General features: G+C 33.8%; 18 protein-coding genes and 4 long non-coding RNA genes across 31 annotated transcripts in view; 14 read left to right on the top strand and 8 right to left on the bottom strand.

Annotated features, from left to right (window-relative positions):
• The window catches only part of LOC145323972 (uncharacterized), an 18,157-nt gene extending 3,779 nt beyond the window's left edge, over positions 1–14,378 (top strand). The window contains exons 4-15 of the mRNA XM_080166599.1: positions 12–60; positions 2,439–2,563; positions 4,197–4,447; positions 4,773–5,002; positions 5,338–5,728; positions 5,859–5,923; positions 7,742–7,956; positions 10,649–10,765; positions 11,235–11,491; positions 11,764–11,945; positions 12,266–12,316; positions 13,769–14,378. Coding sequence (XP_080022725.1) covers positions 12–60; positions 2,439–2,563; positions 4,197–4,447; positions 4,773–5,002; positions 5,338–5,728; positions 5,859–5,923; positions 7,742–7,956; positions 10,649–10,765; positions 11,235–11,491; positions 11,764–11,945; positions 12,266–12,316; positions 13,769–14,217 — 2,382 coding nt within the window. The 3' untranslated portion in view covers positions 14,218–14,378. The remainder of the gene's footprint in view (positions 1–11; positions 61–2,438; positions 2,564–4,196; positions 4,448–4,772; positions 5,003–5,337; positions 5,729–5,858; positions 5,924–7,741; positions 7,957–10,648; positions 10,766–11,234; positions 11,492–11,763; positions 11,946–12,265; positions 12,317–13,768) is intronic.
• Positions 14,379–17,165: 2,787 nt separating this feature from the next.
• LOC145324617 (axin-like) lies at positions 17,166–58,827 on the bottom strand. Its single transcript, XM_080167199.1, has 27 exons — positions 58,741–58,827; positions 57,427–57,511; positions 56,856–56,938; positions 56,387–56,452; positions 38,620–38,987; positions 34,853–34,954; positions 34,239–34,296; positions 33,715–33,812; positions 33,253–33,365; positions 32,510–32,616; positions 31,469–31,532; positions 30,672–30,924; positions 30,173–30,257; positions 29,405–29,518; positions 28,950–29,036; positions 27,591–27,679; positions 26,954–27,058; positions 25,166–25,247; positions 24,844–24,915; positions 23,767–23,905; positions 23,116–23,438; positions 22,741–22,857; positions 22,249–22,326; positions 21,462–21,638; positions 20,039–20,165; positions 19,776–19,887; positions 17,166–19,511 (listed from the first exon to the last, which is right to left on the bottom strand). Exons 1-27 carry the CDS (start codon positions 58,825–58,827, stop codon positions 19,394–19,396), a joined length of 3,309 nt encoding a protein of 1,102 aa, XP_080023325.1. The 3' UTR covers positions 17,166–19,393.
• A 174-nt stretch (positions 58,828–59,001) lies between these two features.
• Positions 59,002–61,256, bottom strand: LOC145324377 (uncharacterized). The gene is made up of 3 exons (XR_013881263.1): positions 61,130–61,256; positions 59,763–59,878; positions 59,002–59,066 (listed from the first exon to the last, which is right to left on the bottom strand). It is a non-coding gene; the product is annotated as an uncharacterized LOC145324377 (long non-coding RNA).
• Positions 61,257–62,137: 881 nt separating this feature from the next.
• On the bottom strand, positions 62,138–66,068 carry LOC145324618 (uncharacterized). Its single transcript, XM_080167200.1, has 6 exons — positions 66,018–66,068; positions 65,338–65,437; positions 64,066–64,121; positions 63,131–63,429; positions 62,492–62,641; positions 62,138–62,206 (listed from the first exon to the last, which is right to left on the bottom strand). Exons 4-6 carry the CDS (start codon positions 63,386–63,388, stop codon positions 62,138–62,140), a joined length of 477 nt encoding a protein of 158 aa, XP_080023326.1. The 5' UTR covers positions 63,389–63,429; positions 64,066–64,121; positions 65,338–65,437; positions 66,018–66,068.
• A 6,608-nt stretch (positions 66,069–72,676) lies between these two features.
• Positions 72,677–89,236, bottom strand: Cbl (E3 ubiquitin-protein ligase CBL). Of its 2 annotated transcripts, none has more exons than XM_080166600.1 (13): positions 88,967–89,236; positions 88,115–88,262; positions 87,078–87,194; positions 86,101–86,193; positions 85,507–85,618; positions 84,160–84,262; positions 83,705–83,824; positions 83,367–83,429; positions 82,713–82,781; positions 81,912–82,049; positions 81,441–81,519; positions 80,945–81,085; positions 72,677–74,432 (listed from the first exon to the last, which is right to left on the bottom strand). In XM_080166600.1, the coding sequence occupies exons 2-13, from the start codon at positions 88,247–88,249 to the stop codon at positions 72,924–72,926; spliced, it is 2,679 nt and encodes an 892-aa protein (XP_080022726.1). In that variant the 5' UTR covers positions 88,250–88,262; positions 88,967–89,236; the 3' UTR covers positions 72,677–72,923. The 2 variants fall into 2 exon arrangements, with proteins under 2 accessions (XP_080022726.1, XP_080022727.1); XM_080166601.1 differs by lacking the exon at positions 81,441–81,519 and adding an exon at positions 81,277–81,355 and having other exon boundaries at positions 72,683–74,432.
• Positions 89,237–90,554: 1,318 nt separating this feature from the next.
• Positions 90,555–90,944, top strand: LOC145323979 (uncharacterized). Its single transcript, XR_013881156.1, has 2 exons — positions 90,555–90,768; positions 90,915–90,944. It is a non-coding gene; the product is annotated as an uncharacterized LOC145323979 (long non-coding RNA).
• A 4,716-nt stretch (positions 90,945–95,660) lies between these two features.
• LOC145323980 (uncharacterized) lies at positions 95,661–99,964 on the top strand. Its single transcript, XM_080166607.1, has 2 exons — positions 95,661–99,786; positions 99,933–99,964. The coding sequence occupies exon 1, from the start codon at positions 95,860–95,862 to the stop codon at positions 98,833–98,835; it is 2,976 nt and encodes a 991-aa protein (XP_080022733.1). The 5' UTR covers positions 95,661–95,859; the 3' UTR covers positions 98,836–99,786; positions 99,933–99,964.
• Positions 99,965–101,094: 1,130 nt separating this feature from the next.
• Positions 101,095–102,959, top strand: LOC145323974 (uncharacterized). Its single transcript, XR_013881154.1, has 4 exons — positions 101,095–101,250; positions 101,934–102,008; positions 102,404–102,461; positions 102,873–102,959. It is a non-coding gene; the product is annotated as an uncharacterized LOC145323974 (long non-coding RNA).
• A 281-nt stretch (positions 102,960–103,240) lies between these two features.
• LOC145323975 (uncharacterized) lies at positions 103,241–104,664 on the top strand. The gene is made up of 2 exons (XR_013881155.1): positions 103,241–103,341; positions 103,542–104,664. It is a non-coding gene; the product is annotated as an uncharacterized LOC145323975 (long non-coding RNA).
• A 2,239-nt stretch (positions 104,665–106,903) lies between these two features.
• Positions 106,904–115,960, top strand: LOC145323976 (transmembrane protein 65). Its single transcript, XM_080166602.1, has 8 exons — positions 106,904–106,945; positions 107,307–107,351; positions 107,760–107,847; positions 109,263–109,328; positions 109,947–110,015; positions 110,622–110,690; positions 113,549–113,693; positions 114,268–115,960. The coding sequence occupies exons 1-7, from the start codon at positions 106,907–106,909 to the stop codon at positions 113,677–113,679; spliced, it is 507 nt and encodes a 168-aa protein (XP_080022728.1). The 5' UTR covers positions 106,904–106,906; the 3' UTR covers positions 113,680–113,693; positions 114,268–115,960.
• Positions 115,961–117,674: 1,714 nt separating this feature from the next.
• Positions 117,675–121,064, bottom strand: LOC145323981 (uncharacterized). Of its 3 annotated transcripts, none has more exons than XR_013881157.1 (3): positions 120,604–121,064; positions 119,309–120,179; positions 117,675–119,132 (listed from the first exon to the last, which is right to left on the bottom strand). XR_013881157.1 is itself a non-coding variant. In XM_080166608.1 (2 exons), exons 1-2 carry the CDS (start codon positions 121,017–121,019, stop codon positions 119,813–119,815), a joined length of 783 nt encoding a protein of 260 aa, XP_080022734.1. In that variant the 5' UTR covers positions 121,020–121,064; the 3' UTR covers positions 117,675–119,812. The 3 variants fall into 3 exon arrangements, 1 of the variants encoding a protein (XP_080022734.1); XR_013881158.1 differs by having other exon boundaries at positions 117,675–118,823; positions 119,001–120,179; XM_080166608.1 differs by having other exon boundaries at positions 117,675–120,179.
• Positions 121,065–122,926: 1,862 nt separating this feature from the next.
• LOC145323982 (uncharacterized) lies at positions 122,927–137,668 on the top strand. 2 transcript variants are annotated; one of them, XM_080166610.1, is made up of 12 exons: positions 122,927–123,030; positions 123,334–123,468; positions 123,868–123,941; positions 124,704–124,819; positions 126,882–126,939; positions 127,233–127,328; positions 127,668–127,770; positions 128,060–128,138; positions 128,726–128,874; positions 136,724–136,780; positions 137,056–137,175; positions 137,552–137,668. In XM_080166610.1, the coding sequence occupies exons 1-11, from the start codon at positions 122,992–122,994 to the stop codon at positions 137,143–137,145; spliced, it is 996 nt and encodes a 331-aa protein (XP_080022736.1). In that variant the 5' UTR covers positions 122,927–122,991; the 3' UTR covers positions 137,146–137,175; positions 137,552–137,668. The 2 variants fall into 2 exon arrangements, with proteins under 2 accessions (XP_080022736.1, XP_080022735.1); XM_080166609.1 differs by having other exon boundaries at positions 137,056–137,668.
• A 48-nt stretch (positions 137,669–137,716) lies between these two features.
• Positions 137,717–146,549, top strand: Sirt6 (sirtuin 6). Its single transcript, XM_080167201.1, has 11 exons — positions 137,717–137,856; positions 138,335–138,588; positions 139,054–139,174; positions 139,556–139,645; positions 140,169–140,284; positions 142,089–142,149; positions 143,802–143,930; positions 144,140–144,201; positions 144,721–144,823; positions 145,472–145,808; positions 146,356–146,549. Exons 1-11 carry the CDS (start codon positions 137,812–137,814, stop codon positions 146,547–146,549), a joined length of 1,512 nt encoding a protein of 503 aa, XP_080023327.1. The 5' UTR covers positions 137,717–137,811.
• A 2,111-nt stretch (positions 146,550–148,660) lies between these two features.
• Positions 148,661–196,413, top strand: LOC145323983 (uncharacterized). 4 transcript variants are annotated; one of them, XM_080166613.1, is made up of 36 exons: positions 148,661–148,756; positions 148,954–149,019; positions 150,866–150,939; positions 151,510–151,567; positions 151,960–152,030; positions 152,466–152,507; positions 152,875–152,983; positions 162,323–162,425; positions 164,864–164,967; positions 165,314–165,466; positions 165,674–165,764; positions 166,481–166,647; positions 167,180–167,317; positions 168,867–168,936; positions 169,612–169,692; positions 170,106–170,141; positions 170,454–170,545; positions 171,196–171,285; positions 172,473–172,538; positions 174,592–174,678; positions 177,377–177,433; positions 178,150–178,225; positions 178,694–178,765; positions 179,361–179,472; positions 183,900–183,992; positions 185,028–185,155; positions 185,623–185,774; positions 186,548–186,645; positions 187,544–187,604; positions 191,126–191,220; positions 191,748–191,814; positions 192,184–192,238; positions 192,639–192,703; positions 193,226–195,579; positions 195,686–195,738; positions 196,029–196,413. In XM_080166613.1, exons 1-34 carry the CDS (start codon positions 148,688–148,690, stop codon positions 193,331–193,333), a joined length of 3,006 nt encoding a protein of 1,001 aa, XP_080022739.1. In that variant the 5' UTR covers positions 148,661–148,687; the 3' UTR covers positions 193,334–195,579; positions 195,686–195,738; positions 196,029–196,413. The 4 variants fall into 4 exon arrangements, with proteins under 4 accessions (XP_080022739.1, XP_080022738.1, XP_080022740.1 ...); XM_080166612.1 differs by having other exon boundaries at positions 193,226–195,738; XM_080166614.1 differs by lacking the exons at positions 195,686–195,738; positions 196,029–196,413 and having other exon boundaries at positions 193,226–193,421; positions 193,787–193,874.
• On the bottom strand, positions 154,588–161,859 carry LOC145323977 (uncharacterized). Of its 2 annotated transcripts, XM_080166604.1 has the most exons (4): positions 160,947–161,859; positions 159,395–160,454; positions 158,761–158,825; positions 154,588–154,697 (listed from the first exon to the last, which is right to left on the bottom strand). In XM_080166604.1, exons 1-2 carry the CDS (start codon positions 161,139–161,141, stop codon positions 159,573–159,575), a joined length of 1,077 nt encoding a protein of 358 aa, XP_080022730.1. In that variant the 5' UTR covers positions 161,142–161,859; the 3' UTR covers positions 154,588–154,697; positions 158,761–158,825; positions 159,395–159,572. The 2 variants fall into 2 exon arrangements, with proteins under 2 accessions (XP_080022730.1, XP_080022729.1); XM_080166603.1 differs by having other exon boundaries at positions 159,395–161,859.
• Positions 196,414–198,607: 2,194 nt separating the features above from the next.
• On the bottom strand, positions 198,608–204,349 carry LOC145323978 (uncharacterized). The gene is made up of 11 exons (XM_080166606.1): positions 204,249–204,349; positions 203,062–203,250; positions 202,406–202,909; positions 201,994–202,182; positions 201,291–201,887; positions 200,942–201,130; positions 200,328–200,789; positions 199,909–200,097; positions 199,352–199,765; positions 199,038–199,247; positions 198,608–198,952 (listed from the first exon to the last, which is right to left on the bottom strand). Exons 5-11 carry the CDS (start codon positions 201,576–201,578, stop codon positions 198,608–198,610), a joined length of 2,097 nt encoding a protein of 698 aa, XP_080022732.1. The 5' UTR covers positions 201,579–201,887; positions 201,994–202,182; positions 202,406–202,909; positions 203,062–203,250; positions 204,249–204,349.
• A 3,442-nt stretch (positions 204,350–207,791) lies between these two features.
• On the top strand, positions 207,792–215,316 carry LOC145324621 (folliculin-interacting protein 2-like). The gene is made up of 6 exons (XM_080167202.1): positions 207,792–207,899; positions 208,565–208,604; positions 208,854–208,967; positions 209,804–209,880; positions 214,794–214,866; positions 215,249–215,316. The coding sequence occupies exons 1-6, from the start codon at positions 207,828–207,830 to the stop codon at positions 215,314–215,316; spliced, it is 444 nt and encodes a 147-aa protein (XP_080023328.1). The 5' UTR covers positions 207,792–207,827.
• Positions 215,317–215,479: 163 nt separating this feature from the next.
• On the top strand, positions 215,480–227,293 carry LOC145324622 (uncharacterized). Its single transcript, XM_080167203.1, has 11 exons — positions 215,480–215,486; positions 215,647–215,724; positions 216,129–216,188; positions 216,632–216,704; positions 216,971–217,030; positions 218,023–218,090; positions 218,845–218,892; positions 221,466–221,554; positions 222,042–222,118; positions 226,341–226,421; positions 227,167–227,293. The coding sequence occupies exons 1-11, from the start codon at positions 215,480–215,482 to the stop codon at positions 227,240–227,242; spliced, it is 717 nt and encodes a 238-aa protein (XP_080023329.1). The 3' UTR covers positions 227,243–227,293.
• A 1,895-nt stretch (positions 227,294–229,188) lies between these two features.
• Positions 229,189–245,464, top strand: LOC145324623 (folliculin-interacting protein 1-like). Its single transcript, XM_080167205.1, has 5 exons — positions 229,189–229,217; positions 233,872–233,923; positions 234,326–234,415; positions 244,202–244,257; positions 245,372–245,464. Exons 2-5 carry the CDS (start codon positions 233,902–233,904, stop codon positions 245,462–245,464), a joined length of 261 nt encoding a protein of 86 aa, XP_080023331.1. The 5' UTR covers positions 229,189–229,217; positions 233,872–233,901.
• Positions 245,465–248,977: 3,513 nt separating this feature from the next.
• LOC145324624 (folliculin-interacting protein 2-like) lies at positions 248,978–259,242 on the top strand. Its single transcript, XM_080167206.1, has 7 exons — positions 248,978–249,082; positions 253,669–253,713; positions 254,247–254,360; positions 256,727–256,864; positions 257,548–257,591; positions 258,063–258,132; positions 258,828–259,242. The coding sequence occupies exons 1-7, from the start codon at positions 248,978–248,980 to the stop codon at positions 258,885–258,887; spliced, it is 576 nt and encodes a 191-aa protein (XP_080023332.1). The 3' UTR covers positions 258,888–259,242.
• A 3,878-nt stretch (positions 259,243–263,120) lies between these two features.
• Positions 263,121–272,300, top strand: LOC145324625 (uncharacterized). Its single transcript, XM_080167207.1, has 6 exons — positions 263,121–263,172; positions 264,254–264,337; positions 264,805–264,915; positions 268,384–268,500; positions 269,277–269,306; positions 272,233–272,300. Exons 1-6 carry the CDS (start codon positions 263,133–263,135, stop codon positions 272,298–272,300), a joined length of 450 nt encoding a protein of 149 aa, XP_080023333.1. The 5' UTR covers positions 263,121–263,132.
• A 14,548-nt stretch (positions 272,301–286,848) lies between these two features.
• M6 (neuronal membrane glycoprotein M6) overlaps positions 286,849–288,358 on the bottom strand; it is a 12,765-nt gene continuing 11,255 nt past the window's right edge. For both annotated transcript variants that reach the window (XM_080166617.1, XM_080166616.1), the window contains one exon: positions 286,849–288,292. In XM_080166617.1, the coding sequence (XP_080022743.1) occupies positions 288,221–288,292 (72 nt within the window). In that variant the 3' untranslated portion in view covers positions 286,849–288,220. The remainder of the gene's footprint in view (positions 288,293–288,358) is intronic.

Raw genomic sequence — 288,358 nt, forward strand, 5'->3', positions numbered from 1 at the left:
GATTTATTCAGGATTTGAAAGAGAGAGCAAAACAGTTTTTAGGAGGCAAAAGAAAATCTAAGGAAAGTTTACCATAAATATGTTTTAAAACAATTCATTTACAATAATTGATATCTTAATATACATATTGTCAATTATGTTCACAAGGATGAAAGCAAGTGAGAGAGCGGTATTTAAAAAAACAAAGAAAACATTAAAGGAAGCCTGCAAGAAATACACTAATTTAACTGTTGAAAGACTGCCACACATAGACCCAATAACCCAAATTTGAAGCATCCAGTTTCAATAACAAAAAAATATTTCAAATGACATTTTAGTTACATGAAAATTTTAAAACACAGAAAATTTCAAAATAAAACTACATTGCCTAGAAATAAAATTATAAGCTTAAAGTTAGGTTGCCTGTAACTGATTAGATTATTACAATCAAAACACCCATATTCATAGCCAATATAATCAAAAAAAATTCAGTTTAAGTTCCGTTGTACCAGGAGTTCTGTAGTATTTCCATCCAATCAGAAGGCCAAATCAGCTCAACAACCAATCACAGTCGAGCTTGTATAAGTTTCATTTGTTTCCGCTATAATTTTAAACGCAAATTAAACCAAATTTTTGCAGAGATTTTGACTATAAATTGTGATGTTTTTATTGTAATAATGTAATCAGTTACTGGCAACCAAAGTTTCTGACAATGATAATTTTGAGACTAGGCGACGTTATTTGATATTGAAATTTCTATCATGAGCAATGAAAAACTTTCAAATTTTCATATACCTAAAATGTCATTTTGAAATGCAAATAATTTTTTTGTTATTGAAGTTGGAGGCTCCAAATTTTGGGTATTGGGTATACTTGTGACAGTCTTTTTGTAGTTAAAGCATTTTATTTCTTGCAAGCTTCCTTTAAGGCAGAATGTTAATTCGTCCTCAGTAACATTGGTAATAAATATAAAACAAATTACTGAAACAATTATTCTAAAGTAAGAAGTTAAACTTAAAGTTATCTTGTGTGTAAATTAATATATTCATATTAAACTTTTGATATTTACCCTGTGAATATACAGTGATCCCCCCCCCCCCTTCAGGTGGACATTTCTGATTACAGAGTTGCTTCATGTAAAAGAATATTTAGTAGTTTTTAAAAAGCATGGACAGCTAAAGTTAGTTTTAGGGTGCTTTCCCATAAAGTGCATATCAAGCACTGAAAACACACTCCCTATTTTAGAAATAAAATGTAAATGAAAAGGGATAAGTTTTCATATATGCAGAACCCTTGCAGAGGTCCATAACCCAGCTGGATTTACACATGCTCTGCACTAACTCAGGATGAGTTATTAGATGTAGAACATATAGAATTTCCAAGAAATTTTAAAGATTAACAATGATGCACAAATAGCTATAATAATCAGCCAAAATTTACAAAAATGTCTTGGATTTATGACTTAATATGAGGGAAAAAGGGAAATATTTTTTTATCATTTTACTGTCTTTTTCTAGGAATTTTTTACTCTCATTTAAAGTAAAAACGAATTCTTTACTGTTTTTTTATCAAATTGCCCATTCATGTATCATAACATTGTAATTTAGATAATATCTAATTAAAATTATTATTTAGAAAAAAAATATGACTTTATCAAGGCAACATTATTTAACTCTATATTTCTATCATTTATCTTGTGGCACAAATGGGGTATTGATTCTACTTGTGGCAGTCTTTCAGCAGTAAGATTGGTGTATTTCTTGCAGGCAACCATTATCAGCACAATTAAATAATCCGCACAGCAATATTTTTTTTGTAAATGATGAGATATTATGAATGAGATGATTTAGGGTTTGATGATCAGATGTCCCTTTAAAACTCCAAATAAAATTTTTTTGGTCAACTGCAATTCAAGGTAAAATATTTCTGGTAACGATTATCTCCATAAATCTATGAATTATAAAGGTGCTAGCTGCCAACTGGCTGAACATACATATCATGCCTGCACACCGTTTAAGCAGCTTAGAAAGGACTACAAATAATCTGGAATAGCCAAAATTAAATTATGCGCAGGGAAAGCTTCATTGAAGAAAAAATGCACAAATAAGTCTTTTTTGCACATTCCTATGCACTGTCAGATAATTGTGCATTATTGATTAATGACTATTCTAGATTATATGTAGGCCATCTTTAGTCAGTTTAAATCTTGTGCGAGCATAATATATATGTTTCTTTTGGCCATTAGAAGCCTTTAGCACACCCTTTATAAATAGCTTACTTATATATTCATACATAATAAGGGTTTTTTGGTAATGTACTTAATTTCCCCCTTTAAAAATAAGATAGAAAATAAAATCATCTGCCAATTTATAATTATTATTGATTTTATCTGTTTATTCACATTTAGACAATTTAAAAAATGCTTATCAATCTTTTTATTAATATTTGGTGAACTTGACAGGAACTGCTGTCTGAACAAGAAAGGGATGAATTGCTCAATATAATCGGACAAACTTGGGAAGAGCTTGATTCAAGTGCCAAAAGTGAATTCAATGAAATCAAGAAAGAAATTAAAGACTTGCAGGTATTTCTTTTGTACAAAATGAACTGATAGAGGCCCTTACCCTGACCCAACACAAAGATATCAAATATTTCATTTAAACCAAGGTAAAACACTAAGAAACAAAAAATACCCTTCCCCCTTACTTATTGGAGGGAAGCTACTCTGTAATTCACTTTGTCCATCTGTTTGTCCGTCCGTCTGTCCATAACACTATGGAATGAATGTGATTTTCTCAGCTCATATTCAAGATAGACAGCTGAAATTTTAAGTGAAGATTCTTATGTAATATGCCCATCTAATCTATACATTGTTTTGTTCATCTGTCTGTTATTAAGAATGCTAAATTGATTCCAAGATTTTGAAGTTTTTGTGATTTTCTCAACTCCTTTTCAAGATAGAGGGCTGAAATTTTCAGGGATTAATTTATTTTACATTATACATATTTTCACTGAGGTTTATTAAGATTTGTCTAAAAATTGGATTTTAGGTTTTTGTGATTATTTGGATTGACGGCTTAAATTAACACGGATTGAATATGCACATATTTTACATATTTCCATCTAGTTTCATTAAGATTTGTATATTAATTACGGCGCTAGATCGATTCCTAGATTTTTAGTTCTTGTGATTTTAAATGTTTCACAACTTTCCCATTTTATCAAGTTTAATGTTTGTTATATTTAAATTAAATGGAGGGTTTGTTATTTTGACTCAGGTAACCAAATAAAGTATTGGACTGTATCAACCTTTCACTATAAAGGAGCCTTGCTCCGACAACACAAAATAACAAAAAGGAATATTTACGAAGTGTATATTATTCAAAGGTTTAAACAGAACTAACTACATATTATTAATTGGTAAAAATTAACAGGATAAATGGATAGCAACACAATAATTTAGTTATCATCCATAAACAAGTACATTTCCAGGCAATTAGAACTCCTATCCCTTCCCCCCTGTCCCAGAGAATGGGTTGGGACTGAAAACCCAGGTGAATAATATAATACATCAACTTTTATACAGAATTAATTTTCACCTGCCATTTAAATTTGGACACATGATTAAAATAAAATAAGGAGCATAGCTATTCCAAAACTTACGGGTTGGGCTTTTTCCTTGCTACACAAAACATTTGGTGACATTGGAAATAAGTTTAATAATGCTATTGTCAATTAAATACAATTATTTAGGTTTTTAGTATTTTAGGCAACATATAAGATGACTGAGTTTGACAAACTGTAATAATGATTGTTTATAGGGCGGTGCTACGAATTGTGATATCCATACCCTTTATGTAGCTTTAAATTGAAAGAAATTAATATTCTAAAATTTATTTCATCTACAACCCCCTCCCCCTTGACGCCTTTAGGGTAAATAACTGTTTTAACATTTTTTCACAATTTTCTTTTAAAAATTTATGCTTACATATTGCTATTTAAATAAAATATAATTAGAATATCACAATTTACAATCTCTATGATTTTTCTCATTTTTTTTTTTACTTTTCTGGAACACATTGTCATGGCAATAAAATAAATTCAATATAATTTTTATACAACTATTTATGTGCTTTTAAGTGTGTCTTAATATCTCTTATAGTTTTAGAAATAAGAGACGAGAGTTTCTGAAAAAACCTCTTAATATTTTTTTTCAGGGGAGTGTTAAACTTCTGTTAGATATGGTTGCAAATATGAATTATCTCAGAGGATGTGAATATATTCATCAACAATTTGATCTAATGTCAAACATGGATTTGGTGGAATGGGTCAATGAATTTTATCAGAATAAAAACAGATTTAGTTTATATCTAGCTGATTTCAAAGAAGAAAAAGTGAAGTCCTATCTGAGCTATGTCTATAAGAATAAATGCTCTGAAAACATGCAGCCTATGTTTCAAGCTTTTGGGTAAGATTTTGGATACATGTTACCATACTGATTTTCTAGTTTAGTATCAAAGTAACTAATCATTAAAAAAAAGTCTGACCTTTCTTTGTCTGTTTGGTAGAAACAGTTGGGGGGGAAACATTGTCTGTCATTCAATCTAAATAGAACACTACATATTTTATGCAAAAAACGTTTTTACATTATTGTTTTCATTTATTTGTTATAACAATGTAACAATGAATATCTGCTCTATCTCCAAGTCTTTGATGTTCCTTCGGGTATTGTGATTCTTGTTTAAAATTAAATCTAATTCAAAATTCATTGAAATTCTTCATACTAATTTCAGGTTCCTTGTGAATTCTAGAGAGTTATACAAGCTTATCCTTACTACTTACTATACAAATATCACTGACCATATATTTGATAAAACACCTAATTTAAATCCACTAGAAAATGTTTCAAAAGAGTTAAAAAAATGTGAAAAAGATCTTGAAGAAATGGAAAAGGCGGCAGACAGTGTTGTTGGTGTTACAGAAGGTGGTTTCATTGCAATGATGAAATCTAAAGAAAACCTGGGTAAGATAATTTTTATGACAAATTTTAAACGGGTTTTTTTGGTATGATAAAGTGATAAGAATTAACTTATGTGTATTACAACTAATCTAGGCACCCACCAATCTATAAATCTGATAGATTTAAATTTCTATGTAATAAAGCAACCTTAGATGTTTTGTTTAATAAATAAAGAAAACACATTGTTAATTGAGATTTTATCAAAACTTAACTATTAATATCTTCTTACTTTATTAGAAATGTATTGGAAAGAAAGTACTATATTATAAAGTGATTAAATTTTCATAAATGATCAAATATTATTCTCTATTTGAGCCTTTTATTTTCTTTAACTTTAGGTTTTGTTCCAAGATTTCAAGACATATCTGATGATAACTATGTTGGAGACTTCAGTCAAAATTATTTAGTTATGATGCCAATGGATGAAAATGAGAAATACAAATTATTTTCCAATGAAGGCAAGGAAGCTTTGCAATCACCAAGGCCATTATTCATAAAATGCAAATCTACAAATGATGATTATGAGACCATTGTTGCTATGAAGGATGGAGTTGTTCACCGAGCTACAGGATTCAGGACAAAGTTCAAAAATGGCTCTGAATGTTTAGGGAAAGTAACATCAACAAATGTTCTAATTCTGTACATCAAGGCAGTCAGTAAGGAAATGGAGATTTATTCAAATGGCAATGTAAGTCAATGGAAGAAAGAATTAGTTTGGAAAGATTCAAAGTGAGTATTTTAATAGATCTTGATTGATAATTGACTTTAATGTATTTATGTGATATTTTTTTTTATTTTTTAGGCTAATATTCTTGTTTAAAGTCTAAAATCGAAATCATACTGAAAAGTTTTTTTTAAGGGAGAAAAAGAGGTTCACTGAATATTTTGGACAAACTCCTGAATATTATATAATACATCCTAAAGGTAAAGTAAAAATTTAAATTACTGTTTTAAACAAAAGGGGAAGTTTCATGAAATGCATTTGAACTTAATTTAGTGAACCACATATTTTGTGCTAGTTACTGGGTTAAACTATATTTATATGGCATATATTTGAAAGAATTTCAATTTTCTACCACGTAGTTTTGAAAATATAAAGACTTGAAAATCTCTTGTTGTGATATACGACGCAATTTAAAAAGACAATTTTCAAGTCTTGATATTTTAAAATCTACGTGGTAGAAAATTGTAATTCTTTCAAACATATGCTATATAAATGTAGTTTAACCAATTCACCATGAAAAAATATGCGGTTCACTAAACTAAGTTCATGTGCCTTTTGTGAAACTACCCCTTTAATTAATCCCAATTTATAAAAGAAATTGGGCGCTTTCCCTTTTAAGCCTGGAAGTAAATCAAAAATAATATCAGTCAATAATGCTATGGGGAAAATGGGAATTACTCAGCTCCTATAAAAGATGAAACTTTTTGACAACATTCCCATCACATAGGAGAACAACTAACTCTAAAACATTAATGGCGGTCGGACTGCTCTTTAGCAGGCTTTGGGCTAGTTTTACATTTTTCACATTTTTATATCTTTGGTGTTTATAGTTTGAATTTAAAATTGTTTTAGTAATATTAAAATTTAAATTTCCATTGTTTACAGAAAACATCCATGGCAGTTGGACTGCTTTTTAGCAGGTTTTTGGCTATTTTTTATTTCTTGCTTTTCTCCTAAATCTGGTGTAATAGTCAGATTTTCAACAGTTTTCAGTTAAGAATATCAAAATGAAATTTACTGCCTCCTCAACCGCTGGCAGGCCCAGGTCAAGATGTACCTGTCCAAGCTGGTGAAGTTCTCCTTGATAGTGGCAATAAGGAAGGTCTTTGTGATATGGGCACATCTATTGGTGCATGCTTCAAAGTAGCCCCAGGCCCAAAAGTCCATTGAATTAAGATCAGGCTGCTGGGAGGCCACTTTTCCTTAGGAACGTGAGTAAGTGAGAAGTGTTAAGCTAAAATGATTTTTTCTACTATTTGGGAAATTCCATGACAATTCAGCTAGGGTTGTCAGTACAATCCATAGTCTATAATGAGTTGAAAGTTCCCTGTATATGGGTCCCTGAAATAAAGAACAGAGAAATTTTTTTGATTTTTGACATTGTTGACATCTTTAAATCTGCTTTGCTGGAGTACTACGGCCAAGCCATTTCAGATAGAGAGCTCTAATCTTTTCTAGTGGTTTACTTATCTATCTAACAGTATCTCCAGTGTTCCCTTGTCGAGAATCAAGATTAAACCACCAGCGCATTTCGAATCTGCCTTGTTGAACCTATGCGGATCAGCTCGTGGTACACATCCTCCATCGTCCAAAGATTTATATAGGCAAAAAGTTCTTATCTAAGCTTTTTATAGTGAGTTTAAACATTCTGATCAGTCAAGTAGTTTTGGGGCTATGGATGTTTAATCTAGAGCATCATCCATTGTAATGGGATTAAGTACTCTAACACCCAAGGATATTAGGTTAAGTAACATCCATCAGACAAACAACCCTTTGATAGCACAACCTTTGTCTGAGAAGTCCAAACTGTGCATGGTAGTGAGTTGCGCCAAGGTTTTTGGGCAAAGGCATTCCCCCATCCCTTACAATTTATGTTGCACACCCGACACAGCAGCAGTAGGAAACATTTTTAACATCTTTAGTTATGATACGTTGTCACCCGTGATTTGAACCTATCACCCTGGCGACGAGCAGATGCAATCGAGGGTATATTATAATTTTAAATATAATTCTTTCAGTTGCCAAGCGGATAAAAGATAAGCCTGGAGTGGATAATAAGGACAAGAAAATAAAGCTATGGTTGACAGGGCACAGACCTTTGTTGGCTCAGAGACTGGAAGAGAGTGGTTGTATGCTCCAGTTCCTGGATAACACTTCTGGACCAAGCCCACTTTCAGTTATTAGCCAATGCTATAAGCAATTAGGTTTAATATTGTTGAAAGAGAAAGTTGAGGTAAGAAGATGTAAATTATAAACATCTATAATACAAAGTAGCTTGATGTCTGTCCGTCCATCCATCTGTCCTTTAAGATCTTGGTAACCACTGAACCGATTGGATTCTACTCTTCAGGGAATATATCTAATGGTCCAGTGGTGTTTTTTTAAGCTTCACCCCTATCCCCCACAAAAGATTTTTTTTGGGCAGGTAATTAAAACTTTGGTGGTCGCACTAACATAGGTACCTAATTTGTTTTCCAGCACACTGTGTTCCAGAAATCCCGAAAAATGACAAAAAATCATAGAGAGTGTATATTTGAACATTTTAATAAAATTTTATTTAAAAAGCAATAAGTATACATATATCTTTTAAAATAATAGTGAAAAATACTTATAATAGGGGTTTTACACAAAGGGCGTCAAGGGGGGTGTAAAGATAGTCTAATAAGCACATTTCAGAAGCTGTAACTTCCTTTGTTTTTGAGCTACATTGACGGGAATTATATCAAAAGATATTGCACAACCCAATAATCAATGTTAGGTAACCCTTAACAGTCGGGGGGGGGGGGCGACCCCCCCCCCCTTACAGGTATTTTCTATCTCATTTTCTGTGTGTGAAAGATATAGAGCTTTAACTGAGTGACTTGTTTAAAATGGGCACGACACATACCTGAAAGTTGAATATCTCCATCCTGGCGGGCACAGGATGCCAGGATACCTGGCAGGTTCATACAGGTAAAGAGCAAAAATATTTTTTCATGACTTAAACTTAGCATTTCATCTTACCAAATACTAAAATATCCTATAATACTACATCCCAATATGAAATCTAGTTGTTCAAGTAAATTTCCGGTTCCAGGTATTATCCTGGAGGTCCTGCAGGTCTCAAGAAATCTTTAATTAGCTCCTGTTACCTCAATTTTTGACTTAGAGACTTCAAATTTTAAACTTAAGCTAATCTAACAACATTACACGACCAACTAAAATTTAATGAAAATCTGCAGCCGTTTTACCACAGACTGCTGCCCCTGAAATTTATATTTTGAGATTTCTAATACAAAGTTTACATACAGATCAGTCAATTTCTTACTCATTTTCTGTGTGTTTTTTTTAGCAGGGAGGGATGGAACAATGGGCTGTTTATTTTTCTAGTCCACAATGTTTTATAATAGTGTTTTCTCATTTGTAGGCATAACAACTTTTAGACTTTATTAATTTGATTGGTTGGTTTATTAGTTGAGTGTCCAAACATTTCAACAACTAATTGTAATTTATAGAAGGGGCAATTTTGTGTATTAGCATTGGGGATATACATTAATTTATCGGCAATTGTCTTATCCCTTTAGATCATAGATATGTAAGACTTTAATTTTTATTTACATTTTACTTTAAAGGAAACAGTTTCTATCTTAATCAACATAAATTCTACTCTTCTTTGTTAATAAGTATGAAAGAACCTTTTGTGAAAGGTTGCTCAATAAAAGGGAAAAGGGAGTATATAATGTTAAAAATATAAAATCAGAATATTTTTTCTTGATCAAGCAAAACATAAACAAAATTTTTAGACTTCTAGCTTTAATGGGATCCAAGATTAATATATATCAAGCAACCCCCCCCCCTCCCCCCCCCCTAATAAAAAGGTATAGTTCAGATAAGAGCTTAAACATTATTGGATAATCATTTATTTGATTTTAAAACTTTTCTTTACTTTAAGTTTAATTGAATAGGTGTTTTAAGTAATAAGAAATATATATATCACTTTTATGACTTTAAAATTGTTATTTTTTGGTTAACCCTAGTTACTTAAGAGCTTAAAAAAGCAAACTTCGCTAGATTTCGGGAGATTAGGCTAAGGTTCTATGATATTATACATAGTTCTAATTTACTCATACGAGAGGATTTTATTGCCATCCTTTGCCATTTTTAGTTCTGGACCCAAACGTAAAATTTTCATTTCAAGAAAATTGTTTATCTTACAAGAAACGGGTATGTCTAGAAAAGTACCTACAATTACAACAAAAAATGGAGATTTGACTTCTTTTAAAGGCTAAACGTATGAATTATTATATACTGATTCCAAAAATATATAATACTCAAAAATAGCTTTAAAAATAAAGGGTTCACACTGATTTGAAATGTAGTTTAGTTGACCGAAAAAATAGTTGTTTACTTTGATGAAAAGGAACTTAATTCCAAACCTCTGGTGTAATTACACATCAAATTCTTATTTTTCATAGTAAAGAGCTAATTCTTTCGGCTTTATTTCCAAAAACTTGTGTATATTACTAAACAATTGTTTAAAAGTGTATTTTCCAAAATGTAAAAATCGATTTTTTGTCACTGTCAGGAACATAGTGCAGCAGGTAATTCTAACTTTGATGGTCGCACCACCACAGCAACTTATTTTTTTTTACCTCTTTGGGCAAAGCCCTTGGAGGCTAGGGGCGAAGCTGCTTTTATACACCGTGATAATAATTCTTTTATATGTTACATGTCAACTTGGTATATAAAATAATTCATGTTTTTTTCTTCAAATAATTAATGATGTAAGAGGAAATAAAGTGTGATTTTTTATGTGAGGAAAAAAAAAGGGGAGGGTGAAGTATTTTTAATTGCTTTTAAATGGTTCTTTCTCAATTTATAAGTGTTTAAGAATGATGTCATGTATTATGAACTATTTTTGTAACTAAGTAAGTATATTCTTTTAGGGTTCAGACAAGAAAAAAAAGGATTTCTTAGAGATAATGCAAGAGGATAGAGATTCTTTTACTACAGATGCAGCTGTTGACTTCAATGAGCTGAAGACAAAATATGTAAAAACAAAGGTATAGGCAACAAATATTTATTCCTAACTAATCACTGCATAAATGGTAGTGTGATTGATTGAAGTCAGGGGGGTGGTGGCTTTGAATCTGGTCTATAGTGCATCATACTAGAGACTTTAAAAATGGTACCTGTTGCTACTATGTTTGGTGTTTGACTCTAATAGTGAGAGATAAGGAGAATGCCTTTGTCATATAACAGGGGCAACTCACAGGATAACCAGACTTAGGGTTGATGTTTGATTGTTTGAATGTTATTTAACCTTGTTATTCTACATCATTTGAGTATCACATATTGTGCAATGTTTTGAATATCTTCCTTGGAATTTACCCAGCAATTAAGACTTTGACTACTATACTAACTTGATCATGCTAGAGGCAGATGAAAATGCTCTTGAATATTTTGTGAGTTTTAATTACAAAATATTTTCTAGAAATAATATACACATTAATAAGAATTGTTCTATTATAGTTTGAACTTCAAACAACTCTGGAAATGTTACATGAACTATGGCCTTCTTCTAACTTCAAGTGGATCCTAGATAAAGTGGATGGAATGCTCTCACAATCTGATGTGTTACCTTTATGGGCTTCAATGTTTCACAGAGGTATCGGTGATTTTCAAGACAAAAAAAATTATTTTGATGAATATAAGATTGGAGAGTTTCTGAAAAAAATATTCCACAAGAAATGTGAGCAATCTTTAGAACCACTGTATAGCGCTCATAGGTAAGAATAGCTTAAATTATAAAGATGTGGAATGTGTAATGTGTGATGTCATAAAAACCCATCTCTTGTTTATGGGTTTTCTTTCCCACTTCTCCTCTCGCCCTTCCGTTTAGTCCTATTTTTTTATGACGTCACACATGACATTTCTGCATCGTCTTAAATTACTGATTTATTAGATTACTAATGAAATGATTACTTATGAAATTAATTTAGGCATCTTAAAAATAAATAAGAATGATCAAAAAAAAATGCAAGTTTTATCTTCATTTCAGGTTCCTAATCTATTCAAAATCATTGTACTCTCTCCTTCACCTTACCTATTTGGCATTTGTTCCTGAGAAATTCCTGGAGGAGCTACCTGGCCTTAATCCTTTTGAAGAGGCCATTGAAGAAATAGAAGCCACAGAGTTGTGTGTGAGGAAAATAACTGATGTTTGTAATTCAGTGCTTTCAGGTAGGAATCATCTTAGGATTATTAATCCTTTTTAGATCATGTGTAAGGCTTTAAAAATGAGTTAATGATTAGAATATCAATTAGTGCTAAAAAGTACTTGTTCTTGGCAGATTTTTTTTGGTTTCTCTTGAAAAAATTTCTTCTATTTTGCAATTTACTGTTTCAGACTGTATAGGACTATTTTGATGTGTATTGCTTGAAACTCATTAAATTAAAAAAATTATCTCTTTAAATTAAGGTTTAATTTTAATTTTAAGCTGCATTCGCTTCAGGCTTTCTTTAGAGGTATTTAACTAAAAGAAATAAATTCCATGTTATAGGATTTTTTGAAGCTGCTTTGACTGCCAAGCCTGAATGGAAACCTCATCTATGTAAGTATCATTAGACATCCTATTTTATAAAGTAGTAAGCGTTTTTTGTCTGTCCCAAAGGATCTTGCTAACCGCTGAACCTGTAAGGTTCTCCTTTACAGTGAAGCTTCCTATAGGTCCTGGGAAGGTTTTAAACTATTTTTGGGGAGGGTGTCTTCATCCCTCTCCTCCCCCCCCAAAAAAAAAAATATTTTTTACTCTTTTGAAACTCAAGTTTAAAATGGGATTAATTTCCCCCTCTTACCTTAAGTGCCCCTATAGGCTTTTAGGGGACGTAGCCGTTAGTTTGTATGTAAAGAAATTTATTTTCTAATCACCTTTAGAGATATACAGATTGACCAAAAATGTCCTGTTATCAAAAACATCACAGTTATGTGGCTTAATTTTGCAGCTTTTTGAGAGAAAAAAATTAAAACTAGATATCAGCATATTTTTGTCTATATCTGTTATGAACTAAGTTCAGCAAGATCTCATAAACAGCTGGACCATAACATTGGAATTATTTAATTATTCATCTGCTGAAGACATAAATTACCACACCTCTAAGAAAATTCACTAAATGACCAGAAAAATAAATTATGCCTTCAGTGTTTCTTGAATACTTACAAATAAAATAACAAACAAGGATAACAACATCCATAGATACGCAGCTCAACAAATCAGACAGACAAATAAAAACTGACTGATTCTTAGAAAACCTAGAATTATTTTAAAAATCAGCGTAAATATGTCTAAAAAAATCTGGTTACAAGCATTAATTCAACTTTTAGGAGGGTCAAAGGTGCCCCCCCCCAAAAAAAAAAAAAAAATTCCCCCAAGAGGTAAAATTTACATTGAGAAGGGGGAGGGGAGGCAGAGTAAAACCCCATATTACAGGTTTTAAAATGTAAGAAAAAGTGCATATTGACTAGAAAATATCATTTAAAACAAGGATGACAACATCCATAAAAGTGAAGCTCTAAAATGAAGTGAAGGACAAAGGGACATTAACACTTGTAGAGTGTCAGAACTGAAAATAATCATATTGTAAATGAATAAGAGTCAAAGCAAAATTGTGAGTAAATTTGTCCCAGGAATCAATATACCAAAAATCAGAACAATCGGATAATAAGATCACATAAAAATTTGTTGTTAAAAAAGTAAAAAATCAACATGTTTAAAATAAATGTACGGACATTCTGGTAGTGGTTATAGAGTTGCTACGCTTTCTAAATCTTACCTATTTACTACAGGAATCACCATGCAAAGTTTGAAATTGATAAGACAATTCTAACATGCCTAAATTAACAAAAAAAGGTATCTGTCTCAGACGTACAGACCGACCCTAATTATAGAAAAGCTTCGCATTTAAAAACTCTTATCAATATAAATTTTAGACATTATACTTACTGCAGTGTCCGACTGATATACATAAATGAATCATATAAAAGCTAATAAACAAAATTGATCTAGGTTATGTCCCTGATTTTGCTGACATACCAAGAACTGATGAGAACTTTGTTAAAGATGAATCCTTTGCAGTATTGCAATATGGTGGGTCATATAGCAATAAGAAGGATAAGAAGGTGTATCAAACACAGGAAATACCAGGGTTCACAAGATTATATGAAACAGATGCAAAGACAGAGAGTATTTATAGATATGAAGATAACAAACTACAAGATGGAGGTTACAGAGCTATATTTAATGATGGAAATAGTTGCTTTGGGCAACGTAAATTTGCTAAAAGTGAAGATGATGGGGAGGAGAATAGGCAATATCGTTTATTCAAATTTGCTGCTAGTGGGAATATTGAGTATCAGGAAAAGATTTGGGCACATGGTAAGGATAAAGGATGGAGATTACTCACTAAATATAAATTTAATCCTGACAAACTTGAGTGGAACAAAGTTGATTTGTAAATTGATTATTATTTGATTTATTGATTCATTGATTGACGTTCATAATAGGTAGCTATGATCGTTAATTTAGGTATGTTAGAATAGCTCTTCTGATTTTAAACTTAGCAAAAATGATTCCTATATTGGTTATTAGCGGCTTCGCCCCTAGAGGCCTCTTGTTGGCACTTAAATATTTTCTTTCAAAATATCTTATTTGAGAAATAATTATTTATTGCATCGTATTATTGACAGTTTTCCGCGAATATCTAAATTATAAAATTAAAACCAGTTTTATAACTTCGGCCCCTCAGGGCTAACAAAACTGTACATTATATTTCAGTATGGCTGAGAACCGGTCTAATCCAGCGGATATTAATCGGTTTTAAAGTGCCCCATTCTGGAATAATACTTATTTTATCTTTGGAACAAATTAATGCTTTCAAATGAATTAATAATTATCAAATAATAGATTTACAAAAACATATTTTCCATTTAAGATAAGATTTAGAAAATAATATAATACAAAATTAATTTTGTTTTATATTATTTTCTAAAAGTTTTGTATTAAATGTATATTTAGAAGTAGTCCATTCTTTAACCAAAACCTACCCACCCAAATCCCCCCCTCCCCCTTCTAAAAAACAGATTTTTAATTTTTTTTATTTTCATTTTAAATACTCATATATCATATTCTTTTTATGTTTAATTTCTATTTCAAAATTGTAAATTAATTTGGAGACCTCATTCCCCTTATAGTGTATTTATTTTAATTTGTAATTTCATAATGATTATTTTAATTTCTAATGATTTTTATTCGATCATATGATATTGTAATTGCTTTTAATGTAATTTTAATATATTATATACAAAAAGCTCTGATTTTTATTTTTCTGTAACATACAATTACAGCCACTCTATAGCTTATTTTGTCCTAAAAATCAAACATTTTTCTTTATCTAATTTTAGAGTTTTTTTGTTTAAGTATGGCTTATAAAATATATAACAAGGATGAAATCATCCATAATCATGGATAAGAATACGGACAAGTAGTTTCAAATAGTAGGTCTTTAAAATCGCCATAAATGTTTTACAGTTAATTTTGCTTCATAATGATGAGAATGTTGACAAGAAATTTGAGCCTTCTATCTTAGTTAGGAGCCGAGAAAATCATGTTTCCCCCTTTTCGTGTCTTATGGACGGCGTGTGGACATTTACAAGTATAGAGTAGGTGCGCTATCATTAGAGCCAATCTTTCAATTACTCTATTTTTGTACGAACGTTCAAACTACGAATGGTAATTTTTAGGACAAGGCGTTGCCTTCCTTTTATCTTACTATCAGTTGTTTCACAGCCGACGGATTGTTGGGGTCTAAATGGATAAGACAATGGCTAAAGTGATGTACATCTCCAATGATGATACACAAAATGCCCTCTTCGGTAGATTACAATTACTGGTTGAAGCGTTTGAATATTCAACTTAATGAATCAAAATTCTTAAAAAAAAAGTCCCCAAAGTTGTTGAGCCAACGAATAAGAAAACGTTATTAAAAACTTTAGGGACTAGTGTAATAATCAGCCCACCGTCCCCTTTCTTCCTGGGCGATTTGTCATTATAAAAGGTTTATATCTGAAAAAAAACATACAATAACATAAACAGGGATGAAATCATCCATAATAGTTATTTCTCGCATCGTATTATAAACAGCTTTCCGCGGATATAGAATGTACAATTATAAGATTAAAACCAGTTTTTTTAGCCCCGAGGTGCCAAAGGCACGGGCAAAAAAATGGTTTTAATCTTATGATTTTACAATTTTATATTTGTAGAAAGCTGGATATAATACGATGCTAGACATAGTTTTTTAGTATGGGTGAGAACCGGTTCCCATCCACCGGATTCGAATGAATACGAGAAAATTAATTCTTAAGGTTTTTCCAAAAAAAAAGTCTTTTTGAACAAATGAACATATAAAAAAAAAGGTTTAAATTGATAGAACAATTCTGTCAAGTTATTTTAAGAAGATTCCATATGGACTTGGACATACTTACATTTCCATTTTGGTTTACAAGATGCTATTCTTGAAAAATGCATAATATGATGATTCTTCTAGCCCCTGCTAGAGTTCCTAACCATACGGAATTTTCAATATGTTCCTCGTTCAATCAACCATCATAAGACACGTTTTTTAAAGTTAGTTTGAGGTCCATATGCAATATTTGAGAAACTGCCAAAATTTCTTATAGAAATCATCACATACAAGAGCTGGATCGTTGCCGTGGCCATAGTCGCAGCCGTCGCCACTGCCAGTGCAGCCAATAAAACATGGATTTTAAATGTTTGAAGTTTTAACGTATCACATTATTATTTTTTTTCATATTTTTACTGAAAATTCAAAAAGTGGCTATGATTTAAAGATCGCAATTTGATTTTAAGATCGGTATTAGGTTAGTGGCTGTACCTCTGGCCACGGCCACGGCCACGGCTACAAATTTAAAGATCCAGCTAAGATTTTAAAATATAAATAAATACGGACAGACTAACGTAGTACGAAAGCTTCGCTTTAAATAATCTTAAGACATATACAATCAAACATTAGGTGTAAAACATACCAGTGGATCTTAAGGGATAAGACAATAAACAATAAATTGATGTAAGCCTACAATCTCAAATAAAAGTAATAGTGGAAAAGTTTGGGGTAAAGTCCCTTTCATGACAACGCCTCTTAAGGGGCGTTTTATTGTATTTTCACAGCAGCTATTCTTCTATTTCTAGCCCTTTGGGACCCATTGCGGGGCAATCACCTAACATGACTTAACCTAAAATAATTTATCAAAAGCTACTCTAAAAAATACGACAAAACGCTCAAGAGGTTTTGTCGTAAACCTGTAATACCAACAAATTCCATCTAAAAGAGACGAACAAATTGAATTATAGAGTGGCTTCGCTACTTAAAACTATAAAGTAAAAATCTTCTTCAATATTTTATTTTATTTAGCACAACTTTAACATTGGAAGACAATTGTGATCAAATCTTAAGGACGAAGGAAGCTTTTTTTCTCGTATTCATTCAAACCCAATTAATATCCAGTGGATTAGAACCAGTTCTGATCCCTACGAAAAAGCTATGTCTAGCATCGTATTATATTCAGTTTTCCACGAATATAAAAATGTATCATAAGATTAACACCACTTCTTTTAACCCATGCCTTCGGCATCTCTTTGGGTAAAACAAACTGGTTTTAATCTTATAATTGAACATTTTATATCCGCGGAAAGCTGTTTATATTACGTTGCGAGAAATAACTATTTGCTAACGGCGAAAAGCCAACATAATAACGGCATAAAATAAGATAGAAACAGTTCAGGGATCTAAAGGGATAAGACAATGGCCGATAAATTGATGTTCATTCCCAATAATTCAAAAATATCCCTTCTGTACATTCAAATTAGTTGTAATTAAATAACCAATCAAAATTCACTTAAGTCCCCAAAGATGTTAAGCCAACGAATAAGAAATTGTTTTTGATATAAAACTTTGGGGACTATTGTATTAAACAATTCCCTTCTTGTCAAATAAAGCTTTACTGTGTCAATGAAAAAAAAACTTCCTTCGACTTAAAGACTTAAACCTACAATTTTATAATAACTGTTATAAGAATAGCAATTTTCATTGAAAAATTGTACAAAAATGATTATAAAAATTATGTATATAATATATAATAAGGCAACTTATTATTACAGAAAGAATTTTCATTTAGATTCATTTCACTTACAAAAAAAAAATGTTCAATAGCTTGAAAAATAATAATAAAGTATAATAAATTCATAGTTTAAACTTCTATATAATCATACACGTCCCCTTAATTATGCTAAGATTTGTGAACGTATTACCTACGAAGCCATGTGTATGATAGCTTTGTTTTAAAAACTTACAAAAAATCAAATTTTTAAAAATGTTACCTAGGTACCTATATATTGTATAAAGAAAATAATGTCATATAAATGTCCCTTGAAATGCCTTGTTGAACAAAGAAACCCCCTCTCCCTTATAAATTAAACAATTCTAAAATAAGGAGGAAATATAGTTATTATTTTTTTATTTCTATATATCAGGGTTAGGGCACCGCATGTAAAGGCCCCACAGGGAATAGGCAATAGGGGAAAAATTTAGCGTTCCTTATTTTTATTTATTTTCAGAATCTGGGGCTAAGGGGATGGGGGTTTAATGGTCGACAGGCTTTTTAAGGGAAAGCAATTATTTTTTATAAATTGATTAAAATCCCTGCTTTTGAAAAATGGTTTTAATTTAACAAATATTACAATAACATCCCCCAAAAATGCCCGAAAAACATACCCATTATTTTCACAACTAGTTTAATAATAAATGTACGTATAGGTATATTATATATATAAATATCACAATTTAATTAATGTAATTAACAAAAATTAACCACATGATGTAAGCAAAATTAATTATAAATTAATTAATAAACATGAAATTAACATAGAATTAACAATTTTAAATATTTCATATTTTTATCTCTCATGAAAGCCTTATTTTTCAGGAAAAAGTGGGTTAGGACAATGGGAAAAAATAATCTTTTCCCCAAAAAGACAGTGTAAAATTCTTCCTTTTGGTAAGTGGTAACTATTGGGGCGAAAAAATGGTTGTAGATTAATGATCTACCCTTTTTCCCTGATTGATATAATAGTTTATTTAATTAAAAACTCAAAAAGTATTTCTTTTTAAAAGAAATAATTAGAGTTTAATATAAATAATATATAGATAAATTAACCTAATAAGCTTTGAGCAATTAATATAGTGGATTTTTCATGAATTTGATGTTAAGAGTTGGGTATTATTATTTTAGCCAGCTGCAAGTTTCACTTTATTAGAGAACATAAAAATCAGGTGTAACATCGAAGTTGTAATAAATCCATTATTGTTCAAATGACATTATAGTTAATTTTATCAAATTAAAAGTCTTGAAATGTAAACATAATTAACTAAGTAGCGTAACTCTTATCATTTCATTCATGAAAAGATCCCTTTTTAAACTATTTACTATAATTATGGTATTTTGGTCAAAAATTAACAATAAAAACATTTTTTTGAAACAAAAATTTTACAATTTTGCTATATGTACTGTTTGAGCTGGTATTACTGTGCACGACACTAAGGGGAACGGGCAGGTTTTATTCCATATTTCTGCACTGGACAATAACCTTTCCCTCCCAGAGGGGGACAGAGTTCGAGTCCTCCGTTTCTTCCTCCAGACAAGCTTCTCCGTCCACCTCAGTCTTGAAGTAAAACCTAGATAGATAGATAGATGTTCAAAATATGACAGATAGTAGGATCGTATTACAGACAATTTTCCATAAATATTAAAATAAAAATCATCAATTTAATACCATTTTTTTAACCCCTAAAGCTTTGAACACCTCATTTTAACCCCTTAAGATTTATAAAAAAAAATACATTAAATTACCCCCCTCTCAAACCTTTGAGACCTCTTATTTACCCCCCCCCCAAAAAAAAAAAAATAAAAGCTTGGACGTCCCTGCAAAAAAAACGTACCTGAAGCTTCCTTTCTTGGGCAGAAGATCCTTGACATTCCTGAGGGTGACGTTCTTGGTGTAGATCTTGGTCCTGTATGGCATTGGGTCCTTCTCTTGGCTGAAGGTGTACACTAGATAGATAGATAGATATAAAGACTTTTGGGACTAGTGTAAAAAACAGTCCAATGTCCCCTCCATCCCTAAAATTTTTCCTATATTGATCAAAATTTAAAGCCTATTTTAAAATCGGTCATTAACCAAGAAGTTCAATTAATATTTTACCTGCCACGGTGAACTCAGATCCCGGGACGGGTTTACCAGCTGCGGCCGCAGCTGTTCTTCTCAGGGTTGAGTTGTTACTGTGAGAGCCCTGTGGGGGTAGCATACTACTAGCCCCGAGAGAACCTCCCTAAAATTTAAATATTTTAAAATAGGTAAATACCTAGCTAAATCTTATAATAAATTCTGGATTCTTTAAGTAATAAAAATAACTACTTTCTTATCTCTTTTTATATAAAGCTAGTGACTTGCCCCTAGTTTATTAGAGTTTTGTATTCAAAATTAGGAGAGAATGATAGACTAGGACGACCCCAAGAAAATAATTCAAAAATAGCCCAAAACTTTCCCGGGAGATGAGTAAAGCTTCCTTAAATTGGAGAACTCTAACGGTTGTTATTATCGAAAAACAAAAAAAAATTAAACTTTATGAAGCTACCAGTGGATACGCCCCTAGCATCTAAAGGAGGAAAAAAGGGACCAGAAAAAAATAGCCCAAAACCACTCCAAGCCATTTTTGAAGCTTCCCTGAAAAGTGCAACCCAATCAGAATAGCATTTTCCAAGATATTTAGCTTCAGACAAAATAACCTTACTACTTTAGGATATCAAGCAATTTATTCATTAATCAATCTATCAATTGATTATCCCAATTAAATAATGATGCACAAAATTACCCCGTTTATAAACTACAATTAGTGGTTGAAACTTATATGAACACCCAACAGAATGAACAAACCAAGGGGGGGGGAAGTTCTGACACATTTGCGTAAACGGTGATTATTGGCTTTATCTTCGGACTGAGAGGATAGGTTATTAGGGATAAAATCATTCTTATATGACGAATTTCCCCCAGATTTAAGATTTTTTGGATAGGCCTCCAGGTTCCGGAGCTCCAGGCCTCCAGGTGGTCTCTGTACAGGTAAAATTGAAAAAAAAAATTTTTTTTTTAAAGTTACAGGTCAACTTATAAAACAAAATATGCATCTTTTTTAATATTATTCACATATTTGAAGAAAAAATATGCATATTTTGTTTTATAAGTTGATTTTTAAATTTAAAAAAAAAAAATTTTTTTCAATTTTACCTGTACAGAGACCACCTGGAGGCCTGGAGCTCCGGAACCTGGAGGCCTATCCAAAAAATCTTAAATCTGGGGGAAATTCATCATATAAGAATGATTTTATCCCTAATAACCTATCCTCTCAGTCCAAAGATAAAGCCAATAATCACCGTTTACGCAAATGTGTCAGAACTTCCCCCCCCCTTAAAATTCAATAAGTCCATAAAGTCGTGAAGCCGACGAATAAAAAAACGTCATTATAAAACTTTGGGGACTGGTATAATAAACAGCCCAATGTCCCTCTGAATCTTTTCACTATCTACCAACTAATATATTATCTAACCATCTATCCAATAACAAATATAACCTGAGATGAAGCGGACATATTCAAGGAGTGGGCGCTGTAGCCCCCCTGTCCGGGATGAGGCCCCCCGCTGTAGCCCACCTGTCCAGGATGACCGGCTGGCCCGCCCATGGAGGAGTTGAGAGCGGCCAGCGAGGCGAGACGGCGGTTAGCCTCCTCTAGCTGCATCTGGGTGCCCTTCTAAAATAGATTGATAGATATCATTGATTATCCTTAAAACAAAGTAAAAGGATCTCTTTCTGTGTGTACCGAAAGATTTCGCTAACCACTTATCCGATATGATTCTCATGTACAGGATAGCTTCTCATAGGTCCTGGTCAGTGTTGCGGATCCGGAAGGATCCGCATTATTTTTAGTCCAAGGATCCGGATCCGCAAAAAAATGCGGATCCGGATCCTGGGGTATAAATTTATGGAAAAATCTACCTAAATTTATATAAAATAGTCACTTACAAATTTAGAAATATCTGGTAACCTTGTTAAGATCAGCTGATTAACTCCCACACTCTTTAGTATCAGACTTGAAAATCAAAAGTATTTTTGACTTCGAGATTAAAGAATAAATATTTTTTGAAAAATTTGGTGATTTTATTTTTATTGTCAAGGATCCGGAACCGGATCCGGTAGGATCCGGATCCGCACTGACCAAATTTGGAGGATCCGGATCCGCATACAATCAATGCGGATCCGCAACACTGGTCCTGGTAAAGTTTATAACTATTTTGGGGGAGGTTTTCACCACACTCCCCAAATCTATCCATCTGTCTATCGATCTATCTATCTATATATACCTGCATATGACCGCTAGACCAGCTGCTGGACATAAGTCTATCCGTAGACTGAGCTCTATGATGACTACTGCTTGATACCTACAAATACAAGTTAGGTTAAGTTAGGTCATCTTGAGAATATTTAGTTATTGGGGGGGGAAAATTTGTATATCAATTATTTTTTGCCTATTTCATAAAATACTAAGCTTTCTGTGCGAAGCTTAAGATTTCTATAACTATTAAACTAATTGAGTTCTCATTTTTAGGGAAGCTTCATTTAGGTCCCTGGTTTTAGGCTATTTTATACAGAGCCCTTAGAGGCAAGGGATGCATCCGCTAATTCTATATATAGGAATAGCTTTTAGTATCCTTCTTACTTAATTTTCGTCTATCGGTCTGTCTGAATATCCGTCTATCGATCTGTGTGTTTGTTTGTCTGTCTATCTTTCTGTAATTATCTATCTGTGTTTATGAGTGTGTGTGTGTGTGTGTGTATGTGTATGTATTGTATACCTTATGTCTGGCAGAGCGCGGTGATGTTTTAGAAGGTTGTTGGTGCCTGCTGGAGGACTGGGACCTCTGGTCGTACTGATGGTGGCTGCCAGGTCCACCACTCTGTCGCTCTACATCCTAGAATATAACAGTTATCCGCAGATAATAAAATGTGACCGCTGGTCATACTGGTAGTGTAATCATAAATTCGCGGATAGTAAAATAAAATAAAGCCTAATAAAGTATACCGGAAAAAGACATTTTAGAATAGTTAATTGCGAATTGTTAGTTTGTTATCTTCCCAAAAAATCAATATTGAATCCTTTAAAATATTCTTGAACAAAATAACAAAATTAGTTCATAATTCCCACAAAAATGAGAAAAAAATAATCTTACCTCCACCCATTCTCTAACAAAATTATTCTTATTATCCTGAGGCGGGGCTGGTGGGGGCTCCATCCTACCCCCCATTGCGCCAACACCACCCCCACCAAATCTCGGGCCCATCGGGGGTGCGCCTCGGTCAAAGTAGGCCAAATCTTGGTGGTACATGGTGCCCCCGCCGCCCCCAGCCATGGGTCCGCCGGGTGGGCCCCTACTGGTGGCCCCCCGGCCCGGAAGGGTCCGGTGGTGCAGCATGGGCGGCCCCATGGAGCTTGACATGGTCTGGCTGGAGCTGCGGTAGCCTGGAGGCGTACGCGGACGTCCTGCAGGATCGCCTAAAAGTAAAAAATAAGTTTTCATGGAAATCTGTCGCAACATTTTCAATCCGATTAAAAGTTAGCTATCTCAACATTTTCTTTAACAAAAAACTATATTAATTAAAACAATGTTTGAGAGATAATAAAGTTCTCTTATTCGTTGGCTTAACAACTTTGGGTATTGAATTTTGATTGGTTGAATCATTAAGTTGAATATTCAAACATTTTAACGATTAACTTTAAACTACAAAAGGGGTAATTATTGTGTATCATCATTGTGGATGAACATCATTTTATCGGCCAATGTCTTATCCCTTTAGATCCCTGAACAAGAACAATAACGTACCTGGTGAGCGAAGGACAGGAGTTTTATCGGAGAAATGTGAGACACTGGAGAAATGTTTGTCCAGGATGGACTCTAATGGATCTTCCGGGAAAGACAGCTTGTTGTGCTTCAAATAGTCGGCATAACTTCGGCTAGAGTCCTAGCAAAAAAAATTATTATATATAATCCTTATAACAAAGTAACGGGAGGTTCTTTTTGTTTGTCTGTGTGTCTGTACCGAAGGATCTCGCTAACTGCTGAACCGGGGGTGTCCCATAGTGTAGTGGTTAGCGCACTATGCTGTGGTTGGGAAAAACCGAGTTCAAGTCCTTACATAGACTTTGCACTTGGTTGACAAATGCTGTCGCAATTTGTCAGATTATGATCACGCAACCTTCCCTAAGATGCCCTAGGGTTGTAAGGGGGGAGATTGGTAGGAAGTTAGGATTCTACAAATCAAGCAGCTCTAACTATGCTTTCCCTCATCCATGCTCCTCGTATGAGAGTGCCATTAATTAGGGTGGCTTAATATGGAACACCTGCCAAAACTCTAGGCCAGGGTGATGTAATAATTGAGTAGCTTCCACGAGAATTGCGGGTCAGCTTGTAATGTAACATAGAATTCAATCAGCTGTGCGCGAAGCTTACCAATCTAAGATTGGCCAAAGGATTCTCACTTCCAGTCTCCGTGTGCATCTGAGTCCTAACTTCAGATAACCATGGCTACAACAACAACAACTGCTGAACCGATCGGGTTCTAATAACAGGGTAGCTTCTCATAGGTCCCGGGAAGGTATATAACTATTTTGGGGGAGGGTACAGTACAATCACAAGATTATCACAAAAATCGAGGAAAAAAATTTTAACGTAGAGACTTGAACGCGTTTGTCTGTCTTTATGTATGTCTGTCCGTCTGTCTGTCTATCTGTCTGTCTGTATTAATACCTGTGAAACTAAAGATGGTGTTTCTTCTAATTTAGACTGTAGCCTTTTGTGGATATTTGTTTGTCTGTCTGTCTGTCTGTCTGTCTGTCTGTCTGTCTGTCTGTCTATCTATCTATCTATCTGTCTATCTATATAATTTGTCTGTTTTAATACCTGTGAAACTAAAGATGGCGTCTCTTCTAATTTGGACTGGAGCCTCTCGTGTTTGTCTTGTTCTTCTTTCACCTACAAAGCAGTAAAGTTAAAATCTCTCTCCATACAAGGATCTTAAGGGATAAGACAATGGACGATAAATTGCTAAACATCCACAATGATGACCAACAATAATGTCCCTTCTGTAAATTATAATTATTTGTTGGAAAGTTCAAGCACTTTCATTTTGGTACATACAATCAAAATTCAATCAAAGTACCCAAAATTTTTGAGCCAATATAATCAAAATAGCTTCGTTACTTCTGTAAAGAACAAAAAGTACCTTTTCTAATTTTCTGATTAATTCAGCAGCAAAATCGGACGGACTTTTGGGTTGCGTAGCTTCAGGCGGCACTCGTTGCGTTCTACAAAGAAATATATACACATAAATAAAACAAATAAACCAAGAAAATGAAATAGGGGTAAAGGCGGTGAATTGGGGGGGGGGGGAGGTCTTATTTTAGCCCGCTACAAGTTTAACTTTATTTGATTACATCATAATCAGGTGTAATATCCAAGTAATAATAAATATATTGAAACAAGTTTTAAAAAAAGGTAATATTGATGATTCCTATAACCCTGAATAAGCCTCCAAAATTCCTTTGATCTTGAAATTTCCCCAAAAACCCCCTCCCCACCCTCTCTCAAGTAACAGGGACATATTTTCTAGAAATCTAATGGAATAGATAAGACAATGCTTATCTAAAAGTAACAGGATGTCTTTCTGTAGCTTAAGATCTCGTTAACCAACTACTGGACTGAAATGGTTCACTCTTAGAGGTTCAGAGAAGTTTTATTTTGGGGGAGGATATCTCCACATTCCCAAGAGAAATAGTCCCTGAAAAAAAATAATACCCACCCCCAAAAATTTTCATTTTAAAGCTAAAATTGAAACTATTAAGGTACTAAAATATTCAGGATTCAAAGTGATTTTTAAAGATTTTGTTTCAACATATTGTTTAGCCTTAATCGTTTTTTATGAAAACATGTACTAAAACCCGCGACAATATACGGAATAGAAATCCTTTGAAGTCCCCAGTTTCAACTCACATTTCTATCAGAAGAGAGGTTATCATTATATACTATTAACGGTATGTCCGTCCGTCTGTCTGTCTGTCTATTTGTTTATAGAGTGGTTTTGCTAACTGCTGGACCGATATGGCTCTCATTTACAGTGAATCTTCTAATAGCTTCGGGGATGTTTTTTTTATATTTTAGGAGGGGATAACTCGTGATAAATAATAAATCTTAATAAACCTATATTATTTTGTGGGTCTACCAAATTTTTAAATGGTTAACTAATTCTAAATGTCAAAACAATTTTTCGAATAGTTAAGCTATTATACAGGAGGGAAATTATAAATACACAAAAAAATACTACATAAAAATAACACATTCATTAACTTTAAATATCTAATTTACAGAGTAGCTTCGCAACCACACACAGGCCAAAATGTTGTGTCTGAACGGACGTACCGACCACCTCCTGACCCGTACAGGACATCAGGTAAGGTTTTTTATTAGGGACCCAAAGTTTTTTAACACATTCTCGATTCTTTGACTTAATAACTTTGGATACTGTGTACAAAATTTTCTACCAATATTATTGATACAGACCTGGGGACAAGAGCCTGTACGCCGTGGATGTAGAGTTTTTTTAAGGTACCCAAAGTTTGTTCTTTGATTTTAAAACTTTGGGTACTTTTATAAAATCTTGATAGAAGATAAGAACAAACTATCATCAGTGTACAAACTTTGCCGCCAATATTGCTACAGACCTGGGGACAAGGGCCTGTACGCCGTGAATGTTGTGTTTTTATTAGGTACCCAAGTTTTATTAAAAATTTTGGGTACTTGATAGATCTTGATAGAAGATTTGAAAAAACTAACATCAGTGTACAAACTTTTCCTCTAATATTTTTTTAACTGTGTACAAACTTTTTGATGGATAAGGCACCCAAAGTTTATTCTTTGATTTAAATACTTTGGGTACTTTTATAAGATCTTGATAGAAGATCAGAACAAACTATTATCAGTGTACTAACGTTTCAACCACTATTTTTTTACTGACCTGGGGACAAGGGCCTGTACGCCATGGATGTTGTGACTGTTCTGTAAGGACTGCTCGTGTGCTTTCTTTAGCTGCCTCTTGATGTGCTTCTTAGAGGTGATTTGTCTAGAATAAAACATATTTTAACTAATTTTATGTACGGACTGACCGACAGACACGACAGTCTGACGTTTTCTTTAGCTGCCTCTTGATGTGCTTCTTTGAGGTGATTTGTCTAAAAAACATATTTTAACTAAGTAGGGATCTAAAGGGATAAGACATAGGCAGATAAATTGATGTATATCCTCAATAATAATACACAAAACTACCTCTTCTATAGATTACAATTAGTTTTTGTAACATTTGGACACTTAACTTAATAAACATATCAAAATTCAATTAAAGTCCCAAAAATTTTTAGCAAGAGAATAAGAATACGTTTATTTAACTTTGGGGACAAGTGTAATAACCAGCCCAATGTATTTTATGTTTCTAAAAATTGACTATCTTGTATCAATGTCATGATGTCCGTTTATCTGTAAAGCTATAAGAATGTGAAAAACCCTCAGTAAATTTTGACCAATATCATCTGTAGTTCTAATTGTATGTCTATCTGTCTCTCTGTCTATCATACATGTCTATCTGTCTGTCTGTATACCTGTAAGAATGTGAAGACCCCTCCGTAAAACTTGACATATTATCATCAGTGGTATGCGCATCTGAACTCAAACTTTGTAACTCAGAATCCTAGAAAAACTTTCATTAGAACATAAAAGGGGGGGGGGGGATGTGGTGTGGTACCAGGGTTGGCAGATAAAAAACCCACCCCAAAACCCACCCGGGTTTTTTGCCCTTTAACCCACCTTAAAAAACCCAAGGGGTTTTAGGTTTTTGGGGTTTTATTAAAAAAAGTAAAATTGTTTCAAAAATAAGTTTATTTTTCATTGTTTATATAAAAAAAATATGTTTTTCATTGACCCCTTGCATGTATTTAACAAAGGAATAGACTGCTGTGCTTGATTTTGCCATTGTCCCGGGCTCAGGAAGAGATATATTTACCAGCAAGAAAAGCATGTACAGTTTTAGGATCTTTAGATTTTTGCCTTTTTTTCTGTTTTTCCTGTAAATAGCAGCCAACTTTTCATCTTTCTTATGTCCTAGCCTGTTTCTAAATATTAAAAGAATGGACCTAATTGGTTTCATGGCACAGTGGTTTTCTTTGTATTTTTATAGTAGCTATTAATAGGTTATTTTAGGTTAGGTTAAATAAGGGGTAATGATTGCCCCGCAGGGGTAGAAATAAGAGAAAAGCTACTGTGAAAATACTATGAAACTCGCTGCACCATAGAAAGAATCGTCTATTACATATTATATAATTATATATAATATATTATTCAAGCTTTTACAGTATAAAAACCCAAAATACCCCAAAAAACTCAAGAAACCCCTAAAACCCGGGTAAAACCCCTATTTTCCACGACCCCGGGGTATTTTTAAAAAAAAAACGGGATTTGCACAGCCCTGTGTGGTACTACCTTAGTTTTAGAGATAATTGGGTAAAATCTTTTTGTTGTGACACTAATTTAACCAAGTTTTGGTATCTTACAAAAAAAAGGCGGCCGGACAACCGCTCTCGCCGTTCACAGCCATTTCTCGCCGGATTAGGCAATTTGGAATAATTTGAGACCAAATTTGATTCCAAATTTAAAAAAAAATTGAAGCTTAAAATAAAACATAAATTATACTCAAGAGTAAAAAATTACTACAGACAGACATACATCCTGTTACTTTTATATAATAAAGTATATTCTTACAGGTTTAAAAGCAGAGTTATAAGCATGGTCGGGATTCATTGGCCTTCTAAAAATAAATATCTATATACCTGTCTACTAACAGGATTATAAGCAGTTATAAGCATGGTAGGGATTCCTTGGACGACCAGAAACTATCTATCTAACTATCTATCTATCTATCTGTCTATCTATCTATATAACTATCTTTCTATCTATCTATATACCTGTCTGCTAACAGGATTATAGGCAGAGTTATAAGCATGGTAGGGATTCCTTGGACGACCAGAAACTGAGCCACTGCTAAGGCCGCTCTAAAACAAAACAAGAATAAAAAGGATATGAAAAACGAAGCTCACCAAAGATTATATTATTGTCTGTATGTCTAATTCTACCTTTGTCTTTAGTCCATAAGAATATCTATTTTAGTAGCGAAGCTACTCTATAACTTTGTCTGTCCGTCATTCATTCAGTCCGTAACGCTGTGAGAGAAATTTAATATTCCCGGCTGCTATTTATTACAGACTGCTATTTTTTTTTGTGAAGATTTCCATCAATAAAAACATACAGTATAGCCTGGTACAAATGACATATGTAAAGGTTCTGTTATTTTATAATAGAGGTGTATATTTTTTCCATAACCCCTCCCCTCCGGGGAGCGTCCCCAAAGTGTATTGTCTACCTGTAAATAGTGTCCAGCAAATGCCTCGGGTTTGACAATATGGCGTCGTTTGGCGGTTATCATTAGAGAATGAGAGGTGAGGCCCAGCATACTTTGACTTTTGGCATCTACACGTCCTTGGTTGGTGAAAATCTTCGATTTTGTTTAATATTCTACCAGCGAATACGCCCCTAGAGACATTTTTGGGGGGTCAATTTTTCTTGGAAGGTTGGTGGTACCCTCCCCAAAAATAGCTATAAACCTTCCAAGGATCTATGGGAAGCTATCCTGTAAAGGAGAACCATATCGGTTCAGTGGTTAGAGAGATCTTTTGGTACAGAAACACACACAGACAAACAAACAAACAGACAAACACACATCCTGTTACTTTATTATAAGGATAGCGCAGCTTCTCTTTAATTGGGAACCTTTGGTATATCTCCTTAAGAAACTAACACCTCTTTCATATAAAATAGCCAAAAACCATTCTGAGCCTTTAATCAAACAATAAAACAGTAAAATAAAATATTTGAAGCGATATCATATGTATCTTCCAAAAAATGAAGAAACTGATCGGTTCATTCAATGGTTAAGGTAATTTTAAGAGACAAGATAACAGTCATACAAAAAACTAGATGCTAGGTAAAGGAGGATAGCGTAAAATTAGGGGTAAAAAACGACCCTTTATTTTCTATTTTAGTTTTAAAAGAAAGCTTTTTTAAGTTCGGACACAAAACAAAATTTAGTGTAGCTTCGCTACTAAAACAGTATAAAAAAGAAGATTTTCATTCCTTCAGCTGCTGAAATTGAGGGTCCCATTGACGTGGATAATTTATTATTATTGGACGGATGATTTTCACTCAAATCCAGCTCACTGTTTTCAAACAAACAAAAATCCATTATTTTTACATCCATAGAGTTGGGCCGAATATTATTCAGAGATGTTATGGGTTCGAGCCTCAGCCAGAACCGACTATTGACTAATAAAGACTTAAATATCGTTTCTACTGCTGCTATGTAAGGTACGACTTGAATACAGAAAGAGTTATAGAAATTCCTAATATTTCTGATTAGACTTCCAATCAATGATTTGTTGACTGTAGGTTGTCACTAAGATATGCTTATGCAGGTCTTGAAAATGAAGGTCATCTAGGTTCAAAAAAACCTAAATATGTAACTGAACCCATCCTTCTTAAATTAAATATATTTTATTATTTATAAAGAAAGTGTCATTTATATGGAATTGTCCTATTGTATTAAAACTTCGCGTAACAAATGGATTTTTTGCCTGTTTTCATGTAGGGTGGGCAGAGCGCTGGATGTGAGCGACAAACTTTGAATCAGCTGGGCGCAATCCGACTCATCCAGCGTGCTGGCGGGTATGCCGCTCAGCGAGAGATACGCGGCTGTGTTGTTATGCGGCTGTTCTGCCGCCGCAGTGCTAGTGTTTGCGGTTGTTGTAGTTGCAGCAGCGCTTGAAGTTGTGTTGGTTGTTGAGATTATTGTGTGTTGATGTAGGCTGCCACTCGTTTCTGATATACCTAGATTAAGATCAATATTTTATATAAAAGTAATAGGATGAATGACTGTCTGTGTGTACCCAAAGATCTTGCCTCTAAAAGATTTTCAAGTGAAATCGCCATAAGAAAAAATGACCTCCCCCCCCAAAAAAAAAAAATTGGATCATGGATAGAAAACTAAGTACCTAGCGGGTTTCATCGTATTTCGTAGGAAATTTTTGGGTAAAGTTTGGTAATATTAATGGGTGCCCCGCAGGATTAGAAAATAGGCGCCGCAGGGGATATAAATAGGAGAAAAGCTACTGTGAAAATATGACGAAGTAGGAGAGGGTCAATAGCCCCTCAGCTCCCCCACGAGGAATCTAATAAATAGATAGATATAAATGTAAAGATAGTTTGATAATGAATATGATTTATATGTATTTCTAAAAGTAATGTAGTAGGTACCTATTTAAATAGCAATTTAACTCCTTTCTCAGTTTTCTCATGAGATCCAAAATCCTCCTATACCTAATACCTTTTTCCCACGAAAACTAAAATTTTCTCACGGTCCTAAAGTTTTTACCTGAAGTAGAATCACTTGTTGTTCCTTCGCCTGGTCTTGAACTTATCACCCTCGGCTTTTCAACCTATAAATTATATATGTTTATGTCTATATATCTATTTAACGTATAGGTAACTATTTTGAATGTCCAACTGTTAAGGAAAACTTAATGGATTGAGCAAGAAATACAAAATTGTTTCGAAATTGACTGCTTAGAAAAATATCTCAATCTTTAGGTCTATCTATCTACTTTTCCTTAATAAGTAAAGAAAAGTGTCCAGAATCGTACTGTATCTGATTATTTATCTACCTGTCTCTCCATCTATTTATCTATCTATCTATCTTGCTATCTACCTCTATAGGTACAGAAAAGTGTCCAGAATCATCCTGAACCTGCATGTCTATAATCTATTTTGCTATCTAACTATCTATCTACCTCTATAGGTACAGAAAAGTGTCCAGAATCATCCTGAACCTGCATATCTATAATCTATTTTGCTATCTAACTATCTATCTACCTCTATAGGTACAGAAAAGTGTCCAGAATCATCCTGAACCTGCATATCTATAATCTATTTTGCTATCTAACTATCTATCTACCTCTAAAAGTGTCCAGAATCATCCTGAACCTGCATATCTATAATCTTGTGACAAATTATCATTTGTTATGTTTTAGGTTATTTCCCTATATCAAACCAGTGGAGCATTGAACTATACCAAAATAGAACTATACCAAATAAGTGAGAAGGCGCAGCTATGAAACCATACATCCTTGTTAGACAAATACCAAATGCGTTATAGTGATTTAATAAAATATATTTATCATTTGTTATATTGTTGTTTATTTAATTAAAAGATTTATGACTGTAAGGGGCTTTTTCTATTGCAGAAAGTTAAACTGATTCTGGGCTAAAATATAAGTGTATGTCAAGTTCATTATTGTTTCAGAGAGAGATGCGAATGTGTTCGTTCTTGTTAAAGTGGGACAGCTGTCATATTTGCACTGCAGGCCGTTTTTAGGTAATCTTTCAAATCTATTTTGCTATCTAACTAACTATCTACCTCTATAGGTACAGAAAAGTGTCCAGAATCGTCCTGTATCTGCCTGCCAGAAATGGAGGATGCTGTACTATGGCTGCCAGAGGCTTTGGCGGAGAAATCTGATTCACCTGAATAAGAATAAATTAAGTTTAGGCAGGGATCTAAAGGGATAAGACAATGGCCAACTTCCCCAATGATGATACACAAAATTACCCCTTCTGTATATTATAAACGTTTAGACACCCAACTTAATGAACCAAACAATCAAGATGCAAAAAAGCCCCTAAAGTTATGAAGCCAACGAATAAGAAAACAACACAACTTTCAACTTTGGGGACTAGTATTATAAAGAGCCCATTGTCCCCTCTCTCCCTGGATATTATTGAGATACTTAATTAGGGGCTTTAACATACTATTCATCTTTTTAGAGACAGTTCCAAAGATATAGAAATAAATATAACAAGAATTACAACTTCCATAAGTAGATAATCACAAAAAAAACATGGATGGACAAACAGACAAAGTGAGTTATATAACACACGTTAAGGTGTTATAAATAAAAGAATGAGAGTATCTTTAAAATCACGAAACCTTTCATATACTAGTATTTTAAACTGTCTGTCTGTTTGTCTATCTATCAACTTACCCACTTGCATCTTCTAAACATAGTTGAGATATTCTTCGCTGGCAAGAAAATTTCTATAAACAGTTTCTGTCTGTCTGTCTATCTATCTATTTGTTTATCTACTTATCTATCAACCTACCAACTTGCATCTTTTGAACATAATTAAGATATTCTTCGCTGGCTAGAAAATTTCTGTAAACAGTTTCCGTCATCTTGGCCTCCAGCTCCGCTTGAGCACCGTCGAATATATCCCTACAAAAAAAATCAAAATGATTGAAAATAAATTCTTTTAAGCAGCGAATTTACTCTATTATTAGGTTTGTTTGTCCGTCCGTAATTCCGTCCGTAACGGAATGTGATTGTTGGATCAATATGGTTCTCCTTTACAGTAAAGCTTCTTATAATTCCGGAGTAGATTAATGAATATTTTCGGGGCATTGTTCCTCCACCCTCTTCAAGGAAAAAAGAACTACCCAGGAAACACCCACCCCAAAAAAAAATTTATCTTTTTCATTGTAAAATTAAATTGACCCCCTCCCACACCCACTCAAGTGTTTTATTCCTTCTATATAGTATCATGAAATAAACATCAAATACGTACCTATCAACTTGCTTATTCTTAATTTTGTCTTGGATATCCCGTCTTGTTTGCTCCGTGACTGGAACTTGTTGCTCCCTCATAAATTTCTTGTTTATCACCTGAAAAACAAAAGATAATTATGTCCATAGGTAGCGCAGCAATAACATATTTAATACACATTAGATTACAGAATGTTTTCTATCCAAGAGTCGGAAACTTAAAACATTAATTGTTAGGTATATATTTTTAGAACTTACAATATAATTTCAACATAAGCATAGTATTTTGTTAAAACAAGTTTAATTTGCGATTTTGTTACATTTATCTTCTTTAGGTAGGTACCTATCAAAAATTATGCGGTAAAATAGATATTTTAACTAAACATTAATGACTACCTCTAAACAACCAAAAAATTATTCATACCTTTCATTCATCTAACTCAAGTCTATATATCTATCTGTATCCGTCTATCTAAATGTCTGTCTATCTATCTAAATGTCTGTATGTCTATATATCCATCCATCTATCTTTCTATCTATCTATACCTTGACTAATTTTGTGACATCTGATGTATTATTTTTCCTCAGTCCCTCACATGCAAACCTAAATATTATCAAATTATGAACACACAACTTTTCAGTCAGTCAAAAATAAATGGGTTTTTTTTATAGTAGGGAGGATAGGTTAATTTCGGAAATGACGACGACATAGATAAGTTACATTAGATCAGGGAGGGAGGGTATATTGGGCTGTTAATTACACTGGTTCCCAGTTTTTATAACCACGTTATCTTATTCGATGACTCAAAAACATGGAGTATTTGGCAGTGATTGATTTTGTTTTGTAATGTTCATACGTTTCAATATTAACTTAAATATACAGAAGGGGTAATCATTTTTTTTTTTCCTCTGTTGGGATGTATATCAATTTATCGCCCATTGTCTTATCCACTGCTTTTAATTTAGTTTTCAAAAATTGGGAGTGAAGGTTTAATTGTAAAGCCAATGGGTAATTTCTTTCGGGGGATTGGAGGTTCCCTTCCTAAAAATAGTCAAAACCTTTTCTGGACCTGTAGAAAGCTATATTTTAATGGAGAAACAAATTGGTCCAGTGGTTAGTAAGACAGACACACCGACTACATCCTCTTATTTTAACTTACCAAAATTCTAAAAAATGGTAGACATTCTCTGATTTCAAATACTTTGCAAATAATTCCATTCCGTCTTGATCTGACACCAAGTTACGCAGACTCTCAGACCATCTGAAAAAAAATAGAAATTCATTGTAGGGATCTAAAGGGATAAGACAATGGCTGATAAATTGATGTATATTCCCAGTGATTAATCAAATTACCTCTTCTATAGATTACAATTAGTGGGTGCAACGTTAAGACACTTAATGATCCAACCAATCAAAATTCATTTGAGTCCCCAAAGTTGTTAAACCAACTAATAAGAAAACATTAATATAAAACTTTGGTGACTAGTGTAATAACTATTTAGTATTTATAATGGTTTATTATTACTTGGATCTTACACAAGATTATCATGTACTCTAACTAACAAAGTGTAACTTGTAGCTGGCTAAATAATATCTAACAATCATTTTGAACCAAACATGCAGTACTTTTCAGCTTCTCAGTTGTACTAGGTGGCCCTATCCTCCTTTTTAAGGTGTGGCCCCTGCCTTTATAGGGAGATTTTCGAAAGTAGGACAAAAATTGTGTTTTACCTTGGTTGCGAAAACCCAACTAATACATGTATGTATGGAACTGTGAACGGCTGTTTGTCCGTTCCGTCAGTTTGTCTGTATTACTGATAGATAGATACATCAGTTAGAAAATAGATAGACAATGTTTTTTTTTTAATTCTTGAAACTTCGCGTATAAAAATTTTATCATCCTTGTTTTTTCTCAACTATCCATAATTTAAAGAAAAATCCAAAATTTCTAGAGAAATTCCCATTCCTAACTAATCCCCTCCCCCTTATTCCACCCCCTTTTTTCTATGACCATAATTGAAATTTTCAAAATAACACGTTTACATAGAGAGAAAGAATTTAGTACAGGTTATACAAGGATGACAACATCTTTAAAAAGCGAAGCTCAAAAAAATAGAAAGATAGACAAATATTTTATTATTCATTGTCTTAAGAGGGCGGTCATACAAAAAAAATATAGAGAAGCTACGCTGTTATGACTAAGAAATAAAGTTTAATTATGATTAATGTATGTAGAGGTATAATATACTATGCACGTAAACTCATATTTACACAAGTAATAGAAAGATAAGAGTAGACTAGACTTAATCAAAGGCGACTACGCCCCTAGAGGCACTTAAAGAATATAGGGAAGGAGAGGGGGGGGGGATCGAACCTCCACTATCAATTTTAGTTTTAATTTTTTTTTTTTTTTTTGGAGAGATAATTTTAAGGCAATTTCTTTTGGGATGGTGGAGGTAACACCCCCCCAACCTTCCAGCCTCAAAAAAAATACCTAGACCTGTAAAAACCATATCGGTTCAGTGGTTGACAGGGTTCTTAGGTGGACACACAAAAAAAACATAATGTTTACTTTTAGTTTTACAAAACTTGTTTTTTCAACTTTATAAAACATTTTATAAAATATAAAAATTGCGTTAAGCTATCTTATTTAGCTAGCTGACCACAAATTCTTTGATTTCTCGACATTTATCTCAAAGTTTTAAATAATGAAAAGCGCCCGTTCAAAGGCAAATACATACCCTATTAATCTATATATAACTTAGGAGAAGTTAATATCAAGGGTATAGGATCTAAGTTAACTGAATAAGTGACTCAATAATATAAATATTTATTTTAACAAAGTAGGTTCAATTTATAAGATATAAGAAGATGTAAATTGACTACAAAGTAATCTATATTTTAATATAAATAAATGTAAAGTTATTTAGCGCATCGTATTATAGACAATTTTTCGCGGATAGTAAAGAAAAATATTATAAGATCAATCCCTGTTTAATTGGCCCCGAGTTGCCAGAGGCCCGGAAACTAAATCACCTTTGATTTTATGATATTTCTCTTTATTATTCGTGGAAAATTGTTTACTACGATACATGATTTTTCAGTATTGCTCATGGCCGGTTCTAATCCAGCGGATATTAGTCAGTTTCGAAGCAATACTGAAAAGTCATTTACTTTGTTAAATAACTGTATGTTCCTTTTTTTATATGTAGGTATTTATATGAATAGGTAATGATCAAAGATCTAAAATTCTAAATCACTGAAAAACAATAATTTTTAGTACCTATACATATTCTTAAATCCTTCCAATACCTAGGGAATTATTATAAAAGGACATTTTTATACAAATTCTATTTTATCTTTTACTAAAAAATGTTAACTTTCTACCTTACTTCAAAAACACTGACAAACATTTTGTTGATATCACAAAGAAACTTTTTTCTTCTTGGCCTCAAAATAAATGCTTTTCAAGTTGCCAGTCAAAGCTTTTGATTCTAATTAAGACTTGAAAACAAACAAAATCGCCCCTTTGATAGTGATTACACCAAAATTAATCAAAGAAAGCGTCGCATGGCATCAAAGGAAAAAACAGCGACAAAAAATCCGCCAAGCATTTCAAACAAAATCTTGCAACAAAAAAAATGGGCATTTCAATTGAACTCTTTTTAGTAGCGAAGCTACTCTATAATTCATTGTGTATCTGTCTGTTCGTCGGAAATAATTGGTAGATATTTCTCGCCTGATATTTAAGATAGGAGGCAGATTTTTTGTGGGAAGAAACTATCCAAAATTACTTGGTCCATTGGTTGGTCGGTTATAATTCATTTTTAATATTTATGTTTTTTACTGTCTATTATCTTTTTCTTTTCTACTCTAACTCACTTTGTCCGTTTGTCCATCCTGCTTTTCTATTTACGGATGTGGTCATCCTTGTTGTTTTTTTTTTATCTCCTTCCTTTTTCTACTTTTTTCGGGGGCTAGGAAATATTTGAAGTTAAGTTAAATTCCTTGGCTTTAGCATTTTTCAGTTCAAAGATTAAACTACTTCAAAGCAGAGAGAGGGGGGGGGGACAATGGGATGTTTGTTACACTAGTCCCCAAAGTTTTATAATGACGATTTCTTATTCGTTGGCCTAACAATTTTGGGGATTTTGATTGGTTTATTTACTAAGTTAGGTGTTCAAGAATTTCAACCACTAATTTGAATCTATAAAAAAGGTGATTTTGTGTATCATCATTAGGAATGTACATCAATTTATCGGCTATTGTCTTATCCCTTTAGATACCTGACTTCAAAGTCAAACAATGACAATGCGTAGCAACAACAAAATGTCAACATTGAATAATAATGTATTATACAGTAAAATAAGGTATTAATCATTGTCTAAAAATCTAAAAACTAGTTTAAACTAGCTCTAAATTAACTCTACTAGCTAAAGCAAACAATGTTTGAAATTGACGATAAGAACGTAATAAAAGAATTGACCCTAATAATATATCAGGAAGGGAGGGGACACTGGGCTGTTTAATACACCAGTCCCCAAAGTTTACAATAATGTTTTCTTTTTCGTTGGATTAAGAACATTGGGGAATTTTAATTGGTTGGTTAATAAAGTTGCATGTCTTAACGTTTTAATATCATGATTCATCAGAGATGTATATCAATTTATTGGCCATTGTCTTATCCCTTTAGATCCCTGAATAATATGAGAAGAAATGTAAGATAACTTTGAAATCAAATATAGCTGTAAATAATGGAAAGATACGGCACTTATTACAAGTTTGTTAATAATAAGTCCCGATTATTGGCCAAAAGCAGGTTCTTAGCTATTTTTACATAATCATGTTTGAAAACATAATATACTGACTGTTTAACTAACTAAACAACGAACTTAGAGTAGACACACTTTAATTTTAAATACATACCTAATATACGGTGGAGTAGAATTCGAATTTGACGATTCACTAAACGGCGGCGTTATATCAGCGGAGCCTTCGGGCTCCCGTTCTCTACCGGCGGTGTCGTCTAACATCGCCGTTTTTCTAATAGCCCCTTCGGCCATAGTTGAGACATCAGCCTCGTTAGAGGTCATTTTAATGGCGTTATCACAGGATATATTATTTTTAGTTATAGTAGTAGGTAACTTAAAATCACTTTTAGCGTTAACATTAGCCGCCGCCGTTGAGCTTTTTAGGTCACTGTTGGCCGCCGTTAAAACGGCGGTTTCCGTAAATATTTTGGCCCCCTGTTCCGAGCCGGGGATGGGGGGTCGTGTCTCGGAGTTTTTATAAAACTAAATTATTAAGTAGGGTTCAATTTAACTATTCTAATACCTAGGTACCTACGATAAATCCTATTCCAATTAATAAAAAGTTGATACAGTTTTTTGGGGGTTTGTCCGTTAAAATCTCGCTAACCACTGAACCAATTGAACTATCTCCATTCGCCATAGGTACTACGACGGTTTTAGGCTACTTAATTTATGGAACTTTGAGTCTTGGGAAAGTTTTAGGCTATTTTTCCACCATCTCCTTCCATCTCAAATACAGAATCTCTTGCTAAGTTAATTTAAGTAAACTTCTATCGTTATTTGGGGGCTTTAAATTCAATTGGGGCAGAAAGGAACAAGAACTTAAAACCATCCCAAAACTTAAATCTGAAATCAAATAGCCTTAGACCATCCCGTGACCTATGTGAAACTTGTCCAATCCAAAATACAGAACCCAATCAGTTCAGTAGTTATCGAAATCTTAAGCTATAGTCAAAAAAAAAAAACCTTACTACTTTATACAATAAAAGTGGTTTCGCCCCTAATCTCTAATTTTTGAAATTTTAGATTAAAAAAGAAAAAGGGGGGTGGGGAGTATTTCTTATTTTTTGGGGTGGTTAAGGGTGTCCTACTCCCCAAGAAAATAGCTTAAAACCAAAACATTATTAAAAGATATATTTCCTGGAGGGTGTAGAGCCCAATCGGTTCAGTGGTTACTGAGATCTTAAGCTTCAGACCAGACAGACAACGTTCTACTTTGTATTATAGATATATAGGGATATGTTAATGGTAGAAAATGTAAAATTGAACCCTTTCCTTGGACCCTAACTTGGTACTACAGCTCCTGTCCGTAGTCGTACTCATATTGACGAACGTACGGACGTTGTACGATTCCGTTGGGTCATAATCGTACAGAATAACGTACAAAATTCACATTTTTTCACTATATTTAGATTTTATATGTTATTTTTTTCACTTTATAAGAAAAATGTAACTTTTTACAATTTTGTTAAATGTAATAATTCTTCTATTTCCATTTTTTAAAATTAAATTACTTAATTTCTGAAATATTTTAACTTTTTATCACGATAATTAAATCGCATCACATATGAGCGACAGACTGACGGAACAAAGTAAATTACAAACTGGATTAAAAGAAATCTTCACACATAAAATCAGAATTCTATTATTTAAAAAAAGGTCAAGAAATCACGTTTCTAACAGACGTACGGACATACAAATTGAAATATAGGATAGCTTCGCTGTTAAACACACAACTTTTTTGCTATTTAATAATTCACTTAAAATTCAGCTTTTTTAAAATTTTTATTACAATTTCAATTTTCAAATTTCATCTGTTGTGTTGAGGTAAAATAGTTTTCTTACTCTAAGCGTCAGGGCGGCCAAATTATTTTCATAAAATTTCCCCAAAATATACCAAACTTATTAATTTAAGTGTTTTTATTGTAAAATACACGTTAAAGAATTTTAATAACCGTGGAAAATTGATGAACTGGCTATAAAACATGAAAATTTAAAAGAAAATATCCGAATTTAGGGAAAAATGGAAAGATTTTTTCAAATGGGGATTTTAAATTAAAATATTTGGATGATTAAAAGTTTAGGCACTTTGCAACCCTTCGCACCTCTTCTCTCCTCTTAACGTGTCTCCACCCCTTGAAATCCCCCTTTTTCTAGCGCATAGGTGAGTAGCATCTCTTTATACACTACCCCCTCTATATTTAGAGAAGGGTCAAGCAAGAAGCGCCTAGGTTTGGGGAACCCGGCTTCTCTAGGGGAAAATATTCCCGCATTTTTAAAATTCAAAATATTACTTAAAAATTCGTAGATTTTTTTAAATTTTTTGTTCCCGCATTTTTAAAAATTTAAATAGAAATTCGTTGATTTCTAAAATATTTTTATTAAAATATAACTTGGGAAGAATATTTGTTTCATTAAATGTTGACATAAAAAGGGGGAGGGTTGGAAGGAAGGAATTTGTATATAGAATAGCAACATTTTCCCTTTTTCTCTCCCCCCTCCTTCTTACTACAGGTAAGAAGAATAAAGGGAGAGTGTGATATAATTGTAGTTTAAAATACTACAAATAAAAAGAGCCAAAAAAAAAATAGCAAACGAAAAGTAGTAAGGTTTTTTGTATTGTTTGTCCGCCAAAATCTTGTTCACTAATAAACTGATTGAGTTTTCCATGTAAGGAAAGCTTCACATAGGTCCTGGTAGTATTTTAGTTTGAGTCTTTGAATGGTTCTAAGCTATTTTCCTGCCCTTCCTTTATCCCTATATGTTAAGAGCACAGCAACTAATTTAAAATCATAAGTATTTGGTGTTTTTTTATTCATAAGTTAAATCCTTGTTTAAAATTTTTAAAACAATTTTGCTACTTCTTCAAAAATTGCTCCATTAAATAAACACCGAAGCGTAACAGGTCTTTCCCCCTTTCTGACCGAAACACACCTACACCCCACCCCTTCTTTGATCTACTAACTTAAAAGCAAACTTAAAAGAATTAAAAACAGAGATAAAGGGTTATAAAACGTTTGTTTGATATCCTATCGTAACACAATCCCTTTGAAAATTGCAAAAAATAAGTTTTAGGACAAAAATATAATAAATTTGCAGTTTTAATTAAACATAAAATGATTTCTTTCTGATTTTTATAAAAAAAATATTCTCGCTTTTGCATTGTATTAAAATTGAGTATCATGACAAAAAGTTATCATTTTTTAGGCTACATTTAATAGGGGCCAAAAAAGCTACTTTCGCCATCACAGGGTTAAAGAAAAGGCGCCGCGCTTTTTAAATGGATTTAATAAAATGGTAAAAGAAAATTTAGCATATATTGGACTCCTCAATCGTTACTTTTGTCCGTTCAAAAAAGCAGATTTTTGTTAGTAGCGCAACTCTATTTAGTATGACAATCAAAGACTTTAAAAATTGAAAACATGTTTGCTTTAAATATTTTAAAAAATTAAATATGTTGATCGATTTTTAACTTTTTTAGCAACAAATTTTTATGTGATATAATGATCCGATGGACCTGAATTTTGGAATACTGATTCCTAGGACAACAAATTACAATATTATAAGCGAAGCATCTCATATAATCAAGTACTAAACATGTAAGTATGTCCTTAAACGTTATCCTGTATTTAAGCAGTTTTTCAACAAATTTACTTACAATTTTGTTTCGACTTTTATACATTTATATCTTGATTATTCAGTTAACTCTGGTTTTTGTCTACCGTTTAAGAGTTTCGCCTTTATGGATGTTGTCATCCTTGTTAAAAAAGCAAAGAACTATGGAAATAATACCTATTACTTTTATATGGATTGCTAGATCGTAATTATATATTTAATTTTATCGGAAATTAACATTGATTTAGAAAGATAGAGATAGATAGATAGATAGAGAGAGAGAGAGAGAAAGAGAGAGAGAAAGAGAGAAATATTGATAGCATCTTCCTTATTTTTATCCCCATTTCATTTTCCTTCAAAGTCAAGATTAAAGTCAGTTCAGAACGCCAACCATTTTTGGTCTGACTATTATAAGTGGATATAAAAAAATTTACAAATCCCTCAAATAGCAACTATTAAGACTAAAAGAGTTTCCCCATCCCCTCATGGCCCTCATATCAATCTGCAATCTAAAGCACTAAAAGCATCGTGTCATTCTAAAGATGTTAAAATTGTACCTTTGATGGGTTGGAACAAACTATCAGTGTTCAGCATTTTGGCTAATTTTAAAAACGGGGAACTTTTGTGTATCACAATTGGAAGAATTATACATTTAACAATCTGTCATTGTCTTAACCCTTGAGATCCCTGCAGTGTTGAAAACTTGGTAGATGTCCGCGATATCTCGAGCAACTAAAGCACTAAAAGTATCACAATCATTCTAAACATGTTCAAATTGTACCTTTGATTGGTTGGAACAAACTAGCTGTTCTAACTTTTTGCCTACTTTTAAAAAAGGGGACTTTTGTCTATCATAATTGGAAGCATTATACATTTATTAATCTGCCATTGTCTTATCCCTTGAGATCCCTGCAGTGTTGAAAACTGAGTAGATGTCCGCGCTATCTCTCGAGCCACTAAAGCAAGCACTAAAAGTTCGTTGGTGAACTTGTAATCCGGAATGATTAGATCAAAGGGAAGCCGACGACACAACTAAAGAACGGTGTCCATACGAAACGGGCTCGAATTCCGGCGCTAAAGAAAAGCATACAAAATTATTTGTAGGGATCTAAAGGGATAAGACAATGTCCAATAAATTGATTTATATTCTCAATGATAATGCACAAAATTACCCTTCTGTAGATTACAATTAAGAATAATTCAAGCATCTAAAGGGTTAAGACAATGACCAATAAATTGATTTATATTCACAATGATGATGCACAAAAGTACCCCTTCTTCAGATTATAACTAGTGGTTGAATCTTTCGAACACTTAACTTAATGGATCAACAAATCAAAATTCATTGAAAAGCCCCAAAAATTGTTGAGACCACGAATAGAAAATGCTATTGTAAAACTTTGGGGACTGGCGTAATAAACGAATGTCCAATTCTAACTAGTCTAAATTAACGGAAAGGGCGGACGTACAGACCAACCTAAATTATAAAGAAGCTTTGCTTTTAAAAGGCAACATTGTAGCTGAAATAAATAATTTAGCTGTTTTTATTTTTATGGATGTGATACAACAAAATTTTTGGACGAATTTCAAAACACCAGGGATCTAAATGGATAAGACAATGCAATGGCCTAAAAATTGATATACATCCCCATTGATTCTACACAAAATTACCACTTCTTTATATCACAATAAATGGTTGAAACGTTTCAGACACTCAAATAATTGAATTAACCAATCAAAATTTAATTTAAAGGTTGGTCAGCCAACGGATAAGAAAACGTTATTATAAGACTTTGGGGACTAGTGTAATAAACAGCCCAATGTCCCCTTCCTCCCTGCACACACACACACACATACACACACACACAAACAAACACACACACACTCACACACACATACAAATAATATGCAAAAAAAAACAAGGATGACAACATCCATAATTAGAGAATTAAATTGACTCAATAATAATGTAATTTAAGTAATATTTTAGGTCTGCAACAAATGTAATACAGAAAGCAATACTGATCATGCATTATTCTTTTGTATATTTCCTTCTTATTTTATTCATAAACTAGCTGTCTTTTTAGATATTAAGTATAATAATGGACAACCTCAATTTATTTTTCTAAAAGAAAGCTTTTACCTATTTAATATGTATTATGATGATTTCTCGTTAAATGTATATACTCAACTATCCAATCTTATTTTAGCTGCAAAAGACAAATCACTCAAATTAAGCAAAGACGACTGTATTTCAAATTGGAATAAAAACAACCTGCATGCTCATACAATTCTCCTAACCCAATTTTCCTTTAAACTGTTACAAAATGCTGGGCAAGAAACTAATTTTATCTCTGATTTTCTTGATTTTTTAATAACACAGTGATTACTTTTTTTCTGATTAATTTCTAGCTACTAAGCTATGTTGATGTAAATAAAAGTCTCGTACTATAATATGTAATTCTGTATGTATATGTCTTTTCTTTATGAAATACATATCTTTAAAACAATTATTCCTAGGACAACAAGACACAAAGATATGCGAAGAATTCCTATAAAAATGTAAGTATGTTTATTATTTAACTTCAATTTTTTAAGGTGATTCCATGGACAACACTAATTTCCTCTAAAATGTAAATTATTTTTTAAAATTATTCAACTCTTACTTTTTTCAGACTTGAAAATTACAATATATTTCTTGTAAAAAGCGATATCCCTCTATATTTGTTAATGGTTTTACTTTTTTCATTTTTTCTAACTTCGCTTTTTTGGATGGTGTCATCCTTGTTTTTTTTTTCAGTTACGTCATTTTATTACTTATTTATTTGTTAAAATTGTAAATTTTAGAGATTATAAATATTGAAAAATGTGTTTTAATGTGTTATATTTAATAATTTTATCATATAAAATAAGTATGATGGCTGTCTGTATGTATTGTAAAATAGTTACAAGAAAGTCCTTACGTCTATTTAAATCATGTTGATTTTTAACCTTTTTGACAACATTTTTTCTAATCAAGTTAAAAAAATGATAGTGTGTCCTTCTACTGAATCCTGTATTTATGCCACTTTGCAACAACTTTACAAATTAATTTTCGGACACTAGAATTATTGTTCTTTTGTCCTTTCCTTTCTTCTGATTTTTGATCTTCACTTTAATGGATTTTTGTCATTCTTGTATTGAATAATCATACATCCACCCCAGCTTATACCAACAATGAAATTAATTCGGGAAAAAATCACGAAACCTATACGTGTTTTTCAGCTGTCGTTGGGGGGCAACACATCGTAAAATTGACGACCTCTCCATTTGCCCCCCAAATATTATTATATATCTATTTCGCTTGATGGTTATACCTTATACCTGCATCCACCCCAAGAGATCTAAAGGGATAAGACAATGAACGAAAAAGTGATGTACTACATCCCCAAAAATGATGAACACAATTACCACTTCAGTAGATCAGAGTTATTGGTAGAAAAGTTTGAACTCTAATAGCTTAAAATCAACCAATCACAATTCAATTCAGTATTTTTAAGTTAACGAATGTTAACATTTTCGGGTTCTTTACAGTATAATTATAGTTAAATGTTCCACCCATCTCCCATGAAATATATCAATTTGCAAAATAAATTTGTTAAATTTTTAGATAGCAAATGTTCTTTACAATTGTTATATATTGGTCAGTTTGACTGTAAGTCTGTGTCAAGTATCACAACAATCTATGTCTGCCAGATATTGGCAAGCAAGGGCGTGCATGTGTTTTAGGCAGGAGAGTGAGGGGGATGGGTTGAAGTGACTAAAATTTCACTAGATAGACCCGGAAGGATGGGGGAGGGGATGTTAGTCAAGGACCTAAAGGGATAAGACAATGGCTGATAAATTGATGCACATCAGTGATGATAATACACAAAATTACCCCTTCTGTTGATTACAATTAGTGATTGAAATGTTTGGACACTCAATTAAATGAACCAACCAATCAAAATTCATTGAACTCTCTAAAGTTATTAAACCAAAGAATAAGAAAACGTTATTATAAAACTTTGGGGACTAGTGCCCAATGTTTTACCCAACCCCAAATCCGTGTGCACGTCTATGCATTATCAAACTACAACAAGAATTTTTCAAGCCGCGGTCGGCGCCTTTTATCTTTATTTAAAGTTAACAGTTTTTAGAAATATAAATTCTTTTTAGGCAAAAAAAGTAGCATTAAAGAAATCCTTATAATAAAGTAACAGGATCTATGTCTGTGTGTGTGTACTGAACCACTGAACCTATATGGTTCTCCTTTACAGAGTATCTTCTCATAGGTACTGGAAAGGTTAATAACTAATTTGGGGGTGAAACCATCCTTCTTTTTAAACTACAATTAAAAGTGGAGGTCGCCCCCCCCCCTCATTAAGGGCCCCTAAAGAAGGAGAAAGAGAGGGGGAAAGAGAGATAGAAACATATCTTTTTAATAGCCATTGAGAAGCTTTGATACTAGCAGCGTCCACACATTTCAACCAATTAGGAGTTATCATCATTGGGGATGTTTGTATATCAATTTAGCATCCAATGGCTTATCCCTTAAGATCTCTGGCATAAAAAAGAGATAAATTTAATTTAAAACTTGAGACTCAGGACATAAAGACGGTTACACACTATTACATCAAAGCAGTTTAGTGGATCTATCTATCTATCTGCTTTTCTAGCTATCTTATTTTCTATTTATCTATCTATTTAATTAAATACCAAGCTATCTTCCTATCTATCTATCTTAATGATATGGATGTATAAATCTATCTAATAAAGTGTTTGTTTGTCTCTCTATCTTTCCATCCATCTTCTGTCTGTATATCTATCTATTTATCCATTTATCTATTTATCTATCTTTCTGACTATTTATCTATTTACCCATCTATCTATATTTGTCCACCCATTAATCTATCTACAAATACCTATCTTTTTTTTGTTTTGCATCTACTTATCTATCTGTAAGTCTGCCTGTTTATCTATTTTAACTAAATATCCATCTATATTTATATTTATCTAAATTCTATCTATATGTCTATTTATCCAATAATCTATCTATTTATCTATCAATCAATCTATCAATTTTCCATCTATCTATCTATTTATTCTATATGTATTTTTTCATCCATCTGTCTATTTATCTACCTACATTCTTTCCATCTATCTATTTATCCTTTATCTATCTAGGTATCTAAATAATAACACAGATTTTTCAATATATTTTATAGTAAAACAACGTTTTTTATATCAATTTTAATTTTTTTTATATAATAATAAAAGTACCATAACTTTTTTTAGATCATCTCTACTTCAAGTGTTTGTATGTGTGTGTGTGTGTGTGTGTGTGTTTGTGTGTGTGTATAATTGCACAGAGAGAAACTGTATAGACTTTATTTCAACGTTACTGTGTTAGGAAACAAGCAAATTATAGAGTAGCTGCGCTACTTATCTGACCGTCCGTCAGTCTGTAACACACAATAGGACAACTGTGATTTACTTGGCTGCCATTTAAAATAGATAGCGTTGCTACTTATGGATGTTGTCATGAAGTATGGATTCGAAACCGATTAACATCCGCTGTTTTAGAACCGGTTCTAAGCCGTACTGAAAAACAAACAAATACATAACGTACAATTTTATTTTACACTTACTATGAAATTAACACCAGTTTTCTTGCCCTACTTATATTTATACATTTCATTTTTAATATCCACGGAAAGCTGTTTATAATACATGTGATAAAAAAAAACTATTATCATTTTTTTATTCTTGACCGTTTTTTATGATGTTATTGTTTTCCTTTGAAGCTGCCGAACTTTTTGCGTTGATTTTATTGTTTGTCTTGCGTTTTTTAGTAGCGAAGCTACTCTATAATTCACTTTGTCTGTCCGTCAGTCCATCCGTAACAGTATTACTCAGCTGCTACTAAAGCTAGACCTCTGGTTTTTCCTGTTTTATCTCCTTTTCTATCTTATCATCACTCTTTCCTTCTTTATCTATATTTCTTGCTATCTCTCTCCCTCTCTCTCTCTTCTTTTTCTTTTTCTCTTACTCTTATTATCTTAATTTAATTTTCTACTAGCGACTATGCCCCTAGAAGCCTCTTGAGGCACTTATTTACAATTAGAGTTTTTCAAAAGTAAATAAAATTAAGAGGGGGAATTTTTGTTTGGGTAAATTTCTCTCGGGATGGTGGAGAAACCCTTCCCCAAATTAGTTATAAACCTTCCATGGACCTCTAAGAAGCTGCATCGTAAAAGAGAATCATATAGGTTCAGCGGTTATCGAGATCCTTCGCTACAGACTAAAAAACTATTAGGGTATGTTGATCATAGAAATTTCTTAGCGGTTTCATACTTGGCATGCTGATTCCTGTAAATTTTAGGTAAAATTCAAAAAGCGTAGCATCTCTATTATTATTAGAAAGTCCGAATGTTTATTTTAGGCCTAATAATTTAGCTTTCTCCTTGTGTTTTATATAATACTAGCGGTTGTGTCCCTAGCATCCAAGGGAAGGACAGAAAATAGCCTAAAACCATCCTAAGACTTTTATCCAACAATAAAAGAGCAAAAAAAACATCACGAGACCTATGAGAATCTAAACCGTAAAGGAAAACTATATTGGGTCAGCGTTTAGCGAGATTCTTACGTACAAACAGAGAAACACCCTGTTACTTTTTATAATAGGATTATTCTTGTTATATCTGCGCTATTTTATCCATAGTTGTTCTTGTTTGTCATCGATAAAGTCGTTTTTCTTTTTTTTTCCTTTGATAATTTCTTTTTTATATGCTTTGAAATTCTGCACGGTCGTACTAGCCAGGATGGGAGGGAGGGAACATTGGTCTGTTTATTACACTAGTCCCCAAAGTTTTATCTGTAAGTTTTCTTATTCGTTGGCTCAACAACTTTGGTCGTACTATAGCCAGGGAGGGAGGGGACATTGGCCTGTTTTATACACTAGCCCCCAAAGTTTTATAGTAACGTTTTCTTATTCGTTGGCTTAAGAACTTAGGGCTCTTTTATTGAATTTTGATAGGTTTGCTCATCACACTAGTCCCCCAAAGTTTTATTATAACGTTTTCTTATTCGTTAGCTTAACAACTTTGGTCATACTAAACAGGGAGGGGGTGAGGGGACATTGGGCTGTTTATTACACTAGTCCCCAAAGTTTTATCTGTAAGTTTTCTTATTCGTTGTCTTAACATCACTGGGGACTTCTATTGAATCATGACAGGTTGGTTTTTCACGCTAGTCCCCAAAGTTTTATGATAACGTTTTCTTATTCGTTGGCTCAACAACTTTGGCCGTACTATAGCCAGGGAGGGAGGGGATATTGTCCTGTTTAATACTCTAGTCCCCAAATTTATAATCACGTTTTCTTATTCTTCGGATTAACAAGTTGGGGACTTTAATAAAATTGTGATAGGTCAGTTCATTAAGTTGTGTGTCCAAAAGTTTCAAACATTAATTGTAATCTACGGCAGGGGTAATTTTGTGTATCATCATAGGGGCTGTGCATCAATTTATCGGTTATTGTCTTATCCCTTTAGATCCCTGTGAACTATAGCGGCTTCATACAAAAGTTATCGGTTCGCGCATAAAACTGCGAGAAAAAAATATTCGTTGTTATTAACATATTGTAGCTTTTTGATGATTATTTTCATTATATTTACATTATGTCCAATTCTAAAAATAAATTTTAACATAGTCTTATATACGTATTGAATTAATTATCCTAAACCATCCCAAAACTTAAATTCAAGTATTATATATTAAACTAACCCAAGACCTCTGTGAAGCTTTTTTAAAAGGGAGAACTTAATCGGTGTAGTGGTTATAGAAATCTTAAAAACTTTATATTATTACTAGTTTCTTCACACCAATCTTATAGGATAGGGCGGGGGAAGTCAGGAAAATAGCCTTAAACCACCAAAAGATATCTATGAAGCTCCCCTGTAAATTTCAACCTTCTCAGAACAGTATTTTTTCGACATCTTTAGATTCAGACAAATAAACCTTACTACTTTACATAATACATAGAGTGATCAACACAGTTTGATTAAACATGTTATTTTTATTTGATAAGTCCAATACACAGTGTTTCATGTCAAGAACAATCTTCAGTTAGATAAATAAAAATACATGATGTTTTAATGAGCATAAATTCTATACTGTTTATTAAAAACAAAAGATGATTTTTTTCCTTGCAGTAAATTTTACATGCTAATTTTTAGCGGTTTTTAAAAACACCTATAGGCGGGTAGGAAAAAGTTAAATAGTGAGAGTGTGTGTGAGAGAGAGAAAGAGAGAGGGAGAGAAAGAGAGAGAGAGAGAGAGAGAGAGAGAGAGAGAGAAAAAAAACGTTGGAACTTTAAAAGCGATTGTTAAAAGAGCGGCGCCTTTGATCTTCATTTCTGTTAAATAGAAATATGAGATATACAGAGAGAGAGAGAGAGAGAGAGAGAGAGAGAGAGAGAGGGGGGAAAGAGAGAGAGAGAGAGAGGAGAGAGAGAGAGAGCAAAATAATAAAAAGAGAAAGAAAAATGTATTAATGATATAAATAATATGTAATTGTGAATAAAAAAAACATTTCTAAATCAAGACTAAGAATTTTTTAAAAATGCAAGAAAAAGCAAAAAAATGATAAATAGATAAGAAGAGAGAGAGAGAGAGAGAGAGAGAGAGAGAGAGAAAGAAAGATAAAAATATATTAATGATATAAATAATAGTGAATTTTAAAAAATCATTTAAATCTAAACTAGAAAAATAGAAAATGCAAGAAACTGAAAAAGAAAAAAAATTATAAATATATAAAAGTTGTTTAATTTACTTAAAAGAGTGAGAGAGAGGAAGAGAGAAAAAGAGAGAGAAAGAATGAGAAAGAGAGAGATAGAGATATAGAGAAAGAGAGAGCAAAATAGATGCAAAATGTATAATTTCATTATAAAAAATTGTGAATTAGAAAGCACTTCTAATAAATAAAAAATAATTAGGTAAATGAAAAACTAAGAAAAGAATTTAATTCAAATGAAAGACAAAATAGAGAGAAAACAGAATTGTTTTAAGACAAAAAATATTATAGTGTAATAAAAAGAAATAATACAAAAATTATTAAAACATGATAGAGATTAATGTGAAGAGATAGATTGAGGGTTAGAAAAAGAGAAAGAGGGAGAGAGAGAGAGAGGGAGAGAGAAAGTGCATTAAGCATTTTTAAAGTTTTTTTGAGCCTAATTGAAGCTCAAAATAATGTAGTGACATTTATTGATAGACAGACAGACGGACTAGGATCATTTTGATTTTGAATTGATCTCTCAGGGGATGTCTCACACCCCCTTGCAAATCTTTAAACACCTCTTACACCACCCTTGCAAATCTCAGTACACGCCCCCCCCCCTTCTGATTATGTGCAAAGTTGTTGTGAATTTCATACCAATCTTTTTTAACCAGAATTTTCAAATGATATTTCAAAGTTCTACAATAAGAAGTATTTCTATACCATAGAGGGAGGGGACCTTGGGTTGTTTTATTGACTATTGTGAATAATCATTGGGGATGTACATCAATTTACATCATATTAGCTGTTAAATTTTGTTATTATAATATCTTATTCGTTGGTTGAAAACTTTTATGAATTTTGAATGGTTGGTTTCTAAATTATTAGTGCCCAATATTACAGCCAAAAGCTTCAATCTACAGAAGGGGAAATTTTGTTTATCATCATTTGGGATGTTTATCAATTTATCGTCCATTGTCTTATCCCTTAAGATCCCTAAGTTTTAAATAATTATATTGAAATTATTAAAGAAGCAGCTTATAGTGCCTTATAAAAAATACCAATGATAGACCAGTATATATTTTACCATTATTGGTCAATATCAATGTATACTGGCCTATCATTGGTCATTTGTATAATATGACGTCAACTTTTATAAGGCATTATAATCTGCTTTAAGATTAAACACTTGTGTAAAAGCGTTGAAGATATTTACATAAAGCAGTTCCACGGGTAAAAAATACAGTAATATCACAGTAGCTTTTTAGTCTTTTGTAGCTTGTAACTCTAATGTTATTATTAAAGAATAAATGCCTATAAAAACGGCTGGAAATGTAAAGAAGCCGCCTCAAAGAAACCGCGAGTCAAGTAATGACAGAATAGTGTACAGTAATAATAGGGCGGCAGCCGTCTATCTCGCTATCTGGCTGGATATCTAGCTATCTAGTTTTCTATCTTTCTAGATACCTAGCTATCTATTATTCTATCTTTCTATCTAGTATTCTTTCATGCTTTCTGCTTGATATCTAGCTATCTAAGATTCTATAAATAGGCATCCAGCTTTCTAAAATTATCTATCTAAAATCTATCTAGAGTCTTATCTTCCTAGATTTCTAGCTATCTAATATCTTAGCTTGCTTTTTGCTGGATATCTAGCTATCTAGAATAATAGGTCGGCCAGCTTTCTGTTGGATATTTAGCTATCTATTATTCTATCTTTCTAGATATCTAGATATCTAGTATAATATAATTCTATCAAGCTAGAAAGTATTATATGGAAATCTAGCTATCAATTTTTTTAGCTTGCTTTCTGTCTAGATATCTAGCTATCTAGAGTTATGTTTTACTAGATATCTAGCTATCTTGCTATCTGTTGGATATCTAGCTATTTAGTATTATGTCTTGCTTTCTGCTGGATATCTTCAGGGAATATACCACTGGTATTGTGGTGGTTTAAAGCTATATTTTCTTGTGTGGCTAATTATTTCTTCATGCCACCGATCCCTCTCGAATTCGAGTTGTTTTGTTGCGGCTGCAGCTTTGTCTAAGGGTGGCTGCAGCTAGCTAGCTGAGTCTTTTTGGGCGGCTGAGCCTTACTAGGCAGCTGGATAGAAATTTGTTGGCTGTGGCTTTGTAAGCAACGCGGCTTATGGTGTCCTTAGTTGAGGCTGCAGAGCTAATCACTGCAGGATTCATGCAGGACGTGCTGAACGGACCCTACATGTAGAAAAACTTTGTCTTTAAAAAGTAGGTGGACTAACGGTCAAAGCCAGTTATAATGCAGATTAATATAGTACATATATACATTGAAATTTAAAAATCCCGGAACCTCTTTTCTAAAACATGTATTGGTCTTTTGTAGCAGAACCGATGACGGATTGGCGATTTAGATTGTATAAAGGATGCTCATTGATAAAAATTCAACTGTTTATCTTGAATATTAGCCAAGAAATTCACGTTCCCCCTATTCCATTTCTTATAGACAGAAAGAAGGACAGACAAAGACATATAGACGAACAATTAAAATTATAGAGTAGCTTTGCTACTAATAATAATTCTTAACATTTAAATATCATTTATTTTACATTAATTAATATAATCAAAATTTATATTTGAATGACAAGTTTTAAAATTTGATAACAATGGATATAAGAATACATGGATATTATGACAGGGGAATTTTTTTCAATTTAAGTTGCTAATATAGTCATCAGTTATTGCTCAATACGTTTCTTTATGGTCAGGGGAGGGGATGGGGTAAAGTTATAAGGATGGGGTATTTTAGCCAGCTTGGAGAAATATTTTATCAGGGTTTTTATCCACGTATTATATATCCATTATGATAACTTTTAAATCAATGTTTTTAGTTTATTAGTTGTTTAAAAAGTTATAGCGGAAAAAATCTTCATTTTTATTAAACCCCATTTAAAAATATTTCAACAAATATTTGAACACCCAACCTAATGATTAAACAAATCAAAATTCACTAAAGTCCCCAAAGTTATTAAGCCAACGAATAAGGGAACGTAGAAAACTTTGGGGACATGTGTAATAAACAGCCCATTGTCCCCTCTCACCCACGTATATAAGTACGCCTATGTTTCTTTAAAATAATCATCTTTAAATATAAAAATTAATAAGCTAAAAACATTAATTAATATTCATATTACATACATATAGAGAAGATATAAGCGTATTAGAGAGAAATAATTATTATTTTATCCCCTTATTAGTGTACATAAATTCAACCGTTGTTCTTTAAGCCAACGAATAAGAGAATGTGTGGATTAAATCTTTGGGAACAGCATAATTTAAATTCCAATGTCCCCTCCCCCCCCCCCTACATTTTTAATAAATCAGGTACAAGGTATAATTATAATAATAGTTTAGATAAATAGGATGATTCATATAGAAATTAGGTATACATGTCTAATTAATGGTAGATAGATACAACTAGGTAGAGATAATTAAGTTATCTATAAAATGATTTGAATTTTACAGTGTTATTTTTTTTTACTCAATACCATTTGAAATCAGGGATCTAAAGGGATAAGACTATTGTCGATAAATTTATATATACATCCCCAATGATAACATATAAAATTACTCCTTCTGTAGATTATAATAAGTGGTTGAAATGTTTGAACCCAGAACTTAATGAACCAACCAACCAATAAAAATTAAAGAAAAGTTCCCAAACTTGTTAAACCAACGAATAAGAAAACGTTATCATTAAACTTTGGGGACTAATGAAATAACAGCCCAAAAGATTCCTGTAACAATAAAGTATATAGTTTGATGAGTAGGAATTCTTTAGTCATTATCAGGCAAAAGGTTTTAGGCCATTCTTAACATTTTAAATAACTTTATAAACAAATTTTTGATCTCAAGGAAAGGAAACGAAGCGAAGTTTCGTCGTATTTTCACAGAAGCTTTTGATTATCTTAGGTAGGGTAAATGTTAATGATTGACCCGAAGGGTTAGAATCCCCCACAGGGGCTAGAAATAGGAGAAAAGCTACTGTGAAAATACGACAAACCCGCTACTTCGTTTGTTTCTATGATCCCAAATTTTTACATAATATATGCATAACCAGTAGCGTGAACAATATGTTTGGGTTAAAAGCGAAGCTTTACTATAATTAAAATCAGTCCGTCCGTTTTTAAAGGCTAGTCTTTAATCTAACATGTGAGAATTATTATAATCGTTAACATAAAGGCTGTTTTTAACATTTTGACGACAACTTTTTGTATAAAATAATTATCCTATCATTTTGAGCTAAACATCTGTATAAATAAATCCTAAAAATGACTGTAGTCCTTAAACAGTATCCTGTATTTATGCAATTTTACAACAAATTTATTTTAGACTTCCAAATTAATGTTCTGCTTCTTAAGTTCTGACACTCTACAAAAGTTATTGTTCGTTTGTCCTTAGTTCTGAGTTTTGCTTTTATGGATGTTGTCATCCTTGTTATAAATTGAAACTAAGTATTGGTGGGGGAATGCAATACAATTTTTTAATTTAACTCAATAGTAACTGTTTTCTTTATTTCTTGCTTTGGGAGTCGTTGGAAAGTATTGTTTGTGACGTCAGAAAAATACGTATAAAAAGGAGGGATAAGAGGAGAAGTGGGAAAGGAAATCCCTAAAAAAAAGAGATGGATAAAAGACGTTTCTTTATGACGTCACATATGACACTTTCCAGTTCTTCATACTTTGGTCCTCTGTAGTTGGAGTTTTATCCTCATCATTCTTTGATTTTTTAATCCTGAAATAGTTATTTATCGCATCGTATTATAGACAGCTTTTCGCGGATATTAAGATGAAAAATTATGTGATAAAAACCAGTTCTGTTAGCCCTGAGGGACCAAAGGCCCGGTCTAATAAAACTGGTATTAATTTAATGATTTTTATTTTCATATTCGTGGAAAATTGTCTGTAATATGATGCTATACATGATTATTCAGTATGGCAATGAGAACTGGTTCTATTCCAGCGGTCATTAATCGGTTTCGAAACCATACTGAAAAATTAATTATTAATTTTTTATTATTAGGTTTGGCTTTTTAGGGAAGCTTCGTATATTAAAGTAAAGTAAAGTCAGAAGCAAAGCTACTCATAAACTCTTATATGTCCGTCCGTGCGTCTATAATGGGCTTTACTATGAAAAAGTACCAATATGTCGAACCCAGTAAAAGTGTCGGACTGATTATGACGTAAAAAAATAATTAGCCAATGAGAGGCCACTATAAATTTTACCATTGGGCAATAATGGCCTCTCATTGGCAAAATTTTTTTTTACGTCATAATTAGTCCGACACTATTACTGGGTTCCAATATGTCTTTCTGTGTGTTTGTCTGTTGCAAAGGAACTCGCTAACCGCTAAACCTACATCATCCCTAGAGAAATCGCCCAATGCCACAAAAAATTGTCTTCCTATCTATCTATTTCTATATATCTTTCTAACCTGAAGGATTTCTCTTGCTATCTTGATATCGTTTCTAGCTACCGCAAGAGCTTGCATTGCTTTTGCCTAAAAACAAAATAAACAAAATTATTATCTATGCATTTTGTACGTCAATCGGATTAGCCAGAAAAAATTTACTAATGGTAAATTATGGGGGGGGGGGGGTGGTTAATAAATTTTTTTTTTTTTGGGGGGGGGGGGTGGGGATGGGTTCAATATCACATTTTTATATGTGGGGAGTTTCTAAAATTATTTCGAAAGAATATAGGGGTGCCTATTTCCTTTTATGGGGGGTGGGGGGGATCACCTTCACACCCTACCCCCTATTTGTTAATATTTATTGTTAATAATAAACAATTCTTTTTTCAGGGGGTGGGGCGGATGGGTTTACAACACATTTCGTAGGGGTGTTGACTGTTGGGGTGCACATCATGTGGGGGGGAGGGGTGAATACAAATAATAACCTGACCTTTGTGTAGCCTTCATCACATAATTTCTTGATTGAAAACAGATCTATGTTTTCATAATACTGCTTTGGGTTTGATGGTTTTTCTGAAAAAAAAATAAATTAAATTAATGGCTCCTGGGGGAAATGGGATACTTTTTTCTTTTAGGGGGTGTTGGGGTGTCCTCCCCTCCCCCCCCCCCCAGAAAAGATCATAAAACCACCACAGGACCAGTATGAATATTCCCTGAATAGTAGAGCAGTTATCGAAATCTAAAGGTTTGCAAAATGCGGACATTTTTTAAATTAAATTGCGCGGCTTGTGTTAATAGTAGAAAAAACTTATGTATACTGTTGGAATCGCTACAAGTTCTAGTCTTTGGAAATACTGATAACTATCTGCTCCCCTTTTCCAATGCCTATTTTCGTCTGCTTGCAAATTGTTTTCTGATACTTGGCTGTGTTAATACTCCCGACACTATTGTTTGATTTTCAAAGACACAATTGAGAGTCGTCACAAGGTCCTTGGAATTGGGGTATACAGTTATTTATTCCCTTCCCCCTATAGCGTTTTACTCTAATATCTCTATACAACCTTGATTTAAATAATCCGGGAAAAGCTGATGGCCTGCAGTGACACCTGGCGGCCTATCCACAACTAAATCTTCACAATTCTCATCCTGAAATTATAATAAAGAAATAAGAAAAAAGTAGTAAAGTTAATCTTCAAATTGGTTGGTTGTCTCTTTAATTAGTAGATAATGCAATAAGTATAAAGGCATTAGCATTATCCAGATGAAATATGCCAGGCAAAAAAGAATGAGCTTCATAAATGTTCACTAAGGGAAGATGAGTGAAATGAAACAATGAAAGAGTTTTATTTGCAATTTTTATAAAAATATGGCCACCCTCGAATACCAAAGGGTCATACAGCCAGACAGACAAACCACATATCACATATCATACCACTGTAATTTACAGTCCAAAGGTACAGAGAAAAGATTTGCAATTCTTATAAAAATCTGGCCACCCTAGCATTACAGAAGGTCATACAGATGGACAGACAGACACAGCAACTTAGCTACTAAGACTGTTTACATATCTCAATGATTCTAAACTTTATTTTCACATTGAAAGATTTATTTGCACTTTTAATAAAAATGTGGCCACAGAGGGTCATACAGAAGGACAGACAGACAGACAAAACATTTATAAAGTAGCTTGTGTATTAAAAATTGTTAATTACCTAGGAATAAGAAAATAGATAATCAATTTATATACATCATGATATTAAACAAAATTATCCTTTTTGTGGATTGATCTCATTTCTTGACATGTTTACTTTTGAACCAAACAATCAAAATTTTATAAAAGTACCCAAAGTTTTTATTATTACCTCACTGGTTCTAAACACTGTGTTCACATAGAAGGGATGAGGCGAGACAGGGTCTAATCTGACCTTTCTAGCGTTACAGAAGGTCATACAGATGGACAGAAGGACAGACAGACACAAACTGTTTACATACCTCACTGGTTCTAAACACTGTGTTCACATAGAATGGATGAGGTGACACAGGGTCTGATCTGACTTTTCTAGCATTACAAAAGGTCATACAGATGGACAGAAGGACAGACAGACACAAACTGTTTACATACCTCACTGGTTCTAAATACTGTGTTCACATAGAATGGATGAGGTGAAATATAATGAGGTCATATAGCATTACATAGGGTCATACAGATGAACAGAAGGACAGATAGACACAAACTGTTTACATACCTCACTAGTTCTAAACACTGTGTTCACATAGAAACGATGAGGCGAGACAGGGTCTTTTCTGACCTTCTAGCATTACATAGGGTCATACAGATGGACAGAAGGACAGACAGACACAAACTGTTTACATACCTCACTAGTTCTAAACACTGTGTTCACATAGAATGGATGAGGTGACACAGGGTCTGATCTGACCTTTCTAGCATTACAGAGGGTCATACAGATGGACAGAAGGACAGACAGACACATACTGTTTACATACCTCACTAGTTCTAAACACTGTGTTCACATAGAATGGATGAGGTGACACAGGGTCTGATCTGACCTTTCATAGCATTACATAGGGTCATACAGATGGACAGAAGGACAGACAGAAACAAACTGTTTACATACCTCACTGGTTCTAAACACTGTGTTCACATAGAAAGGATGAGGTGACACAGGGTCTGATCTGAATCCTAAATAAGCATAAATGAGTTTAGATCTTAGCAAGCAAGTTTTCTAGCCAGTTTTTTACGAATTTAAAAATGTACAATTATGAGATTAAAACCAATTTTTTAGCACATGCCTTTGGCATCTTAGGACTAAAATACTGGTTTTAATTTTATAATTGTGCATCTTTATATAAATGAAAGCTGTTTATAGTACAATGCTAGGCATGATTTTTCAGTATGGTTGAGAACCGGTTCTAATCCACCGGATATTAATCGGTATTGAAGCGATATGGGGAAAGATATTGCAAACATTGACAATCTTGAGCATAGATTTATATTAGAAATAAATATTCTAAATCTCTCTTGCTGTTATTTTGTCAACATAACCAATGTAGAGTTTTAATGTCATTGTGAGAAACAGTTTAAGGAAAGAAAATAGTAGTGGGTTTTGTTGTATTTTCACAGTAACTTTTCTCCTATTTCTAGCCCCTGCATGGGGATCTACCCTGCGAGGCAATCATTAACATTTACCTAACCTAAAATAACCGAAAGCTTCTGTGAAAATACAAAATACTTAATTTTTTTCTGTATTTTTTATCAATTCTAATTATTAGTAAAATATCAATTTAGAATTCCAGTACTTTAGCTCAAATAAGAATGTTTTCTATAGGTTATGTATAGTTATTGACTTTTTGATAAAAACATTGTAAAAGATAATACCTAAGGTAGCTGTAAGAGGAGCTGATGGTGAAACTGGATCAGAGAATGAAGGGTAGGGTGACAGAGATCTGGAAGATGAGAACCAGGGCGATCTTGGGGATGCTGGGGTGCAGGATCTAGTTCAGTTAGATAAGGATCAGTATATGGATCATTCAATGGATGATTTGATGGATCATTAGATGTATCAATAGATGTATCATTTGATGGATCATTCGATTGATCATTCAATGGATCATTCAATTGATCATTCAATGGATCATTCAATGGATCATTCAATGGATCATTCAATGGATCATTCAATGGATCATTCAATGGATCATTCAATGGATCATTCGATTGATAATTTAATGGATCTTTCAATGGATCTTTCAATGGATCTTTCAATGGATCATTTGATGGATCATTTAATAGATCATTTAATGGATCATTCAATGGATCATTTGATGGATCATTTGATGGATCATTCAATGGATCATTCGATTGATCATTCAATGGATCATTCAATGGATCATTCAATGGATCATTCAATGGATCATTCAATGGATCATTCGATTGATCATTCAATGGATCATTCAATGGATAATTTAATGGATCTTTCAATGGATCTTTCAATGGATCATTTGATGGATCATTTAATAGATCATTTAATGGATCATTCAATGGATCATTTGATGGATCATTTGATGGATCATTCAATGGATCATTTAATGTATTAATAGATGTATCAATAGATGTATCATTTGATGGATCATTCGATTGATCATTCAATGGATCATTCGATTGATCATTCAATGGATCATTCAATGGATCATTCAATGGATCATTCAATGGATCATTCAATGGATCATTCAATGGATCATTCGATTGATCATTCAATGGATCATTCAATGGATAATTTAATGGATCTTTCAATGGATCTTTCAATGGATCATTTGATGGATCATTTAATAGATCATTTAATGGATCATTCAATGGATCATTTGATGGATCATTTGATGGATCATTCAATGGATCATTTAATGTATTAATAGATGGATCAATAGATGGATCAATAGATGGATCAATAGATGGATCAAATGATGGATCAATTGATGGATCAATTGATGGATCAATAGATGGATCAATAGATGGATCAATTGATGGATCATTAGATGGATCAATTGATGGACCAATTGATGGATCAATTGATAAACTAATTGATGGATCAATTGATGGATTAATTAAAGGATCAATTGATGGATCATTATATGGTGTAATAGGTGGATCAACAGATGGATTGATTGTTAAAGAGATGTTTAAATCAACAAATTAGTAGAAGGTTAGATTATTAAATTAAATGAAAGACAACTCGATTAACAAATCATTACCTTGAATTGCTCTGAGAGTTAGAAGGTGCATCTGGTAGTTGCAAATGTGTAATCTTGATATGAGTGGTGGGGTTCAGACAACTACTTGATTCTCTTGTGGGTGACACTGCTGTTGCAACACATATCTAAGTTTGTTCAGTTAAAGGAGAGATTCTTACAGTAATTATGACAAACAAGTCTTAGTGAAAATTTCCCCACAACCCACTTCTTTCCTCCCTCTTCTTAACCACTTCCCTTTAGTTACAACACAAAACAAGTTTTACACCAAGTGGCGTACCACAAAATAACAAAATTTAAGCAATTTCAAAAGAATTTGCTTAATCACAGTCTCTGAGTCTTATACTTATTTAGTTTATTATTTTGACTGGTTGTTTGATTGGAATCTTGGGCATTTATGCCAATTTGTAGGTCAATTGTGAACATTCAACCATTTATTAGAATAACCTTCTCTATAAGTCTTAAATTGTGCATGGTTTTAAGATAAACCTTTCAGTGTTCCAAAGCAATTTCCTACTTTTTTTGTTTTTTTCTCCATCAAATTATTTTTCTTTTAATAATTTTTCTGTTGCTTCTTTAATTTTGTTACAGTTCTCTTCCCATTTAAAGGTTGCTTTATTGATGTACTAAAAAATAGAAGTAATCCTTTAAAGAAAACATTCCTGTGGTACACTAAAGCAAGATTGGTTAATTGACTGAGTAACAGCTGTTGATAATGAAACTGCAAAGTCTGCAGTAGCAGCAGATGTTGGAGTATTAGCTGTGACAGGGGATGAAGATGGTATTATTGAGATATCAGGCACTGCTAAAGCTGATGGTGGTGTAGGCACTGATATCAATCATTTAGGATTTTTTAAGAAAAACAAATGGCTGTTTTATAATTTAAATATGTTTTGATATCTAAATATTCATTTATAAAATCAAAACTAAGCAATATTGAAACAGATCCAATATTTATAGTATATTTGAACTTTTACAACTGTTATACAATTTCGTATGATAGACATTTTTCTAGACATAAATGATTCCTCTAGATGTTGATAAATTAACATTTGAAGACAATTCATGTTCTGTGGTGTCCTAAATATTAAGTATTTTTCATTTAATCATAGTATAGTTATCGATAAGAAATTTAAGACAGTTTTCATGAAAATATATAAGGGGGTTTGATTATGACTTATAGATTCTCATGCTTTGAAAATATAAAATAGAAAGTGAGAGTATAGTTTTATTTGGTGTAAAAACAGAATAGGATTGAATCTTGACACAAATAACTAAGCTTTTGACCTAAACTATTCTCAAAAAAAGAAATGAAGAATCCCAGAAATTGAAAATATAATATTCAAGTAGTTTCATAATCCATACCTTCAATTGAGAGGATTGAGAAGGCATCAGAATAACTGGCACTGATTGAGTTGTTGAAATATCTAGAGTAGTTGCAGTAGATATTGATGCTTCTCCAGTGGTGTCTTTCACAGAATCATTTATTTGAGCAGGTTTGCTATCTTTGGTTTTCTGCAAAAAAAACTCATAAGACTTCCAAGTATAAAAGTAAGATAAAAAAGATTGGTATTGAACTGTAAGAGAAGCTTAGGGGATAGAATTGAAATCTTTTCCTTTACTTTAAACTAATACATACTGTTTGAATCTAACTTGTCTTGACTATCTAAAATTCTAAATCTTATTCAACCAATACTGGAATAGTTATTTCTCGCATCGTATTATAAACATGCTAGACATAGTTTTATCGTAACGATGAGAACCAATTCTTATCCACCGGATTCGAATAAATACAAGAAATGTGTAGTTAGTATTAACAAAGAAAACCAGAACAACTGGATAGCATATTTAAAGGCTTATTTAATCCTTACATACTCAAATCTTGATGGGATCTTGTTGTTCCTTTATTCAGAGTCTAGTCTTTTAAATTGAATTATATTTGAATTAAATAGAAAATTAGATTTTATAGGAACATGAGCATAAACAATTTACAATAAATCCTACCTTTGGTATTTGTGGAGGCAAGGCCACACTAAGCGTAGAAAAAGCGACTGCTGCCGTTAGCATCTGGTGGGTTCCACAAGGCGAGCTGGATGGCAGGAACATCGATGGCATCTGGGGCATAATTACGGGTCCTTTCACACTCGATGATGATTTGGTTTGTTCGTCTAAAAATGTTACACTTGCTGGGTCCTGTTGGTGATAGTTGATCAGCTGTTCTCCAGGTGTTGTGAATGATGATGATGGCTGCCGAATTATCATTGGATCATTTTCATATAAGGGTTCTTTCGGTTTTTCCTCATCTACAAAATTTTTTGAAAGTATTATACTTTAATTGACTACTTGTGGCTATGCCCCTAAGAAGCCTCTAGGGGCACTCAAGGTGAGGTAGGGGAGTTAACCACCCTCCAATTTTCTATCTATGTTAAAAAAGAAATTTTAAAATAATGGGAGAGGGCCTGAATGTTTTTCTAGGGGTGATTCCAATTATGAAGGTGGAGATACCCTACCCAAAAAATAGTTTTAACCCTACTTGCAACTATAAAAAGATTCAATGAAAACTCCTTAAATACAGAATAATGTTTAAGGAAATACTTACATTTTCTAAGACTTGATTTTAGTGATGCTTCGCTTATAACATTGTACTTTGTTGTCTTAGAAATAAGTGTTTCAAAAATCAGATCAATCGGATAATTATATCACATAAAAAATTGTTGTTAAAAAGTTCAAAATAAACATGTTTAAAATAGATGTATGGACATTCTGGTGACAATTAAAGAGTTGTTACACTTTTCTAAATCGTTCCTAAATACTACAGGAATCTCCATCTAAAGTTTAAAATCAATAAGAAAATTCAAACATGCTTAAATTAACAAAAAAGCTATCTGTTCCGGACCGATTCTAATTATAGAAAAGCTTCGATTTTTAAAACTAATTACCAATTTGTTGACAAGATGAAGCAGATTCTCCAAAAGCTATTGGTCCATTGTCAATCCTGAATAAATTCAATTTTGGACAAATGAATGATTAATTGATCATGGATTTTAAGTGATTGATAAATCTTTCATCAATTGGTATCACAAAAATTAGCCATGTGACGTAATAAAAATGAGGGCTTATCCATCTCTTTTTTAGTGGATTTTTTCCCACTTCTCCTCTCATCTCCCTCATTTTTATGACGTCACATGGCTGTTTTTTGAGACACTTTGTCCATTTACATCAATTGTCCTATCCCTAAACCCATTTCAATAATTAGATTATCTAGAGTACCACGGAAAGAAGGGGACATTGGAGTGTAAATTATAATGGTACCCAAAGTTTTTGTGTTGGCTCAAAAACTTTGGGTACTTTTATCAAGATAGTAGTGTCCAACCAATGGTGAAAACCACAAAAAGGTTAATTGACATTATGGGGATCTACATCAATTTATTATCCATTGTCTTATCCCTTAAGATCCCTGAGAGAGTAACCTTACCTTTGGTTACTGTATGTATCACATGTGGAGGATGAACGTTGTGCCCAGCGAGGGATAAGATATTGGACTGGTACCCAAAGTTTCATAAACCTGCTCTCTTTGTTTGCATAAAAACTTTGGGTACTTTTCTTAAATCGTACTTTTTCCAATCTTGAATTATCCAAAAATTTAAACCAATAATTTTAACTACAAAAGGGTTAACTACATCAATTTATCATCCATTGTCTTATCCCTTAAGATCCCTGAGAGAGTTTACCTTACCTTTGGTTACTAGAAGTATCACATGTGGAGGTTGCCCGTTGTCTGGGAGGTATGGGGGGTGTCTATCATACTGGTACCCAAAGTTTTATAAATCTACTCTCTTTGTTTGCATAAAAACTTTGGGTACTTTCCTTAAATCATACTTTTTCCAATCTTGTAAACAATTTATCATCCATTGTCTTATCCCTTAAGGCCCCTGAGAGTGTACCTTACCTTTGGTTACTGGATGTATGTGGAGGTTGCCCGTTGTACCCAGGGAGGGAGGACTGGTACCCAAAGTTTTATAAACCTGCTCTCTTTGTTTGCATTAAAACTTTGGGTACTTTTCTTAAATCATAATTTTTCCAATCTTGTATTATCCAAACATTTCAACCAATAATTTTAACCACAAAGGGTTATATTACCATCATGGGGATCTACATCAATTTATCATCCATTGTCTTATCCCTTAAGATCCCTGAGAGAGTAACCTTACCTTTGGTTACTGGATGTATCACATGTAGAGGTTGCCCGTTGTCTGGGAGGTATGGGGGGTGGCTTCAGGGCAGATACAAAGGTCGGTGTTAGAGAACGACCTTCAATTTGAATATTTTAAGTAATGAAGCTTATGTATAATTAACTTTATCTGATAGTCCGTAACGCTATAGGAAAATTTAATTTTCTTGGCTGCTATTGAAGATAGACAGCTGAAACATAATATATTCGCAACTTGTCTAAATATAGTTTTGTCCGTCTGTCTGTCGGTCATGAATATGATACAAATACTTATTTTTTAATGTTACTTGATTTTCTATATTTTTCTTTCTTCTCTTTATGCTTTCTTTCTGCTTTATGACTAACATTGTCTGGTCAATAAAATATTTTGGTGCTTTGCTTCTTGTAGATGTTTACATTGTAATTGCACAAAAAAAGAAAAGGTATCAGGACAACCGCAGGAGTGACAAACGTCGGAGTCGACAAACGCAGAAATTTTTTAAATATTGAGTTAATTAATTATTTTTCAATAGGTTAGGTTAGGTTAAGGAATAAATTTACAAATAAGCCCCCCACAGGGGTTAAGCATATAAGATGATTTAAAATAGGTTAGGTTAGGTATCCACTCCGACGTTTGTCATTCCTGCTTTTGGACTGGGGCATTTTCTAATAGATATGAACCTGAATTATTAATCCTAGTGCCAACAGGACTTCCTTTCCTAGTGTTCCATAGCACTGTACAGCAACATGTTGTCAACAAAAATATTCAGGGGTTTCGCCCCCAACACCCTCCCACCCATCTACCCAATACAAAAAAATTTGGGCAACGCCTATTAAGGGGCATTTCGTTGGGTTTTTTTTTACAGAAGCTTTTGATTGGTTATTTTAGGTTATGTTAGGTTAGTTTATTACCCTGCAGGGTTAGAGCCCCTTTGAAAAAGGAGAAAATCTACTTTGAAAATACGAAGAAACGTTCCTTAAGAGGCGTTGTCTTGAAAGGGACTATACCCAAAACTTTTACACAGGAAAGGCATGAAGCGTCTAAAAATATTAACCCCCCTTCCATATAATGAATTTTTAATACATTTCATGAAACTTAGTCTCAGCGATGTAAGCAGTCCTACAGAAACAGCGTAAAGTGCCGCCAAAAAATGACGTCATACAAAACAAGTGACCTATGAGAGGTCAGTACAAATTTTACCATTGGCAAATGACAATTTATGCTGGCCTATTATTGGTACTTTGTATTGAATGACGCAGTTTTTTAGGAGGCACTTTTCGCTGTTTCGTCACACATGTATTGCCTTATTCCTTTAGATCCATGAAAAAAAAAATGTTTGTGGAGTGGGGGGGGGGATAACACCCAAAAACAATTATATGACAGCAAGTCCCTGAGGAGGTGAGCGTCATTGTAGGACTGGGGGAGGACCTCGTCAAACTTGGAGACCTGTACCGAGGGTTTACCTTTACCTAGGATAGATAGATATATAGATAGACAGATGGATGGATAGATAGATAGAAAGATGAACAGATAGATTAATAGATAACAGAAAGATAAACAAATGGATGTATAAACAGAAAGATAGATGGATAGCTGAATGATAAGAATATTGGCAAACTTGAAGACCTATACCTTTTGTTTACCTTCACCTAAATAGATGGATAGATAGATAAACAGAAAGAAAGATAGATAGATTAACAGTAGATAGAAAGATAGACAAATGATAAAGAATCTTATAAACTTGTAGACCTGTGCCTTGGGTTTACCTTTACCTAGGATAGATAGATGCATAGATAGACAGATGGATGGATAGATAGATAGATAGACAGAAGGATACATTGATAGCTAAATGATAGTGGCTATAGTCAAACAGACATCAAAATTATTTTGCAAAAAAATTTAACTTATAATTTAGTCTTTTTGCATCAATAGCTCAAAATATTTGTCTAAAAAATGTTTTTTAATGCATAGTTTATTGAAAATCGTTTGAATGTCTTATAGTACATAAAACCTCCCATAACAATGAAGAATTCGTCAATTTAGCTTGCTAACATGGAACTCGTTTATTGGTTAGTTCGTTCATCCAGTAGAAGGTGATGAGATGTGGTAAAGGGGGCGGGGTGGAAAGGAAATAATTATTTTAGCCCGCTGCAAGTTTCATTTTATTAGAGAACATGAAAATCTGGTTTAAGATCCAAGTATTAATAAATCCATTGTTAAATGATGATGCTTTGGTACAAAATAGAAATAAATGCTATTTCATAAACGATCGAAAGCTACGCTAAAGTCAAATTAACAAAAATATTCTTTTTTTACATTTTCACAAAAACAACATTGTAATAAAAAATTGTAACAAATTATAAAAAAGAAAAAATAACACAAATTAAAGAATTTATTTTAAAACAAATTATAGAAATAAAAATATAATTATATGTAAATTAATAAATCATAATAACAAAGTAATTAAAAACTTAAGGTATACATTAATTTATAAAAAATAAAACATTGATATTTTTAGTAAAAGACGATTTTGTCCAAAAACAGCAAAATTAAAAAAAAAATTAGGGTTGGGCCGGATATCCTACCATTTTTGATATCCGGACGGTTACGGATATTGAAACTATCCGAATTACGAATATCCGGCTAATATTTACTGCCGGATATCCGGTTATCCGGCCGTATATCCGAAAATTTGCCGGATATCGAGCGTTTGCCAGATATCAGGCCGGATACCGGATATTGAATCTATCCGGATACCGGATATCCGGTATCTGGACAAAAAAGTATCCGGCCCAACCCTAAAAAAATAATGAGTTTAGTGTTATATGTTGTGCTTATATTATGCCATAAAAACAAACAAGTATGACAACATCCATAAATAGCAAAGAACATGACCAAAAAATAACCATAAAATTCCCACCAAAAAATTTGTAATAGGTATTGTAAAAATAAAATAAAATAATTGGAAACAACTAAATTCTAAAAAATACAATCAGCATATACATCAACTAATTTACAAATTATAATGGATGTAATATATACGTGGATATTATGATATTTCACTTTATTAGAGAACATGAAAATCTGTGTAACATCCGAGTAAAAATGAATCCATTTCTTGATATTATCAACAAAGAAATAAAAAAAAATAATCATACAAAGAGAACAAAAATAAAAATGAGGCAAAGAGTATAGAATAAACAATCATACAAAGAGTTATAAAAATAGCAATCATACAAAGAATTCTAAAATAAACAATTATACAAAGAGTTATAAAACTAGCAACCATACAAAAAGTTATAAAATAAATAATCATACAAAGAGTTATAAAATAGCAAGCAAACAAAGACTTATAAAATAAATAATCATACAAAGAGTTATGAAAAATAAATAATCATACAGAGTCTAAAGTTCTAAATCATTAAAAATTGGTATAGTAAAAAATATCTGATTTTAAAAACCAGTATTATTCCAAAGGTTATTGTCATAAAAAAAATTTCAAAAATACAATATCACAGCTATAAAAACAGCGAAAAAAGACCAACAGCTTCAAATGAGCATATATAAAATCATAGAAATATATCCTGATATAACAAAGATCGATAAGTAACACTTGAGGGGGGGAGGGGGTTGAGGCTAGAGTCTACTCCAGTTATAAACATTCCCAGGACCTATGAGAAGGAGAACCATATATGTTAAGCGGTTACAGGGATCCTTTGGGACAGACAGATACAAAAATCCTGTTACTATTTTAGATACTTTAGACACTAATATTCTACCTCGTGTGGTTCAGTATCCCCATCTGAACAATCCAGTAGTAGACCTAAAAATTAAATATATTTGTGTGTTATTTAATGAAATAAGGATGACAACATCCATAGGTAATTATGGTGGGACATCCGGAAAAAAATAACTTTAGAGCAGTGTCATAAAATAAAACTTATATAAATTATATCACAAAACCTTTTAAAATTTATAACATTAAAATCTAGGAATCGATCTAGCACCCAAATTAATAAACAAATTTTAATGAAACTTTGTGGAAATATGTAGAATATAAACTTACTCAACCCCTAAAAATTTCAGTCGTCTATCATGAATAGGAATCAAAACAAATCACCAAAACTTAAATTTAAGAATCGATCTGAAACTCGATGGAAGTATGTAGAGTAGAATGTTAATTCATTCAATCCCTTCAGTCTTATATCTAAAAAAGGAGCCGAGAAATTCACGAAAACTTAAAAATCTAGGAATCGATCTAGCACCCCAATTAATAGACAAATCTTAATGAAATTTGGTTAAAATATGTAGAATATGAACTTTTTTTACGTCTGAAAATTTCAGTCGTCTATCTTGAATAAAAGCCTAGAGTATCACGTTACCCCCTAAACTTTTCATATGGACGGATATTTCAATATGTAGAGGAGCTACACTACTAAAACGCTGACAGAAACCAGATTTTGAATTTAAACTCCAAATTTTCAAAAAGCAAAAAACAAACATTGAGATAAACAGACACCCTAATACTTCCATATAAACCTACTGATTAAAAAATATTTTCTATGCCAAAACGATTTGAAAAAGGCAGTCAAACATTCTATCTCAGTGGCGTGCACAGGGTTTTGCCAGGGAAAATTTTGACACTCCTCTTGATCCAAAACCGAGGGAGTGTGCTCTGCTCAGACAAGAGGGTTGTATTTTAAGTACGAGTGGGTGAATTTTTTACTTCGTATTTACACATGGAAAGCTTTATTTTAAGAAATTTAGTTTATTCATTATGTGAACTAAATCTGTACAAAATTTTAACCAATAACATGTCTGGAATGTACCTTCTTTGTACTTCTCTTGGCCGATTTTGAGATTATTAGTTGGTTCCAAACTAGTAGTCCCCAAGCTATACAGCCATTATTTTTAATAATTACAGACAGGTTAATTCTTATTCTTACCCTCATACTAAAGTAACAGGATGTCTGTACCGAAGGATCTCGCTAACCGCTGAACCGATCAGGTTCTCCTTAACAGGGTAGCTTCTCATAGGTCCCGGGAAGGTTTATAACTATTTTCTTGGGGGGTGGGACACCCCCAACCCCCCCAAAAAAATGAAAAATCCCCCCCAAAAAAATGTTTTTTTAAAATTTAAAATTAAAAATTTAAACTAAAATAAAAATGAGTGGGGGGCACCCCCCCCCAAAAAAAATTTTTTTCGCTCCCCCCAAATTTTTTTTAAAAATCTAAAATAAGAAATTGGGTATAAAATTCGACTCTCTCCTTCTTAAGTGCCCCTAGAGGCTTCTAGGGGATGTAGCCGCTAGTATATCATACAGGAATAAGGTATAGCAAACAAGGGAAATAAATCTAAAATATATATGAGGGGGCATATTCTTTTATGTGTTGCCCTCCAATGACCGCTGAAAATTTAGGTGAAATGAAATGAAAGGTAGAGGTTTCGTGATTTTTTTTTACGAATTAATTTCGTTGTTGGTGTAGGCTGTATATCATCAATCATTATCTTATACCCTGAGAATACCGTAGCTTATAAACAAGCGCAAATCTTTATCAAGAAAGGACCAAATTCGTGCAATCAAAGGTTTCGTTGGTAGTATATAAACTTATCAGCTATATTTAATGAGCATACAAAAAAAAACAAGTATAAAACATTCATAAAAGCAAAAAAAAACAACAAAATAAAAAGACAAAATTCCAATGTTAATTTATTTTCTATATAAAAATACAAAATTAAACTAAAACAGAATGTATCTAGAGAAATTATAACATAAAAAAATACATCAAATATTTTTTCCTAAAGTTGGATAAAATGTAACATATATATGATTGGATGCCTAAGAAATTGACAATGATCAATTTTTAAAAACTGATCTTAATATGTCAATTTCTTAGGCATTATTTAATACATAAAATAAAGAACATGCTTTTAAAAAAATTAGGTAAATAAATACAACTATTAGGTATAAAAAATTCATAGAATAATATCAAATGTTAAAAACTAAACATCATTTAAGATTAATATCATAAATAAGATTTGATTAATAAAAAACACAAGAACTTTTTTGAAGACGACGTATAGGCAAACGGACAAAGTTAGTAGTAGAGTAGATATGCTATCAAACAATTTGTTTTTATTATTTACAATAATTCACCAAGGTTTTGTTTAAGCGGGGAGGGACTGAAAACCTTTAAGTGATCACATGATCACATTTCCACTTTCCACGGAAATTAAAATGAAAATTAATAAGATTAAAATCAAAGGCCCTGGCTAAAAAAACTGATTTTTATTTTAATTTTCGTGTTTGTAATACGATGTTATAGATCAATAATCTTATTCATGGTTATCAGAAGCTTTGGCCAATACAATTCCAACTTACCCCCCCGCCCCCCCCCCCCTTTACTGCTAAAAATGTTTAAAGTGCGCAAAACCTCTTAAATGAAAATTAAGGAAGAAAAGTTTTTCTTTAGAAGCCACCTCCCTGCCCTTTTTAAAATGGAAGCACAAAAATAAAACAATAAAAAATAATGTACAAAAAATTAAATAACTTTTTAAAAATAACATTTAAATTCTAATTAAAAAAAACATCTAACATCAAAATTTATGATAGAAAATAAAACATTTATGAAAAAGGATAAATGATAGAATATGTTAAAAAAATCCCAAAAATTCTGTCTTAAAAAGTTAATTTACATTTGAAAAATTAAAAACATAAATAGATAGAATTTGTAGGGATCTATAGGGATAAGACAATGGCTGATAAATTGATGTGCATTAGGGTGGGCCCATTTCACCCTATTTTTAGATTTTACTGTTATCATAAGATGTGGACTTGGCTTCTACGGCTACCGGCGCGCGGGGGGTATAAATAGTACCCACCCCCTTATAAAACCAAAATTTTATATTCCTTCAAACACAGGCATGTTGCATATTAAAATGACCGCATTGAAATGCTGATTACGAATCTGAAAGTCGTTTTGAAAAATATTGCTCCTAGTTCGAATAAGATCTCATTAAGTACCTAAAAACAGCTGATTTGGTCAAAATTGTTCATTTTAGTAGGTTATTTGAAAATCATTTCAGACTGAATCAATATTTTTCAAAACGATTTTCAGATCTGTAATCAGCATTTCAATGCGGTCATTTTGATATGCAACATGCCTGTGTTTGAAGGAATTTAAATTTTTGGTTTTATAAGGGGGCGGGCACATTTTACACCCCCCGCGCGCCCATTATTTTTGGATTAAAAAACCTCTTTCAAGTTTTACAGGGTTTTATATTGGCCCAGTAACCCTTGCCAATGTCAACTAATGTGAAATTCCGAAATCGACCCACCCTAATGTGCATCCCCAATAATGATACACAAAATAACCCCTTCTGTAGATAACAATAAGTGATTTACCTAACATTTAATATCTAAGAAAAAGATTTAATATGAATATGATTAATCTAGTGGGTATCTAAAGAGAATAGAAAAATTAAATTAACACATAAATGATTTTTCTAATTTAATGACATTTTTAAATCTAATTTTTAATTATGAAGATAAAATATGCAAAACAATAAAAAAATAAATTGAAACTCATGCAATATTCAGAGAGTTATGAAACAAATAATTTTCATAATCCCGCGATTGGACGTTTAGTCGTATAGCCGTGGAGTTTTGCCGTTGATCAGCAGTATTTGGCCCTTCATTTGTTGCGGCTGCCGCCGTTTTAGCAGGTGTCCCCCGGCCAGAGCCGCCGTCCAAACTCTGCTGCCGCCTAGATGAGGTTGGCGTGTCACCATGCCGCCGCCCTTCATCAATACTCAATTGTCGCCTCGAGTTTGGCGTTCCAACGTGCACAGCATTACCGCCACCACTATTTTGGCGGGAAACGGAATTTTGGCGCGAATGTTGTGAGTCAGATGTTGACATTTCATGGCGGGAAAACGAATTTTGGCGTGAATCGGAGTCGGAGCCGGTGGAAGTTTGGCGAGAAATAGCTGTTGTAGTAATGCTACTCGCAGCTGTCGTCATTGGCGGAAGCGGGCGCTGTTTTGGCGTGGATGATGAGGTTGTTGTGACTAAGACTGAACTAGTGTTGTTGATGGTGGAAGAACTGGTGACAACTGCTTGATGGTGTGGTGACCCCCCCGAGGCTGACCGACTGCTGTTGCCGCGTGCTGCAACAACATTGCTGTTGTGCTTGAGAAACCTTGAGGGACGCCACGTTTTTGACTCAACCGATGATGATACATCATTTCCAGTTGAGTTACTTGCAGAATGATCAGCTGATATCATCACGGATGACACAGCTGAGGTTATGCAGTCGGCTGGCGCTGACACTTTCTGAACGACAGTTGGTGTGCTCTTGGCATGTCCCATTATGCTGATCATAGTTGTGGATGAGGATGTTATTGTTGTAATTGAGCTTGATGCCATAGGTGATGATGAATTAGATGCAGTTGATGAAAGAAAAGTTGTGGCATTTGACATTGGCCTGTTAATGTTGCAGTTACTGCTATTCACTTCATGATCAGAATCTTCAACAAAATTAACCTCAATAACACTATGATCACCAATAACAGCTACGTTGTTGGTGTTGTTGTTGGGGGTGGCCTGATCAAGATTCCTGCTGATAGATCCTCCATCCTGCAGGGACAATGCTGCCACCCTGTCGTGTTGGGGCAACAGGGGGGGTAGTTGGACCTCCTCATTGAGTCTGCCTGGCGAAAAACTATCATGCAAAGCTATACTGGCAGTAGAGGCAGTAGAAACATTCATGGGATCATTACTACTACTCCCAACAACAACATGCTGTGCGCTATTATTGACAACAACAACATCTCTAGTTGTAGCGCCTGTACTACTAGCAGTAGTGGCATCATTGCCTGCTACTTTGGCAGTTGAACTGCTGCTAGTAGCCACGGCGCTATCATCTCTACCTGAGGCTTTGTTGTTAGCTGCTGCGGCGGCAGCGGCTGTAGCAGCCGCTGCAGCTGTCACAGTTGTGTGCTTGGTCGGATCAAAGGGATCGACGACAATCTGTTCGGTGCCCTTGATTTCTGCCCGACAAAACGGACAGCCACCCCCTCCTCCTTCAGAGTCCTTAAAACAAAAATTAAAATGAAAAACAGCAACAAGGTATCTGTCTGTATATAAATCTCTGAAATGGTTTGTTGGAATAAAAAACTTCTCAAAAACTATTCCCACGTGAATTTTCAATTCAAAATCAATAAACAATAATTTTGAATGTTAAATTAAGTTCTATTTAGTATATTACTTGATGAGAATAAAATAATATAAATCTTATGAAATAAAATAGAGATTAAGGGGGGGGGGGGGAAGTTTTGCCACTTTCGCTTACTCCGTGATTATTGGGCTAGGTATTAAAGTTAGACTATAGGTTATTTGGGATACAAGTTTACTTTTGGGTAGTAGCTCACGTATTTTTAATCATTTTTTGGATAACCCCACCCCCTAGCCCCCCGGGGCTCAAAAACCCCCTAAAAATGAACCTAACCTTAATTTTCTCAGGAACAATTTGACCAATTGAGATGATTTTTTAAACTTAAGCTTTTATGCTTATAAACTAACTTCTAGTTTAGAAGTCAACCCCCTTGCTGCCAACCCCTAGCCCTCCGGGGATCCAAAAAATCCTAAAAATGAACCTAACCTTAATTTTCTCAGGAACCATTTGACCAATAGAGATGATTTTTTAAACTTAAGCTTTTATGCTTATAAACTAACTTCTAGTTTAGAAGTCACCCCCCTGTCGCCAACCCCCAGCCCTCCGGGGCTCCAAAAAACCCTAGAAATGAACCTAACCTTAATTTTCCCAGGAACCATTTCACCAATAGACATGATTTTTTAAACTTAAGCTTTAATGCTTATAAACTAACTTCTAGTTAAGAAGTCACCCCCCTGCCACCAACCCTTAGTCCTCCGGGGCTACAAAAAATCTAAATATGAACCTAACCTTAATTTTCTCAGGAACCATTTGACCAATAGAGATGATTTTTAAAACTTAAGCTTTTATGCTTATAAACTAACTTCTAGTTTAGAAGTCATACCCCTGCCGCCAACCCCTAGCCCTCCAGGGCTCCAAAAAAAAACCTAAAAATGAACCTAACCTCAATTTTCTCAGGAACCACTTAACTAATAGAGATTATTTCTTAAACTTAAGCTTTTATGGTTATAAACTAACTTTAAGTTTAGAAGACGCCCCCTGCCACCAACCTCTAGTCCCCCGGGGCTTAAAAAAACCTAAAAATGAACCTAACCTTAATTAAAATTTCTTATTTGAAGAGTTAGAGGTAAATTTATTAAACCAAATATGCTTATTTTTGGATGTTATTGACATATTTGCTGAAAAAATTAGAATCGGCTTCCAGGTTCAGGTGCTGCAGGCCTCCAGGTCCACTCTGGAGACAGGTAAAATTAATTCTTATTTGAAGAGTTAGAGATACACTTATTAAACCAAATATGCATCTTTTTGGATGTTATTGACATATCTGCTGAAAAAATTAGAATCGGCCTCAAGGTTCAGGTGCTGCAGGCCTCCAGGTCCCCTCTGGAGACAGGTACGTAAAAATTTAAATTTCTTATTTGAAGAGTTAGAGGTACACTTATTTAACCAAATATTCTTCTTTTTGGATGTTATTGACATATCTGCTGAAAAAATTAAAATCGACCTCCAGGTTCGGGTCCTACAGGCCTCCAGGTGGACACTGGATAGGTAAAAATAAATTTTCTTATTTGGAGAGTTAGAGGTTAACTTATAAAACAAACTATGCATTGTTTTTGATGTTAATAACATACTTGAAGATAAAAATTTAAATCGGCCTCCAAGTTCATGTGCTGCAGGCCTCCAGTTCAACTCTAGACACGAAAAAAGGGGGGAGGCGGATATGCCACTTTTTGAAACCAAAACTAAAAGTCAAAGGAACTCAACTAAAAAAAGAGTTACAGGTCTGACATTTTGCATGGCATTTGCTTTATAGGGGTACAATATGGAACTGTGAAGAAACGGCGGCACAACCGACGAAAACCGCCGAGAAAAGGCAAAATAATTTCGGCGAAAAACGGCTGTTTTCGGCGGTTGCGCCGCCGTTTCTTCACAGTTCCATATTGTACCCCTATAAAGCAACTGCCATGCAAAATCTCAGACCTGTAACTCTTTTTTTAGTTGAGTTCCTTTGTTGACTTTTACTTTTGGTTTCAAAAAGTGGCACATCCGCCTCCCCCCTTTAGATTCTTAATTTAACAGTTAGAGGTCAATTCACAAGAAAATAAACATCTTGTTGGATAATATTACAATATTTAAAGAAAAAATAAAATTGGCCTCCAGGTACTGCAGGCTTCCAGATGGCTTTTTGGGGGTATTTTCAGATATTTTCGCTGTTTTTTTCTCAGTTTTTAAAAACATGTTAGGTATCATATTCATTGATGCTTTTTGATATGGACACTTTTACCTGCATCTTGGTGACCGCTGGTTGCAGCTGGCCAGTTGAATATCTGAACTTGGAGCCAAATTAATATTTTTCTCCAGAAATAGTAATAACAGCCAAAAGATCCATATTCTGTTTTATAAGTTGCCCTCTAACTCTTCAAATAAGAAATTTTAATTTTTACTTGTCTCAGGAGTGGACCTGGAGACCTGCAGCACCTGAACTTAGAGGCCGATTTAAATTTTATCTTCAAGTATGTTATTAACATCAAAAACAATGCATAGTTTGTTTTATAAGTTAACCTTTAACTCTCCAAATAAGAAATTTTATTTTTACCTATCCAGTGTCCACCTGGAGGCCTGTAGGACCTGAACCTGGAGGCCGATTTAAAATTTTTTCAGTAGATATGTCAATAACACCAAAAGAAGCATGTTTGGTTAAATAAGTGTACCTCTAACTCTTCAAATAAGAAATTTTAATTTTCACCTGTCGAGAGTGGACCTGGAGGCCTGCAGCACCTGAACCTGAAGGCCGATTCTAATTTTTTCATCAGATATGTCAATAAAATCCAAAAAGTAGCATATTTGTTTTAATAAGTGTACCTCTAACTCTTCAAATAAGAAATTTTAATTTTTACCTGTCTCCAGAGTGGACTTGGAGGCCTGCAGCATCTGAACCTGGAGGCCGATTCTCATTTTTTCAGCAGATATGTCAATAACAACCAAAAAGATGCATATTTGTTTTAATAAGTGTACCTCTAACTCTTCAAATAAGAAATTTTAATTTTACCTGTCTCCAGAGTGGACCTGGAGGCCTGCAGCACCTAAACCTGGAGGCCGATTCTAATTTTTTCAGCAAATATGTCAATAACATCCAAAAATAAATTTGGTTTAATAAATGTACCTCTAACTCTTCAAATAAGAAATTTTAATTAAGGTTAGGTTCATTTTTAGGTTTTTTTTGAGCCCCGGGGGGCTAGAGGTTGATGACGACTTCTAACTTAAAGTTAGTTTATAACCATAAAAGCTTAAGTTTAAGAAATAATCTCTATTAGTCAAGTGGTTCCTGAGAAAATTAAGGTTAGGTTCATTTTTAGGGTTTTTTGGAGCCCCAGAGGGCTAGGGGTTGGCGGCAGGGGGATGACTTCTAAACAAGAAGTTAGTTTATAAGCATAAAAGCTTAAGTTTTAAAAATCATCTCTATTGGTCAAATGGTTCCTGAGAAAATTAAGGTTAGGTTCATATTTAGGGTTTTTTGGAGCCCCGGAGTCCTAGGAGTTGGCGGCAGGGGGGTGACTTCTAAACTAGAAGTTAGTTTATAAGCATAAAAGCTTAAGTTTTAAAAATCATGTCTATTGGTCAAATGGTTTCTGAGAAATTAAGGTTAGGTTCATTTTTAGGGTTTTTTGGAGCCCCGGAGGGCTAGATGTTGGCGGCAGGGGGGTGACTTCTAAACTAGAAGTTAGTTTTTAAGCATAAAAGCTTAAGTTTAAAAAATCATCTCTATTGGTCAAATGGTTCCTGGGAAAATTAAGGTTAGGTTCATTTTTAGGGTTTTTTGTAGTCCCGGAGGGCTAGGGGTTGGCGGCAGGGGGGTGACTTCTAAACTAAAGTTAGTTTATAAGCATAAAAGCTTAAGTTTAAATTTTCATCTCAATTGGTCAAATTGTTCCTGAGAAAATTAAGGTTAGGTTCATTTTTAGGAGGTTTTTGAGCCCCGGGATCTTGCTGAGTCAAGTATCAACTGTTGGGAATATCAAAGGATGACTCCATGCAAAATTTGAGCCGGATCCGGCCAAAACCGGCCGTGAATTTTATGAAAAACCGTTTTTTTCCGGTTTTTAGGGGGTATCTGTAAATCGATTCAGCTGGAGCAAAACCGGTTAGAGGTACAAAAAATTTTACTTCACATGAAATTTAGCCAATGCAATTGCCTACAAAAATGTACTTCATCATCAACTTGATTGGACAACTCTTTCCCCTCCTAAATGTCCATTAAAACCTCGGAAACGGCAAAAATCGCCAAAAATCACGCCTTCGGCGGCAAATAACGGCTAAACGGTCAGCCGGAGGCGAATGAAACATAAATAAAGAAATGTCTGCCTCAAAAAGTTGTTCAACATCAAAGAGATGCTTGAAGTCTCTAAAACGACTCCTTCCCCTCCTTTAAGGGGAAAAACTGAAAAAACGTGATTTTCAAAAGTATGCCCACTTCGTGGGTGTGGGGGGCACTGAACCTGTCACCCCAGGGTCACCAAATATAAAGTCTAGGCGGCCCACAATGCTGAATTTTCACCAAGTGAAAGTCTTGTGTCATTATCTTTTATGAGAAAAAAGTTATTAATTAATTAAAATTTCAAATTGTGATTTTTTGATGGATTTCTTTGATGAAATGACAGGCTGGTCAATTTTTAGGCCATTTTTTGCTGTTTTCGGCCCGCCACGCCCAAACGGTTTGAGTTAATCTCACGGGACCTTTTGCCCGACCTAAGCCTGGTTATTTGTAAGGTCTAAGAAAAAAAAATCCCGGATTGGATGAAGCACGACGTCGCTGCGTGCCGTCAAAAATCGCTGGTCGGCTCATTTTGCCCCCTCAAACCCTCACCTCGTGCCATTTTTCTGTGTAAAGATTATAATTATAATCTTTTGCGTAAGTCTGTTTTTTTCCTAGACCTCATAAATAACCAGACTTAGGTTGGGCAAAAGGTCCCGTGAGATTATCTCAAACCGTTTGGGCGTGACGGCCCAAAAACCGCAAAAAATGGCCTAAAAATTGATGGGCCTGTCATTTCATCAAAGAAATCCATCAAAAAATCACAATTTGAAATTTTAATTAATTAATAACTTTTTTCTCATAAGAGATAATGACACAAGACTTTCACTTGGTGAAAATTCAGCATTGTGGGCCGCCTAGACTTTATATTTGGTGACCCTTGGGTGACAGGTTCAGTGCCCCCCACACCCACGAAGTGGGCATACTTTTGAAAATCACGTTTTTTCAGTTTTTCCCCTTAAAGGAGGGGAAGGAGTCGTTTTAGAGACTTCAAGCATCTCTTTGATGTTGAACAACTTTTTGAGGCAGACATTTCTTTATTTATGTTTCATTCGCCTCCGGCTGACCGTTTAGCCGTTATTTGCCGCCGAAGGCGTGATTTTTGGCGATTTTTGCCGTTTCCGAGGTTTTAATGGACATTTAGGAGGGGAAAGAGTTGTCCAATCAAGTTGATGATGAAGTACATTTTTGTAGGCAATTGCATTGGCTAAATTTCATGTGAAGTAAAATTTTTTGTACCTCTAACCGGTTTTGCTCCAGCTGAATCGATTTACAGATACCCCCTAAAAACCGGAAAAAACCGGTTTTTCATAAAATTCACGGCTGGTTTTGGCCGGATCCGGCTCAAATTTTGCATGGAGTCATCCTTTGATATTCCCAACAGTTGATACTTGACTCAGCAAGATCCCAGAAAAGTGTGGTATATCTACCGGGGGGCTAGGGGGTGGGGTTATCCAAAAAATGATTAAAAGTACGTGAGCTACTACCCAAAAGTAAACTTTTATCCCAAATAACCTATAGTCTAACTTTAATACCTAGCCCAATAATCACGGAGTAAGCGAAAGTGGCAAAACTTCCCCCCCCCCCCTTATTTATTTGATTTTTAGATTTTATAAATATAGCAGATACAATTGAAAAACAATATTTAAAAGAGCAACGATTCACAATGAAAATAAATATGTTCTTAAAAAGTAAGTAAATGCATTACTCTTTGTCTATTCAAAAGATCTTTTAAAACACTAAATAATTGTGTAACTTTATAGGGGAGATTTGTATGGGTCATTAGCAGATTTGTATAAAAGGATAATAAGGGAAGTCAGCATTTTCTTCCCCCCCTCCCCCACTAAAAAAATGTTGTTTTTTTTTCAAGACACAAACAGAAAATACTTTTGCTGTAAAAAAATTGTAGCTGCTTTCACTCATGCTTTCAATAAATGGACCATTGAAATCATTCTATTTAATTTTTTGAAAGAATATGATTCTAGGCTATGCGGGGCGACATCCCTACGAAGTAGTACTATCCCTGCAGAGCTCCTTTAACCCTTACTTAACCCTACCTAACCTAACAAAAGTATAAAATATATTTTTTTCCCAAAAAAAATTTAATTTTATCTTTACCTGCCAAGCGGTTAGGCACGGTGTACAGAGCAGATGCCCGCAGGGTTCAATCCTGATATCCTTGCTGTTCTCTGCACAGATCTTGCACAGCTGGAAGGTGCTCCCCATCTCACAATACAGCTCATACTGCTCTTGAGTTACCTAAAAGTTATTGAGGTATTAAAAATGAAAAATATACGGGATAAATTTCAGTTTTGTTGGCCCAAAGGGATTGAAAGCCCCAGGGACCACCAAATCTGTCTGTCAGTCAGTCAGTCAGTCAGTCAGTCAGTATGTCTATCCATTCATAAATCGATACATCGATCCATCTATCTATATATCTATCTATCTACCTTGACATGGTCCTCAGGGGTGGCCTGTACCGCCCAGGATAAATCTGGATTTATGCTCAGGCCGTCAGGATACAGGTAACTGTCTGTCTATCTAGCTAACGTAAGTATGTATCTATCTATCTGTCTATTTGTCTACTTGTCTATCTGTCTATCCATCAATCTACCTTGACATGGTCCTCAGGAGTGGCCTGTACAGCCCAGGATAAATCTGGATTGATGCTCCGCCCATCAGGATACAGGTAACTGAAGAAAAAAAAAGACATTTATGTACACAAGAAGAGCAGCAATAACAGGATAACTATATGTTAAATAAAAATTAATTACAAAAAATTTTCCCTTTATTTGTAAAATCCGAAAGTCGATCACCAACAATTAACAAAATATTCTGAGCGATCATTTAGAGTCGATTATATCACCAGACGGACAGATTAACAGTCATATATAAGGTATGTAAGCTTTTCATGTGTTTGTATTTTACTTGAAACTAGGTTAGGTTATATTGAGTATAAGGAAGCCTCGCAGGTATAGGCCCCGGAGGGGTTATGGAAGAAACAAAATACTTATTCAAATCTTTTTCATTCATAAGAAGGGGTTGTTCTTTGTCCGATAGGCAGTAAGAAATAATAGGTACTTACAATCCCTCTCTGAACCCGTCCAGCAAGGCTTGGCACAGAGACTTGTTCTGTGGAATTGTCTGCAGGATATTTCCATCCGAGGTCACATAGCCTATGGCCCACTGGCCCAGTCGAGTACAACTCAGCCGAAACACATAACTAAAAAAAGAGGGTTGGTTTTAGTCTATTTTTGTTGCCCGCGTCCCTTTCCTTGAAAACAAAGCCCCTAGATGCCAGGGAAAGCCACTGCAACAGTCTTGTACAACTCAAACTAAACTCATAACTAAAAAAAAACATCTTTATAGGGAAAGCCTTTGGGTGGTTTTTGGCTATATTTAATCAAAGTCACTTCCCATTCGAATACAGAGCCCCTATATGCTATGTGAAACCACTGGACCAATGTAGTACAACTCTAGCAGAAGACTAAACTAAATAAATAAAAGATCCATTTGAGAATATTTATTACTAAGGGAAAGTCTTTGGATGGTTTTAGGCTATGTTTTGCCCACTTCCCTTCCCCTTCGGATATAGAAACTCTGATGCTATGGGAAGCCCAATGTAGTAAAGCTCAAGCGAAACACATAACTAAATAAAAGAATCTTTATTGGAGATAGTTTTGGGGTAATTACCAATTTTAAATTTTAAAGTTTGAAGTAAATAGGACGGTTCTAAATATCCTTAAGTTCAGCCACCACACATTAGATCTTTTTATTTTTAATTATTTTAACTCAGCATTCTTTAAAAAGCACCTAACTTACTATATATCCTTTGATAAAGTATCTATCTTTGGACATCAAATGAAATTATCTATCCTTTGTATACCTGCCAGGTTTCTGTATGTGTCTGTGTAGCCTCGCCTTAACTTCATCATAAGTTAGAAAGGCAACATAACCTTTGTTAATGTTATTTTAAATTCAGATATTCATTCATTATATTTTTTACCAAGGGATCTAAAGGAATAAGACTTAGACAAGGGCTGCTAAACGATGACAAACAAAAATTTCTGTAGATTACAATTAGTGGTTGAAACTTTTGGACAATCAACTTAATGAGCCAACCAAAAAAAAGCAATCAAAGTCCCCATGGTTGTTAGGCCAACGAATAAACAAAAGGTAATTAATGAGAATTTGGAAACTAGTGTAATTATTAAATTAAACATTAAAAATGTCCCCATCCCTCCCTGATAATAACTTCTATACGTAATCGTCCGTGTTTTGATATTTCTGTATGTTGAATGAATTGAATTATAAACAGCTATCCGCAGATATAAAAAAATATACACTATAAGATTAAAACGAGTTTTTTTTAATCCGGCGCCATCGGCATCTCTTGTTTTTTACCTTATGATTGTAAATTTTTATATTCGTAGAAAACTGTATATAATAAGATGCTAGACATCGTTTTTTCGTATGGATGAGAACCGGTTCTATTCAACCGTATATTACTCAGTTACAAATGAATTGAAAGATGAACATTCCTGGATGTGTGACCGCCAGAATTTGCCAGTTTCTCAGGAGATTACACCACGGTTGAAATAACCTAAACAATATCAAATATTATAAAGTAGTAAGGTTTTTTTTGTCTGAAGCTTAATATCTCAATAACAACTGAACCAATAAGGTTCTCTACTTTAGGTAACCTTTACATAGCTATTGTGATGGCTTTAGGCTATTTCATTTTCAGCTTTTCGCGAGAAGGTTGACAACAATTAAGAAACACGAAATAATCGTGGATAGAAATATAGACAAAGTAATCTAAAGGTCAGATGTATACATCTATACTTAAACATTTATTACTTTTGCAACAATAATTACCTTGTAAAAACATCAAACTCAAAATTGGAGATGTAATCATTGCATGTGAGGTCAATGGTTGACTTGAGGGCCATTGCCTCCAGCCCGGAGCTTATACTATGCACCTCGTTCAATGTTAATCTAAACATATAGAATGGTAAATGGAATATTGCAAGATGTAACTATGTTTTGTCATATGCTTCCCATCATATAAAAGAAGTAATGTTTACACAATATTATGCACCCAAGCAAAGCTGTATCTTAAGAAATGCCAATATTTATAGCTCACTTGTTATGCGAACGAAATGAAAAAATAATGGCCCTTTTCTAACAAAATATGTCCACGTTTTAACCAATAATATGAATAAATTGTTCCTTCACTATTTTCATATTGGCAGATTTAGAGATTATTTATCTATTCAATAAAACAAACCAAGCGCTATAAACTCTGCGTGTTTAAAAATATAAAAACTAACCTAAACTGTTTCCAAGGTACGATAGTTTTGTCTGAGAAATTAGTTTTCCAGAAATCTGCCGCATCTCCCTTTGTTATTCTAAACTGGTCACCGGAATAAAAGCCCTGGATATTTTGTTACGTAACCGTGACTGAATTATTTTTTAATTGCAAAGTTACTCTGTAATTCACTTTGTCTGTCAGTCTGTAATGTTATGCATGGATCTAAAGGGATAAGACAATTGCCGATATATCGATGTACATCCCCAGTGTCCCTTTTGTAAATTACATTTATTGGTTGAAACGTTAGGACACTCAACTGAATAAACAAACCAATCAAAATTTTACAAAAGTCCCCAATGTTGTTGAGCCAACGAATAAAAAACGTTATTATAAAACTTTGTCCCAATGTCCCCTCCCTTCCCGTCTATAACAACACTTACAATACTCAGTGATGTTGTCATTCTTGTTAAAGAGATTTTTAGTAGCGAAGCTACTCTAATAGTCATCACAGTAGGTAGGTCAGTCGTTTAAGTTCTATTTATAATTTTTCTTCTCTATTATGGTTGCTCAATATTTTTTTTTAATTCTCTAAATAGCACAGCCACTTTATAACCAGGACAAGGTTTGTTCGTACATCCATACGACTATTTATAAAATTTATTTAGCTTAAGGTTTAAAACACGTTCTTTTAGTTCTTAGAAACTTTTTTAAAAATCATGATTGGTTGGAGATTAGAATAAAACACTAGAGGTCCACATTCCAAGGACCTTGTGCCAACTCTCTATTGGGTCTTTGAAAATCAACCAATAGTGTCGGGAATATTTACATAGCCAAGTAGCAGAAAACAATTTGCTAGCAGACGTAAAAAGGTCATTGGAAAAGGCAGGCAGGTAGTTATCTGTATATACAATACATCTATACTATATATTTGTCATGTTGGTTAAAGAATAATACTTTACAAAGGGGGGGGGGGGCGAAAGTGACACTTTGTGTAACCAAAACTAAAAGTCAACAAAAGAACTCAACTAAAAAAAGAGTTACAGGTCTGAGATTTTGCAAGGCAGTTGCTTTATAGGGGTACAATATGGAACTGTGAAGAAACGGCGGCGCAACCGCCGAAAACCGCCGTTTCCCGCCGAATTTTTTTTTGCCTTTTCTCGGCGGTTGTCGGCGGTTGCGCCGCCGTTTTTTCACAGTTCCATATTGTACCCCTATAAAGCAACTGCCATGCAAAATGTCAGACCTGTAACTCTTTTTTTAGTTGAGTTCCTTTAACTTTTAGTTTTGGTTTCAAAAAGTGTCACTTTCGCCCCCCCCCCCCCTTTAATCGTACTGAGTAAGTAATATTAATAGTCACGGTTACGCTCCTGTGGAAAAATTGCTTTGAGTTCAAATAGCATATGACTAAATACAAGACTTAATTTGGTAAGATTTCTTCGGTAGTGAGAATTTTCATCAAACAACTTATCCTTCCCCTCCTGGCAATAAGTATGAGGGTCAAATATTACAGCTGTTAACATTATCTATCTATCTAGCTAAATATTTTCACTAACAACATTTGTGACTTTAAAATTCATGCTTTCTTTTAAATATATACCTAGTTAATTTTCTGTAAATCTGTCGGTCTATCTTTTTGTTTATCCTTCTATCTATCTATGTACATCTTTGTATACTTTATATCTTATAAGAATATTTACATTTTATCTACATGTCTCTTTGTCCAATCCATCTATCTGATTCTGTAACTTAGTAAGTGTATTATTTAGGTATCTTTGTTTTTGTGTAATTATCTGTCTATCTATCAACCTCCAAAATGTCTCTTTGTCTATCAGTATCAGCCAATCAATAAATATATCTATCTGTTTAAGCATTTATGATGTTTATCAGTCTATCCTTATATATCAGATGCATATCAGTAAATCTATCTATCCATATTTGTGGCTGTAAAATTTGACCCTGCCTTGAAAAGTTTGATTGCTTGTTTACATTTTTTCTGAAGATTTTCCAGGAAAACTTTGAAATATTCATTGTTGTTTAATATCTCCATGCGTTCCTGAAAAGAAAAATTAGTAAAGTGAGGTTGTCCTGTAAAGTCGTTTAATTTATTTTAATTATGGGGGGGGGGGGGGGAAGTTCTGACACTTTTGCGTAAACAGTGATTAAAGGCTTTGTCTTTGGACTGAGAGGATAGGTTATTAGGGATAAAATCATTCTTATGATGAATTTCCCCCAGATTTAAGATTTTTTGGATAGGCCTCCAGGTTCCGGAGCTCCAGGCCTCCAGGTGGTCTCTGTACAGGTATAAATTAAAAATAAGATTTTTTTTGTTGAAGAGTTAGAAGTTAACTTATAAAACAAAATATACTTCTTTTTGATTGTTATTTACATATTTGAAGAAAAAACATACATATTTTGTCTCATAAGCTGACATCTAACTCCTAAATTTTTTTTTTAATTTTTACCTGTAGAGAGACAACCTGGAGGCCTGGAGCTCCGGAACCTGGAGGCCTATCCAAAAAATCTTAAATCTGGGGGAAATTCATCATATAAGAATGATTTTATCCCTAATAACCTATCCTCTCAGTCCAAAGACAAAGCCTATAATCACTGTTTACGCAAAAGTGTCAGAACTTCCCCCCCCCCCCCCTTAGGGGGCGAACCCGCTAGTTTAAGGAAACTAAAACACTTTGTCACATTAAATTTCAGAGATTTTATATTTTCAAGATACTAAACTTTTAATCTACAAATACTTACTTCTTTATTCTTAAAGATGCTTAATGTATAATAGTTTTATAAATACAACCAACACTGGCAAATATATCTATTTCTATATCTAAATATTGAGTACTGAATCCCCAAAGTATAAATGTCGGAGAATTGAAAAACTTTTTATCCTTCCTAGTAGTACCCAAAAAAGATGCTAAAAACATTGAGTACCTGTTCATGTTTAGAATAGATTAATCTAAGATGTTGATATGTGTCTGGTAGGATGTCCAGTATAAATGGTGGAGAATTCTTAAGGTTTAATTTCGGACTCTGGCATAACTTCACAACCTGAACATAAAATAAATAAAACCGGTAGACCGAAAGGTGTTGTACGTACATGGATAATGATCGTAAATTACATACACTCCTAATTTTGAAAAATAAAATTACCTACCTTTTCTAATTTTATAATGGAATTGTTTAGAAACTGCACGTTAGAACGACCCAATCTTGATTTGATAAAAGTCACCCTTAGGTTTAAAGCCAACTAATGATAGAACGTGTTTATGTAAATTGTACATATGTATACAACTTTGGAGACCAGTACAAGGGGGGGGGGGGGGGGGGCGAAAGTGACACTTTTTGAAACCAAAACTAAAAGTCAAAGGAACTCAACTAAAAAAGAGTTACAGGTCTGACATTTTGCATGGCAGTTGCTTTATATCGGTACAATATGGAACAGTGAAGAAACGGCGTCGCAACCGCCGAAAACCGCCAAGAAAAGGCAAAAAAAATTTCGGCGGGAAACTGCGGTTTTCGGCGGTTGCGCCGCCGTTTCTTCACAGTTCCATATTTTACCCCTATAAAGCAACTGCCATGCAAAATCTCAGACCTGTAACTCTTTTTTTAGTTTAGTTCCTTTGTTGACTTTTAGTTTTGGTTTCAAAAAGTGTCACTTTCGCCCCCCCCCCCCCTTTTGTAGTCCAATGTTCCCTTCCTCCATGGTTATTTAAATATTAGAAAGTTCGAGCTAGATAAGTTATTTATTGCATCGTATTATAGATAGCTTTCCGCGGATATCAAAATAAAAAGATAAAAGATTAAAACCAGTTTTGTAAGACCTGAGGGTCTGAAGGCCCGTGCTAACAAAACTGGTATTAATTGCATTATCTTTATATATTCGTGTCTGTAATACGATGCTATACATGAATTTTTTAGTAATCGGTTTCTAAACCATGCTGGAAATTTATATCCTGTATAATTTTTACCTTATCCATTAGTTTCCAAGTTTTCTCGATGGTCCGCCGATTAATCTCCAGCCGTGGGGGCGGTGGCGTTGTGCTGGCGGAGAAAGCGCCATGGAGGCGGGAGAACAAATACGACAACTGCTTCGTCCCCGACATGGGGGCCAATTATCTAGAAAAAGGATTGATATTTTATTAGACAGAAAGATAGATGGATTCATAGATTTATAAGAAAATTTATTTGTTTAGCTTGATGCATGTATGTTGTTAAGTAAGATCTCAAATACAAAGGACGGATAGATCCCAAATAGATTTAAAAAAATATAAATAAGCGACGAAGGCCTCACCCATCCGAAAATTTTGGGGGGGAGGGGGTTATGTCAACTTTTCGTACCTAAGAACCCTGTGATCTCGCTGTATTTATTGAATTTATTTTAAGAATTTTTTTAGAGGGGTTTTTTATAGAACTAAACAATTATCTACTCAATAGTATTAGGATGTATAGGCAAATGTATAATTATATCATAAAAAACTTATCACTAGAAAAAGGCATGTCTCCCCCCCCCAAAAAAAACAAAACAAAATCAATAAAACCATATTCATTAAAAACAACGAGGTCAGGTATCTAGAAAAATAGACGAAAAATTGACATACACCCCCCAATGATGATAAACTCTATGGCCAATAACCCCTTAATTCTTTAGATAAAAATACAGGTTAAAAAGTTTAGACACTACCATTGATTTTAACTAAAATCATAAATTAGTAAACGGACCCTAAGTTTTAAAGTCAACAAATATGATAAAGTGATTTAAAAATTTTGGGTACCAGAATAATTAATTTTCATCGTATGAGATAAAGTTAAAAATATTTTACCTTTTATAACTTTCTGATACTTCAATAATTTTAAAATCACATCCAATCAAGTACTTGGATGGTTTTAGACCATTTTCTTCATTTTTCACATATTATTTCACTATAAAAAGTCTATTTTATTATTATTTTCAACAAACTTTTACATTTTCTTATTATTTTCCTTCCTGTCTGTCTGAAAAATCTTTCCTGATTCCGGCTTGTAGTAAAAATTTACAATTTTGCTTGAGAAAATTTAACAAGGATGACAACATCCATGAAAAAAAGTAATGGATATATAATATAAACGGATATTATGACAGGAGAAAAATTGTGGTCATTTTGGGTTCCTAATTTGAACCTCATTTATTGGTCAGTTCGTTCATCCATTGGATGTATGGACTTTCAGGTAGAGATTATATATATATTGTTTCGCTTTCTAAATCGTACTTAATTATTACAGAAATCGTCACCAAAAGTGTTTGGTCAATAGGACAATTCTAACATGCACAAATTAAAGATAAGAGCTTGCCTTTACAAACGGACGGACAGACATACAGGCCCTAATAATATATAACTTCGCTTTTAATAATTATTTTCTTAATCAATATTTTTATGTTTTACTAAAAGCCGTCCAAATGCTCAAATGCCGCTGAAAAGTTTCAAAACTATTTGGACAAAATCTTAGTAGCAATTATTCCCCAAATAATTATATAATAAAATACAAACAGAACCATAAGGAAAAAGGATAAGAGGATGAATACTCACCCCTTTTTCATGGTAAAATACTACTTCCCCATCCCTAAATTTAGAAGCAGACGAAATTCAAAAACCGCCCAGGGCTTTTTGTAAGTCAATCATAAATAATAATGTGAATAAAAAGAAAAGCGATATTTAGCAAACAGCCGTGGGCGGTCAGAATCAGCTGAATGTTCATTATGAAAAAAATTTCCCTCTTATTAGAAATAGAAGGATTCATCTTTCATGAACAAATTTTTTTAAATAAAAATAAAATTCTATGTAATTTTTAATTAAAACATTAAAACAAAAATATCTAATCTAATATTCTTGCCCTAAATATGGAAATAGTAAAAAGTAAAAAAATATTTTTTTTAATAAGTTTTAATCCTCCCATTTGAAAAGTAGTGGAATAGCAATAAATTTTAGCGCGGCAACAGCGCTGAGTAGGCCTCTAGGCCCACTGCCTATTTTCGTCTTCTCCCAGTAAAATGTTGGTCACATGTCACAATAATTGTGACAATATTATTTGTGACATGTCACTAGTTTTTACAATTTTATGATTTTTTTGTGACATTTCACAAAAAATGATTCCCTCCAAAAATATTATTTGTGACATGTCACTAGCTTTTCCAATTTTAGAATTTTTTTGTGACATTTCACACAAAAAATGATTCGCTCCAAAAATATTATTTGTGACATGTCACTAGTTTTTTCAATTTTAGATTTTTTTGTGACATTTCACAAAAAAAATGATTCCCTCAAAAAAAATTATTTGTGATATGTCACTAGTTTTATAATTTTAGAATTTTTGTGACATTTCACAAAAAAAATATCCATACCAATTCACAAAAAAATGATTCCCTCCAAAAATATTATTTGTGACATTGTCATGTACACTAATGTATGTACACTTTCAGGCCACCAGTCCACTGGAGAAGAACAACGGGTTGCCTGCGGCTCACTGCGGCAGACATTCTAATTTCGCGGTTGCAAACAGCAAATTAAAGATTTTCATTTTTCAGACCGCTTAATTATAATGTCTGCCGGCTCTTTGGAAAACTAAGCTGTCCAGAATTAACATCCAGGTACAGCTTAGTTCTTCAAATTATTAACCTTTCCACCTTTCCCTATTAACAAATAATGTAATTGGGGGGAGGATAGGACAATAGCTTAGGCCGGGTGAAGTTTAGGTTTCCACCAAATTTCCCAAAATATAACTCTATTTGTTTAGGCCTAAACATCAACACTTCCACAAATTACAGACCATCCATAAATGCACCAAGGCCCACCTGGAGACCCCAACAGTCCCCCCCGTCTGGCCCCGCGCATCCTCTGGATACCTCTGGATTCTTGTGGTAATTTGATCCTTCCCTGCATTGCAGTCACAGGTAGAACATTTTGCTAAAGCTGCTCTATAACTACCCTGTCTGTAAGTCTTAAGCCTCAAGGGGGATATAGCATCCTTCCCGCACATTGATGTTTACAGACTGTTAATTCTGTACAGCTGCTGAGGTGCTTTACAACTAAGTGCCACCCACCCATAGGACAACTCCTTGTCCTCTTATTTAACAATAACTGTTAAGTAATCCGAACCTGTTTTTCTCCCTACCCATAGGACAACTCCTTGTCCTCTTATTTAACAATATAGCTGTTAAATAATCCGAACCTGTTTTCCCCCCTACCCCTTTTCATCTCCCTGATAGCTTGCGGTCCCTGCCATACTGCGCCATATTAAAGACAACAAAAATTCGGTGAAGGTTCTCCCCTCATCATTTATTTGTTGTAAAAACACAAAAATATAAAAAACACACCAACAAAAGCTACAGCGTGATCATAATTTTAACAAATAAATTAACAATAGCATTCAGTGGTCAATGAAGGAGATTTTCCTCACTAAACCGCCCGGAGCAATTACACGCTCAAGGCATAACACCCTCTATCATCCATCTAACTCACACCCCACCCCTTCTCACACCAAACGTTCACAATCCGACTCTGCGACTGTTGCGAGTCGTCGGCCTAAAACCGTCAGAGTTTTAGCCAAAAAACATAAACTCAACACCCCGTTTGAATTACGCGCCAAAAAACTCCTTAAAACAAAAAAAGCGCTACTTCAACGGCAAAAACCGGTTGACCGCAACTCTAGGCCCGTCGTTTCCTCACGCAGGCCCAGCGTTAGTCGCACCCCCCCAGGCCAAAACAGCCACCACCGTAGCCCATCCCCGTCACCTATCCGAGGATTCCCTACACCCCCTGCAGCTCCCCAACTACTTGCAGCCCCCCACTTACCCTCCTCACCTGTTGATACACTGGTAACTTTTCCCGTTATACATCCGTATAACGGCCTTTCACCACAAACCCCCACAACCCCTACAGATACTGAAGAGTTTGAGCTAGCCCCACAGCAATTAGATTGGGATAATTATTCCCCCATACCATCCTTCCAAAAATCAGCTTCAATTCTTGAAGAAGCTTTGGAACAACTCTATTCTGAAGATTTACAGAAAGAGGTTCAGGACGAGGTTTTTTATAACCCTGAACAGTTCCCATTACACGACCACCTCCCAGGCTCCGCTTATAACGCTTCCACATCGACACACAATATTAGTGTCGATCTATCTGCGCTTGTTACAGCACAAACCCCAACCATGACTGATGAGGCAACCAAACTCATCATCGAATGCGATGAGTGCATGATGATAGACGAAGACTGTCAGAGCATCATAAATAACCCTGACAGGTTTAGCATTGAAAAGCTAGACAATAGTCTATCATTGTTGGAAGAAAAAGCCTCGTCAATTCGCCACATCATAGCTTTCTTTCGCAACAGCCCAGACCCAAGGGTCACCGAAGCTGACATGAACAAAGCGTTACAGCTACGTATAGCCATGCGCTCAAAAATCGAGTTCATTCATGAACATCGTACATCACGTTTGAAAGCTCAACCGATTACGACGACTGCTGCTCCAGCAGTACCTCTCTCTACTTGCTCTTACGACTCGACTACCACTTCAGCAGTCGGATCCGAGGCAGGTACCTTACCATGTGATGGCCAAGTAATTGTGCCTCCAGCAGTTACGACTCAGGCCACAGCTGTTCCTGCTGCAACTATGCTCCAGCAAACAGCTCCCATCCCCAACCGCATAAACCCTACGACATACGCGGTAAAACAAGCAAGGGTAAAACAAAAAAGGGACCCCATGCTTGTGGAGCTTGATGACCTCTGCGAAAAGTTCGGCGATCTTAAAGCAACCGAAGTTAAGCAGTTAGGTCAATTCAATAAGCTCAATGCTCAATTTAAAGAGCTACTTGATAAGGCACAGCGCACCTTACATAAAGCCAAAACCTTGTGTGAGGACGCAATGCTTACGGACATGGAGCAAGATGCAACAGCACTAGATGCCCAGTCCACCACGCTTGAAACGGAAATATCCAGCGTGGAATCTTACGTTGAACGCTTGAGGGATCGTTTCGGAGTACCTATCTCAGGGCACTCCTTCAATCAGCGCTCTTCCAACATCCCTATCCCTCACTTCTCCGGGGCCAAGACAGATAAACTTGACCTCTTTACATTTCAAAAGAAGTTCCAGATTTATATCGACTCAATGCCGTCTATAGCAGAAGTCGAAGCATTGGAAAACCTGAAAGAAAACTGTCTCCAGGGCAATGCGCAGATGTTGTGCTCAGCCGAAAAATCTATTAAGGCTTGTATGAAGCAGCTGTCGTTCCACTACGGCAGCAAAACCAGCATCATAGCCAAACGTAAGGCTAAAATCATGGAACTGGGACCATGCCCTAAATACAACTGGGAACAGCAGATCACATGGATGGTAAAACTCCGTTCATTACTTGCTGATACCCAAGAATTTGCAAAAGAGAATGATGCAGAGCAAGCCTTGTACCACGGCAAAACGGACATCGCCAACTCTGTACTGAACCTTCTTAAAGGGGACTACTTTAAGGAGATGTCTAAAAAATTCCTGCTTAGCGCAGACGAAAATGGGGAGGAAGATGGCCAGTACTGCTATGAGCAACTTCTCCTCTTCTTGGATTGCGAACTACGTCAGCTCCAATACCAACTTAACCAGCATGAAGGAGCATCCCTCCATACTGGTACCGCATCCTCTGGTGGTAACAATACCAACTTGAGCAGCGGCAACTCCGGCAATAGACAGTCCAACCAGACTGGTAACAACCCTGGTCAGAAAAACTCGAACCGGAGTAAACCAGCCTCTCAAACTTACACGGCCTCCACTTTCTCGGCCTCAGAGGACCCAAAACAACGCCCTAAAGGCAGGGCCTCTGATAAGTCCGCTAAGACACCCATTCCACTTTTAACATACACAGGCGCTGCTTCTAAGCCTGTACCAACTGATTGCGCACTTTGTCAGAACAAACACACATATTTGTTCCAATGCCAGGTGTACATCAATACACCACATAAGGAGAAACGTCAACTCCATGGCAAGACAAAAGCCTGTCACAGGTGCCTCAGAATGGACGCCAGCGTCAATTTCGACAATATTGACGAATGGTGGAACAACCACAAAAATGACTGTCGCACCACCTTTTACTGTCAAGCTGACAATTGCCAGTACGCGCCTGCTCATCGCGTGCAAAAGCATATCCTCGCCTGCTCTATTCATGTCGAGCAGAATAAAAAGAGGTTAGACGATTTCCGCAAGTCATTGCCCAAGGATGTTCCTATAACATCTGGCAACCTTCTGTTCATGGATAATATTACCATGAATCTCCAAACCTCTGACACCACACCTGACGTTTCCGACCCCAACACCTTCCCTGATGTTGCTGCCCCAGGCATCTTCATGTGCCAAAACGTCCCTGATCTTTCCGGCAATCCACTGTTTGTCTTTTACGACAGCGGTTGTGGTACAGCTGCAGTTTCAGCTTCTGCAGCGGCTAGACTAAATGCCACAGAACACCGCCCTGGACCCACCCTCATGAATGTAGCAGGTGGTAAAGTCGTCCATCTTCCCTATGGCAGTGACAAGTTCACACTGCCATTAGTCGACAGTGCCATGTCCGCAACTATAATTGCTGCAAAAATGGACACACTGACGGCCCCATTTCCTCGTTGGGAACTCACAGAGCCTTATGGTGACCTCGCAAATCACTACAAAGGCCACGAGCTTCTCCCTACTGTACCAGATGTCATTGGCGGAGGCCAAGTCGACATAATCTTGGGGATCAAGTACAACTACTTGTTCCCAATGCATATCTGCTCACTGCCCTGTGGCTTATCCTTATACAGAAGCCCACTCAAGGGCATTGATGGCCACACAGGTGTACTCGGTGGTCCCCACAAGGCTTGGGCCAAAGCAGCCGAGACTGTAAACTTTGTTGGTGCTGCTCTCTTTTTCACCAACGAGTTGTCTGCTTACCGCTATACCACTGAAACACTTCTGAACAGTGGTAGGAATTGGTGCGCGGATTCCTTAACCGACACCTTTCCATACCTCCATCCAATCACTGTTGAGGAAAAAACAGAGGAGGACACTTCGCTGGATGTTCATACATACAGCTCCGATATTCAACACGTCAAACGACATGAACGGAAGTATCTTGAGAGTGAAGACATAGGCACTCAAGCACCTTACCGTTGCATAGCATGCCGTGGATGCAATGATTGCAAAAACGGAGACATTCTGGATGCAACTTCTCTCAGAGAAGAGGCCGAACAACTCCTAATAAAAAAGTCCGTCAAATTCCTACCTGACGAACGCCGGATCGTAGCATCTCTTCCCTTCATTGCTGATCCGGTCAAGGAGTTACAACCAAACAAAAATAGGGCCCTCAAAGTTCTGGAATCGCAGCTGCGAAAACTGCAGAAAGATCCAGAGGCCAAACTGCAAGTTATGGCATCACATGACAAGTTGGCACTAAACGGCTATTCATGTGACATTGATGACCTGTCCCCTGAGGAACGAGCCTTAGTAGACAATCTGCCAGTAGAATACTACCTCCCTTGGCGCTTCGTCACTAAAGAAAATTCTCTCTCCACTCCAGTTAGAGTTGTCTTTGATGCGTCTGCAACTACCTCCTCAGGTAAAAGTCTGAACGATGTCCTAGCAAAGGGCACAAACAGGCTCGAAAAAATCTTAGCTCTGGACATCAACTTCAGAGCAGGACCACATGCTTTCGCATGCGACATACGGATGGCGTACAACCAGATCAAGTTGGATCCATCTGATTTCCGCTGGCACAAGTACTTGTGGGTTGATAGCCTTACCCCTGGTGGCACTGTCAGAACGCGCATCATGCGTACCATCATTTATGGGGTCAAACCTTCTGGCAATCAAACTGCAGAAGGCCTTGAACAGGTAGCTCAGTATGTCATGGACAACCACCCTGAACATACCGCAGGTGCCCAGGTTCTCAGAACCAAAACTTATGTTGATGATACTTCTGATTCAACAGACTCCGCAACTGAACTAGACAAACTCATTGCGGGAGTCAAATTTACTCTTGACTTGGCAGGCATGAGCGTCAAAAGCTTTGTCAAATCTTCAGCTGTACCTGAAGACACCGTGTCCAACGACGGCACACATGTTAGCTACCTCGGCTATCGCTGGGCCCCACTAGCTGACACTCTCAGCTTGGATGTCAAACCCCTGTCGTTTGGCAAAACAAAACGAGGGAAAAGACCCCCGCCAGTAGAAGGCAGTCTTGAAGAGGCTCTTCTACTCAGTTTCACGAAAAGAACCATCCTGTCGCAAGTTGCCTCAAACTTCGACCTTCTCGGATTCTGCACCCCCGTGACTGCTAAATTCAAAGCAGACTATCACGATCTCCTCTCTTACGCTACTGGTTGGGACGATGGGCTCCCAACCAAACTGCTTCCAACATGGGTGACCAACATTGAAACGATGCAACAACTCGCGTCAGTTTCCTGTCCACGGTCGGTAATCCCGGCAAACTCCCAACCCAAAGTTGATCTGCTAGTATCCGTTGATGCTAGCCAAAACATGGCAATCGTGTGTGTGCATGTTAGGTCAACATCTCTCTCGGGGGAGGTCACTGTCCGATTGGCCGCTGCCAAGTCAAAGATCGTGACTGGCAGCACTATCCCTCGAGCAGAGCTAAGGGCAGCCGTTGTAGGCACCATTCTTGCAACAACCGTTGCCAAGAATCTCAAAGACAAGGTCGACAAAGTCACCTATTTCACAGACTCTACTGTTGTGATGTCATGGCTTCACCAAGACGCACGTCCTCTTTCTCTGGGCGTACGTAGCTGCGTCATCGAAATTCGACGGTTCTCATCCCCGGATCAATGGCGTCATGTTGAGTCAGAAAACAACATCGCGGATCTCGGCACCCGGTTCCTTGCCACTATTAAGGACATCGACGCCAAATCTGAATGGCAAAATGGCAAACCCTGGATGTATCTTGATTACCAGGACATGCCAGCCCAATCCTTCCAAGATCTTAAACTAACAATGGAAGCGAAACAGGCCGCTGCCCAAGAGGTCAAAATCCTCCATGGTGATACGAAATCACCCCAAGAAAGAACGGCAGAGATAACCAAGTTCTCGAGTTATCTCTACGACCCGTGTAAACGGTCATGGCCAAAATCTCTCCGGGTCATGGCCATCGTTCGAAAATTCTGCTTTTTCGACTTTAAATCATACCGTCTCAACAAGGCATCACTTCCACAACCCACTCCTCGGGTTGTCCAACTCTTGGACGAGGAAGTTCAGAAGGCGGAGAAATACTACTTTAGGCTCGCCACTAAAGAAGTGCTTAAATTCTCCAACTCTATGGCCCACGGCAACAATGTTGTCACTGACGACGGCATTATCAAATACAATGGTCGCATTGTCGAGGGCACCAGCATTGAAGACGTTGACAATATCATGCCTGATTTGTCTCCCCTCCACTTTGTTAGACCGATAGTTGATCGGTATAGCTTGATAGCATACTCCGTTATGCTATACGCCCACCAAGAGCTTGCACTACACAGGAATGTAAATGCAACACTCTTAGAATCTAGGCACATCGCCTATATCCTCCATGGCAGAGATCTCTCCAAAGAGATTAGAGCGGCTTGCCCACATTGTCGTAGGTTCAAGGCCAAGCTTCTAGAAGCTGAAATGGGACCAATCCACCAAAACAGATTGACCATTGCTCCCCCGTTCTACTACTGCCAACTTGACCTGATGGGTCCGTTCTTGGCTCACTGTGAACACAACCACAGGTCCACAGTCAAGGTTTGGGGTCTAGTCTGTAGAGACCCAGCCTCATCCGCAACAGCGTGTTATGTTATGACTAAGTATAACACAGACGCCTTTCTCCAAGCATTCCAACGATTCGTTCATCGTTATTGCTACCCTAAAAAGGTCTTCATCGACCCAGGAGCACAGCTCATAAAAGGCGTAGCAAAATCGGAGTTTTCCATGGCTGACATCACTAAAACGCTCAATGGAAAAAGTTGCAGCATAGAGTACGAGGTCGGTCCCACTGCTGCTCACAACTATCAAGGTTGTGTGGAACGCTCAATCAAAGAAATCAAAACCTTGTTCCATGCAACATTTAACGGTCTCAAACTGGATGTCATGTCATTTGAGACTGCCTTTTCATATATAGCAAATGAGATCAACAACATGCCGATCTGCATGGTATCCAGAACGGAGGATGTAGGTCACGCAGACCTTATCACGCCGAACCGTCTGATACACGGCAGAAATAACAGGCGTGCCCCCACTGGACCAATGAGGGTAGAACAACCCTCCCGCCTTTTGGAACAGATGGAACGCCTCTACCAATCATGGTGGCAGATCTGGCTATATGAACGCCTTCCAGATTACATCCCAAGACCAAAGAAATTTGGCAAAACAGGTCCACAACCAAAGGAGATGGATATCGTCGTTTTCCTCCGGTCCCCAGATGAGTTGATTGGCGATCAACTCTGGCGCCTTGGTCAGGTCCTACACCTCATCACTTCTGATGATGGTATTGTCCGTCAGGTAGTTATCCGTTGGCGGAAACACTGGAAGGAAGAATTTCATGAGACCAGAAGGAGTGTCCGGCACATCGCCATCCTGTTCTCCGAGGACGAGCTCGCACTAGTTGACCAAATCAGGTCCGCAGCCTCCAAGTGTGACGAGTCATACGCTTCAGAGCAAAAAACCTAATAAAACCGTTCCTGAAACGGGTTAACACAATGCGTCGCAAATGAGTTACACCCGTTAAACTTTGGCTGAATTTGCCATAGGCTGAATTTGCCGAAGATAATAATTAACCTCACGGACACGCATTACGATGTTTTGCGTTTCCAATTTCAAATCTGCAACTAATAAAGGCTGTAATTGCCGAAAAAATATAACTTAACCGACAAGCATTACGATGTTATGCATGTCCAAAATTCAACTCTGCTATTAATAAAGGCTGTAAGTGCCGAAGATAAAAAACCCTACCTCATTACACTACATAATCCTGCACATTGATTTTAATAATGTCATTATTAAATATTCAATTACTACAAAAGAAAAATCCTGCTTAAAGGTTCACACTCCCTTTAATAACTTTAATAATCTTATTATTAAATGTTATCTTACAACAAGTAGATGCTGCCTAATGTCTTTAATAATCTTATTATTAAATGATGGATTACCCCAAGAAGTTTACCACACTTATGAGGATTGATTCCAGCCGAAGAAAACCTGGATTAGTATTAATCATATATTGTAAATTTAAAATTGTTTACAAAATAGTTATTTATTTATTTATTTTAACCCATTGTAAACGATACGCCCCATAAAAAAAAAAAAAAAAAAAAAAAAAACACATTAAAGGCTATTGCTGCTGGGCGTATCGTTCTTCCTATCTTCTGTAAACTGCAGTGATCAACCCGCACCCCTATGTTCTTCTTTTTCTTGCCGGGAGTGTCATGTACACTAATGTATGTACACTTTCAGGCCACCAGTCCACTGGAGAAGAACAACGGGTTGCCTGCGGCTCACTGCGGCAGACATTCTAATTTCGCGGTTGCAAACAGCAAATTAAAGATTTTCATTTTTCAGACCGCTTAATTATAATGTCTGCCGGCTCTTTGGAAAACTAAGCTGTCCAGAATTAACATCCAGGTACAGCTTAGTTCTTCAAATTATTAACCTTTCCACCTTTCCCTATTAACAAATAATGTAATTGGGGGGAGGATAGGACAATAGCTTAGGCCGGGTGAAGTTTAGGTTTCCACCAAATTTCCCAAAATATAACTCTATTTGTTTAGGCCTAAACATCAACACTTCCACAAATTACAGACCATCCATAAATGCACCAAGGCCCACCTGGAGACCCCAACAGTCCCCCCCGTCTGGCCCCGCGCATCCTCTGGATACCTCTGGATTCTTGTGGTAATTTGATCCTTCCCTGCATTGCAGTCACAGGTAGAACATTTTGCTAAAGCTGCTCTATAACTACCCTGTCTGTAAGTCTTAAGCCTCAAGGGGGATATAGCATCCTTCCCGCACAGACATGTCACTAGTTTTTACAATTTTATAATTTTTGTGGCATTTCACAAAAAAATTATTCGCTTCAAAAATATTATTTGTGACATGTCACTAGTTTTACAATTTTAGAATTTTTTGTGACATTTCACAAAAAATGATTCCCTCCAAAAAAAATATTTGTGACATGTCATTAGTTTAATAAATTTAGAATTTTTGTGACATTTCACAAAAAAATTATCCATAGCAATTCACAAAAAAATAATTTCCTCCAAAAATATTATTTGTGACATTTCACAAAAAATGATTCCCTCATAAAAAGTTATGTGTGTCATGTCACTAGTTTTATAATTTTAGAATTTTTGTAACATTTCACAAAAAAAGTTATCCATACCAAATATTTCTAATATAAAAAAATATTATGCGGTAACCCTGAATTGATAATAAAATTGAGTGATTTTTAAATATTTATTTAATTTTTATCATCAAAGCTTTTTTTATGAATCAAAGCTTTGTATTAGAATTCATATAATCAGAAAAAAATAAACTTTGCGTCGAATTTAGTGGTTAACAATAAAGTTTTATTTAAATGAGGTGATTTAAATAATTGAAAATGCGGGAACTCTGTTGTAACATGTTCCGCGGCATTCTCTTGCGCACCCGGATTCAAATTTAAATGAAATTGCGAAATTAATTTGTGTAAAATTTTAAATCATGTTAATTTAACAATAAAAGTTATAAGTTTGTGGTATTTTTTAGTTATTTTTACATCTTTTACATAATAAATTTTATAAATATTGTTTTTTTCGTTAAAGTAAAGCAAAACAAGCTGCTTTTCTTTTAAAGTAAATATTTTTCTAAATTTAAGACTTTATAAATGAATAATTATTATCTTTTTAATAATTCAACCTATAATTAATTAATTGATCTGTAAATTTCAGAATCAAGAATGCAGGAGTTATATCAGAGTTTGAAGCTTATATATAAAATTGGGTTGTATGGCAGTTTTACAAAAGCTTTTTCAGTTTGATGACAGCAGTAGTCACTCCAGAGTTGAAGCGTTGAAACTGTGAATAAACAATCATTTGTATAAATAAATAGGCAAGTTATTTTTCTTAAAATTTTGTCAATAAATTACTTATCATGACATTTTGAATAAAAAGATTAAAGTAACTCCGTGGTCATTTAAAAGAAAAAAATTATGTTTTTGAAATTTATAGATCTTTCTTATGATTAAGGATGAGACTTTAGGTATCTTTCTCTTTTTAAATAAATAAAGTAATAATATAAAAATCTTCATAGTATAAAATTATAAATCTATAAAAAAATATGACTTCAACTTGCTTATGTATAAAAAAGTAACATTGTTTATATGTACTCTTTAAGTAAATATCTCACAGAGGAGAGGGATACATACTATCTGTACCCAAAGTTTTATAATAATGTTCGTTGGATCAAATACTTTGGGTTGGTACTAATATTGAATTTTATTGTTTGGTTTAAAACTAGTAGGTAGTATTTTGAAGTTTTTAAAAAATAATTATATTTTGTTCATGATTATTGGGGATGTAAAACAATTTATCTCCATTGTGTTATCCCTGTTAATAGTACAGTCCACCCACTGACAAAAGTCGTAAATTGTTTTTTTTCCAAAGTCTTATCCCCTAAAATCCCTGAAAATTTTTTGCTATTGAACTAACAGTTGTTTCATTCGCAGTACGATAGAGTAACTTAAAACCTAAAGATACGCACATACCAAAGTCAAATTCTTGTTTTATGTTAAGGTGGGCAACGAGAGTAAAAGTGAAATCGAAATTAACTGCTGTGGACTTTAGTGCTAGCTCAAGGAATGAAATAAGGTTTATGCTTAATTGATTTGACAACCTATTTAAAACCTAAATTATACATGTATTAAATGTATATCTAATAACTGATAGGTAGACGTTCCTATAAAAATAATTTAGAAAAACATCCTAGAAACTTTAAAAAGCATGATTTGCCTAGTCTCCTGAAAATAGTCGTAATCAGGGAGGGAGGGGACATTTGACTGTACATTGCACTAACTACCAAAGTTTTACAAACGCTTTCTAGTTTCTGATATTCGTTGGCTATAAAAAGTAGATACACTAATAGTGTCAAAATGTTCTTTAATTTTATTTATCAGGAGATGTATATCTATACATTTATCGTTTTTGTTGGCTTGTAACTTAAGATGCCAGATATTATGTAAACCTTATTTCTCTGTTGATTTTAGTTAAACAGATTTGGTGCTTAGTTTCACCATTGTCTTGCCTGTCCGTTCGCTCCTTAAGGTAAGATTCACATTCCCACATGAACAATCATTACACCCCAGAAAAAAGTCCTTGTGTAAAAGTTACAGGATGTCTGTCTGTGTGTCACACAATTGAGAATGGAGTATAGCCTATATAGATCTAATTTAGGATCATTGATAATCAATAATTTTTAAAAACAAAGCTTTTCTAGTATTAGGGCAGGTCCGTCCGTACTTCCGTCCTTCTGAAACTGTTTGCTCTTTTCTTGTAAATAAATTTCTTTTTAATACTGATGTTTATACAATTAGATAAAATTGATAATAGATACCTAATTTAGATAATCTACAAGTGGATTTCTTCTTCATAATACTTCTACGAGACGAACAGACAGATCCTTTTTATACAGTAGTTTCGTTTTAATAGTAAAGTTAATAATATACTTTCATTAAGGATGTCGTAACTGCTGGGGCAAACTTCCAGCATCTGAAGCTGGATGGTAACAGTCATTTATCAGCGCACAGGCTGCTTTGTATGCTAAGGAAAGAATTCATATCAAATTATTGTTTTTTAGTCTCAAAAGCAATTAAAATATAGAAAGGCAAATATAAAAAAAACCTATGATAGAAGACATATCCTATTGAAGTCTTCATCCCCCCCCCCGCCTTGTTTGAGTCTTGACTTATTCTAACTTAACTAAAAAAAGTTTCCTATGTTTTCTATGTTAGATACATGACAATATGTAATGTTGAATTAATACCTAGCATGTCGAACAAAGGAAATAACCTAAGAATGTTTATTTAATGAATTCATAAAAAAATAATAGGGATTTGAAACCTGTATAAAAGAATTAGATCCGATATTCCACATAATTTCAAAGAAAACTGAATCACCAAGGACTTTTTTCAATGCAAAAGAACAGGTATTCTATATATAAGATGTTTTAAAAAAATATGTACAAGGTTTACGACATACTGGCATTCAAATTATAGAGTAATTTTGCTTTAAAATTGACTAATATCATGTTTAATAATCATAAGAATAAACATAAATTCGTGTATTATGGTCATAATAATACTTGAATGTTAAGAGTAATCTTAATAATAAAGTTTTCTTTTTCAGGGACACTGTAGAAGAAAGTATGCCATTGATTTCGAAGCCTTATTGTAACTGACCTCCATCGTTAATTAATATATATCCTGCATTCCTTTTTTTTGGGAGAGTAATTTTTAGCATTAGAACTTTTTGTTTTGCAAGAGTTGAACTTATTAACATAAATAAATTGCAGTGGTTTTCACTATAATGCTTGGCGACAAACCAACCACAAATTAAAACAACAAAAGTATTGAGGGGGGGGGGGGGGGGGCTTTAATCCTTAATTAACTTAACATAAATTCACTTAAAATAAGTATCAAAATAGTTTGTTTGGTCGGCAAGCATTAGACGGGAATAGTTATTTCTCGTATCGTATTATAAACGGCTTTCCGCGGATATAGAATGTACAATTATAAGATTAAAACTAGTACAACTATGATTGTACATTTCTATATTGTAGAAAGCTGGATATAATACGATGCTAGACAAAGTTTTTTCGTATGGATGAGAACCGGTTCCTATCCACCGGATTCGAATAAATACGAGAAAACTTCTTTCTATAGTATCAAACTTTAAATATGTTTTCTCGTATTCATTTGAATCCGGTGGATAGGAACCGGTTCTCATGAATATGAAAAAACTATGTCTAGCATCGTATTATATCCAGTTTTCTACGAATATAGAAATGTACAATCATAAGATTAAAACTAGTTTTTTTAGCCCCGTGGTGCCGAAGGCACCGGCTGAAAAACTAGTTTTAATCTTATAATTGTACATTCTATATCCGCGGAAAGCCGTTTATAATACGATACGAGAAATAACTATTCTCGTATTCATTCGAATCCGGTGGATAGGAACCGGTTCTCATCCATACCAAAAACTATGTCTAGCATCGAATTATATCCAGCTTTCTACGAATATAAAAATGTACAATCATGAGATTAAAACAGTTTTTTTAGCCTGTGCCTTCGGTACCTCGGGGCTAAAAAAACTGGTTTTAATCTTATAATTGTATATTCTATATGCGCGGAAAGCTGTTTATAATATGATGCGAGAAAAAACTATTATCAAATACTGTGATTATTAAGTTTTGTCAAATGGTGTGATTATTAACAAGTTAATATTTATAAATAAACCTATTTTTTTATTACCTTTTTATTTCTGTAGTACCATTGTGACATGTCACTTGTGACGTGTCACTTATAATTCATGTTAATAAAAAATTGTGACAAGTCACACACATACTTGGTGACAAGTCACACAATACTTTGTGACAAGTCACATATTCGGAGACATTCATACATTCAATGTGACAAGTCACAAACATTCTTTGTGACAAGTCACACAATACTTTGTGACAAGTCACACAATTCTTTGTACATTCATACATTCAATGTGACAAGTCACACACATTCTTTGTGACAAGTCACACAATTCTTTGTGACATTTCACTCAAAAATCTTGTGACATGTCACATTTTTGATGACAAACTCACTATATAAAGTGTGTGACCGGTCACAAGTTTAGGCGTGTGACATTGTGACATGTCACAAACGTTAACATCGGAAAAAGTTGTGACATTTTTCAAAAACATGTTACTGGGCTAGTTGCTTCGATTCCTCTCTTTTATTTTTTTCTCTATGAACAGAACGTAAAAAAACAATTAATTTGAAACAAAACCAGTTCAAAATTACAATTTAAAGGAATATAGTTAGTAATTATAACCATTATTTTTTTAAATAGAAAAATTATACTAAATAATTTATAAAGGAAAAAATATTTAGAGAAATAACATCTAAAAGTCCGTCTGCTATTTTTATTGTTTTCATTTGACCTTCTCTATTATTTACTTTTTCTCTCTCTCTTAAACTCTCTTTTTTCTCTCTCTTGGAGTCTCGTGCCTCTGATTCTTTCTCCCTCTCTCTCTCTCTCTCTCCCTCTTTCTAAGCCCAAATATGACTTAGTTCTGTTAAAAACACTGCACTTGAGAACACTTTTTCACAAAAAAAACCACTTAAATGTAAATGAAAAATTCACAGTTTCATTAAAAAACCCAAAACTGTTAATTAATTAAGCACCCAAAAAAAGAAATGTTTAGTAAAAATAAACACTCTTACTAAGCTTTGTGATAAAAAGCACAAAAAAACACTTGAAACACACAAATTTAATAATTTATTTATTTTTACAAATAACTTAACTATAATAAATAACATGTGCTCAATATTACCAATTTCTTTGCTTCCAAAATGTGTTCCGCTAAATCCTGTTTTGATACCCAAATGTGTAAAAGCTCATTCAAATGGAAACTTTATATCTCTTACAAGGTTTGATTTTGTTATTTTATAAAGCGCAGCTACTTTGTAATATGACCTGTTTGCTATTAAATTTCCTGTTAATATGGACGGACATACCTTAACCTAATCCCCCACTTTCTATTTTAGTTTGTAAATAAAAAATTTCTGTGGAGTAAATTTTTAGGGTCGTTTTTTCCCAGGATGGTTGAGATACTTTCCTTCAAAATAGTTAATAACTTTTCCCTTGACCTAGAGAAGCTTGTCTGTAAAGGAGAATTACATTAGTCAAGCGATTTTACTAAGTACGTAAATCTTAGGCTATAGAGAGTAAGCTAAGCATCCTGTTACTTTTATATTAGGATTATAGTTGCTTCACCCCTATCATTTGGAGGAGGGGGTGTTAGGTTAGGAAAAGCCTAAAACCACCTCAAGACAGTATACAAAGCTACAGACAATTTCCGAGATCTCTAGCTTCAAACACAATAAACTTCGTTCTTCATTGTATTATAGATGATGTTTTCCTTTGGTCCTAATTTATAAGCTTCACTTTTATTGAGTGTTAAAATAATTATCATTCTTTTTAGGAGAATAAACTACAAAGTGCCGACTTCAGAATCAGGGAAGACCCCCCTGGGTCCAGCAGTTAAACTGGACAAAGTACAAGCATCGCATCTTGTTAACAGGGATATAATGTGTTACAACATCTTTCACATTTTAAACAAGAATAATTTTTCCATAAATAGCCATGGAGGGGCGGGGGGGGGGGATGTAACATTAGGCTGTTTATTACACTGGTCCCTTAACTTTTCTTATTCGTTGATTTTTAAACTTTAAGACTTTTATTCTATTTTGATCGGTTGGTTCATTAAGTTGATTGTCCAATCATTTTACCACTAATAGTAAACTACAGAAGGGTAACTACTCCCCAAATAAAATAGCTCAAAACTTCCGCAATAGTAATATTCCCTGAAGGGTAAAACCCCAATCGGTTGAGTGGGTACCGAGATCTTAAGCTTCAAATAGACATAGTTTTACTTTGTATTATAGATATGTTAATTTAAACCTTAATTTTGTTAACACATTTTATTGATTAACAGTATGAGTCTTGAGGAAAGAACTATGCTGCTTAATGAACTTAGGAAAATTACAATTTTAATAATAATATGAAAGCCTTACCGATATGGTTCATCTTAACAATGTTGCTTCTCGTAGGTCTTTGGAAGGTTTGTAACCATTTGGTGGAGGGTACCACTACACTCCCAAGAGAAATTAATTTTAATTTTAAAAAATGGGAGGGGGTTGTCAGTACTTCCCACTCCCACCTCAAGTGCCTGAAGGGGCTTAACCGTTAGTCCTAGTTTCAAATAAAGCATCAATTTTCATAATCATAAAACAGAGAAGTAGGTTGGGTTTAACTCCACCCATAAATGCGTCTAGTCACTAGAAGGTGACTACGAAACCCACTAATGAATTAGATTGTAATTATCCACCGACGTACAGAAAAGTTGCAACTATTGACTGTGATCCGACAAGACGGCCTTCCAGGAAAAGACACATCTTTAAAAATAATTCAATTTGTGCATTTTTGACCTTATACAAGTGTTTGACAATCATCAAATTATGGTCATAGAACAAACGCAAGAGTGACAAACGTCAGAACATAGTGGACACTTAACTTATCCTATTTTAAACCATCTTATATGTTTTTAAATTGCCTATTCTATGTTTAATTGCTGTTTATTACACTAGTCCACAAAGTTTTAAAATAACGTTTTCTTATTCCTTGCATAAAAAACTTTGGAGACTTATTGAATTTTTATTAATTGGTTCAGTAAGTTGAGTGTCCAAAAATTTCAACCACTAATTATAATCTACAGTAGGGGGATTTGTGTATCATCATTTATTAAATGATTGGTTGGTACAAAATTTAACCATGTGTGTTGATATATGAAGACGAGAACTGTTACAGTTAGCCTATCATCACTCTTTGCCTTTCATTGGTTTTGGATTCCTTGACAACTTTGTTATGATTTTAGCAGGTACCCAAAGTTTTATTATGATATGGGTACCCAAAGTTAGCCTATCATCACTCTTTGCCTTTCATTGGTTTTGGTTTCCTTGACAACTTTGTTATGATTATAGCGGTATCCAAAGTTTTATAATAACATTTTATTCCTAGTTTTCTTTAAAACTTTGGAGGACTTTTATTGAATTTTGATTTTTTTTCTTCACTAAGTTGAGTGGTCACATGTTTCAACCACTATACGTAAAATAGAGAGGGGATAATTTGTATATCATCATTGGGGATCTACATCAATTTGTCAGCAATTTTCTTATCCCTTTCGATCCCTGAGAATAAATATACGATCACAAAAATATCCATAACTGGCAAAAACACAAATGTCAAATATTTATTTAATTATAGAATAGTTATTTCTCGCATCGTATTATAAACAGCTTTCCACAGATATAAAAATATACAGGGTGTTTCAAGAGAAATGCGTTTTTTAAAAACTTAATTAGGCACAGAAAATGAAACAATTATATAAAACACTTTATATATTTGGAAAACCTATTCTGGGACATTTATGTTTCAAATATTTAAAAATGTTTTTTTCGACAAATTATGCCTTAAAAACCGGTTTTTCCAAAGGCCTTATTTTTGAAGATTTACAGAATTAAAGGTTGTGGAAAAAATGCGCCCTTTTTTAAAATTTAAATTGCACGGCTTGTATTAATAGTAGAAAAACGTTATGCATACCATTAGAATCGTCATAAACTCTAGTTTTGGATCTATAAGAACCATTCCTGTGTTACGTATAGTTTAGGAGCTACGTGGTAGAATGTTCCAACTTACTTAAAACTTTTCAACCTTTCTCACATTTTTCAATTAAAAACTACAAATAGCGCAAAAATGGCACTTACATTTCCTAAAACTAGAGTTTATGACGATTCTAACGGTATGCATAACGTTTTTCTACTATTAATACAAGCCGCGCAATTTGAATTTTGAAAATGTGCACATTTTTTCCAAAAGATTAAATTCGTAAATCTTCTAAATAAGGCCTCTGGAAAAACCGGTTTTTAAGGCATAATTTGTCGAAAAAATCATTTTTAAATATTTGAAACATAAATGTCCCAGAATAAGTTTTCCAAATATATAAAGCATTTTATTTAATTGTTTCATTTTCTATGCCTAATTAAGTTTTAAAAAAACGCATTTCTCTTGAAACACCCTGTACAATTATAAGATTAAAACCAGTTATTAGCCATGAGGTGCTGAAGGCATGGGCTAACAAAACTGGTTTTAATTATATGATTGTACATTTTTATTTTCATAGAAAATTAGATTTAATGCGATACGATACATAATTTTTCAGTGTGAGAACCGGTTCTAATCCACCAGATATTAACCGGTTTCGAAGCGATGCTGGAAAATAATATTATTTTTCAGGCGAATATATTGACCTGACCCTTGGAGCTAAACTTGGAATAAGTACAATGGCAGCTGCTGCCTTAGGTATATATCCAAATTAGCCATGTTAGAATCGTCATATCGATTTCAAACTTGGAATGATGATTGCTGTAACAGTTTATTTTAGTAAGCGGAGGTAACTCTATAATCTTAACCAAAAAGTTATTTAAAATATGTCATATGATTTGATTTTCTTATTCATATTTTTTTTTTCAATGATTCCTAGAAGAACAAGGTATAATGTTTAAGCGAAGCATCTCTATAATTTAGTCCCAAAAATGACTTAAAATAAAATCAAGTATTTAAGCAATTTTGCAACAAATTACATAATTTTTTTCATTTCTTGGTATTTCAATTAAAAATAGATTTAAAAACCTTAAAATATACAGATTTTTGTAGACCGAATTCATATTCTGCGTATTCAGTCTTCAAGAGATAACGTTCGTTTGTCCAACAGTCTGATTTATATCTTTGTTTTTGTGGAGGTTTTCATCCTTGTTTCTATTTGTTTATCTCTTTTTACATAGCATTTTTCTAACTATCTTTCTCTTTATAGAAGGCAATTTTTAATTTCTGAGGTATATTTTTTTTTATGTCTCTTTGAAAAAAATGGCATCTAGTTTGCACTTCTTTTAACATAATATATCTTTTTTATTTATCTAGGAAACACAATATCTGATATGATGGGAATAGGATCTGCTTGGTATGTTGAAACTTTAGCTGTCAGACTAGGTAATTATGTTAGAATCATCCTATTATGTTCAAACTTAATAGGATCTGCTTGGTATGTAGAAACTTTAGCTGTAAGACTAGGTAATTATGTTAGAATCATCCTATTATGTTTAAACTTAATAGGATCTGCTTGGTATGTTGAAACTTTAGCTGTCAGACTAGGTAATTATGCTTTCTTCTTTTCAGGAAAGTTTAAGGCCCTGTATAGATGTGTAGGGTAACAAGAAACAGTCTTCAAAAAAAATTATTTTTTTTCCATTCTTATTGTATAACTGTACCCTATTAAAGTCTTTATCGTATTCTTTCGAATCCGGTGGATAGGAACCGGTTCTCATCCATACGAAAAAAACTATGTCTAGCATCGTATTATATCCAGCTTTCTACGAATATAAAAATGTACAATCATATGATTAAAACCAGTTTTTTAGCCCGTGCCTTCGGCACCTCAGGGCTAAAAAAACTGGTTTTAATCTTATAATTGTACATTCTATATCCGCGGAAAGCCGTTTATAATACGATGCGAGAAATAACTATTATCTCATCCATTCTTTTCTTGTTATTGCTGCGCTACTTATGGATATAATTGTCTTACCGTCACAATTTTAGGAGCCGAGTGTCCGCCATTGTCCAAACTACAGATGGATATGTTTGGGAGCAGGATTGCTACAAATTTAGGTATGTAAGCCCTTTCCTTAAATAAGTAACAGGATGTCTGTCTGTGTTTAGTGAAGATTCTCACAAACCGCCGAACTGATATGTTTCTCCTTTTAAAGTGAAACTTGTTATTGGGCAAGTGAAGGTTTACAAAACTTCGGGGGGTAGGGGGATACTTTAGCTCCACCTTCCAAAAAGAAATCACCTTTAGAACCCCCCCCCCCCAAAAAAAAAACTTGTTAATATTATTTTATGAAGTAGCGATGTTTTTTGTTTGTATATTAAAGATCTCGCTAACCAATAAACCGATAGAATTCTTTACATTAGTGATGCTTCAAAAAGGCCCTGAGATGGTATTATGCTATTTATTTTAAATTTAAGGTTAGGTCAACCCTATTCTCTGGAATAGATGAGACTAACAGACACACAATCGATCATTCTATCACTTTTGTATAAATGGATGTAATCATATGTTGTAATAGGGAGGGGACATTGGACTGTTTATTAAATTAGTCCCCAAAGTTTTATAATATTTTTTTTTATTCGTCGGTTACACAACTTTGGAGACTTTTATTGAATTTGGTTTGGTTTGTTTATTAAGTTTAGTGTCTAAACGTTTCAACCAAAAATTTTATAATCTTCAGAAAGGGTAATTCTGTGTATCATGATTGGGGATGGGATGTACATCAATTTATCGGCCATTGTCTTATCCCTTTAGATCCCTATGTTGTAATTATTATCTATCATTATTCATCTATACATGATGTAATTTATTGATCAATAGATACATTACCCTTGACGGGAAATCTTATACAAAAAGAAAAATTAAAATAAATTTCTAACAGTCAAAGCTTCAGAGAGAGAAGGGATATTGGCCTGTTTATTACACTAGTCCCCATAGTTTCATATCAACGTTTTCTTATTTGTTGGCTTAAAAACTTTGGGGACTTTAGTGAATTTTGATTGGTTGGTTAATTAAGCTGAGTGTTCAAACGTTTTAACCACTAATTTTAAGGGGCAATTTTGTGTATCATAATTTGGGATGTAGTTTTATTTTATCGGCTATTGTCTTGTCCCTATAGATCCCTGCAAAGTTTGCATTATTGATATATGATTCTAGCAACATAAACGTTAAAAAAAGGGGGTACGAGCTATATGTAACTCTGCCCACGGGCTGGAGACCCTGTGCTGACATTCAATTGGGTCTTTAAATATCAGCCAATAGCGTCAAAAATATCAACACAGCCAAGTCGCTAACAAAAAAGCAGAAAGCAATTAGCTGATGGACGAAAAAGGTCCTCACCACTTGAGCCAGGTGGTTGTTTGAGTTTTACTTTTATACTTTTTCCTACACTGTGTTTCTGTTGGTTCATTAAAGTAGTTGGTGATCTACGCTTTTTATATTTATTATTTATTGATTAGGTTACCCTTCATTCCCGCGTAAATATAAACAACACAAATTAATACTACCGCAATTAACTTTTTGTTAATTTGATTTCTTGGCTTATCCTATTATATAAAGTAGTAAGGTTTTTTTTGTCTTGAATCTTATGATTTCAATGATTAGTAAACAGATTGGCTTCTCTATTTTAGTTAAGCTCTCTTATTTTCATATTTAAGTCTCATATTTAAGCGTTTAAAGATGATTTTTATTATTGTCTATTTGGAATTATCTTATCATATACATATTTATTCTATTCTAACTTTAGCTAACTTATTATTCTGGTTTTTATGCGTAATCGAATGTACACCTTATAATTATGCTCTTATAGTTAGGTGGTTGAAAATATTTATTTTATTAAATTGCAAAGATTAAGAGTCAGTGCAATCGAAAAAATATTAGTCCCCCCCCCCCCCCAATTCTTGAGGGTCATTTTTTTTTCTTTCGTAGATTGTAAAAATTTAACATAGTGGAAATGTAACTTTGTACAACTAAATCCTGAAATTAGTTTAAAACCTTCTGAGAACCTATGAGAACCATATCGGTTTGGCAGTTAACGAGATCCTACGGTACAAAAAAGACACACACAGATCCTATTACTTTATTATATCGAAATAGTTTGTTCATCCCAACTTTCTTCTTATTGCTATAACTAGATAATTTGTATACATGTAATATGCATAGAAAAGAACCACATCATCAGTGATATGTAAATTGAAGATGAATTAATCTTCTATCAATAAAATCTTATATCGGTTGCTAGGCATGTTTCCCTTACTATTCAACCCCCCCCCTGGGCCCCCACCCCCAAGAAAATAGCCTAAAACCACCGCAGGACTCGTATGTATATTTCCTGAAGAGTAGAACCCAATCGGTCCAGTGATTCTCATGAAAATCAACAAAATATACCCTAAGAATAATCATTAAATCTTATTTTTAGATCGATGTTTGGGCGTTATGTTGGGCTGTTTGCTGGGTATGTCCCCCCCCCCCCCCATGAAAATAACTTAAAAAGTTAAAACCACCACAGGACCCGTAGGTATATTCCCTGAAGAGTAGAACCCAATCGTTTTAGCGGTTCTCATGAAAATCAACAAAATATACCCTAAGAATAATCTTTAAATCTTATTTTCAGGAAGGTGTTTGGGCGTTATGGTGGGGTGTTTGCTGGGTATGTTCCATCCCGCCCCCCCCCCCCCCCAGAAAATAACTTAGAACCACCGCAGGACCAGTATGCATAGTCCCTGAAGAGTAGAACCCATCGGATCCAATTAAAATCCACAAAATGTACAATAACCTAACAATAATCATATTTTTAAGGACACTGTTTGGGTGATATGTCGGGTTGTTTGCTGGATATGTTTCCCCTTCTATTTATCGCACCCCCATTGAAAATGAACAAAATATACCCTAACCTAACAATAATCTTATTTTTAAGGACGATGTTTGGGCGTTATGTTGGGGTGTCTACTGGGCATGTTTCCCCTAATATTTATCAGTACAAATGAAACAGAGGATACCAAGGACAACAAGCTTCCAAAGGCAGAAATTGAGAAAGATGCTGGGTAATAATTTTGGAAAATTTAGGAATGTACTTTTAAAACTAAATGTAGAGATCATGTAATCCAAGTTTCTAGAACACAGGGATCTAAAGGGATCAGACAATGGAAGAGAAATTGATTTACAAACATCCCCAATGATGATACATCCCTTCTGTAGATTACAAAGAGGGGTTGAAGAGCTTGAGAACTCAACTTAATGAACCAACCAATCAAAATTAAATAAAAGTCACTAAAAGTTATTTTCACTAGTGGCTGCGCCCTAGCATTTGGAAAATGTATCTATAGCCACTTAGAGACATTTAAAAGCGTCCCTGAAAACTACAAACCTTTCGAACAAGCAATTTTCCACAATGTGTTATAATACCGTTTTCTTCTTCGTTGGCTTAACAACTTTGGGGACTTATATTGAATATTGATTATTTGGTTCTTTAAGATAAGCATCCAAACGTTTCAACCACTAATTGTAATCTGCAGAAGGAGTATTTTGGAATATTTTGATTGGGGATGTACATCAACTTATCGGCCGTTGTCTTATCCCTGAAAGCTAATAAAGTTGTGCCATAAAAAAACTTAAAATTTTTAAGTGCATAAAAAATTAGGCTGTTTGAAAAGGAAAAGAAGCTCAAATGATAAATAGAATAATAGGACTTGTCATTAACTAAAGGAGGAGAGTTTAGTGTAATTTAAATGAAATTTAAAATTTTGGATATTTATTCAACTAGTTTTAATTTTTTCCCAGTATGGCTTCGAAACCGATTCATATCCGTAGGATTTGAACCAATTCTCAGCCATACTGCAAAATCATGAATAGCATCGTATTACAACAGACAATGTTCCCCGAATATTAAAATATAAATCATAAGATTAATGTTAGTTTTGTTAGCCCGGACCATCGGACTTTCCTTTTAATATCTGTGGAAAGCTGTCAATACGATGCGATAGTATGGCTTTTCAGCCAATAACTTATGATTAAATATACCTAACAAAAATTGCTTTTAAATTGTTAAACTCTTCAACTTATGCTAATAAAAAAAGTTCTGTTTAGAACCTCAATTAGATTTTTTGCAGGGTGGCCCCGTGAAAAAAATATCCTTTTCATAGAGTGTTCCATTAAATATAGAAAACACGTATATGTTAAGTTGTATTTTGTGTTCCTTAGTATCTAAGGAACGGACATATTCTTTGGGGTTCCTTTTTATCTTAAAAATAAAGAATATTTTAATAAGGCTCCCAAATATTTATTTCCACAGCATTAAAGTTGTGAATAAAACATATAAATTTTGTTATTTTAATTTTTTGGGGACACCCTGTATCTTTAAAATAACTATATTTTATTTAGTATAAACTTTTTTGAGGCCATCCTGTTGATTAGATGCTTTCCTAGTAATATTGTTGTGATCCTTGGAGTTGTACCATGCAATCATAGACGTCCAAGGGTGGGGGTAAGGTGGTGTTTTTTTCCTTCTCAAACTTTGAAACCCCTTATTTTACAGCCCCCCCCTCAAAATTTTTAAAATACATTAGATTTCCCCCCTAAAACGTAAAAAAACTAATTTTACCCCCCTCAAAGTTTTAAATACATTCGATTACCCCCCTAAAACCATTGAAACCCGTAATTTACCCCCTGAAAATAAAATAAAAGCTTGGACGTCTGTAATTTTATGGTTCTGTCACACCTTATATTCACTGTGCTTGAATCCAAAAAAGTTAAACATTTGCGCAGGGTTCCTAGGGGATAGGACACTGGATGTGAAGCAAACAAATAATAAACACAGGGAGGGAGGAGACATTGGGCTGTTTATTACGCCAGTCCCTAAAGTTTTATAATAAGGTTTCTTAATCATTGGCTTATCAACTTTGGGGACTTTGATGAATTTTGATTGTTTTTTTCATTAAGTGTCCAAACATCTAAACAACTAATTGTAATCTACACAAGGGTAATTTTGTGTGGGGATGTCATCAATTCATCGGACATTGTCTTATCCTTTTAGATCCATGAATAAACATGAATAGCAACCCAGTATTAAATTAAGCATTTAACTTTTATCTTACTATCAACTTTTTATGTATTCTAACACAGTGTTACTTGTAGGCTCTTATGAGCCCAAAGTCGTAGTAACTATGTAATGTAAGTCTTCATTTTCAATCGCAACCTTAGGATCTAAAGGGATAAGACAATGGCCGATAAATTGTCTTATCCCTTTAGATCCCTAATTAATAAAAAAAATTTGGCGAAGCGATTGAACTACGTTGTAAACTTGTTTTTATTAATGTACAAATGTAAATTATATATTAGGGTGGGTTCATATCGGAATTAGACAAAGCGGGGATATGCAACAGATAAAATTAACCTTAAAAACATTTCTGACCGAAAAAGAATTTAAAAAAATTGAGTTTTAGAACACGACCACTTAAAAATATAATTCATTACTTATTAGTATGCAAAGACGACATTCAAAAAAAATTTTGAATCAGAACTATGGCTTCATGGTGCTCCCTGGAAAGGCCTTGAGGAGCTGAATCAGGAACTTTTGTCTGTTTCAAAATATCTCGTTCCTAACCTTAGAAATCACTAAAAAAACAAAAATTTTTAAGATTTATTGAGAATTGTCCAATTTGTAGAGGTTTTTTAGATTTTCTCAGGCTAGGAACGAGATTTTTTGAAACGGACAAAAGTTCCTGACTCAGCTACTCAAGGCATTTCCAGGGAGCACCATGAAGTCATAGTTCTGATTTAATAAATTTTTGACTCCCATTTACAAATAGCTATACAATTGAATGTCTGGTCGTCAGCAGTTTTAAGACTTAGGATAAATTTTAAATCATCCAGAGGTGTATTATATCTATATAAATTGAGTGCAGATCCCCGCTTTGGCCTCAGAAAAAAAATGTCCAAAATCGACCCACCCTATTATATATTGTATAATTAATATGTATAGAAATGGCCTTATTTTAGTGATTAATATCAGGAATATTTATATAAATTTCGACTTTTAATCAATAGTAAATGTAAATAGTTATTAAGAGGTGGAAAAATCCCTTAATTTTTATTGCATTTTCGAAATGAAATATTTTTAAAATCCTAATTGTAAAATTAGTTTTTGTAGATTTTTAGCATAATGTAAGTAGAGAACTTTTTTGCGGTATGGCTTCAATTCTATGATCCATACCAATCATTTTATGAATTCAAATTTACGGAGTGTACCAAAAATTTCTGTTATGTAATAGTAACGTTGTATTTTTAATTCATCATGGATTTTATTTTTATCGTATTGCTTTTATCTTCAAGAAAATTTGAAAAAAATAGAAAATATTATAACAGCTTTTTATTGTTTTCGTGTTTTTTTTTGTGGCCAAGGTACTTTATAACTCACTTTGTCCATGCGTACATTAATATTAAGATTAACACATTGTGCCTAATCTTCCTTGGAATCCAAATTTAAAATCCAGGTGATAAAATTATCAACATAACATTTAAGAAGTTGGCGTCAGAATAGATTTTAATATGTTTGAAATGGACGTTCTGTTAATAGTTAATGTTGCTTATCTTTATCTTTCTAAATTGTGCCTTATTGTCGTACAAATCATCATGTACAGTTTGAAATAACTAATGATCAGATGAATCCGTTACACAAATCGATATAATATTACTTGGATGTTGCAACAGATTTTCATGTAATCTGATAACGTGATGTTCACAGCTGGCTAAAATAACGATATCCCCCATCAAACCCCTTTACACAATCCCCTCCTACTAAATGAACTAACTGACCAATAATGAGGTACATATTAGCAAGCTAAACTGACAACAAATTTACCACTGTCCAAGATATCGACGTATATCCTATATCCATTGTTACGGACGTCTTGACAGACCAACCATAAATTTAGAAAAGCCTTGCTCTTAAAAAATATAGAAAATAAATCAAAATAACTTATTACTACAAAATTAATTTTTTATTCATATTTTTTTCTCAGCTAATATAATTATAAAAATATAAAAATAAATAGGGTGAGGCGGGGCATTACCGGTAATTTTTTTGGTTTTTTGAAAAAAAAATGGGGTAAATATTAATATTTTTAAATGGGACCAAGACCATTAGAAAGCTTACAGAAACGACTATCAGGTCCTAATAGGACGTTATCCTAGGACTTTTAGAAGTTTGTCATAATTGGACTCAAAGAAATTACCGATAAATGCCCCACGGTGGGGCATTGTGGGTAACGTCTTTTCAACCTAAAAAAAATCGATGAAAAACGGCCAAACGGCCAGTCAAACATAAATAATCATAACTAGTATAGGTTTTAGGGATTATCCACAAAAATTTTCATAAAGATCGGACTATTCCTTTTATGTCAAAAATCATTTTTTTTAAAGACGAGAAATTTTGATTTTTTTTTCACAAAAATTTTCTTAAAAAATAAAATTTATTTTTTTTATATAAAAAAACCTGTTCTATTCACTTTTTGGCCTAATTCTTAAAAAGCCCATATTGAATTTTAGATTTTACCAAAGAAAACCTGAAAATTGATCTTAAAAATCGAATTTTTTTTCGACGTTACCGAAAAATACCCCGCGCGAACTTTGGTCATTTTTGAAAAAAATATTAACTCTACATTTAAGCTCTCAATGGATTTGGAAAGAGCGGGCAATTCTTGGTTCAAAAGGTTTTTCCGGATCAGTTCTAGGTCTTACCAATTTTTGTGTAGGTCGATCTTTATACACCTAGGTGAAAAAATTTTTGAAAAGAAAAAATTTTCGTCCGACTTTGAGAACCAAAAAGTACCCTTAAAATTCATCTCACAAAAATTTCATTTTATACTTTTTTGTAGGCAATTTAATAAGGAACAAATTTGCTTTTATGTTTTTTTCTGTCAGTCGATTAAAACATGGAGAAAAATGTCATTTTCTGAAGGTGGGTCAAAAATTACCGGTAATGCCCCTTACCGGTTAATGCCCCGCTTGACCCTAATATAGCAGGTACTTGGTTACTCTAAAATTGTTGTTTTAAAAATTAATTTAATAATACTTAATGTATAACTAAAATTGTTTACATTTGACAACATATTTTCTTAACGTTATAATAAAAGTTTTTCAATTTGAAATAGTGTATCTGACAATTTTATACGAGGGAGGGACGGGACATTGGACTGTAAATTATCATGGTACCTATCTTTTTCTAAGCAAGTTTTTTCATTCTTTAGCTTTAATACTGAAGATGCTTGATAGGTGGGTTCAAACAAAGTATCCAAACTTCTTAACCTACTGTTTTGATCTACAGAATGAGTAGTTTTGTTTAATATCATTAGAGATGTAAATTAATTTACCATCCATTGTCTCATAATCTTATCTATTGTATTTACATTTGACATAATAACAAAATAACAACAAGGATAATATAAACGTTTCAATATGTATCTGACAATATTAGAAAGACCAGGGAGGGAGGGGACATTGGACTGTAAATTATCATGGTACCCGCATTTTTCTAAGCAGATTTTTTTCATTCGTCAGCTTAATAGAATGCTTAGGGTGCTTGATAGGTTGGGTTATACAAAATATCCAAACTTTTGAATAATGGTTGTTATCTACAGGTAGTTTTGTTCATCATCAATGGGGATGCAACTTAATTTACCGTCCATTGTCTTATCCATTACAATGTATCAATAAAATATCAATGTTATTATGAGGTAGAATATTATCTGACAATATGAGAAAGATAAAGTTAGATATAAATATAACCTTCAATGTACAATTTTATATCATTTTAAAAGATCACATTATTATTTAGGTATTATAAAACAAATAAATTATTGCTTCAATAGTATGAAATAAACATCTTAATGATAAAGACTAAAACTATTTTTTTTCTAGTATCATATGGCTATAAACGATTAATTTCCGGTGAATTAAAAATGCTGAAAAATGATGCATAGCATTGTATTACAGCCAATTTCGACGCATACAGTTAAAAAAATACAATATATTAATACCAGTTGTGTTAGCCCTGAAGGTCGTACCACGAAGTCTCTAATATGATACGATAATTAACTATTATGTATGTTATTCTTGAACAAAAAGGACTGTCTTTATTATTTTAAATACTTTTTTATGTAACATCCTCTTGAATATTTCGAATCTACCAAATTTTGTTTCTAAGTAAAATGACTGCTGATACAGCAATTGCAGCTACAATGCTAGCTCCACTAATAATCACACTACGCCTAACTTCCTCATTTATCTTGGTCTGAGTTTTAAATTCTTGCAATTGATCCATAACATTGCCAGTCTGTCCTGCAACATTCTCCCTGGGAAAGGGTGCATCAGGTACAGGTTTGTCCAGAAATTGACACAGTCTCTGCCAGCCCTCGCCAGTCTTAAAGATTAACAATTGCTGCTCAGGCACCAGGTGCCGGACGGCAGCATTATGCATTTCATACTGATACTTCCAGCATTCAGCACTCCACGGTTGTTTGTCCCAGAATATACCTCTGGACGCTGTAGACCTAATGACAGGATTGTTAAAAAGCCGGGTTTTTTTTTGTGAGTTAATTAGAATTCCTATTATCTAAAGTATTAAGCCTCTAGGGGCGCAGCAGCTAGTGTTAAATAAAGGCCTTTAAAATAAACTATATAATTGTTTTAGACGTACAATTTAATTATGATCAGAACAGAAGAGAATGAATTTATTTGTCTATTTTTAAATGTTTCTTTTTTTAAAACTTCCAATTTCTAATTTCTAGTTATATTATGATATACAAAAATAGATAGAAAATCAAAATATTTAACTGAATAGGTATAAAAACAATTGTAGAATTTTGTTATAATTTACTAAATTTATTTCTAGCATAATATAGAATAAAACCCAAAAATCGCATATTTTTATATTCTACCCAAAACTCACAAAAAAAACCGGGTTAACAACCATGCCTTATAAAGCATTGTTGGCAAAGCTTTGCAAATCTGGCATGAGTCCTGCTAAGATACGGCAGTAAATCTTGATACCACACTCGGTGCTTTTCAATATTATACAGAAACATCTTGGAATATGAATTAAACCAGACATCAGAGGATTCTCTCTCCATCAAAATAACTTTGGCATCTGGAAAGTGTTTGAAGAATGTGAGCCACATAGTACAAGCTGGCTGATCTACACATACATCAACATCTTTGTAGGCGGCCATCAGCTCAGCAGAGTTGGTAACACCATCCATAAAGTCAACAAACTTATCCATGTGAAGATCAATATGCTCCTCTAGGTCATACACTGTGTATCCAAGCTGCCTTAAGGCCTTGGCCATGGATTTTGTCCCAGTTTTGGGGAAACCTGCACATATAATCTTCATTTTTACCCAAGCTATTATTGAACAAATATAGGGTTCTAGAATAAAAATTCTGAAATATTTTAACATTTAAAAATAATGGGTTATTAATATACTTTAGTAACAATCAAACTACAATATAACGATTAGTTTGCTATTTCAGTTTGACTGACAAGGAACCAGAATTACCAAAGATCATTATTGTAAATTTAAATTGGTTTTTGATATAATATTACTATAATTATGTTACATCTTGAAAGCAAGATCAACTAGGTATATAAACTATTATTTTTGGAAAATTTTCATGAAAATTCAAGCTAGAAGAATAATCATTACGAATTACAATTACTTCAATTAATAATTATTAAATTGGGACAAAAAAAAAACGAAGTAGTTAATAAGTTAATTTATATAACATCACAACTATTCAAAGAGATAAACTTTTTTTCATTATTTAAATAATTTGTGTTAAGAATATCCCAACATCTAGTATTACAAAAAATTTCCACGAATATTGAAACAAAAATCATAAAATAAATACCAAATTTGTTAGTTCGGGCCTTCGGTTTTAATTTTATCATTTATTTATTATCCACGAAAGCTGTCTGTATTACGATGCGATAAATAGTTATATTATTATTCATAGCAGAAAATAATTCAAATAAGGAACACAAATGGTTTGTTTACATTCTTTACAAAATTTAGCGCGGCATTGCGCAGCAGTTTTAAAAAATATAATTTTATATTTCCCGCATTTTTCTGAAATTATTAGGTATTGCGGATTTTTTTTTATCGTGAAAATGAAAATTTGAGTTTTCAGCATCTAAATGTGTAAAAATGCGCAAATTTTCAAGAAAAAACAACAAAACTGTCGCTCTCGCTCTCCCCATCTCTTTCTCTTTTACTCTCTCTCGCTATTTATCTCTCTTTCTTTCTTTCTCTCTCTGTCTATGTCTTTCTTTCTCTCTCTCTCTCTCTCTCTCATTCTCTCTCTCTCTCTCTCTCTCTCTCTTTCTCTCTATCTATCTATCTCTCTTTCTCTCCTATATTAAAAAAGAATAAAAAGAGATAATTAAGTTTTAAAAACTGTGCTAATAGTTCCTAAAACGGCCGCTTGGAGTTTTCCTAAATTAAAATAAAGTTGCCAAACCAAAAAATATTTAGAATTAAAAAAAAGAAAAACAACTAAAAATTTTTATTTATGGCTATAAAATGCATTTTATGTTTTTTTAGGAAAAATATATTTTTAATATTTTGAATTTGGCAACCTGGTGTTGGTATTAGCAGCAGGGCTAAATAGGCTCCACCATGTTTATTGTTGCCGTTTCTTTACCTTGCCTAATCTTTCTTTGTTTCGAGTGATTTTGTGTTAAAATCGTTCTATTTTATTAGTTTTAAATGATATTTGTCAATTTTTGTAGTATTTTTATAGGATTAATTCATAATTTATTAAAACAGGGGTGTATATTAACTAATTTTTCTGTGAAAAATACTTTTAGTATTTCGTTCCTAACATCTTAGAGGGCAGTTATATAGCTTTAAACCATTCCATGACTGAATCTAACACGAAATAGCACAAAACCTAATCAATAATTGTGTAGTTTGAGCAAAATTACGCAAAACTTAGCAAGATTTTAACTGACAAACAAAAAAGTCTTTCTACATTATAATATATTAGGTTAAACGCTTTATTTATTTTACAGAAATAGAGTTATAAGAGTTAGAAAATTATATTCAGAATTTGATTTTGACAATACATTGAATTAAACACTATATTGCATGATAATGATTACTGATGTTTTATAAACAAAATTATCCCATCTGTAGAGATTAAAACTATTGGTTGAAAAATATAGACGTAGTGTAATGCTATAATATACCTAAAAGTAACCATATTTTGAAGCTAGCGAATTAGAGTTCGTGTTAGAATCCTTCAAGAATAATTTACATTCGATCCCAGATGACTTTTTTTTATTTCACAGATTGATTAATAAAAATGTATTCACTTCTAGCCAAAAGAGAAAAAGCTCACCAGGTATTGTCACTGTATATAAAAGACTAGCAAATCAGCCTCTAGGAGCACTTGAGGTTGGGAAAGGGGATAAGTCGACTCCCACCCTTTATTTAGTTGTAAAGATAGGTATAAAGTAAAATTTTTTATATAGGGGGTCGTTTTTTTCTTGATGATACCCACGCCTTAAATAGTTATAAACCTTCCCAGGACCTATGAGAAGCTACAATGTAATGATAAACTTTATCGTTTAACTGTTAGCAAGAGCCTTTGGTACAGACATACACACATACAAAGATCGTGTTACTTACTGTTTACTTTATTTAGGACAGTATATGGTCTTGTGATTGGGGATTATTTCGCCAGGAAATACCCGCCAAACCTCAGCCGCAGGCGGAGGGCGGGGAAAATGGTGAAAACGGCGAACAGACAGAAACCCCGCCACCAGAGATCATAACTCAGGTTGGTACAAGTGATTTTTTTCTATATCCAAGGTTTTTCTGTCCATCTGTCTCTATTTTTTTTATCTGTATTTGTCTATCTTTCAATCCCTATTATCTTTGAGCCTTAATTAGCATCTATAGAAAAATTATCCATCCAGATAATTTGATTTTAGAGATAAGATAGAAGTGAATTATTCGTTTATTATGCTAGTCATTATTAACAGATATTAAAAAAAAACCTACTGAAAAGCTATCTTTTGTTCTTTATTTGTCCTGAAAGTTAGATATTTACCTAGGTAGGTTAGCTGGTTAGATATTTCGTCAAAATGACCAAAATTTCCTAGGTTCCTGAGAAATTTTTCTGGGGTTTGTCATTTGAACTGATTTTTCAATACCTACCTAATGGTGTAATTTTCAGGATAAAATAGTTACGGGTGGTTTAGATGATGTTGTCAAAATTTGGGATTTTACAGACGGCGAAGTTATAGAAAGGTAACAAAAGCAGTAACACAAGAATAACAACGTCCATAGGATAAAAATATAGAAATTTTAAGATAGCTAGGAATGAATTTTATTATAGAGATCAATACTCCATGAATCAGATACAATTGAAATTGTCTATACTTTGAACCTCAATTTACGAGATCTTTAGAATAATCACACCTCCCTTTTATTCAAATAAAGGTTGTTTTTACGAATTCTTCTTTTCCATACATTCCATCAAATTTAAGGAGAAAGGGGACATAGGACTTTTTCCCAATTTTTTTTAAAACTCAATTTCACAATAGTTCTCTTGGTACTTTTTAAAAATCTTGATTGGTTCTTTCTAACTAGAAGTGTTCAAACTTTTCAACCAATAATTAAAATCTATGGAATGGGTAATTTGAAATTTTGTTTTTCATCGTTGATGACTCTCATTAACGGCGTTATCCTCTTAGAAATATTTTTTTCAATTTTCAAAATCTTTACCCGAAAGAATTATGACTCTGGCAGAGAACAACTATTTTAGGTTAGGTTTGGTTATAGGCAATAGGCATAGCGTCCGCGGCTAGGCAGGCTAGGGTGCCGAGCGCTGCGGCCAGAGTTCATAGTTCTGTCGGTTTTGGGATAAAAATTTTTAAAATTGAAAAAAAATATTTCTAACTTATATTAACTTATCTTACAATGTCTTTTACCGTAGGAACTCTGATCTAACTACAGATCTATCGTTAAGCTTATAAATCTTTTTTTTTATGTATTATTAACATTTTCCAGACACAAGTTGACTGACCACAGCTTGGGTGTTGTGAGTGTGAGCATCAGTGCGGATGGTTCTAAGCTTGTTTCAAGCTCTCTTGACTCTGCCATCCACATCTGGGATATAAATACAGGTACAGGGATCTATAATTCAAGGGATTTGGGAAAAAATAAAAAGTAGCATAAAACTATAGGTACCTAGGGTAAAGCGGGGCGATCTCGGTTTTGAGGTGAAGTCGGTATTTTTTTGACCACCTTCATTAAATGACATTTTTCTCCAAGTTCTAATCGACTGACAGAAAAAAACATAAAATCAAATTTGTTCCTTATTAAATTGCCTACAAAACAGTATTAAATTTTTGTGAGATGAATTTTTAGGGTACTTATTGGGTCTTAAAGTCGGACGACAAAAAATTTTTTTTTCGATTTTTTTGCTTCGGTCGGAAAAACGGTAAGTTGGACAAAAACTGGTAAGAGCTAGAGCTTAGACGTCTTCAGGGGACTTATTAAGAATCTAATAGGCTATCCATTTCCGTTTAAAACTTTAAAAAAGCTTGTATAGTTTTTTCTTAAATCGACTAAAAGTGAAGCGGGGCGAATTCGGTTTTTTCACTTTTTATACTAACTTTTTCAATTTTATATAAAAAAGTGAAATTTTCGAGAAAAATAGTCAAATTTCTCGTACTTAGAAAATTTTTTTTTTTGTAGAAAAAATTGTCCGATCTTCACAATTTTTTTTGTGAATGCTCTTTATTACATTTAGCAACTTTAACCTTTAGGGCATGCTGTAATTAAATCAATATGTCATAGGTTTTTTGAAGCTGGAAAATCGACCACAGATTTTGCCAAACTTTTCTCTTTTTTTCAACTTGATTTTTTAGGAAATTTTGCTAATAGAACTAATTTTTTTTTTGGCCAAATCTATTCAAAATTGCCTGAATTTTAAGGATCAGGCCTTTAAAGTCATAAAAAGTTATTTTTTCTAGTAGTATTTTTATGTTTTTTATCAAAAAAATTTTCGGAAAAAAAAGTCAAATTTCGCGTACTTCGGAACAATTATTTTTTTTGGTAGAAAAAATTGACCTATCTTAATAATTTTTTTTGTGCATACTCTTTATTACATTTAGCAACTTTTACCTTTTGGGCATGCTGTAATAAAATCAATACGTCATCGATTTTTCGAAGCTTGAAAATGCCCTACCGCGACTTCGCCTCAAGGCGGGGCGAAGTCGGTGCCGTTTTAGAGATCAATTTTGACAAACTTCCCAAAGTCCTAGGTTTACGTCCTTTTAGGACCTGATCGATCTTTCTACTGGTCTTGGTCCCATTTAAAAAAAATAATTTTTACGATTTGCAGGTTCAAAAAACCGAAAAATACACCGAGTTCGCCCCGCTTTACCCTAGACTTTGTTTGAAAAAAAGTAGAATAGCCTGATCTCAGGACCTCTAAGAAGCTTCACTGTAAAGGAGAAAAGTAAAGTAGCCTAAAACCATACCTAGACTTATGTTTAAAAATATTAAAATAGCCAAAACTATCTCAGGACCAATTATAAGCTTTACTGTAAAAGAGATCCATATCTGTTCAGTGGTTAGTGTTCTTCGTTACAGACAAAAAAGCTTCCTATTTTATATGATAGGATAGAATTTAAATAGTATAAAACCATCTCAGAACCTATAAGAATCTTCACTGTAAAGGAGAATCATATCAGTTCAGTGGTTAATGATATCCTTCGCTACAGTCAAATAAAGCCTAATACTTTATATGATAAGATTGTTAGAACTTTCATAAAAAAAATTCACAAAACTACAGGGGTGTATATTCTACATGGGATCCCCTGCTCAGGGGGGGGGGGGGGATAAAAAATAAGTGGTTGGAGGGAAAAAAAATGTAAAAATTTAGAAACTGAAAACATTTTTTCCATTTCCCCCCCCCCCCTCCTTGGTGAAAAAAAATAAAGAAATGTGTGGTAGTAGGGATAAAATAAATAAAATATAGAGTTCTTTAAATATTTTTCCATAGGGGGTACTTGGTGAGAAGAAAAAACTAGGGGGGGAAAAAAAATTTAAAAAATTGTAGCAGGGGAAAAAAAAAATCTTGTACAGAATATACACCCCTGCAAAACTAACAAAATTATTTTTTTTTATGAAATCTTGTTACATAGTATTAAAATATTAATTCTTGTATCAATGTTCTAGGAATGAAACTACAGACAATTGAGAATGGCCCGGTAGACAGTTGGACAGTTGTTTTCAGGTAATTATAGAGCAGATTTTAACCCAGAAATATATGATGGGGGGGGGGGGAGATATCTAAAACACCATCGTCAAATCTAGCTAAAATGCCCATATTGAACTATTTAATCAATAGGGTGCCTTCCCTCAAAGGGCCTGTCGAACACAGAAATCCCCCTACTTAATTTAAAATTGAAAATAAGGGTGTGAGTGTTTTTTTTTCTTTTTACAATACCTAACCCCAGCAGGTCGCTCTATTCTTGAGGTGGGGGGCTACTGAGTACCTAATATAACCTAGCCTAACTATCTATTAAGTCCTGATGGGAAGTATGTAGCCTCTGGCAACCATAATGGCAAGGTTAACCTGTACAGCGTAGAAACTGGAAAACTGGAGCAAACTTTGGACGCCAAGTAAGTCGTTGTTTTTATGGGTAGAAGCGAAGCTTCTCTGCAATTAGGACTTGTTTGTTCGTCAGTGGATTGCAATTTTACTACGCTTTAAAATCCTAGTCTTAAAAAATAAATACCTACCTACTTTTGCTTTAAGGTTTGAAATTGATAGGACAATTCTAAAACTATGAAATTAAGTATAAAAATAGTTTTTTACACCTTACGGACAAACAGTCGAAAAGCTATGCTTTTATTTAGAATATTTTTGTTTCCCTCGAAGAACACAGAATCTCCCACCAATAGGGGGTCAGTGTACGTCAGGCACGTGAAGGAAAAGCACCAATAATTTTATCTGTTTAGAGGAAAGTTTACACTGTCAATTGCATTTTCACCTGATATGAAGTATTTGGTGAGTGGAGCTATGGACGGAATTATTTCTATATTTGATCTGGAATCTAAGAAGGTAAGGGATCTAAGTCTTCGGTGAGGGGGGGGGGGCTTAATAGGTGTTTAAAACTTTGAAACCATTCAATTCCCTCCCTTAAAAAATGGAAAAGGAGGGGAGAAATATGTGAAAAAATGTTTTCAGTTCTCTTAATTTGTATGTACATTCCCCCCCCCCCCACAACCACATATTTTTAATTTTTTTACCCCCCCCCCTTTAGCAGGGACAAATTTGCAGATTATACACCCCTGCATTGGTTTTCGAGCTTCGCTTATGTGCATGTTTTCATCCTTGATTATTTTTAAAGGTGAAGCAAAGTATAGAAGAGCATGCTATGCCCATAAGAACCCTCGCCTTCAGCCAAGACTCACAACAGTTGTTGACAGGTATGTAGTCCCCAAAGTTTTTATAGAAGAGTATTCTATGCCCATAAGAACCCTCGCCTTCAGCCAAGACTCACAACAGTTGTTAACAAGTAGGTAGTCCCCAAAGTTTTATAGTAGTCCCCAAAGTTTTTATAGAAGAGCATACTATGCCCATAAGAACCCTCGCCTTCAGCCAAGACTCACAGCAGTTGTTGACAGGTAGGTAGTTCCTAAAATTTATAATAGTCTCCAAATTTTTATAAAAGTCCCCAAAGTTTTATAGAAGAGCATGCTATGCTCATAAGAACCCTCGCCTTCAGCCAAGACTCACAGCAGTTAGCATTGGCTTTACAACTTTGGAAATTTATATTGAAAATAGATTGTTTAGTTTATTAAGTTGAGTGTCCAAAAGTTTCAACCACTAATTTTAATCTACATAATTAATATTTTTGTGTATTATCATTGGAGATAAACATGAATTAAAGTACCTATTTTTTCCCTGGACCTAAAAAAAGCTCTACTGTTAAGGAGAACCATATCGGTCCAACACAGGCGGAAAGACATTATATTGTTTTAATTTTCTATCTTACTAACTATCTATTTTCTAGGTTCAGATGACGGGCATATAAAGTTATTCAACGTGTCCAATGGAACCTTGTTGTGTACAATGTCTGGCCATACGTCATGGGTTCTATCCCTCGCATTTAGTCCGGATGGGGAACATTTTGCCAGCTCTAGCTCAGATAATACGGTCAAGGTAAGTAGATAGGTAGATAGATAGATAGATAGACAGACAGTAAATAGACATACAGATAGATAGACATACAGACAGATAGACAGACAGACAGACAGACAGACAGACAGACAGACAGACAGACAGACAGACAGACAGACAGACAGACAGACAGACAGACAGTTGCTTATATTAGTCTAAAGGAGGGAGGAAACATTGGACAGTAAGTTTTACTTGTACCCAAAGTTTTATAACCAAGTTATCTTTTTATGTAAAACTATGGGTTTTTATTGAATTTTGATTGGTTGATTCCAGTCTAGCAGTGCCCAAACTTTTCAACGAAAAATTTTTGTTTACAGAATGAATGATTTTGACTATCATCCTTGCGAATTTACATCAATTTAGGTGAATCCTAAAATGGTGGGTCCGGCTCTCTGGCATATCTCAATTTTGGCGAACTTAAAATTTTGCAACGCCTTATTAGAAACAAAATTAATTTATATTTAGAATATATACATTCTGTATTAAAAAGCAATTAAAATTATCAAGAAATTTAATTTTGTATAACAAAAATATCAATTTGATTTTAAAAATTAGCGATGACATCGCAGACAACTTCGTATGAAACTAATGTAAAAATTCGAGTTACTTCTAGGATGTCATGACACTTTTTTTTAGTAGCGAAGCTACTCTATTTCCAAAATGTCCATCTATACTTAACTTTGTCATAAATGGAGTAGGGGAAAGGTGATTTTCTCAGCTACTATTCAAGATAGACACCTGAAACTTATGACACCATTCATATAATCATTTTTGAAAACAATGGCAGTTGTAGGTAGCTTTACCCCTTCCTTTTTTGAGTGGGGAGGAGGGGGACGGGCATTGAACGCTTCCTTTAACCTTTTATATCATCCTCTATTACAGCAAGAAGGTTGTGTGCATATTCCCTGGTTGTTAAAAAATTTCCGACTGTAAGTCGTTACCTTGATAAAACAAACAAATAAACTATTAGGAAACCATTGTTTTAGAGTTCCTCAGGTGTTTTCTATCTAATTTTATGTGTGAGAGTCCACATCTCCATCCTTGGGGTTACAGGATGCAAACAAACAAGGCAGGATCATGCAGGTGAAGAACAAAAATATTTTTTTTACTTAAACAAAGCTTTTTACATTACCAACATATTAAAAGATCCTATAGTAGTCCATATCAATTTAAAATATAGGGTTTAAAGTCATTTTCAGGTTTTGGGTATGACCTGCATAAAACTTTAAATGGCTCCTATGAAAGCACTTTTAGACTAAGATAATTTTATTTTTAAACTCCAAGCTTAAACTAACATGTTAACATGACATATTAAAATGTCATAAAAATATGCCGCTATTTTCCCACCAACCGCTAACTGCAGTGGCAGACAGCTTCCAAGTACACCACTGAAGTTTATATTTTGAGAATTCTAATACAAAATAAACTTTTTTTTGGAAAAATTGCTCTTCTACCCTCAAAAATAAAGAAAACTACAGCAGCTTAAAATTTAAAAAGGGCCTAACAAGGATGACAACATCCATAAGTAGCGTGGCACAAAAATCGTGGATGGGAATACATACAAATAGAATGAAAGAGTAATCTTTAAAATTAAGAAAAGATTCACTGGAAAAAATAAACACAAAACCTTATTTTATTTTCTATAATGATTGACATACCAACGGCCAAAGTAAAGGGGGGGGTTTTTAATGCAACCATCTCGTAATCAATGTATAAATGGCACTTAGAATTCGAATTTTGATCTGAAATTTTGCATGAGGAACCCTTGGTAGGTCTATTTTCCCTAAATTGATTAAAAAGTTGGAAAAGTAACGGCTATCGGCTGCTGGCTCAGACGTATAACTGTTTTGGGGCTTTTTTTAGAGCAAAATTATCGATAAAAACACCAATAAGTTTTTTAAAAATTTCTAGTACTAGCTGTTTAACAGCTAGAATCGACTAAAAAAAAGCTTGTAGAAGCTATATAATACCAAGAGTATCATTTTTAGACGGAATAATTTAAAACTATCATTCAAAAAGTTGATTCCTCCGTAATTAAAGGGCGAATATAGGTTCGATATGATATGAGCTTATATCAAAGGTGCCATTACATACTTTTAGAATATCTATGCCAAATTTAAAAATTCAAAAAAATCCTTAAGTAGATTTTGCAATTTTCTGTTTCAATTGAACATATAATAAATGAGATTGCCGACAAAATCGTTTATTTTAGCCCTTTACAAGACTTTTTTTGACTATTTTGCTTAAGTTTGATTGACTATTACATTGGCACGCACCTTAAAAGATAATTTAAATGTTTATTATTTTAGATTATATACTAGTTTATTTAATTTTTTAAAAAGCATAAAAATAATTTGCGTAGAAAGGCGTCAGGAGCATTGACAGGGTAAATAATACATCTTAAAGTTTATTTTCTGTACAGAGATCTTTGATTAATTCATGATGATATAAACAACCCTTCTGTACGCATTTTCAACACACACACACACGGCCACAAAAAAACAGGGATTTGAAATCATTCTTCCTCCAAGAAAATTTTATCGATTAATTTTTTTTACTTTTTACATTATTTGATGTTTTTTTTTAACTTTTAAATAATTTACTTTATGAAGGTAGAAGGAGGGTATATTTACCCCTGATTAATTGGTTTCCACGTTATTACGACTATCATTTAACGAAAGCTTTTTAATTCAACCTTGCCACGAAGCCTTGTGTGATGCTAGGGTGTTTGAGTTCTTAGGGAACCACACTAATTCCAAATTTTTTTTTCGAGATTGACGGGTTTTAAGCTATAAATAGACTTATACAATTGAATATGTCAATATTTTTAAGTTATTTATAATCTATGGAATTGCACCTTTGATATAAGCTCATATCATATCGAACCTATATTCGCCCTTTAATGATGGATATGCCCTGAAAATAGCCAAAAACCGGCTTAACGGCTGAGCTACCAGCCGTTACTTTTTCTAACTTTTTATTTGATTTAGGGAAAATAGACCTACCAAGGGTTCCTCATGCAAAATTTCAGATTTAAATTCGAATTCTAAGTGCCATTTATACATTGATTACGAGATGGTTGCATTACCCCCCCCCCCCCTTATATGCTGGATTTAATTTAGATATCAATAACTAAAAAAGATTTGAAAATCGGACCATAAACACCAAAGTTATGGTGAAAAATTTGAAAAATACAAATATAGCCTAAAACCTGCTAAAAAGCAGACTGACCGCTATGAATGTGTTAAAGTTAATTATGCTCGTTAGTATTGGGAATGTTGACAAAAAGTTTCAGCCTTCTATCTGTCATAGGAGCCGAGAAAATCACGTTCCCCCCACTTTGTCTCCAACCGAAATACGGACATTTTGAATTATAGAGTAGCTTCGATACTAAAGTAAAGGGGTAGGAAATACAGAAATTCTTTATAAAACAAACACTCTTTTAGACGGACTAAAAGACATTTTAAATTATAGAGTAAATTGCAAACAAATAAAAGATTCATTTTTCAGCTCAATTTGTTCCTGCAAACATTTAAAAAAAAGCCTTTCTATAATTTTGATCGGTCCCCCCGCCCGTACGTCCGTCCATACGAATTAGAAAGTGTAGCAACTCTACCAAGAAAGTCTGTACGTTCATTTAACCCTTAACGGTTTTCTGTGTGTTAAAGATAAAGAGCCCATACTGCTTGACTTTTTAAGTGTGGGTATGACACATAACTGAGAGTTGAAATTTTTTTAATATCTCCATCCTGGCGTGCACAGGATGCCAGCAAACCTGGCAGAGTCATCCAGGTAAAGAACAAAAATATTTTTTTAAATTAAACAAAGCATTTTATCTTACCAAAATACTAAAATATCCTTTAGTAGTACATCCTCATATTAAATACAGGTGTTCAAGTCAATTTCAGGTTCCAGGTATGATCCTGCAGGTCCTGATCCTCCAGGTCTCCAGAAATCTTTAAAAGGCTCCTGTGGCCGCAATTTTTGACTTAGAGACTTCAAACTTTAAACTTAAGCTTTTCTTACATGTCTACATAATGTATTAAAATTTCATAAAGATCCGCCGCCGTTTTCCCGCCGACCGCCGACTGCGGCGGCTGGCAGCTGCCAAATATAGCTGCTGCCGCTGAAATTTATGTTTTGATATTTCAAATATAAAATTTACATAAAAATAAACATTTTCTGCAAAAAAAATTTCTTCTAGCTTCAAAAATAAAAAAATTACATCCGTTTAAAATTTTTAAGTAAAAAAGGACCTAAAAACAAAGGTTGTTAAATAAAAGGGTGAAGGAAGCAAAAATTGACTTTGACTTACTTAAGGTCGGAAATTCATCATAACACAGGGGACTTGCACAAAAAAATTTAGCCCTCTAGCTCTAATAGGATCTGAGATAATAAGGGGGGGCGTTGAACGCCCCCCCCCCCCCCCGACTGATTAAGGTGCGGCAAGGGGCCCGACTGTTAAGGGTTAAAACATGCTGATTTGTAACTTTTTTGACAACATTTTTTGTATGAAATAATAATTTAAATCGACATTTTAGAATTGTCCTATCAATTTCGAATTTTTCATAATGATTCCTATGACAGTTAGGCTTAATTTAGAACAGTTTTGTACGAATAAGAAAGCGTAGCAACTCTATATTATCTATCAGAAAGTCAGTAACTCCATTAAAAGATGCTGTTTATCCTTTTTATCTGGTTTTTGGAATAATGATTCCTAGGAAAATAAGTTAAAGTATTATAAGCAAGGCATCTCTATAATCAAATCCTAAATATGAAAGTATGTCCTTTTACTGATTCCTATATTTATGCAATTTTACAAAAAATGTATGTACAATTTTGTTTAGACTTGGAAATTAATGTTCGTAATTTATTGTTTGACTGTCCTTCCTTCTGATTTTAGAGCTTTGATTTTATGGATGTTGTCATCCTCGTTTTACTTTAAAGTGAACACATTTTATATTCTGCGAATAAATTGACGCCTAAGCTAAAGTCACCCGTTACTGTTGAAATGAAAGATAATCAGAAATAAAATATGATACATGTATAAAAAATCAATATTTTTTATATTTTTATTCTCAAAACTGTTTAATTAATGGTGGTGAATTAACCACTTTTTGGTACGCCCCCCTTGAAACGCCTCTATTATTCTACATTCAAATTGATAATAGTACACAATGTTATTAGGTACATTGTTGTATTGATTTTTTAAAAGAAAAAAGAAATTTAATTTTAAAAGATAATTTAATAACAACCGTTTGAGATTATATTAATCAATAATAATTTTTAGATTTTTTCGTTTAATTAAATTCTTTGAAATTTTGGCGATAGTTCTCAGTGAGTAAACATATAAAATGAATGTTGTTATATCTTTTTGACTTTAAACAAATGCTTTAGTTAAGACAAATTAGTTGTACCAAATAATTTTTTTTAGTAGAAGAACTACTCTATAACTCAAAATTTTAATGTGTTCGTCTGTAAGAATTGGTATTTGAAAAAGCTAAAGATTTTAACTGCTATATAATAAAGATGGCTAAATTTTTATGGAAAAATTATGGTTTCCTCAAAGGGACTAGTTGAGCAAAGAACACCGCAAACACTCTAAATTACAAATAAATTGAAAATAATGAATTCGGAAATTTTTAAAGTGAAGCTTCTCTATAATTATGGTCGATCGGTCAGTCTGTCTGTCCGGCCGTGACGGTTAGCTCTTTTTGTTAATTTAGACATTTTTTCTTATCAATTAAATAATTTTGTATGTTGATTCCTATATAAGTCAAATACGATTTAGGAAGCATAGCATCTGTTAAGTAAATGTTACTAGAATTTCTGTATGTCCATTTCAAACATGTTGATTTAAAATTTTTTTTTGCGATAGTTGGCGATAATTGAAATAATGATTCCTAAGACAACATTGTACAGTGTTTTAGCCGAAGCTTCTCTATAATTAAGTCCTAAAAATGTAAGTATGTCCCTAAACAGTATCCTATATTTAAGCAGTTTTACACTCTACAAATGTTGATGTGCGTTTGACCTACCACTTCAGATCTTTGCATTTATGGATGTTGTTTATGAAGGTTTTCATAAAATCATAATGTTATTATAATTTACTTTATATGCACAAATTTATATCCAATAATATTAACCGTTCCTAACCTCTCTGGAGGGCCTTAACCCTGTCAGGATTATTTAATATTTCCTAAACTAATCTAACTCCACCTAACCTAACCTAACCCCTGGGAAGGGGGATAAATCCTGGAGGGTTTCTGTTATAACTAACATAACTAAACCTAACCTAACCTAATTTTACTGAGCCAAAGTGAATCTAACCCCTGCGGAGGTTTCAAACCCATTAGGCTACTCAATATTATCTGACCTTACCTAACCTTACCTAAACTCTGCAGGGAGCCCTAATCCTGCGAAGCTACTCTATATTATCTATTCCTATCTAAATAAACCTAACTTAACCTAAACTAACCAATGCAGGGGACCCTAACCCTTTTGGGATACTCAATATTAATTAAACTAGCCTAACCTTACCTAATTGAATCTAAAATAGCCTGACTCCTGGAGGCAGCTCTAACCCTGCTGGGTTACCCAAGATTATCTTACTAAACCTACCCTACCTAACCCTATCCTAACCCCTAACATAACGGGTCTACTCAATATTACCTAAATTAATTAATTATCTGACTTAATCTATCATAACCTAACCCCTATGGATGTGCTAACCCTTCAGGGGTACTTAACATTACCTAAACTAACTTAACATAGCCTAACCTAACCCAACCCATGTGGAGGGCCCTATTTCAGCGGGACAACTCAATATAACCTAACCTAATTTAATTTAACCTTGTTTAACCTAATCTAAACCCTGTGGGAGGCCCTGACCCTATGGGGCTACTCAATTTCATCTAAACTAACCTAACTAAACGTAACTCAATCTCTGGAGGAGGCCCTAACCCTGTGGAGCTACTTAATTTTACCTAAACTAATCCCTGTGGAGGAGAGCCCTTACCTTGTTTAACCTAACCTTACCCGTGCAGGGGGCCCTAACTCAGCGGGGCTACTAAACTTTACCTCACCACTGCACTGTGGAGGGCCTCCAGGGCTTTAATCTGATAATTTTTCATTTTTAATATCCGATGAAAGCTGTCTATAATACGATGCGTTAAATAATTATTACTCAGCTTTAAAAGAAATCAGATTTCAAGTCTTTAACTTCCCTCATGTCCAATTGTTGAAATTTTGAAAGTTTTTTAATCTGCCGTTTGAATCATATTGTTTGTTACATCTATATTTAAACCTTTAAAGATTTTACTTTTCTATATACCATTTCAAAATTAATTTATGATATACATTATTTAATATACAACATTTAAATATAATTTTTTTATTTCATAAATAACATTTTCTACTTTTCATCCCTATTGTCCTTAAAGTGTTAACTCAGTATAAACTTTGTACTTTCCCCCCAACTAATTTATCTAACTACGCCTTCCACAATACAAAACTGTATAAAAGTCGTAAGAAATTAAGACGGAAAAATCTCGAGATATTTGTCATGCACGTAATACGTGGACCCACCATTTTAGGGGTCACCTCAATTTATATATCGATCATTGTCTTATCCCTTTAGATCCCTGTATTATACTAAGCTTACAGATTGCTTCACTGTGGATAAGAAAATCAATCCTTCCCCTTATTTAAATGAACATTAAATAATTCTAAACATTTGGACAAACAAAATCATGCTTAACTAAAGACATAGAAAGGAGGGGATGGTTCACTCCAATATTATTTTATTTCTTAAATTTGTTTTTTCTTTTAGATCTGGGAACTATCTACCAAACAATGTATTCACACCTTTGCTGAACATACTGATCAGGTCGGGAATAGATAGATAGTTATATAGATAGATAGAAAGACAGACAGACTGATAGATAGATAAATATACTGAGAAGGGGGGGGGGGGGAGTAGGGAACCTTTACCCTCCAAAGGAAAATATACCATAGAATAAATCCCCCTTTCCCCCAAATTTTTCTTTTCTTTTGAGACTAAAATGTAAAGTGGAAGGTCGAATTATCCATTCCCTCCTTACTCAAGTGCCCCTAGAGGCCTTTAGGGGGCGTAACCACTAGTAACTGTTAACAATATTATAGGTATGGAGTGTAAAGTATAACACTGACGGAACCAGGTTGATCTCAGCTTCAGACGATGCCTGTCTTAATGTTTACTCTATTCCTGTTTAAAATTATTATGTTTTGGTGCTTTCCCTCAAAGTGCCTTCTTGAGCAATGAATCCCTCCACCCCCTATTATATTTGTATTATATTAAGAGAGATGGGACAATGTGCTGTTTATTACACTAGGTAGTCTCCAAAGTTTTATTATATCGTTTTTCATTCTTTCAACTTTGGGGACTTTAGTGAAGTTTGTTTGGTTAGCTAGGTGTTCAAACGTTTCAACAACTAATTTTAATCTACTGAAGGGTTGATTTTGTAAATCATCATTGGAGATGTATATCAATTTATCGGCCATTGTCTTATCCCTTTAGATCCCAGATTTGTAAACAAAAAAAACTATAACCCACTTATTTATAATTTATTTAAAAATAATGGGGGTATGGGGGGTTCTATGCTCGACTAGTCACTTTTAGGGAAACCATTTACATTTTCTTTATATTTTTATACTGCTATATCATCAAAAGTACCTTTACCAACAAAAAACCTTAACCTTTTTTGAATTTCTTTCAGAATAGACAAAAATACAAAAATGTTGAAATTCGCGGATTTACTCAGTTAATAGAGATTAGTCACTAGAGTGTCACAATACAATAACAAGTCTGGGATTCTATGACCTTACTGTGATTATCTGGAATTAGATAATTCTAGAAGCTGGAACGAAGCTGCCCTGAAAATGTCGTGCAATTATGCAGAAGGACTTAGTCCTTATGAAAATAAGGTAAGGAAGTATGGGTGTAAAACCGATTAATATCTGGTGGATTAGAACCGGTTTATAGTCTTACTAAAAAATCATGTATAGCATCTTATTACAGACAATTTTCCACTACTATTAAAACAAAAGTCATAATATTATTTGTTAGCCCTGGGCATAATACAAACTAAAATCTTAGAATGTTTAAAATATCGTTATATGTGTGATTAGAAACAAAGAGAGTGGGGACAATGGGTTGTTTATTACACTAGTCCCCAAAGTCTTATAATAATGTTTTCTTATTCGTTGGCTTAAAAACTTTGCGGACTTAAGTGAATTTTGATTTGTGGGTTGATTAAGTTGAGTGTTTAAACGTTTACTACTGACTTTAATCTACAGAAGGGTTTATTTTGTGCATCATTATTGGAGATGTACAATGTACATCTATTTATTGGCCATAGTCTAATCCCTTTTGATCATTTGATAATAAATATATTTTTTTCAGGGGAAACTTGGAGCCCCGGAGAAATTTGACGGCCAGGACGAGGTGGAGTCCAAGGTTGACCAGCTGGCCAGCTGGATCCAGGAGGCCAAGCATATTGTCCTGCACACGGGGGCGGGCATCAGCACCTCTGCGGGGATACCTGACTTCAGGGGACCTCGTGGTGTTTGGACATTAGAGAAAAAAGGTGAAAAGCCAGAAATTAATGTATCCTGGGATGATGCTAAACCTACACCTACTCACATGGCTATTGCAAAGTAAGAATAGATAGATAGAGAGATAGACAGACAGATAGATAAACAAATGGTCAGATAGACTGACAAACAGACAGAAAAACAGACAGATAGTGAGACAGACAGACATATAGATAGACATACATACAGATAGACAGACTGATAGACAGGCAGACATAAAAAATACAGATAGATAAACAGACAGATATACATTTAGACAGACATCTAAACATACATTTAGACGGACAGACCGACAGAAAAAGTTTTATAATAACGTTTCCTATTTCGTTGGCTTAACAATTTTGAGGACTTTTATTGAATTTTGATTTGTCGGTTCATTAAGGAAAGTGTCTAAACGTTTCAACCATTAATTGTAATCTACAGAAGGAGCATGAATATCAATATATGGGCCATTGTCTTATCCCAGGATAACCCAAGAAAATTGATTGAATTAGTATTGATGAATAAAGTATCTTTTCTTCTATTTAGGTTGGTTGAGATGGACATAGTAAAGTTTGTGATAACCCAGAATATTGATGGTCTGCATCTGAGGTCTGGGGTACCCAGGGAGAAACTTGCTGAACTGCATGGAAACATGTTTGTGGACCAGGCATATTGATACTTTTTCCTGCCAATTATTTCAATTTAAAGATTTAATTTTCTTTTCCATGGAAAACTAAATATTTTATTAAACAATATACCTATGTACTATTGATACATATAACCAGTGATCTAAAGGGATATGACAATGGCCGATAAATTAATGTATATCCCCAATGATGATTTACAAAATTACCCCTTCTTTAGATTACAATCATTGGTTGTAACGTTTGGACATCCAACGTAATGAACCAACCAAATAAAATGCAATAAAAGTCGTCAAAGTAGTAAAGACAACGAATAAGGAAACTTTTAAACTTATTGCAATAAACAGCCCAATGTCTCCTCCCTACCTGTATTGCAGTCATAGAAAAAGTTGAGATATTTTTAGTGTGATAAATGTAAGAAAATGATTGTAAGGGACAGTCCTTCTCCAACTGTGGGACAAAAATATACTGGGACAGACTGTCCTGTTTATAAGGTATGGATAGATAGATAGATGGAGAGTAAGACAGATAGGTAGATAGATAGATAGATAGATAGACAGACAGACAGACAGTCTATATACATTTTTAGATTAATAGGTAGTATGACGGTTAGCTGAAAAAAAATTATAAAAATGCTTAAAATGTAGGTACCTAGCTTTTTTCAGTAGCGTATCTACTCATCAACTAGTATATGTTGAAACATTTTTTCGTCCGAGTTAATTGTGGAAAATGATCTTCCTTGTTATTTACCTACAGATATTCAAATTCTAACACATGTACTACTTTAAATATGAATAGCGGCTTTGCCCCTAGAGGCATGTAGGGGCACTTGAGGGGGAAGGAGGGTTGATTTCGAAAACCCAATTTTTGTATTTTATAATTAAAAAGAAAAAGTTAAAGTTCAGAAGTTATTGAGATCCTAAGACTTAGACAGACAGGCATCGTTCTACTTTGTATTAATGATGATTAGCTACTTTTAAAAAATAGAAATAATGTTAGATATCTTGTTATTTAAAGGACAATGGTAGAAAATGTCGGGGCAAGTTGCGAGATTTTGTTCTTGACTGGGAGGATAATCTACCAGATGATGATCTTACCATCTCAGATTCACATTCTATGATGGCAGATTTAAGGTATCTATCTATCTATATCTGACTATCTATCTATCTTGACTGAAGGATAATCTACCTGATGATGATCTTACCATCTCAGATTCACATTCTATGATGGCAGATTTAAGGTATCTATCTATCTATATCTGACTATCTATCTATCTTGACTGAAGGATAATCTACCTGATGATGATCTTACCATCTCAGATTCACATTCTATGATGGCAGATTTAAGGTATCTATCTATCTATATCTGACTATCTATCTATCTTGACTGAAGGATAATCTACCTGATGATGATCTTACCATCTCAGATTCACATTCTATGATGGCAGATTTAAGGTATCTATCTATCTAACTATCTACCTATCTACCTATCCATCTTGACCGAGAGGATAATCTACCAGATGATGATCTTAATATCTCAGACTCACATTCTATGATGGCTGATTTAAGGTATCTATCTATCTGTCTGTATATCTATCTATCTATCTTGATTGGGAAGATAATCTTCCAGATGATGATCTTACTATCTCTGACTCACATTCTATGATGGCAGATTTGAGGTATCTATCTATCTGTCTTGACTGGGAGGACAATCTACCAGATGATGATCTTACTATCTCAGATTCACATTCTATGATGGCTGATTTGAGGTATCTGTCTATCATTCTATCTGTCTGTCTGTCTGTCTATCTATATCTATCTATCTATCTTGACTGGGAGGATAATCTTCCAGATGATGATCTTACCATATCAGATTCACATTCTATGATGGCAGATTTGAGGTATCTATTTATCTATCTATGTGTCTGTCTGTCTGTCTATCTATATCTATCTATCTATCTTGACTGGGAGGATAATCTTCCAGATGATGATCTTACCATATCAGATTCACATTCTATGATGGCAGATTTGAGGTATCTATTTATCTATCTATGTGTCTGTCTGTCTGTCTATCTATATCTATCTATCTATCTTGACTGGGAGGATAATCTTCCAGATGATGATCTTACCATATCAGATTCACATTCTATGATGGCAGATTTGAGGTATCTATTTATCTATCTATGTGTCTGTCTGTCTGTCTATCTATATCTATCTATCTATCTTGACTGGGAGGACAATCTACCAGATGATGATCTTACCATATCAGATTCACATTCTATGATGGCAGATTTGAGGTATCTATCTGTCTGTATATCTATCCATCTATCTGTCTAATCTATCTATCTATCTATCTATCTTGACTGTCTGTCTGTCTATCTATCTATCTATCTATCTATCTATCTATCTATCTATCTATCTATCTATCTATCTATCTTGACTGGGAGGATAATCTACCAGATGATGATCTTACCATCTCTGACTCACATTCTATGATGACAGATTTGAGGTATATATCATTATCTATCTGTCTGTCTGTCTACCTATTTATCTATCTCTGTCTGTCTGTTTATCTACCTATATATCTACCAACTGTCTGCTATTTCTTGACTTAGATATTTTGCAGGGATTTCAAGGGATAAGACAGTGGATGATAAATAGATGCAAATCCCCAATAATAATAAACAAAATTACTCCTTACATTGATTAAACTTATTGGTTGAAAAGTTTAAATTTAGTTCAAAATTCATTAAAAGTACCCAAAGTTTCTGAGCCAACGTATAAAGATAACTTGGAATTAAAACTTTGGGTACCAGTGTAATTTCCAGTCCATTCCCCCCCTGATATTTTGTCTCTAAAATTATTTTAGTTAGGTACTTAGGTAACTAATTATCGAGGCTTATTTGCGCAGCTTCTCTATAGAAAATTATCTTTTTAGTATTGTTATGGGATCTACGCTGCAGATTATTCCTGCTGGCAACATGCCTCTATACGCTAAGGTATAATATACAACTTTTATAATCCTTCAATTATAAAGTAATACCTACGATGTCTGTTTGTCTGTCCCTACATAAGTAAAGGGGGGGGGGGGGAATGTGGTGACTCGTGCCACGATATACCAGCAATTTTATTTTGGGTGCTACTCCCTTAGTTTTAGAGATAATTGGATGAAATCTTTTGGGCTGGGTCAGTAATTACTTCAACTATTGGTATCTTTCAAAAAAAACGGCGGCGGGACCGCCGCTCCCGCCGCCGTTTTCCGCCGCCACCAAAAATTTTTTTTTTTGCATTTCTCGCCGAATTAGGCATTTTGGAATCAGTACTTCTCCTGTGATTTTGAAGATATTAAAACAAAATCTTTTTAGGTTGGTAAGTAAAAAATATTTGAATTGAGAAAACTGCGGCGGGACCGCCGCTCCCGCCGTCCGCCGCCGTTTTCCGCCGCCAACAAAAAAATTTTTTTTTTGCATTTCTCGCCGAATTAGGCAATTTGGAATCATTTGAGACCATGTTATTTTTTTCAAAAAATTTTCCCCTTACAAGCAACCCTGCGGTGGGACTTCTCCTGTGATTTTGAAGATATTGAAACAAAATATTTTTAGGTAGGTCAGTAACTAATGGCAGAGGTACGGCTGCGGAAAACGGCGGCGGGAAATGCAAAAAAAAAATTGGCGGCGGAAAACGGCGGGAGCGGTGGTACCGCCGCCGTTTTTTATTCAAATATTTATTACTGACCCATCAAAAAAGATTTTGTTCCAATATCTTCAAAAGCACAGGATAAGTACTGAATTTAAGATATACCTTGATATACGAGAATTTGAAAAAAAAGGGCTGCTTGTAGGGGGAAAAATTTTTGAAAAAAATAACATGGTCTCAAATGATTCCAAATTGCCTAATTCGGCGAGAAAAGCAAAAAAAAAATTTTGTTGGCGGCGGAAAACGGCGGCGGGAGCGGCGGTCCCGCCGGTCCAACCGCCGTTTTCTTAATTCAAATATTTTTTACTTACCAGCCTAAAAAGATTTTGTTTCAATATCTTGAAATCACAGGAGAAGTACTGTATTGAAGATATACCTTGATATACGAAAATTTGAAAAAAATGACTAAGTCCCACCGCAGAGTTGCTTGTAAGGGGAAAAATTTTTGAAAAAAATAACATGGTCTCAAATGATTCCAAATTGCCTAATTCGGCGAGAAATGCAAAAAAAAAATTTTTTTTTGTGGCGGCGGAAAACGGCGGCGGGCGGCGGGAGCGGCGGTCCCGCCGCCGTTTTTTTTGAAAGATACCAATAGTTGGGGTAATTACTGACCCAGCCCAAAAGATTTCATCCAATTATCTCTAAAACTAAGGGAGTAGCACCCAAAATAAAATTGCTGGTATGTCGTGGCACGAGTCACCACATTTCCCCCCCCCCCTTTTAATTGTGAGAATTGTCCAAACGTTATGAAATTTTTTACAGGTGTGATTTATCCTGGGAGGGTGGTGGTACCCTCCCCCAAAATAGTTATAAACATTCCCAGGATCTATCAGAAGCTAGCATATAAAGGAGAACCATATCATTTCAGAGATCCTTCGGTACAGACACACAGACAGACACAGATCCTGTTATTTTTATATAAGGATATGTTATCTTATCTTACTTGTTTATTTAGAAATACCACGAGAACGGGAAGCTGGTGATATGTAACCTACAACCCACAAAGCATTACAGCAAAGCGGACCTTAATATACATACCTATGTCGATGATATCATGACAAAACTATTTAACAAGGATTGCTATGTTTATTTATTTTTTAATGACTATACAAAAAACTATCGCTTCTGTAGTGGTTGAAACGTTTAAACCCTCATTATATGAATTAACCAATCAAAATAATCTACAAGTCTCTAAAGTAGAAAACGTTATTATAAAACTTTGGGGACTAGTGTAATAAACAGCCCTTCCTGAAGTAAACTGCTAAAATGAACATGGCATTTAATGAAAATTAGTTGGGATTGAGTATTCCCGAATATTGTGCGGATCAAGATCCTGTCAGGAGGATGGCGGATAACAGGAATATTTATACAATAATTACAGATCAAACCAACTAACTTTTTGTGGGGGAAATTTTGTTGCTAATATTTTGTCGAATCCCATGTATTTTCGTTGGATTGGAACCAGTTCTAAGCCATACTGCAAAGTCATGTATTGTATCGTAAAACATTTTAATAGAATTAATCCCTGTTTTGTTGGCCCTCTCGGGGCCGACATGAACAAAATAAAAATAAATCCCATAATTTTCATATTATTATTCGCCCAAATGCGATAAATTAAATAACTAGGTATAACTTATTAACAAGTTAAAAAGGAATTTTTCTCGACCGTTTTTATTAGATTCTACAATTTCATTTTAAGGTAGTTGATTATTTAACATAAAAAAAATAATGAATCCATGTTTCACATGTCAATATTTGTCATCTTTAATGTCTGGGGGGTTTCATAATTTCATTAAAACTTTACTTATTTCTATTTCTTCCATTAATATTATTTTTCCCTGTATTTTTAAGAAACTTATTGTATAAACAAATGGCAGGGACCTGCCTGAAAGTGGGTACATTGATTACACCCAGTGTCCTAACCTTGCCAGAACATTCAAGAAGCGGGGAGATGACATTCATGAACAGTATTTAAAGGTAAGTTGCATTCCAGGGATCTAAAGGGATAAGACAATGGCCGAAAAATTGATGTACTGTACATTCACAATGATGATACACAAAATTAACCCTTCTGTAGACTAAAATTAGTGATTCTAACGTTTCAACATTCAACTTAATGATTAAACCACTCAAAATTCACTAAAGATCCCCAAAAGTTGTTAAGCCAACGAATAAGAAAACGTTGATATAAAACTTTGGGGACTTCTAATGTAATAAACAGCCCATTGTACCAGGGATCAAAAGGGATAAGACAATGTCCGTAAACTTGATTTGCAACGGCTCAAATGTTGATACATAAAATACCCCTTCAGTAGACTAGAATTAGTGTTTCTAACGTTTGAGCACTTAAATTAATGATCTAACCAATCATAATTTACTAAAGATACCAAAGTTGTTAAGCCAACGAATAAGAAATTAGCAGTGTTTTCTTTTCGCTAAAAGACACAATATCAAACTATTAGGAGATGGGCTGCTAATAAGAGATTAAAGTAAAATATTAAAGGGGGCATGATGGAACTCTCCCATTATGGTAGAGATCCTGTACCGATTTTGAATTAGGTCTTTTTTGTGTGTTTCGCTACTTATAGATGTTGTCAACCTTGTTATTTTGATGTTATTTTTTAGATAAAACGCGAAGAAAAGAAGAGGAAAAGCCTAGAACCAGAAAAATGCACCAAATTAATAAAACTAGAACAAAAAGTCATCACCGAGAAAAAATCCACCAAAAGAATTTTGAAAAAATCCGTGAAAAGTGAGGAGACAATTAAGAGTGAAAGTAAAGAATCTTCTGTCGTACATATCGTAGAAGAGGTTATTGATTTGGATAGTGATGATAATGATAATAGTGATATCAAAGATATACATGATGAGCTTAAAGTTGAAATTAAACAAGACTCTTTAGCTTTAGGGATGTGTATATACTGCTTGGGATCATTGGCTAATCGAGGGGGGATGGGGGGAAGTATCTAAAGGGATAAGACAAAGGCCAATAAATTTATGTAAATCCCCAAAATACAGTAGATTAAAATCAGTGGTTGAAACGCTTGGACACTCAACTTTAATCAAAATCCAATAAAAATCCAGAAAGTTATTAAGCCAACGAATAAGAAAAACTTTGGGGGCTTGTGTAATAAACAGCCTATTTTTCCTCTCTCAGGGGGGGGGGGAATAATTTTTTTGCCGCCTCTTGAGGGGTGTTTCATCGTATTTTCACAGTAGCTTTTTATATGTTAGGTTAGATGATGACCCCGCAGGGTTAGGTAATTTGTACCGTAGGTCTAGAGCCCACCGCAGGGGCTATAAATAGGAAAGAAGCTACTGTGAAAATATGATACAACGAAACGCCCCTTAAGAGGCGATGTCACGAAAGGGACTGTAACTACCCAAGTGAATCTTATGCAGAATATACAACCCGGCTCTTTTAGATATCAAAGAAGATAATAATTCGGACATTGAAATATTAACTGAAGTTAAAAATGACGAAATTAAGAATGAAAATTGTGAAACAGTTATGAACAGCAATAGCATACGTCTTGATAAACTAACCAATGACTTAAACAGAAGACTTAATGAAAGTTTGAGTAAGAATGGTGATTCCGGCGGCGATACTACAGATATTTCTGATACTAATTCAGATTCAGATGCATTGGAAGTGATTGAGGAAATTCCCATTGTTGTTCAGTCGGTTACAGGGTCTTGCTGATGTAGTGCCTTTAAAAGGGGCGTAGCTTATCTATAACTTTGTATCTGTACGTCTTTGAAGATTTTAGCAAAGATTTTCCTTTACATTTAATTTAATATGTAACTTAAACATAAAATCTGTTTTAAAATTCACAGATTTTGAAAATTAAATTTACATAGAAATATACCTAGGTAAAATTCATAAATAAAATAGTTACATTTATTATGTTTATAGGAACCTTTAAGTACAATTTTGTGTTAGCTAAACTTTTTAAAAGAAGAATATTGAAATTTTAGTTAGTATAGGGGGGGGGGGGGGGGATAGTGGATATATTGTTCATTGTTATATATACAGTATGACCCTCGAAAAAGTATTTTTAAGCATCTGCAGCCCTTATTTCTCAATGAATAATTAAAAAATGCATATGTCCTTGTTCTCCATAGTATTCCACGTAAGTAGATATAAAAATATTTTTTTTACCTCCATTAGCACCGGAGATTTTTAGAGCTAAAGTTTTGAAAAAGTGACTGAGAAAAAGAATTTTTTTTGTTTCTCTTATTTTTTGGATGGTTATATTATGTTTTTCTGACAACTGAATAATGAGACACAAAGAAAAACAAGTTAACTAAATATTTCTTTTTTATTCCACCAAAAAATATAAATTTTTAATGGCAAAAAAAACTACTGAATGAATTGATTATTTGCAAATTTTAGGTTATTTATTAACCCTTATTTATAGAAAAGGATTAATTATGACAGTTGCTCCGCCTACTTTTCTGACATCTCAATTATTTAATAGGGGGTAAATTAAGCTTTTTAGACAAAAAAAAATCATTATGTTTTATTTTTATTTTCTTTATAACTTTTTTGTTATTAAAGTTAGGATTGTGAAACAAAAACAATTTTCCTGCTATATTCATAGAGATTTATTCAGGGTTTCGGATCCGGATCCGGATCCGGATCCGGATCCGCAAGGATCCGCATATTTTGAGTCCAAGGATCCGGATCCGGATCCGCAAAAAAAATGCGGATCCGGATCCGGATCCTTAGACTCCAAAAAATGCGGAAAAAATGGAAAAATCTACCTAAATTTATATAAAATCTCAGACATTCTCTTGATGAGAGCCAATCTTTAAGGTTTAGGTTCAGACTTGAAAATTAAAAGTATTTTTGACTTCGAATTGAAGAATAAATTTTTTTGAAAAATTTGGTGACTTTATTTTTATTGTCAAAGATCCGGATCCGGATCCGGATCCGGATCCGGATCCGCACTGACCAAATTTTGAGGATCCGGATCCGGATCCGGATCCGCATAAAATCAATGCGGATCCGAAACCCTGGATTTATTTGGTTTTTTAATCTTAAACAATTTTGCCTAATAAGTAAGTTTTTCAAAATATCATTAAACTAAAAATACTCAAAAAATATGTGTAAAAAAATGCTTTTTACTCAAAAACTAAATTTTTTATTTCATTTTTGTATAAAGTTTCTGCTAGTAACAAAAATAAAATGATTTCTAGCTTAATTTTGCTAAAAAAGTCGTTTCATGTTAAAAGTTACTTTTTCCTCAGTCACTTTTTCAAAACTTTAGCACTAAAAATCTTCGGTGTTAATGGAGGTAAAAAAAATATTTTTATATCTACTTACGTGGAATACTATGGAGAACAAGGACATATGCATTTTTTAATAATTCATTGAGAAATAAGGGCTGCAGATGCTTAAAAATACTTTTTCGAGGGTCATACTGTATAAAAACTAAAAGTAAAAATTACTGATTATATAATACAAAATTTTTGTTTCTACCTCCTAAAAACTGCCAATGTTATACTTTAAATTTCAAGTTAAAAATACTTAAAATGTCTTTTGACTTTATGCATGGTGTAATTTTAACTTGTTTTTTTTTTAATTTTATAATTCAATACCATTACCTACCTTAGTTGTTATTGTTTAAAAATATATCGTATTATAGACAATTTTCCTCGAATATTCAATTTCAAAATCAGAATATTAATACCAGTTTGGTTAGCCCGGGCCTTCATTTTAATATCAACGGAAAGCTGTCTATAATACGATGCGATAGATAACTTTTTTCATACTTTGTTAATAATACGTTGTTCCTTACTTTCAGAAGAAGGAGGCAGCAATATTAAAATTTAAAAATGAATTCTGGGGACGGAGGGGGTCAGGTGACTCTTAGAGATGGGGAGGTTACTTACTCCTTTTCACAGGTATCTATCTATCTATCTATCCATCTATCTAACTATCTATCAATCTATCTATCTATATTATCTATCTATCTAGGAGGAGTATGAAAGACTACGCCAGCAACAAGAAGAGAATGAGACAAAGCCCCAGTGGGTCTATCTATCTATTTATCTATATTATCTATCTATCTATCTATCTATCTAAATATCTATCTGTCTAGGAGGAGTATGAAAGACTACGCCAGCAACAAGAAGAGAATGAGACAAAGCCCCAGTGGGTGACACAGGTTAGACAACAATTTTAGTTTACACAAGAAAAAATATGGATTTATTGGGTGGTGGATGAAAGCCCCATCTCTCTACGCCCCCTAATAACTTTTAAGAACACTTGCAGGGCAAGAAAATGTGTGAAAATGTAATTTCTGTCAACACTAAAGAAAAAAATCTTTCGCCCATAAAAACTTCGTTGAGTAATAACCCTAAATTGCCAAATTATCTTTAGTCTACAAACAGGGGTGTATATTCTACATGAGATCCCCTGCTCAGGGGGGGGGGGGGGGAATAATAAATAAGTGGTTGGAGGGGGAAAAAAATGTAAAAATTAAGAAAACTGAAAACATTTTTTCCATTCCCCCCCCCCCTTCCTTGGTGAAAAAACCAAAAGAAATGGGTGGTAGGAGGGATAAAATAAATAAAATATAGAGTTCTTTAAATATTTTTCCATTCCCCCCCTTCCTGGTGAGAAAAAACTAGGGGGAAAAAAAATAAAAAAAATTGTAGCAGGGGAAAAAAAATAAATCTTGTGCAGAATATACACCCCTGTCTACAAAATTGAAATTTTTAAAGAAAGCTTGAATCCGAAAAAAGTACCTAGGACCTATCCAACTTTTTTTGGTACAATTTCGAATCCAAAAAAAGTTACCTATTCTGACAACTGTTTTTCGTTAGTATTACTTTTTTGGGGCGAGGAATTTTGTAATTTGAAAATATTTTAGTATTGTTTCAATGAATATTTGGAAGAGGGTACTTGAAAGAGGTTTTATAAATTGTTTACGAAACCAACTTTTAATATTGGACCTATCAAGTTTCGATAAATTAGATTTTTCCTTGTTTTGTAATTTCTAATGTTACGAGTGGCGTAGCCTTACTGTAAATAACATTGTTAGTTGTAATTACTTCTAAAAGGAATCGCATAAATGATAAAAAAAAGTATTGAAAAACATTGAAAGTATTGAAAAGATAGATGTGATCCTTTTGGATGTCGTTGGAATCTTAATTCAAGAAGTTTCAGACTTCTATGTTTGATAGCAGCTGAGAAAATTACATTCTTTTTTAGAATTTTAATATCCCCTAAAGAGTCCAATATTGAACTTAGTTCTTGTTTAAAGTTTCGCGGCTAATGAACAATGTCGACATTGTTGCTATTGTCAAATTTGTTTTGATGGTATTTTGATATGAAATTTTTATTAAAAATATTTTTGTACTTTATCTTTGTTTAATAATATTTTCTATTATATCTAATCTGAACTGTAGTCGGAATGGAGGGGGGGGGGGGGGGGGGGGGGAGAGGTAGATTTAATCAAAACAAAATGCATTTTTGTGTAGGTACCTACCTATAGATGAAGGTGCTTTCCCACAAGTGGCTGATTGAGCATAGCATTGATACCCCCCCCTCCCCTCATTTCATTTATATTATATAAATTTCAAATATGGGCGGAGGGCAAGATTCTTTTCCTATGCTTAACCCTTGTTGGGGTTTCTAATCCTGCGGGCCTATACCTGAGGTGACAACAATAATAAACAATCAAACGAAAAATTACCACTCCAAATAAAAATTTATTTCTAAATAGTACTCAAGAGGGTACTTTGTGTGTAGCGCCAAGATTTATTCAGGTTCCAATATATCTATCCATCCATCTTTATAATACAAATATTAGAGGGTCCTGGAGGTGAGTTTGTCCAAGTGCAGGTGGGGAGTGAAGGTCAGGTCCACCCCATACAAATATTGTATCTATATCTATCTATCATTATATTACAGGGTCCTGGAGGCGAGTTTGTCCAAGTCCAGGTGGGGAGTGATGGTCAGGTCCTACCCCCATACGAATATTGTATCTATCTATCTGTATATTACAGGCTCCTGGAGGCGAGTTTGTCCAAGTCCAGGTGGGGAGTGATGGTCAGGTCCACCCCATACAAATTCAGCTTCAAGGAATTCACAGATTTTTAACTTTATTTTAATGTAGCGCAGCTATTATGCTATAACTATGGTATGTACGTCAGTACATCCGTCATACATGTACTAAAGATAACAAGTACCTACTTAAAGGTAGTTTTTATTTTTTTTTAAAGAAAAAGTGAAACGTTTTTGAGAGGCACGGTGGATAACGGTACCCTCTTCCAAAATGGTTATAAACCTTTCCTGCACATGTAAGAATCTTGACTGTAACAGGAGAACCATATCGGTTCAGTGGTTAAGCGAAATCCTTGACAACAAACAGACAAACTCAGTTACACACACACAGACGGACATTCTGTTACTTTTATAGGTAATGAAAGACAGAGAGTGGGGGGTTAATGGTATAAATTTTTATAATAACGTTTCCTTATTCGTTGGTTTAAATACTTTGGAACTTCAGTGAATTTTGATTGGTTGATTCATTAAGATGAGTTTCCAATCGTTTCAATCTCTAATTGTAATCTAGAGGAGGGATACTTTTTTTGTATCGGCTATTGTCTTATCCCTTTATATCCTTGTGTAAAACGGCTGTGAAATGTTCAGGGATACAGCAGCTGCCAGACGGACAGCTTATCTACACAACCATTGAGAACCCGCAGGCATAGTACATTTGAAATGGATGTAGGAAAGAAATTCTGTAAATTACACTAGTACCCAAAGTTTTATAATCATTGTCTGAAAAACTTTGTGTGCTTATATTGATTCGTTCCAATTTTTTCAACCAATAATATTAATCTTGAGAAGGGTTAGTTTTGTTTGACATCATTGGGATCCTTGTGATCCCTTTTGAAACTACTTTCCACTTCAAATACACCAGGGAGGGAGGGGTCATTGGGCTGAATGTTACACTATAAGTCCCCAAAGTTTTATAATAACATTTTCTTATTCGTTAGCTTAACAACTTTGAGGACTTTTATTGAATTTTGATTGGTTGGTTCATTGATTTTAGTGTCCAAACTTTTCAACCACTTAAAATGTACTGTTTGAACAGGATAAGCTGAACCCTGACGACATAGTAGTATCTGCAGCCCCTGAAGACTCCAACATTACACAGACAATCAAACAGGAAAATGGTGTTCATTTATTTTCTCTTATAGTAGATCCCCCTCCCCTTTAAAATGACATAAATCCAGCTAAGAATCATAATTTGCTTGTTTAAAAAGTTAATTTGCAGCATTTTCAAGCACATAACCCTCCACCCTTATATTTTGAATTAAGTTAAAAATAAGGGGAGTGGGGGGATTTTGTGTAATGTTAGGTTATGTTGGGTACAGGATAGCAAAACAGCCCCTAATTTTCAATTTATTTTTGTCATCGTTATGCACTTCACTTTGGAGGAAACTTAAGTCTTTGTTTGCCTATTGATACTACTAAAATGTGAAAGTTCCTATTAATTTGTATTATTAAACGGCTTTAAAAATTGTTAGCTTGAGGTATTTCTGCCCTTTTTATGGATATGATAGTCCTTGTTTGGTTTAAAATGAACGCATTATTATTACAGACTGGTATTCAAGTACTGGATGCTCATCAGTTAAACACGTAAGTATTTTCTAGTAAGGCCTTTTCCCTAAGCTTAGGATTTCAATAACCACTAAACCTATTAAGTTCTCTATTATGGGAAAGCTTCACATCGGTTCCTGAAGACTCAGGCTATATTATTTTTAGATTCAAGTTTCTGTACCTCAGAATACAAAGCCCCTAGAGTTTAGAGGTGTAGCCACCAGTATTTTAGTATCGCAGCTACTCTTTAACCAGAGTCTGTCGTTGTCAGTTTTTTAATTGCCAAACTTCTTATTGATATAAAAGTAATTTTGTGTATCATTCATCTTTCGGGAATGGGATGTTCATTATTTTATCGTCCATTGTCTTATCCCTTTAGCTCCCTGCTATTTACGTATCTATCTAGAATAATTGAGGAGCAAGAGAATTGTGAAGCCGTTGACGAGCCGATGGAACAGAAGCCGCTAGCCGCTCACCACCAACAGCCACAAAAGCCGCCGGATATTTGTTTTAAGGTAGTTTTTTTATGATACTTAACAGTTCTAAATTAATAGCAAAAAATTAGGTATTGTTTTTCTTTTACTTAATAACCAAACAAGTTTCAATATTTTTGCTCCGCTTGAAAACTAGCAGAAATAGGTACAACTGGATGTTTTTTTTGTTAAAATGTATAAACCTCCGACAAAAATACAGTCATACTTAAAATAACTGCCATAAATATTAAATATACCTAGGGTAAGGGGGGGGAAATTTCGGTATTTTTTCGGTTTTTTTTGAAAAAAAAATGGGGTAAATATTAATATTTTCAAATGAAACCAAGACCGGTAGAAAGCTTATGGAAAGGACTATCAGGTCCTAAAAGGACGTTATTCTAGGACTTTTAGAAGTTTGCCGAAATTGACCGCAAAAAAGTTACCGAAAATTCCCCACCAGCGGGGGAATTTTCGGTAATTTTTTTCAACCTAAAAAAAATCGATGATAAACGGCCAAACGGCCAGTCGAACATAAATAATCATAATTAGTATAGGTTATAGGGATTATCCACAAAAAAATTCATAATGATCGGACTATTCCTTCTATGTTAAAAAAGAATTTTTTTGAAAGACGCGAATTTTCGATTTTTTTTTTCGGAATTTTTTTTTTTAAAAACTTAAAATTAATAAAAGAAAAAAACGTATTTTATTACTTTTTAGGCCTGATCCTAAAAAAGCTCACATTGAACTATAGATTTAGACCAAAAAACATGAAAATTGATTAAAAATTGACCTCAATAATCGAATTTGAAGCAAAAGTGTCATCTTTGCAAAAAATCTTGACTACATTTTAACCTTAAAAACATCGATGAAAAAAGGCCAAACGACCAAACAAGCGTAAAAAATCATAATTAGTATAGGTTATTGGGATTAACCACAAAAAAATTCATAAAGATCAGACTATTCCTCCTATGTCAAAAATATTTTTTTTCAAAGGACCAGAAATTTTGATTTTTTCCTCGCAAAAATTTGCTTCAAAAAATAAAATTAATTTTTTTTTTGTTTTTTATCTGTTCTATTCATTTTTAGGCCTAATTCTTAAAAAGTCCATATGGAATAATAGATTTGACAAAAGAAAACATGAAAACATGACCTTAAAAGTTGAATTTTAATTTCTTTTGAAATTACCGAAATTTCCCCCGGCGCCAACTTTGGTCATTTTTGAAAAAAATATTACCCCGATTTTAAAGCACTCAACAGATTTGGAAAGAGCGGGCAATTCTTAGTTCAAAAGGTTTTTACGGATCAGCTCTAGGTCTTACCAATTTTTGTGTACGTCGATCTTTACACACCTACTAAAAAATTTTTGAAAAAAAAAAATTTTTCGTCCGACTTAGAGACCCAATAAGTACCCTTAATATTCATCTCACAAAAAATTCATTCTATACTTTTTTGTAGGCAATTTAATAAGGAACAAATTTGCTTTTATGTTTTTTTCTTTCATTTGAAAGGAACATGGAGAAAAGGGTCATTTAATGAAGGTAGGTCGAAATTACCGAAAATAGCCCCTTATCGAAACTTCCCCCGCCTTACCCTATCTAACATTGGCAGTTTAACAACTAATATTGCCAAATATACTTACCTGTAAAATACCTCTTATGGGCGAGGCTGACAGCCCGAGACCAAAACCAGTCCGAGTCCACCAGCCCAGGAAAACTAAGGGGAGCAGTAGTGTCCCCTTTTCTGTCCATTCACCCTAAATAATTCTAGTTTAGTCTTGTTAATCTTTCTAGGTTTGCCCTTGACGTCACCCTTATATCCCCGCTAGAGCCGCAGCTCTTAGAGGGATTTTTATGGGGCGAGTTAGAGTTTCCCTTTCTCTTTATTCCTGAAATGGTTTAGATTAGTATAGCTGAGTCCAGTCTTCCTAAAACTAGTTTATAAGGTTAGTAGGGAAAGATTTGGTGAAAGTGTAAAAAACGTAGGAGGTAACCATGCGCGCGCTTAAAACTTCTTCAAGGGAAAGTTTTCAGTTGAAGATAAAACATTAAACTGTTTATTAAAAATGTCTTTTAATGCAAACATGGAACTTTGGATTGAGATGAGTGAACGTTTACAAGGTCTACGAGCGGCTCTGATGAATAAAGCTCGGACTGACGAGGAAAATGTCAAGAGAGAGGTTGCAAGAAGTATGTATAAGAATGGATATCTAACAACCCAGTTAGAGTACAGCCGACCTACCCCTGAGCACCCTGCGGATGCCCAAGCTGATGAGTTGGCAGCGCTCCAGCACGAGGTTGATATGCATGAAGCTACGAGTATCGCTATTTAAGGCTTTCAGCCTTAAGTACCTAGTTAAAACTGATCTAATTTTCAAAAAATTTCAGATTAACTACCTAAGTTTTATCATGAAAAATGTTGGAGTCCTATCTATCATTTAAGAAAGTCTAACTCTAATAAATCTGATAAAAAATCTAATGTAATTTGTTATTTATACTGTACCATAACCTGTATAGTAGTTGGGTGTTTGCCTGTCAGTAACTCTTAAATGTCTTAAGTGCTCTGTTTAACAATTATACACTCATACGATTACATTATCTTTAATTTAATTTGGCTAGGTTTTAGCCACCTTAACTTGCAAGGTTTTTGCAAGTGAGAGTCAGCTAGTTTTCCTAGCTTATGTGTAATAATATTGCAAGGTTTTTGCAATTTCTTTTCTCCTGTGTGTTAATGCTTTCCGTAACTATTTAATTTATACCTAAAGATATTTGGCTAGGTTTTAGCCATTCTCGACTTGCAAGATTTTTGCAAGTATAATCATAGCTAGGTTTTCTAGCTTTCGTTACCTAGTATTTTTGCAAGATTTTTGCAAATGCTGGTCGACTAGTTTTTCTAGTCTTATAATATATGGGCTTATTTTCATTCTAAATAATCGAATCTACGCGTTGCTTTAATAAACTTAAGTACGTTATCGAGGTTAAGGGTGGGTAAGTCTATAACTCGCAAGAAAATATGTCCTAGATGTTGTTGTCTTGCATGGCTGAAGGCTGGGCATTCTGTTAGGTAGTGTTCTACCGTTTCCGCATCGTCGAATTCTTCGCACTGTTTACATGTAGGTGCGGCCTCTATTTTCATATTGTTCAGATGGTAGCCAAGTGTTGCATGGCCTGTATAGATTTGTGTGATCATGTTCATCATCCTTCTCGGTTTTGTTATCAGTTTTCTCCACAAACCATTCTTGACACTGGGTAACATCATTTTTGTTTGTCTACATGTTGTGATCCTCTCCCATTCTTTCTGCCAGTTTTTGAAAGTGAAGTCTTTAATTTCAGCTTTTATATTTGCATCTGAAATGGGAATGCATTCCCCAGGTGTGTGTATTTTCATCATTGCCCCTAGCTTCGCTTTTCTATCGGCCACCTCGTTTCCAAGGTGGCCTTCGTGTCCAGGTACCCAGGCCACTAGCACTCTGTTGTCTTCTCCAAGTTTGTTTAGCAGTCTTTTGGTCTCAAAGATAACTTTGCTTCTTATTTGATAATTTTGAATTGCTGTTATAGCAGAGGTGTTATCAAGGTAGAAATTTACCGTCCTGTTTCTTATGTTGTTAGATATGAGTATGAAGGCTGCTTCTGCCAGCGCTAACAATTCAGCTTGATATACCGTTGTATGGCTACCCAGGTGTTGGGCGCCACTGATCTTAAGTCCTCCTCCAGTAATAATGTAGCCAAAACCTGCTCTTCCTGCCATCTTGCTGCCATCTGTGAAGCATGTAATTACTTCCTGGTCTTTTGTTCCTGGCTTCAGGTTACTTTCTCTAGCTTCTTGTCTAGTGCCAATCTTTGTTTTAAAATGTGTAGGTACAAACTGTGTATGTACCATTCTGTCTCTTGGTAAAAAGATTGTTTTAATGTTCTTTGCCAGCTTACGTATAATAACTGCATGTGATTTTTCACTGACTATTTCAGCCTGCTGCACTGTCCAACTGTTGTTCCATATCAGTCTTTTGTAGGTGTTGATACTTTGTGCCTGAAGGTGGAAGACTATGGGTTCTAGTCCCAGCATCACTTCCATCCCCGCTGTGGGGGTGGACTTCATACTGTTAAGTATGGCCAGACAACCTTTCCTTTGTACTCTCTCCAGTCTTTTTCTGTTCTTTCCATTTAGTCTACCTGAGATACCTTCAATCCAGATCATAGCTGCATACGTCAGGACTGGTCTCACTACTGCTGTGTAAAGCCATCTGCATATCCTTGGGTTGAGTCCCCAATTCTTGGATATCATCCGCCTGCAATACATCATGGACATGGTTGCTTTGTCTGTTATGTTCCTTATATGAAGATCCCATTTGAGATCACTTCTGAATGTTACTCCAAGATATTTCATGCTTGACACATACTCCAGCTCAGTTTCATTCATGTAAATTTTTGGTAGTACAGGATTTTTCTTGTTGGTAAACAGCATCAGTTTGGTTTTGCTTGCTGAGAAGCTCAATCTGTGGTCTTTAGCCCATTCCTCCAGTATGTGTATGTCTCTCTGTATATTTTGTGCACAGGATATTTCATCCCAGCCGATTGAGATGTCAAGTATGTCATCCGCAAAAATGTAGAGGTCTGTTGGATTTCTTTCTGGCATTCTATCACTTAGGTTCTGCTGATTATTATTCCATAGGTGAACGCTTGCTACGGATCCTTGTGGTGTGCCTCTAGTTGTTTGTTTGGAAACCATGACGTCATCATGCATGGCTGTCACTTTTCTGTTTTTAAGCATTGCTTCTGTCCACATTACCGTTTGTCTTGATGCTCCCATCCGCTCCAGGTTATGTATCATCATATTTATGGAGGCATTGTTGAAGGCGGCGTCGATGTCTGCGAACAGAACAATCGCACACTCGCCATTCAACTTTGCCTTCTCAATTTTCGCCACTACTGCGTGGAGACAGTCCTCTGTATTGGTGCTTTCCTTGTATGAGAATATTTTCTTGCTTGTTTTAGATCTAAGATGATTTTCACTAACTTCCCAGTAAAGTGTTCTTTCCAAACCCTTTAATAGGAAGCTAGAAAGGCTAATGGGTCTTTTAGATTTAGGATCAAGGCTGTCTTTTTTACCAGGTTTATCAATAAACGCTACCCTGGTGTCTAGCCAGGTTCTAGGGCACTTACTTTCCCTCACACTTCTACGCCACATCTTCACAATGTCCCCCCCAATGATTTCGATACTTTTCTGTAAATGACACGGATAAATGCCGTCCATACCCGGAGATTTAAACGGCTTGAAAGATTTCAATGAATTAGTAACTGTTTCAATATTAATAACTCTTTCAATATCAATAAAATTATTATTATTACTATGGTCATATGGTTCTGTATGTCTGTCATCTTGTTCGTCCGGAAAATGTGTATTTAATAAGACATTTAAGGTATCCTTGATGTTTTTTGTGTACTCCCCATTAGGTTTTCTCACAGTACCCAGCTCTCTGTTGTTGTTCATCTTCATCAGTTTCTGTATCCTGGCTGCTGCATCAAGTCTGTCCATTTCCTGGCACATATTGTACCAGGCCTTTTTCTTAGCTGATTTAACTAATGTATCATGCCTATTTCTAACCGCCCTATATTCTGCTGCTCTTTCTTCGTTATTAAATCTACCTACCCTTCTCCTATGGAGATTAACTAATTTCTTACTAGCCTCAAGGTTCGAGCTCCACCATTGTGGACGATTTTTTGTTCTTTTCTTAACACTAGGACAACTATCATTGTAGGCACCTATGATATCATCCCTGAGCTGGTCTGCAGCTGTATCTAAGTCTACCAAATCAACATTACCTCTTTTATTCCGCTTTTCTTGTAGAATCTCCTTGTATCTCCGCCAGTTAGTTTTCTTTATACATCTAAAATTATCAGAGTTATTTATGTTAATATTTTCAGTTAGTTCGAAGTCTATATACGCATGATCCGAAAAAGATTCAATATCACTGACCCTCCATCCAACGACCCTATTAATCAAAACGTCCGAGACAAAAGTTATGTCTAAAACCTCGCCTCTCAAGATGTTAGAAAAAGTTGGTTTGTTACCTTCATTTAAAACTATAAGGTTTTTCGAAATTATGAATTCAAGTAAGTCTTCTCCCCGTTTTTGGGACTCCGACGAGCCCCAACTCAGATGTCTTGAATTTACATCTCCCCCAATGATAAGTGGTAAGCTATTAACTCTGGCATATTCAACCAGTTCTATTAGTTTTTTGGCGGGCGGCGATTTTCCCTCCGCCTCTGGTTCACCTGGACAATAAATAGAGCAAAAGATTATTTGTTTATTATTAAACCTGAAAAGAACTGCTGTATGATCCCTATCCGTGAATTGGTTAAGTTGGCAACCCCTAACTTCCTTGCTGGTAGCTATACAAGCTCTATTATCATTTTCCTTACTGCAGTATATATTAATATTGTGAAAAAATTTTACCTTATTATTTGAAATATACGGTTCTTGTACCAAGATAATTTTTCGTCCAAATCCTGTCCGTTGGGCATTTGTTGTCGTCATCGTTGTATCAGTCCGGTCATGGCTCCCAGTTAGCCTGGCCCCACATTGAACTGTGGCAGAGACAGCTTTGTGTAGGTTGGCCTGGGAGATTGGAGTATTATTTGTTGTTAGTGCTGGGTTGGGCATTAGTATCTGGCTCTAATATGCTCTCATACTTCTTGTATGCCTTGTCTCTCAAGTCTTCTTTGACGGCGGTGATCATACCGCCGTCAGACAAGAAGACATATGACATACCGAGCTTCAAGCGGCCTTTTAGCCTGATCAGTTCCTTGAACAGCTTCTCATCCACCTGCAGTCCGACGGTGAAGAAGCCATTCTCTGTGTCTGACAGCTTGTTCTTGGTGATCTCTGTTACCTTGAAATGATAGTCCCTGGACTCTCCAGTCTCAGGGTTGACATATTTGTCCTTTATTATCTTATTCCACAGCTTTATCTTGATCTCCATTGTTGTCAGATCCTCACAGAAGAATTTTGTGTGGATCTTGCCCTTCATACTGCGGTATAGTCTCTCCTGTGGCTTGTAGATTATGAATTTTATGCCCATATCCTTTAGCTCCTCTGTGTGAGGGTCCATCCTTTTGATCTCGTTCTGGACAAATTTGGCCGTGTAGTTGTTGTTACAGGCAATCCAGCCTATACGGTTGTTAATTCCACCAAAGATTGAGAGGTCAAAATCTTCGTTACCACTTGTCAGAAATTCACAATACTTATTAACCATGGTGGCATCCACGTGGTCAAAAGCTGCCTGGTCGATAGCAATGCTATCATCATCGTACCTGAATTCATAGATGATGTTGTCAGCTGCCAGAGTTGCATAGCTAGGTCTGCTATGAACTTCATCCATCACTTCTTCTTCAATGAGCTTTGTGATAGATGGTCCACCAGTAGATTCTTCCTTAGCTTTCTTGAGCTTGTTGAATTCAAAGTCTCTCTGTTTTTTAGCAGCACGCTTATCAGCACCAGTTCTCCTTCTCTTCTCCTGAATATCAGATATATCAGATATATTATTTGTATTTACATTTCTCTCTTTCTCTTTATTCTGTACTTCAGTCTTTCTTTTCTTTTCTCTGCTCTTGACCACAATGAAAGGTTCATTGTCATCATCATCATCATCATCCATGTCAAGTATAGCTGGGTCTACGTAAGTAATGTCTTTAGTGTTTCCTTCCAGGTCCAACTTACTGTCATTTGCAGTCCAATTAAGCTCTGTTATCTCTTCAGTTATTTGTAAGTGTCCAACAGTCTTTCTTATTTCCTCTTTTTGATTGTCTTCTAGACTCATGGCGCTGAGCTCAAGACTATCATCCTTGATCGATTGTGCGTCGTTGTTAAAAGAGTCATCATCAATATCAACATAATCATCATTAGTAGCATTGGTTCTCGTGGACGAGTCCCTATGTACATTCTGACTTTTTAAGTTCTCAAAGTTCTTGCCTTGGGTCCTTTCGTTTCCGAAACCCCCTGGCATTACCTGTACAGTAGCCCTTTCATCGCCTTCCGCCTGCACAGGATCACTTCCGGCGTGGGTATCGGTAACCATCGGGGATGTTCCGCCCCTAGAGACCGCGCTGCCGCTACCACCGACGCGGCCCCCATCTCTGCTTGATTTCTTGGCTTGGTTCATTTTTTGAAAGAAGTTCTGCAAGATTAATTTGTTATTAACCATAGACAGTTAATTTTAATTAATCTTGGTGGAGAAAGGAAAAGAAAGTAGAGGGATAGATGGAGGAAATGACAAGAGTCTGAGATCTTAAGCTACACAACATAACATCCTACTTGACTCCAATAGCTTTAAATAAGGGAAGTAAATAAGCTATGGAAAAAGAAAAGAAATGAAGGATTTTGTCCTAACCATAAAATAAAAACTGGAAAAACCCTGACTCACTTTTTAAAAATAGTCGCTACTAATTAAAAAGTTTAACACAATTTACTATTTTTCACCATTGTTTGATAAAATTTGAACTTGAACTTGAAAATTTGCGGTGACGCTTAAACTAAGTGTACACAATGGTGACCCTAGCGACTCCTTACGGCGATACGTGTAACTAATCGAGACAGGGTTGCCGTCAATCATAATCGTTGGTTGTACTTTTCATCTTTAATTTCATTTAAAAACCAAAATAATCTTACTGTTGTTTGGGGGGGGTAAAAGGTAAAATTTTAATTTTAATGTTAACATCTCTTTTTGTGAAATTATTTGCAAGAGTACCATTTTTAGGGGATAAAAGATGTGAAAAATTTTCCTAATTAGACAACCAGTGGTACTCAAATATGGCGACCGTGGTATGACAGTAATTTTCATGAAAATCACGCAACCTCGTTCCTTATAGTTAAATCTCTTAAATATTAAGATGATCCAACTACAAGTTTGGCCCTAGTCCTTTAATAACTCCTAACTTAATTTGACTATTTTACACTTGTAAGATTTGTAAAGTAGTGTCTACACACCTTTTAGTTGGGTCCCCTGGACCGTAAGCCCCCGTGCCTCGACAAGGCTTGGTGTATCTACGACCCTCTCTTAACCCACCTAGACTGATGCTCCCTTTCGAGCGGCTAGGCAAGGGAGGGCACACGGGAGTGCCAAATATACTTCTATTTCTTGCTAAAATGGGGGGAGAGTGGGATTTATATTAACTTGCAGAATTTGGTAACAGCTATTTGATTTTCAGAGATAATAGAGTAAAACCTTTTTGAATGAGTCTAATATTAGTCCAACTAACTATCTTTCATAAAAACGGCAATGGGATCGCTTCGCCAACCTCCGCCTTTTTCCGCTGCCGCCGTAAACAAAATTTTTATTTTTTCGCGCTTTGCTACCTATGAATGATAAAATCCTTGTTTTTTTAGAAATCCGTATTTTTTGATGAGTTGTCTGACTGGTATTCTTCTGGCGAGCACACTGATACAGTTATCAGAGTTAAGGATGGACATAAGAGGGTCCATAGTATAGGTATGGATAGATAGATAGACAGATAGATAGACAGATAGATAGACAGATAGATAGACAGATACAGGGTGCGCCACATAAATCCGGACTTTTTCTTATTTTTAAACAAATAAACATAAAATCGTCAATTTTAAAGATTTTATTGAATTTTAAAAACTGGGATGCAAACTAGGTATATGACTATTAGGTTATTCAATAAAATCGCCGCCAGCCTCAATCACCGCCTCTACCCGCCCCCTGAACCGCCCCCAGACCCTGGTCACCATGTCCCTGTCCAAGCTGGCGAAGTTCTCCTTCATAGTGGCAATGAGGGAGGTCTTTGTGGTATGGGCGCGTCTATTGGTTCATGCTTTAATGGCGCTCCAGGCCCAAAAGTCAATTGGATGAAGATCGGGGCTGCTGGGAGGCCATATCTCCTTAGGGACGTGAGTAACTGCAGGATCCAAATTCACCCATCTTTCAAGCTACTCTTCGGCACGGCGGCTCTCATTTGGGCCACAATTAAGCTAGAACAACGTTCAATACTTTTTTGGAAATGGCATGAAGATTAAGCTAGGGTTATCATTGCAACACATAGTCTAAAACGAGTTTTAAGGTTACAAATGGGCCCATGTAGTCGAGAACCGAGAAATTTTCATGAATTTTCACGATTTTTGACGTTTTTGACATCTTAAAATCTGCCACGTTTCACTTTGATGGAGTACTACGGCCAAGCCATTTCATATAGAGAGCTCTAGTCTTTTCTAGTGTCTTACTTGTGTATCTAACAGTATCCCCAGCAAGTTGCATAACTCTACCTCACCTACAGATGGGCTGAGGTCACATTTAGTGGGCCCTAGTCAAGAATCCAGGGTAAACTATCTGCGCGTTTCGATTCTGCCATGTTAAACATAAGCGCTGCCAGCTCGGAGAACACGTCCTCCATCGTCTAAAAATTTTTATGGGCAAAAAGGTAATTACCCAAGCTTTTTATAGTGTGGTCAAACGTCATGATTGGTCAAGTAGTTTTGGTGCTATGGCCGTTTGAAAAAAGTCCGGATTTATGTGGCGCACCCTGTAGATAGACAGATAGATAGACAGATAGGCAGACAGACAGACAAACAGACAGACAGATAGATAGATGGATGAGCAGACGGATACAGTTATCAGGGTTCATAGTATAGGTGTGGATAGATAGATAGACATACATACAGACAGACAGATAGATAGATAGATAGATAGATAGATAGATAGATAGATAGATAGATAGATAGATAGATAGATAGATAGATAGATAGATAGTTAGATAGATAGATAGATAGATAGACAGACAGACAGACAGACAGACAGACAGACAGACAGACAGACAGACAGACAGACAGACAGACAGACAGACAGACAGACAGACAGATAGACAGACAGATAGATGAGCAGACGGATACAGTTATTAGGGTTAAGGATGGACATAAGAGGGTCCATAGTATAGGTAAGGATAGATAGACAGACAGACAGACAGACAGACAGACAGATAGATAGATAGATAGATGAGCAGATGGATACAGTTATTAGGGTTAAGGATGGACATAAGAGGGTCCATAGTATAGGTAAGGATAGATAGACAGACAGACAGACAGACAGACAGACAGATAGATAGATAGATAGATAGATGAGCAGATGGATACAGTTATCAGGGTCAAGGATGGATATAAGAGGGTCCATAGTATAGGTAAGGATAGATAGACAGATAGTTAGATAGATAGATAGATTAGCATACGGATACAGTTATCAGAGTTAGCGATGGACATCAGAGGGTCCATAGTATAGGTAAGGATAGATAGATAGATGGATAAATAAACAGACAGACAGACAGATAGATTAGCATACGGATACAGTTATCAGAGTTAAGGATGGACATAAGAGGGTCCATAGTATAGGTGTGGATAGATAGATAGACAGACAGACAGACAAATAGATAGATGAACATACGGATACAGTTATTAGGGTCAAGGATGGATAGATAGATAGAATAGGTAATAGATAGATAGATATTCATATTATGATATAGTATAGATAGCTAGATAGTTGTATTATACCTATTTTAATTTATAAATCGATATTTGTACTAGGATAGACAGATAGTTGAATAGATGGACAAATTGACAAAGTTTTTTTTAGAAAAGATATTTAGTGTCAAAGCAATAAAGAGAATATTAGACAAGTAAAAAACAGATAACCCATATAAAAGAAATAAAATATCCCTTTTGTTAAATGACCGACAGACTGACGGACCAAATATTTGTATAGCTACTAGATATTCTTTGGTAAGGAGTATCATTACAAAAAATAGCAGTCTATCTTAATTAGCAACCGAGAAAATCATATTTCCCCTCTAGCTCGTTTCGAACGGACGGGCGGACTGACTGACGAAAAAAGACAAAGAGAATTATGGATTAAATTTTTAGTGCTCGGAGCTGCTAGTGGGTTGTTCAGATTCATGTTTTCTGAGATAGCGGACAAAATTCTGGATTCTGAGTACACCATTTGCTTTCCAGAAATCACCTTGGAGGTAATAAGTGTTCAATTTTTTGTCGGGTACTAAATTATTGCAGAAAGGGAGGGGACAATGGGCTGTTAGTCCCAAAAGTTTTATGATAACGTTTTTTTTATTCGTTTGCTTAATTCTTTGGAGACTTGAGTGTTCAAACGATACAACCAATGTTTATAATCTACAGAAGAGTTAATTTTGGGTATCATCGTCTGGGAATGGGGTGTATTTATTTAATTTATCGACCATAGTCTTAACTTCTTTCTATCTTATTTCTAACTATCTTTATTTAACTATCTATCTATCTTATATCTATCTACATTTCTCTATCTTACCTCTATCTATCTATCTATCTATCTATGTATAGGAACTAGAAGAAAACATGTTGAAGCCAATGTATGGACTAAAACCTGTGGACCCTCCTCCTGCTATCCCAGATGAACAAGGGCAATCAGATGCTAATGAGGCGAGCACAGGGACAACACAATTCCAAGAAATATCTAATAATACTGATGACGCTAGGAAAGGCTAACATTCATATACTATTAATTTCTAATTTAAAAATGCACATGCGCTTTTGATAATTAAAAAAGTTTATCTTAGATAATCTTTTTTGGTTGCAACATAAATCTGATGTTCATATAGGTATTTTTCATAATTTTTTTTAAATCTGGACGTACAGACACACCATCAATTTTAAAAAGCTTATATAAGTATTTATGTTAGCAGAGAGAAAGTTGATGAGAGCATTAACATGCCTTCTTTGTTTGGGCAGGGAGGGGTCAATAGTGATACAAAACCTGCCATAACCAGCAATGGTAAGTTTTTTTTATACTTTTAAAAGAAATTTTGAGCCGATCATCTACGTTTTTTTTAGTTAAAAAAAGTAATTCTTTTCAGGGGAGGGGGGTGGATATTTATATTAGGGGGTGATTTCTCTTCGGAGGGTGAAGTTACATTCCCCTATAGTAAAACTTCATTGAACCTATAAGAAGCTTCACTTTAAAGAAGAACCATATTGGTCTACTCGTATCGATTCCTTAAGATACATACACAATGACAGATAGACATCCTGTTACTTTTATATGTAGAAAGCAGTAGTAAGTATTTTTCAGGGGTAATTTAACTTTGGTGGAATGATTTCCCCCAAAAACTTTTTTAAAAATTCACTTGACTTATTAGAAGTTTTACTTTAAAGGAGAACCATATCGGTCTAGAGGTTGCAAGATATAGACACACTGACAGATAGACTTCCTTTTACTTTTATATATTAACAAAATTATCCCCACAACAGATAGTATAGATGCATCTAGATGTACATATATACAGATATTTACCCCCCTCCCACCCTTTTTTTCAATGACCTTTTTAGTCTGGTAGCAAATAGTTTTCTGCTACTTGGCTGTGTTGATATTCCCGACACTATTGGTTGATTTTCAAAGACCCATTTGAGTGTCGGCACAAGGCCATTGGTATAGGGAAATATAGTTATTTAACCCCTTCCACCTCAAGTGTTTTACTCTAATATTCCCAGGTAATGAGCCTGATACAAGTGTACCTGAAAACCTGCAGCAGGAGCAAGAGGGTGGCCACCAGCAGCAGCCTCCAGCAAGACCTGTCATCCTGCAGCGCCCGCCAGAAACCGTCCACACCCTGCCCTACGGCTTCAAGATTGACTTCAATGAAGGAGGCATTTATGAGGTAGTTATATTGATTTTTTTTATAATAGATATTTAAAATGTTTCTTTTAAATATATAGGTATAAAGATAGCAAGAATGTAAAGTAGAAATTAAGATAGGATCTTATGACGTTAAAAATAATTTTTGTAGTTCTTCAGCCGTCTCAATTTACCTGTCATCTGCCAAAAATACAGTAGCTAAGTCACACCCCCTTGAATATTTTTAAAGCCAAATTAATATTTAATTAAAGCTTTCCCTCTCTGAATTAGTCACAAATCTTAGGTGGTAACGTAGAAACTGCTCACCAAATTAAAATTTTGTCGCAGCCAGACCTTTTTTAGTTAGAAGAATTGTATTTCCGTTGTTTTCAATCATTTAAAAAAACATGTTTTGAGCAACTGGTTGAGGGAAAAGGGGGGGGGGGGTGATTTAACCCTGTTGGTTCCTCTCTACGAAGCATTGGGTACCTAACTCTTGTATAACCAAATAGAATATAAGCATCGAATGTACATTTTTATAAGAAGGTTTGTATACGTGTATATTAAAATTTTAGGGTCTGAAGAAGAGGCAGATAGAGAACTCTAAAGGTGCTCTCAACACAAGTACAGACAATGAACTCATGGACAGCAGAGGAGGGACAATGGAACAGAACGCTTACAACTACCTCATACCCCCGCATAAGATTAAACAGGTTGGTCCCCATTTTTTTCAAGTCATATAGGAAGGGGACATTGGACTGTAAATTATTCTAGTAACCAAAATTTTTTATTCATTGGTTATACACTTTTGGGACTTTAATTAGTAAATTACCAGTGTCCAAACTTTTATACCAATAATTGTAATCTACAAAAGGTTATTTATTTATTTATTGTCATTTGGGATTAATAATGTATTTCAATTTTTCGTCCATTGTCTTATCATTAAAGATGCCTAATTTAGTCATTTCAACCTTTACTGAAAATGTTCTAAGATGTTTATTATTACTGTATTAAAATTGATTGTTCTATTATATTTAAAATATAAATACAGTTGATATAGTACTTCATAAACACATACACACACACATAATAATGCAGATACACACACATAAATACTCCAATTTCCAACCACACTCACAAAAAAGCATAAGTAACCTGTATATCATTAGTCGTAGATACATTTTTCCCACCATTATTTCATAATGCATTGTTTATTTGAGCTACTGTATTATGATACTAGCGGATGCGCTCATAACATCTAGGAGTTATGTATTCGAAAGAAAGAAGGAGAATTGACTTAAACCGAACTTAAACATAAAAGTTAGATAGCTTAAAACCATCCAGGGACCTATAAAAAGCTTCCATAAAATGAAGAACTCATTCGGTTCAGCTACAGACAAAAAACCTTACTACTTTACATAATAGGATTATGGATGATGTTATCCTTGTTCTAATATAAAAATTCCTGAATTTTATTTCCTTGAAATCGGAGATTATAGTCTTATACAAGATTTTCTGCATATTTTTGTTTTTTAACAGCATCATAGTACGATTTACATACTATTTATATTAGCCTCTAATATTAAGAGGCCTCTAGGGGCACTTGAGTGAAAGGGGATGGAGTCATCTGTCATTTTAGCTTTAAAAATTTGAATTTTTAAAAAGGCTAATTTTTTCTTGGGAGTTTGGAGGTACCATACCCTAAAATATGTATAAACCAATTAGAGCGCAGGTAGTTTAAAATCCACCTATCCTATTGGTCAAAATTAATTAACTTAAAATGCATGTCCGCTTTTAGATAAAGAATTATACAAAAAACGAATTTTATAAAAAAATCCTTAAAGGGGGGGGGGGCGAAAGTGACACTTTTTGAAACCAAAACTAAAAGTTAACAAAGGAACTCAACTAAAAAAAAGAGTTACAGGTCTGAGATTTTTCATGGCAGTTGCTTTATAGGGGTACAATATGGAACTGTGAAGAAACGGCGGCGCAACCGCCGTTTCCCGCCGAATTTTTTTTTGCCTTTTCTCGGCGGTTTTCGGCGGTTGCACCGCCGTTTCTTCACAGTTCCATATTGTACCCCTATAAAGCAACTGCCATGTAAAATCTCAGACCTGTAACTCTTTTTTTAGTTTTTCGCCCCCCCCCCCTTTTAAGGATTTTTTATAAAATTCGTTTTTTGTATAATTCTTAATCTTAGCTTTATATAGAGCCAGCAATGCTACCTATAATATGATAACATAACAATATTATTATGTTTAGGAAAGAAAGAAGAATAAAACTAAACATGGATATAGTTATGATAGCTTTATGGAGTCATCGGATGAAGATTGTAAGTATTTATCCTTTTTTTCTATCCATTTTTTTCTTTTTAATATACGTTGGAGTCTAGTTTTAATAACTTTCTGTCTAGTTACTATCAATTGCTATCTAGTTTCTTTTGATTTTCTATCTAGTTGCTATCAATTACTATCTATTTTCTGTCTATTTTTTTTGCTAGTTGATGTCCCTTTCTATTTCGCATAAATTTTCTATTTAGTTATTGTTCATTTTCTATCTAAAGTTATAAAAAATGGATTGCAATTTATACTGTCACTCCAATGCTTTTAAACGCGTTCTCTAATTCGTTAGCTTAAAAACTAGGTATTTTTATTCAAGTTTGATTCAAATTATTAGTGTCGAAGCTTTTTAACCAATAATATTAATCTAGGTATGGAAGGGGAGAGTAACAATATATTTTTAACTTAGGAACAACTACTTTTTCAATAATCCTTCTGGTTGTTTTAGAAAATTACAAAACGCATCTATTATCTATCTTTCTATATATGTATCTATCTGTCTATCTATCTATCTATCTATCTTTCTATATACGTATCTATCTGTCTATCTATCTATCTATCTATCTATGAATCTAGATAAGCCTGGATGGAATCGTAGCAAGCATGGATACAAGTATGATAACTTTGTTGAAGATTTATCGGGCGATCCTATCTATCTATCTATTTAGATAAGCCTGGTAGGAACCGTAGCAAGCATGGTTACAAGTATGATAGCTTTGTTGAAGATTCATCGGACGATTCTACCGATGGTAAGCAAACAAAATTAATAACCTTTGCTTTTATCTTTTCTTCCGTTTGAAATTAAAGTGCATATAAACCTCCCTCCAACTTCCCCCACCTATTTTCAACCCTAAAAACTACTTTTTTTTGCAAGCCTGAACAAAACAGAAATAGTTATTAATTGCATCGTATTACATATATTTTGTTAAGAATTTAACCTCCAAGGGGAACAAGGAGGTGTTTCTCTGTGTGTGTGTGTGTGTGTGTGTGTATGTATGTGTGTGTGTGTTTGTGTCTGTGTGTGTATAGCCATAAATAACCACGCTATACATTATTTTTTAATCCAAGGGGAACAAGGAGGTGTGTGTGTGTGTGTATGTGTGTGTTTGTGTGTGTGTATAGGTATAAATAACCAAGCTATACATATATTTTTCATGTTAAGAATTAAACCTCCAAGGGGAACAAGGAGGTGTTTCAGGTGATTATAACAATTATATTATTAACAAATTTACCGCCAAAATACGCCGAAAATCATAAAAAGAGAGGGTAATTTTTTTCACGTAATTCCTTAAAGTTTGGTTTTATGTTGTAGTAAAATGTTTTTATTAAGAACAATAAAAATGTGGTAATATCCTCTTAGAAATATTTTTTTTCAATTTTGAAAATTTGAGTAACCCCCCCCCCCCCTCGACAGCGACAACTTTGGCCGCAGCGCTCGGCTCCCTAGCCTGCCTAGCAGCAGCGCTCGGCCCTCTTGCCTAAAACCTAACCTAACGTTCCTTTTTTTTAGACGATTTTGATGATGAATTTGATGAAAATAGACCACGAAAGAGGGGAAGGCCGAAGGGGTCTAAGAATAGTGGTTCTAGAAATAAATATCAGGTATTTATTTATCTATCTAGTTGTCTATCTATCCATCTATCTATCCATCAACCAAGGGGTCCAAGAACAGTGGTAATGGCTCTAGAAATAAATATCAGGTTGGGGACAGAAAGCTTATTTTGGGGGAGAGGGGTTACACCGAAAATTTGTTTTGGGTGGGATGGGGAAAGAGCGGAAAAATTTATTTATCTAGTTTGCCATCTGTTCATCTCTCCATCTATGGTTATCCATTTATCTATCTATCTTTTTGTTATCTATCTATCTATCTATCCATCAATCAATAAATGTATCTTATTTACCCAGAAAAGAATTAAGTCAGAGCCAATGATATGTGCTGAAGAGGAGGCTATTGACACTATCTATCTATCTATCCATCTATCTAATTATCTAGAAAAGAATCAAGTCAGAGCCAATGATATGTGCTGAAGAGGAGGCTATTGGCACATCTATCTATCTAGCTATCCGTCATTCTATCAATCATTAAATCTATCTATTTATCTCGAAAAGAATTAAGTCAGAGCCAATGATATGTGTTAAAAAGAAGGCTATTGATACTATCTATCTATCTATCCATCTATCTATCTATCTATCTATCTATCTATCTATCTATCTATCTATCTATCTATCTACTAATAAATTAATCTATCTAGAAAAGAATCAAGTCAGAGCCAATGATATGTGTTAAAGAGGAGGCTATTGACAAACAATTTGATGAATTCACTGAAAACTTTGTTCAAAAGGTAAGCAATAAAATTTGATTTTAGAGATATTTTTTTCCATTTATTTATATCTATAACAAGGATAGTTGTGTCCAAAATGAAGACGAGAATTTAAATAAAAAGATGGGATGTATTACTGATTTGTTGGCACCAAGGGGCCATTGAAGTTCCCGGGATTATGCCGGGAGGGAGGAGACATTGGACTGTTTATTACACTAGTCCCCAAAGTTTTATAAAAACGTTTTATTATTCGTTGGCTTCACAACTTTGGGAACTTTTAGGTATTGAATTTTGATTAAGTTGACTGTGTACAGAAGGGGTAATTTTGTGTAGCATCATTGGGGTTCTACAATACATTAATTTATCGACCGATGTCATATCCCTTTAGATTTCTAAGATTATGTATATATAGGACAAATCAAAGGATGATTTAGAGCTAGTTTTGCTTGTTGATGATGCAAACAAATAAAAATTATTAAAAACAAATCTTTAGAAAATTTATTTTTGCATTTGAAATAAAATTAATTAAGAATTATATGACGTCTATCAAAAATCTCTTTTTATTGTGTTTTAAAGGGGTTTAAATATAATCACAATGCTAAACAACTACCTAGTGACTTCCCCACTTGTAAAATACAAATTATTGGTTGTAAAGCTTTTAAAAAACTTTGCGAGTTTATAATGATAAATGAAATTATTCAATAGAAATCCTTAGAAAATTAAGTTTTGCAACAAATAAAATAAAAATAGTGACGTCTTTTAAAAATCACTTTTTTGTGTTTTTAATGGTTCTTAAAACACAATAACACAATAGCAACTTATGTTTTGAATTACCTAGAGAATTTGGGGGGAGAGTATTTGATGTTACTACATAATTTTAAAATCTTGGTCACATATTACCTAATCTTTCCCGATAACTGATAATTAGATCAGGGATTTCAAGGGATAAGATAATGGCCGATAATTTGTTTAAACTCCCAATGATGGTAAACAAAATTACCCCATCTGTAGAATACAATTAAAGTTCAATAAAAATTCCCTAAAGTTGTAAAGCTCACGAATAAAGAAAACGTTATTATATAACTTTGGAGACTAGTGTAATAAACAGTCTAGCGTCTTCTCCCCCCCCTGTAATTTTATACTTTTTAAATTACATTTTGTTGCTTCGCTACTTATAAATATACTTAATTACCCTTGTTTAATTTTAGACCCAAGTGACGCGCAATGCTGAGATAAAGTTTGCTCAAGATCATATTGGATTCTATCATTGTCAGGTATCTATCTATCTATTTATATATCTTATTTCTATCTATCTATGGATGTATCTGTATTTCTATCTATCTATCTATCAAGTTTGTACAGGATCATATTGGATTCTATCATTTATATATCTATTTATATATCTTATTTCTATCTATCTATGGATGTATCTGTATTTCTATCTATCAAGTTTGTACAAGATCATATTAATTTAGGGTATCTATCTATCTATGGATGTATCTTTATTTCTATCTATCTATCTATCAATCTCGTAAAAGATCATATAGGATTCTATCATTGTCAGGTATCTATCTATCTATTTATATCTTATTTCTATCTATCTATTAAGTTTGTACAGGATCATATTGGTTTCTATCATTGTCAGGTATCTATCTATCAATCTTTACTATTTAAATCTTGCTTCTAAGTAACAAGTTTGGATCATGGAACGGAAACGAAGTCATTCCTTACTTAGGACAAATGTCACCTTCCTATGAAGGACATAAGTAGCCTTCCTTAAGTGAGAATTTGTTAGATGAAGGGCACAACTTGCCTCCCTTAACAAAGATATTGTAAGATGAAGTTCACTCCCTTCACCTCACAAAACCTAACCTTTCAGTCCTTTAGCAAAATCTTGCTAAATATAGCTTTTCTGTCTGTCACGTAGCAAAATCTAGCAAAATATAGCTTTTCTCTTCTTGACCTAGCAAAATCTTTCAAAATAGGAAAGAAAAGCTATATTTAGCAAGATTAGAAAAGCTATATTATTAGATTTTTTTGTTTTAAACCTTTTAAATATTTTCTTTTAGGAGGACAAATGTTCATTCAAAACAATGGTACTACCAAGCATACATCAACATCATAAATTATAATTATTATTTAGGAGGACAAGTGTTCATTCAAAACAATGGTACTACCAAGCATACATCAACATCATAAATTATAATTATTATATAGGAGGACAAGTGTTCATTCAAAACAATGGTACTACCAAGTATACATCAACATCATAAATTATAATTATTATTTAGGAGGACAAGTGTTCATTCAAAACAATGGTACTACCAAGTATACATCAACATCATAAATTATAATTATTATTTAGGAGGACAAGTGTTCATTCAAAACAATGGTACTACCAAGTATACATCAACATCATAAATTATAATTATTATTTAGTAGGACAAGTGTTCATTCAAAACAATGGCACTACCAAGCATACATCAGCATTATAAATTATAATTATTATTTAGGAGGACAAGTGTTCATTCAAAACAATGGTACGTCCTAGCATACATCAGCATCATAAATTATAATTATTATTTAGGAGGACAAGTGTTCATTCAAAACAATGGTACGTCCTAGCATACATCAGCATCATAAATTATAATTATTATTTAGGAGGACAAGTGTTCATTCAAAACAATGGTACTACCAAGCATACATCAGCATCATAAATTATAATTATTATTTAGGAGGACAAGTGTTTATTCAAAACAATGGTACGTCCTAGCATACATCAGCATCATAAATTATAATTATTATTTAGGAGGACAAGTGTTCATTCAAAACAATGGTACGTCCTAGCATACATCAGCATCATAAATTATAATTATTATTTAGGAGGACAAGTGTTCATTCAAAACAATGGTACTACCAAGCATACATCAGCATCATAAATTATAATTATTATTTAGGAGGACAAGTGTTTATTCAAAACAATGGTACGTCCTAGCATACATCAGCATCATAAATTATAATTATTATTTAGGAGGACAAGTGTTCATTCAAAACAATGGTACTACCAAGCATACATCAGCATTATAAATTATAATTATTATTTAGGAGGACAAGTGTTCATTCAAAACAATGGTACGTCCTAGCATACATCAGCATCATAAATTATAATTATTATTTAGGAGGACAAGTGTTTATTCAAAACAATGGTACTACCAAGCATACATCAGCATTATAAATTATAATTATTATTTAGGAGGACAAGTGTTCATTCGAAACAATGGTACTACCAAGTATACATCAGCATCATAAATTATAATTATTATTTAGGAGGACAAGTGTTCATTCAAAACAATGGTACGTCCTAGCATACATCAACATCATAAATTCTCACATCAGAACTTTCAAGGCTTTCAGGTGAGCGTTATTTATGTGCTTGATAGTACATTAGACATAGTATTTCTAGATAGTCAAACTGAACCTATTTTTCATCAAAGGGAATTTTTGCAAACAGAACTGTTGTTTACATTTTGTTATTTACTAGGGTCAAGCGGGGCATTAACCGGTAAGGGGCATTACCGGTAATTTTTTACCCACCTTCAGAAAATGACATTTATCTCCATGTTCTAATCGACTGACAGAAAAAAAACAAAAAAAAACAAATTTGTTCCTTATTAAATTGCCTACAAAAAAGTATAAAATGAAATTTTTGTGAGATAAATTTTAAGGGTACTTTTTGGGTCTCAAAGTTGGACGAAAATTTTTTTTTCCCAAAAATTTTTTCACCTAGGTGTATAAAGATCGACCTACATAAAAATTGGTAAGACCTAGAACTGATCCGTAAAAACCTTTTGAACTAAGAATTGCCCGCTCTTTCCAAATCCGTTGAGAGCTTAAATGTAGAGTTGATATTTTTTTCAAAAATGACCAAAGTTCGCGCGTGGTATTTTTCGGTAACGTCGAAAAAAAATTCAAATTAGATTTTTAAGATCAATTTTCAGGTTTTCTTTGGTAAAATCTAAAATTCAATATGGGCTTTTTAAGAATTAGGCCAAAAAGTGAATAGAACAGGTGTTTTTTATATAAAAAAATTTAAATTTTATTTTTAAAGAAAATTTTTGTGAAAAAAAATCGAAATTTCTCGTCTTTAAAAAAAAATAATTTTTGACATAGAAGGAATAGTCCGATCTTTATGAAATTTTTTGTGGATAATCCCTATAACCTATACTAATTATGATTATTTATGTTTGACTGGCCGTTTGGCCGTTTTTCATCGATTTTTTTTAGGTTGAAAAGACGTTACCCACAATGCCCCACCATGGGGCATTTATCGGTAATTTCATTATGACAAACTTCTAAAAGTCTTAGGATAACGTCCTATTAGGACCTGATAGTACTTTCCGTAAGCTTTCTAATGGTCTTGGTCCCATTTAAAAATATTAATATTTACCCCATTTTTTTTTCAAAAAACCGAAAAAATTACCGGTAATGCCCCGCCTCACCCTAGATACTGGCGACGAAATTTTAGACGAATTTATTCGACGATATAATTTTTACAAAGCTAACTTTATTAAAAGAATTTCATAACTAACTTAATATATGTCTCGTCATATGCTTCACATTATACGAGGGAAGAATTTTTTAAACGAATTAATTTACCCAGGAAAAGATTAATCCTAAAATATACGACAATTTATAGCTGACTGATATTTCGAACGAAATTATCTATATAGGAGGCTCTACTTGGGCGTACTAACTGTTGGGTTGATTGGATTATTCTAACTATCCATCGATCGATCTATACATATACAGGGTGCGGCACATAAATCCGGACTTTTTTTAAACGGCCATAGCGCCAAGACTACTTGACCGATCAGGACGTTTGACCCCACTATGAAAAGCTTAGGTAATGAGCTTTTTACCCATAAAAAGCTTTGGACGATGTAGGACGTGTACTCTGAGCTGGCCGCGCATATGTTCAACTAAGCAAATTCGAAGTGCGCAGATTGCTCATGAAACTTGCTGAAGGTACTGTTAGATACATAAGTTAGGTACTTGAAATTACTAGAGTTCTCTATTCAAGTTGACTTGCCCATGGTACTCCGGCAAATTGACAGGTGGCAGATTGTGAGATGTAAAAAACGCCAAAAATCTTGAAAATTTCGCGATTCTTGTCTAAGGGTCCCATAAGGAACCTTGAATCTCGTTTTCTATGGGTTGTGCTGACAACCCTAGCTAAATCTTCATGCCATTTCCAAAAAAGTATAAAACGTCGTTCTAGCTTAACTCTGGCCCAAATAAGAGCCGCCGTGTCGAAGGGTTGCTTGAAAGATGGGAATTTGGATCCTGCGGTTACTCAAGTCCCTAAGGAAATGTTGCATCCCAGCAGCCCAGATCTTAATCCATTAGACTATTTGGCCCAGAGCTACTTTGAAGCATGCACCAATAGACGTGCCTATACCATCAAGACCTTCCTTATTGCCACTATCAAGGAGAACTTCGCCAGTTTGTACAGGGACATGGTGACCAGGGCCTGCAGGCGGTTCAGGGGGCGGGTAGGGGCGGTAATTGAGGCTGTCGGCGATTTTATTAAATAATCTAATAGTCATATACCTATTTTGCCTCTCAGTTTTTAAAATTCGATAAAATCTCTAAAATTGACGATTTTATGTTCATTTGTTTACAAATTAGAAAAAGTCCGGATTTATGTGCCGCACCCTGTATCTATCTATATCTCTACCTATCTTTTTATCAAGGAGGCTCTACTTGGCTGTACTAACTGTGGTCAAAGTTAAGTTAATCAAATTATCTATCCATCTAACTATCTTTGTATCTATTTATATATCTATCTATCTAGAAGGCAGTACTTGGCTGTACTAACTGTGGTGAAAGTTGGATTAATCTAACTTTTTATCCATCTATCTTTCTTTGTATCTATTTATCTACCTATTTAACTATCTATCTAATTATCTACCTTTCTACCTCTCTATCTATATATCTATCTAGGAGGCTCTACTTGGCTGTACTATTTGTGGTGAAAGTTGGGTTAATCAAATTATCTATCCATCTATCTATCTTTGTATCTTTGTATCTATCTATCTATCTATCTATCTAGGAGGCTCTACTTGGGTGTACTAACTGTGGTGAAAGTTGGGTGAATCAAATTTACTTCAGGAATGTTAATTCTTACATTATAATTATTATTAAAGATGACAAGTGAACATCTGCTCTACAACTCACTTTATCTGTTTGTCAATCCATGTAATTTTGTGCTATATTACTTATGGATTTTGTCATCCTTGTTTCATTATACTAAATGGTTACTTACTAAAAATAATTTCTTTAAGTAGCACAGCTACTAGAAATATTAAGTTAGATAAAAATAGGTGCTTACCCTCTAAGTGCCAAGCGAGCACTGAAACCCCTTTTCTAGCATTTTAAATACAAGGTGGAGTTCATGGGGGACCTTTACCTGCAGTGCAGAGCATATTCATAACCAGAGATAGAGAGAGGTGACTATTGGCTGTTTATTACACTAGTCCCCAAAGTTTTATAATAACGTTTTTTTTTATTAATTGGCTTTACGACTATGGCAACTTTAGTGAATTTTGATTAGTTGTGTTATTAAGTTAAGTGTTCACACGTTAAAACTACTAATTGTAATCTACAGAAAGGGTAATTTTGTGTATCATCATTGGGGATGTTCATCAATTGATCGGCCACTGTCTTATCCCTTTAGATCCCTTGTAATAACACTGCAAGAATACCCAATATCAACTATACAGTAATTCCAGGAAAAACCTTCCCTCTCCCAAAATTTATTTTTAAAAAGGACTCTTTAAGGGATACCGTCCAAAATTTTAATATTATAATGTAAACACACTGAATAGAAAACATGTTGATTCTGGAGAGTGTAAAGCACAGCCCCCGGTTATACCTTATGTTTGTGAGAACTGTGGGCAAGGTATAGATAGTTAGATAAATGGATATAGGTAGAATTAGATAGATAGACAGACAGACAATTCTCTGGAGAATGTAAAGCACAGCCCCCTGTTATACCTTATGTCTGTGAGAACTGTGGGCAAGGTATTCATAGATAGATAGATAGTAGGATAGATACATATATACATAAGTGCATAGATAGATAGTTAAATACATAGATAGATAGATTCTGGAGAATGTAAAGCACAATCCCCGGTTATACCTTATGTTTGTCAAGGTATTCATAGAAAGATATTTGGATAGATGGATAGGTGGAAAATTAGATATTTAGACAGACAGAGTCATATTAATATCCCAGACAAATAATCATAAAAAGTAGTCATTAGACATTATAACAAGGTACAGAGTAACAGACAGACATACAGAAAACAAGTTCAAACAAACAGATACACAGACAGCCTTCTATATTTTAATAAATTATATTATTTAGGATGGTATAATCTAACAAACTATACAAGACATGCTGAAGCAAGGGAATGTAAAACTAATACAAGCCATACAGGTATATACAGACAGACAGATGGAAAGACAGACAGACAGACAGACAGACATACATACAGATAGATAATCTGCCAAACTATACAAGACATGCTGAAGCAAGGGAATGTAAAACTAATACAAGCCATACAGGTATATACAGACAGACAGATGGAAAGACAGACAGACAGACAGACAGACATACATACAGATAGATAATCTGCCAAACTATACAAGACATGCTGAAGCAAGGGAATGTAAAACTAATACAAGCCATACAGGTATATACAGACAGACAGATGGATAATGTAACACTGGATATTATACACCAATTTAAATTCAACCCTTATATATCATACTGTGCCCCTGGAATATAGAGATTCTGTATTGGAAGGGGTAGAATAGGGCAGGAAAATAGCCTAAAAACACCCCAAGACTTAAATCTGAAGAAAAAGAGCCTTAAACCATCCCGAAATGGAGAACACAATCGGTCCAATAGTTACCTATACAAATGTTATACTATAGACAAATAAAAAATTACTACTACATAATAGGATATCATTTCTGGTAAATATTTAAGCGGTGTAGATATGAATAAAATATTAACGTTGTTTATTTAGGTAAAAAGCCATGCACTTCTGACGGTTGTCCCCTCACCTTCTTCTCAGATACTAACAGAGAAACACATGAAACTAGAGCTCATAAACCTGTAGCTGCTGGTACTATGTACAGGTATGAAAGCTTTGAAAGGGAAGGACAAACGAACATTAACACTTGTAGAGTGTCACACTGAATTATCAGAATATAAATGTATAAAAGTCGAATTGTAGGTATAAGGGGGGGGGGGGGGAGTTCTGACACTTTTGAGTAAACAGTGATTATAGGCTTTGTCTTTGGATTGAGAGGATAGGTTATTAGGGATAAAATCATTCTTATGCAAAAGTGTCAGAACTCCCCCCCCCCCTTGTTGAAAAACTGCTTTAATACAGAGCTGGATCTTTAAATCGTTTTTATAGTGCGCTGAATCGGGGCGATTCAGAGGTGATTTGTAGGTGCGCTGGTGGTTAGCCACAGCGCGCCTATAAAACATTGATATTTAAAAGATTTTCGGCGCGGTGTTGTTAAATCGCTTGCGACACTCAATAAAATATCGATCCGCGCCAGTACAACTTTATTACATAAGCCGTGTCAGTAAGGCATTTTATGTAAAATTCCGTGTCAGCATGGTATTTTATATAAAACATTAATATATAATTTATTTTAAAAATAACTATAAAAATGTTTTCACAATAGTTTTGCAATAAAATATTATAGTAATTAAAAAAAAATATTTATTTATTAAATAAATCACCCCGATTTAAATCGGCAATGCCACTCGGTGAGTGGCGTTGCCGCGCCGGGCCCGCGCCACTGCCCGATTCAAATCGCCCATGCAAATTCGATTTAAAGATTGATATTAATAATTTGATGGTGCGCCAAATGAATCGCCTCGGTTTAAATCACCTATAAACAGGGCGACCACTGCATACTATATATACTATTTATACTATATAGGATGAATTTGGATACTATATCATACTATATGACCAAAATTTACTATATATACTATATATTATTACCTTTAATTGACCAAAATTTACTATATATACTATATAATATTACATTTAGATAACAAAAAACGAATATTGTCAGTTTTGTGACAATGCTTCTTAAGGAGCGTTTTGTCTTATTTTCACAGTGGGTTTTCTCCTATTTATAGCCCCTGCGGGGGGCTCAAAAGATACTGTGATACGACAAAAATGCATAAAGCTCTACAGTAAGAAAGAGATGAAGAATAGTTATTTCTCTCATCTATAATACAAAGTAGAACGATGTCTGTCTGTCCGTCTGTCTGTCCGTCTGAAGCTTAAGATCTCAGTAACCGCTGAACCGATTGGGCTCTACTTTTCAGGGATTATACCTACTGGTCTTGTGATGGTTTTAAGCTATTTTCTTGGGGGGTGGGACACCTCCAACCCCCCCCTTCCCCCAAAAAGAAAAAAATCCTCCCCTTTTTTTTTTTTTTTTATTGCAGAAGATTTCCTTGGTCCTTTTTTTGGCAGGAGATTTCTTTGGTCCTTTACGAATTTCACCTTCATTTTTTTAACACCTCTTGGGGCAAAGCCCCTAGAGGCTAGGGGCGAAGCCGCTAGTTGTATTATAAACAGCTTTCCGCGGATATAGAATGTACAATTATAAGATTAAAACCAGTTTAAAAAAAACTAGTTTTAATCTTATGATTGTACATTTCTATATTCGTAGAAAGCTGGATATAATACGATGCTAGACATAGTTTTTTCGTATAGATGAGAACCGGTTCCTATCCACCGGATTCAAATGAATACGAGAAAATCCTTTAAAATATATTTTTGTTTGTGATTATGATTTAAATATCAGTTATTTTTCATGGAATTAACTTAAGGGTGAGGGGGAAGTTTTGCCACTTTCGCTTACTCCATAAAGAAAAAAATTTAAATTGGCCTCCTAGTTCTGGTCCTGCAGGCCACCAGGTCCACTCTGGACAGGTAAAAATTCAAATTTTTTGTTTGAAGAGTTAAAACAGCCTATAAAACAGGATATGCATCTTTTTGGATGTTTTTAACATATCTTAAAAAAATGAAAATTAGCCTCCAGAGTCAAGCTCTGCAGGCCTCCAGGTTCACTCTGGACAGGTAAAAAAAATAAAATTTCTTATTTTTTAGAGGTCAACTTATAAAACAGAATATATATTTTTTTATCTTATTAACATATCTGAAGAAAATATATAAATCAACCTCCAAGTTCAGGTCCTGCGGGCCTTTAGGTCCACTCTGGTAAACAATCAAATTTCTTATATGAAGAGTTAGAGGTCTATTTATATAACAGAATATGCATTTATTTGGATAATATTAACATATCGGGATCCAAGTTCAGGTTCACTCAGGACAAGTAAAAGATTAAAATTTCTTATTTGAAGAGTTAGAGGTCAACTTAAAATACAGAAAATGCATCTATTTGGATTTTATTAACATATCTGAAGAAAGAATTAAAATCCGCCATCATGTTCAGGCCTCCAGGTCTTCTCTGTGTGAGGATTTGTGATAATTGTAATATTATTCTAGATAACCTGGTTGTGTGTAAAAGGCCAAATAGCTACCTAAGGAAGAATCTCCCCATGAAGAGGCCGACGGTATCTTGAAGATAGGAGGACTCTTCAGTTAATTTTAATGTGGATATAAAAAGACCAAAAATAAACTATTGTTTTATAATTTTGTTTATTCTTATTATGTGTCATTTGGATTTATATTTTATGTATCTTAACTTTGGGCAATTTCCAGAATATAGTTGTTTCTGGGGTTTTGAGTTTATCGTGTATTAAAAGATCTAAATTACCGTGTGCTTCCAGACAGTGTGAAAATGGCATTGATCCTGTCTACCTGATGATTGGTTACACTGTTGTTTAGGTGAGATATGCTACATTTTGTCATCCTTTCACTCTGGACAGAGTCTACATGGAGGCCTGTCGCACCTGGGCCTGGAGGTCAACTGTATTTTTTCTTCAGATATGTAAATAACATCTAAAAAGAAGCTTATGGTGTATTATAAACTCTAACTCTATAAATTAGAAATTTTAATTTTTACATGTCCAGAGTCCACCTGGAGGTCTGCATCATGAAAACCTGGATTTCGATTGTCTTTTTTTCTTTTAAACATATAAATAGCATCTATAAAGATGCTTATGTTGTCTAATAAACTAACTTCTAACTTCTTCAATTAAAATTTTTATTTTATTCGTGTCCAGAGTCCACTTGGAGGCCTGTAGCACCTAAACCGGAAGGCCAATTTTATTTTTTCCTTCAAATACATATATAGATAACATCCAAATATAAGCTCATTTTGTTTAACAAATATACCATTAACTGTTCAATTAAGGGAAGTTTGATTTTTACCTGTCCAGAGTCTGCAGGGCCAGAACTTGGAGGTCGATTTTAATTTTTTCTTCAGATATGTTAATAACATCCAAAAAGATGCATATTCTGTTTTATAAGTTGACCTATTACTCTTCAAATAAGAAAGTTGATTTTTTACCTGTCCAGAGTGGACCTGGAGACCTACAGGATCAGAACTTGGAGGCCGATTTTATTTTTTTCTTCAGATATGTTAATAGCATTCAAAAATATGCATATTCTGTTGTGTTTTATAAGTTGGTCTCTTAACTCTTCAAATAAAAAAAAAATCTATAACCTGTCCAGGGTGGACCTGGAGGTCTGCAAGACCAGAACTTGGAGGCCTATTTAAATTTTTTCTTCATTTATGTTAATAACATTCAAATAGATGCATATTTTGTTTTATAAATTGATCTCTAACTCTTCAAACAGAATTTTTTTTTTTTACTTGTCCAGAAACCACCTTCCAGCTAGCCTGCAGCACCTGAACCTGAGACCTATCCAAAAAAATGATTAAATATATGTAAAATACTAACTAAAAGTAAACTTTTATCCTAAATAACCTATAGTCTCACATTAATACCTAGCCTAATAATCACAGAGTAAGCCCCTTATATGTGAAATTGATTGATAACAGCTTTGCTTTGAGTTATTAATGATGATGTATATACTATGTATTACTAAATAATTCTAAGTCCGATACTATATCATACTATATGAGTTAAAAAAAATATACTATATATACTATATGGATTTAAAAAATATACTATAAAAATACTATATTTTTTTTGTTTTGGAGTGGTCGCCCTGTATAAACGATTTAAAGATCGAGCAGGATAATGTTTTAGGACTTGATTATAGAGATTCTACGCTTATAATATTGTACTTTGTTGTCCTAGGAATCAGTATTCCAAAAATCAGATCGATCGGATTATTATATCACATAAAAATATATTTTCAATAAAGTTAAAAATTAGAACTTTTTGAAAGGACATACGGACTTTCTGGTAATTCTTATAGAGTTCCTAATCTTACCTAACCATTATAGAAATCACCAAGTGAAGTTGGAAATCGATAAGACAATTATAATACGCCTAAATTAATTAAAGAACCATCCATAACGGACGGAACGACCCTGATTATAGATAAGCTTCGCTTTGAAAAATGAAATATAATGACTATTTTATGTTTTAGGTGTGCCAAGTGTAATATAAACTTTGTTAATCACAAAGACTTCAACATTCACAAGAAAGATTTACATGGAGAGAAACCAAGAGGCGGCTTTGTGTAAGTTATTCCCATTATTTAGTTTTAGTTGTAGTGCAGATACTCTTTAATTCACGGTCGTGAGCTGTTATCACAATTTTAATCGATTTGAATCATGTTTGTATAAAGTTAAAACTGAATTATAACTTAATATTTTTATTGATTTAACAGAATACTAAGAAATACATTTTTATTTTTATCAGTAAATATAAATAGTTAAAATGTTATAAAACTTAGATTAAATGTTATAATCTTTAACTACTTCGCAAAAGTCTAAAGAACATAAAAATAAATTTCTTTTAATTTTTTTAACATAAATTTTGTATAATTGGTAGGTACTTCTTATAATATGATAAATTATATAAGAATAGAAAAATAGTAATCCATTTTTCCCACTTTGGAAGCTTGCCTTAAAAAAGTACATTATGGACAATTTTTCGATTATTATTATTTGTTCCCGTCTCGCAACTTAACTTAAATTCATTTAGTTGAGTGACAAAACGTTTCAATCACTTATTGTACTCTACAAAAGGGAAGATTTTGTGTATCATCATTGGGAATGTACATCAATTTATCGTCCATTGTCTTATCCCTTAAGATCCCTGTATAATATGACCCCTTTATTATTTTATCAAGGACGTAGGTACGTGTGCAAAGTGACGGGCTGTGAGCATCGCCCAATAGGAAAGTTTTTGGTTGGCTCCAAACGTTTCAACCACTTATTGTACTCTACAAAAGGGAAGATTTTGTTATCGTCATTGGGGATGTACATCAATTTATCGTCCATTGTCTTATCCCTTTCCCTGTATATGACCTCTTTATTATATGTATATTATCAAGGACGTACGTGTGCAAAGTGACGGGATGTGAGCATCTGGAGCCAAATAGGAAAATTTTTGGTTGGTTCATTTATTCGAGTGTCCAAGCGTTTCAACCACTAATTGTACTCTACATAAAAAATGATTTGGGTATCATCATTGGGGACGTAAATCAATTTATCGTCCGTTATCTTATCCCTTAAGATCTCTGTTTATGACATTTTTTTGTATTATCTAGGACGTATGTGTGCAAAGTGACGGGATGTGAGCACCAGGAACCGAATAGGAAAGCATTTGAGAATCATGTCAAGACTGTGCATCCTAATGAGTGTTGGCTTTGTGATCTCTGCGGTAGAAACTTTTCAGGTAAATTTGATGGATGGAAGGATAGATTGACATACAGATAGACAGGCAGATAGACAGACAGATAGACAGATGGACAGACTCATGAAAAAAATGTTCATTCTAACGAGTGTTGGCTTTGTGATCTCTGTGGTAGAAACTTTCAGGTGAATTTGATGGAGAAATAGATAGACGTATAGAAGATCACAATGTCTGAAAATATACCAATTGGCAAAAGAGGAATAGAATATAGATAGATTGGTTGACATACCAATTGATAAACGGATAGATAGAAAGTTAACCCACAAATGAGCCAAATGATACAGTATTAAAAACAGAGTGATAGACAAGGTAGACAGGTTGTAGACATATTTTTAGACCGACAGACAGATAATTATACTGAAAGACATACTAACATTAAATGATGTTAAACAAGATTATCCCTTTCCGCAGTTTAAAATTATTTTAAATTTTCCAATTCTGTAATTTAGATCAATACAAGCTGGACCAGCATAGAGAGAATAATCCCAATGGTCGGGGTGGTAAACGTTGTCTGCCAGTGTCCTATACCTGCCCACACTGTCCCAGAGATTTTAATAGGAAAAGACATATGGAGCTTCATGTGCTGTTTAAACATACTCAGGTATAATTCATAGATAGATAGAAAGATAGACAGACAGATAGACAGATAGACATATAGACATCACTGTCCCAGAGATTTTAATAGGAAAAGACATATGGAGCTACATGTTCTCTTTAAATATACTCAGGTATAATTCATAGATAGATAGAAAGACAGACAGACAGACAGACAGACAGACAGACAGATAGGCAGGTAGACATATAGACATTACTGTCCCAGAGATTTTAATAGAAAAAGACATATTGAGCTTTGTGTTCTCTTTAAAAATACTCAGGTATAATTCATAGATAGATAGAAAGACAGACAGACAGATAGATAGAAAGATAGATAGGAAGATAGACATATAGACATCACTGTCCCAGAGATTTTAATAGGAAAAGACACATGGAGCTTCATGTGCTGTAATAGAGTTATTACCCTAGGTTGTAAATTAGACAATAAATCTAAAAAAATATAGATGTATAACTCTGGGTCATTTGTGAGGGACCTTTTTCGTGTACTAGCAAATTGCTTTCTGCTCTTTTGTAGCTACTTGGCTGTGTTAACATTCCCGACGCTATTCGCTGATATTCAAAGACCCAATTGAAAGTCGGCACAGGGTCCGCGGGATATTGATTTCATAATTTTCATTTTAATATTCGTTGAAAATCATCTGTTATACGGTGCTATATATGATTTTTCATTAAGGCTTAGAACTGGTTATAATCTAGCGGATATTGATCGGATTGGAAGCCATACTGGACAAGGAAATTCTAAGTATAATCTTGTTTTAGGAGAGACCGTTTGGATGTGATCAATGTGGTAAAAGGTTCAAGACTCGGCATTGTGTCAACGTACATCTTAGGACTCATGGTGTTGGTGGTTATAGCTGGTGAGTCTGAATATTTATAGATAGATAGATAGATAGATAGATAGATAGACAGACAGACAGACAGACTGACACTTATAAAACTTTGGGGACCTGCATACTTTTATATAGATGTAAACCACTATATAAAAGAGAGAATATTTGATTTGTTTAGTTTCTTTTCCCGGGAAATGAAAATATTTAATTTATCTTGAAAGTTTGTCTGACCTCTCATCAATATTATATTCCAAGAGTTTTTTGGGAAAAAAGTTTTTCATTTATCAATCAATAATACATAGTATAACAATGTCGTGTCTGTCCGTCTGAAGCTTTAGATCTTGGCAACCGCTGAACCGATTCGGCACTTGAGGGGAAGGGTTATGCCAATTTTAATTTTTAAAAGAAAAAGTAATTTTTTTTGAGGGGCGTGTTAATTTTTTTCCATAGGCGATATCTTATGGGATAGATTGTCTTGAAATTATTACAAATTATTACAATGATCCAAAAAGAGCTTTACTCTAAAGGAGAACCCTATTGGTTTATCCGTTAGTGAGAACCTAAGCTGAACACAGATAGACATCCTGTTACTTTTATATAAGAATAAGGAAACTTGTCCTAACTGTAAGATCTTAGGAAGGGATTAGACAATGGGCTGTTTATAACACTAGTCCCCAAAGTATTTTGATAACATTTTCTAATTTGTTGGCCTAACAACATTGAGGACTTTTATAAATTTGGATTGGTTGGTTCATTAAGTTGAGTGACTAAACCTTTCTCCCACTAATGGTAATTTATATAAGGGGTGATTTTGAATATCATCTTTTGGGATGTACAGTACATCAATTTTATAGGCCAATGTCTTATCCCTTTAGATCCCTGCCAAGATCTAACTTTAGTCTATTCTTAATAATAAATAATTTAGGTGTTGCGAGGAGTGTGGAAAAACTTTCAACCAAATATCTGCATATCATACTCATCTGAAGGTTAGTGGATATCTTAATATATAACTTGCTATCTATCTAACTATCTTGCTATCTATCTATCTAAATAACTAATCTAATTATGAAGAAACTTTCAACCAAATATCTGCATATCATACTCATCTGAAGGTTAGTGGATATCTTAATATCTATCTTGCTATCTATCTAACTATCTATCTTTCAACCAAATATCTGCTTTTCATACTTATCTAAAGGTTAGTTGATATCCTTATATCTATCTTGCTATATTTCTATCTATCTATCTATCTTACTATCTAATGAGATAGAAACTTTCAACCAAATATCTGCATATCATACTCATCTGAAGGTTAGTGAATATCCTTAATATCTATCTTGCTATCTAACTATCTATCCATCTATCTATCTGTCTATATAATTAGATAGAAAACTTTCAACCAAATATCTGCATATCATACTCATCTGAAGGTTAGTGGATATCCATAATATCTATCTTGCTATCTATCTATCTATCTATCTTACTATCTGATTATCTAATGAGATAGAAACTTTCAACCAAATATCTGCATATCATACTCATCTGAAGGTTAGTGGATATCTTAATATCTATCTTGCTATCTAACTATCTATCTAACTGTATAACCATAAAACTAAGTTATAGAAAACTTTCAACCAAATATCTGCCTATCATACTCATCTTAAGGTTAGTGTATATCCTTAATATCTAACTTGCTATCTATCTATCTATCTGTCTATCTAACTATCTATCTGATGAGTCTAATGTAATGAGATAGAAAACTTTGAACTAAATATCTGCATATCATACTCATCTTAAGGTTAGTGGATATCTTAATATATAACTTGCTATCTATCTATCTATCTATCTGATAAGTCTAATGTAATGAGATAGAAAACTTCCAACCAAATATCTGCCTATCATACTCATCTTAAGGTTAGTGGATATCTTAATATATAACTTGCTATCTATCTAACTATCTTGCTATCTTACTATCTGATTATCTAATGAGATAGAAACTTTCAACCAAATATCTGCATATCATACTCATCTGAAGGTTAGTGGATATACTTAATATCGATCTTGCTATCTTACTTTCTATCTAACTATCTTACTATCTGATTATCTAATGAGATAGAAACTTTCAACCAAATATCTGCCTATCATACTCATCTTAAGGTTAGTGGATATCTTAATATATAACTTGCTATCTATCTAACTATCTTGCTATCTTACTATCTGATTATCTAATGAGATAGAAACTTTCAACCAAATATCTGCATATCATACTCATCTGAAGGTTAGTGGATATACTTAATATCGATCTTGCTATCTATCTATCTATCTATCTTACTATCTGATTATCTAATGAGATAGAAACTTTCAACCAAATATCTGCCTATCATACTCATCTTAAGGTTAGTGGATATCTTAATATATAACTTGCTATCTATCTAACTATCTTGCTATCTTACTATCTGATTATCTAATGAGATAGAAACTTTCAACCAAATATCTGCATATCATACTCATCTGAAGGTTAGTGGATATACTTAATATCGATCTTGCTATCTATCTATCTATCTATCTTACTATCTGATTATCTAATGAGATAGAAACTTTCAACCAAATATCTGCATATCATACTCATCTGAAGGTTAGTGGATATACTTAATATCGATCTTGCTATCTATCTATCTATCTATCTTACTATCTGATTATCTAATGAGATAGAAACTTTCAACCAAATATCTGCATATCATACTCATCTGAAGGTTAGTGGATATACTTAATATCGATCTTGCTATCTATCTATCTATCTATCTTACTATCTGATTATCTAATGAGATAGAAACTTTCAACCAAATATCTGCATATCATACTCATCTGAAGGTTAGTGGATATACTTAATATCGATCTTGCTATCTATCTATCTATCTATCTTACTATCTGATTATCTAATGAGATAGAAACTTTCAACCAAATATCTGCATATCATACTCATCTGAAGGTTAGTGGATATACTTAATATCGATCTTGCTATCTTACTTTCTATCTAACTATCTGTGTGTGTGTGTGTAGCCACAGTTTCTTAGTGTTTGGACCTAAGTAGTCAACTGTCTAACTATCTGTCTAAATAACTAATCTAACGAGATAGAAAATTTCAACCAAATATCTGCGTATCATACTCATCTTAAGGTTAAGTGGATATCTATAATATATATCTTGCTATCTAACTATCTATCTATCTATCTTTCAACCAAATATCTGCATATCATACTCATCTAAAGGTTAGTATATATCCATAATATCTATCTTGCTATCTAACTATCTATCTGCATATCATACTCATCTGAATGTTAGTGGATATCTTTAATATCTATCTTACTCTCTAACTATCTATCTGTCTATCCATCTATCTAACTATCTATCTAAGTATCTATCTTACTATCTAACTATCTATCTTACTATCTAACTATCTATCTTTCTATATAAGTATCTATGTTGTTATCTAACTATCTATCTAAAAACTTGTATTTTTTGTTACTTGTATTTTTTATACCTCTTGAAGAGGAAGTAAATTTGGATAAAATATAAAATTAAGACAACAAAATTTTAGATGGTTATATATTTGTATTACAAGTAGAATTATGTTCGTAAGTAGCAACTAACATTGTAAATCAAAAAGAATAGTAAAGTTATAAACAGAGAAATAGAATTTTTTGCAAATAATAAAAAAAAGTAAGATTTAATAAAACTGCCCTATGTTTCATGCTAAAGAATGAGATATTTAAACACTTTGGGGACTTATATTCTTTTTTAGCCTGGTACCCAATCCCCAGAGGTCTTATGGGATAAGACAATGGCAGATAAATTGATGTGCATCTCCAATGATGATAAACAAAATCACTCCATCTATAGACTACAATTAGTGGTTAAAACCTTTTTACACTCCATGAATCAACAATGAAATCAAAATTCTATAAAAGCCCCCTAAGTTGTTTAATAAAACTTTAGGAACTGGTGTAATAGACAGCCAAATGTCACCTCACTCACTGATGTTTATAGAGTAGTTTTACTCCCTAAAATTGAGGTTTAAAAAAATATTTGAATAGACCAGAAAATAATTACGTCTTATGTTAGCTAAACCCTTTGAAAAAACTCGAAAACATAAAATAGAAAATAAAACTTTAGGTACAAGTATAATTTTCATTCTAACGTCACCCAGGGAGGAAGGGAACGTTGGGCTCTTTATTACACTAGTCCCCGAAGTTTTATAATCATGTTTTCGTATTCGTTGGCATAACAACTTTGGGTAATTTTATTGAATTTTGATTCGTTGGTTCATTTACTTGAGTTTACAAACGTTTGAATGATTAATTGTAATTTACAGAAGGTCTAGTTTAGTGTATCACCATTTTGGATGTACATTAATTTATCAGCCATTGTCTTATCCCTTTAGATCCCTAAATATCACCTCCCTCCCTGGGTTTTACTGTTGAACCGAACAGGATAAGTTTTGTTTTAGGTTCACTCGAATGTTCGTGATTTTGCATGTGAAGACTGTGGTATGACATTCAAGCTGAAACACTCCCTGAAGAAACATCAGCTGGTCCATAAACCAGGAAATTATTCATTTGAGTCAATTTTAGTCATCCATGCTAAATATGGATTTTTCATAAAAAGAAAACTTGTAGCGGGCTAAAAGAAACATTTTCCTTTACGCCCCCTTTACACACTCCCTACCCTGTTACTGGATGAACTAACTGATCAATAAACGAGTTCCGTGTTAGCAAGCTAAATTTATTAATTTTCCCCGATATGATACTTATATATATATTCTACATCCATTAGGCTAAATATACTAAACATAAACCCGTTAAAAAAGCGTAAATGTTAGCGTGTCTATTTGCTGTTGGAGAGTTGTTGAGTTCGAGTCTGTTTCATACCGAATCATACAAAACTACTGCTTCTGGCCATATAGGATACACTAACAGTTTGAGAAGGGGGGGGGGGGGTGTTGACCCATAAACTGGCACGACCATGCAAATGCCATTCACAGTTATTACTTCCAGACTAAGTTCATTCAACGGGTTGGTTGTCTACATAGTAAAGTCTAATAAAAAACAATGATGGACAATTTTGAACTTAGAATTCGGACACACTTGTGATTTCTGTGGTAAGAAGTTTAAACGAAGTGATAACCTTATCAATCACAGGAAACAAAATATTACTTTCAGCTTTCATTATTTTGATGATTATAGTTTTTATTGTATTTTAGTGCATTCCTTCCAAGTTTATAGCGAGTAAAGAAGCCCCCCCATATTTAAAAAAAAAAATAAGTGGAATCTCCAACTCCATGGAGGGGAGTTTTTTCTTACCTTTCATCGCCCAAAAAATTACCCTTTCTGCAGATTAAAAACATTGGTTGAAAAGTTAGAACACTACCAGTTTGAACAAACCAATAATTTTAAGACAATGAATAAGATAATATTTTTAAAAACTTTGGGTACCAGTGTAATTTACAGTCCAATGTCCCCTCCCTCCATGATGATTATATTGAAAGTAATTTTGTTTGAAACTTGTAGACGTCGACATACAGGCGAACATCCCTACAAGTGTGACAAGTGTAACTGGACAGGTATGTGGCATTGAGTAGCTTCGCTACTTTTTTAAATTACGGTCTGTACGTTGATTTATATAAGCATTATTCATGGATCTGAAGATGAATTGATATACAATATACATCCCTTATGATGATAAACAAAATTAACCAGTCTGTAGATAAAAGTTGGTTGGAAAGTTTGGACACTACTAGTTTAGAACCAGTCCAAATTCAACAGAAAGTACCCTAAGTTTATTATCAAACGAATAAGATAAATTAAAGCTATGGGTACCCTCCTTAAGTACATTAAAGTAGCCTGCCTACATTTTCAATTCCTGATTTTATTTGAAAACTATAGGTAGTATTATGTATTATCTATGTATTAATCTATCTATCTATCCAATATATCTATCTAATTATCTATTTATCTGTTAAGGACCGGACAGTAGTAGTTTTATCCATCACAAGAAAAAACATTCTGACGCTATTCCCCATTCGCAGGTAAGCTTAATATGTGTGTGTGAGTGTGTGTGCGTGTGTGTGTGTGTGAGTGTGTGTGTGAGTGTGTGTGTGTGTTTGTGTGTGTGTAAGTGTATAGTTTTATTCATAACAAGAAAAAATATTTTGAGGCTATTCCCCCCTCTCAGGTATGATTAATTTGTGTGTGTGAGTGTATGTGTGTGTGTTTGTATGTGAATTGCAAATACATTGACACACCTACAAAAAGAATTATGGAATAGCTACTTCCTTGAGCTGAAAATGTCAGCCAAAAAGTTGACAACAAAATATTAAATTTTAAAAAGGGAAAAAATTACCTATATTAAGAAGCTAATCTATAGTTCACTATGTCTGTCCTTCCGTAATGCTATGGGCGAAATGCGATTTTCTCGGCTCTTATAAAAGATAAAAGGCTGAAACTTTTTGACAACATTCCCATCACTGAGGAGCATAATCAACTATCAAATATATATGCTGGTCAGACTACTTTTTATCAAGTTTTTGTCTATTTTTTTTATTTTCTAGGAGATAAAGTTGATTCATGCGATATCCAAGTTGCCGAGCCACCTACTGGAGAATAGAGACCCACTAGCAAGGGACTCAATCACGGTGTCACATGCTGATATCATATAGATTCAATAAAAGTACCCAAAGTTTTTGGTTGTAATACTTTGGGTACCAATGTTATTGACCCGGGACAATTAAAAGTCAATTAAAAAATGTATTATAGTATTTTAAGTAGCGAACCTACTCTACAAATAATATCGTTTGGTCCGTTTGTATATGTATGAAAAATGTAACTTCTTAATTTATCATTCTAATGGATATAAAATATTACGTGGATATTATGACAGGAAAGAATCTGTCGTCAATTGTCCGTGCAAACATGTAACTCATTTAATGGTCAGTTCGTTAATCCAGTTGGGGGGTATGGGATGGGTTAAAAGGTAAGGATGAGTGGGTGGGGTCGTTATTTTAGCCAGATTCAAGTTTCACTTTATTAAAGTACATGATAATCTGGTGATAGATCCAAGTGAAAATAAATCCAAAATCAATGTGGAAGAGTTAGTTATAAAAATTAATCAGTTTTCACAAAGCCTTGCTACTATTGGATAAAACCGTCCTTATTCATTATTTCATTGTAAATCATCACCCAAGTGGCATTGATTCTGTATTATTATTTACTCGTTAATTTACTTATTTAATTTTTATGTGGCATTAAAAGTAATATTTTTTTTTATTATCTGCGGAAAACTGTTTCTTTTGTATTATTTATCTTTTTCATATGAAACGCAAAAAAAATATTTCTTCAACTTACTTTTTTACATTACATATTACTAATACAATTTTGTAATATCTTTTTTAATCTAAATATTTTCTACAGAAAAAATACTTTATCAATATAATAAATTTATTTTCGTATAGTAAATTTATATAACTTTACAGGGAGGGAGGGGACATTGGGCTGTTTATTGCACTAGTCCCCAAAGTTTTATAATAACGCTTTCTTGTTCGTTATCTCAACAACTTTGGGGACTTTTATTATATTTTGATTGATTGTTTCAATAAGTTGAGTGTCCAAACGTTTCAACCATTTATTTTAACCTATAGAAGGGGTAAATTTGTGTATCATCATTTATCTGCCATTGTCTTATCCCTTTAGATCCCTGATAACTTTCCATCATAAGATGAATACAGTATTTAAGTAAGGATCCTTAATTAGATATGGTAGTCCAATTCCCCCCCTCTCTTCAAATTACTTACTTAAAACACCAACTAGCTATAAAAAAAAAGGTTAAGACACTTTCTATGCCGTATTTGACTTAAATGTAATAATTTTTTTAATATCGACCTCTGCCAAGTAGAAGGTTTGGTGTGTGTGTATTTGACTGTGTTTCCATTAAAAAGAACTTGTTAATTGGTCCTAAGAAGGTTTTAAGCTATATTAGATTTATATTTAAAGTTTCTTAAATGATAACGAAAATTTTTGTCAATATTTCCCCTCTCTCCTTAAATTTAAAATTTTGCAAAATTTTTATACTTTCTAAATTATGAGAAATTAAAATACTAAAATAAAATATTTTATCTTAAAAGATATTTTGTTAATACTGTAAAATTATAAAATAATTAGCGGCTACGCCCCCCCTCCTCCCCCCCCCCCCAAGAGGCCTCTAGGGGCACTTGAAGTGGAAAGTTGGGGAAATTTTTTAGGAGTGATTTCTCTTAAAAAGGTTATGGTATTCTTCCTCAAAATAGGTGGAATCTTCCCAGGAATTATGAGAAGCTACATTGTCTAGGAGAACCATATCGGTTCAGCGGTTATTGATATCCCTTAGTACAGAAAGACAGACACACACACCCACACATATAGACATACTGTTACTTTTATAAGAATACTTAAACTCGTTCATAAGAAAAGTTCTTAAGGTTTAAAATATTTTTAAATCATGATATATTTGGGAATTTAAAGGCACATTTTGAAATGAAAATTATATTTTATATTTGGTGATTTTAAGGGATAAGACAATAAATTGATAAACCCATATATATGATAAACAAAATTAACCTTTTTGTAAATTAAAACTTTTGGTTGGAAAGCTGGAACAAACCAATCAATTGAGAGTGAATAATTGACCAAAGTTTTTAATACAATAATTTTCTTAAACTTTGGGTACCAGTATAATTTACAGTCCAATTTCCCCCCTTCCTCCCTGATTATGAAACTGAAAACATATTAATAAAAATTGCTGTGATTCTTATAGAAAGTATTTTCCAGTATGGTCTAGAATCCCATTAATATCCCTCGGATTAGAACCGGCTTTAAGCCATTCTGAAAAAAATATGTATATCATCATGTTATAGACAATTTTCTACTAAACGTAAAATGAAAAATCATAATATTAATAACTTTTTTGTTAGCCCTGGCCTTCAGGTGCTAACAAATCTTTGGTTTAAATCTTATAAATATCGTTTTACTATCCGCAGAAAGCTGTCTATAATACAAAGTGATAAATAACTATTTCACACATTATCTCAATGTAAACAAGATTTAAACTATTCTTACCTATATTAAGACTTTAAAATTAGAGCTATGATGTTTTCCTACAAAGTGTCTATCGAGCAATGAACCCTTAAGCCGATGTAACCTAACCTAATATGACCTTAAGGAAAGGAATGAAAAACTACCCCTCTCCTTATTTTCTATTAATTTGAAATAAGGGGGGTGGGGTTATCAATGCTTAACAATTAACTTTGAGGGAAAGCACCAATATTCTAACAAATTAAAATGACCAATTTACATCAAATTTATTGACTTGATTACATTTAGATAATGACTACTTGTAAATTGATATTTAATAATTAGATTATATGTTGAAGTAAATTTTTTTGAAAATATATTTTTATGCTGAAATTAATCAATCATTTTCGATATTGTTTTTATAATACTCATTAACTACATAAATTTTCCCAATTTATTTGATTGATTTTTAAAAGCGCAATAATGCCACGTAGATTTTTATATCCTTATTTTAGAATCTAATTTAAAATGATATTAAAAACCCGGCTTATTTTACAAAATGTATGAAAAAATTAAAACAATGAACTTATTAAAAAGAAATAATGAATATATTTATATGTAAAATATGATAATTAGTAAAATAACTTTATATTTTTAAGTAAAAAAAGACATTTAATAAATGTGTAACACAAAAGAATATTTTACATTTCTAAAAAGAATTATAATTAATATAAAAAAGGAAAACTGGATTTATGTAGCTTTTTCGTAACCTAAATATTTAGAAAACCTATCTGACCAAAAGTATTAAACATACAAATGAATAGCTAACTTTGCACTTTTCGGAATTTTTAAATTCTGAGCTATCAGGAATTTAAAAATTTAAAAAATACTTAAATTACGAAATTGCTACAAAATTCCTCCCCCCCCCCCCTTAATTTACAAATTTTTAACCATTGTACCTATATATTTAGCGCGTTAATTAAGTCTAATTTCAGAAAAATTCCGGCGATTTCTTCTAAATTGAAAATACAATGAAAAGCTTATTCATTTAATTGGTCTTACTAAGGGGTATGTAACGCGTGGTGATTTAATTAACCGTACTAAAAAAAGATTTTTTTTCTTCGTATTTTTCGTGTTTTCAATACTAACAACTAACTCCTTCCTTAAAATTAATTCTATTTTGGGGGGTTGTTTTGCCCTTTTTCCAAAGGTTCACAACATCCTGGAAAAACCCGCCTTTGCATGCCACTGCATTTAAATTTTCATTGAATCAATCGATTTGACTTTAAAATCAAATCTACTCTTCAATTGAGCCCAGATATCTTAAGGGATAAGACAAATTTTCAAACTTTGGATGATGATTTCTGTAACAGTATGGTATGATTTAGAAAGCGTAGCAACACTAATCGATAACAAAAAGTCTTGACGTACATTTAAAAATTTTTGATTTTTAACTACAACTTTTTTTTCATGATGTAATTGTCATATTAATCTGTCAAATTTTGAAACAATGATTCCCAGGACAACAAGATACAATATTATGCAAAGCATCTCTGTAATCAAGTCCTAAAAATGTAAGTATGCCCTTATAGAATTAATTTTCAATATTCATATACAGATTTGTTAAAACTTCAATTCAATATTCTGCTTAAGGTTTGAAAGTGTTCGTTTTCATTAGTTATAACATTTGATTTCATAGCTTTGTGCTTTGGATAAGGTTATCTTTGCAGAAGTACAGCACTTTTCTAGCAAATGTAGATCTTTTCTTAGATCAAAGGTGTTTTTTAGATTATTAAAGATTTATATAATCAATACTAGTTATTTTGAACCTAGATCTCTAGGGAAAGGATGGGAGGTTCAGGAAAAAAGATTAAACGACAGGGAAGTTTCGAGATCTAAAGCTACAGACAAAAAACTTTTAATTCTTTTTATTGTAGAACTCTGTAACGAAGGTGTTGGGAAGAGTAGGAAAATAGCCTAATACCATTCAACGACTTAAATTTCACAATCTAGTTCATACTTTTTGAAATACAAAAGAGAATAGTAAAATAAAAAATTAGATTGTACTTGTATTTGCTACTAACCTAAGTTTGTACAGGACAAATAACAATGAGATTTTTATATCATAATCTCTAATTTCTTTAAGTACAAAATTATTAAATATTTATATATTTTACAAATTCAAACATTTAAAACACTAAAAGAAGTATTATTATCAAAAATTATATTAGGAAAATCATTTAAAAGACAGTTGCTTATACTTTAAATAAAAAAGTCTAGTAAATAATAATAGTAAATATCTGCATTGTGAATAATCATGCACTAGTATACAATTTAACTTAACACAAATTTCAAGTTTGATACAAGTAAAAATTAATTATTCTATAATTACAATGGTCAAATTCAAACAGTGCAAGGTATTACAAATTAGCATCGGCCAAAGCCAATATGCTTTCTTCTTCGGTAATCAAATCTAGTTGATTAATTTGTTTAGTTATGATTTCAATAGCATTATTAACTTTGATCATATTGTGATTGTGTTGTTCCTTCAATTCTAATATAAACATCTCAATATCATCTCTAGTGATCCCTTCTATTTCTACATATTTTCTTATATCTTCTACACTCTCCTGCAACTGCATGTTTTGTTCCATTCTTTGAATTTTTGCTTTCCAGTTTATATCCCATTTGGGCTTCAATTCTTTGTTCTGATTGTTCTTAGTTTGCTTCTTGATGGGCATTTTAGCTGTTAAGGCTTTTATTGTAGATTCTCTATCTCTTAGTTTTTTCAACTGATTTCTTTGAATTTCAACAATTTCAGGCAGTTTGAGAAGTTTACTCTTTGTGTTGATGTTAAATTGTCTTCTGGTTAAAAACTGGATCTCTTTTTAGCATGCTTTTTGAAACAGCATTAGATCTTCTCTTGCCATTTCTGTTGATTGTTTTTCTAGAATCGATAAGGAGAATTTGACATACTCAGAAGCAAGTGTGATCATTGTTTCTGATAAAGGTCTCTGTTCCCAAAATTTTGGACGTTTTTTGTAAATGTTATTTTTTCCTTCAGAAATCTTACTTACTTTGAAGTCATAATATCTGCTCAGATCAATATAAGAAATTTGTTTATTTTCTGACTTGTTTAGTGAATGAGCAGCTTGGGTATCATGAATATGATTTAGATTTATTCCATGCTGAAAATATAATGTCAAAGCATTGTTGTCTGGGTCATGGATAACCTGTTAAAAAAAGACATTTAGTTCTGTTAATCAACTACTAAAAAAAGAAAAAATTAACATTTCAATGAATTTAAGTTGTTTTTACCTTAAGAATTTTATCAGATTGCAGAAGATCTCCAAGTTGTCCCTCTGATAGTAAGCCTGGGTTAGTTAGAACATCAAAGAGAAATATATTATTGTTCCAAGTGCACATCTGAACAAGTGTTAGTTTGCCTGTACGACCAAGACCTACTCCTTCACAATCAAGACCAACTACTGCCTTAGATACATCATCAACAGCATCATCAAATAATTCCTAAAAGTTTTCATTGAATTAACCAGATTTTATGACATAACATGATTCAAACTTAATTCCAGGTAAAATAAGTTCCAACCCAAAGATTTTTTAATTATAAATACCTGAATAATTTGTTTACAAATTTCTGTTTCAACTATCACTGTGACAGTTTGATTAGTTTTAGTATTTTTACTTTGATCATAAGTTTGATATATTTCTTTGATATATATTTCACGAATCATTGTGATAATTTCAAGTTTTTCACCTTCATTTTTATCTGCTAGCTGTGCTTGCATGATGGTCATTAAATGTTGAACTTGAAAAGCAAGTTTTCTCATTCGGTTGTCTCGTAATGGTCGAATTGTTGGAGGTTGTGTTTCCTTAGGAAACTTTGGAGTAATTGTATAAAGTTTTCTATGCTGAATCAGTCCCATAGGGATCATTGAATTAAGTATGCAAGTGTCATATAATGGCAGTGATATAATTTCGTAAAGCTTGAAGATTTCATTAAATTTGGTCTGAAAGTCATTGGCAACCTAAAAATCTTATATTAATATGTGAGAGATAAAAATTTAAATTTTTTTAGGAGATAAATACAAAAACAAACCAAATCAATCTAATTACTGACTGTCTTGAATAAAAAAGAAATATTATCTTCCATGTCATAAATAATCTAAACCTTTAAGACTTGCTCTGCTTCTAAGAGTTCTCCAATTCTACCTTCTGTCATCAAAGCAGGGTTTGTCTGCAAATCAAAAAAGAAAATACTTTTGTTCCATGTACATACTGTAAGGGTTTTGCTAGGATTGTGGTAGTTTATACTAACTGCTGCTTTTAGCTTGTCTGATTTTGCATCATCAAAAATTTCCTTAATAGAAAAATATGTCTGTCTGTGATTTTTAGAAGTGTTAATTAATGCATTTTTATAATCATTTTTAACTAAAATAATTAACATTTTAAATCTGGTAATAATCACTATCCTGATAGCTTCAGGTCCTCATCAAACAGGCTAGAACCTTATTTTGTACATTATCTTAATAATTACTGGAAATTAAAATAAAAAAATTTCCAAACCTAAGATTTAAAAACTATAAATACCTGAATGATTTGTTTACAAATTATTTCTGTTTCAACTATCACTGTGATAGTATAATCAGTTTTAGTATTTTTCTTTTGGTTGTTTTCATATTTGTCCATTGATTTAATTTGATTAATATATTGTTCCCCAATCATCATGATAAATCCAATTTTTTCATCTTCATTTTTATCTGTTAGCTGTGCTTGCATTATGGTCATCAAATGTTCAACTTTAAAAGCAATTTGTCTTACTTGTATTTTTTTTAAAGGTCGCATAGGTTGGAATCGTTTTTTCTTATGAAACTTTGGAGTCTCGATGCCAAAACTTGTACAAAGATCTTTATAAGTAATAAATCTAATAGGGTCACCCTTGCTATTTAGGGGACCTTCCATGAAATTTACTAAGTTAGTGTCATAAGCTGGCTTTACTATTATTCCATAATTCTTGTAAATTTTATTGTCTTTGTTAAAGTGATGGATAACCTGAAAAATCTTATATTAACATGGGAGAGTTAAATTTTACAAAATGTTTTTAGAAGACAAATAAAAAAATAAAACTAATCAATCTTACTACCAACTGTCTAAAATAAAGATGAAATTTTTGACTTTTTTCTCATATCATTAATATTCTTTACCTTTAAAACATGTTCTGCTTCTAAGAGTTCTTTAATTTTACCTTCTGTCATCAAAGAAGGGTTTGATAGCAAATCAAACAAGTAAATAGTTTTGTTCCATGTACATATTGTAAAGGTTTTGCTAGGATTATGGAAGTTTATACCAACTGCTGCTTTTAGCTTGTCTGATTTTGCTTCATCAAAAATATCCTTATTAGATAAATCTGTTAGTTTTTATGATTTTTAAAAGTGTGAATCAATAAATTTTTATGATTTTTCTTAATTGGAGTTATTGTCTTATAAATTATCTTAATTATTACTGAAAATTTACAAAACATTTGCAAACCTTAGATTTAAAATCTGTTCATACCTGAATGATTTCTTTACAAATTTCTGTTTCATCTATCACTGTGACAGTACCATCAGTTTTGGTAATTTTCTTTTGATTGTCCTCTTTAGAGTTTGACCTAGTATTAAAGTTTTCCTTTTCGTTTTCTAAATTTTCATCTGTTGTTATCTCTGATAAATCTTTATCATTTTCACATTTTAGAAAAGTTGATATCAAAAAATGCTTCTGATTTGCCATGATCATTTTTTCTTTCCTAGTTTGGTCTTTTGTTTTCATTTCCTTGATATAGTTGAATCCCATATTTGTCATTATTTCCTGTTTTTCTGTTATGCTTTTATCAGCTAGCTGTGCTTACATAATTGTCATCAAATGTTCTACTTGAAAGGCAAATTTTCTCACTTTTCCATCTGTAATGGTCATATAGTTGGAGTTTGGAATCCAAATGCCAAACATTGTACAAAGATTTTCATATTCAATGAATTTGATATGTTTTCCATTACTTCTTTTCAAGGGACAACCATCCACGTAATTAAATAAGCCAGGATCATACAATGGCATTGTTATTATTCCATACTTCTTGTAGATTTGATTTAATTTGATCTTAAAGATATTAACAACCTAAATTTTAAAATCTGATATCAACATGCGGAAGACAAAAACAAAAAATAAACCAATCAATCCAATTACTGACTTTGAACTTTTTTATATCATTAATAGTCTTTACCTTTAAAACATGTTCTGCTTCTAAGAGTTCTCCAATTTTACCTTCTTCCATCAAAGAAGGGTTTGTCAGCAAATCAAACAAGTAAATACTTTTGTTCCATGTACATATTGTAAGGGTTTTACTAGGATTATGGTAGTTTAAACCAACCGCTGCATTTAGCTTGTCTGATTTTGCTTCATCAAAAATATCCTTAATAATAGAAAAATATGTTATTGTCTTAATTATCATGATGTTTTATTAGAAATATATTAGTTTTTACATCTGGAGGTTATATATACAGAACTGTAATATGTATACTATATATTTTCACTATCCTGGCAGATCATCAGCAAATTGACTTAACTTATTATCTTTTATATTATGTTATTATTACTTCAAATTTCTAAACCTAAGATTTAATAACTTTAAATACCTGTATGATTTGTTTACAAATTTCTGTTTCAGCTATCACTGTGATATTATCATCTATTTTAGTATTTTTCCTTTGATTATTTGCTTTAGATTTTGACAGAGAAACAGTGCTTTTCTTGTGGTTGTTTTCATTTTTGTTTATTTGTTTTATTTCTTTGATACTTTGTTCCCTAATCATCATAATAAAATCAATTTTTTCATCTTCATTTTTATCTGCTAGCTGTGCTTGCATTATGGTCATCAAATGTTCAACTCGAAAAGCAATTTGTCTTACTTGGTATTCTTGTAATGGATATAGAATATTTGAACGTCGGAACCTAGGGAACTTTGGAACCTCAATGCAAAAACTTGTACAAAGTTCTGTATAACTAATGAATATATTTGGTTTTCCTATACTATTCAAAGGACCTTCCATAAAATTTACTAAGTTAGTGTCATAAGCTGGCTTTACTATTATTTCATAATTCTTGTAGATTTTATTGTCTTTGTTAAAGTGATGGATAACCTGAAAAATCTTAAATTAACATGGGAGAGTTAAATTTTACAAAATGTTTTTAGAAGACGAATAAAAAAATAAAACTAATCAATCTAACTACCAACTGTTTAAAATGAAGATAAAATATTTGACTTTTTCCCCATATTATTAATAAACTTTACCTTTAAAACTTGTTCCGCTTCTAAGAGTTCTCCAATTTTACCTTCTGTCATCAAAGAAGGGTTTGATAGCAAATCAAACAAGTAAATAGTTTTGTTCCATGTACATATTGTAAAGGTTTTGCTAGGATTGTGTAAGTTTATGCCAACTACTGCTTTTAGCTTGTCTGATTTTGCATCATCAAAAATATCCTGAATAGATAAATCTATTCAAACCTTTTAAATTTATAATGTGAAATTTAGGAATCAATCTCGCTCCACAACGAATAAGCAAATCTTAATAAAACTTTGTTGGAATATGTAAAATGTGAACTTATTTAATCCCTGAATCTAATTCAGCCATATATGTTGAATAGGAGACCAGAAAATAATGAAAAGTTAAAAATCTAGGAATTGATAAAGCACCCCAACCAAAATGCAAATCTCAATTAAACTTAATAGAAGTATTCAGAATTAAAACTTTTTTAGTCTATGAAAATTTCAGCTGTCTAAATTGAATAGGAGTCAAGAAAATCATGAAAACTTTAAAAAATAGGAATCAATCTAGCACCTCAAATAATCAATGAATCCTAATGAAACTAAGTAAAAATATGGAGAATATAAACTTATTTAATCCCTGAAAATTTAAGTCGTCTATTTTGAAAAGAGGCTGAGAAAATTACGTTTCCCCCAAAACGTTTCAGATGGAGAGACATACGGACATTTTAAATTAAAGAGTAGCTTTGCTACTAAAAACAGGAGCCAATCATAAAATTGAGATAACCTACAAACCATTTAATACTTTTTTTTGAAATTTGTTAACATGTAAATCAAATTAGGTTTCGTGGAGGTTACCCAACCCCTTTTTTTACATTACTAAAACAAATTGGGGGACATGTTTTTAAAAAAATTGCATAACACCACAAAAGGACCTGTAATATATTCCCTGATGAAGAAAGCCCAATCGGTTCAGAATAAAAATATCTAATTAAAGTTGCTCTCTGGCAAAATTTTCCAGGGTTAAATGCTAATGTAAATTTGTCTAAAATTGAACATGTAAACTTCGGTTATTGCTAGTTTTTAAAAAGGGGGGGGGGTAGTTTTCCCATAACATAATCCCATAAATATCCCAGTTATTCATTAAAGTTTGATCCTGGAGAAGTTACATTTTAAAGAATTAAAAAACATTAAAATTTTAATGAATTCTGAACCTGTACTATTTGTTTGCATTCTCCTGTATCCAGAATTATCCGAACATTTTCTGTTAAATTCATTGTTCACTTGTTTGAGTTTCCATAGTCATAATATTACTAATCTTTAAGCTGTACTCCTTATCTTTACATGATTCACGTGTAAGCACAGTAATGTGCAAGTTCATTAGTAGCCTAACAATAACATGATAATAATGTCGTGTCTATTTCTTTTATGATCCTTAAGAACCAACAACATCGAATTATTTTATGCTTTAGTTGAAAAAAATAACTAATATATCCTTATTGTAAAGTTAAATGATCTTTGTATATCTGTCTGCACCGCTGTCGAGCTCTAGAGACATCTATGAGCCTAGTCGCTAATCCTTATACTAAAGTAACAGGATGTTTGTATGTGTGTCTGTGTTTGTATCTGTGTGTCTGTACCGAAGGATCTCGCTAACCGCTGAACCGATCGGGTTCTCCATAACAGGGTAGCTTCTCATAGGTCCCGGGAAGGTTTATAACTATTTTGGGGGAGGGTACCACCACCCTCCCAAGAGAAATCACAATAAAATCAAAAATAATAAATATTTCCGCTGCATAGTGTCGCTAGCATAGTCGCGCTACGTAGTCGCGCTGCGTAGACGCATGAATTTTACAATTGAAAACATAGACAAGTTATTTCTCAAATTGGATATTTAAAATAAAAAAAAAACATTTAAAGGCCACTAGAGGCCTCTAGGGGCGTAGCCGCTAGTAGTATGTAAAGTAACAAAATACTCAACATTATCTTGAAGCATAACATAAAATCATATAAATCTAGCTTAGTTACTTAAAGGAAGCCTGCAAGTAATACCACTGCTGAAAGACTGCCACAAGTAGACCAAATACCCCAAATTTGAAGCCTTCAGCTTCTATAACAAAAAAGTTCAAGGCATTTTAAAATGACATTTTATGTACTATGAAAAAATTTGAAAGAATTGCAATGCTCATGTTGAAAACTTTGAAATTAAACTACGTGGCCTAGAAACAAAATTATAAGCTAATTTTTGGCATAAATTTAGGTTTCCAGTAACTAATTATATTTTTACAATAAAAATAACCATTTTTATAGTCAAAATCATTTTAAAAAATTAAGTTTTACTTGCGTTGTACCGAATGTAATGTAGCCAATCAGAAGGCTGAAACAGCTTAACAACCAATCACAGCTAAGCTTGTATTAGTTTACCCCTTTGTTTCCGCTATGATTTTCGTTTAAAAATGCAATTTAAATCGAATTTTTTTCATAGATTTTGACTATGAAATGTGGTGTTTTTATTGTAAAAATGTAATCAGTTACAGGCAATCTAAGTTTCTGACAAAGATAAGGTTATAATTTTGTGTCTAGGCGACGTAATTTAATATTGTTTTTTCTTTTATGAGCATTGGAAATCTTTCAAAAATTCCATTGTACATAAAATGCTATTTTGAAATGCCTAGAACTTTTTGTTATTGAAGCTGAAGGCTTTAAATTTGGGGTATTTGGTCTTCTTGTGGCAGTCTTTCAGCAGTTAAAGCGTGTTATTTCTTGCAGGCGTCCTTTAAACTATTAACATACTTAGTCATAGAGGTGTTTCGTTTAGATATAACAACTTGCCTAATTGTTCTAGAAAGTATTATTCCCCAAATCAGATGAATTATGTTTTAAATAGACTTGCTGACTTTCTGCTAATGATTATATAGTTGCTACACTTTCAAAATTTTATCTTATTACTAATGGAATAGTCTTGTAAAGTCTTGACTAAGTACCTAATGACTAAGGCTATAAGTTATTGACGTAGGAAATATATATTTGATCAGAGCTGAATCCTTAAATCATTTTGGTGGTGCGCCGAATTTCAGCCAATCACAGCGGGGCATATCATATAATGCTGTGCTGTGATTGGCTATACTTAAACGTTTTATTCAGCTCAGGTGAATAAACTTTTGAGTATAGTCCCTTTCGTGGCAACTCCTCTTAAAGGAGTTTCATTGAAGTAGTTTTTTAAAGGTTATATAGGGTGGGTTATATTAGGTTAGATGAATGCCCCCCAGAATTAGGTTAGAGCCCCACGCAAGGGCTAGAAATGGGAGAAAATCTACTGTGAAAATACGACGAAACACCCCTTATGAGGCGTTGTCACAAAAGGGACCATACCAAAATGTTTTTATTTATGTGGATTAACTTTATGTGTGGTTAAAAGATAACAAATACTTGACAACAGAGGCGTGTTAATACAACCAATGACAATTGTTGAATGTTCTTCCACCCTCCTGCTATCAGACATTATGTCTCTCGAGTAACCAACCAGTCAAATACGCTTATTAGGTTAAACAGGTCTTAGTTATAACCAAATGCATAGTAACCACTGAACCGTTATAGTTCTCCTTTAAAGTGAAGGTACAGGAAGGTTTTTAACTATTTTTTGGGAGGGTATCTTCACTCTTCCATTAAAAGATGACCCCCTACATCCAATTTTTGAAAGATCAAATTGAAAATTGGGGGTTGAGGTTGTCTTTTCCCCATCCTGACTTAAGTGCCCCTAGAGGATTCTTGCTTGTTATTGTTGCACTACTTATGAACATAAATTCTGCCAAAAAATCCCTTTTATTGAATATGGACCATTTCCTTTCCCACCTCTCCTTCCTGTGGCATTATTGATATAGGAACTTGTTATGGCTGCGCTACTCATGAACAAATTATCCTTTGTTTAAGGAAATTACCAGTTAGGGATGTGAAAAGTATGGAAGTTGAGACAATAACTTTAAGAAAAACTTCAGGCAAAAAAATTCCTTTAAATTGTGTACGGACCATTTCCTACCCCCCCCCCCTCCCCTCCTTTCCTTCCTTATTTAGAGTTAAAACCGTAAATGGTCATTCAAAGTATAAATGAAAAGAAAAAAGAAAAAATAATTAACTAATTGACGAATGTATTCCTAAATACTCCTTAGCAAATTTTAATTGTTTTGTCCGCTAGTCCTCATAATAAAGTAACATGATGTCTGTCTGTTTTTACTAAAGGATCTCGCTAACCACTGAACCAATATGGTTCTCTATTACAGGATTGCTTCTTATATGTCCTAGGAAGGTTTATAGCTATTTCGGGGGAGGGTACCACCACCCTCTCAAGAGAAATTGCTAAAAAATAAAAACACCGCCCTGCGGATATTTTGGTAAAATAAAAAAAAACATAACTAACACCATCTGGCGATGTACTAAATATTTGTGGTAAACAGCTGATATTAACATAGATTGAAAAAAAAACATTTACATACCCCTAGAGGCCTCTAGGGTCGTAGCCGCTAGTAGCTAATAAACTGCTTAAAATTATATATCGGTTAACAACATTCAGTATTTATATAAGTCAGTTGCAGGTTTATGGCTATTCAGCAGAAAATATTTATGATTTACATCTACTATAGAAAATGAAGACCATTACGCATGGACGGACGGACCGACCATAATTATCAAAAGTTATTGCTTTTGAAAATAAGATAAGGGTAGGCGTGGGGGGGGGGGGGGGAGGTGTTATATGGCACAAAAAGAGGGATTTTTTGCAACAATATTCAGATACTGAAATGGACATGGCTATCTTTGCTAAAATATTCTCCAACTTTACAAAGAAACAGACTAACAATGAAGAGATTGAGGTATCTATCTATCTATCTGTATGTCTATATGTTTATGTATCTGTCTATCTATCTATATGTCTGTGTTTTTATCTATCTTCTACATGTCTATATTTCAATCTGTCTATATGTCTACAATTCTATTTAACTATGGCTATCTTTGATAAAATATTCTCCAATTTTACAAAGAAACAAACAAACAATGAAGAGATTGAGGTATCTATCTATCTTTTTATTTGTATCTTTATATCTTCCTATCTATCTGACTGACTATCTTTGCTGATATTAAAGAACAGACTGAGATATCTGACAATCTTCATTCTACATGACTTTCTGTCTATATATGTCTGTTTATCTATTTATCTATCTAACAATATTTATAACCCTAGTCTTGGTATCTACTAGTCTGTCTTTATAATAGATTTAATCTCAAATTAATTTACTTTTCATACATATTGGATTACCATTCTTGAGACTACTTCTATTTTGATTTATCTAAGTTTTACTCCCCCCCCCCCTCTTCCGGAATAGGGTCAATAATATGATTTTTGCAATTATTTTGTCTATCTAACTTAATTATACAATTCTATCTATCTAATTTTCCAACAACTCTATCTCTCTATCTTCTAATTTCTCTGTCAATTTTCTTTTTTAGATGTATAAAATAATTTGAATATATTTAATAGTTTGAGAATCTTTGGCACGACTACGCAGATATAACTCCAGGTTAAAATACATTTGAACAAGGACGATAACATCTATAAAAGTGAAGCTCTGAATACTATTTCCCCTGTCATTTATCGGTCAGTTCCCATCTTTATGTAGCTATACATGATTTTTTAGTATGGCTGAGAATTGGTTCTAATCCAGCGGATATTATCGGTTTCGAAGCCGTACTGGAAGTTTTTTTTCCATTCAAGAAAATTTAGAGATATAACGATTTAAAATCAATACAACAATTCTATCATATATCAGTTAAAATACGAATTCTGCTGTTTCGCGAGAATGACAAGAAAGGGCGAAGGCTACTGTTCGACTCTGAGGCTGTTCAACGAATTGTCCTACCCCAAAATGAGTCTGCTAACGAAGGTATAAAGGTTATTTCCAGATGTGGCTTTAATAGCTTACATTTTTTTCTATTGATATCGCAAGTAAAAGAAATAAATTTAAACTTTTTATTGACGCATTTCAAAAACATAGCTCAAAGGAATTTTAAAAATTACTGTTCTATGCAAACATTATAAATAATTTTTAACTATCTTATTAAAAACCTTTATATCAATGATATATTTTTAAAAGCGAAGCTTTTCTATAATTAGGGTCGGTCCGTCCGTCCGGAACGGATAGCTTTTAAAATTTATTCAGGCATTTGAATGGGGATTCCTATAGTAGTTAGGTACGATTTAGAAAGCGTTGCAACTCTATAGTCATTACCAGAATGTCCGTACGTCCATTTTAAACATGTTGATTTTTTTTTCTTTTTTAACAACTAATTTTTATGTGTTCTAATTATCCGATTGATCTGAATTTTGGTATACTGATTCCTGAGACAACAAAGTACAATATTATAAGCAAAGCAACTCTATGATCAAGTACTAAAAATGTAAGTATGTCCATAACCATTACTCTGTATCTAGCATTTTTTCAACAAATTTACTTACAATTTTGCTTCGACTCTTATACATTTATATTCTGATTATTCAGTTCTGACACTATACAAGTGTTAATGTCCGTTTGTCCTACCGTTTCAGTGTTTTGCTTTTATAGATGTTGTCATCCTTGGTTTATATTCAAATAGCAAAAGTGACCAAAACAGACGTATAATGGATATATCAATCTTTTTTAGAAGCTGCGCTTTTTTAATATCCTTAATTCTATATATTTGAAAATGATAGAATCATCTGATAGATTTAAAACTTGTTTAGATGGAAACGACACAATATATACAGAAGTGAACGATGGATATGCCTTCACATATCTTCCTATACAACCTGACGTTAAGGTATATAGTGTAGCTGGACAAAGTCAGCCTTGTGACGTCATAAAACTATCGATCTTTTTTAGGGGTTTTCTTTACCACTTCTCTCATCTCCCTGATTTCATACTCTTTTATGAAGGTTTTTTGTATCACTTTGTATCAATATCTATCTATCCATTTATTCAGTTATGCAATTTTATATCTATCAATGGTGGATATGCTTTCACTTATCTTCCTATACAACCCGACGTTAAGGTAATTGTAGAAAAGTTTTCTTCTTACTTCTATCTATCCATCCATCCAACTATCTATCTCTATTACCCTGTCCCGTTTTAGAAAAATTTTGTTAAAATTTTTGCCCCCAGCCATAATATGGTTTATTTATGCGAAATAATGACCCATGCAAAAAATTTTGTGAACAATACCCCCCCCAAAAAAAAATTACCCCTACCTTGGGGGTGCCGTAGGCACCCCCAACGATTTTGGGGGGGGGGGTATTTACCCCCCCCAAACCATTTTGGGGGGGTAATTACCCCCCCCAAAATAAATGTTCTTTAAAAAAAAATTTTGGGGGGGGGTATTTACCCCCCCCAAATTGAATGTTCTTTAAAAAAAAATTTTACTGATAGTTTATTTTAGGATAGGTTATATTGGTTTAGGTGATTGCCCCACATGGTTAAGCAATTGGCCCCCCGCAGGGGCTAGAAATAGGAGAGAAGCTTGTGTGAAAAAAACGAAGAAACGCCCCTTAAAGAGCGTTGCCACAAAAGGGACTATACCCCAATATAGTCCAACCAGTTAAAACAGTTCTTAACCATGATAACAAAAAATTTAATAGTTTGATCATGTTTTATTTGCTTGGGCCTTTATAAGGGCTAAAACCATCCCGGGGATCTATGATGTAATTGTAAAGCACTGAAGATTTCATAAAATAGATACCTAACTAAATTAAATATTTCATTAAGTAATGAAAAAGAATTTCTATAGGCGATTTCTTTTGGGAGGATGTCAGGGTGTCTCAAAACTAGTTATAAAACTTACCAGGACCTATAAGACGCTTCACTTTAAAGTATAATCATATTGGTTCATTGGTTAGTGAGTTAATTATTGTATTTTTATGTTCTAAAGAATGAGATACTACTATATATTTGAATAGTAGTGGCGCCCTTAGCATCTAAGAACTCGTGTTTTCTAAAGGGTAAAAAGGGAGGAGAAAAATAGCCTAAAACCACTCAAAGGATTGACCTATAATAGTGTGGAACCATCATGGGATCTATGTGAAGCTTTCCTAAAAAGGAGAACTCAGTATTAAAAGTAATGAAATCTGAAGCTATAGTCAAATAAACCTTACTTACTACTTTATGTTATAGGATAGTACTTATTAACTTAATAGATTAGGTAGGTGCTTTTTTTACATAATTAAATTACCCCCCCAAAAAATTATACCCCCGGGGTATATTAGTTTGGGGGGGGTAATTACCCCCCCCAACAGATTTGGGGGGAGTATTTACCCCCCCCAACAGACTTTAGGGGGGGTAATTACCCCCCCCAATCAAATTTTTCCCCCGGGGTAAAAATTTTGGGGGGGGTAAAAAAAAATTTTACCCATTTTACCCCCCCCCAAACACAAATTACCCCCCCCCTAAAATTTTTTACCCCCCCCAAACAAAAAAAGCTTGGACGCCCCTGGTACAAGCACTGCAAAATTTGCAAAATTTGCAAAAAGACCTGTTTTTAAAGCTCTTGTACCATCTCAATTTTAAAGATTTTAAAAAAATTTCAATTCTAGTGTGTCAAAATAAACCTGAAATTTACCCAAAAAAATGGGGACAGTCTCAATTCTAACATATGAAGGACAAAGGTGTAGCAAGTAATCTTTCAAAGTAAAAACTGCCAGATTTCATACACAAATAATAGGGTTGGGCCGGATTGGATGGATACAGATATCCGGCTGATCTATAATTCTGGATATTAAGTATTTAGGTTTATATTGACACACTAGAATTGAAATTTCATAAAAATCTTTAAAATTGAGATGAAACAAAAGCTTTAAAAACGGTCTTTTTGCAGATTTTAAAAAGTTTGTACCATCTCAATTTTAAAGATTTTTACGAAATTTCAATTCTAGTGTGTCAATATAACCCTAAATACTTGATATCCAGAATTATGAATCAGCCGGATATCTGTATCTATCGATTCCAGCCCAACCCCATTATTTATGTATGAAATCTGGAAATTTTTACTTTGGAAAATTACTTGCTACACCTTATTCCATTATATGTTATAATTGAGACTGCCCCCATTTTTTTGGTAAATTTCAGGTTTATATAGACACACTAGAATTGAAATTTTGTAAAAATCTTTAAAATTGAGATGGTACAAGAGCTTTAAAAACAGGTCTTTTTTGCAAATTTTAAAAACTTTGCAGTGCTTGTACCATCGCAGTTTTTGCATTACAGAAAAAATATTTTGCATGGGTCAATATTTTGCATAAATCAACTATATTATGGCTGGGGGCAAAAATTTTAACAAAATTTTTTTAAATCCGGGACAGGCTAATCTCTATGTGTATCTACCCATCTATCTACCTATATCTTCCTATACAACTCGACGTTAAGGTATACAGTTTTAAAGTTAATTAAAGTTTTACACTTTTCTTTTATGGAGTTTTTTTTTATCCATATGTATAACTAACCATCTATCTATTTTTCCATTTATCAATTAATACAATCTTATTTCCATCTATTTATCTTTATTTTTATACATATATCTATCCATTCATCCATCCATACATATATATATCCATCTATCTATCTATAAATCTATGTATCAAACTATCTATCTATAAACCTTTCTATCAATCTGTCTATGTATCTATCTATCCATCCATCCATCTATCTAACTATCCATCTATCTATATATCCATCTATCTATCCATCATTCTATCTATCCATGTATCTATCTATCCATCTATCTATCCATCTATCTATCTATTTATCCATCTATATATCTATCTATCTATCCATCTATTTATCTATCCATCATTCTATCTATCCATCTATCTATCTATCTATTTATTTAATACTTATATTTGCGATTACTTTTATTTAATGAAATCTTCCAATTTTTAACATTTACAAAACGGCCTGCTGTATTGCATCAAGATCCATGACAGATCTATATAGGAAATAAATGTCTATAAATGAGCTCAAGTTTTCCAAAGGTCAGATGTTAAAAACTCATACTGATTCAATAATCAATAATAAACTCTCAATGACCAGAATGATAAGACCAATTATTTTACTCTATGAAGAATAAATTAAATTTTTTATTTCATGTTGCTATTCAAATCATATTGAAGTATTAAATTTCTATTCATAAAAGAGAAAATTTAAGTTTATAATATAGTAAATCAAGGAAAACTATGTTTTAATGTAATATGATACTAGCGACGCGCCCGAATGTGTTCAGATATTAAACTAAAATTTAACATTTAGCTAAATAGTTTAACCCTTTCAAGACGATAATTTTAAACAAAAAAACATTGGGATCCTAAAATATTTTAAAGAAAGAGACAAAATTATAAATACGGTTTTAAATAAAAATAATAAAATTAAAATAAAGACGGAAGAAAAGGGAAGTGAGAGAGAGGGACATTAAATCTTTAAAAATGATGAATAAACGAAACTATAAAAGTTGTAGTAATTTTTATGAGTAACTTGATTTGTAGTACGGTTCGGAGAGAGAGAGAGATTGAGGGATAGGTCAATGGAAGAAATAAGATTAATAGTCGGGGATAGGTCAATGGAAGAAATAAGATTAATAGTCGGGGATAGGTCAATGGAAGAAAAATGATTAATATTCGGGGATAGGTCAATGGAAGAAAAAAAGTTAAAAGTCGGGGATAGGTCAATGGAAGTAAAATGATTAATAGTCGGGGATAGGTCAATGGAAGAAAAATGATTAATAGTCGGGGATAGGTCAATGGAAGAAAAAAGGTTGATAGTCGGGGATAGGTCAATGGAAGAAAAATGATTAATAGTCGGGGATAGGTCAATGGAAGAAAAAAGGTTTATAGTCGGGGATAGGTCAATGGAAGAAAAAAGGTTAATAGTCGGGGATATGTCAATGGAAGAAAAGAAAATTAATAGTCGGGGATAGGTCAATGGAAGAAAAAAGTTTAATAGTTGGGGATAGGTCAATGGAAGAAAAAAAGGTTAATATTCAGGGATAGCTCAATGGAAGAAAAAAAGGTTAATAGTCGGGGATAGGTCCATGGAAGAAAAAAAGGTTAATAGTCGGGGATAGGTCAATGGAAGAAAAAAAGATTAATAGTCGAGGATAGGTCAATGGAAGAAAAAAAGGTTAATAGTCGGGGATAGGTCAATGAAGAAAAAAGATTAATAGTCAGGGATAGGTCAATGGAAGAAAAAAGATTAATAGTCGGGGATAGGTCAATGAAAGAAAAAAGGTTAATAGTCGGGAATAGGTCAATGGAAGAAAAAAAGATTAATAGTCGAGGATAGGTCAATGGAAGAAAAAAAGGTTAATAGTCGGGGATAGGTCAATGGAAGAAAAAAGATTAATAGTCGGGGATAGGTCAATGGAAGAAAAAAGATTAATAGTCGGGGATAGGTCAATGGAAGAAAAAAGGTTAATAGTCGGGAATAGGTCAATGGAAGAAAAAAAGATTAATAGTCGAGGATAGGTCAATGGAAGAAAAAAAGGTTAATAGTCGGGGATAGGTCAATGGAAGAAAAAAGATTAATAGTCGGGGATAGGTCAATGGAAGAAAAAAGGTTAATAGTCGGGAATAGGTCAATGGAAGAATAGGGTTAATATTCAGAAGTGAGATAACGTAGAATATAATTTTTTAGGTGGTGCCTGCACCACCGATTCACTAGTCCATCTATATATCTATCTATCTATCTATGTAGATGTTTTGTGAGATGATCCTTGGATCTGTTGCTATATCTTGCCAACCTGGAAACCTGAAAATCCACAATTTTGGTAACCAACAAACTCATAGATTTTTGACCCCAAAGGGATAATGAGGTGTAAACCTTTCTATTGTTTTTTTTTAAAGGGATGACATAGCCACAACAAAATAGCCTAAAACGTGACATCATCTAGTTATGTAAAATATTGTCATAATTCCGTCATTATTTCCTAGTGTACATTTTTTTTATTCTTTTTACTTTTAGTTTGTGCGCCTATCAAATGCTTTGCTAAAGTCAAGAAGAAAATAATTAACACACAAATACATTTTCTTAAAATTCTAGCATTACTTGGTAGGGAAGGGTCATTGGAATGTAAACTCTAATGGTACCCAAAATATATTTATATTTTATTCTCTTATTTTTTGGCTTATAAACTTTAGGTACTTTTTTAGGCGCGGGTAAAACAATTATGTGGAGTAGTATTTTTCAAGCACCAAAATTATCCAGGAAAATACTTTAACTATTCAATCTAAGGCATTTTATCCATTTAGAAATATTTTTTTTGGACACTACCCAATGAAAATTGAAAGGGAGAGAGGGAAATGTTAATTACACTGGTACCCAAAGTTATAACCATGTTATCTTGTTCATTGGCTCAAAAAACATTGGGTACTTTTAAAGAAATGATTAGTTTGTTTAAAACTAGTTGTGTCGAAACTTTTCAACCAATAATTTTAATCTACAGAAGGGTTCTTTATCATCATAAAGGATGTATACAAATTTGACTTGCTAATTTTGACATTTTTTACGGATTTTATCATCCTTTTTAAAAAGTATTGACATATCAGAGGGCAGAAGTGTAGTGACACCAGTTTGGGATCATCGTTTGGATGTTCATTGGGATCTTTCCATGCCTCAGATACTGATGGTATATAGATAGATAGATGTATAGACAGTTTGGATGCTCTAAGGTTCTTTCCGTGCCTCCGATACTGATGGTAAATAGATAAATAAAACCATAAAGATACAAATTAAAAAGCAGGACTAAATGGATTGATACCAAAAAAATAAACGGACATACAAATAGACTAACAGTTAGATAGACAGATGAACAGGTAGATATACAGAAAGATAGACATATGATCAAACAAAAAGATAGATAGATGAACTGGCATACAGAAAGATAGACAAATGAACTTGCAGACATATAGCTGGACACACAGACAGACTGACAGATAGATTGACAGACATATAAACAGACAGATGGACAGACATGTGTTCAGACAGATAGACAGACAAAACATGTAAACATTAACTAATATAATTTTCTAGAAAGCTTTGGATTTGCAGCTGGGGGCGGGGGACTATTTGAAAGGGATCCTTCTTTTTCAGGTCTTTTTTTTGATACATTTTTCAGGGAGGGACGTGACATTGTACTGTAAATTACACTGGTACCCAAAGTTTTATAACCTCGTTATTGTATTCGTTGGCTTTGGGTACTTTTACTGAACTATGATTTGCTGGGTTCCAAACTAGAATTGTCCAAACTTTTAACTAATGATTTTAATCTACAGAAGGATTAATATCGAAAATAAACTTTCATCTTTATGGATATACATCATTAAATCAATTTAAATTCCTGAAATTTTCAACGTTTGCAATCGTTGTTTTTTTTTGTACAATTTAGAAACCGAAGCATGCTTAAGCAACTCGAAAAAATTTACCTAACGTCCGTATTTTTTTAACATGCAAATTTTTTATACTATGATAGCAATTATTTAAACATTCTCGCTCTATCTAATCTTTACCACTATTGGATATACTGTTTTTTTTAGATTCTGGTTGTTTTCCATCCTACCCTAGCTGTAGCTCTAATATCAATAGTTTGGTTAATAATCAGTCTAATAGGTAATAGAGATAGATAGATATATATATGTATATAGATATATGGACAGATAGAGATAAATGTAGAATAACAGATGGATAGATAGTTGTAAAGAAAGATAACTGGATTGATAGATAGATAAATAAATGGATGGATAGATAGATTGTTAGATGAATTGGTTGATAATTAGATAGATGGATTGATAGATTAATAAATAGATGGATAGATGGACATAATGACAGAAAAACAACCAGATAGACATACAAATGATCATCATATTATATTTTAGGCGTTTGTCCTCAAATATTGATTACCCCGATTATGGAAGTCTTTGTAATTTACAACGAAGGTAATCAGGGGCGTCCAAGCTTTTTATTTTGGGGGGGGGTAAAATTTTTTTAAGGGGGGGGTAATTCGGTTTTGGGGGGGGTAAAATGGCGCAAATTTTTTTTACCCCCCCCAAAATTTTTACCCCGGGGGTAAAATTTGCTTGGGGGGGGGTATTTACCCCCCCTGAAATCTGTTGGCAGGGGTAAAATTTGTTTACCCCCCAAAATTTACCCCCGGGGTAAAATTTTTGGGGGGGGTAATTTAAATTTTATCAAAAATTTAGTATTAAAAATGCGCGCGAAGCGCGCAAAAATTTTTTTTGTTAGAGATTTTCTATTTTGGGGGGGGTATTTACCCCCCCAAAATTGTTTGGGGGGGGTAAATACCCCCTCCTAAATGGTTGGGGGTGCCTATGGCACCCCCAGGGTAGGGGTAAATTTTAAATGGGGGGGGGTAAAATGAAAAAAATTTTGGGGGTGCCTACGGCACCCCCAAATTCGTTTGGGGGGGGGGGTAATCGCCCCATTACCCCCCCACTTGGACGCCTATGAAAGTAATTGACTAACAAAACTGGTTTTAATGTTATAATTATACACTTTTATGTCCGTAAAAATTGGATATAATACGATACGATACATGATTTTTCAATATGGCTGAGAACCGGTTCTAATCCAGCAGATATTAATCAGTTTCGAAGCCATACTGGAAAGATTGTAACCATGCATCATTTTTGTAAAAAAAAAATTAAGATATTTTCCCACCGAAAATAGGCGTGAATGAAATAATCCCTATGTAAAAGGAACAGGATGTCAATCTCGCTAACCACTCGCGTCTTATAGGCCCAAGGAAGGTGGGAAATTAACTCCACAATTCTAAGAGAAATCACACCTAAAATATTTTTAATAAAATGGAAAGTGGGATGGAGGTGTTGACTTATAACCTTGACCCTTACCTCAAGTGCCCCTAGAGGCCTCTAGGGGGGGTTGCCGCTAGTATTATATATTTTTTAAGGTATCAATCAGCTCTGGAATCTAGTGGCGTGGTTCATAATACAGAACAGAGTAATAGTAGTCTACCAGGTAGATAGATAGATAGATAGATAGATAGATAGATAGATAGATAGATAGATAGATAGATAGATAGATAGATAGATAGATAGATAGATAGATAGATAGATAGATAGATAGATAGATAGATAGATAGATAGATAGATAGATAGATAGATAGATAGATAGATAGATAGATAGATAGATAGATAGATAGATAGATATATCTATATAGATATATAGATTTAAAAATATTATGTTCAAAAAATCTTCTAAAATATTTGTAGAAATCCTTTAAATTTTGAATTATTTTAAACTTTAGTTTTACATTGACATCTGAAGAGTGCAAACATGCACGAAACAATTTGTAATGTCTCAATAAATATGTAAAATTCATATTTTGTTTGTGAGTTAACCTATTATATATAATAGATAGATAGATAGATAGATAGATATCAGCTCTGGAATCTAGTTCGGTGGTTCATAATACAGAACACAGTAATAGTAGTCTTCCAGGTAGATAGATAGATGAATTGACCAACCGACAGACAGACAGATAGACAGATAGATATATCAATTGTTTTGATTTTTTAATATGCATGTAGCAAAGCTATTTTCTAAAATATTTAAAAATCCACATGTTAGTATCAAGGAATCGTGGAAAATTACATATCAATATCATTTAATAGCACAGTAACTAAAATTATTGTTCTAATTGGGGAAGTACAATTAATAATTTATTATCTTATCCTGACAATATGTCCCTGTGTATTCTTTTTTTATTTAGGTTTCCCAGCTGTAAGTTCCTCGTCTAAAGATCTCTCCTCTAAATCAGGTAATGGAGTTGTTTATCGCATCGCAGCTTTCCGCTGATATTAATTTTAAAAAATTATAAGATTAAAACCAGTTTTGTTAGCCTGGGCTTATTAAACTGGTATTAATTTTATGATTTTCATATTAATTTTCGTGGAAAATTGTCTGTATACGATGCTATACTTGATTTTTCAGTATGGCCGAGTACTGGTTCTGATCCAGCGGATATTAATCGGTTTGAAAGCTGTACTTTAAAAACAAGGATGATAACATCCAATAAAACAAAGCTAATCAAACCATAATTTATTAATTGTACAACTATAGTTTTAATATTCGAACTAATTAGTTTTCCATAAAATGCTAATTTAATAGACACGCAATTAGCAAATTTTCATTGAATTTTTATTTGAAAACACTTTTCCAGAACTCATTAGAATAATATTTTATCCAGAAATAAAATTATAATTATATACTTTTTAAAGGTTATTTCAAGTTTCAATTTGTTAATTTTACCTGGGAAAGACTAAAATCTTTATCGACTCTACACATGGGGAAATTTTGTTAATCAATAATTGGATATCTATATCAATTTATCGTCCATTGCGTTATCCTTTTAGATTTTTTTGTGTGTAAATTCGTTAATCAGGGATCTAAAGCGATAAAACAATGACCGATAAAATTATGTACATCCCAGAGAGAGAGTGGACAATGGGCTGTTTATTACACTAGTCCACAAAGTTTTATAATAACGTTTTCCTTTTGCTGGCTTAACAACTTTGGAGACTTTTATTGAATCTTAATTGGTTGGTTCATTAAGTTCACCATTATAATCTAAAGATTGGGTAATTTTGTATCATCATTTAGGGTTTACATCAATTTTTCGGATATTGTCTTATCCCTTTTGATCCCTGCATTAGAGCAATCCAATTATATAAAGTAGTAAGCGTTTTTTGTTTGTCCCGAAGGATCTTGCTAACCGCTGAACCGATAATCTTCTCCTTTACAGTGAAGCTTCTTTTAGATCCTAGGAAGGTTTTAAACTATTTTTGGGTAGGGTGTCTTCACCCCCCTCCCCCCAAAACAATAATTTTTTACTAATTTGAAACTCAAATTTAAAATGGGATGAGGTCGACTTTTCCCCCTCCTACCTTTAGTGCCCCTAGAGGCTTCTAGGGGGCGTAGCTACTAGTATTTATATACTTCTCGAGAAATAAAATTATAATGATATACTTCAATAATATTCAATGGATTTTTAAATTTTCATAGAATTTTTATTTGAAAACACTTTTTAAGAACTCATTAGAGAAATGTATTATATACTTCGCAAGAAATCAAATTGTAATTCTATACTACTATATCATTAAACTAGCGGCTACGCCCCTAGAGGCCTCTAGGAGCACTTGAGGAGGAAAGAGTCGAATTTAATAACTCAATTTCTTATTAGATTTTAAAAGAAAAAGTAAAAAAAAATTAGGGGGGGCGAAAATTTTTTTTTGGGGGGGGATTATTCATATTAAGGAGGGTTGGGGGTGGCCCACTTCCCAAGAAAATAGTTATAAACCTTCCCGGGACCTATGAGAAGTTAACCTGTTAAGGATAACCTGATCGGTTAAGCGGTTAGCAAGATCCTTCGGTACAAACATACAGACAAACACACAGACAAACAAACATCATGTTACTTTATTAACAGCCTATAGCCCCTAGCCTCTAGGGGCTTTTCCCCAAGAGGTTTTATTAAACTAAGTGTTCGTGTTTTTGATTTTAAAGAAAATTTTTTAACAAATTTTATTTTTTTGGGGGGGGATTTTTCATTTTTAGGGGGGTTTGAGTTGTAAGCCTTCCCGGGACCCTGTTAAGGAGAACCCGATCGGTTCAGCGGTTATCGATCCTTCGGTACAAACATACAGACAAACACACAGACACACAGACAAACAAACATCCTGTTACTTTATTATAAGGATAAATAGATTATTGATGATTTTCATTTAATATTTATTGGACTGTAAATTTAGATTATAATGTTACCCAAAATTTTATCTCATTCGTTAGATTAAACACTTTGGGTACTTTTATTTAATCTTGGATTGTTCAGACTATTTGTGTCCAAACTTTTTAATTCAATGTAACGACTATATACAATTATTGAATTCGCTAATCTATTGTTACTTTGAAAGTCTAAAACGACCAAGCTAAAATTGCTTGATTAACTCCTACAAGAGACAAGATGAATTAAAAATGATTGTTAAAATCGAAATATATCTTTATGTAATAGTGTATTTTTTGAAAAGTATACTAACTTTAAAATAAAAAAAGTTTCTTACAGCAATGAATTTATTATTACTTAGATATTACACCAGAATATCATGTAAAAATTACACCAGAATATCAGAAAAAAATTGTGTTGGGCTAAAATAACGATCTCCGCCCTCCCTTTACCCCATATCCTCCCCTCCTACTTGATAAATTCGACCTGACCAATAAATTACAGGGGAAATAGCATCTTAAATTGACGACATTTTTTCCCTTGTCATAAAATCCACGCATCCATTCTTACAGCTTCGCACTTTTAGACCTAATTGTTAATTTCAATTTTAGAATTGGGATCTTCAGTTAATTTGGGCAGAAAAGATGTACTACTAGGCTTGGGCCTTATTCTAGAAATGAAAGAGTCATCTCATATGCAGGTATACTTATAATCATTGGCGTGCAGACGTTTTTGCTAGGGGAGGGGGTGGGGGGGGTGATGCAGATCCGAAAATTTTGACCCCCCTCCTTGACTCAAAATCGAGAGAGGTTTGAGCTTAAGGTAGGTGTATTATATATAATAGGAGGGGTGTATTTTTATTGTCAATGGGTGGGGGGGTGATTTACCCCTCTTGGTGCCCCCCCCCCCACTAAATGAAAAGTGAAAAAAGTTTTTATTATTTGGTAAATTGACGAAGGGGGTGTGACTTTTTTCCTTGACACCCGGTTCCCTTGGCTGTTTAGGGGGTTATATCAGGGGGGTGTTGATCCATGTCAAGGGGGCTGTAGTTTTTTTTACTCCCCCTCTGCTTATAATATGATTTATTATATGAATATAGAATATTGTTTTTGGTATTTGGCTATGAAAATACATATAGATATTCCATTAAACTGAATAGTTTTACAGTTTATTCTTCTCTTTTTTAGTCTTTGATGACCCACGCCTCAGTGCTCGAAGATATCTACTCACATTTGATACAGGCTGTACAACAAGCTTATGTCAGGTATTGGTCCCCAAAGTTTTTAGAGAATTTTATTGAATTTTGATTGGTTGGTTCATTAAGTTGAGTGTCCAATTGTCATTTGCAGAAGGAGTAATTTTGTGTATCATGATTGGGGATGAACATCAATTTATCGGCCATTGTCTTATCCCTTGAAATCCCTGACAAGATACTGTCTGTTTGTCTGTACAACAAGCTTATATCGGGTCCATTTTAGTCTTAGCGTAGCAACTCTACAAGGTATTGTGTGTCGGTCTGTATAAAAGGCTTATATAGGGTATTGACCTGCATATCTGTTGGTTTGTCTACACAACAAGCTTATGTCGGGTATTGGTCATTTTTTAGTAGCGAGCTACTCTATAAGACGTTTTGTCTGTTGGAGTGTCTTTACAACAAACTATTGGTCATATCTAGTACAGAAACTACTCTTAGAGAGAGAGGCACTGTATGTGTGTCTGTCTGTCTTTACAAAAAAAGTATTTGTCTTTTAAAATACTCTTAGAGGTTAAAATTATGAGTCCTGAGCGCTTATGTTTAAAGATATTAAGCTGTTTTTTTTAGGAGGGGGGGGGGGGGGTGAAATAATTAGGTTTGTAACTATAACAACAAGCCTAAACGTCCTGGCAAAATTTGATACTAAATTTCATTTCATATAAGTGTACCCCCCTCCCCCCCACCACCTTAATATGACTGCATTCATATGACTTGAAGAGTCTCAAATTTGTAATAAATTTATAAATCAAAAGGTTTATAAGAAAAACAATGGAAAAGCACTTAATTATCATTAATTTGACACTTCAGAAATATATTAGTTTTGTTTGTAGCGTATCTATTCTATAATTACGAAATGTTCGTTTGTCCAACCATTCGTCACTATAATATGTAAATATGAGTATCTAAGTCAAGTTGGTGAAGTATCCTTCCCTTTTAAACCTTTCTTGGACCTATAAGAAGCTTCACTGCAAAGGAGAACCATATTGGTTCAGTGGTTACCTTGTTCCTTCCTGACAAACAGGCAGATAGGCATCCTGTTACTTTTATATATGGATTACTGTATTACACTTTACTGCTACTCTATAAACTTTCATGTCAGTCTGCTTTACTATCTGTACTGTCCTTCTGTCGGTCTGTAACCCTAGTCTTTATTATGCTCTTAGTGTTAAGTTTATCGTTTCAAAGAGCTTCGCTACTTTTAGATGTAATCGTATTATTACGTTACCGATATATATTAGTTTCTTATACAACAATACTTTAAAGGGCGAATATAGGTTGAATATAATATGGGCTCAAAAAACCGTGCAATTCCATAGATTATAAGTAACTTTAAGATATTGACATATCCAAATGTATAAGTCTGTTATAGCTTAAAACCTGAACATTCTCAGGATAAATTTATGTAATAAGTGTGGTTCCCTAAGAACTCCAAACACCCTAGCATCACACAAGGCTTCGGTTTAAGGTTGAATTAAAAAGCTTTCGTTAAATGATAGTTGTAATAAAAGTGGAAACCAGTTATCAATCTATTTTTTTGTATTGTGGATTGTTTCTTCCTTGACAATATTCCCCAACAAAGTGTAAAGTATATGAATTTTACTTTTAAAAAAAAACCTTTACAGGAGAAATTTTATTTCATGTAAGTATGAAAATTATATGGTAATTGTTATAATTAATTTAAAGAGGACAAAAATAATAGGTGAATAGTGTTTTTTTTCTTATATTTTTTTCTTGAGAAAATCTGGCGATCGGTGCGTTTGTTTTTGTGTGTTGAAAAATGCGTACTAGGGTAATTATATCATCAAGAATTAATCATTGATCTTTATACAGAAAAAAAAACTTTAAAACGTATTATTTACCCTAGTAATTACTCCGGACGCAAATTGACGCAAATTATTTTATGCTTTTTAAAAAATCAATAAAATAGTATATAATATAAAAAAAATAAACACTTTAATTATCAATTAAGATGCATGCCAATGTAATAATCAATTCAACTTAAGATAACTAGTCAAAAAAAGTCTTGTAAAGGGGTAAAATAAACGATTTTGTTGACTTTCTCATTTATCATATGTTGAAGTAAAAGCAAAAATTGCAAAATCTACTTAAGGATTTTTTTGATTTTTAAAAATTAACATAGATATTTTAAAAGTATGTAATGGCACCTTTCATATAAGCTCATATCATATTGAAACTATATTCGCCCTTTAACACTAATCTTAAAAATAAAATAACCAATTTTACGTACTATGTATAAGTAAACTACTTAAGTACTTTAACCCTTTACAGTCGGGCCCCTTGCCGCACCTTAATCAGTCGGGGGGGGGGGGGGGGGGCGTTCAACGCCCCCCCATGTTATCTCAGTTCCTATTAGAGCTAGAGGGCTAAAATTTTTTGTGTAAGTCCCCTGTGTTATGATGAATTTCCGACCTTAAGTAAGTCAAGGTCAATTTTCGCTTCCTTCACCCTTTTATTTAACAACCTTTGTTTTTAGGTCCTTTTTTACTTAAAAATTTCAAACGGCTGTAATTTTTTTATTTTTTAAGCTAGAATAAAATTTTTTTTCAGAAAATGTTAATCTTTATGTAAATTTTATATTTCAAATATCAAAATATAAATTTCAGCGGCCGCAGCTGTACTTGGCAGCTGCCAGCCGCCGCAGTCGGCGGTCGGCGGGAAAACGGCGGCGGATCTTTATGAAATTTTAATACGTTATGTAGACATGTAACAAAAGCTTAAGTTTTAAATTTGAAGTCTCTAAGTCAAAAATTGAGGCCACAGGAGCCATTTAAAGATTTCTGGAGACCTGAAGGATCAGGACCTGCAGGATCATACCTGGAACCTGAAATAGACTTGAACACCTGTATTTAATATGAGGATGTACTACTAGAGGATATTTTAGTATTTTGGTAAGATAAAATGCTTTTTTTAAGTCAAAAAAATATTTTTTCTCTTTACCTGGATGACCCTACCAGGTTTGCTGGCATCCTGTGCCCGCCAGGATGGAGATATTCAAAAAATTCCAACTCTCGGTTATGTGTCATACCCAAACTTAAAAAGTCACGCAGTTTGGGCTCTTTATCTTTCACACACAGAAAATGAGATAGAAAAAACCGGATGGGGGGGCGTTCAACGCCCCCCCCCCCCCCCCGACCGTTAAGGGTTAAGAATTGTACTTAAAACCCTCATTAAGAGATCTTAAGGGATAAGACGATGAACAATAAAATTTGCTTTCTTTGTAAATTAGAATTATTTGTTGAAAAGTTCTGATAATTTAGGATTTTACAAACCAATCTATAATTAATATATTTTTTAAAGTTTTCCTTCAAATGTTATGCTATGTTACAATTTTCTTATTTTGAAGTATGTTATCTTAGTTAAAGAAGCATCTCTACTTTTAGGGTCGTTCACTCAATAACGGATAGCTCTTAAAGCATGTTAAATTGTCCTATCGATTTTGAACTTTAAAATAGAGTTTCTAGAATCATAAGCGTAATGATTATAAGCAAAAACATCTCTATAATCAAATGTTAATGTTGATTATTTTTTTTTGTCTGACTGTCTGTTATGTTGAGCATTGTTTCTATAGATGTTTTCATCCATGTTTCAACTTAGATTAATGTTAATTTATAAATTCCTTCATATTTAATCAAATGATTAAAATAAGGAGGAAAATACAATGTATTTTTGTAATTATTAATTGTTTTCCTTGATATGAATTATCTGCGGTTATCTTTTATAGGCAGTTGTCCACTGATAAAGAAAGGTTTTTAGTTATTTATTGCAACGTATTATAGACAGCTGTCCGCGGATATTAGAAGGAAAGAATATAAGATTAAAAGATTTTTACTTAAATATTCGTTGAAAATTGTCTTTAATACATGATTTTTCAGTATGGCTGAGAACCGGTTTTAATCCATCTTTTTATCCATCTATCTTTTTATTTATTTTTCAATTAATTTAGATAATTATTCTTGTTCTAGAAAGAAAAGGTTTGTTGTGACTGTTTAAAATGGATATAATAATATAATTATTCTTGTTCTAGAAAGAAAAGGTTTGTAGTGACTGTTTACAATGGATATAATAATATAATTATTCTTGTTCCAGAAAGAAAAGGTTTGTTGTGACTGTATACAATGGATATAATAATATAATTATTCTTGTTCTAGAAAGAAAAGGTTTGTAGTGACTGTATACAATGGATATAATAATATAATTATTCTTTTTCTAGAAAGAAAAGGTTTGTTGTGACAGTATACAATGGATTCCTGGAATGCCAGCGGATGGTTCTGGGTATGCTGCAGGCTCCAAGGTACATAATTGGCGGCGGTAAAGTCCAACTTAACAAAACCAATAAGAAAACGTTATTAAAAAAACTTTGGGGACAAGTGTAATAATCAGCCCAATGTCTCACCCCTCCATGCAAAAGTGCCCAACCCCTATTTTTGAAATAATTTGAAAATAGTTTTTGGTTTGTTTGTTTATTACTTCAGATAAGGTCAGGTTAGGTTAGGTTATATTGGGTACAGGGTATCCCCGTAGGGTTAGGGCACCGCAGGTAGAGGCCCCTAGGGATTAGGCATACAACTATCCTTATTTTCAAGTTATTTCGAAAATAAGGGGGCGGGGGGGAGGGGGTTCAATGCTCGCTATGCACTTAAAGAGAAAGTTCCCTAAATTTCCATCTAATCTTTTTTTATTCTTAATTTAAAGATTGCATTTACATTTAAGCAACTTAACAACATCAAATTCATGTACAAATTTAATTTTAAAATAATATCCAGTATGGCTTACAAACCGTTTATTTTTTGCTGGATTCGAACCGGTTCTGAACCATGTTGAAAAATCATGTTAGCAGCCTCATATAGACAATTTTCTATGGATAATAAATTAAAAATTATAAAATTAACAACAATTTTGTAAGCAATGGCCTCGGGTCTAGCAAAACTGATTTTAATCTTACAATTATTAATTATCCGCGGAATGCTGTCTATAATACGATAAAAAAACTATTCTGACACTCTATACTTGTTAATGTATGTTTGTTCTCTGTTTAGATTAAAGTTATCAGCCTGGCATCTCTGTGTAAAAGAAAATGAACTACATTCGGCTCAGGAAAACCAATATAACTAGATATCTATTTATCGATCTATCTGTATAACTTTTTATCCATCTATCTATTAATTATAAATATCTATCAACCTATCTATCAGCCTGGCATTTCTGTGTAAAAGAAAATGAACTACATTCGGCTCAGGAAAACCAATTTATCTATCCATCTTTTTTATCTTTTTTATCATTTATCTTTCTATTTATCTGTTTGTCAGTCTATTTATTCAATATGAAATCATTTTTCTATCAACTATCTGTTTATATTTTTTGTACATTTAAAAATCTATATATCTATTAATTTAAGTATGTATTTGTCTTTTTATGAATCTATCTTTGTTTCCTGTATCTATCTTTCAATTATCTATTCGCTTATTTATATTTCTATCTATCAGTGTATCTATAAACTTCGACCCTAGCCTCTAAACTTAAGGTTTTAAATCCACCACAGGACCAACTATATTCTCTGAAGAGTAGAGCCCAATCGGTCTAGCGGTAAACTGATACATCGGATAGACATCATTCTACCATAGATTATTTTTTTATCTCTTTATCGATCTTTCAAAAAATATTATCTAACTTTTTTTATTTATCTATTTTAATAACTTTCATATTTATCTATCTATTAGCATTTTTGTATGTTTAGAATTTTCAAGACTAGAAAATACATTCAACTTTTCTCTTTGAAAATTATATTTTCTAAACTTTATTTTAAAACAATATTCAAGATGGAGGGAGGGATGGGACATTGGACTGTTTGTTACACTGCACTGGTTCCCAAAGTATTATATAAAACTTTTTTATTCGTTGGATTATCAAATTTGGGGACTTATGTATGTTTCATTAATTTGAAGTCCAAACGTATCAACCACTACTTATAATTTACAGAAGGAGTAATTTTGTGTATGAATCATTGGTTATCTACATCAATTTATTAGCCATTGTCTTATCCCTTTATATCCCTGTTCAAGATGAGTTCTTTAAAAACAAAAATTTAAAATTATTTTTGTTTTAAAGTACCTTTATATTTTAGCCTCTAATTGATTCAAATTTAGGTTTATTTAAAAACAAGGATGACAACATCTTTATAAGCAAAGCTCTGAAACAAACGGTAGAACAAATGAACTTGAACACTTGTAGAGTGTCAAAACTTACACTTACATAAAATTATATATAAACTTACAGGATTTTGTTTAATGACATGTTTACAGTTTTAGGACTTTAAAGAAGTTGTTTAATGGAACTTTCCTAAATTGTGCATAAAGTTTTAAATAGTCAGGACAATTTTAACATGCCTAAATTAACCAAAATGATTAACCATTACAGACTAATGTCTAGACTTAAGGACGAATATAGCCTAATTATAAAAAAAAGCGTCGCTTCTAAAAAGCTGAATGCGTAGGTTATGTTTCTAAAAATAGTAATTATTATAAGATTATAAAAATTCTTTTCAAAAAGAGACAGGATGTCTGTCTCTTTATTTGTCTGTCCTAGAGTATGTCTGATTGTATTTCTGTTTATCATTCTCTCTAATTGTCTGTCTGTCTTAGAGTTTGTCTCAGTGATTTTATATTTGTTTGTCTGTTTGTCTTTCCTTGTGTCTGTTAGTCTACCTGTTTGTTTGTTTTTCTTAGTGTCTGTCTGTTTATTTGTCTGTCTGTCTTAGTGTCTGTCTGTGTTTATCTGTCTGCCCGATGGTCTGTCTGTCTGTATAGCTTAGTGTCTGTCTTTCTTATTTCCTCTTTATTAATTTTTTATTTAAAAGCTAGCAAAATCCTTTAAAATAACTCCTGTATAAGTTGGATTGTATCTATCTATCTGTCCATCCATTTATTTATCCATCTATCTTGATTTATACTACTGACTGTAGGAGTAACTGTTTCTGATCTCAGCTTTCTACAGATAGATAGATAGATAGACAGATAGATAGATGAATAGATAAATTGGTTTGTACTGGTGAATGTAGGAGAAACTGGTTTCCGATCTCTGCTTTCTACACAGGAATTTACACATTCAAAATAATCAAAATATGGACAATTACGATTTAACGCAGCAATGAAAAGAAAGAAAAAACATGAAGTGGGCATTGTCAGTTTTGTGACATCTCCTCTTAAGGGGCGTTTTGTCGTATTTTCACAGTAGCTTTTCTCCTATTTCTAGCCTCTGTGGGAGACTCTAAACCTGCGGGGCCAATTGCCTTAACTCTGCATGGCAAACTTTAACATTTACATAACCTAGCCTAAAATAACCTAAAAAAATTGACAATACCCAAAAACTTAATTTACTTTTATTAATTTTGATTGGTTGGCTATAAATAGTAGTGTTCAAATTTTTGTTCAAAGGGTGATTTTTTTATTGTATCATGAACTATGTAATGAACCTAACATGCAACTAATAATTTGCCCCAAAACACAGTCTAAAGTCATTCTCTCCCTGCCCAAAATACCATTGATTCTGGGGGGAGGGAGGGGGGGGGAGACTCCCACTAGATAGAATTACTGGATTCACTATTTCAAGAACCTTATATTCTTGTAAAATAATATCCTTTTTGAAAAAAGATATTTTAAATATGTAAAATTTTGTAAATATTTAAATTTATTCTAACAAGCAGAGGAATGTTTCAGGGAGGGAGGGGACAATGGGCTGTGTATTAAACTAGTCCCCAAAGTTTTATAAAAAAAGATTTTTTAAATTCATTAGCTCAACAACTTTTGTTCATAAGCTGAGTGCCCTAATGTTTCAACCACTAATTGTAATCTACAGAAGGGATACTTGTGTGTATTATCATCATGTGGGATGTATATAAATTTATCGGCTATTGTCTTATCCCTTTATATCCCTGTGAATGTTTCCTTTGCTCTTTCTCTTATTTTTCTTATATAACTTTAGATATTGGTTTATATTATACTAGCGGCTTCGCCCCTAGCCTCTAGGGGCTTTATGTCTGAAGGTTCAGGGGAGAATTTTAAAAATTTTGTTTACATATTTTTAGATATTTTTTGTATTTTATAACATTTTATTACTCTTTATATCATTTTATGACCCGCGACCGTGGCTCAACACGTAGCGGATCCGCTCGTCGTCGGGAAGGTGTTAGGTTCGAATCTCGGTCCGACACCGCGTCATAACTAAAGACGTTAAAAATGGTTCCCACTGCTACTATGTCAGATGCGCGACGTAAATAGTTAGAGTGGGGGGAATGCCTTGGCCCAAAACAGGCGCAACTCGTTACCATGCACAGTTAGGACTTCTCAGACAAAGGTCGTGCATCACAGAGAGTTGGTTGTCTGTAATGTACTGTACCACGGGTATGAGGTGAAGGACCAAGAGTCTGGCCTTGAGTTGACAAGTTGACTGTTCAGTCCAGGTGCAACTCACCCATACGACATTAGCATATCATTTTATAACTCTTTATAACATTTTATAACTCTTTATAACTTTTTATATTGATTTATATTATTGAAAACCTTTAAAATTTTTCTTTTTTTTATTGTTTTTTAAAATTTCTTTGCCATTAGTCTTTTTGGGGCTTTGCCCCCACAGGAGAGGGAAGTTTTCAAAATCTTTTTGAATTTGATAAAACAAAGTTTAAAAGAAGAAAAGAAATTTAAAAGAAGAAAAATAAATGAAAATATAAAGAAAATATAAAAAAGTATAAAAAATATAAAAATTAATAAAAATATATAAAAACATAAAAAACATTAAAATTAGAAAGAAATATGAAATTTTTTTTTTTTGGGGGGGGGGAATTTACATTTTTGGAGGGGTAGGGGGTGTCCCAACCCTCAAGAAAATAGCTTAAAACCACCAGGGGACCAATAGGTATATACCCTGAAGAGTAGAATCTAATCGGTTCAGTGGTTACCAAGATCTTAAGCTTCAGACGGATGGACAGATAGATGGACGGACAGACATCAAGCTACTTTGTATTATAGATGGTAAAGATATCTAGATTCTAGCGGCTACGCCACTAGAGCTTCTAGGTTAGCGAGATACTTTGATACAAATAGACAGACAGACAAACATACTACTACTCTTATGTTAGGATATACATAAGTTTTGCTTATGTACTAGTAGTACTATAAAAGGAGGTAGGACATGAAAAAAAAAGGTTGGTGAATTTGTCTAGGGGATAATTCTCTTTTACATACCATACCCCACACCTAAAAAAAATTTATTAAAACTTACAAACGAACTAAATGAAAAAGGATTCCTATAGAAAGAATAAAGGAAATGAGATTTACTTAGCTGCTATTAAAACTAGACATCTGATTTTGTCAACATTCTCCTCAATGATATTTTTCATATTTTTTTGCTTTACTTCGATGGATGTTGTCATCCTTGTTTTGATTTGGCTATCTGAATTATAAAAATTAAATTTATAAATCTATATTTCTTATTGGCATTAATTTTAAGTAAAAAAATCAACCTGTCATTTGTATTTGTATTTAAAAAGGGCGGTTGGAGGGGGGAGGGGGAGTGCTATTACCTACATCCCCCCCCCTCCCCCGCTTCCTTGAATTGCATAAATTGATTCTTCAAATATTCGGATGGTTTATTTGACTCTTTAGTATTTTATGCTTCTCTTGATATTTTGTTCTTAAGTAATTTTAAAAATATCAAATTATAATATCAAATTTCCACTTCAAATTAGAAATAAAAGCATTAAATTTTGGGTTTAAAATAGAAAATTTACATTCAGATAGAGTTCTTGGAGGAAAGGAGGGTAAAATGATCTGTAAATTACAATAGTACCCAAAGTTTTATAATCACAATATCTTATCAGCTAGCCTAAAAATTTTGAGTACTTTAATTGAACAGTAATTGGTTGATTACAAACTAATAGTGTCCAAACTTTTGAGTCAATAATTTCAACCTACAGAAGAGTAATTTAGTTTTTTTAACCCATTTGTGACGAGCAAAGTTTAAAGTTTTGATTCAATGAGGTTAAACAAAATAGATTTTTAAAATAATTATTCAACAGAAATAAAAAAGTAAGGTGTTAAATTAAATATCTTACTATTTTTGTGCATAATGGCAATATTTTTCTTTTTTGTTGTGTTTTGTTACCTTAAAACCAACTTAATTTTTAAAAAAAACTTAAATTAATTAAAAAATAAGAGGTCTACAAAAAAAAAACAATTGGTAAATATAAATTCTATGGATCATTTTACATCTACTAATTACTAAAAACACAGACCAGGCATCTTTTTAAAATAACAAAAGTTAAAACACGTTCTTTAGACATCCTTTAAAAATTTTGTGTAGTTTTATTGAACAGTAATTGGTTGATTAATTCTATTCTGTACAGTTTTTTTTAATTCAACTAATCTTAAATAAATAAAATCTTGTATGGAGTACCATTTTTAGTAGCGAAGCTACTCTATAATTCACTTTGTTAGTAGCGAAGCTACTCTATAATTCACTTTGTCCGTCCGTCAGTCCGTCCGTCAGTCCGTCAGTCCGTCAGTCCGTCCGTCAGTCCGTAACGCTATGGGGGAAATGGGATTTACTCAGCTCCTATAAAAGATAGAAAGCTGAAATTTTTTGACAACATTCCCATCATTAAGGAGCACAATTAACTATAAAACATCAATGGCGGTCGGACGGCTTTTTAGCAGGTTTTAGGCTATTTTTTATTTTCCACATTTTTCCTCATATCTTTGGTGTTTATGGTCCAATTTTAAAAATTTTTTCCGTTAGTTGTATCAAAATTAAATTTTCCGTCGTTTGAAGAAAACACCAATGGCGGTCAGACTGCCTTTTTGCAGGTTTTTAGCTATTTTTATATTTTTTACATTTTCCCCCATATCTTATATCTTTGGTGTTTATGGTCCAATTTTCAAACTTTTTTCAGTTAAAGATATCAAAATTAAATTTCCCTTCCTTTGAAAAAAATAACAATGACGGTCAGACTGCCTTTTTGCAGGTTTTTGGCTATTTTTATATTTTTTTACATTTTCCCCCATATCTTTGGTGTTTATGGACCGATTTTCAAAATTTTTTCAGTTAAAGATATCAAAATTAAATTTCCGCTCATTTGAAGAAATCAACAATGACGGTCAGACTGCCTTTTTGCAGGTTTTTGGCTATTTTTATATTTTTTACATTTTCCCCCATATCTTTGGTGTTTATTAATCGATATTCAAAATTTTTTAAGTTAAAGATATCAAAATTAAATTTCCCGTCGTTTGAAGAAAACAACAATGACCGTCAGTCCCATTCACGAAATTTTGTGCTTCGCTACTTATGGATGTTGTCATCCTTGTTTTTATATAAATTAATAATTCTTTTTAACAGGATATTTGGTTAAAATTTGAGTTTCTAAATTTTACTGAAAACATTATCCTTAATATTTGAATATTTTATTAATTCGTTTTACTTTTTACCTCATTCAGGTGTCTTAAGGGATAAGATAATGGCCGATAAATTGGTGTACATCCCCAAATGATGACAAAATTACCCCTTCTCAAGATTACAATTAGTGGTTGAAACGTTTGAACACTCAACTTAATAAACCAACCAATCAAAAATAAAAGTCCCCAAAGTTGTTGAGCCAACAAATAAGAAATCTTTATTGCAAAGCTTTGGGGACTAGTGTAATAAACAGCCCATTATCCCCTCCCTCCCTGTGATTAATGTGTAAAATTTTAAGAACACTGAATACAAAAGAAAAGAACTTTATGTTCTCTACACTTTTGACAGGTAATATGCAGGGCAGGGATATTAAGGGATAAGACAATGGGTGATATATTAGTATACATCCCCAATAATGATAAATAAGATTACCCCTTCTGTAGATTAATATTAATGGTTAAACAGTTTTGACAGTAATAGTTAGAAACCAACTAATAAAACTTCAATAACAATATTTAAAGTTTTAATGTACTGAGGGGACGAGTATAATTTACAGTCCAATGTCCCCTCCCTCTCTAATAGTTCCTGATTCTTATTAACATTATCTTATCTTATCTTTTATCCCTTTTAATCAAACCATTAAGGCTGAAAGAATCATATCGGTCCAGTAGTTAGTCGGATCATAAGTGTCAGACATCCTGTTACTTAGATAAAAGCTTTATTGACTATTATATTTCACTATGCTTTTAGGGGTATTAACCCACCATTTGGGATGGGTTAGCACAGTGATGCCTGGTACGATGGCGGGATTCAATATTCTTAAGAAACCAGTTGTCAAAGGTGATTTATTTTTTCCTTCCGGCTTTGTTGAGCTTCACTTTTATGGATGTTGTCATCCTTGTCTGACTGTGTGTAAGTGTGTCTTTTCTTATTTGTTGGCTTTGGTGAATTTTATTGAATTTTGATTGGTTGGTTTATTAAGTTGGGTGTCAAAACGTTTCAATCACTAATTGTAATCTATGTGTAATATCAATGGGGATGTACAATCAATTTATCGGCAAATGTCTTATCCCTATAGACTCCTGCCTTTTCTCTCACTTTTTTTCTAAATTTATCTGTATTTATCATTTTATCTACTTACTAGCGTCTGCGCCCCTAGCATCTAGGGGTTTCTTATTCGAAGTAATATGGAAGGGCAGAAAGATAGCCCAAAACCACACATACCCAGACTTTTTATAAAAATAAAATAGCCTAAAATCATCCCGAGACCTATAAGTCTTTTCACTGTAAAGGAGAACAATATTGGTTCAGTGGTTAGCGAGATCCTTTGGTACAGACAAAAAAAGCTTACTACTTTATATATTAGGATTTATTAAGCAAGGATAACAACTTTCAAGCTCAACCAATCAGAATGCATTAGTTATTTATTGCATTGTATTATAGACATCCTTCCGCGGAAAAATAATAAGACTAAAACCAGTTAGGGTAGCCCTGATTGACCGAAGGTCCGGGTTGACCAAAACTGGTATTATTTTAAAAAATTTTTATTTTATTATTCATAGAAAATTGTCTGTAATATGATTCTATACATGATTTTCTGTATGGCTGAGAATTTGTTCTAGTCCAGCGGATGTTAATCTGTTTCGTATTCATACTGGAAAAATCTTTCATAAAATTACTGAAATACAGCATGCTTTGCTTAATATAGACACATTACTTTTAAGACTTGATTTCAGAGACTCTTCCCTTACAGCATTGTGCCTAAATGTCATAGGAATCAATATTCTTTACAGACTTTCTGGTAATGATTATAGAAATGCTACGTTTTCTAAATTGTACCTAACCTAAACAGGAATTACCATGCCAAGTTTAAAATCCATAGGATAATTTAATATCCGCGGATAGCTATCTATAGTACGATGCAATAAATAAATTAAAGATACAAATAGTTTGTTCTAAATATTAGCATCTTGAGATTTAATTACAATTTGCTGACAACAAACACTTCGTAATTCGTGTTTGGGGGGGGTAAAATGGCGCGCGAAGCGCGCCGAAATTTTTTTTTACCCCCCCCAAAATTTTTACCCCGGGTGTAAAATTTGATTGGGGGGGGGTAATTACCCCCCCTAAAGTCTGTTGGGGGGGGTAAATACTCCCCCCAAATCTGTTGGGGGGGGTAATTACCCCCCCCAAACTAATTTACCCCGGGGGTAAAATTTTTGGGGGGGGTAATTTAATTATGTAAAAAAAGCACCTACCTAATCTATTAAGTTAATAAGTACTATCCTATAACATAAAGTAGTAAGTAAGGTTTATTTGACTATAGCTTCAGATTTCATTACTTTTAATACTGAGTTCTCCTTTTTAGGAAAGCTTCACATAGATCCCATGATGGTTCCACACTATTATAGGTCAATCCTTTGAGTGGTTTTAGGCTATTTTTCTCCTCCCTTTTTACCCTTTAGAAAACACGAGTTCTTAGATGCTAAGGGCGCCACTACTATTCAAATATATATAGTAGTATCTCATTCTTTAGAACATAAAAATACAATAATTAACTCACTAACCAATGAACCAATATGATTATACTTTAAAGTGAAGCGTCTTATAGGTCCTGGTAAGTTTTATAACTAGTTTTGAGACACCCTGTCATCCTCCCAAAAGAAATCGCCTATAGAAATTCTTTTTCATTATTTAATGAAATATTTAATTTAGTTAGGTATCTATTTTATGGAATCTTCAGTGCTTTACAATTACATCATAGATCCCCCCCCCCAAAAAAAAAATTTTCAGTAAAATTTTTTTTTAAGAACATTCAATTTGGGGGGGGGGTAAATACCTCCCCCCAAAAAATTTTTTTAAAGAACATTTATTTTGGGGGGGGGTAATTACCCCCCCCAAAATGGTTTGGGGGGGTAAATACCCCCCCCAAAATCATTGGGGGTGCCTACGGCACCCCCAAGGTAGGGGTAATTTTTTTTTGGGGGGGGTATTGTTCAAAAAATTTTGGGGGTGCCTACGGCACCCCCAAAATCGTTTGGGGGTGCCAAATGGCCCATTACCCCCCCCCTTGGACGCCTATGCCAACCCTGAGGGGGCTATTAATGATTTTTATTTCAATATTCGTAGAAAATTCCTTGTAATACGATGCTATACATAATTTTTCAGTGTGGCTGAGAACCGGTTCTAATCGTGCGGATATTAATTAGTTTCAAAGCCACACTGGAAAATTCATTATCATTCTTTGTTAATATAATTTTTAATCGTTAAATGCCAAAATGTGTACATTTTCTAACCAATAATATGGTCGGAATTAAACACTGTTTTCCTATTGGTCTAGCAAAGTAAACTGTGTTCCTATTAGTCTGGCAAAGTAAACTGTGTTCCTATTGGTCTGGCAAAGTAAACTGTGTTCCTTTTGGTCTGGCAAAGTAAACTGTGTTCCTATTGGTCTAGCAAAGTAAACTGTGTTCCTATTGGTATGGCAAAGTAAACTGTGTTCCTATTAGTCTAGCAAAGTAAAATGTGTTCCTATTGGTCTAGCAAAGTAAACTGTGTTCCTATTAGTTTAGTAAACTTAACTGTGTTCCTATTGATCCAGCAAATTAAACTGCGTTCCTATTGGTCTGGCAAAGTAAACTGTGTTCCTAATGGTCTGGTAAAGTAAACTGTGTTCCTATTGGTCTGGCAAAGTAAACTGTGTTCCTATTGGTCTGGCAAAGTAAACTGTGTTCCTATTGGTCTAGCAAAGTAAACTGTGTTCCTATTCGTCTGGCAAAGTAAACTGTGTTCCTATTGGTCTAGCAAAGTAAACTGTGTTCCTATTTGTCTAGCAAAGTAAACTGTGTTCCTATTAGTTTCAACATCAACATCAACATCAAATATTTATTTCAGTCAACATATTAAAATACAGTGATAATGACAGATTAAGAATATTTACATATAGCATAAGTTTATATAAATCATTGATACTAAATAATAAACATAAGAATATGTTGCTAGAGGCAGGATCTAACGCAAACATAGAGTGCAAGCTAAAGTTATAAAGTCAACAATTTCTAATTAGTAACCCTAGGAACATGCGGTGAAAGGATCAAGCCCTATACAAAAAACTAAATATAAAATATACAGATGTACTTAAGTGAATGGAAAAATTAAAAATTTAGTGCTTTTTTTATAAAACTCAGGAGCAAAAGAATAAGGTTTAAGGTTAAATGTTAAAAAGTTTTAAAGATTACAACAAAGCATAAAAAAGAAGTTGACGGCGATGTAGTACGTTTAAGACCTAGCAAATTTTGCTTTCTAATTAAAACAATTTTGATCACAGAATAATAAAATGACAAAAAATAAGTTAAGGTAATATTCTAACCAATAAGTTTAAATTGCATTTAAATGGCAAATATGACAAAGAAGTCTGTTGCAGTTTGTTTCAATATTTTCAATCAATGTTTTTTTCAAGTGTTTTTTAAATAAATTATAATTTGGCCTATTTTTTAGATCTTTTAAAATTTCTTCATATTTATTCCATGTTTTTGGTAAAGAAATAAAAGGCAATCTAGAAATTAGTGCAAGTCTGGAAAATGGTATAGCAAAGTCAGCATGAGTTCTCAAAGCATAAGGAATATTTCTATCTTGATTCAAAGTCCAATAATTGCTTATTCTAAATGATTTAGGCTGCAAATCCTTTATATAGAGATACATAAAATTTAATTTAAAATAATCCACAAGTGCTGGAAATGGCAAAATACCCAACTTTTTAAATAAGATTCCTGTGTGAGAATTATATTTGGCATTAGAAATACATCGAATAGCTTTCTTTTGTTGCTTAAAGATGTCATTAATAAGGCTATCATATGTTGAAGAATATGCTATAATTCCATAGATTAAGTGACAATGAAAAGTTGAATAATATAAGGATCGCATTGCTTCAGGATATAATATTTTTTGACATCTGCGTAAAACAAACAATGATTTTGAAAGTTTTGCATTTAATTGTTTAATATGGTACCTAAAATTGAGGGCTGGATCAAAATAAACCCCTAAAAATTTTATAGCAGGTATTTCTGATTCATGGTTGACAAATTCTAATTTTCTAATGAGTTGATCATTAGGGGAAGGGCAGTCAATATTATTTTCATTAATGTAGATATCTATTTCATTCCATGGAATTAGATGAGGGGAGGGATGAAAAATAGTAAACTTAGTTTTTAAAGGATGTAGAGACATTTTGTTAGTGCGAAACCAAGTAGAGACTTTTTGCAACTCTGAATTTACAAATGTGACCAAATCTGCTAAATTCGGCCCAGAGGCAAGAAGGGTAGTGTCATCACAAAAAAGTAAAGAATATAATAAAGTGGACTTTGGTAAATCATTTATGAAAATTATAAACAGAATTGGGCCAAGTATCGATCCTTGTGGTAAACCTAGAGTAATTTCACTTAGTGTTGAACTTATTGAATCAATACAAACAAATTGTTGTCTATCTGTCAAATAGTTTCTAAACCAATTTAGAGTGGACCCCCTAATTCCTATCTTTTCCAATTTTTTACACATTATGTCTACAGGAACCATATCAAAGGCTTTGGTTAGGTCGCAAAAAATACCAATTGTATATTCATTATTATTCATTGCAGTTGAAATTTTGTTAAGCATGTGAATCATAGGATGAATTGTAGAATTGCCTTCCTGAAAACCAAACTGATTAGGGTGAATAATGTCATGCTCACTTAAATAGTCTTTCAATTGAATTGAAACTAATTTTTCCAAAATTTTGCTAAAAACCAACAATAGATTAATTGACCTGTAATCATTAAGGTTTTCAGGATTTCCACCCTTTTTAAAAACTGCAGAAACTTTAGCAATCTTAAATTGAGAGGGGACCAAACCATGCCTAAGAGATAAATTAAAAATATGTGCTAGTGGCTTAGCAATTAGCGGCAAAATTATTTTTACAAATTTAGTGGATAGACCAGTAAAATCTGTGCTAGATTTGCTTTCAAGATGGCTAAAAATTTGCATGATTTGTTCAGGGGAAGTTAGATTGAAAATAAAATTTGCTTGGACCTCATCTAAATAACTGTCAGGGGGGCGATCGGTTGGTGGAATTGACTGCTGAATATTAGTAGTTACACTTGTGAAGTGTCTATTAAAATTTTCAACAATTAGTTCAGTTTGATTTATAATATTACCATTTATATTCAAAGATTTGGGTGAAGAATTTTTAGCCCTCCCACTCGTATTACATGCCTCTTTGATAATTTCCCAAGATTTTTTAAGATTGCCTTGATGTGAAATAAGTAGCTTACTATAGTGAAGTTTCTTCATTGCTCTAAGTAGTTTATTATAAAGATTCTTATATTTATCAAAAATTTGTTTATTTTCAACTGAACGGTGTTTAGAATAAATTGAATAGAGTTCTATTTTTGTTCGCCTGGATTTTAAAAGACCCTTTGACATCCAAGGTTCTATTTTATGTATGTTTATATTAAAGCGAACAGTTTTTTCTTCAAAATGGGCATCAAAAAGGGTGAAAAAAATCTCATGAAATTTGTCATAAGCTATTTGTGGGTTTTGTTGCTCATTAAACGTACTTTGAAATTTAGCCTGTTCTAAAAGAGTCTTAAAGGAATTTATATTTTCATTAGAAAAATTTCTGGTTTTTATAAATTTGGGCCTATTTACAACTTTAGAATTATTCTAAAAATGAAAAGGTGCATAGTAATCAGAAATATGTGTAGTTATTATCCCTGATGAATAAAAGTCATTTAAACTGTTTGTCCAGATATGATCTATTAACGTTGCGCTACTACTATTAGCATGGCTCGAAATTCTTGTAGGGTGATTTATAATTTGTAAAAATATTAAAATCTCCTAATATATATACTTTGCTATTATAATCTGAAAGTTTAGACACAACATTTGACATTATGTCAATAAAAGAATCAAGTTGCACACTTTGAGTCATATTTTCTATTGGAGAAGGAGACCTATAAACGTTACCAATAATAATCCTAGTTTGATCTGGTAATTCTGTTTCAATAAATATAGATTCAAAAATCATTTCATGAAAAATAGAAACCTCATCTAGAATTTTATATTTTATAGCTTCAGAGAGAAAAAATCCCACCCCTCCCCCCCTTGATAGAACTCTATTCTTGTTAATCAATTCATGGTAGCCATTTAATTTAAAGAAATCTTTATTAATTATAGAATGTATTTCTTGAAGACCAATAATATCAAACGAGAATTTGTGACAGGCTAATTCATTCAAAAATTCTTGGAAATTATTAAACTTGGAAGCAAGACCCTGAATATTTAAACTAAGCAGAGAAGTAAGTTTAGTATCTTTAAAGCAATTTGCAAACTCATCTTCACTATAATATGCACAATTTAAAAAGCAATTTTCGTAAGGAGAATCAAATATATTAATATCTTCATTTCCAATGCCATTTTCATTTTGAAATACTGTATTAAATTTAAATTTATTATCAGCCAGTATACTACCCAAACCTAAAAGGTTATCATCCTGGATCATGTTTGAGCCCTAGGAAAAAGTCACGCCAGGTACGTACGTCCACCGCCACCGCCTTCATTGCTCCTGCAATAAGAAAAGAATTAGATTCAATTTTAAAAAGCAAAAGTGCTAAAGAGAAAATTTGTTTAAGAGAAAAAAAGTAATTTAAACCAAAGGCGGGCCCTAACTTTACAATAAAAATAAATTTAAATAATAAAATTAAGAAATATATTAATAATAAAAATATATAGACATTAAGTAAGTGCAAAGAATGTATTTTTGAAATGTTCATGTAAGAAATGTTAAATAGATTTGTTATATATGGGATTTTTAAATAGATAGATAAATAGATTATTAACATAATAAGATGTGTAATATCTCGGGTTGTGTATCTGTGTTTACTTAGGTATAAAAAATGAAAACTTATCACTTTTTTTTGTTGGTATCAACCACAGCTCTGGTGCCAGCCCTGCGTGAGCCAATAGGAGGCGGTTGTCGTTGGCCTCCTCGCATCTCTGCTGGAACTGGAGACCTGCTGCCCGTCCTGCCAGGAGACCTGCTGCCCCTCCTGCCAGGAGACCTGCTGCCTGTCCCACCTGGAGACCCGCTGATCTCTCTGTCCTCGCCACTCTCTCCACTCTCGTCAGGTGTCTGCATATTATCGCCATCAGTGCCTCTTTTTTTGACTATTGAAGTCAAATTTTCGGCTGATTTAGAGCCGGCTGTGGCACATGAAGCAATAATCTCTTCAACTGGGCTAAACACGTCCTTTACTTCAAATTTAACTTTATCATTAGCCAGGAGACAAAATCGAATATGGCCGTCGATGGACCAGGCGGCTTTGACCCTAGCATCTCGTTTTAGGTTTGTTAGCAGGTTATGGTTGGATCTTGTAAGATCTGGAGTCACAGAATAGTATAAAATATCTCTGGTAACCTCGGCGTCTGTAGGGGTAGGCATGTGGTTTCTTTTCAGCCTTAAAAACAGATTTCTCAGGTAACGGGATTTAAATCTGCAGATAATTGCAGGAGGTAACAGTAAATCTTTGTTTTTTCTCGACTTTGTTGGTCCGCCTAAAAAATGGGCATTTTCCAGGGTAGAAAACAAGCCAGGAACAAAATCAAGTTGAGCTACTGTATCTAAATTTAGCTCCTCAACTTTGTTGGGTGTTGAACATTCCAACGTTGGTTTCACTAATTTGTTGTATACGTAGCGCATACAGCCTCCATCCACCCCGTAAGTTCTAATGAGTTCTCTTGGGACACTTAGCCCGCTGATACGCACGCACCAATTGCGCGCGTATTGCTCGCGTGCATTTAATGATGTCCTACATTCACTAATGTCACTTTTTAAACTTTGAATGTCTGACATATCACAGTTTTCTTGCAATGTTTTAACTTGTTCGACTAATTTGTCGACAATGACTTTTAGAGACTTTAGATCACTCATAATGAAAAAAAAGTGCAATTAATTTGTGTAAATTAACACTAAAAAAATGCAAGAGAATAAAAAAGAACTTCCAAAGAACTCACACAAAATTTAAAGTACAAACGTATAATAGTTGTGTGTAAACAATAATAGCGTCCCCAGTAACAAATCTATAAAAACAGGTTGTATCTAGTCGGTCATTTGTGCGTGTGTTCGCAACAAGAACCAAAACTTAGTAAACTTAACTGTGTTCCTATTGGTCTGGTAAAGTAAACTGTGTTCCTATTGGTCTGGCAAAGTAAACTGTGTTCCTATTGGTCTGGCAAAGTAAACTGTGTTCCTATTGGTCTGGCAAAGTAAACTGTGTTCCTATTGGTCTAGCAAAGTAAACTGTGTTCCTATTGGTTTGGCAAAGTAAACTGTGTTCCTTTTGGTCTGGCAAAGTAAACTGTGTTCCTATTGGTCTAGCAAAGTAAACTGTGTTCCTATTGGTCTGGCAAAGTAAACTGTGTTCCTATTGGTCTAGCAAAGTAAACTGTGTTCCTATTGGTCTAGCAAAGTAAACTGTGTTCCTATTCGTCCAGTAAAGTAAACTGTGTTCCTATTCGTCCAGTAAAGTAAACTGTGTTCCTATTGGTCCAATTTAGGGATAGATTATCTAGACTTTTATATTTACAGGGTGCGGCACATAAATCCGGACAAATTCAAATTTTTAAACAAATGAACATAAAATCGTCAATTTTAGAGATTTTATTGAATTTTAAAAACTGAGAGGCAGAATAGGTATATGACTATTAGATTATTCAAAAAAATGGCGGCCAACCTCAATCATCGCCTCTACCCGCCTCCTCAACCGCTGGCAGGTCCAGGTCAAAATGTACCTGTCCAAGCTGGCGTAGTTCTCCTTGATAGTGGCAATGAGGGAGGTCTTTGTGTTATGGGCACGTCTATTGGTGCATGCTTCAAAGTAGCCCCAGGCCCAAAAGGCCATTGAATTAAGATCAGGCTGCTGGGAGGCCACATTTCCTTAGGAACGTGAGTAACCGCAGGAGCCCAACTTTCAAGCTACCCTTAGACACGGAGGCTCTTATTTGGACCACAGTTAAGGTAGAACGACGTTCTTTACTTTTTTAGAAATGGCATGAAGTTTCAGCTAGGGTTGTCAGCGCAACCTATAGTCTAAAATGAGTGTTAAAGTTCAATATGGGTCCCTGAATTGAAGAACCAAGAAAGTTTCATGAATTTTCACGGTTTTTGACGTTTTTTACATCTCAAAATCTGCCCCGTTTCACTTTGCTGGAGTATTACGGTCAAGCCATTTCAGATAGATAGCTCTAGTCTTTTCTAGTGTCTTACTTATGCATTTAAAAGTATCCCCAGCAAGTTGCATTACTCTACCTAACCTACAGATGGGCTGAGGTCAGATTTAGTGGGCCCTAGTCGAGAATCCAGATTAAACCACACCGGTGCATTTGGAATCTGCCTTGTTGTACATATGCGCGGCCAGCTTGTTGTACAGGTCCATCTTCGTTCAAAGATTTTTTTGTGCTAAAAGGTCATTACCTAAGCTTTTTATAGTGGGGTCAAACGTCCTGATTGGTATATAGTTTAGACGCTATGTCCGTTTAAAAAACGTCCGAATTTATGTGCTGAACACTGTATTATTTTTTGTTTATTATGTTTAGGTTTGGATAGGTTAAGGCAAGAACATTCATATGACCCAACCAAAGTTCAATACAAGGTTTAGTTTTTTTTATTAGTAGCAAAGATACTGTACAATTCAATACGGATGGTCTGTTTTTCTGAAATAAGGTTTAGTTTCATTAGTAGCGAAGCTACCCTATAATTTACTACAGAGGGTCTGTTTGTCTGAAATGTAAGAACCAGGATAGAAGGTGACAAGGGCTGTTTATTACAATAGTCCCTAATGTTTTAAAATACCGTTTCCTTATTCGTTGACTTCTGATTGGTTGGTCCGTTAATTAATTTGATTGTCCAAACGTTTCAACTACTAATTGCAAACTACAGAAATGGAAATTTTGTGCATTATCATAGGGGATGAACATCAATTTTTTGGCCATTGTCTTATATTTTCAATCCCAATATATCTCTATTGCAGACAACCAACCCTTTAAATAGTATTACATTAATCCTGAATGCTGTGTAACGGTCAAAACATTTATCCATATTGTCTCTAATATCACTCGCCAGTTTTAGCAGTAGTATCTCACAAACGTGGCTCAATCGCGTCATAACGAACACAGTAATAGTGTCTGACTGATTATGACGTAACAAAAAAAATCAGCCAATGAGAGGCCGTTATTGACCAATGGTAAAATTTATAGTGGCCTCTCATTGGCAAATTTTTTTTGTTACGTCATAATCAGTCAGACACTATTACTGTGTTCCGTCATAACTAAAGACGTTAAAAAGGGTTTCTACTGCTGTTATGTCAGGTGCATTACATAAATATTTAAAGATGAGAGAATGCCTCGGACGCTAAACAGGCAAAACTCATTACCATTCACAATTAGGACTTCTCAGACAAAAGTCGTGCAAAACTCAAAGGGTTGTTTGTCTTTTGGATGTTACTAAACCAAATATCCACCAGTGGGTCTTGCATCACATTACAAGCGGATGATGCCCTTGGGTACTCTAGATGATCAGCAGAACTAAAGTAAACAAAGACCAAAGTGTGTCAAAAATCAGCATGTGACGTCATAAAAATGAGGGAGATAAGAGGAGAAGTGGGAAAGAAAACCCCTAAATAAGAGATGGATAATCCCTCATTTTTATGACGTCACATAGCTGATTTTTGACTCACTTTGGTCTTTGTCACTAAAATATTGTCTTAGGAGCTACATGGAATGCTGGGAAGTCCGCCAAAGTTTTCTAAGACTGTGCTTCTCAGGGAAGGGGATATTGCACCTGAAACTTATATTTACTAGGGATCAGCAAATTGATAAAGCTGCGGATTGTTGGATTAATATTAGCAGCTGCAGTTTGAAGTTTTTTTTTATAGTGCCTATAATAAATATTGTCCTACAGGCCTACCATTGGTCAATTAAAATGTATACTGGCCTTACATTGGTAATTTAGTCTGTGTGTTGGCCTATATTTTTTTTATAGGCACTAAAAAAGAGCTTCTTCTAGATTTAATATCTACTTAGAGCGGTAATTAGCCACTTTTCAAAGTTGCTTATGGTCTAAAAGAAGTGCAGCTTAGATACCAAACACTGATATTTTTCCTTGGCTTAAATGTGTATAATTGTACTAAATATATTTTTTTTAAATGCAGTTTTCTATTAAGATGCTTAAAACAAAATATTTTGTCTTAAATTGATTATTTTATGAGGCAGAATAGTTTTTTTGATTGTTGCAATATCCCTTCTTTATTTCTAGCTCTGATCAGAAGGTTAATAAATGTCTGCTTTTTGTTCTTAGCTACTTTACTAGGTATACTTATCTTACATTTATCTATCTATCAGTGTATCTATTTATTAATTAGTTTTGATGGTTTATAAATGTCTTATATATCACCTATTTATCTATTATATGGCTTAAAGTGTAATCTTTTTGTTTTGAGCTACTTCACTAGGTATAATATATATATATAGCTTTAATATATCTGTCTATTTATCAATCTATCTTTTATCAATCTATTGGTTAGTTTAAAAGTTTGATAAATGTTTTTAGTTATTTTACTAGGTAAACCTACCTTTAATCCATTTATCTTTTTATCTCTTTATTAGTTTTAAGTGCTTTTTAATTCTGTCCTTGTATTATTTTTATAAATAATACCCTTACTAAAGAGAACCTCTTTCTTATTATTAATAATCATATTTAGATGTTCCTTGGTATATCAGAATACCTTTAAACACGAAGAAACAAGTAATTTAGGAATATTTTATTTTTTAAGTAATGGATTTATTATTACTTGGATCCTACACCAGATAATTAAGTTCTCTTGAAACTTGTAGATGGCTAAAATAACAATTTTTCGTCAATTCAGGTTGCTTATATTGCCCTTATTTATTGGTCAGTTAGTTCCTCCAGTAGAATGGAAGGGTATGTATTAAAGAGTACCTAAAAACTGGTGCAACATCCAAGTAATTGTATATCGATTTTTAAATAAACTATTTAGTTGCATCAAACACCATTCTTAAGTCAAATACACACAAATTATTTATATGTTTAACTACTTTAATTAAACTTATTATTTTGTCAATTTTAATCTTCTAATATTTGTGTCTTATGTTTTATTAATTTTGCTTTATTTGATTGATAGATAAAACCTTAAGATCTTAGAATGTAACTCTATATAGGCGGTCAAGTGAAAAAATACCCCCCCCCCATAAAAAATTCTTTAAAAACCCACATTGAACCCCCCCCCCACACAAAAAAGTATGTATAAGTTTGATCTTATATTTAATTATAGCTGTACATTTTAAGTCATCTATGATTAAAATAGAATAATAACAAGGATGACAACATCCATAAAAGCAAAGCTCTGAAATGGTAGGACAAAATAACATTAACACTTGAGTAGAGAGTCGGAACTGAATAATCAGAATATGTATTAAAGTTGAACAAAACAAAATTGTAAATAGATCTGTTGAAAAACTGCTTAAATACAGGGTATTGTTTAAGGACATACTTACATTTCAAGGACTAGAGTATAGAGATGCTTTGCTCATAACAATGTACTTTGTTGTCATAGGAATCAGTATTCCAAAATTTAGATCAATCAGATAATTATATCATATAAAAATTGTTTTTAAAAATTAAAAAATCAACATCTTTTAAAAGGACGTTCGGACTTTGTGGTAACGATTATAGAGTTAGCACGCTTACTAAATCGCACCTAAGTACTACATGAATCAGCATGAAAAGTTTGAAATCGATAGGACAATTCAAACATGACTAAATTAACGGACGGACCTATCCTAATTATAAAAAGATTAGCTTTTAAAAAATGTAGACTTGATAATGCTTTTCCATATAAGTGTGGTCTTATATTTAATTATAGCTGTACATTTTAAGTCATCTATGATTAAAATAGAAAAATAAAAATAAATATGATATAGACATAAATGATATAAGCAGTTTTAGTTCAAAACAAGGATTAAATAAAGAAGATAAAGAAGTTGATAACATCAGGCAGAGTATATTTAATTATCAAGGATCTTAAGGGATAAGACAATGGATGATAAATTGAGATATATCCCCTATGATGATCAACAAAACTACCCCTTCTGTAATTTAAAGTTTGAATACTACTAGTTTGAAACCAAATTATTAAAATTCAATAAATTCTTATACTAAAGTAACAGGATGTCTGTCTGTTTGTCTGTGTGTTTGTACTGATAGATCTCATTAACCGCTGAACCGATCGGGTTCTCTTTAACAGGGTAGCTTCTCATAGGTCTAGGGAAGGTTTATAACTATTTTGGGGGAGGGTACCACCAACCTCCTAAGATAAATCGACCCTAGAAAAAAATTACCCCACCAAAAAAATTTTTTTTTAGTTTTTTTAACAAAAAAAATTTCCCCACTTTTTCTTTTTAAATCTAAAATAATAAATTGGGTTATTAAATTCAACTCTCCCCTCCTAAAGTGCCCCTAGACGCCTGTAGGGGGCGTAGCCGCTAGTAATATTAAAAGTACCAAAAGTTTTTGAGTCCCTAGCCTGTAGGGTTTGGGTATCTTGATGTATCATTTAAGGTCATGAAAATATTCTATAATTTCATCCCTTTAAGAGATCTGAAGAGACAAACTAAAGAAAATGAGTTAAATGGCATTATTCTATGTTTACTTTGATTAAACATACTCTTTTATAAAGGCAAACTGAGACTGCAGAAGAACTTCAATTTAGGAAAATTTCATGATAATTATTCTATTTTTATTAGCAAAGAAAAACCTACTTTATAATTCCAAATGTCAGTCTGTACACTCGATAAGTGAGGCTGCTATTTAGGATAGATTGCTGGTAATTTTTAGTGAAGATTCCTAGGAAAAATGAGCATTCAGTTTATAACTTATATAGTTGTTGGTACTGCTAAGGGTGGCTCTATATTACTCTATGATTTTTTAAAATTTTCTGGTTGCTCTCCTAGATAGTGTGTGATGTTAAAGTTATCACTATCACTTTGTCTGTAGGTCTATTGCTCATGGTCTTTTGAATATCAAATACATATATTGGTTGAAAAGTTTGACACAACTAGTTTGTAATTTTTTGAGCTAATGAATAAAATGGTGCATTTATAAAACTTTGGATTCCAGTGTACTTTACAGTCTAATGTCCCTTCCTCCCTGCATAAGTATAACATAATAAGTTGTGTAAAACGATCATAATAATTTTTTAATAGTAGAAATTATAAATTTTATGAAACTCTAGTTCATCGGATCTACAATGTGAAAGCGACATCGTTTTTGGCGGATTTTCTCAAAAATTGAAAAGCATGATTTTCCCCCAACGCTCCCAAGAACAAGATTATACAGAGGAAGCTAACTTGTCCACAGATAATAATATTAAACAAGAAAAAGATGCAGATGGTTATAGAAAGGTAAAATAGAGCTTATAAATTTGTATGTCTCATAAGATCTTGTAAATGGTTTGTTTTTAAAAACAAATTGCAATGCATTACAAAATAAGGGGTGGGGTTTACTTTTTTGTTATTTGTCTATCTATCTATCAAGCTATCCTTATGTCTATCTATTTATCTATTTATCTATTTGTCTATTTATCTATCTATCTATATATCTATCTATCCATTTATCTAACTATCTATCTAGACAGAAAAGGTTGGGTTCACCCTGGGAGCTGACGACAGTAGCCCTGGCCTCACAATTAAACACCAAGCCACCTCTATATATCTATCTATCTAGACAGAAAAGTTTGGGTTCACCCTGGGAGCTGACGACAGTAGTCCTGGCCTCACAATTAAACATCAACCCAGATCTATCTATCTAGACAGAAAAGTTTGGGTTCACCCTGGGAGCTGACGACAGTAGTCCTGGCCTCACAATTAAACATCAACCCAGATCTATCTATCTATCTATCTAGACAGAAAAGGTTGGATTCACCCTGGGAGCTGACGACAGCAGCCCTGGTCTCTATCTAAATATCTATCTATCTATCTAGACACAGTGCCTTCGAAGGTTCTTTGACTTTAGTGTCAGAACCTAAATTGGGACATAGTGCATTTCATTACCCTAGGTTAGGTAACTTCATTTCACTTTTCAATAAAATCTAAAATGCAGCGGTTTTTGAGAAAATTAAATTTAAAAATTTCAAGTTCAATGTTCAACCACTAGGAGTTACCGCATACACATGACAAGAAAAGCAAAGATTATTTATTTAAAATTTTGAATAACTTTGCTTTTATAAAGTCAGTCATAAAACCTCTCTATATATGATTTATTTAAGGCTGAATTTCCGTGACCTTTGCAAAGCAATTGATAAAAATGGCCATTAATTAACTCATATCAGGAGTGGTTTTATGAAGAACTTTATAAAAGCAAAGTTGTTCAAAATTTTAAATAAATAATCTTTGTTTTTCTTGTCATGATTATGCGGTAACTCCTAGTGGGTGAAAATTGAACTTGAAATTTTCAAATTTAATTTTCTCAAAAACCGCTGCATTTTAGATTTTATTGAAAAGTGAAATGTAGTTACCTAACCTAGGGTAATGAAATGCACTATGTCCCAATTTAGGTTCTGACACTAAAGTCAAAGCACCTTCGAAGGCACTGTGTAGACAGAAAAGGTTGGGTTCACCCTGGGAGCTGGCGACAGCAGCCCTGGCCTCTATCTAAATATCTATCTATGTATCTAGACAGAAAAGATTGGGTTCACCCTGGGAGCTGATGACAGCAGTCCTGGCCTCTGTCTATCTATCTATCTATCTAGACAGAAAAGGTTGGATTCACCCTGGGAGCTGACGACAGTAGTCCTGGTCTCTGTCTATCTATCTATCTATCTAGACAGAAAAGGTTGGATTCACCCTGGGAGCTGACGACAGTAGTCCTGGTCTCTGTCTATCTATCTATCTATCTAGACAGAAAAGGTTGGGTTCACCCTGGGAGCTGACGATAGCAGTCCTGGCCTTTCAATTAAACACCACCCCAGACCCAACACAGATTCAGGCAAATGGGACAAATCCTTTTTTTTGCACTACTTACCCATCCCTTCCCCCCGTAAGTAGCACAAGTTTAGCCAATTATGATATACAGGCATTTCATAGAAATAACATTGTTCCTTTTTAGTAGCAAAGCTACTCTATAATTCACAATGTCCGTCCGTCCGTCTGTCCGTCTGTCCGTCTGTCCGTCCGTCTGTCCGTCCGTAATTAATGAATTGGGGGAAACGTGATTTTCTCAGCTCCTATAAAAGATAGGGATCTGAAATTTTTTGGCAACATTCCCATCATTAAGGAGCACAATTAACTATAAAACATCAATGGCGGTTAGACTGCTTTTTAGCAGGTTTTAGGCTATTTTTTATATTTTCCAATTTTTGCCCATATATTGTCCGATTTTAAAAATTTTTTCAGTTAAAGATATCCAAATAAAATTTCCCGTCATTTGAAGAAAACAACAATGACGATCAGACTGCCTTTTTGCAGGTTTTTGGCTATTTTTATATTTTTCACATTTTCCCCATATCTTTGGTGTTTATGGTCCGATTTTCGAAATTTTTTTAGTTAAAGATATTAAAATTAAATTTCCTGTTGTTTGAAAAAAACAATGACAGTCAGACTGCCTTTTTGCAGGTTTTTGGCTATTTTTATATTTTTCACATTTTTACCCAGATCTTTGGTGTTTATGGTCCAATTTTCAAAAATTTTTCAGTTAAAGATATTAAAATTAAATTTCTGGCGTTTTAAGAAAGAAACAATGCGGCCAAACTGCCTTTTAGCAGGTTTTTGGCTATTTTGACATGTTTGACATATTTCTCCATATCTTTGGTATTTTTGGTCCAATTTTAAAACTTTTTTTGCATTAACAGTTATAAAAATTTGTTGCCATTGTTATGTGCATCTAGTATGTAATTTATTTTAACTGTCTTCATCATACAAAATAAAACAAGGTTTCGTGTTTAATTTCTCCAATAAATCTATTCTTAATTTTAATAAATACACTTTAAATCTAATTTTACGTATTCCCATCAACAATTTTTTGTGCTTCGCTACTTATGGATGTTGTCATCCTTGTTATCATTATAATTTGTCCCATTCATTTACAGATGGAAATAACAAAAATACAGGAATTGTTCTCTTAAAATTTTCAAACGTTTTAATATTTTAAACACAATGCATCCTAACTATCACTGTTAACGTTTGTATATCTAACCTTCTGATTTAAGGGAGTGGACATTGGAATGTAAATTACACAGGTACTCAAAGTATTATAACAACGTTTTCTTAATAATTGGCTCTTTATCATATCAAAATCCTTAAGTACTTTTCTTAATTAAACTAATAGAATCTAAACTTATTACCCATAGATCTTAATCAACATAAGCGCTAATTTTGTTTATCATCATTGAGATGTGTATCAGCTTATCATCCAATGTCTTATCCCTTAATACCCATGTTGATTAAAAAGAGAACAATGCTATATCAACAGAAAATAAAACTGCATCATTACAAGATGAAGGATCTAGAACATACAAAGGAAATTATGAAAACAAAAATTAAAAGAAATCAATTTAAAGCAAAAGTTTAAACATCTAGATAAGACAATGAACAATAAATTGATGAAGAATCCATAACAAAACTTCCTCTTCTGCAAATTAAAAATATTGTTGAAATATTTGTATGACTCAATAAACATTTAATTAAAGCTTCTATAGTTTTTTATACCAACAAATTAAAGAAACTTCAAAAAGAATTTAAGGTTAGAACAGACAGTAGAACAAAGCGAGTTATATAGTTTGTAAATCAATGAGGGAGGGAACATTTTTAAATAACACATTCTCTCATTCGTGGCTTTAAAAAAAAATTAAAGCAATAACTTTTATCTATGTACAGGAAGGGTAATTTTCTTTATTCTTACTGGGGATGTACATTGATTTATTGTTTACATAATTTTTCGTTATTAAAATCAGAATCATGTGAAAACCATATGGAAATGATTGAAGTACCAATATTGAATACACAAATATTATCTGCTCAACCTGTAGATTTACCTTCTCTTATCAGGGAAGCAATTATTTTATCTATCGATGTATTTTATACTAGTGGTTTTGTTCAAAGATGTGATAGGAAGTCTTCCAACCCCCCTATTGTTGTGCTTGTGTTTTCATCTGCATTTTTAATAACTAGAATTGAGACAACTTTTACATCAGAGAAAATGTAAACTATTGATAATTAGAGAAGGTTCTATTTGTGGTTGAAAAAGTTTTTTTTATGGAGCATGGGGCCTTTTTTAATTTAGCCTTGCCAAAAGAGTTGATGGTGGTTCTTATCATATTTCATTTAAGTTGCCAAATTTTATTAGGATGGTTTGGGGAGGGAAGCATTTTTCTTTTTAGGGCGTGGTCCAGTATCTTTATTCCGTGAAGAGTAGAGCCTAATCAGTTCAGATGCTACCAAAACATAATCAGACGTTGCCTGATTATATTACCCACTTAGCTATGTATCTGTCCTCTCTCTTCCAATTCTTTTGTCCTAATTTGTCTTTGTTGGTTGTTCATTATATCTGACTGCGTTCATATTTGAAACGAAATGATTGTTGTTAAAGTTATTGTAAAGAGACAAGTCCTGACCATGGATATATACCAGGCTGTGCTATTCAGGGAAGCTTGCAATATTATTTTATCTAATATATTCTATTTCAATGGCGTTTACCCTTAAAATTTTGAGCACAGAGACCACCTCCCCCATCCCTCCAATTGTGTTAATTAAAAATAAGGAAATGTTTTTTAAATACTTAGTTCAGGTTAGGTAAGGTTATATGGGGTACTGGGTAACCCACAGAATTAGGGTCTACTGCAGGGGATGGACATAGGAAAAAATATCCCCACTCTTTTTAATTTTTGAAAAGGGTGAGGAGGTTATGAGCACTTGTTGGACACTAAGGGAAGACATTTATAGGGGTAGTTGCTGATATAAGGATAAAGTTATAGCAAGTCATACTTGCATGCTAGGCTTGTAACCCAGAGAATATACCACAATGGAAAACATTTGTACAGGTAAAATACAAAAGCTTTTAAAGTGTGTATGTGAATCCAATGAAATTTCCAATGAATTAGAACAGGTTTTGATCCATACTAAATTATACATCCTGTCATAGAATATTTTCTACTATAGTAAAATGATTAATTTTAAAATCAATTCCTGATTTGTTGGCTTTGGCCCTCAACCAAATGGGGCCAACAAAACTGTTATTAATCTTTATTTTTTTCTTATTTTTGGACATTGGACTATAAATTCTACTGGTCCTTAAGTTTTATATACACTTTATCTTATTTGTAAGCTGGAAAACTTTGGTTAATTCTATCTTGATTGGTTGGTTAATACTTTTAAACAGATAACTTATTTCACAGAAGGGTTAATTTTGTTTATCATCATTTGGGATTTACATTGTATATCATTTTACAATCCATAATTATTCATAGTAAGAACCTTACTGCTTTATTATAATAGGACAAATCTATCAATCCATAAATAAATCAACTGATCAATCAATCAGTAAATCTTAAATTAATCAACCAATTATGTGTAGGATGATCTTCTTGCAGTAGCCAAGAACAGTGAAGTATCCGGTCTAACAGATGATTGTATAGCTATAGTTGCTGATATACCACATAGTGATATCTACCTAGTATCTACTAAACAGGTATTATTATTATTATCATCTACCATTTAATCATGTTTAACCTCTAAGCCAGGTGAGTATCTGGGTATAGTCCCTATGGTAACAATGCATCTTCATCGTTTTCATCGTATTTTCACAGTAGCTTTTGATAAGTTATTTTAGGTTATGTTAGGTTAGGTAATTGCCCCAAAGTGTTAGGCAATTGGCCTCACAGGGTTAGTGCCTTCCACAGAGGCTAGAACTAGGAGAACAAGCTACTGTGAAAATACACTGAAACATTCCTTAAGAGGCATTGTCACTAAAGGGACTATACCCTTATCTTTTATGTTGTATAGTGAGGTATCTAGTACTAGCGGATTCTCCCATAGCCTCTAGGGGCTTTGCCCCAAGGGGTTTGATCAAACTAATTTTTTCGTGTTTTAGATTTTAAAGAAAATTAAAAAAAAAATTGGGTTTTTTTTTGGGGGGGTGGAGTCGACCCCACTATTTTAATTTTAGTTTTAGAAAGAAAAAGAAAATTTTTTTTTTTTTGGGGGGGGGTATTTTTCAATTTTGGGGGGGTTAGGGGTGTCCCCAACCCCCAAGAAAATAGTTATAAACCTTCCCGGGACCTATGGGAAGCTACCCTGTAAAGGAGAACCCGATCGGTTCAGCGGTTAGCGAGATCCTTCACTACAAACAGACAGACAGACAGACATCGTTCTACTTTGTATTATAGATTACAGAGGATTATATAGTAATAGTTGCTGATATACAACATATTCATTTCATATACACCTAGTATCTACTTAACAGGCATTATTTCTACAATGTAGTTGTTAAATTTTATATATAAAATTTATTTATCTCAATAATCTAACATTATTAATTTGACAATGAAGATCTTTATGTCTTATGTTTTAACTTTGGTCCTTAATCTTAAATTTTGGGAAGGTAGATGATTTAATTTTATTTTTAACCTAAAATTTTAGAATTGTCTCATTCTTTAAAGGATTCTTGCATTATTACCCAACAATTCTATGTGCCAAAGAAGTATTTTTTTTGTCCTATCCCAGTTGTTCAGGTAGTAGTTGGTAAATCAGGAAGACCAATCCCAATATCATCCATTTTTCTATCTATCTATCTATCCATTTAACAATCTATCCATCCACAGGTTGTGGTTGGTAAATCAGAGATGCCAATACCCATGTTGCCCAAGTTGGACAATTTTGCCATAAATCCATCTGTCAATATATCTATATCTATCCATCTGTTGTTCTATTTATATGTCTATCTTTCAATCTATCTATTTATAGGTTGTGGTTAGTAGACTGGCCCAAAAAAAACATGAATTTTTAAATCTTTACCATGTCAATTTGCGGTTATCTTGAAGTTGTTACCGGCTCAAATGTAGACCTTTTAGTGAAAACTAGACCTCTCTACAATGAAAATTGATCTCGAAATTTCAATCTTAAGCTTTTTATCAAAAACTTCATATTTTTATGATTTTAACAAGAAATAATTAAAGAACTGCCAACCTAAAATATTGTAACAAGAGTTCAAATATGAAGCAATTATAAAAAGTAGGCAGAACCGCCATTCCTGCCGAATAGTTCTGAAAAAAGTCTAAAAACATTGTTTTATTTAAATTGATAATTTGTGTAAGAAATTGAACTAAAACAGTAGCTATTAGTCTTATGAGAATAGAAATGATGAAAAACTCTAAAAAATATACATTTTAAAGACATAAAATAGGAAAAAGTGTTTTTAATAAATTTCATGGCTCAACAGACATTGTCGCCAATAAAGAGACAATTTACTAAAAAAAAAAAAAAATGAAGGTAAAAAAATATGTAATTTACTTATACTCATATTCAACTTTAAAAAAAGCATACTAATAAAAAAATTAATATTGCAAAAAATAATTTGATTGTTTTTTATTAAACCAGGAATAAAGAGTAAGGCTTATCTTTAATTATTTTTCTTCAATGATTTTGCAGTATGAATTAGCTTTCCCAAATTATTGTAATTGTACAAAAATAAATTTTTATACTTTCTTTCTTCATATGTTTATTCCTGGTGATTTTAATATTTTATTTCAATGTTTGTAAACAAACAGACAGAAAATTTGATGTTTTGCTTTATATCTGGTATAAGGCATTCTTAATTTGGGGAAGTAAAGGTGAAAATAAATATGCATTTGACGAGATAGCGATAGATTTTTTCTTAAAATCAATTATAGGGCTAAAATCTACAAACAATACATAACCTATTTTTACATAACGCACATTGAAAAGCGATTTAGACCTTCATTTGGGCCACACTAGTGGTTAGTATATCAAAGATGCCCCTCTCCGTGTTCTCCATCTATCTATCTATCTATCTTTTAATCTATTTTTGTTGTTCAGGTTGTGGTTGGAAAATCAGGGATGCCAATACCCATGTCGCCCATGGTTGCCAACATGCTGGACAATTTTGCTGGCATCGTGGATCTGGCACTTTCCACAGAGGATTGTCTGGTGTTTCTAGAAGATCAACTTCAGCAGGTTTATCTATCTATCCATTTATCTGTCTATCCATCTATCTACAGTTTTTCTGGCATCATGGACCTGGCACTTTCCACAGAGGACTGTCTTGTATTCTTGGAGGATCAATTACAACAGGTTTATATATCCATCCATCTGTCTATCTATATGTCTGTCTATCTATCTGTCCATCTATTTATCTATCTACAATTTTGCTAGCATTGGACAGCTATAACAGGTTTCTCTTTTAATCTGTCCATAATATATATATATATCTATAATATTAGTATCTTTCTGAAGATTGCGAAAGCATGAAACTTTAAGTTAAAGATAAATAAAATTGAAGTAAATAACGTTGTTTTACTATAAAATATATATCTATATATATATATATAAACGTTTATCAATAATTTTTTCTATTTTTTATTCTATCTATATGTCTATTTATTCGTCTATCTATCTATTCATATGACTATCTATTTTATCTGTGTACCCATCTATATAACTGTATGTCTATCTATCTATCTATCTACAATTTTATTCTGTTAGGTAAGTTTCTATTTATATATCTATCTTTCTATCTATCTATCTTTTGATATGTATATTTATCTAATTATCTGTATGTCCATCTGTCTATCTATCTTTAGTTAATAGTTATTATATATTCTTTTATATATATTCTTATCTATATCTATCTTTTTTAGATATATCTTGAGTCGTGTTGCCTTTCAGAATATCTACTCTCTACAGGAATCTATCATATATCAAAATGAACATACATTTGGGAGTTGTTACTCTCATTAAAACTTCAAATCAAGAAGTCCTAGGCATTTTACTAAAACTAAAATGACGACGGATTTATTATATTAAATAATATATTATATGTGTAATTCACAAACTGATTGGTTTGTTAACTGGTTGATTGAAAGACAGACGACAGAAAGAAAAAACATAATCAAGCATATATTTTCAGCTTTAGAATACCCACCTCCGTTTGAATATGCTCATACATTTTTATAAGTGAAGCTACTCTAAAATTCATTTCATTAGTTCTTTTGTGAGAGATTTTTTTTGGCTGCCAATCAATATGACTGCTGTTTTCTTAGTTGACAATACCCATTTCTAGTAACAACTAGTATACAAATTACTTGGTTGGTAAGTCATTCTTACTTATTGACATAATTGTCCCAGATTTATTAAATATGGTAAATTTAAATTTAGACTATTCCAGCTTACAAGACATTAGTAATAAGCTACAAGTGGACCCATGTGATATACCTCTTCTACTAGTAAGTATATTTATCTATCTAATCTATCTACCTATCTATCTATCTACCTATCTATCTATCTACCTATCTATCTATCCACCTATCCACACCTATCTATCTACCTATCTACCTATCTACCTATCTATCTATCTACATATCTACCTATCTATCTATCTACCTATCTATCTGTCTACATATCTATCTATATATCTGTCTTTTATCTATATAAGATATTAGTAATATGCTACAAGTAGACCTATGTATTATACCTCTTCTACTAGTTAGTATATAAGTATACCTGTATACAATCTATCTATCTATGCATCTGTATGTCTTTCTGCGTGTCTGTATGTCTCTGCGCCTTTCTGCTTGTTATTTGTCTTTTGGCAATCTGACTGGCTTTCTTTCTATAAATCTTTCTGACTGGCATAGTGTTTTTCTGTCTCACCTGTATGTCTCTCATTTTGTCTATTTGTCTTTCTTTTGTCTGTCTAGCATGTTTATCTTTATATATATTTATATATTTTATATCTTACTGTTTGTTTGTCTAATTGTCTTTCTTTCTGTAAGTCTTTCTAATTGTAAGTGTGTCTATCTATTTATCCTTTAACCTATCTATCTAGGCAATAGCCTTATATCTATTTATCTATCTATCTAGGGATTGGCCTATAATCTATTTACCTTTATAAATATATCTATCTATCTATCTATCCTAGGCAGTAGCCTCCACCCACACACCTGCAGTTGGACACAAACTCTCCCTGGGATTTTCATGACCAAAAGTTTTAGTAGCTACTCTTCTCTATAACTGAGGCTTGTATGTACGTCATTACATCCGTGCAAGCTAACAAAATTTATCATACAGTTTTGGATTTTTAAAAATAAAGCAATTGTTGCAAAAACAAAATGATGGGAAAAGGGAGTAACAATTTTCACCCATTTGGCTTTAGATTTCATCCATTGATTTACCTAGAATATTATTTTATTCAGTGCTCAATGGCTGTGCGTCTGCCTCAGGGAAATCAATCTTTTACAATCTTAAAAATAGCTATAAGTCTAAACCTGACCCTAATATGTTAATCCCTAATTCAAAAAAATTTATAAAGCATCCAAACAGGTTTAAATTTAAGGCTTAGTTGCGGCTGCCAAGCCCTTATTTAATTATTGTCATTTTTCCTGCTGTTTCCTGTATTTTTGAAATTAGTGATTTTTAATTGTGTTATATATATGTAATAAATAATAAAATTAGTTAATTTTTGTTTTCTAACAGCAAAGCTACTCTATGATTTTTTTTCTCAGCAAGATTTAATATAAACATTATCATTTGGATTGGTTGTCTGTTGGTCAATCTGTGTGTATTAAAGAATCTCTAAAACCGCTGAAAGTACTCCTATCACTGGATATTTATTGTTTACATTGAGATTGATTTTAGACAAGTTTTTGCAGGGAGAGAGGTGACATTGGGCTGTTTATTACACTAGTCCTCAAGGTCTTAAAATAACATTTTCTTATTAGTTTGCTTTACAACCTTGGGGACTTTGATTGGATATTAATTGGTTGGTTCATTTACTTGAGTGTCAAAACGTTTCAATAACTAATCTGTTATCTACAGATGGGTTAATTTTTTTTATCATTGATAATAGGCTTAGAGTGCAGCCGATAGTATTTGATTTGAAAGAACAATAGGTAACTAAGTTACGCAATTTTATTAATTTTGCAAATTAAATCAATTGTTCTATGAGAGAGATGTTCTTTGAATGGATGTATGATATTAGTGGATAGATTGACAGGAGAAAATTTGTTGTCAATTTAGCTTGCTAATATGGACCCCATTATTTGGTGATTTCGTTCATCCAGTAGTTGGGAGAGGATGGGTAAAAGGGGTCAGAACAGGGCTAACAGCAGCGAGAATTACTTTTGTTTATTGAATAGAGAAGAGAAATAGATGATCTAAAAGGGATGAAGCTTAAGATTTTGCTAAGAGTTGGATTGATTGGGCTATTTTTAGGGTATATCACTACTGGCAATACCATGGTTTGAGGCTTCTTTCTGATAGCCTTGGAATTCTCTTTTGAGGTTGGGTCCCTTTAGGCTAATGATGAAGTCACTGGTCCTCATATGAAAGAAACATAATGTCTGTGTGTGTGTAGAGAAGGATCTCACTAACCGCTGGATTGACATGGTTCTCATTTACAATAAAGATTCTTGTACATCCAGGGAAAGTTTATAACTTGTTTTGGGATGTAAATAAATTTATTATCCATTGCCTTAAAATCCATAGTTAAGTTGTAAAAGACAGAAAATGTAGGGCAGAAAAAGAGAAAGACAGAGATTAAATAGAAAAAATGGAGAGCTGTATAGAATAGTTATATAACATCGTATTACAGACAGCTTTCCGCGTATTTCAAAGAGAAAATTGTTAGATTAAAGATTTGCTAACAAAATTAGTATTAATATTATGATTTTTATTTAGTATCAGTAGTAAACTAGCTGTAATAGGATAAGATACATGATTTTTCAGTATGGCTGAGAACAGTTCTTGTCCAGCGGATATTAATCAGTTTCGAAGCCATATTGGAAAAGAAGATAGTAAGAGAGCTTGAGAATGCAATAGAGTGAGGTTTTACCAAAAATAGGGAGAGAGAGTGAGAAAAAAGGAGGCTATCCCAAAATTTAAGAGTCGGATATTTATCAGAAAACCATATTAGTCGTCTTGTTAAAGTCAAAAGAAAAACAACAATTTTATTTAAAAACAAGTAATAAGATGTGTGTTTGTCTGCCTGTTTGGTGTTATGTAATTTAAATAGCTCTAAAGGACTTTTGCCTTAAGTTCAAATTATATATTTTTTTGGTTTTTCTTTCAAAATCAAATATTTTATCAACTTTTTGGCTTTGAATTTCAATGTTAAAAGTATGAACATATCTAGCATGAACAAAATATAGGGTAATATATTCTAATTCTATTATATAAAGTAGTAAGGGTTTTTTTTTGTCTGAAGCTTAAGATTTCAATAAGTACAAAACTGATTGAGTTCCCCGTTTAGGGAAGCTTTACATAGATTCAAGGATAGTTCTAAGCTATTTTGTTCTTAGATTCATGTCGTTAGATGGTTTTAGACTATTTCTTTCAATTTTTGAATACAGAAGCAAGGGGTGCAGCCACTAGTATATAGAAACAGCATAATAAAATTGGATTAGTGGAAATTGTCAAAAGGGCAATAAGTATGGTTTCTGTTTGATAGTATTTAAGTGTTGTTAATAGAGAAAGAAAGAGAATTACACACTAATTATTTCCAGTCATCTTTATCAAATCTGCAAGATTTGTTACAGCTGTGAACGCAGCTTTGTCTTGACTGCATGGAGCAGTGCAGCCATGGCTGCCGAGCCTTGTTTATAAGTATTTAATTTTTTTTATAAAGCTATGGAATAAAACTTCCAGCAAATAAAAATCAATAGAAGCAAATTTTATTTCACCTAATATTAAATATTTTTGTAATTCACTTCACAGCAGAAAATGTAAATGACCTTAATCAACTTAATTATGATAATATCGAAGTTTGGTGTTTTTGCAATCAACTGTGAATAAAATAGCTTACTGTCAACCGTAAGCCTCATAGAAATCAACCTTTTACAATTTTAAACAGGAGCTGGAAGTCTTAACCTGACCCATATATGGCAATTCCTCTTTTTAAACAAATTCAAAGCAGGTTTGAATTTGAGGTTGACGCACGACTGCCGAGTCCTGTTTATATCCAAGTACAAATATTGTGCTTATTTTATCATATATCATTTTATTATAGTATACTTTATATTGGAAAATAAATCTACTCCTACAACTAAATAAACTGAATTGAAATTTAATGTCTCTTAGAGCATTACAGACAAACCAGGGGACCAAGTGAGTTACATAGTAGATACTTTTTGGTTATCAGAATTTTCACAAAAAAATAAGAAATCTCTCTTTTTAGAAACTAAGATCAATTTTTTTTCTATTAAAAATTAATCTTCTGCTCATTAAGTTTAAGCTCTCTACAAGAGTTCATATTTGTTTGTTGAATTCAGAGCATCGCTTTTATGGATGTTGTCATCCTTGTTTTGAATAACTTATTCCTCTAAATAACATATTATTACAATATTTACATCCAAAAATATTCTAATCATGAAATTCAAAATATTTTTAAATATTCTTTTGAAAATATTTTGAAGCAAGAAGTTATGAATATTTTTCTAAAGGTGTGCATATACTTCCACAATTGGTGGAAATGTTTGGACACTCAAGGTTTTTATAACTTAATTAATATGAATCACTTTATTATCAGAACTGCATATTATTAAAACAGCACAAAATACACCTTCACCTTAGTCTCATTGAACACCAGGGATCTTAAAGGATACGATACTGGATGGTAAATCAATTACTCCTTCTGTTTATTAAAGCTAGTGGTTGAAGAGTTTGGACACTGAAGTAATTGTACAACCAAATAAATAAAAATATAATGATAACAAAAGTACCCAATAGTTTTAAGCAGAGGTTTAATTAAAACTTTGGGTACCAGTAAATGACACCTTCTTCCCTGTCATGTGATATTATGTCTTTTTTTTGCAAATACAAAACATATGGACATATGGATGATATGTGCAAGTGATTGCCCACCTTTTTTCTTAGAAAATCTATTATTTTTAGCGTATTTCTTCGTAATAATGCACTTTAAAAGGAAAAATTTTGTTCTAAAGTTACATAAGCATACTTTCTCATTCGTTGGCGAAAGTTTTGGAGACTTTATTGGTTGGTACAAACTAACAGTGTCCAAACTACAGAATTATAATCTACAGAAGGAAAAATATTCTTTATCATCATTAGGGATGAACAGAGGCTTACACACGGCTTACGCACGGCTGCCGAGCCCTGTTTTTTTCTTTTTTTAAGCGAACAGACATGTACATCTAATTACTTATTATAGTAGAATTATGTAAAAATGCATAAATAGAAAGAAAAAAATTTTGTTATTAGAAAAGTAAAAATGTCTCAGCACTGTTACTTCATTGTTACTATTATGTTAGGTAAGTTTATCTATCTATCTATCCATCTATCTATCTATCTATCTATCTATCTATCTATCTATCAATCTATCTATCTATCTATCTATCTATCTATCTATCTATCTATCTATCTATCTATCTATCTATCTATCAATCTATCTATCTATCTATCTATCTATCTATCTATCTATCTATCTATCTATCTATCTATCTATCTATCTATCTATCTATCTATCTATCTATCTATCAATCTATCTATCTATCTATCTATCTATCTATCTATCTATCTATCTATCTATCTATCTATCTATCAATCTATCTATCTATCTATTAATCTATCTATCTATCTATCTATCTATCTATCTATCTATCTATCTATCTATCTATATATCTATCTATCTATCTATCTATCTATCTATCTATCTATCTATCTATCTATCTATCTATCTATCTATCTATCTATCTATCTATCTATCTATCTATCTATCTATCTATCTATCTATCTATCTATCTATCTATCTATCTATCTATCTATCTATCTATCTATCTATCTATCTATCTATCTATCTATCTATCTATCTATCTATCTATCTATCTATCTATCTATCTATCTATCTATCTATCTATCTATCTATCTATCTATCTATCTATCTATCTATCTATCTATCTATCTATCTATCTATCTATCTATCCTATCTATCTATCTATCTATCTATATCTATCTATCTACCTCCCCACTCTACTATTACATGAATGTAATACCTACTTGAAAGATAAAATATTTCTACTTAGCATTAAATTGAACATGAGAGCTTAAAAGTGTTTTAAAATTTAAATTTCTCCCATGAAGGGATAAGTGTTATCACACAAACTATCACACCCCCCCTCCTCCCCCAAAATCTTATCATTGATGAAACCAATTTTATTTAGGTAGGGGGAGTTTTTTGTTTGTTTGTTTAATTATTTCCATATTTGTAGTTTGAGTATATTGTAAGAAAAGATTACTTTATCTTCAGTTTCAAATCCCTGTACCCCGAAATTATATTTCTCTTTATATATGTATTTGCTTTTTTACTGTATTTCATTTTATTATTCTTTTTAGTTTTACTGGTTGGACCTATGACAGGTGCGGGTAAAGCCTCAAAGCCGGCGCCAGCGAATTCTGCTGGCCTACAGAAGGCTCCAGGTAATTAGACATAGTATTATAGACAGCTTTCCGCTGATATTAAAATGAAAAATATAAGATTAAAAGCATATTTTTTAGCAGAAGGCATTTTAATATTTGTTGAGAATGTCTGTAATAGGATGCTATTCATTATTTTTCAGTATGGCTATGAACCGGTTCTAATCCAGCGGATATTAATCGGTTTCAAAGATAGAGTTACAGATAGATAGACAAGTTAGATGCATAGCTATTAGCTAATTTGATACACAAACAGATAGAACAAGATAGTTAGATAAATAGACAGATTGATAGATAGACTTATATATAGACAGATAGATTTACCGACAGATAGATAAACAGATAGATAGACAAACAGTGGACAGATAAACTGATAATTAGATAAACAAACAAAGAATCAAACATACAGACGAACAGACGGACATACATAAAAGCAAAGATTATTTAGATAACAAATTTCCTTTCCGCAGGTATCCAAGAGAAGAACTGTACCGCGGATACTACTAGCGGCCAGAGTGGGCCTGGCTGCGGACAGACTTGTAACCCTGGATTCTCCTGGCAGTACGGAAAGTGTGTCAGAGGTAGGCCCGTCTGTCTGATATTTTTATTTGATAACATTTATCCATGTCCAAGCAATTTGTTGGAATTGATATTTAACATTTTATCAAAACTTTGATAACAAAATGATCAATTTCTAGGGAAACTTATAATTTTGCGAGTGCATTTAAAATATGAAAACTGCACATAAAGCTAAGAGGTGCTACTCCGTGTACCTTAAAGCTTTTTATTGGTCAGGTTTTAAGCCCTTTTTCTAACATTCCTATATAATTCCATTGACATGTAATTTTTATTGTTTATGCCGACTATGTCATTAGATAAAAGAGGTCATAGATTACCTATTATCGAAATTATGATATATTAGTAACATTATGAGAACATACTTTTGTTGATTTAATATCAAAAAGGGCAGGTTTTCATAAAGCTTCTCTTGAGAGGGTGGTGGTACTCTTATTCAAAATAGTCATAAACCCTTCCCAAGATCTATGAGAAAGGTCATGCATGCAAATAAGAATCATATCGGTTCAGAGGTTTGTGAGACAGACAAACAAACAAATATCTTGTAACTTTTATAAAGATAACATGTTTCATGTCAAAATTATGAAATTTGATCTTTTTATCATATCATATTATAATTTGATATATCTTTTTATTATATATATATATATATTATCTTTTTTTAGTAGCGAAGCTACTTTGTAACTAACTCTATTTATCTGTCCGTCCGTCCGTTTGTCATTTTATTAGCCCATCTGTCGGTTTGTCTATCTGTATGTTGTATAGTCTATGCCATATTTTGCGATTTAATGACACTTTCTGCCAATTTGTTTTTCTTACTTACAGTTGATAGAACTCTATATTTGATATACTTAAAAATATGATTTTACTACTTTTTATTTTATCAATAAGCTTTTATATTCGGACGTAAACGATTCTTTTTATCAAAAGCGAAACTTTTCTATGATTAGGTTCGGTCCGTGCGTAATTGTCTTTTTGTTAATTTGGACATGTTAGAATCATCCTATCGATTTCAAACATTGCATGATATGTCCTTTTCCTGCTCTGAATTTATGCAATTTTGAAACAAATTCATGTACATTTTTGTTTAGACTTACAAATTAATGTTCTGCTTATTATTTTCTACTAGATTTATTGTTCGTTTGTCCTTCCTTCTTATTTTAAAGCCGTGCATTTATGTATGAGTTGTCATCCTTGTTTTTTCTTAATTTATTGAATAAATTACATCATAGACTTTTATGAAAAAAAATATATGTAAAAAAACATAATTATACAATTAATCTAATAGTAGCTAGGGATCTTAAGGGATAAGACAATGGAATATTAATTGATATAAATTCAAAATTTACATATAGAAAAATGCTGTTTCTTTAGATTATATTATTATCTGAAAAGTTTGGACTCTACTATTTTTGAATTAGCCAATCAAAATTCAATCATAGTTTTTTTTCCACGATTAAGAAAACGTGGTTAAAAAACTTTGAATTTCAGTGTAGATAAATCACAAAATATGACATATACTCATAGAGGAGGGCAGGGGGAGAATTGGTATGTAAATTATACTGGTCACCAAAGTTACATTAACACTAACCCCATTCGGTGGCTTAAAACCTTTTTTGGGACTTTTTATCAAATCTAGATTGGGTTGTACAAGTATTCAATGATTTTAATCTACTGAGGGGAAAATTTTGTTTATCGTGATCTGAGGTGTATACATCAGTTTTATTGTTCATTGTCTTATCCCTTAAGATCCCACCATTTTCTAAATATTTATAACTGCCAATAACAAGGCTATACAATACACGTAAGGACGTACATACATACGCTAATTATAGAGTAGTTGTGTTACGCTAACGTATCAAACGCAGGGATCTAAAGGGATAAGACAATGGTCTATAAATTGATGTACATCTTTAATGATTAGACAAAAAAATACCCCTTCTGTAGATTATAATTAGTGGTAAAACGTTTGGACACGTAATCTAATGAACCAACCAATCAAAATTCAATAATATTCCCTAAAGTTGTTAAGCTAACGAATAAGAAAATGTTGCTATAAAACTTTGGAGACTAATGTAATAAACATCCCAATGTCCCCTCCCTCCCAGTAACTTACGTCTATTCATTATGTTTTAATCTTGTAATGTTTTTCCAATAATTACTTTTTACCTAATTTTTAGTAGCGCAGCTACTATATAACTGGGGTATAATGTACTGTACGTACGTCAATAAGTTCTCGCTAACAGCTGATCTGATTTAAGGAAGTTCCACATATCTATTATACCGGGATAGTTTTAGTCTATTTTATATCTAAACCAAAGGTAGTTTTTAGGACCCCTTCTTCAAATACAAAACTACAGTGGTGAAAAATTAGCTTAAAATCATCCAAAGAGAGTAATTTAGAAATTAAATAGCCTAAAACTATCGAATGACCTAGGTGAGGCTACCCTAAATTTTATAACTCAGTTTTGTGATCAGCGATATCTTTAAGGACAAACAAAAATCCTTCCTATTTTGTATGATACTAGCGGCAATGAGGAATTTTGTTTCTAGAGGTGATTAACGGTTGTCGAACACATTCTAAAATAGTTATAAACCTTCCCAGGACCTATAAGAAGCTAAATTGTAAAGGAGAACCATATCGGTTCAGTATTCAGTCGTACAGACAGAGAGACACGCATCCTGTTACTTTTTATAAATTTTGTTTGACTGTTTTGAGTTTGGTTTTCCTTGCTTTTTGTTTCAATAATTATAAAAGATCTTTTTGTTTTAAGGAAAATTATGTTTTCGTCCTGTTTTTTATAAGGAAATTATTTTACAAGACGTTAAGGTTATTTTCCTTTTGCCTCACCACTGCGGGGGGCACTAACGCTTCGGGTCCTATAACTGCGGTGATTTAACCCTGTTGGGCTACCCTGTAATCAATATTACGTAACCTAACTTGGCCTTAAGTAAATTACAATCACACAAAAATCTCCCCATCACTTATTTTTAATATATTTCAAAATAATAAGCTTCTTATGCTCTTATGGGGGGGGGGGGGTTAAACGTTAATGGGTGTAGGTAACCTCCAATAAAATTATTATAAACCTTGACCTATATGAAGATTCTCTGTAAAATAGAACCATTTGATTCAACAGTTAGCGAGATCCTTTGATGCACACACACACACACACATCAGATAAAGAGACAGACATCTTGTTACTTTCTTATAAGCATAAAACCGTTGAAAATAATAAAATAAAACGAATCATCCTTGTTATTTTTTAGCTTCCTTTCTGAACGAACGGTGTCAGACAGACTCAAATTGCGAGCCACAGTACTAGACATCAGTGTAAATTGAACTATATCGGTTCAGCGGTTCGGATATATGCACACAAACACAAACACAGGCAAATATAAAGACAGAAAGACATCCTGTAACTTTAAAATATTGTTAAACCATTGAAAATAATAATCCTTGTTTTTTTCAGCTTCCTTTCTGAACGAACGGTGTCAGACAGACTCAAATTGCGCGGCCAGAGTTTTTGGCAGCGAGTGTCATATTATACTCAAAATTTGCATCTGTAAACCTGGCTACAAGAAGATAGGTAATTCAGATAGTTAGATAGGGATAGGTAGATGAATAGATAGGTAGGTAGTTAGATGAATAGATAGATAGATAGATTAATTTAAAATAGGCAGATATATAGATAGGTAGGTAGATTTATCTATCGGAAATTATGAAATTTTTCCATTTTCTATTAGGAAATTATCAATTACATAGAAAATTAAAAATAATTACGGATTAATTTCCTTATCATTAACTTTAAAACAAAGAAAATTTTATCAAAATCTAAATCACAATCTAACTTAATCCTTATAATAAAGTAACAGGATGTATGTTTATCTCGCTAACCGCTGAACCAATATGATTCTCCTTTACAGGTATCACCACCCTCCCAAGAAAAATCACAAAATAATCACAATTTTTTTTACCTATAGAGACTTTAACGCAACATAGCAAGTTATCCTAGAGACTTGAAAGCAAAATACATATGTATCGTATTATTTAAAAAAAAACATTTAAAGTGCCACTAGAAGCCTCTAGGGGCGTAGCCGCTAGTATAATATAATACAGGATTAAAAACCATTGGTTGAATAGTTTGTATACTGTATAGGTACTGTTTGAACCAAAAAATTAAAATTTAATAATAGTAACCATAGGTTTTAGCCAGCAATTGAAAGGGTGGGTTAAAAAACTTTGGATACCAATGTCCCCTCCCTCCTTGATTATATAAAAAAAACTAACTACTACAAAAAATTTTAATTAAGAAGCTTTGATAAAATTAATTGTTTTAAAGTTTATTTTTTTGTATTGTTTTAGTAAACGTTGATGGAACCCTTAACTGTGAAGGTAATAAATTTATTTTTTATTAGTAGCGCAGCTACTCTATAACTACAGGGTGTTTTTTTTAATAAGACAAAAATATTAATTAATTTAACCCACTTGCCTTTGACAGAAATGATCTATATCTTAATTTCTTCATTGGGTTGGGGAGTTTTGTATAAGAAAAAAAAAACTTAGCGATTTTCAACAAATTATGCCTTAAAAACCGGTTTTTCCAAAGTACCTATTTTTGGAAGATTTTTGGATCATGACAAATTTAAAGGGTGTGCAAAAATACATACATTTTTAAAATTTAAATTGCGCAGCTTGTGTTTATAGTAGAAAAATGTAATGCACACTGTTAGAATCGTCATAAACTCAGGTTGTTAGATATTAAAGAACTATTCCTGTGCTACGCATAGTTCAGGAGCTACGTGGTAAAATATTCCAACTGACTTAAAACTTTTCAACCTTTCTCACATTTTCCAACGTAGCTTCTATACTACAAATAGCATAAGTATGAAACATATATTTTCAAAAACTAGAGTATATGACGATTCTAATGGTATGCATAGCATTTTTCTACTATTAACACAAGCTGCGCAATTTGAATTTTAAAAATGTATGCATTTTTGCACACCTTTTAAATTTGTCATGATCCAAAAATCTTCCAAAAATAGGTACTTTGGAAAAACCAATTTTTAAGGCATAATTTGTTGAAAATCGCTTAGTATTTTTTTCTTATACAAAACACTCCCCAACCCAATGAAGAAATTAATATATAGGTCATTAACTTCTGTCAATGGCAAGTGGGTTAAATTAAGTAATATTTTTGTCTTATTAAAAAAAAAACACCCTGTAGTTGTTTGTACGTCATAACGTCAGTACGTCCTTGACAGTTATGTTTGTATTATTTGTATTTACTCTATATAACTATAAAACTATCCAAGATGAGGCTTTTTTAAAAAAAATGGCCTAAAACTGTTATTTCCATAATCGTTCGTTTCAACAAACAAAAAATTACTGCTCCAAAAAAATTTGAAGTAATAGTAAAAAATGGCCTAAATCCAACCCAAGACTGACATATTATTCCCCTAAAAGCTATAGGCTATCATTAAATTGAGTGTCCAAACATTTCATCCACTAATTGTAATCTGCAGAAGGGGTAATTTTGGGGATGTACATCAATTAATCTGCCATTGTCTTATCCCTTTAGATTACCTGCCTTATTGTACCTTTTGATTTTCATAATGTTAAAATATTTTCTAATATTGGAAAAAACATAATTGTATTTTTTGTTACACAGTAGTTTTTTTGTACCTTTTTACAATTATAAAATATAACAAATAAATAGATAGATAGATAGAAAGGCAAAAGATAGATGGATAGACAGATGGACCAACAAATTAATTAGTTAATGATAGACAAACATGGAAGGATAGATATACATAAAGACACACGGATAGATAAAAAGATATCTAGAAATGTAGATAGAAAGATAAAACAGACAGTCGGACAGAAAGAAAGATAGAGAGATAAACATAAAGAAAGGTAGAAAGTGGGAAAGATAGGAATAAAAATAGACAAATATCTATCTTACAGAAAAAAAGGTAGAAAGACATATGTATTAAGAGAGATGGACAATGAGACATACAGAGAGACAGACATGCAGACATAAATAAATAGATAGAAAGATAGACAGACAGTGAAACATACAGAAAGATAGATAGAAAGAAAGAATATAGACAAAAACATAGATAAACAGACAGAGGGATATACAACAAGAAAGAAAGCCAAAGTGACGTTTTCTTATTCGTTAATTTAACAACCTTAGGGACTTTTATTGAATTTTGTTTGATTGGTTTATTTAGTTGATTGTCAAAACCACTAATTGTAATCCACAGGAGGGGTAATTTTGTTTATCCCCAATGTTTATCGAGATAAATAGAAGTACAGACAGAAAGATAGACAGACAGACAGACACTTTTTCCAAGGTATCTAAAGGGATAAAACAACGGCAGATAAATTGATATACATCCACAATCAAAATACACTAAATTACCCTTTTAGTGATTAACAATTAGAGGTTGAAACGTTTGAACACTCAACTTAATAACATACCAAATCAAAATTCAATAAAAGTCCCCAAAGTTGTTGAGCCACCGGACAAGAAAACGTTATTATATTACTTTGGGGACTAGTTTGATATACAGCCAATTGTCCCCTCCCTCCCTGCTTTACCCTGAATGTTTTCAAATACCTCTGATAGAAAATATCTTACTCGGCACAAAATATTTTAGGAATCATAGAAAACGGTCCATTTCTGTCTTCTTAGAAGAAGCGCAGCTACTCTATAATTAAGAAATGTCCGTCTGTTCGTCTATACCTACCAATTTGTTTTACCTTATTTTAACCAAAACCATATCTTTGTTACAAAGTATAATGTTCTTCTGTCTGTCTGTCTATCCGGATGAAGCTTAAGATCTCGCAAGGGCTTTCCTTTTCAGGGAATATTACTACTGGTTATATGAAGGCTTTAGGCTATTTTCTTTGGATGTTGGGTTGACAAAAATACTACCCCCCCCCAAAAAAAAAAAATTAGGATTTTTTTTATTTAGCAGTTGACTTTGAGAATGTTTTTTTTAGCAAATATTAAGTTTAGGTGTTTAAGTTGGGGTTGAATGCTAGTATTTTTCTATTTTTAAATATTATTGCTGCGCTACTTATAGACTGGACACACTAATTGTCCTTGTTTCCTTACAAAGCAATATTATATACACAGATTGGCAACAGGGATATAAAGGGATAAGACAATGGCCGATAAATTGATGTGCATCCCCATGACTGCTAATCTTAAGCTACAAAAACCTTACACCAAAACCTTAAAACTTTATATAACAAGTAATTTAAATTTTTTTATTGAATTCTTAATTAATTTTTTTCTTTATTTCAGCTATGGCAAACTACGAACGACTTGGAAAGGTGAGTTTATTACTAAAAGCACAGCTACTCTATAACTAGGATATTTGTTTGTCATGTAATCCTTATACTAAAGTAACAGGATGTTTGTCTGTTCGTCTGTTTGTGTATCTGTGTATCAGTGTGTCTGTACCGAAGGATCTCGCTAACTGCTGAACCGATCGGGTTCTCCTTAACAGGGTTGCTTCTCATAGGTCCCGGGAAGGTTTATAACTATTTTCTTGGGGTGGAGGGACACCCCCACCCCCCCCCAAAAAAAAAAAAATTTCAACCCCCCAAAATATTTTTTTGACTTTTTCTTTTAAAATCTAAAATAAGAAATTGGGTTATCAAATTCGACTCCCCCCTTCTCAAGTGCCCCTAGAGGCCTCTAGGGGAGAAACCGCTAGTTATATATAACTGAGCAATCTTAGATCATACCAAAGTAATAGGATGCATGTCCGTTAGATCTCTAAAACGGCTCTGGGCCAATTTTTTAACCTTTCCCAAGAAAATTTTACACAGGCGTTTGTTCGAAGTGGAATTTGGGGCATTCCCTCCCTCTCCAGCGTAAATAATTGACTGCCTTCCCCCCCCAAAAAAAATAAAATTATCCTTTTTTGCTTCTTCCCCTCCCCCATAAGTCGAAAGACAAATTGCCACAAAGATCAATTTGCGAATAAAAAACTATAATATAAATTTGTTAAATAATTTATATATAATATATAAATTTGTTAAATAATTTATATATAATATATAAATTTGTTAAATAATTTATATATAATATATAAATTTGTTAAATAATTTATATATTAGTATTTCAGTATGGCTTCGAAACGTCCGCTGAATTAAAACCTGTTCTCAGCTATAATTTAAAAATCATGCAAATCATTGTATTACAGACAATTTTACACTAATATTAAAATAAAAATCATAAAATTAAAAACAGTTTTGTTAGCTAGTAGCCCCGAGGCGTTTAAATCTTATTTTTTTTTATATTTTACGGAATGTTGCCTATATTACGATGCGATAAATAACTATTCTTGATTTTTAAAAATCATCAATTTTAGGTTGACATGGCCATGATTGGAACATTGATCAGCCTATTCATTATTTTCATCATTGTATGCTTTATCTTCGAGTTTATCGTCAAGTAAGTCATCTTTTGATAGTCAATGAGTGAGTAAGGGAAGATTGGGCTGTTTATTACACTAGTCACAAAAGTTTTATAATGCTTTTTTTCTAATTCGTTAGTCCAAAAACTTTGGGGACTTATTAAATATTGATTGGTTGGTTCATTTAGTTGGGTGCCTAAACTAACTGTTATCTTCAGGGTTACTTTGTGTACAATCATTGGGAATGTGCATCAATTTATCAGCCATTGTCTTATCCATTTAGATCCCTGACGAAATACTCATCTAAACACCTTTTTTGCTGAAGATACATTTTTTCTCAATAAGATCTACTTGTGTTTTTTTTTCAACCTTCACTATTGTTAAAATGACCACTTTTGTAGTTAAATTATTAGTTGAAAAGTTAATACTATTTTGAACCAACCAATCAAAATTTGATAAAAGTAGTGAAGTTTTTAGCCAACGAATAAGATAAAGTGGTTATTAAACTTTTGTATACCTATTTAATTTGAATCTAATGTCCTTCAAGTGGTTTTCTGACGACTTCTCAATAATTTGCAGGATCTAAAGGGATAAGACAATGGCCGATAAATTGATTTACATCCCAAATGTTTATACGCAAAATTACCACTTCTGTAGTTATGTAGATTACAATTAGTGTTTGAAACGTTTGGACACTCAACAAAATGATGCAACCAATAAAATATCAGTAAAAGCCCCCAAGGTTGTTAAGCAGACGAATAAGAAAACATTTTTATAAGACTACAGAGACTAAAACAGCCCAATGTCCCCTCCCTCCATGAGAATTTGTATAAAATTTACTTCAATGAAATAACCCTTTAGATTTTTGATATTTTGTAGTTAAAATTTGCTACTTAAAATTTGATTATTTTTGGTTCTATTCTTTTAATTTCTCTAATTATAACAAGGATGATAACATCCATAAGTAATAAGCACTAAAAAATCTTTTAATGACAAACGGACAAAGTGAGTTATGGAGCTGATGTTTAGTCGTTATAAAAAAAAGAAAGAGACATAATATTTATGTTATTATTTAATAGTGAAAAATCACCAAACCTTTCAAAAAATAATAAATATTTAAATATTTAGTGGCATGACCAAAAGACTGACGGAAAAATTAAATTAGTTACTAGATGTTATTTGATACGGAGTATCTTCACCATAAAACAGCAGATTATCATGAATATCAGCGGAGAAAATCAACTTTCAACAGACGGACAGACAAAAGTAAATTATAGGGGAGCTAAAAACTTGAATATTTTAAGTAGCACGAAAATCAATTCTTGAATGGTTTGGTTAAAACTGCATTGTCCAATCTTTTCAACAAATAATTTTAATCTACAGAAGGGATAATTTTGTGCACCATCAATAAGTGGTACATAAATTTATTGTCCATTGTCTTATCCCTTAAGATCCCTGAACATACTTTACTTATAGAGTAGTTGCACAACTAGAAATATAACATACAACTGTTTGTAAGATCTTTCTTCACAGACAGACATCATGTGTATGTTAGTTTGTCTGTCTGTCTGTAACGCCATGTCATTAAAGAAACTTTACTACTTTAATATATTTTAGGCCAAAACCACAAGAAATAGGAGCCAGCTACATTCACACCGATACACAAGTTTTATCCACTCCGCAGTGTGTCTGTAAAGGTATCTATCTATCTATCTATCTATCTATCTATCTATCTATCTATCTATCTATCTATCTATCTCTCTATCTATCTATCTATCTATCTATCTATCTATCTATCTATCTATCTATCTATCTATATATCTATCTATCTATCTATCTATCTATCTAGGTACTATGGTAAAGCAAGGAGAAAAGCCTAAAGAATATCAAATGGTAACTATATGGGAAAACAACGAATAAATTAAATCATGCAAAATGTGTATAAATAGATAAAATTTTTAAATGTTATTTTTATATCTATAATGTAAGTCTAAATGTAATGTATTATAAAAAAAGTTTTTTCTCCATTAATGTTATGTATATATATTTTCTTAAATGATACATTAGGCCTTTCTCTGTAATCAATTCTGGATCTTTTACCCCCCCCCCCCCCCGAACTTATTTTTTAGAAAATGGAAACTGAAAAGAGTATAGGTGTTAATATTTGTCCAAGGTGGGGGGTAAAGGGGTGTTTATCCCCCTCAAATTTCGACAGCCCTCAATTTATCCTCCTTAAAATTAAAAATTGCATTATATTACCTCCTTCAAACAATTGAAACCCCACTTTTTGACACCCAAAAATAAAAAAATGCATTAGATTAACCCCCTAAAACCTTTCAAACCACTTCTTTTACCACCCCTTAAATAAAAACAGTACATTATATTGCCCCCCTTTAACCTTTGAAACCCATTCTCTTACCCCCCCTGAAAATTTTTATAAATAAATTAGATTACCTCATTCAAACCTTTAAAACCACAAATTTTAGCTCCCTAAAAAATTTTGAAAATATACATATAAGATTACCCCCCTTAAACCTTTGAAACCTCTCAGTTTACCCCCTAAAAATGAAAAGCTTGGACGTCCATGCTCCTAACCCATTTAAATTTCTTCTTATCAAAATTAGAAGGGGGGGGGGGGGGTTGTGTGGCCCACTAGGTACTTCGAGAGACATTGCTAGTACATTGAAAAAGTTTGGATAGTGGAAAAACTTTTTCCTAATAAAATTAGACTCATTATTTATGTTATTGTGGTATCCGCCTAGGATAAATGGCAGACACCAGAGTTCAAATGACTACGGCAGTGTGAACAGACGTGGACACCTATACTATAGAGAAGCTACGCTTCTCTAGCAATCACTAAATAATAAACAGAGTCTATTCAGTTGTTCCTTTATTGAAGGTCTAAGGATTACTAACGTTATATACAACAAACAATAACTACACAGATAGGAATAAATAATCATAAATAAAAGCAATATAATACATATACAATAGTCAGTTTGGGCAATAATGATCCCCCATCCCTGGAAAGGGTGGGGGGAATTAACAATACAGCTTAACCATAATAAGGCTGTCAGAATCAATCATTAATTTTAGGCATAGGGAGGGGGTCGGCAGACCCCTTCCCCAGGACTCGGGGGAGGGCCCTTGGCCCTTCCCCGAACCCCGGTCAGGGTTGCCATAGGCATGGCTCACGGTTGCCGAATACCACAACTCTCCCCTCGGAAGGCTGGGAGGGGGTCTCCCTGCCAGACTTCCGACAGTGGTTGAGGCCTTCGGCCCGCTCCTTAGGGCTAATATATATACAAACGATAATGATTCAATGGAATCCTAGTGGTGATTTTCAGGGCTGATGGGCTCCCAACGTGGGATAGAAGGTAGAGGCTGACTTTTGTTGGACACGTAGCTCGGCGCCAGCAGGTGTCAGGTTGGCGTGGGGCACAGCCGCTGCGGGGCCGGTCAGTAACGGGGCAGTCTGGTTGTTGTTGGCAGCGGCTGGGGCACTGGCTACCAAGTTGACCGTCTGAGCGACAGCCTGGCCTCCCGAGGGGCCGCGGGGCTTTCCAGAGGGTGGTCCAGGCCTGCCTGGGCGGTCATTCCCGCTACCGGCTGATTGCATGGACACCATTTCCTCGGCTGCTTCCCGGCCGATAGGAATGGCATCCCAGTCTACTGAAAAGTCCCGGGACTTGGCATGGGTGAGTCTGGCTCTGGCCAAGGCCTTACGGTACAAGGTTGGATGGTACAGGAACACTTGTGACATTGCATTCATGGCGGCCCGTACACCTCCTTGTACGGCTGCCAGGGAAATGATGGTTAAATCCCCCAGCAGTTTGAGAATCAACAACAGCAAACACAGTATGGCTGCGCCATCTCCCCACTCGTGAATAGCTTGTCTGAACCCAGCCCAGACATCCAGGGCGGCTTCTCCTTCCTCCGCCAGTCGGTCGATATTGTAGGACACGATCCCATGGTCTCCGGTGGCCGAACAGCTACCTTGCTGAACGCATGAGCCATAAGACAGGCCGGTCAGCATGGCGGCTTTATACGCTGGGAATGCTAGCAGCTGCTGCCAGTCGTTCAGCTCAGCCTGCGAATACAAGCCTCCCGAACTAAAGTCATCCAAAGGTTCTGTCAGCAGCTGCTTGGGCGTATCCAGCGGGGGTGGCCTCTTCTTAGGTGCGGGGGTTAGCTCTATCCAGCCTTCCTCCGTGTGCACAGTTAGGGGGTAGGTGGAGGAGCAGGGAATCTTGGTGGCGTGGCCGCTATACACCTTTGTCACGGCGTCTACGAATCCTGTGGGTTCCACTGGTACTTTGTCCCAACATTCATTGCTCTCACGGACAACATATTTGTTGCGTTGGCAGGTAAGCTGGAGCAGTACATCTCCCCTCAGCACAGAGAACGTGCTCCCCTGGACACGCACCGGGTGGGCCGGGTCTAGTTGCTGGAGCTTCCAGCAATTGGCCGCTACTTCTTCTGCCGCTGTGCTTCTCATTCGTGTCTCCAGGGTAAATCCAATGTAACCTGCATGTATCTGGGCCTGCAGGGGGACATCCACATCCCTGGCCGATACTCTGGGCAGCGCTGCTGCGGCCGGGTCAGCTGCCACGAACAATGCTGGGTGGTTGGTGGCATGGGCCTCAAAGTCGCAGTTCACTATTGAGGTGGGGGTGGTCATGTTGATGAAGAACTGGGCTTGATGGTCAACCAGGAACGCATCCATCACTAGGCTAGGCTGGAGGCTGCGGATCAGCCTCAAGGGGCAATCTCTCCCCAGGTGGTCCCACACGTAGGTGGCCTCCCCAGTAATGCAAGACAGCTCAGAATGGGGACATTCTAGGGTCAGGTGGTCAGATTGGGACTCCACCCGTCCATCCTCCACTACTTAGGTCTCTTCCTTGACCAGCAGCCGTCGTTCCTGGAGCACTAATTCATTGCGGTACAGCTGGCCCTCGAAATGGACGTCCTCCCCTTCACAACCCACCCCCTCGGGGCTGTTGACCAAGCGCCCACCATATCGAGGGTGAAGAACAGGGGATGGTTCAGCTGGAACGTCAGTGGCTGGGTCTTGCCTGGCAGCGTGTAGACTCGGTTCCTGGCCAGGTCTCGGCACGTTTCTGGATCAATCTTGGTTGGCCTCATGAGGGTGGGGACCGAGGTCACCTTGAGGTGACCCCATACCCCACACCTAAATGTCCACTGGGACACGGTGAGCTGACAGCTATATCCTGTTGTTTCCCTAATCTTGACTTGCTGCAGGACATGTACCTCGTGGCCCAAGGGCACCTCCTGGTGTAGCGGTTCCGTGCTACACATCTTCTCCTTGTTGTAGGCTGTGACGTGGGTGGGGTTGGCGCAGTCCCACCCTACCAGGACGTAGCTAGTTGTAGGCCACACGGCTGCGAGCAGTAGTCCCCACAGAACCATCCACCAGTGTGAGAAGCTACCAGACAGCCATCAACCTCGCACACGCGGCTGGGGATCTTCGGCTCGGGCCACGGCTGCTTCTTGGGGCTGGACACGGCTGGGTTGCTCCTGGCTAGATACAAATTTCCATTGAGCGTTATCTTTGGGTGCCCGGGGCATCCCGATACCCTCCCCAATGACAGACTGACAGGCGACTGGCGCCTGCCTGGGTGTCGGCTCCCCTAGCCCCAAGGGGTCCCTTCCCTTGTCCATGGCATGCCCAGTGGCATGGGGCTGAAGTGCGTGTGGCACAGGCTCGCCCTGGATTACGTCCCTCCCCTGCCCTAGGAACTCAGGTGCATGTGGCACAGGCAAGTCCTTATATCCCCAAATTTCAATCTCCCCAGCCTCTGGTGCGGGAGGCACAGGCAAGGCTGGAGGGTTACAATACTTTGGATACAATACATTTGTCAAATTTAACTTATCCTGGCTTGACTGGAAATGATGGGCAGCTGGGTTCCCTCGGCTGGCAGTGGGCGCTGGATGGTGTATGGCTGGGCTCTCCCTACGGGCTGGTGGCGCTGGCTGACTGGGGGTGACGGGTGTCACCCCTTCCTCTGGGGCTGCTGGCTCGTTCCAGGATCCAGGTATCTCGGTGGCGGCGACGGTTGTCACCCCAGGCACCAGGGTGGGGGCGCTGGATAGCACCCCCCAGTCATCGCAGGTGGTGGCGCCGGATGGCGCCCCATACATCGACTCCGATGCGCTGGCTAGCGCCTCCTGCCTCTCTCGTTCAACGGCCGCCAGGGCCTCTCCGTACACCGTCTCAGTGACGCTGGGTAGCGCCCCTCCACTCTTGCTGGGTAGGCTCGGTCGGGCAGGCCCCATCATGTTGAGGCTGAAGGGCTGGGGCCTCAGGACTTCTGGCTCGGCGATGTTGTTGGGCTGCACAAACTCCGGCCCCAGGTGGTTGAGGCTGAAGCCCAGGCCAACCCGGTTGGGTTCAGCCGCTCCTCCCAGTACGTTGATTCTAGCTGGGACGGTTCCAAACTGCGGCATTCCGTCGGCTCGGCCCGCTGCGTTGGGGGCGGCTGCTTGCTGGGGTGTTGCTGGGGGCGCGCTCCCTTCCATGTTGGCTACTCTGCTGGGCTTTCCTGGGGGAGCGCCCTTGTCCGCAGTGCGCCTCCGGCCGGCTACCTGTTCCCAGTCGGCTCTGCACTCGGCCGCCGTATGGCCGGCATAGTGGCAACGGTCACACTTGGCAGGACGGTCACGGCGTGGCTGGGTGCGTCTCTCTTCTAGGCTGACCTCCATAGGCGTCGGACAGTCTCGGGCTCGGTGGCCTTTCCCTTGGCAGCGGTAACAGCGGCCTGAAGTCTTGTCATCTGGGGCGACCTTCCCCATCTGGTGGAGACCCGGAGCCAAGGCGCCAATCTCCATTGGCTCCGACTCATCGTAGTGGGGCAACTGGACGCTGGCTGATCCCGTGAGCCCGTCGGTGGCGTCCACTAGGCACACACCCTCCTTCAGCTGCTTGGTGATCATTGTGACGGTAAACATGGCTCGCCTCGTGTACTCAGGTACCAGGGTTGGGTATCATCCTGGAGCCATCCTTGGGCTTGGTTGCCTCCTGGCGCTTGCGGCTGCTCAATCGGGTCAACGGTTCAGCGGCGGGACACGAAGTTTTAAGTCAATACTATAAATGGTTTACACTTGAGGCTTTCTAGCCTAGCAGCCAACACTGTTTATCACTAGGTTGGTAGTTTAACTACAAAGATGTAAATTAGATGTACCCAAAGTACTTGTCACTAGTTTTTTTTCTGAGTTGTAGAGTAGGCTGGTAGGGGTAGATAGCTGTTGAGGGTCTGAACTGCTGTCAGGAACTGATTGGGTTTTCCTTTATCACACTATAGATAGGAGGGAGAAGCTTGCAAGTCTTGTTTTCTAAAAATATCTCTGTTGGATGCTATGGAGTAGCTCCGCTCCTGTGTGTGTGTGTGTGTGTGTGTGTGTGCGTGAAATATCCTTTCCTTGCAACGCGCTTACGCACCGTCAGATCCGCGCACACAGGTAAAACGCGCACTTATCCCTCAACCCGCTCTCTCATTGGTCCGCTTTGTCTTATTCGTCCGTTGAATTTTGTTATGCGTCCCGAACTCTGCTGCGCGACCCGTAAATGGCGCTCTGTTCTCCCGGTTGCTATCTCCACACCGTGGGCGGACTTAGTCAAGTGTGGGTAGGAGGGGGGAAGCGCGTGAGGGGACAGGGTAAAACCGTCCGTTCCCCCTATGGAGAGGGGGAGTGCTGTGGGTTTGAGGTAACTGTGTGGTGAGGTAATTGTGCCCTTTTCCTTAATCCTGGGCTTGTTGTTATGTCACCTCGATTGTATTTTCTTCAATGGATGGTGGGCCCCTCCCTTTCCGCTGGAATAAGGGGTGTATTTTGTTGTGCTGGAGGCTTGGGGGGTTAGATTGTTTATCAATGCATTGTTATATTACATCTAGGTTCTATTTTTGGCCTTATCACAATACACAACAGATTTGCTTACCAAGCCTGTTCTATTTTTAGTTTTATCACAGTACACAACAAATTGTTTACCAATCCTTGCTCATAAACCTATTGTTCAGCCTTCACACTAGGGTGGTAATCCCTACAATGTGATATAATATCTGCTTTTCTAGATGGGTGGCTGCGCTGTAGCCTCTCAGGATACTTGGAGTTGACGTAGTTTCCTCTGCTTGGTACGCTACACTCGTATGTTCGCTCGCAGCTCGCAGCTATTTGGCTTGTTTCAGCCTGTCGGCGGCAGGGAATGTCCCGTCCTGCAGCGCCGTGTATCCGAATCCAGCTGGTGGCGGCAGGGAATGTCCCGTCCTGCAGCGCCGCTGGTTCGAATCCTTGGCTTGTTTCAGCCTGTCGGCGGCAGGGAATGTCCCGTCCTGCAGCGCCGTGTATCCGAATCCGGCTGGTGGCGGCAGGGAATGTCCCGTCCTGCAGCGCCGCTGGTTCAAATCCTGCTATCTCTTGCAGTAAATGTTGGCCTATTTTCAGCCGTTTACACTTACAGGGTGGGTAATTCAGGTTGCTTGTGTCAGTTTTGCCAGTTTGACTGCTGGGAGTACCTTAGCCTCAGCTGCGCGTCTGCTCTACACTTGTGGTTTGCCGTAATCTCACACAGCTGTCACCAAAAGTTGTGGTATCCGCCTAGGATAAATGGCAGACACCAGAGTTCAAATGACTACGGCAGTGTGAACAGACGTGGACACCTATACTATAGAGAAGCTACGCTTCTCTAGCAATCACTAAATAATAAACAGAGTCTATTCAGTTGTTCCTTTATTGAAGGTCTAAGGATTACTAACGTTATATACAACAAACAATAACTACACAGATAGGAATAAATAATCATAAATAAAAGCAATATAATACATATACAATAGTCAGTTTGGGCAATAATGATCCCCCATCCCTGGAAAGGGTGGGGGGAATTAACAATACAGCTTAACCATAATAAGGCTGTCAGAATCAATCATTAATTTTAGGCATAGGGAGGGGGTCGGCAGACCCCTTCCCCAGGACTCGGGGGAGGGCCCTTGGCCCTTCCCCGAACCCCGGTCAGGGTTGCCATAGGCATGGCTCACGGTTGCCGAATACCACATTATATTATTTTCCTAGGGGAGTCGTCAAAAGATGGGTTTGTGGGAGCAAATACCCTCCCTCCCCAACCCTTTAGTTTTATAGACAGCCTTCCGTAGATAATAAAACAAAAAAATTAAGATTTAAAATAGTTTTGTTAAGCCGAAGACTTGGGCTAACAAAACTGTTATTAATTTTATAATTTTTATTTTAATATTCGTGGAAAATTGTCTGTAATCCGATGTTATACATGATTTTAGTATGGCTTAGATCCGGTTCTAATCCAATTACAATTTGATATAACTTGGGTGTACTGGGCCTACTTAAAGTTTTTAGGGATAATGGCCGATAGATTCATCTATATATATCTCCAATGATAATACACAAAATTACCCCTTATGTAGATTACAATTAGTGGTTGAAACGTTTGGACACTCAACTTAATGAACTAACCAAGCTAAATTCTATAAAAGTCCACACGGTTGTTAAACAAACGAATAAGAAAACGTTATTATATGCTTTCGGGGACTAGTGCAATAAACAGCCCAATGTCCCCTCCCTCCCTGAAATGTTTTGCTATTTATATAATCACTGTATTATATTTAACTATTATTGTTAAATTAACAATAAGATTGTCATTACTGTGCTACTTAGAATAAAATTGTACTTGTTAGTAGAGAAGCTACTGGATAATTTAAAATGTCCGTCTGTCTGGAATGGAAAAGGAATGGGAGAAATGTGAATTTTTCAGCTGCTATAGACAGCTGAATTGTTTAGCTGAATCATGATTTACTTTGGACCTCTGTCTGTTGGTTTTGCTATAAAAGACAAATATGTATGTAAAATCTTTTATAAAGTTTTCGTTATTTTCCATGATTTTTTTATCTTTCTTTAATATGCTCTCTCTTTAAGACCACTAAACATCTGCTTCATATTTGTCAATCCATGAATATTTTGTGCTTTGCTACTTGTTTGTGGATGTTTTCATACTTGTTACATATTCTACAGTTAGGGAGTTGAATCCATTTTTATAGAAGCAGAAATATAATCTATGATTATGGTTTGGACCCTCTAAAACTGTAATCTACCCTTCCACTTTCCCCTCTCTTGGTGAAGATATCTTCAACGCCAATACGATTTTTGAAATGTAAGATTCTACTTTCCCTTCTCTTGGTGAAGATATCTGCAACGCCGATACGATTTTTGAAATGTAAGATTCCACTTTCCCCTCTCTTGGTGAAGATATCTTCAACGCCGATACGATTTTTGAAATGTAAGATTCTACTTTCCCCTCTCTTGGTGAAGATATCTTCAACGCCGATACGATTTTTGAAATGTAAGATTCCACTTTCCCCTCTCTTGGTGAAGATATCTTCAACGCCGATACGATTTTTGAAATTTATGATTCCACTTTTGCCTCTCTTGGTGAAGATATCTTTAACAAGAGAGACAAAAGTGGAATCTTATATTTCAAAAATCGTATCGGCGTTGAAGATATCTTCACCAAGAGAGGGGAAAGTGGAAGGGTAGATTACAGTTTTAGAGGGTCCAAACCATAATCACAGATTATATTTCTGCTTCTATAAAAATGGATTCAACTCCCTAACTGTTATAATTGTTGTTAATAACATTATGCAATTTATATTGTTATCATTGTCATTTATAAAAATAAATTTCAAACAATAATAGTTATTTCTTTCATCGTATTATAAACCGCTTTCCGCGGATATAGAATGTACAATTATAAGATTAAAACCAGTTTTTTAACCCCGAGGTGCCGAAGGCACGGGCTAAAAAACTGTTTTTAATTTAGACATAGTTTTTTTCGTATGGATGAGAAACGGTTCCTATCCACCGGATTCGAATGAATACGAGGAAACTGTTTTAAAATTTTCTCTATTACAAAAGTAGGTTGTTTAAAAAAGGAATTTCACGAAAAGCATTCATCAAACTATATCTCATTAGTAATTGATATTTAAGAATATCAAATTTCGTTCCTTCATAAAACATGAGCGAAGCTTTATTCCAGAACTAGAATCTGCACGTATGTTTGTATTTACTAGGGTGGGTCGATTTTGGACATTTTTATCCAAGACCATAGCGGGAAATTGCACATGATTTTTATAGGTATGATAATACACCTCTAGATGATTTAAACTTTATCTTAAGACGAAGCCCAATCTGTACCACTTTTGATTCCTGTGACGTAATAAAAATGAGGGATTATCCATCTCTTTTTTAGGATTTTTCTTTCCCACTTCTCCTCTCACCTCCCTCATTTATATGACGTCACAGTAATCAAAAGTGGTACAGATTGTGCTTCGTCTATCTTAAGTTTAAAAACCGTTGGCTACCACACATAAAATTTTATAACTATTTATGAATGGGAATAAAAATCTATCGAATTAAAACTATGGCTTCATGGTGCTCCCTGAAACAGCCGTGAGGAGTAGTATCAGAAACTTTTGTCCGTTTCAAAAAATCTCATTTCTAGCCTTAGAAATGACCATAAAAACCTTTAAATGTTGGCCAATTCACAAACATAACCTAAAAAAGTGGTGGTTATGATTCCAGAAACTTGAAATTTTACTAGCAGCTGATTTTCAAAGACCCAATACAAAATTGGGATAGGGTCTTTGCTTTGTTGGAAAAATTCAGGGATCTAAAGGGATAAGACAATGGTCGATAAATTGAAATAAATCCCCAGTGATGATATACAAAATTGCCCCTTCTGTAGATTAAAAATAGTGGTTGAAACGTTTGGACACTGAAATTAATGAACCAGCCAATCAAAATTCAATGAAAGTCTCCAAAGTTGATTAGCCAACAAATAAGGAAAGGTTATTATGAAACTTCAGGGACTAGTGTAATAAACAGCCCATTGTCTCCTCTCTCCATGGAAAAATTACATATAGCTCTTGCCCCCTATATTCTTTTACTTGTTTGTTTTAATTTCAAGGATTAATATTTCACTCTCCATCTTAGCGAGTACAGGATCCAGCAAACCTGGAAGTGTAATCCAGGTAAAGAGCAAAAACATTTTAATAATTTCATACAAGATATGCCATATTTTGGACAGTAAAATCCTTGTTCAGTTTACATATTTTGTCAATATTATGTAGGACAAAATTTAACTTTAAATATTTGTTATTCATTATTTCTATTAGGCGTAGCATATTGATAAGTGTTTTTTCTTCTGTATCTCAAATTGTGATTTGGACACTCAACTTGATGAAAACCAATCAAAATAAAAAAAAAACAAAATAAAAAATAAAAAACCCCATAGTTGTTAAAAAAACGTTATTACAAAACTTTGGGGGCTAGTGTAATACACTGCCTAATGTCCCCTCCCTCCCTATTAATCAATGCTTGTGCAAAAAAAACTTAAAAACCCGCATATGAAAATGGAATTTTTTTTTTACATATATTTGCGCATCTATGGGAGCAAAAACTCTTAATTATATTAAATTTATAAGTTTTCCAATTTCTTAAATTGTAATTTTATATAATTTTTGACCATTGTTTTAATATTTAAATATTTACAATAAAAAAGGATAATTATTTAGTTTAATTAATTTTTTATTTTAAACAATAGATTACAAAATATTATATAATTATGTCTGATATATAAATTATCCATATTGCAGGGATCTAAAGGGATAAGACAAGGCTGATAAAATGATGTACATCCCAAATGAGGATACACAAAATTAACCCTTCTGAACTTAATGAATCAATCAATCAAAGTTCTATAAAAGTCCCCAAAGTCCCCAAAGCTTTTTATTTTGGGGGGGGGGGTAAAATGGCGCGCGAAGCGCGCCGCAAATTTTTTTTACCCCCCCCCAAAATTTTTACCCCGGGGGTAAAATTTGCTTGGGGGCCCCCCCTGAAATCTGTTGGCAGGGTAAAATTTGTTTACCCCCCCCAAAATTTACCCCCGGGGTAAAATTTTTTGGGGGGGGTAATTTAAATTTTATCAAAAATTTAGTATTAAAAATTATTAAAAAAATTCTATTTGGTATAAGCAATTTATTTTATATAAAAATCAGTCAATATACAATAATCTTATTATTTCTATTTGTACTTTACAAATTATTATGCAATATCCTATTTATCAAAAGCTTATTAGGTTAGGTAAAGTAAGAGCCCTGAAAGAGTTAGAGCTACCAAACATTATTGATAGTGGAGAAAATAATGCCACGGTCGTAGCGGTTATGCGTCTTGCGTCAGGTCGGAAGGGTGACACAAAATTTAGACCCAAGATTTGGCGATTTGAGAAAAATTTATCTTTATATTATAGCGAATTAGATAATCTAGTAAGCATCGCTTTTATCTTATAGAGAAAAATAGTAAATTAAATAGCGAAAACTGAGATCTGAAATATGAAAACGCATGACCGCTACGACCGTGGCATTATTTTGTCCACTATCACATTATTATATGAATGAAATGGGAGGGGGGAGGGAGATAAGGGATCTAAAGGATAAGACAATGGACAACAAATTAATATACATCCCAATGATAATAAACTACATTACAATTTTTGGTTGATAAGTTTGAACACTGCTAGATTAAACTAATCAAAAGTCCCCAAAGTTTATATATCAGACAATGAATGAAAGAATGTGGTCAAACAACTTTGGGTACCAGTGAAATTTACAGTCCAATGTCCCCTACCACCCACCTTTTCTGGTGGTCCAATAGTCGACTAAATGAATATAACCCTTGAAAAGTTTGTGCTGTAGAAATAATTTTCCAGTATGGCTTCCAAACCGATTAAAATCCGCTGGATTAGAACCGGTTCTGAGCAATACTGAAAAACTCTGTATAGCATAGTATTACTGTCAACTTTCTAAGAAAAAAAAAGAAAAATCAGGCGAAAACAAACTGGTTTATATCTTACAATATTTCATTTTAATAAGTCTATAATTTGATGTCATAAATACTGTATCTAAAATCTAAAATGTTAAAAGCTCTTTTTTTTGTCTTAAATTAAAATATTTTGAAAATGTTTTTTGTACCAAATTGTGAGTTAAAAAAGTAAAAAAATACAAAATATAATTATATAAGAAAGTATTTTTTGTTCATTATTTATTTTGAGTATTAAAATAACTTTTTAAACAATAATTACTTAAATTACTATTTTTATTCTTCTTGACTCATTAAGAACATTATTTACATTTAGGAGATTAAAATTAATTATTAAAATAAACGAAAATATATCTAAAAAAACACTGGCATATTTATAATACATCTTAAAAGTAGTGCAGATACTCTATTACGAAGTAAATTTTAAAAACAAATGATCATGACTCAATCAAGTAAACATACAAATTGTATCACTGTATTACAATTTACTGTTCTAATTTATCTAAAATTTTGAAATTTAATAGTTGCTGCGCTACTTATGAACATTGTTGTTCTTTTTAATGTTTATTTAATGTCACTATATTTTTTTTTCTTCTTCACTTTAATGTTTGTTAACCCTCATTATCCGGGGTTATGACTTATTCAACCCTCTTTCTGCGGGGATATAAGTATTTTAACCCTCTACTGATTGGGGTTGGTGGGTAAATTTAACCCTCTACAGGTGAGGGTTGAATGTCAGTTTAACCCTTTAAATGTGGGCGTTGTATATCAGTTTAACCCTCATAAGATGGGGTTTATGGGTCAGTTTAGCCCTATACTGATGGGTAATGGTGGGTTAGTTTAACCCTCTAAATGTGGGCGTTATGGGACGGGTTGACCCTCATAATTTAACCCTCTTTAAAAGAGGTTTATGGACCAGTTTAACCCTCTATAGACGGAGTTTGATGGGTAAGTTTAACCCTTATGAACATAGACTGTGTCTCTATCAGTTAACGTCATTGTTTCACTGGCAATATCGTGCAGGTCCTGAAATTAAATATTAAATGAAATATCTTTTTAAAGAGATTTAATTTTTTTTATGGAGGAAAGAAA

The sequence above is a fragment of the Acartia tonsa genome, chromosome 7, assembly GCF_053477335.1.
Source record: "Acartia tonsa isolate MP-2025a chromosome 7, ASM5347733v1, whole genome shotgun sequence".
Classification (NCBI taxonomy): Eukaryota; Metazoa; Arthropoda; class Copepoda; order Calanoida; family Acartiidae; genus Acartia; species Acartia tonsa.

Coding starts and splice junctions, on each gene's coding strand:
- LOC145324617 (XM_080167199.1), bottom strand. CDS start 58,827: ATGACCCTCTGTAATGCTAGAAAGGTCAGATCAGACCCTGTGTCACCT. Junction 57,512..58,740: donor CAGTGTTTAGAACTAGTGAG/GTATGTAAACAG, acceptor TTATAATTTCAG/GATGAGAATTGTGAAGATTT. Junction 33,813..34,238: donor ATGTCACAAAATTAGTCAAG/GTATAGATAGAT, acceptor TTTGTTTTTCAG/GTGATAAACAAGAAATTTAT.
- LOC145324618 (XM_080167200.1), bottom strand. CDS start 63,388: ATGATAATTCGGCAGCCATCATCATCATTCACAACACCTGGAGAACAG. Junction 62,642..63,130: donor TGCCTCCACAAATACCAAAG/GTAGGATTTATT, acceptor TTTTTTTTGCAG/AAAACCAAAGATAGCAAACC. Junction 62,207..62,491: donor CTCAATCCTCTCAATTGAAG/GTATGGATTATG, acceptor CTTAATATTTAG/GACACCACAGAACATGAATT.
- Cbl (XM_080166600.1), bottom strand. CDS start 88,249: ATGTCGGGGACGAAGCAGTTGTCGTATTTGTTCTCCCGCCTCCATGGC. Junction 87,195..88,114: donor CTTGGAAACTAATGGATAAG/GTAAAAATTATA, acceptor TTTTATGTTCAG/GTTGTGAAGTTATGCCAGAG. Junction 81,086..81,440: donor CTCCTGAGGACCATGTCAAG/GTAGATTGATGG, acceptor AATAACTTTTAG/GTAACTCAAGAGCAGTATGA.
- LOC145323980 (XM_080166607.1), top strand. CDS start 95,860: ATGGCGTACAACCAGATCAAGTTGGATCCATCTGATTTCCGCTGGCAC.
- LOC145323976 (XM_080166602.1), top strand. CDS start 106,907: ATGAGTCTTGAGGAAAGAACTATGCTGCTTAATGAACTT. Junction 107,848..109,262: donor CTTTGTTATGATTTTAGCAG/GTACCCAAAGTT, acceptor ATTATTTTTCAG/GCGAATATATTGACCTGACC. Junction 109,329..109,946: donor AATGGCAGCTGCTGCCTTAG/GTATATATCCAA, acceptor TTATTTATCTAG/GAAACACAATATCTGATATG.
- LOC145323981 (XM_080166608.1), bottom strand. CDS start 121,019: ATGAAGATTATATGTGCAGGTTTCCCCAAAACTGGGACAAAATCCATG. Junction 120,180..120,603: donor TGCCAACAATGCTTTATAAG/GCATGGTTGTTA, acceptor TCCTGTCATTAG/GTCTACAGCGTCCAGAGGTA.
- LOC145323982 (XM_080166609.1), top strand. CDS start 122,992: ATGTATTCACTTCTAGCCAAAAGAGAAAAAGCTCACCAG. Junction 127,771..128,059: donor TTGATCTGGAATCTAAGAAG/GTAAGGGATCTA, acceptor TTATTTTTAAAG/GTGAAGCAAAGTATAGAAGA. Junction 128,875..136,723: donor GCTCAGATAATACGGTCAAG/GTAAGTAGATAG, acceptor TTTTTCTTTTAG/ATCTGGGAACTATCTACCAA.
- Sirt6 (XM_080167201.1), top strand. CDS start 137,812: ATGTCGTGCAATTATGCAGAAGGACTTAGTCCTTATGAAAATAAG. Junction 139,175..139,555: donor GAAACATGTTTGTGGACCAG/GCATATTGATAC, acceptor AGATATTTTTAG/TGTGATAAATGTAAGAAAAT. Junction 144,202..144,720: donor GTCAGGAGGATGGCGGATAA/CAGGAATATTTA, acceptor ATAAACAAATGG/CAGGGACCTGCCTGAAAGTG.
- LOC145323983 (XM_080166612.1), top strand. CDS start 148,688: ATGAATTCTGGGGACGGAGGGGGTCAGGTGACTCTTAGAGATGGGGAG. Junction 178,226..178,693: donor TTGTGAGAACTGTGGGCAAG/GTATAGATAGTT, acceptor TATATTATTTAG/GATGGTATAATCTAACAAAC. Junction 185,775..186,547: donor TGCTGTTTAAACATACTCAG/GTATAATTCATA, acceptor ATCTTGTTTTAG/GAGAGACCGTTTGGATGTGA.
- LOC145323977 (XM_080166603.1), bottom strand. CDS start 161,141: ATGGTTAATAACAAATTAATCTTGCAGAACTTCTTTCAAAAAATGAAC.
- LOC145323978 (XM_080166606.1), bottom strand. CDS start 201,578: ATGACAAATATGGGATTCAACTATATCAAGGAAATGAAAACAAAAGAC. Junction 201,131..201,290: donor TTTGTAAAGAAATCATTCAG/GTATGAACAGAT, acceptor TTATCTAATAAG/GATATTTTTGATGAAGCAAA. Junction 198,953..199,037: donor AATCTGATAAAATTCTTAAG/GTAAAAACAACT, acceptor TTTTTTTAACAG/GTTATCCATGACCCAGACAA.
- LOC145324621 (XM_080167202.1), top strand. CDS start 207,828: ATGGACATGGCTATCTTTGCTAAAATATTCTCCAACTTTACAAAGAAA. Junction 207,900..208,564: donor CTAACAATGAAGAGATTGAG/GTATCTATCTAT, acceptor TATATTTAATAG/TTTGAGAATCTTTGGCACGA. Junction 208,968..209,803: donor AAATGAGTCTGCTAACGAAG/GTATAAAGGTTA, acceptor AAACTTGTTTAG/ATGGAAACGACACAATATAT.
- LOC145324622 (XM_080167203.1), top strand. Junction 217,031..218,022: donor CTTTGTAATTTACAACGAAG/GTAATCAGGGGC, acceptor ATATTTTTTAAG/GTATCAATCAGCTCTGGAAT. Junction 221,555..222,041: donor AAGAGTCATCTCATATGCAG/GTATACTTATAA, acceptor TCTCTTTTTTAG/TCTTTGATGACCCACGCCTC.
- LOC145324623 (XM_080167205.1), top strand. CDS start 233,902: ATGTTCTCTACACTTTTGACAG. Junction 233,924..234,325: donor GTTCTCTACACTTTTGACAG/GTAATATGCAGG, acceptor CTATGCTTTTAG/GGGTATTAACCCACCATTTG. Junction 244,258..245,371: donor CAACCAAAGTTCAATACAAG/GTTTAGTTTTTT, acceptor ATATTGTCTTAG/GAGCTACATGGAATGCTGGG.
- LOC145324624 (XM_080167206.1), top strand. CDS start 248,978: ATGATTTTCCCCCAACGCTCCCAAGAACAAGATTATACAGAGGAAGCT. Junction 249,083..253,668: donor ATGCAGATGGTTATAGAAAG/GTAAAATAGAGC, acceptor CTTGCATGCTAG/GCTTGTAACCCAGAGAATAT. Junction 257,592..258,062: donor TCAGAATATCTACTCTCTAC/AGGAATCTATCA, acceptor AAATTTAAATTT/AGACTATTCCAGCTTACAAG.
- LOC145324625 (XM_080167207.1), top strand. CDS start 263,133: ATGTCTCAGCACTGTTACTTCATTGTTACTATTATGTTAG. Junction 263,173..264,253: donor CATTGTTACTATTATGTTAG/GTAAGTTTATCT, acceptor TATTCTTTTTAG/TTTTACTGGTTGGACCTATG. Junction 264,338..264,804: donor TGGCCTACAGAAGGCTCCAG/GTAATTAGACAT, acceptor TCCTTTCCGCAG/GTATCCAAGAGAAGAACTGT.